We start from the raw sequence: 235,589 nt of genomic DNA, 5'->3' as shown, positions 1-235,589 counted from the left end.
CCTTTCATCTCTTTATCCTCAGGAATCCCTGTGCTGTCACCCCAACACAGGAGGGAGCCAGGAAGATCCTGCCTGGGTCAGGCGTCCACGGGGCATCCTTATCCCAGCATGGCCTGTGAAGAGCATTTCTGCACATCTGGCCCAGCTTATTTCAGTGCTCACTTACCATAAGGATCATTATAAAGAGCTGCAGAAATACAGTTGACTGTCTCTGCTGTGTTGGTGGTTCGCACAACCCAGAGCCTTCGTGGTGACGCCGCGTCCCGGTGGCAGCAGGGGTGGGAACCCCTGGGGCTGAATTCCCGCCTTCTGGAAATCGCCACCGACCCCCCAGGCTGTGAGTCCCCGCAGCGAGGGCTGGGCGAAGGCTGTGAAAAACGCTGGGAAAAGGCTGTAGAAGATGCTGGGCGATGGGGATGGAGGATCCCGGCGGCTGTCCCAGGCCCTGTACAGGGATAGCTTCAGCAGGACTCACCGCTCCCCCTGTTGATGTCAAATATAGTTGCAAGAGCTCCACACCCCTGAACACCAGACCCAAACCATCCCCGGTAGGACCCCGAAAAACAAGTGCCCGAAAAGCCACTGGCCGCGTTCGAGGGCGTTCAGCCGGGATGCGAAGGGCACAGGGCAGACCTGCGCGGGCGCCGCGCCTCCGAAATGTTCACCCTTGCTTTCTTTTTATGTTTTCCGTTTGCAGTGAGAAGGTGAGAACTGCACGTTGGAGCAGGATGGATCCTCGGGGAACAAGGAGGGCTGACACAGAGCCCAGGTTGCGAGCAGGCAGCCTAGCAGCCTTCATGCCTGCTTTTTTCATAAGTTTTTAACGGTATCAACATCCTCCCCGGAATTGTTCCTATTCCATCAAATCAGCAAGATTTTCTTCCCCAGTGGAAAGTTTCCATCAGATATTTAGCAACCAGCTCTTTCTCTGACCTATTTGCAAGCCCCAAGCCACTCTCTCCACCACCCACTGCTTGAAAGCTTTGATAATTCAATGAGATGTTAATTCTGACACCCAGCATAACTCATGATACAGAAACTTCTTTTTTTTTTAATTACCATTAATTGCAATGCAGGAGTAATGAATCCCCTCCGCAGACTTAGCTTTCAAAGCACCCAGCAGCATTTTGCTGCACAACTCCAATTAAGTCAACACTTATTAGGTGGTTTTTGACGATCCTGAGCGCTCTGGGGTAGGCAGAGCCCAGAAACGACGAGGCTGCACAAATCTGCCGCAGGGACCAGGGAGCAAAGCTAAACTGCAGCCTGGCCAGCACGTGTAGGTGTTAGCATGCGGCTGCTTAAAAAGCACGCTGCAAAAGGGCACTGTCAGTTTTAAGCACGTCATGATCATCTTTTAGGGTGAAATTATACTCTAAATGCAAAGGATTATTAGTGAGACCCCACATGCTGTATCAGGGCACACAGCCTGAGCTGTACCCAGTGCTGGATGCTTTTCCACCTGCACTTAAGAGCTCAAACAGTGGGTCTTTGCAGGACTCGCCCCTGAGGAGGCTGCCCTCCCCTGCCTTTGCAGAGCCCTGTCAAGCATTGCCCTAATTTAATGGAGATCAATATATTCTTTAGGCTGCACTTCTTCAGTGAGTATTTTCATTATTCCACATGCACATTTATCATTTGTTTAAATCATCAGATAAAGAGTGGCTGAGAGTCAAAATCCCCAGGAGCATCTCTGCGAACCCGTGCATGAAATGCAGGAGCTGACTTAAAACACAAGCAGAAGTCATGGCTTTATTTTCACTGCTGGAGCCAAGTAAATAACACGTGTGGTGGGAAGCAAATAATTTTTAAAAATCTTTCTGTTTTCATGACCAGGCCAACATTAGCAACAAGAAGGCAACAGTTAGAGTGCAGAGCTCTGAGTCTTCATCTCTTTCTCCATGTATTTTAAAAATAAAACACCTTCCATGCATTTGTTCTGAAATGGCAGCCTTGCCTTAGCTGAAGTACATGCGTTGCCTACATTTATCCTCTGATTTGAATATAAATGAAAGCGAGTGAATTAAAAACGGAGCCTGGAGAGCCGTCTCTGCAGGTGCATGGCTGCTGGTGGCGGAGCTTGATGGGCAGAGGCCAGGAGCCCCACCTTGGTACACAGAAAGAGCATCCTCAGCATCACCAAGCCTCCATGAGCTGACAAATTCCTCATCCTTTGGGGTCCAGCTGCTGTCCCCAGTGTGCTCAGGGGGAATTTACCCATGTATGTGACTCCGAAATAATAATGCTCTTTTACAAGTGCCTTTGGCTGGCTGCTCTCGGCACGAGCCCCATCGCTGCAGAGCAGTGCTCGGTGTCCCTCCCCCCCTCCGACTCTGTGCAAAACCCCCCAGGCGGAGCCTCATCCCAGCTCCCGGCTGCAGCGGGGAAGGGGCATCCCTTTGCCCTGGCCACGAGCCACCCCGCAGCCTCCGCAGGCCTCACGCACCTTTTCTTTTTCTTTTTTTTTTAATGAAAAAAACGCAGTGATGAAATAGCAAATGTCTGGCCTTTTTCTTCAACTTCCCAGACAGCAGCAAAAGTCACGTCCCAGGCCAATGGGGCTGCAAAATGCCACGCGCCGCAGCAGCCGCCGCTCCTACCGTGAGCATAAACAAACCCAGCGATAGCACAGGTCTGTCGTCATTTCAAATAAATGCCATTAGCAGCCAGACCTCCCGCTCTTGCAGGGGGTGAATGTCGGCAGCAGGGAGCGGGATGCAGTGGTGGTATGTGCACTGCTAATAGGTCCCAATTCTGCACACACTTAAAAAATAGCTTAACTTTAAGCACTTCGAGGTCATACAAATGTAAGGCTAAGCTCCTTTTCATGACAAAACGTCCTACAAATGCAAAAGACCAAATAAACTGGCTACTGCATATGTTTATCGCTGCCTTCCAAGAGGTCGGATCAAATGGGTTGAGCAGGGAACGACAGGCTCTGTGCTGCAGACTCTGATCACTCAGAAACCACAATTTCTCTTCCGCGGGCAATTGTGGCACTTTAAAATCTGGTTTTATCTCCATTTGTCCTATTTGTCCTATTGCCCATCCCAGATTTCCCAGAGAAAGTTTTCAGAGGTGTTGATGGAGAGCGATTGCATTTGCCATGTTAACTGAAGCACGGCAGCAGAGGAGGGTGCCTCGGGCGCAGCCGGAGCGCAGGGTTGCGTGCAGCCCGCCAGGGTGCAACCCGGCAGCCAGCAGTTCGCGCACACGGGAGATTGAAATGAAATTAACCTGAGTGGTAACATCAAAACTAAAGCGAGCAATTTGTTGAAATGAAATGCTTTGGAAAAAAAAAAATTACCTTCTGGAGGTCAAAATGAACAGTTCAGATTTTTCTCCCTGCCAATAATTTCCTACGTGTTCCCACAAAATTGTTTGATTTCAGCAAAACCATGCTTTCCAGCAAAAATCACTTCCACTGAAATCCTTTCTAGCCTTCCCACTGCCAAAAGAGCTTTGCCTGCAGCTGAGCTCCCCACAGAGCTGCCAACGGGGGCAAGACCCCCGGGGCTGGTCTGTGCCTGGGGGTGCCGGCCCCCATGCATCTCTTGGAGATGGTGCCTCTCGGCTGACCTGGAGAAGTTGGGTCTGGCTGCAGTCACACCCACGGGCACCCACAGGCAGCTGCTTCTGGCTCCCACCCACAGATTTCCCTTCCTACTCCCCTCTTGCTCACACATGCTCACACATACCTTCCTTGTCGCACACCCCAGCTGATTCTCTCTCCACCACACACACCATGCTTCACACCCAGACGTTTTCTCTTGCCTCTGACACAGCCTGAAGCAAGCATCCATATTTTTCCTCTCCAACACAGCCCCCCCAGACCCCAGCATCACCCTGGGCTCCTCTCCCCAGTCCCTGGCTCCAGGGATGCTGCCCTCCTGACTTGGAGGGTCATCGCTCCATAGCAGCTGCTTTCTGCTCCCCTTTTTATTTCTATTTCTGTGAATGTGGGGCACAAAACAGGGACAACCCTGCCACTCGGTAGGAGCAGAGGAGCATCCCTTCAAATAAGATTTAGAAAAGCAATGTGGGAAGGGTTTCCATACTGCACATCCACAGAAGAGAACAGCAAATCCTCTCGTCGTTTGACAACAGATCGTGGAGGCAAGTGCTTGAGCATGAGACACTGAGCTACCAGGGATTATACAATTCCTTTGAAAAAGGGCTTTTCTTCCAGATCCCTTTAGCAAATCTCCTGTTAGTACCCACCCCAAAGCACTGGTAACGCTTCCAATCTCTCCTGCTTTCTGCCACGGACATACATTCGCTTTTCACTCCAGGGCTCGGGTTTTTTTCATTGAATATTGAAAGCGCGTTATTGCCTGGGACGTGGGGTGGGAGGGGATAAGGGACTGAGGGACCTGTCCAAATTAAACAGCTATTTCCACATTACCTAATGCAGGGGACTGGCCACACTGAGCCATGTGCTGTCCCCAGGGCCCCAGCTCCCTCCCCAAACACTCAAGGCCAATTCTGGTATTTGACTGTTTCCACGCGTTTGTTTTAATGAATCCCCGCGAGGCTCCGGCGAGGCTGGGGCTTGTCCCGGCTGGCGGCAGGGACTGTCGCCGCAGCATCGCACAAGGAGCGGGGCCCGGGGATGCGGCTGGAGTCGGGAGCAGGCTGGACCAAAGCCCAGCTAAGCGCAGCGTTTGCGATGAGACGCTGTCAGCATTTGACCATTTCAGCTGCCAAACCCTGCACCCCCTGCACGATCTAGGAAAGTCTTGGTGTGAATGCAGGACAAAAGGTCCCTTATATTCACCGAGGTGCAGGTGGGATGTTTAGTGGCCGCTTCGGCTCTCCCTGAACAATCCATCAGCTGACAAAGCAAGAGCTCTTATTTCTGCTGCTCCATCAAGGGCTCAGGACTGAGCCTCATCGCCACAAGGAGGCCACAGCCGAGCACCGCCACATTCCAAAATCCAGCCGTGCCTTTGGTGAACCGGCTGCTCTCAGCACATCCCAAAATCCGACCATGCCCAGCTGTTCTCAGCTGCCAGGAGCAGGGGCACGGGGGCTGGGGTGGATGTAAGGAGCCTGGGAGCAGGCGGTGCTGTCGGCTGCGTCGGTGGGAACAGGGCCAGGCACGGCAGCGAGAGCGGGAGCACAGAGGAAGGGGCCTTCCTATTGTCCCGGACAAAAGACCAGATGTGCGCCCAGGGTAGGGGAGATCCCACCCTCCGAAAGCCAGATCTGGCGTTTCCACTCGGAAGGGCCTCAAGGCTGTCATTACGAGTACGTTCTGCACCAGCACAGCTAAACCCCTTCTTAAACTGATTTCATTAATTCGGGACAGCTACTCGTTCACCCACTTACAGTGAGTTATTCTGACCGGCCGTACCCCAGCCAGCTGCTCCACACCTGCAGAGGTTTGTGCAAGGGGGTTGCTTTTGCTTGTCTCTGATTTTTTTTTCTTAAAAGCCAATAAGCAAAATAAAGCCCCATGATGGATTTCTTTCCTTTCCTTTCTTGACTACATCCTTGCTCCCCAGTTAATGTCCTTCATTAGCCCTGCTCAGAAGCCTGGTGGATAAGACCAAACATATGTGCTAATACATCCTTTTGGATGCCACACAATGCTGAGTGTACCCATACAATCATTTTAACCCAAGAATCTCCACATTAGGCCCTAGCCATTAAGCACTAGCTTGTGCCTTAGCTAACACGACTTCAGAAAAGACCCCAGTTTTCATTTCAAGACACTGAGAATGAAAAAATGATTTTCCTTTGGATTTGGTCCAAAATATTGGAATTGTTGGTTTTGTTTTTAACAATGAAGGTGATTAATTTCCAGTTTGACTTCATCTGGCTCTTGCTTCCAGCCATCCCTTCGCGTTTTTCCCCCCTGCTAGATTACAGGACCTGCAATGCCCACTTTTTTCTCCCTATGAAGGTATTTATACACTGTCATCAAGTCACCTCTCAACCGCTTTTTTTAATAATGCAAACAGATGGAGGTCTTTAAGTTCTCCCCCCTTTAAGGCCATTTCTCCAGTCCTTCAATCATTTTTGTAGCTCTTTTCAGCACTCTCCAACACCCTCTCTTAAATGCAGACACCTGAACTGGATGTAAAATTCCCAAATCACTCTCCCCAGGCCCATAAAAACATAAAATCCTCTCCCAGCTCCTACTCACCATTTCCTTCCTCATGTATCCAAGAACCTCATTCAGTCTTTTGACTGAAACATCACACATTGCCAGGAAGCTCCCACAGAGCTGGTGCCCCACTACAACCCTGCCTCGAGTCCTCATACAGAACCAAACCAGCCCAAAGTATCCCTTTTGCTAAGGCTGGAGCTCCTTCTTCCTTTCTAGGTGTTCCTCACTGAACTGCTCCAATTTCACATGTATTCAGGCCATAATAGTGTCTTTTGGTCTCTTGCTGTCAGCGCATGGTTTGCTAAATGCTGGATACTGACCTATAACCTAGGAAAAGGGAGATTTTTTTTTGCATCAGATGTTACAATTTCCCTGTTGTCCCTTTTCTCCTGTTCCCTGTCATGAGCACTCCTGAGCTGTGGTGCTCAAGGGTGGCAGACATCCATCCACGGCTGGGCTCAAGTCTGAAGACCCTTGCAGAGCGGAGGATTGAGCCAGCTGGCCACAGCTGGGTCATATCCAGGAACTATATGAGCTGCCATTACCTTGAACGTGTGCTGGGCAACATGGTGACAGCGCTGGGGGGCACGGCTGGCATCCAGGGTAGCCCCGAGCTCATGCCATCTCCCCGGCCGCGTTGCAGAGCAGATTAGCGCTGATAAAAAGGAGAGATTTTCAGTGTGGGCACCCGGTGTGGGCAAGCTCTTCTGAGCAATGCAGCTCCCAGCCCAGCTTCTGGGAGCTGAAATATCTGAAACTCTTCTCCCTTTCTTTTCCTTTCCCAGTTCAGCATTGCAGCTATAGTGTATACACACACTTGCCCACCTGGGAACAACTGTTCATCAGCATCCTCTAGGCTGCAAGCAGCACAGTCACTTATAGGCAGTATCATGGGACAGTTTTAAAGAAATCTAAATAACATGCTGATAAAAAATGCTTCTTGCTGGAGAGCTGCTAACAATTCCCTCCTCTTTAACCAGCAGGTGATTTCTCTGTGGCAAACACCGCTTTTGTGGGAGGAAGATGTTGTTTCCACTGGGAAATAGCTAAATTCTCAGGAAGCGATGCGAGGCTTGGCCTGCATCCATCCCCCGATGTGGATGGGCCGCGGGGTGGGCAGGGGGAGGCAGGCGGAGATGGCAGCAGCCGACCGCTGCATGTCAGTGTTGCTCCACGCAGCGCGCACAGCTGTGCAACATCTGCCTCCTGCCCTGGAGCGAATCTGATATCACCTAAAGCACTGCATTACTGGGGGGATTGAGGCTCTGAGGACGATGTGACAGCACCTCCCGGACACGGGGACAGTCCTGTGTGTGTGGCACAACTGGCCAATGGTGCCCAGCTCCTACTGAGGGCTCAAGGGGAGGGAATTACATCCCCAGTCCAGGAGAGTGTGTCTGGCCAGCAAGCAGGTACCCAGGGGAGGGTGGCCCTGGGCTGCAGGGACACATCTCACCCCGCTCCTGAGCCCCATGCAAAGCACAGAATCCCCCGAAATCCCACCATGGGATCTAGTTCAGCATAGTTGCATGGATAAAGGATGACATAACATTCCCACTCCTGGTTTCTCCTGGTTCAGAAGTCAAAGGCAGCCTAGCCCTGGGCAGGCGTGCTCCAGACATCACCCTTGTTCCCAGTGCTGTGCTGGTGTAACCCCACCAAACAGCAGTGCCAGGACCTGTGGGTCTGCTGCTGGGCTCCCCAGTGTGGCAGCCTCCCCACACGGCTCAGCCGATGCCCGGGGCAGAAGGGCAGAGCATCCCACTGGGACGGCGCATGGCTCCCCACGAGAACCCTCCCATAATGCAGAAGAGAGACAAAATCTCTATGTGATTAAGATCTCGCTGTGTGAATCTCTGTGTGTGTGCCGGAGTTAGTGGTGAGGGGTGCTCAAACCTCCACACCAGCCTCATGCAGCTCTTGCTGAATTCAGTAGTAAGCCCTGCTTTTGACACCCCCCCCCATCCCCTCCAGGTCCTGCTGGAGAAGAAATCTGTAATTTGGGGCCTGCATTTTCCTTCCATTGCCTTGGTAACTTATTTCCTTGTTGTGTCCATTACCTCAAAGAAATATATGTTAAAGGTGTGAGGAGAAAGGTGAAAAGTGGCGTGGCCACCGGAGGAAATGCGTTGTCCTGGGAACGCAACATTCTTCCCACCCACGGGCTCATGTCTGTGATTAACCATGCAGGCAGCCAGGGCAGACCCATGGTGTCATGAAAAGGGAAACCAAAGACAACCATTTTGCTCTGATTTAGTGGAATAACAGTACTGATGGTGCCTCACACAAAGGTAGAAGGGGAGCTGGATTTATGTGGTGGAAACTCAGCTGTCCGGGAGCGAACAAAGCTCTTGTTGACTTTGGGGGCAGAAGGGGCTGTTGAACTCAAAGGCTGCAGATTTTTTGGCTGCATGCCCAAGCCCTACAAACAGCCAGGAGGGCCTGTCCAGGTGTTTCACAAGGCTTGAAGTGAGTCAGTTCAGCTCAGGAGATGTCCTCCTGCTCCGTTCAGAAAATCCAGCATTGGGCTCTGAAGGAGAAGCCATCCTCTAGATCAGCAACACTTCTTCATGCTTCGTTTCCTCATCTCCAATAAAGGAGGGGGTGGGAGACTTTCCAGCCTTAGGGGGAGGTCCTGAAGATTGATCTGCCAAATCTCTCAGTGGCAGCACTTCCCTAACATCTGCCCCAATCAGATCCCCGGTGCCTGCAGACCCGGCAGGTGAGATCAGCCCCGCAGCATCCCCAGGGTGAGCTCCTGGGAGCAGCTGGACAGTGCGAGACAGCAGCCGCCACAGCAGGGCAAAGGGACAAGGGCATGGATTCAGGGGAATGACCAGGAACTTCCAGCTAAATAGCTTTGGGCTTTTTCATGGGTAAATTTACGTTTAGCGTTAGAGCTTGTTATATGGCATCATTTGTTGCAGAGGAAGTACAGCAGCCGGGAGAGACATTGCCCTAGAGAGAAAGTGTCATGATGCCCCATCACACTCAGCCACGCAGGCTGTGCTAGAAGAGGGTTAATCAGCTTTTTTTTTCTTTCCAACTCATTTGCTAGTACAGTATCCACAAAACGTTGCTGTGCTCCAAGGAGATGACAGGACAAATCCTGGCTCACTTCGGGCCTGAACCCAACAGGGAGCAATCAAGCTGGAGCGGTGAAGGCAGCAGTGATTCGTGACCCTGTTCTGGTCAGCCCAAGAGGCTCCGTGACCCGCTAGGGAGGCACCGGGGCAGATTACTCACACCACAAGTATGAGCAAGCAGGGAAGGATGGCCGTGTAAGGCTGCACGGTGGAGCTAGAGGCTGAAGGCAGAGACATGGAGAGCCCCTCAGCGTGTGCAGTGCCCCGTACACTGCCCAGCGCCGGCAGCACCCAGCACCCCAAAGCCTCGTCGGCAAATGCGTGATGGGCAAGACTGCAGAAAATTAAGCCCTGGGTGTGTTATCCTGCAAGCCTTCCTCACTCGGACCCTTGATGAGCTTGACCTGCATGAATCCTGCAAATATCAGCTTTGCAGCTAGGAATTAACTTGCAGACTGCCTTACAGGTGCTAGGGAGCTAACAGGAGGCCCCAGTCTCACAGCTACTGGAGTACTGGTGTGGTTTTGAGGATCAGGCCCATATTTTGGCTGCAGCTTGGCTCACGGCACTCTCTAAGCTGGACCTGAGCTTCCCCTCCCTTACTTTGTACTACATGGATGTTTCTGTGCAGCAGAGATTTGCTGAGTGACTCTGACATAAACTTGGGAAATATTCCCTCAGCCAGGACGTTATATAAAGTACATTCTCTAAGATGCATGATTTCTCTGTTGGCACCGTCGTGCCTATGCAAGGAATATCCATGGTGATGGTGCCCACGGCATCTTGCCTGTATGACCTGCAAACAGCAGAAATGCAGCTCTGGTTTAAATAGGTGCAGGTTCTTGGAAAAACCACTTAAACAGAGTCATTATTCTGTTAGACAATGCAAGTGTGTCAAAACGAAAACATCAAAAGATCACAGCTATTTGACAGAAATATAATCTTAGGGATAGAAAGAGAAACACATTGCTCCTACTGAGTCAGAACATCCTCTCCCCAAACTTTTGGAATAAGTTATCTTGAGTTTTTCCACTTTGAAACGATTTTTAATATCTAATTTTAGAACATAAAATAAATCATGATACCAAAACTGTTTTCAATTATTAAAATCTGTTTGACCTGCACAAAATACTTTTTCCAGCATAACTCTCACAGAGAATTTTGAACCTTTCCAATGTCTCTTCCGTCTGGAAGAAAAGTCCCCACCAGATCTCCGATGCCCAACCAGTCTGTCCACAGCAGACACGGAGAAGGTGTATGAACACAACCAACAGAGCATTGCATTGAAATCCTCTGGCTCAGCTACCAAGACTTAATCCTGAGAAGACTGAGATGTGATGAAATTCACCCTTGTTATGAGAAACAGCACGGGGCACAGGAGTTAATTTATTCTTTAGAGCATACAAGGTACTGAGGTCTTGGATGGGTGGCAGCACAAGGGTCATCGTCAGCTGTTCACCTGGAGGGGAAATCTTGGCTCAGAAGTGGCTTTTATTGCCATAAAATGTCTCCAGTACCTTGTGCTTGAAGCAAAACCTCCTAAAATGTGGATTCTTCGTAACGCTGTCACAAATTTCCTCTGTCACTTCAGAAAGTCATTTAACCTGGCTGCCCAGCCACACGGTGAGATGGGCATGGGAGAGAAGCGGATGCTATTTCCAAAGGTCAAGTGGGTGCTGTGAACCTGCCGGGGGGTAGGCTTAGCCCTCTTCGCCAACTAAAACACTTATCAAAGTCACTAATGTGAAGAGCAGTCCCACAGTGCCAAGAACCTCAGCTTCATGGACAGGTAAAAAAATTGCACACATTTACACAGTAAAAAGTGCATGGCTGGTACTCCCAACATTTTTCCACTGTCATTATTATTTACCTTGTGCATCCACATAATTAGGGCTTGCAAGGAAAAACGTGGAAGAGGATCTCGTGCCAGCACAGGCATAGGAAGTACACCGGGAATATATACAGGCATATGGTTTTAAAGCTGAGCCACCAACAAAGAGGAGCAGGAAGGCAACTCGTGTGTCTGGCGGCCGACTTTGGCCACAAGAGCCAGGAAAACAAGATGGTATCTGATAATTTGGTGCTGCTCTGTTTTTCCACCGTGCCGAGGAGTGCACAGCAACTTCTCCTGCCTTGGCCCTTCCCCACGTCTTTTGGCCATGTCCAAGGCAAGAAGAGCCCTGGTTTCTAGAGGGGACTTGTTATTGAACACCCTGAGTGTAAGACTTGTTACGAGTTATTTGGTTGTTATGCTGAAGTGCTTGAGGGACTCAAGCCATTGAGTTGGGGATGGCTGAGCCATCCCAAAGGGAAGAAGGGAAGTGGGGCTTTCTCTTCTTAAAACCAGGGCTTTGCCTTTCTGCTTAACACGAACGCAGGGCTCTGTGATCCCCCTGGATCTGAGGCTCCCCGGTGGGTCACAAGCTCAGATGTGCACTGCCCAAAGAACAGCAGCATCCTTCTCAAACACACAGAGCCAAAGAGAAATCCCCTCTTTCTGCAACAACAAGCTCCTTCACGCCCCTTGCAGTACATCTATTCATTAATTCACCCAGAGCCACAGTCTAGCCACAGGTTTCCGAGCAAATCCAGTTTCCCCTGTTAGCAGTCAGCATTTGCAACACTCCCTTATATATTTTCCTCTGCTACAGACAGGATTGCATGTCGTTTCCCAGCTTTTTTGGAGCAGTCTCCCCATGGTTACCTTCTCCTCCTCTGCCTTCCTCAGTTGCTCTTGCCCTGCTGCTCCTGTCCCCATCCCCTGCAAAGAGCCCTGCAGGAGACAGGCACCAGCCAAACAGCTCCACAGTTTCTTCCTCAGCCCCAGAAGCAGAAACTTTTGTTGTTAAACCTCTTGAAAAAAATGACTGAATCTTTATAAATGCCATAGGTGGAAAAGCCCCATTTCAAGATCTAAGCAAAGTCAAGACAAATTATACAGACCAGCAGGAGAGGGTTACTGTCCCCAGAGGGCAAGCGAAGGCGGAAAGGCAGGGGAACACAAAGGGAAATGCTTCATTAACTCCTCCTGAGGTTATCTGCTCAGTTTAAAAGCTAATGCCTCCTCCCAAACCGTACAATGCATCAGCCTGCAGCCCAGTTGCTACAGAGCTATTCTGTGCAGCCAGGCACTTCTACTGGGGCCTCTCTTAAGGCTGTCTTTGACCAGAGCCACCTGCCACCACGGAGCCAAGCCAATGGTCTGCCCCTCTGTTACTCTTTCCATGTTTTCTGAAATCACCCAGCTTTATGATCCTGTTCTCCATTGCCTAGGAACAGATCTGAAACTAAGCGGCTGAGGTTTATGGGGGATATTTTTCTCCCTGTGCTTCCCTGAGTCCTTGAGGACTTTCAGCTAGACCGAGCTGTTCAGGTGATCGTGCCAATAAGTCCTGGCGTGGCAGCATTGGAGAGGGGTGGGTTTTATGGGAACTAAGATGCTCCGGGGAATAAAACCCCCTGGACAGAGTCCCCTAGGGCTGCCAGTGGCCGCTCTCTGTGACAGGACATGGCTGCACGTCTCTCCCACCTGGCTGTACCCAGCGGGCACCAAATATCCCAGCACAGGCCTTTTTTTTACAGCTCCAGGCAGCTCATTCCTGCAGGGTCCTGTCTCAGAGCCCATTTCTTCCTTGCCTCTCAGACAGCTGTTTACATTTTTGTTTGTGTGAATAATCTCAAATATGAAGGCTTTGCTTTGCTTTTCACCCCATTAGATAATACTAATTACTGCAGGGAGCCAAGTAGCTTGAAAAAAGCAGGGAAAAAAACCCCTCTGGAAAAGTTGCAGGCCTTGCAACTATTTAAAAGGCCATCTGCATCTTCTCCAAAACTGTAAAGACAAAGCAGCAGTAGCACATATTTATTCAGCAGACATCATGGCAACATTTCTGCTCCTGTCCCAGCCAAGAACTAGCACCAAAAATGTAAGACTTGCACTTCTTCAATCCTTCCTCTCCATCGGGATTGCACCAGAGAGGTTGTCTGGATGCATGGCAGGACCCAGCCTCTGGAAGGAGTCACCTGGATTTAGGGTCAAATGGCATCTCTGCCTCCTCCCTCCACATCCATCTCACCTGTGGCTGCCCCTTTATAGCTGCTGCACGTCTTCTCCTAGAAGGTTTTTGGAAAACCTTCCAGCAACGTTATGGGCTGGCTGGCCATCAGAAAGATGCTCGACTCAAGCGAACGAGCAGTATCCTTTGGTGGGTAGGGATGCAAACAGAAATGCAGATTTCTGATCCTTCCCTACTGCCCCAGACGCACAGATTCCCCTCTCGTCTCTCTCACTGGGGATTTAGGTACCGTCCCCGAGAGAGACGTCTCCTCACTTCACACCTGAACACAAATATTTGTTAGGCATAATAAGGAAAGACTGAAATATATTTTAACATGTGCAGTGAGACAGGCTGTTTAAGAACAATAATAAATAACAATAAGTTTATTAATAATTCATCTGTTTCAAGCAAACATGTTCTCCAGGCAGCCATTCCTGCCTACTGCCTCTCTTTGATATTAAGCAGGGCCACTTAGGCCTGTCCCTGATTTTTCATTTGGATACCAGCCAGCAAAGCTTCCAGGTGGATGATGCTGATTTACAGCCCATCTACGTTTGCTACTAGATTTACACTGGGATGGGCTGTTGGGGGTTTTTTTGTTTTGGGTGGTTTTTTTTTTTTTGTGAATTACCTTTCAGGGCAGTCACCAGTTTTGAAATATAGGAAGGAAACAGCAGCAATTGGAGGAAACCTAAAGTGAAATTCAGTCACAAATCTTCTATATTAATTCCTGTTCCATCCCCCTACTTCCCCAGCACTTGCCTTGGGAAGTCGCGCCTATTACTGGCATGCTTTTTGCCAGAGGTATTATATTGCTATAAATGTCAGACATTTGAAGAACAATACTATCTATTAGCATGTAAAAGAGTATTATTGTCTGCAAGTTACTAGGTTCAAAGGCAGCATTGTGCTTGGCAAATTGCTGTCTGCAGCTCCCAGCAAGCTCATCTCCCACTACCCCGCTCCGGGAGCTGACGGCACAGAGTATGTGGAGACAGAGGTTCTCATCCAGCCAAAAGCGCAGTGCTCAACAGAAGGAGTAAATTAGGTAAGAAAACTGTACAAATGTCTCCAATACCTTTTTGTTATCCCTTTAAGTTACTACTAACTTTTCCTCTGAAAGTAACATCAGCTTCTAGATCTTTCCTTCTACCCCTACACTAAAGTGATATGAAAATGAGAGAGACCTTCAAAACATAACCTAAATCATCTGCTGCAAAGAGAGAGCTCTGCTCGGTGCCCCGGGAGGAGCCAGTCTGAACCACCCAAGCCTGTGGCTGTCGACTTAAGGGGAAGGGTGATCTCACACCCCAGAGGTGCTCCTTTGGACAGGTGGTAGATCGTTTCCAGCTGCTTCTCCAGCAGCGACTTGTAGCTGCTTTCCATTCCCAGCCCCTCGCAGGACGTCGCGGTGGGGTAGGGCAGAGCTTGGGGTGCTGCTGTTATACTGCAGACTGCGTGCAATGTGGCAGAGCCTTTGAACTTGGGTTGAAATGGCATCCTGGCATGCTCTGGAGTGCCATGTATGAACAGTGCTCAGCTCCTACGGCCTTGCTGTCACCCATTAAGCTCAAAGCATTTATTAAAGAAGTGTGCGTCACACTTTGTCTTGCTGAGAGGAGAATCCATTTTCCTGGTCCAGTAACTCCACAAGATCTCAGCTCCACAGGCACCTCTACTCTTGGGCCACCCACCTCTCCCTGTCCCTTCCCGCAGTCCCACGCCTCCTCAGCTCCCATCTGCTTCTTCCCACTCAACTCATTTGACAGAGGGAGTTGTACTTGTGGGTGTTGTGCCTACACTTTAGATTTGAAAACTGACTGTAAGCTGTATGAATTGAAGTTAAAATCCTTGCTGTGCAAAGCGTGACAGTAAGGACCCAGCACGGTGGCTGGATGTCTCGAGTGGGAGCGGATGGGCCAGGAGAAATCACAGGGTTTGCTGCCAACTCTGGCCACACTCCTGTTGGAAACAAATAACTGTGGAGAACCGTGTATGGATGGGTACAAAACTATATGCAGTGCCTACACTCAGTGATTTACCCCAAACCAGAGACACACCACGGAGCTGCGCTGGCCCCTCTCTGCACCTCGCAGCAAAGCATGTGAATTTGGGCAGGTTTCAACAAGGGCAGCGAAGCTTGTGCCCGTGAGCATCCGGATTGGAGAGGAGCAATAACCCCAGCACCTTTGCAGCAATAGGCTCTGATGCAGAGGAACTGAACCGGCTTTGAGGCAGGGACTTGGGGGAAGCCAACACAGAGCAGGTGGTTAGAAACTACGTTAAACCACCCTGTTAACAAGCGCTGCAGATTAGACCAAACAACGGCTCATCAGCATTCAGTTCAAAGGCCACGGGCTGCAAAGGGAAGAAAATAGAGGAACAAGGAGGAGATGAGATGAAAAGAAAGTAGAGATGGGAATTGGTTTTAATAATATTGTTTCCTAATTACAGCATGGCGCAGAGAGCAGATGCAGTCTGCTTGGACGTTTACAACTCAACAAAGGACATGCCAAAAACACGGCAAGCAAACTGCCAACAGGAGGGAGATGGCAGCGGCACCTGCGGCGGTGCAGCGAGGGGGAGTGGGCGTCCGAGCGTCCAGCTCACGTCACCCCCTACTGCTGCTGCCCAGCACCCTACTGGTGTTTCTTTCAAGGCCTCAGAAAGCAATTTAAGGGCTTCTGAGTGAGGTCAGGAGGTGTGCTGGTGAGGTTTGCAGGGAAGGGGTAACACCTTCCTTGGAGCAGCTCATATACAGAGTGAGGGATGGCACACGCAGCACCTGGTGCGGAGGGACACACTTCTCCAGCAACTCCATGCATTGGGAATGGGAGCACCTCTTCAACCATGGCAGACCCATCCTCCCAGCGCAGCCGGAACCTATTGCTTTCCTCGTTACGTCCTGAAACACTTACGACAGGAATTCAGTATCATTACCCCAACATGAGAAACCAAAGTTACTTATGGGACAACCCAGCAGCGCAGCTGGGACTGTGGGGCAGAGCCCTGAGCCTGTCCCTTGCACTAACCACTGCCCCACAGCAAACCGGGCAAGGGTGGGCATGTATGGGGCCAGTCTGCACCTTCCCTGGTACGCAGGGAAGCCCAGGGCCCATTTCCCTGAGCAGTGTGTGTATAGGAAGAAAGCTTCAAACTCCTGAGAAACTTTCCTCCAGCTTGGCATGGCGTCTGTAAGCCCCCTACGCTCATTCATGCTGTGCGCAGAAATCCACAGGATGAGGAACACTAATGCATGTGTTGGTCCCAGTCCAAAACAAACGTCGGCTATAATAACCCTCATGGGAAAGCCAAACAGAGGACCCCTTTGTTAGGGACAACTCGGCACATTACGCTTCATTTGGACCAACAGCACTTCCAGCACGAGGCTCAGAGCACCATCTGCTTGATGTGGGCAAGGTGGGCTGAGGCCAGAAACCAGAGAAAAAGGGGAATCTCGGGACAAGGAGCTTCGGATGATGCCTCTTGCATCAGCGTGGCCCGTAAAGACTCAAAAAAGCTTGGAAGAAGAGGAACTGGAAGGTATGTTGGGCCCACTAGGGTCTCTGCTGGAGGTGATGGTTTTTAAGGGGAGAGGGAGCAGTAGAGGTGTCTCCTGTCCCACTTTCCTTTTCTGCACGTGTATGAAGAGGTTCTGCTTCAGGATCCTCTATTTCTGTTCCTGTTTGGTTCTCTTCAAGAACAGCAATAGAGGAACAACAGCATTGGATGAAACCCTGTGGCTTTCTGTGAAGGGCAGCACAAGCTCTGGTCATTTGTGGAAACTTCTTTGCCGGTGTAAACATAATGAAATGACTATGGGGAAGGTCTGCCCTGACCTGAAGGGGACAGGAGGGAGGCATGGCCTGCAAGCTCCTGCATCAGCTCCAGCACGAGCCAGTGGATGCAAGATGGTAAGAGGGACCCGTGCCCCATGTCCCCACCTGGCAGAGGTGCTGATGAGTGGGGCTGGCCCAGCTGGGATGTCTCTGTGTGATGGAAAGGGGCTCTGCTGGCTGGGGTGGGAGGGGCAGCAGGAGCAGGGATGCATCTCGGCCACAAGCACAGGTTGCTCTCCCCTTTGAGGTGTGTGCTAGGGAAAGGGTGTCGTTGCTGGCCTAGAGTGCCCTATGGAGCTGGGGTGAAACACGCTCTGTGTGTTGTGGGAGATGGTTGTGCTCGGGGCAGCACGATGCAGGGGCTGGTGGCGTGAGGAAGGGCTGCCGTCCCTGCCCTGGGGGATGTGGTAACACATTTCCTTCGGTGGCATCACTGAGCATAGGCTGCTTAGGGGGTAACCACCAACGTAAAACAACAGGCTGGTCCTGAGTGTTTCATCCCAGTGCCTGGTGGGCCGAGGCAGAGATAACCCTGGATGCTTCAGGTACCTGCCTGGGTTAGCTGTGTTTTGCTGCCTGAAACTTAATCTCTGTGTAAAGTCAGAATCAGCCTTTCTGGAGTGGGTTCCCAACAGTGGCAGCTTATGGACTTCTGGGGAGTGGTCCCAAGCTTCTGCCCGCCCTAAGTGCCCACAAGAAGGTGGTGGGGGTTCCTGGGGCCGGCTGACCCAGGAGCAAATATCCACGCTGGGGACCTCGTGTAGTATCACGGGACTGTCTGCTGCGAATGGGACTCAGATTTGCTGGGAAAAGCCTTGTTGACTTAAAAAGAGATAAAAGGAGGGGGCAAGAAACAGAGAGAGTGACGGCGATGGGCCTGCGGCTCAAGCTCCTGCAAAGTTAACATTGCTCCTCTGCTCATGGGTGAGGTTCCTGGTGTTAAAGTGGAAACCCAGATACGTTTCAATCCCACAGGGGGAAAGCAGTGAGAAGTTTATTTTTCTGACAGCTCGCTTATGATGTACAGTCATCTGGCAAAGCAATTTTTTTTTTTTTTCCCCTTATTTATGAGGGCCGAGGGAGTGCAGTGCTGCAGAGGAACAGTTATTTGCAGCTAGGATGCCAGTGTTGTTGCTGGCAATTGCTGCTGGTGGCGGGGGGGTCCTGCTTCTCCCCTCTGCAGCAGCGGTAGCTGGGAGAGGAGAGAGGCTTCTGCAGCAGGCGGGGAGTTCAGCCTCGCGACATGCTGCTGTCTTCATTGGCATATGTGAAAATTGTATTGGCTTCTCAATGGTTTTTGGACTGCTAAATCGTGTTCAATGCTGAAGTTGTGGCACAGAAAGGATGCAATGCTTACTTCAGTTCAGAAAAAGTGGAGGGGAAAGAAGAACTACTGCTGTTTTCTAGTAGATATGGCCGCACATGGCTTTTTAGTGGATGGAGGTGGCACATAACAGGCCAGCTGCGAGGAGCTGTAGGAAATTTGCCTGTAGCTCCTGGGATGTGAATGGTGCACGTGAGGGTTGGGGCTCAGGCCGTGAAACTGCAGCTTCCCAGCAGCTGATCTGAGCAGCAAAAGCAGCGGGTGGCATCCGTGGGTGTGTTGTACTTCTCGGCGGCCCTTGAGGAGTTTTGGTTCCTTTACGCTTGTAAAATGCTCTGCCAGCCTGGAAAGGAAGCGTTAGAGATGTGCAAATAATTACTAATTATTTGGTAGGTTATTCACAGGATACGGCCAGAGGCTAAGCAGTTCCTGCAGAGACTGTTGGGGAGCGGTGTCCCGCGTGCGGGGTCTGCCTGGTGGGCGCTGCAGAGTCCCTGTGCCTGCAGCAATGGGAAATACCTGAGAGAAGAAAGAGCTCTGGGAGGCCGAAGGGAGAACAGATGGTGCTGGGAGCGAGGGGGTGACACGGTGCCCTTCGGGTGGATGAGAGCAGTCAGGAAGGGGATCAAAGCCTCTGTCATTGGCATCCTGAATCCTCCGGTGAGGATCAAATTTCCCAAGGGGACATTAAGCAGAGCCCCCATGGCTGCTGCAGCAGAGGGTGGGGTGGGGGCTCTTCAGGGGAGAGCCGTAGCTGTGTGTGATAGTTAGAGGTGAATTGCCACCAGCTGAGCTGAGCTGGAGGCGGGTTTTAACACCTGTTTTGGAGCAGTCAGAGTGAGATGTGACTTGGGGAGGTTGGCTCCTCTGGCAGCTCTGCTCCAGTCATCGCCTCCCTGCAGTGGGGCTGTCTGTGGAACTGCTGGGGGTAAGCGTGGGGGTGTTTTTTTGCTGTGTAAACTGGTATGGGGGTGCCCTGACTGGGGAGACATGCACTGATGCCAGTATAGGCACTCCCCCAAAGCAGGGGGCTAGCGAGGGGTTCAGGCTATTGGGCCCTGGGTGGGGAAGGGGGCAGAGGTGCAGCCGGGTGGTTAGAGCACCCTCCGGCCCTGGCTGAGGGGTTTGCTACAGCGCTGTGGGGAGTTTGCTTCCCCTGTGGGGATGCCTATCCCTGCCTTACATCTCTGAGACTGGGTCAGTGGCTGCTGCCGCTAAGGGTAGCGTTGGCTTCTCTATCACCTTCACCAGTCTGTTACCTGTATGTCTGAACTTACTAACATGTAGAATTTCCCTAGTTTGCTTTATTTATAAAAATCCATGCTGTTGAATGAGCTGTTGGACATTAAGTTAAATTGACAGCAAATTGGTGGTGAAGAAGCAAACCTGAAGCGTTCCAGTGATGGGGGCTGAGCAATGCTTTTCCACCAGTTATTTCAAACCCCTATGGCTCCTGACCTGGTTGTTGATGGAGGAGGAGGATGGAGGGGATGGCCAGGGTCCCGGGCAGCACCTGACATGGCTCCTGTTTAACAGAAATTACCTTCCAGATGAGTTTTTGGTTCTGGTTTAACTACGTCAGTGCTGAAAACATATAGCAGTGCAAGATGCCCAGCTCGTGCCTTTTCGAGTTGTTTGGTTGCCCTCTGAAGACAGCAGTTGGCTGGGTCTTGAGGGATATCCTCAGTGTATGAAACAGCAATAAAAGGTATTGCATGAATGCAGAAAGGGTTAATGCTTTGGGGCTGAGATTGAGTTGAGGCTGCTCACCTCAATCCAAACCAGGAGATCTTCCTGCTGGGAGCAGAGTGATGCAGATTCTTCAGTGTCAACGTGGGAAAGTGATAAGGGGAGGCCCTCTTCCCGTCCTGCTAATGATCTGCAGTAATGAGAACTTGGCCTCAATCTGCTCTCAGGGCTGAGAGCAAAGGCAGGAATTAAAGCATCCAGGCCCTGGGCAGCTCTTGCGGCTGGGTGGTCCCGCCCCAGGGGGGAGTGCGTGCTGGCAGTGCCGAGCCTCCTCCCCACTCCAGTGTGAACGTGGGTGAGGAGCGAGTGGGGATTTTGGAGTGCAATAAGGGGTGCTGATGGGTGGGCTGAGCCAGTCGGGACCCAGCCTGCCTGTTGGAGGGTGGCATGTGGGGAGAGCCAGGAGCAGTGCCACGGGCAGCTGGTGAGTAGCTCGTGCCACTGCTCCCTGGGGCTGGCTGGTCCCCAGCAGGCATACCTGCTTCGTGGGCTTGGTCTGTTTTGCTTTGCAGAATTTCAGTTTGCTGTTTTTCTAGCGAGGCCTTTTAGCTGCAGTGAGTGTAAATCTCAGGAAGGTCTCTGCAGACCCAGGAGAAATGTGTCCCTACAGGAACTGCATCAGCTCAGCCTGCGGGTGACGGTGGCTCCTGAAAGCTGCCACGTCCCTGGCAGGGGATGCAAGGAGCCAATTAATGTTGGTCTGGTTTTGTTATCCAGAGCTGGGAACAAATAAACATCTCGGTGGATGGTAACTAAGGGCGTAAAGAGGTTCTGCCCGCTGCTTCCTGCCTGTGCAGGTAAAGAGAGCGCTGAGCCTGGGTGATGCCTGGGGCACATTGAAGCCCCATTAATGTACTCGGTGAGGTTTAGAGAATGAAGGTCCAGTCTAAATATGTGCATGATTTATCATGGTGCCTTGTTTGGCTGATCCATGGGTGAAGCTCAGAAGAGAGCCACCTGTGTCCTCCTCAGTGCTGTGTATGCAAGAGAGGAGCTGCTGGGTGGATCTGTCTCCCTCCATCAGTAGCTGCCTGTTGCCGTTTAGTTTGTTAGGGCACATCACATTTATCTCTTCAGACCTGTTACCTCAGCTTCTGCATGATCAGAGGAGACGATGCCCAAATCTTGGAGCAAGAAATTCCCCGAGGGGGTTGGACCAGAATCCTCAGCAGTAACAGCAGGAGATGCTGTTTAGGGAGATCATTTTAAGGAAATCACATGTGACTGGATCTTCTCCCTTAGCAAACTGCTGGTGCGTATCTCTAACTTGCAAAATGCACGTGGCATCCGCCAGTAGATGAGGCGCACACAGGTTTTCTCTGTGTGTTTTTACCCTGTGCACTGGAGATGGCAGCAGAGCACTCCTGGCTCCCATTCATCTCAGGTGTTTAAATGCGCTTTTTCTCTCTTTGTGTCTGAGGCCACTAGAAAGTTGGAGTGTTGATGGTTTTTTTTTAAAGTGCTTGGTGCGCTTGTGATGTACTGGTCAAAATACAGATTGGCTGTTATGTCTTAACCATTAATCAAATTGCATTTCCGTCGATTTTCCTGGGATTGTTGCTTTTCTGAAATTCTAAGTCTAATAGAAGATCTCAAAGCCAGAGGCAGCTATTAAATCATCTGGTCTGACCTACCATGCAATGTGTGCCATGCAGCTCCATCCTTTGGGCTCTGTACCAAGGGGCATTTGATTAAAGCAGATTTCTCTTAGTTTGCCTAGAGGCTGTGTTATTTTGGGGATGGAAAGCTACCTGGTGACTTCCTCATAGGGTTTGTGTGTTTGTGTCTCACACTAAATTGTGACTGTAACTGGAATGTGCAGCCTTTGCTAGTTTTAATCCTGTGTTTCTTGGTTGGGTTGGTGGGAGCTCACAGCAGATGCTCAGGTTAGGATCTTCTGGCCCTTAACGGTACCAGTGAAGGGCAGGAACGAAGGGGTCAGGTGTGGGATGTCCTCGGGGATGTGCAGGACCTCCCTGAAGGTTGTCCGGCTCGGTGGTGTGACTGCAAGTCCAAACACGTCCTGCTTCATCTGCATGGGTCATTAGGTTCCCAGAGTGGTTATAGGTTTCTAGAGAAAGTTGAAGAGGTTCAGTGAGCTGCAGAGAGATCCACAGACTTGCTTCAAAGCCTTGCAAACAAGAGCATTGCAGGATGTGAAGCTCTAAAGGTGTGGACTCCGTGTGATTTGCCCTACCTCAGCGAGTGTTCTGAGGTACAAATGCATGTATTTGAGTAGCAAAGCATCATGACATCGCGAGGTTGTGTCAGGAGAGGGATGGCTGCAAATGTGCCTGTTCTCACATGGTTTCTCTAAATGTCTGCTTTGGCCGCTGCTGGAGATAGGACGCTGAATCAGAGACCTCTTCGGTCCACGCGTTAGCTTTTGAGACTGTGCGCAGTGAACGATCGCAGCTGCAAGCTGGCAGCCTGTCCGGCCCAACGCTGGGGAAAACATCCCCTGGAAGCACCTGTACATTTGAGATGACATTCAATACCATGCCCTGATCGCAGTGGTGTATCACCTGGGAGGTGAGGAGCTTAGCTCAGGAGGCCCAAGCCTCAGTGGACCCAGCGTCTACCATCTCCTGTAGAGAAGTATTTAACTCACTTCTAGGTAGTGCTGCGAATTAAACTACCTTCTTAAATAACAGATCTGGGGGAATCTGACAGCCGCAGACGTTATTGATCTCCCACCCTAGTACACTTACGCTGCCGAGAGAAGTGAACGATATTTCTATTTAAAAAATAAATTTTAATTTAAACCAAGATCCAGTTTAATAAAAGATGAAGTGTTTTTTGTAACTTGAAATTATAAAGTGAAAACAGGTAATCTTTCTTTGTGGTACAGCTTTTGGTTTTGGTTTCAAAGGATCTACTGTTTTGTAGGACTTATTTGTGGAAGGACAAGAATAACTTTTTGGTTCAGGTCTTGGCTAAAGCAGAGTTTGTTTTGATTTGGTTGGTTTTTTTTTTTTTACACAAACTTTTAAATAGTTTTTGGCTTGAGTTTTTATTGGAAATCCAATCCCCTTACACATTTTTAATTGTTTCTATGAAAAACAGTATTGAGCGGGAGAATGTTGTTCTCAGCTGCAGAACGTGTGCAGCTCAGCACAGCCGACTTCAGCCATCGGTCCGTGCACCGCTTCGAAGGGGTGCGAGAAGGTAGCTAAGGAAATGAATTGATGTCAGTAGGTCTGAATGCATGATGTGGAGATCCGCACTGCCAGCCTGCGGGGGGGACGACCCTGAAATCTGCTGCAAGGTCTCACTCGAGCTGCACCACGAGAGGGCAACCCCAGGCCACAAATCCTCCGCTCACGCCTGGGAGAAGCTGGTGGGAGCACTGAGAAAGGGTGACACGCGGGGAAACGTAGCCACCACCTCCCTGGTGCAGAGCAGGACCTGCCGGAGGGGGGGCAGCGTGTTTTGCGGGGGTCCACACGACTGCATGCGGCAGCGCTAGTTGCGGGTGGTTTTCTCAGTGGGGAGCAATTTGTTGGCATTGGCTATATTTGTGCCAGATGCTTCTCCGTCTTGTGGATCAAGGCAGAGGTTGCTGCTATCGGTCTGGGTTAGTGCTCTGGGACTCTGCCCTGTTCGTTAATGCCTGCCAACATACGCAGCAGCGAAGTGGCTGAAATTAAGGCGTGACGGGCATTTCCTAGGAGAATTTACCCAGGTGCTGTTGTTGCAAGTCTTAAAGGAGGTTTGGGGTTTCTGCACGGCTGAGCCGTCTTACCCCATCCCCCGTAGAGTAACCACGCGGGCTCCAGTCCATAAGCAGCGAAACGGGCCCCCCGGCCAGCCTACAGCCCACCTTGCCCAAATCACGGAGCAACGGAAAATGCAATTAGGTGTTTGGTAAAAGCCCTCTCTGCGAAGGGTGGCCAAACACCAGAGCAAGGCCTGGGGACACGGTGGAGCATCCCAGGCTGTTTGATGCTGTGCAGGGCCAGATGCCGTACTCTGCTGTTCAGGTGGCATCTGCTGCTTCATGGTACCCTCCTCGTCCTGCAGTTGGAGAGCAGGTGATGTGGTTTGAACACAGCAGAATATTGAGCTGAAATTGAGAGTAAAGAAAGAATTCCCAGCTCACCACTGGCAATGTGAGTGGAAATGACCCTGTGGAACCAGACAATGGTTTTAAACTCTGACATTGGAAACATCACTCTGGAAATGGGTGGAGTAGGCTGAAAATGCCTTAAAACTAGTTTTAAATGCTTGGATTTTCAGAGTGGGGTTTGGGGAAAAAAAGTGTGTCCGCTTGCAGAGGGATGAGTGATCCCTGCCCAGCAGCCCCGCTCCTGCTGGGAAGCGGATTCCCTACCAGGAGGCGATTGCTGCCCGGCAGCCCGGGTCATGCCGGCCTGAGCTGCTCCAGGGGGCCACGCCAGGGCTGCTGCGTTCACAACCTGACTCAGAACAAGGGCTTGTCTAAACAGTAGCAGAGGCTCAATTAAAACAGAGACGATCTCAATTTAAAAGTACGTAACAGCAGGGAAAACAACCCACGATGAGTTAAAGAACTGACTCAGGCCAGCGAGGGCCAGTCCTGAAATAGACCTCGAATGGGGCTTGTTGAAAATGCTTCCATCAGAACAGTTTCCTGATGGAGAATTTGGCATTTCTACTCAAAGAAATCTTTCAAGAAAAGCATCTGCTTCTGTGGAAAATTTCATCTTTTTGGGTTGGAAAAACGGAGCATGTGAAAACTGAAATCTTTCAGCCCAGCGATGCGTCGTGCCAGTTTTCAGGCAGACTCCACCTCTGTGTTGAGCTTCACTTCTCATTCCTGTGCCCCCCCCTTCTCTTTGCAGGAGGGAAGCCCCCTCTAATTATTAAATCTACCCCTCCCCATCTCCCTGCTTTTCTTAGCAACTGTCATGCGCGGTGTTAAAGCCTCCCCGTTGGCGGGGAGGACCGTAAGGTCAGCTTTTGGAGCAGTATTTGTGACAGCTCCCCCGGGACACCAAATGCTCTCCGCTGCCTCCACGCCCTGTCCCTTTTGACATGGGCTTCTGGGAAACCCATCTCCATCCCATGCTGATGTTTTGTGCATCCTGGGACGTGGCTGTGACCAGACAGCCAGGAAAGACAACTCATTCTACTGGGCTTATTTGTAACTTTGCTGAATTATTTTGCAGCAAATAGTTTGTTCTCCAGGTGTTTCTGTATTTCCTTGCTGCCTCCTTCCTCATTTCTGTCACATCCCTGAGCACCCAGCTCCTGATGGAAACCTAACATATCAGATGGAGAAGTTGCCCACACAGGTCCACGCAACAGGGTCAGAGTTAGCCCTACGACCTGTTTGTTGACCCAGGATGTGTTGCCCTGTAAAGCGAGCGTTGTTGGACTTTACTGTGCTCTCCTTCAGCAGCAGTGAGAGCTTAACTCTTCAAAAAATACTCAAGAAAATAGGAAGCTGTGGGAGGGAGCAGCATTACTGGGTAGGACACCAGGGTGAGACCCGAGTTTGGGTGTTGAGGAGGGTTCAGAAGAGGTCTCTGCCTTATGAGTAAAACCTTCCAGGTATAGCGCCTAGGATCAGCATGATGAAAGGGAAGAAGATCAGCATGCATGTGTCAGATATGGAAATGAACAGTTTAAAGCACATAAACAGTCTGAAAACTGTTAACTGTGCAACCATGTTCCATAGCAGGCCTTGTCGCCCCACTACTGAAAGCTGAGGCTGCTTCTGGAGGCAGGGTGTTGAGCTCCAGCATGCACCAGTGTTTGGCAGTTCCTGTGTTTCCCAAGCTCTCTTCTACTGGTATGTTGAGCTGGAAAAAGCCATGGGGCACAGGGTGCTTTGTTTTTAATGTCAGTCTGCTGCTGTATTCAGCTGGGCCCAAGAAGATGAAGCAGTCTTAAAGTGTTAGATGCCCAGAAGACAATCTGGATGTCGGAGAAGTGTTGATGTAAGGTTTGGGCAGGGGAGGATTGGTTGGGTTTTCTGCCAAGGTTCTCCCCATCTGTACAAAAGACCAAACTCTGTAAAAAAAGATGATGTACCTAGCCCTGGAGGAGACCTGCAGCGGAGGTGCTGGCAGGTTTGAGTTCTCATTCCAGTTATCCATGTCCCTTCTACCTGTTTTTCCCCTACCAGTCATCGACGCGGGTGGGTGATGCTCACCTGATGGCGCTTGGATGCGCCACGTGCGGATGACTACGCAATGCTTTGAGGTCCTTGGGCAGAAGGACTTGCAGGGATGTTGAAAAGGAATAATCATATGGCAGGATATTCATTATAATGTGGAATAACCCAGGTCTGAAACATAATCTGATACAGGAGTGCTTTTATCCATATTTTAAACATTGCCTTTAACACTTCTCCAAGGCTGGAAAAACGACAGGGCGTTTGCAAAAACAGATACTTGCATTCACACTTAAGTGCCTGGACTTGAAGATAGTGGGGGAGAGCATCTTAAATACAGTGTTTTCCTAAGACCGCATCAGCAGTGGGCTGGCAGAGGCTCTCGGCAGTCAGCAGAGGGAGTGCCTCACGTTTGCGTCCTGTCACCTGGAGAGCTGTGGTCAGAGAATTGCTTTAATTCCTAGCAGCCCTATGCATTCAAAAAAGCTTCACAGAAAGGGGGGTTTGTGCTTGTAGGTGGTTCTTCGAGGCCTGGGCATTGTCACGAGGTGGGCCTGCCGCTGATGTGAGCGAGGGGCTGAGCTGAAAACCTGCTTGGACCCTGGAACGAATGTGTTTTCCCCACATGAACTTTATGAAAGGACTTCTCAGTCCATTTAAGAAAACAAAAAAGTGTTAGGAGCAGAGGCTTGGCCAAAGCTTGGGGTCCCGGTGTGGAGACTGGAGGGAACAGAAAAGCCTCAGTGGAGAGCATTTTCTGAAAAAACAACCCAGGTACAGGCCAGGCTTGTGTTTCTGTACTAGCGCAGGGTTTATTTCCCAACCTTCCTCTGCCTGTAGGGAAGCAGAGAGGTGTTTCAAAGAGAAAATAGGAGAGAGGCCTCTGTCCCAAGAGCTGGTGTGTCCTGTTTTCTGGTGTCTTGGGTTATAAAGGCCTGTTAAAGCACAGGCACAACACTGCAGACTGACAGATATATTATTTAACGTCAAGGCTCCTGTGTCAGCTGCTATTGGAGCCAGCGGTGGCCCCAGGACAGGAGCAGCAGTGATGGAGCCCTTTGTGCAAGTCCCCTCTATCCCCAAGGGATGCTCCATGCCCCTTTGCAGGAGACAGATCTCGTGCAGGCCCCAGAGGGCTTCCCGCTCTTCCCCTCAGCATGGGCCTGGGTCTATATTGTGACAAAGCCGTCCAGTCAATTGTATTTATGTGCCAAATTTCCCCACAGCTCTTGGGAATAGGTGTGCTACTGTCAAAAGCAGCCTGTCTCTTCTGAGTGGCCGAAGCATCTTCTATCACTGGGGAACTTGATTGCCTTCCGCTGCCAGGATTTTTGAGAAATAAACCGAGACAGAAGGTACCAGCTTAACAAACTGGTAACGTCCCAGTGGACTATATTTGCATCTGCTTCTTGCAGCCTCAGAGCACCAATTCCCCCACCCTGAGCAAGGCAGTCCTGAGGTCACGCTCTGTGGTGCTGGGGGCCATGCTCCCCTTGACAGTCTGCAGCATACAAAGGGTTGATGAGAAAGGGATTCAATCCAGCGTATTGGCATTTGTGTGTGGTTGTTGTATTAAGTACTTGCTGTCAGCCTAGCCATCACTTATAATTGGCTTTTATTTTTCCGTGTGCCTCCTGGCAACAGCAGCTCTTCCCAGGCTGCGAGCAGGGCGGTGGGTCTGGGAAGGCTGCTCTGTGCATGAGAGGTATGTGGAAATGGTCAGAACTGGCTCAGAAAGGGTAACGTGGCCCCTTCCTTCCTGTCTCTAGGATTGCCTGAGCATCCCACCAGAAGCATTTCCCTCCGCGGACTCGCTGTCAAGCACCGGCAAAGGCCAGCTACGTTATGGCTGGGTGACTTTTGATTTACCGGGGAAAGGGCATCAAGTTTGGGGTGGGCAAGTGTGCAATCATTTGGTTATGGTGCAATAACAAAGTTATTGTGCAAACGCTTGGTTATTTTGGGGAAGGTGGAGGGAGGCTGGGTTTCCTGGCGGTGCTGCATGCCCATGCTCGCCGGAGGAGCACCAAAGAAGAGCGTTCAACATAATGCATTTAGGCCTGGAATTAGATTTTTTGATTAGTGTGTTCTTATGCCTCACAGCTATATAAAAAGCAGCAAAATGTGTGGAAAATAGGTGAGTTCAGAGCATATTTATAGTAATGATACCATACAGTGCAGACGGGGGTTGGAAGAACCTCCTGGAGTTACAATCTCAAATGCTGAACGTATAGATCCCTTTGGCTCGGGCCAGTGAGCGGTGCATGGGGATAGATTTGCCCCCCAGAGGTGGCTTGGCTGGGTGGGTGCCACTGGTTTGCGGGGAGTTCAGTCACCTGGGCCAGCCACATGTTTTCTGTTTTGAGGAGATAAATTCAGTTTTGGGATATCCTAAGATACAAGTCTTCTGCAAGTTCTAAGTTGCTGTAAAGAATCTTTTTATATATATTTTTTTTTTTTAAATCTTACCCCTGATACTGGAGCACCTAAAACTCCAAACACTTGAAAGTCAGACCAAGATTTCACTGAAATAATCCCCATAAGCGTTTGAGATGCCACTGTTGTCTCGTCTATGTGTCCTAGACATTACTGGTTCCATCTGATTGCATTTTTGTGTTTGCAAATAGAATAATCTAATGACCTAATTTCTGAAGGAGGCCTGTTATTTATTAACCGTGATGTAAATTCTACCAGCATCAGAATAAAGAACATCAGGGTTTTGAATTTCTGCTATTTTTAAGGGTCCAAATCTTTAGGGCAATTAATCATTTTTCTGACATATTTAATTCAGTCATGTGTTATAGCAACTAAACCTCATACGGGCAGTTTATGATGCAACATTAACTTGTCAGCAAGAAGGACAATTCATGACTGTCTACGAGTAGCAAGTGGCAGGCATTTGGACAACTGTCCCATGGTTTTGCAAGCATCTGCAAATTTTGTTGGCAAAGCCTATGTAGGCAGAGCATAATATACGCTTTTGCTCATATATATTAAAAAGAAAAAAAAAAAAAAACAACAAAAAATATAATCCCCTGCCAGGAGTTTCCACTTATTTTCCATAACGAGAGCTGGAGGGTCTGTAAAAGCTGGCCTCATAAAAAGAAATTGCAGCAGATGAATTTTTCCTTTACAAGGAAGATGGAAGAAATTTGAGTTTGTTTGGATGCACAAGTCTTCCTAAGCCATAGTTTATCATCAGCTACGTTAGTGCCATAAGGAGGGCCCTCACTTACAGACAGGGGTTGTGTGAACAAAGCAACGGTGCCTGCCGTCGAAGCGTACGATGGTAAGGGCATGGGCAAACTGAGCGTGGGAGCACCGAGAACAACAGAGCAAACTGCATTTTTCAGAAGTAGTAATGGCCTTAGCACACCAGAAGCCTGGCTGTTTTGGAGGTGAGGAGTGGGGAGTTGAGGTATCAGAGGAAAGAGCTGCAAAATCTTTGAGGGAGGAGAGGGGTACATTTTGCTCTTGTTTATGGTGGAGCTCTGAAGGGTCCCTGAGAGAGCAGGGAAGTGACTCTGCTTTGGTAGAGTAGAGAAAATCAAAAGATAAATGCAAAAGGAGAAATTACACAGGGTAAAGGCAAACCGGTTAAGAAAAATCTTTACAGGACTGTTCCAGGCAGATACGCGCTGAGGCGAGACTGTCTGCCAAGGCCAGAGGAAAGGCAGTTGCAGTAATCCGACTGTGAGCTAACGGGTGGACCTGAATGGGGATTTCGGCAGGGTGGGGACGGGGATTTTGGCAGGGTGGGGGAGGCCGTGTTCTTGGAGTGGTAAACCCCGCACAGTAATTGTGCTTGGGTCTGGTCTGGGAGCAGGGAGCAAGCTGAGCGAGTCGAAGCAATGGCTGGGTTATTGGCAGGAGGGCTGGGAAGGTGGTGGTTCACAGCAAAGACATGTTGGGGAAGCTTTCTGGGGCTGGTGGGGAGAGAGATGAAGAACCTTAACTGGAATAAGCCTGGATTTAAGACTAAGTATATACCAGAGGACATAGGTGGGAAGTCAGTGGCAGGCAAAGTAGCCTAAAATTGATGTGCTCCACAGGGCAAGAAGATACTAAGGATTAAATGTTGGTGTAGGTGATTATGAACTGCTCTTCCGCTCCTAGTGGTTTTGCACTGAGTGAGAAGATGAACTAGGGAAACTGTGGGGGTAGTGCTGGCCTTCACCCAGGCACGCATAGACCAGGCTGATACTGCAGCCTCCCCGTCCATCAACGGGGGATTTGGTGCACAGTGTTAAAAGCAGTGCTCCAGAAGCCCACTGTCAGTGGGTAGCAGAGTTTTGAAAACACAGCTGGAAAAGAAAGCATAAATGCAGGTATGGGAGGCCATATAATGCAGATGCACGGAGAGCGTCATGTGCACAGTGTGGCTTCATGGCGTTTCTCCAGGGCTCCAAAGTACCTTTGTGGCCCAGGAGGAGGCTGTACTCTGCAAGGCTGCTTCTGCATGAATGGTTGTGGTTTGAACGGGATATGTGGGCCGTATGTATGGCATGTCCTGCTGCTCCTCCCTGACCGCAGACCACACCCTTTTTCCTGCTAAGGGATGCTGGCCTCATTCTTCTAGTTGGGAGCAGAGACGCTTAAACTACTTGCGTTTAAGCTGGATAAAAGAGGCTTCTATAGCAGCAACTTAAGATGGAAAGCATAAGTTACATACCATTTGGGGATGGGAACATATGGCCTCCAGTATCTTCACATACCTCCCAGAACACAGTAATTTTTGTCTTGTTTGTCTCAGATCAGTTGATTGCTGTAATGTGTTGAAGACTGGCTTACGGAGGACACAAACACAAACTATCCTGATCAAAGGAAACAGAGGGAGTATAATAAGAGATCAGCTCAGCTGAGCTGGGAGCTGCTCAGTGCCCTGAGACTCAAAAAGGAAAGGAGGGAAAAAAAAGTAGAAACTAGATCAAATGAATAGACATGCCTCCAGAAAATAGTAGAAGGAAAAATCATTGTGAATGAGACCAACCAGGCAGCTGTCCCCTGCCTACTGCAGGGGGAAGCTAGTGTTAAAAGATGCCAGAACATTTCATGACTTCAGCATGTCCATCCAAACCTGCACAATTGCAGTTTGCTAACTCAGTCAATGCTCTAAAGGCATTGGTGATGGTATGGGCTCACACTAGAGGTACTTAAATAATTGGCTGGAATAAAAGTCACCCTGAAGTACCCAGAATAGTGCCAAAGAGGTTTCTGAGCACCAGTTTGTTCTTGGCTCCCTTCAAGGACTCCTGGGGATGAGTGAGGTTACACAGAACTGAAAGGGCAAACCTAGTACTTGGCTTTAAAAAGTGGCGGGGGGATGGGAAGAAACCCAGCACTACAGAGCAGAGTAGCTTACCGCTGACTTCTGGAATAAGGCAGTGGCTCGTGACTGCCTAGGGGATAACAAGGCCTTAACAAATATACAACCCATTAAATTAAGCAAGTTTCCTTCAGTGATACAGCAAGAGGGCTTGTAGATGGGGAGGAACAGTAGGTGACGATTATGATGTAGATAAGGATTTTGATGTTTTAGCTCTTGATGTTCTTGTATACAAGCTAGAAAAGACATGGTGTAGATTGTAATGAGGTAAGGTGTATATCAGTACTTTGTTTTTCCAAGTTATTAATTACTCTCAGGGACTATCGCCAGGCTGGAAGTGTGAAGAACCTCCCAGGTTCCAGAGAGGTCAAGAACAGTGCAGTGGTGTTTTGTCCTGCATTAATAAACTGCGTGATAGAATAGGACATGGTCCTATTAAAGTTGCAGGTAACAGCGAAGTGTAGAAAGGCTTCAAGTATGCTGGAAGATGGGATTCAGCTTGATCTTGAGAGAATCTCCTAGAGGAGAAAGAAACCCTATGTGTTTCTCTAAAACGAGTGAATATATGGGAGAACAGTCCACTGCATGACTTCAGGGTGGAAGAACCTGCCACTGCAATCCTGCAGAGAATAATCCAACACTTCTGTGAATCACAAGCTGAGCACAAGTCAAAAAATATTGTACTATCGTAAAAAAAAGGGGAGGGGGTAGATTAAGCGCCGTAATGGGATGCATACACCAGAGCGCTGTTTCTGTGAAGCACCCTTCCGCTCTACATGCTTGGGCAAGGCTTCCATAGAAGACCAACCCAACTTTGAACTTGTGCTGAAGGAAAATGGGGCAAGCTAAGTCAGTTCTGGGGCAAACAGAATGACCAGGAGTGTTGGCTTTGCCAGAAGGTCCCAGGAACTGCCAAGAGATGGGAGGGGAGGTGAAGGGGAGGTACCACATTCAATATTGGGAAGAGTTTATGGGAGATCTCTAGACAAGCAGGCTTTTTCAGATCTCGTGCCATTGCTTAGTGGGAGTGTTAGGACAGGAGGAAGCCATAATCTGGCAGCCAGGGCTTGCTCTGCTTCTGCTCACCATGGTGCTTGGCCAGGGGAGGTGACAGTGGGTGTCTTCACCTGCTTTTCCTCCAGTGGATGGCTGGCAATGCCTAGGATGTAATTCCCTGCACCTGTTGCTTGGGAATGTCTCCAGACCCTTCCAGGTTGTGATGAAGTGGCTCTGTCCTGCTCTTTTCCAAGAGACAGGGTAATTTGAAATAGATATACATCCACCGAGAGACAAGTTAGTCTGTGTAACGTCAGTGGTTGTCATGCAGCGTTAACAGTACAAGAACGGATTCCAAGGCAAATGCAATTCAGGGAAGCAAACCAGCTCATCCCATAGCATTAGCTTCTTTCCAATGTAAATCTAGATAGCACTTTGATTTTTTGCGAAGCTGAATTCCATTGCAAAACTTATCCCTTTCAGCTCAAATCCAATAAACAGCTATGGGTTAAAATATTTGTTCTGAGTTGCGAAAGACATGATATTGTTTTCAGGTAAGCATCACAAGTAAAAATCCCTGTTTCAGTTGCACATGTGAGGCTTCTCAAATGTACCCTTCTAGGCAGAGATAAGCAGGGGTAAATGTTTAAGTGATGGATTTTCAGAACAATAATAATTCTTTCCTTCGATGAGTGTTTTCTTTGTGTGCTAGCAGTTTTTATTGTCTTGTGAAACCTGAAATGGATTAGGTTACATTTCTTCTTTCTTTGGGGTTGGTTTTTAATTTTTTTTTTTTGAGGACTTACATAAACAAAGCCTGGTTCAAAGCAGCCCATGCTGTATTAAGTATAATAAGAGTTGGATAACACCACTTCCCTCACCCACAGGTTAGCATGGTGTGTCTGCGCTTCTCAGCTAGTGAGATCTGTTCTGAGCATTTTGGGGGGCAGAGGGAGATTAAAGTCTGATCTTGGAAAGCTCTGCTTCTGAGACAGCTCCATGGGTTTTCCAGGGAAACGCTCCTTTTCAATTCCGTCAGGGAGAAAAAACAGTTCTCCATTAAAAGGAAAACCAAATCATGTCTCCTCTAGAAACTGATTGTTCTGGTAGAGCCCAGGCTAGGGGCACACTGGTGCTGTGCATATCTTTGCACAGGAGAAGATAGTACTCTTTATTTTCATGTCTGTTAACAACGTGAGCAGAGATGCCATCCTGGCACTGCAGAGCATCATCAAAGGTCTGCTTGCAGCCAGCTTTGCAGTGATGTAGGTTCTTGTGATGTTCCTGCAAGTCTTTAGTGATGCTGGAGCACCTGGAGTCTTGTACCTTTACCTGAGGCTGCAGCGTTAACTCACCTGGGCCGCAGGCTGGCTGCAAAACACACATGCTGCGCCTTACGTAGTAAAATATTATGTACAAAAGCTAGTGCCACATGTATCTGCTGAAATGTTTTTTGCACGTTGTCAAACACTAAGCAAACCTCTCGAAGCCCCCATGAAGCCTTGCTTTACAGAGCCAGGGCAAACCAAGCAAGCGTAGGGAGCATATATTTTAACATAGATGAACTATTTCAGCCTTTGGTAGCTCTCCAAGCAGATGCCAGCTACTTGGAAACAGAGAGGCTTGCTTCTTCCTGCATTCCTGCCTTGTCCTGTGCCTCAAGTTCCAGTGCACTCATGGCACAGCCAGAGGTGCCCTGGCTGGTTTCTAGCAAAGATAGCAATATATCTTCTTGTCTATATACGTAACGTTACCTGCACATCTTCCTCCAGCTCCTCCACTGCCCATCCCAAAGTGCACAAACATAGACCCTGTCACCTCTGAAGCCTGGAGCCTTATTTTTCACCATCAGATTCATACTGAGGGGAGGGAGTTTGCACCAAAACACATGACCTCCTTGTTGCTCCTGGTTTGTAGCCAGAAGGCCTCAAAAAGCCATCTTGCTGCATGCCAGGCAGCTGACAGAAAACCTCCTGTCAGCCCACTTGTCTCCACAGGGAGGGTTTATCCAGCAAATTCCATAAAGTTGCCTGTAAAAAGCGGTTAAACAAGGTGCCCAGAAATGTAATGATTTCTAACGCTTTGCACTTTACCGTGCACCAGTCGATATCGGCTGCACGGCAGACCTCGTCGGTTTTGCCTGAAAGCATCTCCCCATCTCCTGCCTCTGCCGTAGCAGATGACTGCTCCCTGCGAGAGTCCAGCTGGCTGTCTTAGGTGGGATCACAGGGGCTCTGGTTCGTTCTGATTCTTTCCCTGCTTGCCAGTCTTTTGACAGGAACCTTCTAGGCTTGAGTAGGAGCATCTCTGTCTCAGGGAGCTGGCCTTTGCTTGTTGGAGCCCAGTTCTTTCCATGGCTGGCTAAGGGTGAGCAGAAGTGCCTAATCCATGTCAGAAGAAGATAATGTGGTTTTAAAATGACAGTTGCCTCAAGTTCAAACCACTCCTTTCCATGAGTGCTTTCCTGGTGGATGTCTTTTCTTGAACCTGCCTTTTATAATTTTTTGTCTCTGGTGGATGGTGTTGGAGCATTCCTTGGCTGTAGCATGAGAATCCCTCAAAATCCCTTGATCCCCCCTGTCTAGTTTCAGACTTGTTTATGGAACAGAGTCTGTGTAGATATTACTGGCTGAATTAGCAATGGAGGAGCAGAAATGTATCACAGTGTCAGACTGGATTTTCAGCAGTACTTGGCATAGATCAAAAAAATCACGTCCTCATGATTGCCTCCAGAGTGATTCAGGCTGGAACATCCTCAGCAGAGCGGGGCTGAGCTGGGTAGCCTTAAATATGAAAAGTAAAATTTTAGCTATGGTATCGTGGCCAGTTTATCCATGTTGACTTGGCTGTGGGACCTGATGGCACAGCTGTTCAGTAAGTTGGCTTCTGCCATCTGATAAAATAATGCTGGAAGTTTCCTCTAGTCTTTCCCCTCTGTGTATGTGAAGCCAGTGGGGAAATGCAGTGTTAACTGATGTGTTGATGGTTATCAGAGATGTTTTCCTTTTATTTAATCCAGACCTTTCAGCCTCCCTCTGTCTAATGGAACAGCATGTCACCACGCATAGCTTGTGCCTTGCAAGAGAGATGACATGCTTGGGAACAAGTGAGTTTATGCATCATCTGCCATGGGCTGTTGACACAGTATTGCTGATGTATCTTGCTGATGGATGCCATGATTTTCTATCCAGACTGTGGTTCAGCTCCACATTATGTCCAGATCTGTCAATAAAATAACTGGGAGGCAGGCTAATGCGGGAGGAGGGGAAACCTCTTCTCGTCTGGTGACAACACAGCCAAAGTTGTGCTGCTTCTTGGGTGTGCGATGAAATGGTGGTGGTCTCTGGAATGTCAGAGAGTCTATGGCCTGCTGCAGGTGTTGTGATCACTTGGGAGAGCTGTTTAGTTAGGCTGAACCCCCTGATGGAGCAGGGAGATCTGAAATGCTCTCCTGTGAGCAGAGATGGTGAGTCTATTCATGGTCTGATTTGATTTAGCTAGAACTCCCTGCCATTGTGGTTCTGCTTTAATTATCCTGAATCTTAATGCCATGTGTTAATTTCTGAGTTTGCACTGCTCAGGAGAAGAGCCCAGTGCTCCCCTATAGGTTCTCACTTCATTAATGTTTCATCAGCCTATAACAGAGCATCCTCTGGTATTAAAGCAGCACCAAGACAAAACTCCTTGCAGATGCCAGTGGGCCTCAGTCAAGACCCAGAAGAGTCCATAACTGCCTTCTGGTTGAGCAAGTCTCAGATCTGAGGTGGCCACCTCTCTGCAAACCCTTTCCCACCCCTCTTTCTCCCTGTTTAAAGGAATATCGTGAGTGCTTTGGATAGAGAAAAGTTCCTGCACAGCTCACTTCTCCTGTGTGTGTGTGGTGCTTTCGTGCAGTTCATTTCAGCCTGGCCTGTTTCGGGTTTCCAGGTCAAAAGCAGAAGGGCATCACCACCAAAGACCCCTGTTAGTGGGGGCTTTGTCAGCTATAATAGAAGGATGCCTTAGATGTCCTCTACCCCTCCCGCCGCGCCCTTCTTCTGCACAAATCCTCTTTTCTTCCCAAATTGAAAGAGCTGCCTGATGAGGGCTGTGGGGATTACCTGGTTGTGGGCATGAGCTCGGTGATATTTTGAGCAGGGGCATGTGAGGGCTGGATGCTGGGGTGCAGGCTGTTTGCCTGGGAGATGTATCGGGCCTGTGTAACTTTGCAAGGACCTTGCCGCGTTACACAGCAGCTTTGTGGCTGAGCAAAAATAAATGAGCGACTTATCCCACTGCCAAGGACTGTCAGTGGGAGGTCAGTGTTTGATATTTCCACACCCAAAAAAGCAGTCCCAAGCTAGAATTACGGTACAAAATACCCATTCAGACCTCTCCAGCCTTCTGTTTTCATTGACTTCCATTCCCTGCTTGTACACACAGAGTCCCTTCCTTTCCAAAAGAAAACAGTATTGCTGATAAGGGACACTTATCTCGGCAAGTCATTACAGAACAAGTGAGCTTTTGTGTTTGCATCTGATTCCTGTCACGATGTTAACAAACTCCTAGTGTGGAAGCTTTATTTCCACTCTAAAGACGGCCCTTAGGGTACTATGTGAGGTGCATTATATGCCTCATAAATACTTCCCACAGATGTTTCTTCCTTCCTTAAAAAGGAAAAAAAACAAAAAAAACAAAAAACCCCACCACCCTTAACATTTCAGCCTTCTATTTGTTCTGTAAAGGATTTTTAAACAATGATCCCTGGCTATGCTGCACATGGATATTTACCCTTCCCATACTCTCTGCTGAGATATTACTGGCCTTTGTTCCTTTCAAAGAATTAGCCAGTGCTAGAGTTTTCTGTCCCATCACAGTGGGTTCCCATTAAACACTGAACACTTTTCCACAGTTGCAGTAGTTCAAATTTAGAGTGTTATTTCCAATTGCAAGTGCTGGGGCACAGCACGTGCTGCAGGTTGGTGTTGTGGTACAGGGGTTCCCCGTGATGGAACCGCTGCCCCCAGAAAGGCTTTCTGATACAAGTGGAGTGCTCAGCACCTTCCAAGGGAGTCCCTAATACAGGGGACTTCATGGAAGAAAGAGGATTTTCAGGGCAATTTCCAAACTCTGTCAGCTGTCTGTAATTCTGCGGGGCTTGCTATCGAAGCAGGTTGGACTGCTTCCCAGGCACCAAGGACAAAACTTTTGTGCCCACCTGGGGAAGCGGGTCATAGAAAAGTGCCACTAAGAACCGGGAAGTCTCAGGGATGGATGTGGCTTTCCTATGGACTTGTGGTGAAATGACAACCATGCTCGGGGGGTGCAGCGTCTGCACCGCAACCTGAGGCCGAGCAGAGCTGTCCTGCAGCTCTCCCCAGTAACCCTTCTGCAGCCGCACGGTGCAAAAGCGAAATCTGTTCAAGCTGAATGGCAAGTTGGTTGAAGCACTGGAATAAGAGGGTGGGAGACGGCTTTCCCAGCACAGTGTTGAAAAAGCTACTCCGTATCTCCTTCCTGCAGCCAAAAGCTGATGCAATTTTAACTTTGATTATTTACACCAAACAAACTGGAATGGCCTGTAGCTATCCTTGACAAATAAACTAAAAATGAGCTGGCTGGAAAATATTCTTCTGATAGGAATTTTTTTGTAAGGTAAAACTCAAATCCAGAATATTCCAGTTCTTCTGTTTTACTTTGTCTTGTGCTCTTGCTGTTCTTCAGCAGACCTCCTCGCTTGCACTGGGTGTTCCCGAATGCGCTCCTACCTCGGCTCGTGTGCCGTGGGAGCCCTGAGCAGTAGTGTTGTGAGGGATGCTTTGAGCCTGGGAATGCTGCCTGTTGAGGAGCAGAGGGATTTCGAATAACTGATTACGGCTTCCCATGAGATATGTTATGTTTTGGGTTTTGTTGAGACATTTTTGATGTTCCTTTGGAAGGAAAGGTCACACAACTCTTAAGCAGAAATCTAATCTTCCACTGAAGAAGTTAGAATGGATTTTCTTTTCTACTTTTTTTCTTTTGCTTGCCACCTTTTAATTAAAATAGCTCAGTTTAACTACTCTTCAAAGAATTCTTTTTGACATACCCAAAAATCCACCATCTTTAACTTTCTTTAAATAAAGATTAAGTCTTGTGGTCCTTTCCAAGCACCTCCCCAAATATACGAGCCTTGCAGTATACCCAAGGGTTCAATCGTTGGGACAGTTTTGGTCAAACGAGAATGTCTGAAGCCATCAGCAAAGTGTCCCTGGTCAAAGGAAATGAGAACACCGAGTCATTTAGAGGTGTAGGAGGCTTGGTGCCTGCTCAGGGTTGTCCTCCTTGAATTGTGCTGGTTCTAGCAATATTCAAAAGGAAATCTTAAACTGCTGTATCTCCTACAAGCGTGCACACCTGGCTGCTTAGCCCTATGGACCACTTTATAGTGAGTGTGTGTGTGAAGGTCCAAAAGATTTAACGAGCTGCTTCTTGTACTGATCACTTTCCCTGAGATACATTTAAAAGCATGAACAATTTTAAACATTTAAGTAGTCTTCAGAGGGATTACTTGCATGTCATGGCATGTAGGCTGTAGCTTGCTGAGCTCTTCATGAAGACTTATGTATCTTTTGGCCTTGCATTGGAAAAGGCAAATTGAAAGTATAGTAAATGACAGAGCTGGGACTATGTCCCAGATGACTCTGTTTCACTTGCTGTCTGTCTGTCTGCCTCCTGTCCAGCCTGGTGCCTGCATGTTGCCCTTTTCTGTCTGTAGCTAATTGTAGTTGCTACTCAAACTTTGAGAGAGTAGTGAATTTGGAAGAAGCTGACTTTTAAAAACAGAAGTATTATGAGATGTTGTCCTCTGGTAGCCTGTTTTAGTCCTACTTCTGCACCCTAGTTGTGTTCTACCCCTTTTCTCAGGAAGGGGAGCTCACCCTCTGACTGCAGTGGGAGCAGGGCTTGGTTTGTGGGCATAGTTTTTTGAGGTACTGGTTGGATCTCAGTGGATGACTTGTGCTGAAATCCAGGGGTACACATTTGCAGCCTGCAGAATTCAGCAGAACAGTTTTGTTTATTTAAAAAAAAAAAAGTCTATGATGATATTTTTGAAACTACTCCTTTACTAATTTTGACTATTCTGGCAGAAACAGCTTTAACACCCTTGTACACACTGTACTGTGTTAGCTGTAATGACACTTTACTGTTGTATAATCTAATTGCAAAAATGGACCAAATTCTGCCAAGGGCATGAAGCCAGAGCACAGAACTCCAGAGCCCTAATCTCCCCAGCTTTATATCCTCCCCTCTTGCGTCTACTTTTTTCATCTCCAATGAATAGAAGGCTTCATCTTTTTAAACTCCAGCAGGACAACACACATGTGGACTGACTCTACCACAAACTCCTCAGTAACACTCTCACTGTTTGGGGGAAGTAAATATGCGAATTTCAAAAGTCTTTCTGTGTGGAGAATCTGTTTGGATTTGCACAGGAAGTGGGGAGCAGGCATATAGGTAGCAATATTAATGAAGTTTTTTATAAAGACTTCATTCAAGGCTTTCAAAGAAAATATAACTCTTATGGGACCCACAGTTTATCTGCCAAGTCCAAGAATCTGGTTGGAATTTAAAATATATATTTAAAGGTCTCTGAGAAGTAGAAGATTAGAAGACAGGGCAGCCTGGGAAGGGCACATGGGAAATTACTGGTGGAAGAGGAGACTGGTCCTTTGGGGGCTGAGCTCTGCAGTAGGGTGCACGAGCCATCAGAGAATCAATCCTTCTCTTGGCTGGAGAGTAATAGGAATAGGAGGTGACCAGTACAGATCCAATCACCACCTTAAACTCTTGTGCCATGTAAAAGTGGTGAAGTACATACAAAAGTCCTCTTTCAGTTGATGGACACGTGCTTTTGCAAGACCTTTAGCTCAGACCCCTTCCTTCTTTCTCCCTTGTGGGAGATGGCTGTATTGGCTCATTTGCTGCCTTAAAAATGCTGTTAAATAGTTTTGGCTTATTTCTGTGAGGCTCCCAAGGTTGCTTGTTGTGGGGTTGGGAGGAAAGAGGATCCATCAGTCAGGTGAACTAGTTAGAAAGAGTACACTAAGGGAAGATGGGATGTCCAGGCAGGAGGCAGCCAGAGGCAGCGGCTTGGCATTTCTAACAGGCCTTTTCCATCCCTGAAGTCCCTGATGTATGTAAATCCTTACTCTGAAGAGAGGCAAATCAATCTGAGCAGTCTTTTGCTTATTATTTGGGGAAAACTGGTCCCCTGACAGGAGTACAGAGGTGTCCGATCATCCTGCCCAGGATTAAGTGGCATGTTTTAATGGTCTGGGAGGATCACAGCTCAAGAGGGTTTGTTCCCTCCCAGCCCTTTTTTTTATTATTATTTTTTCCTGGGCACAGTAATGTGTTTCCTAATCTGCACTGGATGGTCACCTGAGACCGAGGCCTGCTTGCCTATCCCTTGTGCTCAACAGGAGCTGTGGTTCGCTTTGCTCAGACACCATACGGATGCAATATTCATGCCTCCTTTGCAATGTGTACCTGTGGCTTTCTTGGAGTCTCTCTAGAAGTCCTGGTTTGGGGTCTGTCTGTGTGCGTGTGTGTGTCATATGAAAGGCGATGTGCTTGTTCACTCCTTTGGGACAGATCTTGTTAGCCTGGACAAGAAGCAAACAAGTGCAAGCCTGTGAAAGATCACTTTTAAACTTGGCTGGTTACGATAAAGGGCATACGCATGTATTCCGGACATGCAGGCAATGCACGTGAGATGTCAGATGTGCTTGTGCCAGCAGGATGGTCCCTGCCCAGAAAGCTCTAACAAATAATGTGCAAATGCACTGGTTAGGATGATTCTACTCTTACCTGGTGATGATCCCCTTTCTGTATCGCCCCTGTGCTTTGGACTCCTAGTGCAGGCAAAGTAGCGTAGTTTCAAAGTCAAACGGCAAGAGCACAAAGCTTTGCATTGACCTTAACCTTGTTTAGAAAAATCAGCAATGCTAATTTGGAGTGAAGGAAGCTTCTGTCTCTGGGTCCGAGGCCCTGAGAATGTAGGAGGACTCGTAGTGTCGATCTGTCCAGCCCCACGCTCCTGTCCCTAGCAATAGCAGGAGCAGCTAGGGAAGAGGGTAAAGACCACTTTATAGTAATAATTTTTCCCCATGTATATTTTTCCAGTGACTTCAGTCTAGGGGTTTTCTCAGCTGCTGATATTGCCTTTTGGATTTAACATCCATTGACAGATTTTTCCAATCGCTTTCTGTGATGTCCTGTAACAACAAGTTTCACAGTTCAATTACGCGCTGTGCTTCACTGTGGGGCTGCTGCACGCTCTGTCTGACTGCATTCATTTTGCCAGTGCTATGCCTGATTTGCAGACCAGTATTGATGTCATCAAGCTGGTTAGTCTGTATACTGGATGTGACGCTTTAGGTACATCAACAGCAGTTTAATATGGTGGGAAGGATCCTGTGAATGCTGGCTGCATTGAGCTCCCAGGGTTTCTTTCATGTAGTATCTCTATTCAACTTATTCTGTCACGTTTTTATCTTTGCTGGGTCCTGGCCAGGTATCACTGTTTAATGCAGTGGCTTTGTTGATGTGTTACTGGTAATCCTCTTTTCTTCTACCACAGCCTCACTGTTAGCAGAACAAATCTCTCTTTCCACTGCAGTGGGATTTGCAGGAAAATTCTGGCTCTATTTAAGCTGATGACAAAACTCTTGGGGGTTTCAGAGTGACCTCCGTGCCGTATTTCCATATGATCACAAGACACTCTTTCAGGGGCCGCAGGAATAACTACCTGGAGAACAGGATCAGACTTACTTGGAGAATTTGTAGGCTTTAAACAGTAACAACAAATTGGGGCTCCTGTTCTTCTGATCTGAAGTATATCTTGAGTTCCCATCCTTTCCTGACCTTATTTTCACTGAGGAGCAGTTCCTTACACTTTAGGTCAATGCAAGACCAAATATCAGTGTTTACAGAACAAAAATAACCCAAGGATTTTTGCTTCAGCATCAAATGAACAGAAAGCATTTCCAAAAAAACATAACTTGGAAATAGATAATAAAATTAGTGAGGAGGCTGCTCTCAGGAGCAAGTCTACAGGGAGAAGACAGTATTTTTTTTTTCATAAGGCTAAAGTAAACTTTGAAAATGCCCACTCTGTTGAAGAAAGGTTTTTTTGGTGACTCTAGCGGCTGAGACACCCAAAAGAGGGTGGATATTTTGGCATATGGGACAAACAGAGGCTAACAGGAGCAGCAAACTTGTGACTCCCTCCACGCATAAACTGAAGGTGATTCATCCAGGTTTTTATTTTAATAGCAGGGCCACCAAGCCAGCTGAAATACGTCTGAGGTGAATGCCATGGAATAAAAGGATCAGCTCAGGACAGCGGAGCGGTGACCGGATGCCAACGCCCCGCGGTAGGTACCAAGACTAGAGGCTTGTCCTACCAGTGGTCAGGTTGCCAGGCACAAAGGAAAGAACGGGCAACTGCTGCTGCTTTGGCAGGGAGGGAACAAAAACAAGCACTAAACGCTCCGGCCCTTTGGACTTTCATCGCTTTTGTGTATGTTCTGTTAAGTTTCCATAGGCCTATAAACTGGAAACAACCTGGGGTCCTTTTCTCCCCCGCATCCCCAAACCCAACTACTTTTATTATTTGGCTGGGGAGAAAGGAAGCTATTTCAGTAGGAAACAGTTATTTTAAGACAATCTAGAAAAGGCAATGGCTTTTAGCCAAATTAATAACATAATGCAACTGAAATGTTGCTTTTCATGTAATGCTTCCAGTGCTAACAAAAACAAAGCGCAGTGACTTTCTGGAGCTCCTAGTCGTTAGTCTGAGTGTAACTGTATTCCCTGCTCAGCTGCTTCACCTCTCTCTTCCTCTCGTGGCTCAGGATGTCAGGCTGGAGCAGAGTTATCGTTTCTCCACTGGCTTTAACTCTAGCCAACAGAAGGCAAGTGGATACATATTTGAAGGGGTAACTTGAGGCTTCGGACCTGCTGAAAACCAGCAGCTTTCCTCTGGAAAATTGAGCATAACTGAAAGCCTCATGCACAGAAAATAATTTGATTTCTTAAAAATAATATTTTAAAAATCATATTTACTTCAGTGGACACATCTGTGCTTCTAACTGTCAATAAACAATATCCAGGATGTATGGCATAAGGGAGAAGCAGTTGTATTAAGGGCTGGGTGGCTGGCATACCGACAAGCTCTGACAGCTATGCTAATCCAAACTTCAACTAAATTTTGAGGGATCTCTTTCATACGGTTTTGTGAGACAAAAGCACGCAAGAATTTCAGGTAAAATGGATGTTAAAGACTAGAGATTGAACCCAGGTCTGCCCAACTGTTCTGCCTGGACACGGGCTTATTTTGCATATACCTAAATAAGATTTAAGCTCCAGTTTCCTGGCTTTTTTGTGTGTTTGGTTTTTTCTTATATATATATGTATAAAAATGAAGAAGGTGTTTATTGCTGAAGGAAATGCAGTGGGAAGCGCACAATTTTTTTTGGCTTTCTGTCTGGTCTCCACGACAGTGAGAGACTGTGAAAATACAAACAAATCTTTATTTCTGGACTAATTGCATCAAATTATTCTCAGCTTGTTGTAAGCTCCTGGCTCACTGGAGCAAAATATGGTTCTGTCACCCTGTTTTCACACTCCCCGTTGCTCCATACACCTCTGTTCCCTCTTTCCTGTTAGCTCGTCCCGTAGCCCTGTCCAGGCTATTGAAACCTGTAAGCTCATCCAAAAACTACTGAAAGACACAAAGCTTTCTTTTGACTTAATGAACTTAAGGTACATAAAGCCTAAACTAACACAGTCTTGCTCCCAGCCCATCTGTGGAAACAAAATTCAGACTCAAATTCAAATGCTGGTTTGGAAGCACTTTTGACCATTTATAGAATACTCTGAGACCCTCAGAATTTTGTTTTCGTCCTCACCACTACAGAAGCATCCTCAGTAACAGAGGAAGATGGTGGTTGATTTGATTTGGGAATTCACTTTTTGCCTGGATTTTCACCAGCTGACCTTGCAGATGGTGCAGCCGGTGCCCTGCTCCCTCTGTGCAAGAGGCCTTCGAGTTGGATGCCAACCACCTCCCCAGAACCCCTGCTGTTTCATTTAACTAGTTGCACTGGGGGGAATAAAAAAAAGTGGTTTTCCTCCCTGTCAAGCATTGTCTGATGTATTTGGCCTCTATATTCTGCCTTGTTCCAGCGTATCAAGCCAGTCCTGCTGTGTCTCACCAAATAGGACAGTCACAAATGCAGACTTTCTCCTTCAGCTGAGGACAGCTTTTGCAAACGCTTCCACAGTCTGACCTCTTCCATAAGAGTGACAGTGAATGCCCTCGCTTAACCTAGTGAGAGGAAGTGGTGTAATCTAGTAATCGGGATTTTTTTGCATGTGTTTGTTACACGTAATTTGTGTACATTAAGGATATTATCATCACTTTAACAACAGAGGTGAAGACCCACATACAATTTCAGGTATGGACGAAGGGTGAAGACAGATGAGAATTTTTCAAATAGCCCCTCTAAATCTTCATCTTGGGTTCGTGGCAGAGAAGTGGCTCTGAAGAAGGAGGGCAGTCGTTATACTGGGTGTTATTATGGGACAGATTTTGAGAGTCATTTAGACACTGTATGAGGTAAGGGAAATATCCCCCTGTGACTCTATTCCCTTGCCTCGTCCTCCAGCCTCCTCCCAAGCCATGTACTCAGTCGTCTCCAACAAGAGCGCTGGAAGCACCAAATGGGAGTTTGGGTTTCAAATCTAGATCTATTAGTTCTGCCCCCTCCCAACTTTGATCTTCCACTAAATATTATAGAGGATCTCATTGGCTTCAGAAGTTCAAGGTGGGAATTGCTTTATAGATTAGAATTGCTCTTCTAAATGATGCTTTAAGAGACCTTTTTTGCTTCTGCTCTATTACTTTAATGTATTATTGGCACGGAGGAGGTGGAGCCCATAATATCCTGTTCCTGAGGAAGGAGTGCTGGGTAACACTGTGAGCCACTGTTCCAAGCATGGGCTTATTTACTTTAATTAGAAAGTGCACTTGTTAAGTCCTCAATTAATTAGGTAGAGCAGCATCTATTGAGAGCAGATGAAAGAGCTACTGTGTGAGAGGGAGGAGGGAGGGGGAGATGTGAAGGATGAAAAGAGAAGGATAATACCAGCACTGGGAAGTAAACGGTGTTAGAGAAGCCAGAAAGAGATCACAGGTACAGCTCTGTTGGACCCTAAATTGCAGTCGTTATTTGTAAACTGGCTTCAGGTACGGTTGCTGGTGCAGATTTTGTGGGATTATTTGGAGTCAATCTCCAGTTTTAAAGCAGATCATTGACCAGGACTTCGAGATGGATTTACTCTGAGGTCCTGCTCTATGCCCTGCACGACTTACCAGGTTCTAGAGGCTGTAGGTCAGTCAGGATTATCTTGACTAACCCATAGTGATTTGTGGGGCAAAAACCACAGCAGAATAAGTGCAGTGGTTTGTTTTAGAAAGGAAATAGTTCGTTCTGGTTTAAAAGAGATTTGAATGTTTGCCGCTATTTCATTTCCTTTTCTCTCCTTTTGCGTTTTTCTTTGAATTAATATATCCAAAATTTCAAAGCAAGCAAGTTAAAGTCACAGTTTTGAAAGAAAATTTTCATGTCATGATTCCAGAAATGCACTATTAATACCAGATGTTTAAAAAGTCACAAATACGTTTCCCAAAAATAAGGAGACTGAAATGATACGTCATGTATAGTTCTTTCCTTCTGACTTCTGAAGGTCTGTAGAACTCATGCCTCAGGTTTGCAGAGTGCTTACATGAAACAGAGGTTTTGGGGTTTTTAAGCAGAAGTTGAATTTATTGCACAAGATTCCAAGAGCTGGGGTTTTAAGCAACATGCCAAGCATCATGAGACTTGATAAAATCAGGCAGGGTTGCCAATTTTAAACTTAAACCCATCTCCCCATCTAGAGGTTCACTTGAACTTCAGCCCAGAACCAGTGGAAGAATTTTGTGAAGCTGGACTGAGCCTTGGGACTGACCCTTTGCCTGGCAGCCCGATGTTTGCTAAAAAAGTTTGCGGTCATTTTAAACAGCGTGGCTAATCAAAAATCCATTTAGTGGGTGGCTACAATACTCCCCAAAAAGTTCTGTGTTGCCGGATCGATACTGTGGTGCTGTAGGTCAGTAATACATTTTCTGTAATCCTCTGTGCATATAAGGCTTTTTCAAACTTCTCCTGGAATGTATACGCACGTATGTTTCGGAGGCTTCCGATGACATTTTATGCTCTAATGATGACTACAGAGCAATTTCCAGGGAATTGTAATAACATAATAAGCCAGTCTTTTCAGAGGTTGAAGGAATCTTTCCTCAACATTTCTGAGGTTCGCTGTAATTCCCTGTCTTTTCCATGTAGGAGTGCAAGTGTGGTTCCACGACGGATACAGTGTTCGTGGTGGGCAGCAGGAACACTGGGAGCTCTTGTAAGCCTTTTCCCAAAACCTTGGAATATTCCTAACAAATAAATTTGTGTAATGGTACAGGATTAGGTAATGGCAACCTTTGGAGCCTGACTCTGCTTAATATTTATTTCACTCATATTCCACTCTGCAGCGCCTCTGAAAGCAGAAGCTTGGTGCGAAGCAGAAGCTTCTGGCAACCGAGCCAGTGAAACGATTACTATGAAAATGTGGTCATTTGAGGGAGAGAAATGGGGCTTGTTTGTGTTAAAAAGGTTAATAGAAATCTTTGGAGATGTGCTTTCTGTCCCTGAGTGTAAGAGGGACTTGCTGCACTATTCCTGCTGCTATTCTTTCATTTCTTTCTTGGCTTTGTGAATGGTAAAATCTGAACGCTCGGATCTGAAGAGTCTCTGCTGTCTCTGTCTGCTTCCATGCTCAGTCCAGCTGCTTTCGATCTCTTTGCTTTTTATACCCACATGCTATTGGTGCTTCAGCCCCTAAAATACTGTGCTGCCTTTTATTGGCTCTGTTCCATCAGTCTGTCCCGAAGCCTTTTCTTCCCCTCTTCCCCCACCGCCCCCTGTATGTAATTTAACCTTAAATAATAATTGTGACTTTAAATAGAGTAGCTAGTTCATGTACGACTTTGTAAATCATCTTGGGAGGGTTTGTGTGACAGAGACAACTTCTGAACCATAACGACTGAGGTTTCTGAGGCAGCATAGGCATTCAAATACAAACCTTTCATTAATTTTAATGCAGACCAGAAATCTGCGTGTACATCTCCTAAATTGCTTCAAAATACTTTGTGTGAACAATCCCGTCACCCCTCTGATACCAGAGTCTCCTTGAGCTGGTGCTGCTCTTCTGGAGACTAATGGCAAATGTCAAAGCAAGGTTTGCTTCCTTTGAGGAAGAGGAAGCTGTGATGTGGACTTAGTGGCTTTGATGTCCCCACCAAACAGGAGAGAGATGCAAACATGACTTCTGGGCACTTCAGCCCAACAGCATTTCTTAGGCTTCAGGCACAGCTTTGCCTCAGGAATTGACTCTAAGCTGATGCCAAAGCACCAGAGAAATGACCTTGCTGCTAATGCAGGTCTAGAGTTTTGTGCATAAGTAGTAAATATCCCCACCGCAGACATTTCTTCCTAGCTGCAGGTCCACCTGCACTGTGAAAAATAACTCCGAAGATGTGTAACTTCAGAACTGGGCAAATAGTTCTAGATGAATCATTTACATGCTAAAAGTTGTTCACTTTAGGTCAACCAAAGGTATTTGTGAATCTTGCCCAACTCTAAGTACTTCTCTGCTGGAGAACGAAAACTTGAAACAAATCCAGACGTTTTCTCCAGCGTTTGCACACTGAAACGTTACCTTCTTTCATTTCAGAACTTTTCTGAAACAAACTTTGAAAAGCGATCAGACAGTTTTGGCTCCTCATGAAATACTTGGGGCTTTATGGTACCTGGAGTATTGTCTGGTCTCAGCACCAGTGTTGGCTACAAGAACAGCCTGACTGAGCTATAGACCTCGAGCAAGCCACTAGAAATCTCTTCCGCTGGCATTTCCACATTTCCAAAGGAGAAGCAGTTTTCCAACTTTGCATTGATTTGATGTGACTAAGGCGGTTTTACTCGTACAAATGCTTATGGAAAGCAGACGTCTTGTAGGATGGCAGTGCTGACTGATATGATCTTGACACTAATTTCCCAAAACTTCTCATTGCACCTTTGGCACCAAAGCAACGAAGCCTGGTGATGTTCTGCCAAGTCCTACAGCACATAAAACCATGCACACATGCAATAACTTTGGTCATGAGAGACTGAGAACTAACTACGTTTTAAACTCAGCATTCAATAGACCTGGTATTTGCAAGTTACTCTTAAAGCAACCCTGATTTTTCTAGCAATGACTTAAAGGAAGACTGTTTGGTTAATACTGAATGAATTGTAAAGGCAGTCTAAAATCCCCTAACACAGTTTCTCTAATTTGTCTGTACTGAGGGATTTAAACAGCAGAGCAATATTTTGGGGTTTTTAAAGTGGTTTTATATTTTTGGTGCCATCCTGAACAGTTGCCTTCATAGAAGTACCAAAGCTAGGCCACTTGACTTGTGTAATTGGTCACAGCTAAATTCAGATTGGACTTCAGATCTCAGATGTTGAACTTGCACACTGTGTGGGGTTTCCAGAGACAAAATATTCATTTATAGTTTCTGAGATGAAGGAGCTGCCATGCCTTCCCGAAATGATAATAAGCAGATTGAGAGGTCGGGTTTACAGTGTTAGGGAGCCGTTTCACATTCAGCTTTGCTCAACTCTCATGCACCAGACTGGGTTAAGGAGATACTAAAATGAGGTTTGTCTATAGATTGTAGGCAGCAGTGTCTCACAAAGGTTATCTTGTTCTTTCTGCTTATTTTCAAAGGCCAGCGGCAATATCTGAAGATGTACTGCTCTAAAGACATTTTGATCAAAAGCTAGAAAATTAGGCCCATTAAAGTATTGACTGAGGCTCAGTACTGAAGTGACTGTTGTTGGATTTAGAGGCACAATGTGACTCTGCCCCTTTCTGCTGTAATATTCAAAGCAGAGCAAATCAGGAGTGCTAGTACTGGCCCTTCTGCAGCAGAAATATCAGAAGAGATACAAATAGCCCCAGGCAATGAGCTGCCAAATAGTGGAAATGGAAAAATCCATCTTTAGTTGTGCCAAAATGCTGGAGACTTTCAATGACGCTGCTGCAAGAAAGGCAGGCGTTCAGCTCATCCTTTGCGTAGTCCCACAACAGGCTGAGGGGGGACACGTCTGGGTGAAGATGAGCCGTGTCGCATCATCGTGTTACAGCTGGACGCTAGACTTTCCCTCTGGAGAGGGGATAATAGGTGAAAACAAAGTAAGCAGATGAGTTTAGGAAAGGGAGTTGAAATTTGGGAAACATACACGCAGAGGGGCATTTGGCAGGCCATCGTCTCGGTCAGAGAGATGCCTCGTGGTGCCAGGTCCCTTCTGCATTACATCAGGAGCAGGGGTTTGTGCGTAGAAGCACGTGGACGTGTGGGTTGCTTCTCGGAGACAGACTTGTCTGTGGGGGAATTAAGTGGGAGGATCAACTAACCAGCTGCTAGCCATGGCCATGGCCTTGGGTAGAGCGAAGGAAGCGAGCGGATGGAAGGGAAATGCTGTGGTGTAGCTGTGGGAGCCGAGGTGCTCTGCGGTGGGAGGCTGCCTGCTGGCACTATTTCCACCAGCTGCCGTCCGCAGCACTCATCCCACAAGGCCAGACCTCAGCCGAATATGTGCTGCTGCTGCTTTGAACGTGACTGATCTTCAGAGGAACAACACCCTGCTCTGGCTCTGAATGTCACCGCGCCTTGTTGAATTCAGGTGGGCGTTGCATTGGGCTGGACATGTGCAACAAAGCCTGGTTTGAAAACCCGTGCCCATGCAGCCACCGGGACCAGCCTGGGGCGCCTGCAGGCTCGCCAGCCCTGTGCCCCTTCTGCTCTGGCTCTCGGGCTGCCTGAGGAGGGGACTCAACCACAGGCTTCTCTGATTCCTCTGCTGGAAGCAAAACCAACATATGACAACGTTCCAATTCTCATTTCACAGAAACTATCTGAAGGGGAAGGCTTTGGTCTGTCTACTGGCAGAGCTCAGCTGAGGTGCTCAGTCAAGGTCTGGTGGATCTCCACTTGCCAGGACCATGGTACCGGGCTGGCGGCCAGCTGAGGTGGACATCTGCTTTTCCAGGTGGGTTTTGTGGCAGCTGGGATGAGCAGCGTTACCCCACAGGGCCGAGGAGCGGGCCATGGACTGCCGCTCTGCTGCCCTTGCTGCAGTCCCCTGCCCAAGGACCGGTGGTGTTGGGGTGGGTGTGGAAAGAAGGGAAGGACAAGGAGGGCACGTCTGCGTATAGAAGTGCATGGAGCTGTGTGAATGAGGCAGGACCGGCACCAGGAGAGCCTGGTGTCCTGTCCCCATCCAGCGGCTGGCAGCTCAGAGACTTCCCCAAGGTCTTTGGCATGAGGTCTTTGGGATGAGGTCCCTGGACGTGCCCACCTCCACCCAAACCCATGGCAACCTGAGCACAAGTGCTTTCCAAAACCTCTTTTGCATCAGCTTGAGAATGAGTGCTATGCTTTGAGGGGGAACACTTCTTAAAAAATACTTAATGCTGTGGGGCAGTGGGATTTGCACCATGCTGTTGTCCCTCAGGCCACCCAGCAGGGTCCTTCTTGCACACAGCAGCCTCCTTTGCTCCCTGGCCCCGCCACGTGCCAAGCAATGTCACAGACAGCTGCTCCTCTAAATCCGGCAGCAAAGCAATGGATACTCAGGTTTTGCTCATCAGAAAGCACACGTGCGTCAGCTGGGGGTCTCGGATAAGCCCCCATTGGTTTGCGATGTGCCATGTCAGACTCCATCGGTTGTGCTTAATTACTCACCAAGTCACAAGGGGGCACCCATGGCTAAAGCTTTAATTATCCATTAAGACCTGAGAGCCTTTATGCCCTGCAGGGTTTCCTCTCGCCCCCCCAGCGGGGCTGTGTCTGCCCTCTTTCAGGGCTGGGGGCTGCAGCTGGGAGGAAAGGCAAGGAATCAGCAATCGGGTCTTGGTGAGAAAGTTTCCACTTCCTTTTCGTAGGGAATAGAGGAGGAATCCTAAGAGACTTCCCTTTGCCTGGAGGGTTAGCTAAAGTCTGCTAAAGTAACGAAATATTAAGGTAGGACCATTAAAACAAACCTTTTGGGCATTTTGCTTTATTTTTTTTTCCAGACAATGTTTGAATCTTTTTTAGTTCATGACAAGTTCAGCACCAGCAGTTACACTAACAAGAGACAGTCCTTTATAATTAAGGACGGGTTTATATTTTTTGCACTTTAGGGATGGAATTAGATTTCTGTGGTAATATTGAAGCTTTCTTGTGATTTTCTTCATGTGTAGCAACCTAGGATTTTAGAGAGCCTTTACAGTCACATAAGGACTTCAGAGTACCCATCAGTAAGCCAGTACTTCCCTGTGGATTGAGTTATCGTCTTAAGTTTTCTGTTTATTTTCAAAATTGCTGATTAACTCTCAAAATTGACGAACAGCTTTATACACCTTTGTCCTTCAATAAGAAATATAGTGTTCTGCATTTCTAAAATGGCTTCTAAAATGGCAAGTTGAATGGAGATCCTGGCTGTCTTTCCCCACCTTCTCCCCTTTCTCTTCTCTGGACTGTGCTGTTTCCACACCTGTATTAGCGTGTCCTTCCAGCGATGTTACACACCCCTGTGTGTCCTTACAACTGCAGCTTTAGAAACTCCATACACAAAAGATGAATTGTATTGGCGAGCAACGCCGACAGCACCGGTAGTTCTTTCCTCCCCTGCACCAAGAATGGAAAGAGCTTTTCCCACTTTGGTCAGGAAAAGCCTGAGCAAACAGATGGGCTCTGCAGCATGCCCCAGGGTCACGGAGCAGGAGGCAGGCACGGGAGCCTTGCACTGGGGGCTTCCATGCAGGGACCCTCCCCGCTCCTCTTTATCCCAGGCTAGAGGCTGCTGCTCTCACACTGCTGCTGGTGGGTGTCTGCATGACGAGGAGCCTGGAGAAAGTATCATGCGGGGAAGAAATCCTGGCACTTGCCAGTGAGAACTTTGCTAGCTGCAGAAGTTGGATGCCTGGAGATTCCTGTAACCCCACAACCCTACCTCTCTGCTTTCTCACTATTGTTCTCACCTGGCACAAAAAAGCCCAGCAAAAGCAGAGGTTCCTAATTGCCCTTTTTTTAAAGCAGACCAGTCTAATTTCTGCTGAGTTGAGCAGAAACTCTCATTAATTTGGAACAGGGAGGGAGGAATGCGTAATGGGCAAGGAAGCATGGATGAACTCCATGTTTGTCTCCACAGTAAATGAACCTACGGTGAAGCCAAAAGCCCCATCACAAGCTCTGGAGGAAGGTGCAGTTAATATCTGCAGCTTTATGGCATGCTTGCTGTCCACAGCACCAGAGCTTCTCCCTCTCACATCCACAGCAGCTTTGACTTTCGTGGTGGTGGAATTAATTCTGGGTTTATATTTTAGTGCCTCTTTTTTCTTTTTTTTTGGGTGGTATTCTTTAAATATTCTGGCTACTGTGAATAAGGTTTTCCCCGGGACAGTAGGTCAAAGCTAGAACTATCAGCTTCTATCAGACACTTTCCAAAAATAAATTGGCAAATTCGTGGTAACTCATTATCTTCAGCACATGGCTGATGTGTGTAAAGCCCGCCAGACTTGCATGCATGCAGCCTAATGATGTTAAAACAGGGAATAGACACTGTGATATGATACTCCTGAGTGGCCTGAGAAAGTTATAATGTGTGTTTCTTTCAGCTCAGTGCACTGAAGAGAAAATGTGCTGGGCAGGACTTGCTCAGCTTGTCCAAGTCATAGGTTGTTTTGAAGCTTGCTTTGCCCATAAGCAAGGCAAGTGAGGTAGGACGTGAAACGTGTGGCTTCTGTGATTTGGGGTTAGTGTCCCCTTGGGGCTCTTTTTTCCCCCTTTTTTCTTGAAAATTTTGACTGTGGCGTCTTCAGTGCTGCGAACGTTTTCTTTGCACTTGTCCAGCCTGAGCACGAGGGCCCTGTTGGGTGCCTGGAGTTTCTGTAACATGTTGAATAATAGAAGGAGGTTGGACATGACCAGGCTTCTTCTGGTATGATGTAGAGGGGATATACTTTGCTCTATGCACACACACCTCCTAAGGAAACTGATAGCTTCTGTTGACGTGTATGGTATAAGAGGATGTTAAAAAAAAAAAAAAATCTATTGCCATTCAAAGGATGTGGGGAGAAGATGTATGTAGTAGAAAAAGAGTTAACACAAGGATGCAGAAGTGAGGAAGAGGCACGTGTTAAAGCAACCATAGTTATTGCAAGTCCAGGAAGAAGGTGTAAGTTCTATTTTGAGCCTCCCAAATTGATTGTGAATGTTTCTTTCCATCTGGTATGATCTCTGAACTCCAGTAAATCCTTGTCAGTGCTTGTTCCGGGATGCTCTAACCAGGAAGAAACTTGCAGATCCTGCAACTGCCAAGCCTTGTACTGAGGAAACATCTGGGTTGCGTCAGGCTGAAATGCAGAAAGTGAGACCAGCTGATACTCTTAGGTGGTTTGATGTCCCAGGACAGTCCCAGAACTGAACAGTGTGTAATGTTGTTAGTTTTACCTTCACGCTGTGTTTGGTGAGAGGGAAGATCAGACAGCCCGGGGAAGAAGAGCGCATCCAGCATGTGAGGTCCTGTGGTAGCACCACGGGCTGGCAGCCCAAGGCACAGAATGCGGAAAATTGAGCTGGATTTGCTGCTTTGTGTGAAAGTCTCTTTCATTCCAGAGCCTGTGTTTGTCTGATGGCTAAAGGAAGGGCAGAAAGCCAGGAGGGAGCAGGGATCTTCTGAGCGCAGCCAAGGCATTTATCGGGGCAGTTGTCTTCAGTCAAACCAGGGGGAGCATCCAGTTGTTTGGGCCGCAATTTGTAAGGAGTGGGGAGAGCAGCACCTTGGCAACAACCTTGGAAAAGACAGTCATCTTAGCTTGTGCCTGATCACTAAGCTTTTGTGCCTATTGCATGTAGGAGAAAAATGAGGAATCTCGAATCATAAGAGTGTTAAAATAATGCTGAGTTGTTGTCAATCAGTGCGTTACAATCAGAAGAAGAAATTGGTGATTAATAGAAAAGATGGGGAAAGTGTTAAGATATCAAATGAATATTTTGGGGTGTACGAAACCCTTTCCTATATGTATAGGAGAATTTCTGGGTGGTTCTGGGTGCGGATGTTGAAACAACGGGTTTTGTTCTGGGATCACAAGTAGGGTTAGAAAAGTTGGAAGAACCTTGAACCAGTAACTTTCAAAATCTTTGGCGTTAGCGTGTTAGCCTCCATCTGTGTTTACAAACTGAGATTAAGAGTTTTATTTCCATTATGTTAATGAAAGCTGGTTTTTAATAGCCTTACAAATAACAAAAGACCCAAAAGCCCTTTGTTAAATGCAGGTCTGCATCCAATATGACTTTAGAGTAGGTTGTTGCTCTCCTTTCCCCTCCTGGTTTCATCCCAATGTAAAATGGCGGTTTAGTCCTCCAATGCCTTGCACCACCCAATTTTTCTTTCTCATTTTCCTTAATATTTAAAAGCAAATTGGGCAGGACATTACTGTCTTCCACCCCCTTAGTTTATTTAAAGCCCATCTTGCTCACATTTCAGCCAAGCTCAGAAGAAACTCTCCCCTTTGGAGCAGGATCATGACGTACTAACCTCAGGGGCTTCAGCTGAGATTTGCTTGTTTGACTTTTCCCCATGTTCAGTGACCTAGTTCCTGCTCCCCTGATGTGAGCAGAGTGAAGGACACTTGAAAACAAAATCTTTGAAACTTGCCTGATTTTCAAAGGGTCCCTCCCAAACTGTTTGCTTTGGCTTCCTCTTGTTTCTTACCTTCCCTTGCTCCTTGTGGGTCTACTCTGAAAAAGGACTGTGTAAATAGAAAATAATAATATAAATAAAGAGAAAGAGTCTTTTTATTGTAGTTGAACTGGAAGGATTAATGGCAAATGCTTGTAGAGTAGGCACTGTGACAGCTATGGTTACTGAGCAACAAGCCCTGAGCTGGTAGGCACCCTTTTGCTTGTCTGCCCTGGACACTGGAAAAGACTCATCCAAATCCATCCTCCAGTTAGTGCCACAGGGCAGCCTATTGTACTCTAGAAACACAAAAGCATCCAGGAACCTAACTTTAAGAATTATTCCCAAACTCCCAAGCTTTCTAACTTGAAACATTAAACCATTATTGTAAAATCTTATTTGAGAAAGCTGCTCACGCCAGTGGGCGCGGCAAGGGGTGGGGGAGTGTGCTAAAACCCCAGCCCAGTCCCTGAATCAAAGACCGGTTTTCAGGGTTGGCTTTATGTCCCAGAACGGGAGCAGGTGGTGTCGGGACACGAGCCACTGACTGAGCAGCGGCTCGGTGAGCTGCTGCCCGCAGCAAGGCGTGGGTGAGGTAGGGCAGGACACGCTCCACCAGGCCGTCCTGGCTGCTCCGTGCAGGTACAGGGGAGGCTTCCCCGAGCCTCCCAGCTGCTCTCTGCGCAGTGGGGAGATACTTGGCAATGCCAGTTTCCAGATGGCCTAAGGTCATGCTCACAATGTCATAATAAAGGTAATAGATTTGAGGATGCTTTTCTTTGCCTTCTGGCTTGCAACTTCTTTAATAGTTGTCTTTTCAAACCTGACTTTTTCATTTTTTCTTCTAGAAATACAAATTACTACCAACACATTTTGTTGTTTTCTTTGAGAAAAGGATACTCTCAGTCCCAGGGCCTTAGGAAACCTCTACTGTTTCACACCTCTAAGAGGTAGTAGCAGAGCACTTTTGATCCTTAACACCTGCCCTGCAACCACTGCTCCCTGTTTGAGAAGATACAAGGGCTAAACCAAAGCGTTGATGCTTTGCGTCAGCGTCACCCGTAGGCTGCCTCCCACAGCACTGCAGCAGCTGCTCTGCTGCCTTTTGCACTTTAGGACAGGTAACACTGTTAAGATTCATCTTTCTCTTTCGGGTGGCTTCTTGAAGTCTGTCCAATCCCACCTTGCAGCGCTGAGGCAGACTTGGGGTCTTCTCACAGACATGTGGAGACAGCCATGCCTGTTTCTCACCAGATTATTCAACATGTGTTGATCTTGTTTTGCTAGAGACTGTCTTAGGGACTTACAGGTATAGGTGACCTCAGTTCTTGGCACCTTGGCACATGTGTGTTCAACCAGGTGTTTTGCTCCAGACTAGAAATCACAGCAGGTTGGATTTGCCCTGCCAGACTCCCTCTTCCTTGCTTTGCTCCTCTGTTTGATGCCTAGAAATCCTGCTGCCTCACTCAGACTGTGCTGGGGAGTCTTAGATGCTGGCTGATGTGGGGAAGGCAACCAAAGCTGGCAGAACTGGTTGGTTGTGGTTTGTGTAGTCCATATTCTGCTTATTGCCAGCAGCATGATCTCCCTGTGTAGCATGCCATGTTATTTACATTTCTGCTCAGTGTGTTCTCTGGCACAAAGAACAAAAGCATGTTGGTATGGATGGGTAAGAACGCATAGCTCTGTTATTAAAATTGGAACTTTTCCTGCTTGGACTTTTGCATTGGAAATAGCATCCAGTGATTAATCTCCTCCTGGCTTTGTTCTATTTATGACCAAGGGATTGGCTCTTGGAGGTCTTCCTGCTTTTTTGGAGGGGCTTTGCAAGGTTGATTAATCTGTAGTAATAGTGGCTGAAGTCACCAGAGTTTCTGTAGTCACCAGATGGAGATAAGAAAATACTTGCTAGAGGTAGATGCTGAAGATGCTGGATGCCAAAACTGCAAACTGTTTTCAAACAGACCAGCCGAGCAAAAGAGTTCTGTGGCTCCACAGTCAGCTTGGACCTGAAGGTCCTCTTTGTTTGGCTGAACAAAAACCAGATAAACAAAACTCTGAAGGCAATTAGCTTTGTTTGCTTGCCTTTGTCCCCTCTTCTCCCAAATCATTGTAAAATTAGGAATAACGCCAGTGAATTCTGTAGCTATTCAGTGGACCAAAGCAGGAGATGAGAAACAAATAAGTATAATATTGCTGTTTTCAATAATCAGCCCATTCAGTTATAGCTTTTATTCCATTTATTTTCTCTGTTCCAGATTTAAGGAGACTTCTTTAATCACTCTTGTAAATGAGAGTACCAAGTATTGCTGTAACCTCATATCTAGGTGTTGGTACCACACTTCCAAGAAGGTCTCTGCTTTGCCTGATGCTGGCAGTCGCCTTTCTTCAGAAGTTTTACTGCAGCCTCTTGGTCGTGTCTGGGGTTACAGATATCCCCTGTGAATCAAATAGCGTGTCAGCGAGGGGGTATGCTGGGCACCGGGCCATGCTGTTCGGTGGCAAATTTCCTGGAGGTACATGCCATGAATTTCACTACAGAAAAGGGTTAATTCTGACCTCCCCCTTCTTACAAAAATGCTTTGTCTACCGTGTGCATTGGCTGGGCAATAACTTGTCGTGTGAACACTGCATAAAACAGATACGGTGTGGAAACCCGCAGGCGGCCGGGAGGGCACCGGTGCCGAAGCGGCGTAGGTAGCATCTGTGCTGTACAGTGCACAAGGCAAAGGCGATGTCTTTTGATGGAAAAAATGCAAGTGTGGGCACTTTCTGGGGGCTGGGAGCCCCCAAGTTGATGTTAAAGCCTACCTGAACGTGGTTTCATTATAGCCACATTGCTCGAGGACCACAGAGCCCAGGCCTGCAGTGGAGTGCAACCACCTGCCGTCTGTCTGTACACGGGCTTTACCAGCCCCACGGGAGAGGTGCAAGGTGCTGGGTCTGAGTGTGAAACATGTTCCCGCAGCCAGCTGTTTACTCCTACAGGTCCTAAAAACTTCGTTGTGGGTTTTTGCATGAATACGCTTGTTCCAGCCTAAAAGAGGGCTTTGTGGTCCAGCCTGTTGTTATTTGCAGAGAGCGCTGGGAACCGCTGCACAAACACGGCTACACGGCTGCGGTGGAAGGTGACAGGCGTGCACGGCCTTGGGGCACACGCAGCCCAGGCTGGAACAGCCCTTCCCACCCCTCAGAAAGACGTCTTGTGATTTGTGGGGGCAAAGATGGGGACTTCCCATGGTGATGAAATGAAAGAGACTGCTTGGCTGGGTTGTTTCTGGTAGACTCTGTGCTTTCTCTCCCCAGCTCTGTATCAGTCTTTGCTTGTGACAACGACCAAAGTCCTTGCTGTTGCCTCCAGCCCATCTCCCGGGTTAATCAGGCTCCTCCCTGCCTTTCCAAGGCTGTCACAACACTGCTCACAGTCTGAGGGGCTCTGCGTGAGCAGTGCAGCAGGACAGGCCGTGGGGCTGCTGGGCCCCGTGACCAGCGTGCTCAGCCACGTGGCAGTGCTCTCAGTCCGGGATCCCTCCAGAGGGACTGGTGCTCAGGAGCCTCCTTGGGCTCCCTGGGAACACCCCAGCTGATGCTTCACCTTCTCTAACCCTTTTAGCATCGCGTTAGACATACGGCCTTTGATGCGAGTGCAGCTGTTGGCAGCGCGGAGTCTGCCTGGAGGGCAGCGAGCTGCCCACAAGCACCATTCCTTCAGGATCTGCCAGCACAGCCTGAGAGCAAACAGGGTTGGGCTGGGGCAGACCAGTCCAGACATTTGCTAATTCCCAGGAGCGTCGCACCTCTATCTGCAAAGCTTTCCCGCAGCTGCAGGCTGCTCCCCTCCAACGCCGCTGGCACCGGTACCCAGGGAGGATGCAGCGCGCGCCCAGGCTGGGAGCAGCACAGAGGCACCGCGCGTTGATGGTGCAGAACGCGTGCGATCCCGCAGCAGAGGCAGAAGCGCGCTCAGGCCTGTTCTGGGAGAAAGGCAGCTGGAAGGGGTACCTGGTGCAACCCTGCTCTACGGGGATAAAACCCACCCCAAACACACCGGGTCGCCACTGCTGGTGGGATGAGAGCAGCAACCGCGCCCGCCTGTGTCTCCTTCAGGTTGTGGCAGGAGGCGAGCAAGGCACGCCTTCGTGCCCCGGTGCGTTAACAAGCTGTTCCTAGCTGAGGCTGGCTGACGTCAGTTTGCTACCTTCGCTTTGTGTGGTTATTTCTGGCCAAGGGAAGATTAAGCCTTCGGTGGGTTTTTGGTATGTCAATAACTATAATTAAGCTTTTGTGGTTCCCCTGCAAACTCTGGAATCTATAATTTTCAGTATAGTCCCCTCCTAGTATTGCTAGGGGGAGAGGGTGGTCTTTGTTGGACTAAAATAAATAAATTTAAAATCAAAGCTATAAAATAAAATGCTGATCAGTGCTGTTTACAAATATTTTACTTCAATGTTATTTCCCCTTTAAAGGAGGGGGAAAGTAGAAAGCTTGGCATTTTTTGCTCTCCTCCAACTACTTTGGGAAAAGTTTTACCCAGAATCTAGTTTGTTCCCGTTGTTTAGTAACGGCATGTCAAAAAAAAAAAACAAAACCCAGCTCAGGATGAAGGGGTGAAGAGTACAGAGAAACTTCATTTTCTCCACAAGGCCCCTTTGCTGGCCCTGTCCGTAGGACTGGCGGGTTTTGCAGTGCTTACCAAGTGCGGGGGTGCTGAGGGGAGGCTCTGGGGACTCGCGGCACGGTGCGCTCAGATTCCTGGGTTCTCCTCCTTGCCTTGCTACGCTCTGTAACCAGGATGGACAAGTTACCAATGGTCTGATTTTCTGAGGTTGGGGTGATAAGCACAGCTCCCAGAGACGGCTGGGGAATGTGCGAGTGCTCAGACATCTCTTACATAAAGGTGTAATTCTGAATCTGGGGCTTTCTGTATATCCAGCTGGTGAATCAGGGAAAATTTGCCTGGGTGGGTGATGAACTGGGGATCACATTAATAACTGCGAAGTGCTTTTAGGATGCTATGATGAAAGGCACGTTAGGGGCATCAAAGCGGGTTTTGTACCAACAACCCGTTCATCATGTGTTTGATGGGAGGGCTGGCTTGGGTGTTGTGTGTGTGTTATTTTGAGGAACGCAAAGGTGAGAGCCACGTTACCCGCCTCAGTTAATGACTGGGGTGGCGTTAGCCATGCGACAGCGGCTGTCAGGCGCGCCACATCTGCATTACAGAGAAAACACTCTACCTGCTCCCTGCCTCCGGCGTATCCGCTGACTAGAATATTAACAAAGTATTGTTGCTTATTCCAGACTTTGAAGGTGTAAAATATTAAATAGCCTCATTTATTCCATTCTGCTGCTTAACGCGAGTCACGCAGTGAGTTTTGGTCTGGCTTGTGCACTAAATGTGGGATTTGGTGGGAGAAGAGCCACAGTCGGAGCCGTTTGGAGAAGAACACCTCAAGATACACTGACCAATGGAATGAGATTAGAAGCTGCCCTTTTAATCTAAAAAAGAAACAGTTTAATGTCAGCTTGTAATAAAGAAATGCCAGAGAAAATATGAGAGAAGGGAGGCAGGTGTTCAGGCTGGCTGTGAGGCGAGATGGTACTGATAAAGCATGAGTTTCGTTTACATCTGAAGCAAATGTCGAAGTATGGCGAGTTTGCCAGTGGAAAAGTTTGCTGATGACACACAAATGAGATGTTCCATATGAAGAGGTATTTGAATGTTTTCTGAGAAACTGGAGAGTAAACAGTGTTTCTTCCTTGGTTTTTGGAGTGTAAAACCTGACCCTGAACTAACCCTCATCAGTGACAAGGCTCTTCTTCACTCCCACAGACTTTGGGGGAATGGGAAATGGGAAGCAGGCTTAAAAATATCTTGATCTGGTCTGTACAATGGCTCCTCTATAGTGATGCCACTGGCTGCTGCAAATGAGGACTTACCTCCTTGGCTACATTTCTGAAATGCATAAGGGCCAAACTCTCCGTGCTGTTCCACATATAAAAATTTCAGCTGACAGCACAGAAATTAATTGCAATTCTATTGCTGTAACTGTGAGCAGTGGAATTGCAGGATGCTAGCTTTCCTAACATTTACTCCCTGCTGGTTTTTTTTGAAGGTGTGGAGAGGTTGCTATTGGGTGTTGGCAGTATTTATGTATTTATTTCTGTTTGCAAGTATATACAAATCTGTTCCCAGATCTCTATGTGGTGAATTGGGGATGCCCAGCTGCAGTCAGTCTGTCAGTTTATATCAAGAACAAGTTTGGCAGCTTAAATCATCCTAAACCGTGTTAGGAAGGCTGATACGCTGCCTGCTATAGAGTAGCTAGTCCAGGCAACAGTTTTCTGACAGTTTAGTGTAATACATCCCAGTGACTCTCTCTTCTCTAAAAAATTCAGGTATCTTGTGCAAAAGGATTTGGAATTCCTTTTTCAAAACAATACCAATAAGAATAGTGACTTCATTATGTAGGATTGAACAATAGATACTTTTGACAGGAAAACCCAAACTAAAATGAAGGCTTCTTGTTCCACCCTGATTAACGGTGCCCAGATGCCAGTCATGCTGCGCACATAACGCTCTCGTTGGTTGCCATGGGGTAGCTCACACTGGAAATTCATGCGTTGCAGAGCTGTGTGGGATTTGGTCCCGGTGCATAGTTCAGGGGGGTTTGCCTTTGGCGAGAGAAACTACCTTCAACAGACACTCTGATGGGATCAGAGTCCCTAATGCTCTGATTATTGCTTTAATAAAGGGATTTATGAATCACTTGGAACAAACAAGCCCAAGAGCCTTAACGTGGGTGGAGGGAGAAGACCAGAAAGCATTTTGTCACAGAGGCAAAGAGCAAATCTGTTACTGGTAGATCTTTCATTGCCAAAGGAACTGTGTGCCAGAAAGGCTGGAGTTAGCTGTGGGTCTATACAAGCAGAAAGTTCTGGTGAAACCAGAGCGTGTTCTGGAGGCCTGAGACGTCAACATGAGTCTTTCGGTTGGCCCTGACAGGCTTTGGACGGGATCTCTGTGCTGGGAGAGCTAGAACAATGCTGATTAAGTTGTTTATACTGTATCTAACTTGCTGGAACATTAACTGCTTCTTGCTTGGCAAGTTCGGCCCCATCAGGCCTGAGCTGAGTGAACCCCAAGAGGCCGGTCAGTGGGAATGGAGATGGTCCAGCCCTTGACATACCTGAGCCTTGTGTCCACCCGATCCAGTGGTGAGTCTAGCAGCATGCAAGGGCTCCTGAGCTTTTGGTCCTTAATGGAAGGTCCCACTGTGAAGCTGCTTTGATGCACTCTGTACAGTACGGTTGCATTTAAACTACAACAAAATGTAAAAAAACCCCACCTCCCAAGCTCTGAAAGCAAGCAAGCAAACAAACACAGTCCCCTTCCACGAAACCCATTTCAATCACTTCATTTTATTTCCCTCTTCTTCAGGGAGGAGGGGAGTTATTTCACCAGTGGGTGTATAAATATTGACTTGAATTTTTTTTTTTTTTACCTCGGAGGAACAGAGACACAACCAGGTCTCTTATTAGTTCTTACCCAAACATCAGTAAATACAGCCTTTCTGCAGTGGCTCCAGCTTGGAGAGCTTTACCAAATACTATTGCTATTGAAGTGGAGAAAGAGCGAGAGCGTGCAGATGTGAAGAAGTGTGTTTGCTGGAAGAAAAGAGCCTATTAGCTTTGAAGCAGATTTGTATACTCTTGGTTAACATACTGAGTGTGTCAGAAGAGAACTTCTCTGTGGAAATGGGCTCTGTGTCATCCTTATGTGTTAACAATTCAAGAGAAGTATGAAGAAATCGAGCATTGTTCTGCTCTAAGTGGCACAGATTGCATTTCAGTCAGTGCAGATAAAGTGCTAGGAATTGTCTACTGTACTCCAGAAGATGTATTTGAATTGCATGTTTAATCAGCAGGGTTTTTTTTTTTACACGGAACTTTACAGCCAGATAAAACTGAACGATCTGTAATGAACTGTGCATCTGGCTGATGGCAGGTTATGGGGAATATAAAAGCTGGTTGGGAAATAGATTTACACTTTCTCCTGCAGGAGAGGCTGCTGCCAACCGCATAGTAAAGTAATAACAGTTCACTGGCAGCGCTTTATGTCTGAAGGTCTTAAACCTCTTTACACATAAGATGATCTATATCACAAGCTTCACTCTAGAGAAAAGAAAATAATGGCACGAAAGCAATGGTTTAAGTTGCTTCAGGTCACCCTGCAGGTCACTGGAATAGTGAAAACCAGAACCAAACTCTGCTGAGATCTACGTTAGCCTGTGATGCTTTGGACACTACTGACTCCAAGCAAAGAGCTGACTGGTTCAGTCTGAGACATCCAGGACCAAGCAGCTGTTAAGAAATGAGGTGACAGCCCTTTCTCACTAACCAGCCACATCACTTTTCATCAGAACAGGGATGAGCAACTGCTTGCAGAAATAGCTGAATACAACTACTAAAGGAAACTATGTTATAGCATATTGAAGTTTAAGTTAAGCAATTGTCTGTTATGTTTGGTTACTCTCAGACTACACAAATCAAATTGCAGTTGTTTTGGTGTTGATACTGTTACCGAAGGAGGAGCGATCCCCCGTGCATCCGGCGCCGTGAATAAAGAATGCCTGCTCTTTAATACTAAATTGGTGTTAAAGAGTTGTTTCCAATTTTACCGCGTTTTTCGGTAACAGTTTTGGCAGCCCAGATGGGAACATGCTTTTGAATCTCGACGGATCCGCGGGATCGTGGGACCTGCAGCCGGCCCCGAGGAATTCTTGGGGAGAGCTTCCGATCCCCGGGCCGGACAATTCTGAGCAAGATCCCCTGGATTGAGGTAAACAAGGCATTCTTTTAAGAAGAAACTTAGGAAGAATAACACGTGGGGTTAGCTTCCCACATAGGATAGGATAGTGGGTTTGAGTCCCACAGGCCTGCCCATAAGGCGCGGCGAAAGCCACGCAGGGTTGGGGCCAAGAGGTACCTTGGTTGGTAAGTCTCTGCTAGGCGAAAGCCTGTGGAGCGGGACCCGAGGGTAGGGGAGTCTTCAACAGGGGGTTGAAGTCTCCAGGGAGATCTAGCAGGGGGCTACCCGGAGGGAGCTCTAACGAGAACTGGAGTCCCTCTGACTAGAACTTGTGATAGTGCACAATCACAACTACTAGTCGATTGAGAAATGGGAGCATTTTCCAGCAAGAAACCTGTCCTACAACAAAACCACCTTTGGGATGTATTTTAGAACATTAGAAAGATATTGGGGGTGGTGATCCGTTGACTCAGAAAAAATTAATAGAATATTGCAATCATTGGTGGCCAACGTATCAATTGGAAGGTGGGCGCAAATGGCCAGAAAATGAGACATTGCAATATCATACCATCTTGCAATTAATGTTGTTTTGTAAAAAGGGAAGGCAAATGGGAAGAAGTGGCATATGTTGATTTATTCTTTACACTGTGGAATCATCCAGAGCGGCAGAAACAGTGTGAGATATGTCCACAGGATTCTATGGCAATGTTTTTAAAAAGAGGAAAATGTGGTGAGAACTTGAAAAAGTGTTGCTCTACTTGTGATACTGGATACTTCGCTTGATGGAACTGACAAGAAAATAGTATTGAATCCAGCCAGAAGGCAGGTGCAGGGAGCACACGCTAATGGGAATTTACAGAGGACAGTAGATAAGAATTTTCCATCTACAAACCCCGAGTGGGACCCTAATCAGCCAGGACCCAGGGGAATGTTGACTAGGTATCAGAGATAGATTTTATTTGGAGTAAGTCATGCAATGCCAAAAGCAATAAATTGGTCAAAATTTATGAAGCACGATAAGAATTAAATGAGTCCCCTTCAGCCTCTATAGAAAGACTGAAGGTGACTGCCAGAAAATACACTAATTTGGACCCAGAAAAACCAGAAAAAGCAATTAGTGGAGTACAAGCTTTTGCTTAATGTGTGTGTGCATGCAAGGGGCCTCTCATCCTTGTCTCTGCTAAAGAAGCCTTTTTTGGTGTCATTAGTAAGCCCGGTGCAGGGTGGAGCCCAGGAGATGCTCACCTCAACTCTGTCTAGTCTTACCCTTCCTTCATTTTTGCCCTGGACTTACCACTTCCACTTCAGTTTCTTCCTGACACAAGGCAGGTATGATTTCCCTTTTACCAGCGAACTGCTCCCCCAGGCCTGCCCAGCACCAGTACACAGGCGTTATCTTTCCTACAGCAGCTGGAACTGACAACTTTCCACTTTCAAAATCAGAAACAACAAATACATTTTGTTTTCCTTGTAAAAATATATATTTTTTTGTTTTAAATAGTATTATCTTAAACATTGGTCGTAACAAAGTTGTTTTGATGATTTGTAAGCTGCTCTTCCTTTCCCCTCCCCACTGAAACTACCCAGGCTTAGTTTCTGTCTTGCGCAAAATCTTTGTGCCAGGCATTTGCATTGTAACAGACCGTCTCCTGAAGGCCAAGATCTTGCACTGACTCCTGTCTCCCTTTTGAACTCGCCCTTGGGGCTTGCTGGGCATGCAGATGGGCTCCAGCTGCCATAAGCACCATGTTCTCACGCTGAGGCACGTGCATCCACACAACAAACGGCATTTCTTCTCTGAAAGGACGTAGTGCGACTCGGTAGTCGGTACCTTCCGATGTTTGCTGCCTGCAGCTACCTAGCGGTGTCCGATGTGTTCAGAACAGGTCAGGCTCGCTGCTCCTGCCTACATCAGTCTGCGTTGCCTGTGCAAGGACTCTGGCACAAGCACTGATCCACACCTGCGTCAGTGCTGCCAGGATACCCAGAAAGCTGACAGACCACGCTAACGCGGGCAGCGCTGCCTGAAATTCATAAGTGTTGTGCATGTGTGACTTGCAGAATTGAGATTTAAATTTTACACACTGGTTTATGATTCCTGCTGTCATTATGTGCTGCTGTTGTAGCAAGCACAGTGGCAGTTGTCCTTAATATGCAGGAAAATATTTAGATCACCAGGCGCTTTTACGTACTGGTGTAATGTCCATCTTTGCCTTGGGAGAAGGCGCTCTCAGGGTGGTTCTGTTTCATGAAGAAAAGATGTGCTGTTTCTTTAGAGAAAGATCACGTTACCTGCACTCACCTGGGGGAGCACATCTCCATCTCCGCCAAACAAACAGGGTCCTTTGGCACGCCAGTGGGAAAAGCACTTGTGCTTGCTGATGCATCGCTGCACTTAACTAGCAAACCTCCAGACTGGAAGCATTACTGCTCCATGTGCAGCAGCCCAGTGTGAATTTTGATGGCCAATTATTTTTTCTCCATGGTAAAGGTGGGAAACTGGCCTCAGTTATCCACTGTGCAGTTCAAAATGTAGCACAGAATCGCCACGCTATGCCAAAGACAGCAGAACAGCCTGGTCTGGTGTTTAGATTTGAGGATACTGCTCAAAGCTGCCAAATATTGCTGACTCTTGTATTTTCTGGTAGTACCAGTGACTGAATCCAGCTTAGGAACAGATAGACAAAAAAGGAAAATAATGGGATGTTACCAAAACCAGGCAGCCTTTGCCTGATATCTTGAAGATGATCAGGTTCTTTGAGCTATAACATCTTCCTGTCGAAGCACGCCAATGCTTTACTCCATCCATTGTGGCCTACCTGTCAGTTCAGCACTGCTTCTTGCACATCAGTTGAGCAATTTGCTTTGCAGCCATCCTGTAAAACTCTAGTTCTCTAAATATCTAAATAGAAGCGTACGACAGAGTTGTAACCAGCAGGCAGCATCTCCTTGGGAAGGGTGGGGTTGGACTTGTGTCACTGCATTGTGTTTCCTTTCATTCCGACGGAAAAAGGCTCCGCTTAATAATTAACAGCCATTCCTACCTCTCGGCCAGCTGGGCAGCCCGATGTGATATGGTATAGCCGGAAAGCACAGAAAGATCAGTCTTTGCCAGACGTGGCATCCCCACGGCACCAGTCGAGAGACAAAAGACTTCAGTGTTCCTGAAAAGAATTTAAAACATTTTTCATCAAACGGCTGCAGAAGTTCAAACGTGTCACCGCTAGCCTGTGGCACAGGATGGGATGGGTTTGTCAGAAAGGCTGTGGGCAGGGAAATAGCACTTGACAGTAACTTGGTTATGTACATGATTTTTGAGCCTTCTGTACATCTCTTCCTGTATAATTAATACTCTCCGTAGTGCACTGGGAACAAGAAACGTAACCCACAACAGCTTTTGCATCGTAAAATAGCTGTCAAACAGCAGTGCCTAAAATCAGAAGTGCTTCTTGTTCTGCTCCTCAGCTGTAACCTCGTATTCTTGCAGTCATGGCTGAAGCCAGAAAGAGAAAACGAACTGGAGCATCAGCTCACTGGATCCCAGCTGGGCCAGCTTCTACCTTCATGGAGATCTTGACTCTGCCATGGGTGGAGAGACTTCTCAGCAGCCAAATGAAGTTCAGCAGCAGGTTTCTGCTCATGGCCAGGTCCCTGTAGGGTATCCCTAGTTTAGTCCAGGGCTTGACCTAGTGCCAGTCATTCAAATAGCATTCATGAGCGTGAGAGGTGCCTGTATGGTCACGTTAAATACAGAATTGGAACAGAAAAAGTCATGGAGGGATTAGTCACGCAGAGAATTGCATATCTGGGAGGCCATTGCAGCAAAGCGTTGGGGCACATAAGGGCAGATGGTCTGGGCTGCTCTCAAAGGGAGCGAGAAGGGATAGCAATGGTTTCGGTGCCACCCTAACAGCCAGGGTCGGTACCAGACCCCTGCCTACAGCTCTCCAGGGCCTTCTTGCTGCCAAGGCTGCCGCTGCTTGCCGTGTAGGTGCTAGGTCAGCCCTCAACAAGACGTCCCCAGGAGCTGGGGACTGGCACAGCCGGTCCCTCCTCTGTCGCTAGCTGGATTGTCATGACGGTGCATGGGCTGGGGGATGAGTCCCATTTCTGTGGATGGCTAATCTGCTGCTTCTGCTGGGTTTGCAGGCGTGGATTCAGCCCTCCCCAGCAGCCCTGCTCCACGGGCTACGTGTTCCTGGGCCATACCACACAGCCACGCAGCTGTGTCCCTCCGTGAAGGCAGGGACTGTCACCCCTCCATGGCAGTGGCACTTCCCACAGGGTGGCTTCCCTTGTCACTGCGGCTCCAGCAGCTCTTAACCAGGTACCGAGGTTAGGTACCTCCTGTGATCCGGGCAGGGTGCTGATCCTCGGCCCAGAGGGGAGTGAAAGGCTCTTTTATCCCACCTCTCCTTCACATGTTTGTTTGATCCCTCCCACAAGTTTTTCTGGTGCCTTGGGTTTCACACTGCCTGTGCCTTCTGCCTGGTCATGCCACAGTTTTAAATCTGAATAGGGTATTTATCTAAATATAGCCAAATGTATCCCTATAATTCCTGGTGAGTTCTGGGGGCGGCGAGTGATTCAGGATACTTTTCTGACTTGTGCAAAGGTAAAAATGATTGAACTGTAATTCAGTGTTGTCCTTCAGGCCGAGCCAAACTGGGAGGGCAAGCCCAGGTTAGTGTCTGGGATTCCTCTGGACCTTGAAGCTGGACACTGTGAGTCACGTAGCGCAGCTGTAACGCGTGCCCGCCATGGCTCCTAGATGCCTTCACGCTTGGTTTTCCGAGAGGAGCAAAGGTACAAAATTACATTAATAAGAGCCTTGATGCTTAACCAAGCTACGGATCCTGAGGAGAGGTGGGTACTGATTCTTCTGGAAACTGGCTAAATACAGATGAATATTTTTACATGCTGTATTTATTCAGGCAGTAATGACATGCTGCTTTTTTTGAGAGGTGCATTTTGTCAAAAGCAAGTGTTCTGTTCCCCGTTCCCATGTTGTGTGGTGTGTGGTGGCATTTCCTCCTCCCCTGTACTTTTCTTATTTTGGCTAATTAAACCAGAACGGTCAATTCCAATTCCTTCCTTCTTTCTTTTTCTTTTTTTTTTTTTTTCACTTCACTGCTGTGCTGGTTTACTTCAGTTTGTTTAGTCTTTTTAAAATGGCTTCTATTTAAATTTGGAAGGGAAGAAAAATAAATCTGCTAAATATATTTCTATTCAGATCATATGTTGTGGCTTTTCTCTTTTTGAAGAAAGAGGTCTAATTTTTGAACCTGAATTCACTTGGCACTAGCCTTGGCTTCAGCAATGTTGGGTTTCCTTTTGTTTTAAACTAATACCCTTTTTCCTACTGCTGAGCTACATTTATGTCTCCATGCTGGTAAAGCTTTTATGCATGTGTTTGGTTTGAAAGTCTTCATCTGAGCCAAGTAAAGTATGTGCAGAATGTTTGAGGATGGGGCTTTAAGTGTGTTTTATGGTGGTCCTTGGTGCAGTGCTGTGGACCAGAAGCATTGCCTGTCCTTAGCAACTACCCGTATCACCCTATTTGCATACGTCTTTGCAAAAAGATGCTGCACGTCTTTTTGCTTTCTTCTCTGTCCCTTGCTCTGCGAAGCCAGGGCCTTGTCCTTTCCTGGGTAGCATGGGGGGTTTCTTGAGGGGAAACAAGGTTACTAGATACTTGCTGGTTTTGGAAGAGAGAAAAGGTAGAAAAGAGCAGGAGGATACAAGGTGCATTCAAGAGCGTAGGAATTTTCACACGCTTCTTTGGCAAGTATTTTTTTAATAGATTAAAGCTTTATCTTAAACACTTAGGCTTGGCCTGAATATGTTTCTCAGTGAGGAATGCGTGACTGAGAAACATGGAAAAAACAGCTGGGGGAAAAAATAGCTAAGGAAAATAAAGATTTCATGTGATTTCTGACAAGCTATGTGGCTGTTTTCTGTCCCTAAAGTCCTAATCCTCAAAGCTGGTCTGGGTGGGTTGTCTGAGCTCCTGGGCCTTTAGAGGGTTTTGAGACAGGTTCGTATGTGTATAGGAGTTTCTTACAAGTATCTTGATGTATTACTTAGCTGCACTTTTCTGAAAAGGTTTTCTTGAGGACAGTGGACTGTGAAGGTGTCAGTTCCCGACCCCAGTCATAACACGGCTTGTTTCAAATTTTTTGTTATTGTTACTTAAAGCTTTGTCTGCTATAGCAAGCAAGGAAGAAAAACGCAGATGCTTCAGAGCAAAGGTATGAATAAAATCTTATGCCTATAGAAATTGGGAGGTACAAACCCACAGTCCTGGCAAGCAACCACAACTAAGTCAAAAATATATATTAAAGAAAAGTCCTCGGTACGCATGGTAACAGAAGACGTCATACATATAGGAGATCTGATTTATGGTGGAAACCTGAATTTTTGGCCACATTCTGAGGTCAGTTTTTTACATAAAACCTCCATTGCTGAGTCAGGCCAGTGGGTCCCTGAATTTTCTCCTCTGAGCATAACACCATTCCCCTCTAGCTTCAAGTTCAAGTACTCAGTGGGCCGATGTCGATCCTGTTTGTGGCTGTATATGTTTCATGGGGAGTGTCTAGTGCCTGTATCCAGGTTTGAGGTGCTTTAGTTCTGCCTGGTCCTTCCCCCTGTCTCGGGGGACGATGCAGCCCCCCTTTGTGGAGCGAGACCCTGGGGTGGCTCAGCTTTGATGCCCAGACCCGTGCTGGATGCTCGGCACCTCTCAGGACTTGTCCCTTGCCCTGTACACCTTGCAGCCCAAGGAGCCCTGCAGCCTGCCCTCCATCCTGGAGCAGCAGTGGCCATGTAGCTCTTCACCCACCGCCCTCCTGTCCCTCCTCCAGCCCCATCCCTCGCTGGTGGGGTGCCCGGGGTGCCCCCCTGCCTGCCCAAGGCTGCAGAGCAGCGCTGAACCTGCCCCTCGGAGGCTGGATCTCTGCTCATTAGCTGATGTTTGCTGAAACCGGATACCTGGGGCACCCCAGCCAGCAGCGGAGTCCCCTGGCTGCAGCTATTTAAAAGGACAAGGGCAGCCTTATAATTTCCACCTCTTTCACATCCATGTCCCTCCCAGCGCCTGGTCCCAACCTCTCTTCTCTCCTGGATCCCTGCAGCATCCATGACCCACCAGTGGAGCGACGGCCCGAGGGGGACCTGCCCGCGCCAGTCCTGGGGAAGGATTATCTGTTGAACTTGGGGGAACCTCAGGCTTGCCAGAAAGCCTTGGCTCGCTCGGGCCCGTGAGCCTGGCAGGCACTTGCTGGCTCCCAGCGCAGGAGACACCTTGAGACTGAAGGGGAAGGAGGGAGGAAGGACCTCGGGGTTGTTTCGTGGTTTGTTTTGGGTTTTTTTCCCCCCCTTCTTTTGCTTTTTTAAAAATTATTATTTTATAAGAAGTAGAAATTGCTGTAAGCTGCTGGGACAAATGAATGCCAATGAACGGGGGGCTGTGAGGAGACGGTGCATGGCCTCTTGCCTCGCTGCAAAGTAAGTGCCCAAGGCAGAGATGCTGTGCAAGGGGGAAGGGGAGCGGGGCCAAGGGGGCACCCAGGGGTGCAGGTGGGGGGGCTCGGTGCAGCCGGCTGCCCTCACCCGCCTGAGGGAATCCCACAGAGCTGAGGGGTGCTGTGTCCTGGCGTGGACAAGAGGGTGCACGCCCTGGGCTGCGCGCAGCGGCTGGGTGCCAGCCCGGTGGCACTTCGCAAGAGCTGGAAGAGGAGGGGACGCAGGGACGCAGGCTTTACCCATGCTGGCAGAGCTGGCTGAGGGGCCTTGGGGTCTGATTTACTCTGATGGACCGTGCATAAATTCATTCCCCTCTCCCTGCCCTCCGGGCTGCAGCTTCCATCACTTGGTGCTGGCAGGAGAGGGGGGTCTGGGGATGCCCCCCACCCAGTCCCCTGTCCCCACTCCTCGCAGAAGCAGGGCAGGGCGAGGAGGGGAGCGGGGGTGGGGGGGTGTGCTTTTCTCCTGCGAGCCTGAGCCCCCTCCACAGGCTCCCAGCCACCTCCACCAAGCACCGAGCCCAAGAGAAAAGCCGTGTCAGGTACCTTACAAGGCGGGTCCCCTGCCAGCCCGCGGGGAGGTGGGTGGCAGCCCCTTTGGGCAGAGGGCTAGCGGGCATCTCCGTTAGCGGCCTCCCCCCGACCAGGGGCCTGTGCGATGCCTCCGCGGAGCCTGGAAGGGGGCTTCGATTGCTTCTCGGCAGCTCCTCTGGACGAAAGCGTTTCTTTCTTTTATTATTTATTTACTTTGTATTCTTTTTTTGCAAGTGCTTCGGTATTACAGAGGAGGGCAGCAGAGAGAGGCGGCAGGGACATCCTTAAATCATTTTCATTTCTCAAAATCTGCCTTTTCCTCTTCTCTCTAAGTCCAGAGGAGAGATCCTTGGGGGGGTAGGGAGGCACATCTGCACTGCAAATAAAAATAATAATTACAACCACCAACCAACCAAAAAAAAAGTAACAGCTAAGAAAAAACACTTTCAATCAAGGACTTTGGAAATCAGAGATCACAGAAATTGTACTATTAATAAGGAGGGGAAAAAAAAAAAAGAGAGGCAAGAAATCCAGCGACCATGGGCCAGCCTGGCTTCCTAGCGTGTACTTTCTGTTCTCTCTCCTTTTTCCCAAGGTAATTGCAGTCTGCCGAGAGGGAGTTAAATGGGATTAAAAGATCTGTGTAAGCAAAAGGACCCAGAAGAGAAGGAGGAAGGAGTGAGCCGTCCGGGCCAGGGGGTGTCTTTGACACAGCCGAGCCCCTTAGAGAGGCAGAGAGCTGAGCTCCTGGGAAGGATGTACCCACAAACCGGCCTGTCCCCCTTTTTCTGATGGATTGCCGCAAAAATTGCCCGAAAGAGACAATGCACTAAACGTGATGGAGCCGGAATCAGAGCCGGTCTCCAGACTCAGAGCTACAGCAGCAGGCAGGGGGTGAGTACAAAGTCCGACTTGTCCCGGCGCTGGGGAAGGGCATCCCGGGCGGGGATGGGGTGCCCGGGGAGCCGGGGGATCCCGGGAGGGGAGCGCCGGCCGGGAGGGGAGCTCCGCTCCCGGGCGGCCGGGGATGGGGTGGGGGAAGACATTCCTTCTGCTAGGGGATGATGTGAAAACTCCCGGGCTGGAGAAGGAGAATGGGCTGGGAGAAGGGAGGCCACGCTGGAGCGGGAGGGTGGGAATGGGGCTGGGGTGTGCGGAAAGGGGGTGAGAGCGGGGGGCTCGGGGCCGGGACGGGCAGGAGGAGCCCCCCCCACACACACCCCCCATTCCCACGTACCCAGGAAAAGGAGCTCCCAGCCCGGGAACTGCTCCGGGGGGTGGGCGCCGATGGTGCACCCACGCGAGATGCAGCAACGGGCAATTCCACCTCCCGGCTCCCCGTGGCACAGCTACCCCCTCCGCGGGCGGGGGGCAGGTCCCCCAGCCCCTCCTGGGAGCGGGGAGCGGGGGGAGCGCTGCTCCCTGACCCTGTCCCGCGGGGCCGTGGGGGCAGGAGCACCTGGAGGCGGCCGCCGCAGTCCCGCGGGGAGTGGGAGAGCCACGGGCAGGGCTGAGGCACGGCCGAGGGGCAGGCGGGTGCGTGGTGGCATGTTCTTCACGCGCTCAAGATAACACACGCGAGCACAAATACTTCTTTCCAGCTATCTATAGATGTATCTATACAAAATTGCAGCGCACACCCTGCCCGCCGTCTTCCTTACACAGCTGGGGCCAGCTTTTACTATTTTCATTGTTAAATTTGTTGTTGTTGTTGATGTTATTATTTTCCTGGGGACTAGCAAAGGGTTAATCCCGCTGGTTGCGTTGTCGGATGTAATGATGATTTACCGACACTCCCTTGGAAAGACTGGGATTCTTCTGCCTGGCAGTTTGAAAAAGTTGTGTACAGGATCCCTCTGCTTCAGCCAGGCTCGGCTGGGCTGTGAGATGGGGTGAAAGGGTGGAACCGGGGCAAGGGGATTTGGGGGCACCCCCCTCCTTCTCCCCGAGGGTCACCCCGCTCCTGGCAGCAGCCCCATTAGCGCGGCGCAGAGCCTGGACGTGGATGAATGTGCAGTTTCCTTTGTAGGCTCAGCGCACGCTCTCCCTGCGTGTGTCTGTGCGTAAAGTTATGTGGAGAGATCAGAACCGCTCCCAAGGGCTGCCGCCAGCTCTCCTTGAGAAGTTTTGCTCTCCTTGAGAAGATTTGCCTCTGTTTATATACTCACAAGGACCGAATTTCAGTGCTTTAGGGTTGTTTTGGTTTTTTTTCTGCCCAGACGTGGCTGTGGCATGCCTGGAGATGCTGCTGACCGTAGCATCTCCCAGTTGCATCTCTTTGATGTTGGATATGGTCCGGAGCAAAATGCCTGCTTGGGACCCTGTGAGGGTGGCTGTGTGTCAAAAATGGAGGAGCTGAAAGGGGAACAGGCAAATAAAGATTCCTTTGAAAGACCGAGAGCAGCGCGGCGTCACAGCGAGGGGACGGGCCCCGATGCTGGGGGGATACTTGGCACGAGGCGCGGTCATTTCGCAGAGCACCAGCTTCTGAGCAGGATGGAGAAGGTGACCACAGTTGTGCTGCAGATGAGGATAGGGAGATCCTGCTTGAGTCCCAGGGCAAGTCGCACCCTGCTGAGGCCAGGGTTAGGAAACAGGGACCCAGGAGAAGGCAGTGTGGCTGCCTGCTTGCCGGCGGTCTGTGTTCTTGCATCTCTGTGTCCCAAGCTAGCGCTGTGCATGGGTGCAAGGGGTTTGAGTGTTGAAGTGCCATGGGAAATCTGTGCTTTGCTCTTTCCTGGTGACTCTGAATGTGTGTGCCTTTTGTTCCCAGGTTTTCCTCTGGGTTAAGTACCTCACCAGCGTGCTGCTGATCCGTTCCCTCCTCAGCAGAGGTCGCTTGCTACCCTTCGCATTATCTCTCGATGGGCTTTTTGGTGCTGGGTTTTGATTTGCTTGGCAGAGTTGAGTGCTGTGCATCCTACCAACCCCACAGCTGGATGTTCCTGTTGAGGCTGTTAGTCTTGGAGAGGGTCCTCTGAGCCCAGAGCTGGCTTGTGCCTGGGCTTGCCAGGCCACCCTTGTGCTGCCAAGTCTTCCTCGGGGTGAGTGCTGCCTGAAGGCTGCTCATAATGGGAACCTTCTGGTTGTTCCCATGCGGCACTGGGGGTTCCGCTTGTCCCAGCACTGCTGCAGCATCCTCCGGAGCGGGACTAGTGGCTGGGGAGCTGCCGGAGGTGCAGGAGACCCAAGGGTGGAAAAGTGGGAGGGCTGGCTCACCAGGGAAGGAGAAGCAGTTGCAGAGCGTGCTGAAGCCCTGTCCTGGCTCGAGCAGCCAAAGCTTGTAAAACCAGAAGAACACAAAGTTTGACAGGCTCCTCAAGCTTAAAATGCCTCTCTTGATCATTTCTATTGGTGCATTTTCAGTGAGCACCCGCTCACTAAACCACAGAAGAAGGTTTTGCATTCAGCTGTGCACTGAGTGCACATCCAGACCGTAGCACTTGTGCTGCTCAGCTGTGGTTGTGCCACCTTGGCCCCTTCCAGCCCCAGTGCTGTGTGCTGGCCATGGAGGAGGCTTGCCGTGATGCTCCTGGAGGCCTCTGGTGGGTGCTTGCTTGTTGTCACAGCCCTGCCTTGTTGGCGTAATGCTGCTCTGGGGCCTGCCTGGCCCACGTGCTGGATGAGAAAGCTGCATACATGGAGGTGCTGCACCCACCTGGCACCACCAAGACGGGCCAGCCTCTAGGAAGGCCTGGAAGGGCTGCAGGAAGGCACAGGTCCTGTTTTAAGAGGAAAAGGTCATTGTATGCAAGGCAGGCAGGTGATCTGGGGACAAATTGTGGCACTGCCAGGCAAATTCAGCAAAGGGAACAAGCAGGTGAATGATGTGTGTGTGCTGGGTGCCTTGGGGTAGAGAGGAGACAGTTACACACACAGCCTCCTGCAGCTGTGTCCCAGGAGGGAAGGGCAGTGTCACAACCAGGGTTACAAGCTGAAGTCCAGTGTCCGGGTCCCCCCTCTCCTGCTGCCTCGACATGCCACTCTGAGCAGGTCCTTTTGAGAAAGCTCGAGCTTCATCCCCTTTCTGCAGTGGGTTGAGGGAACAAAATCTGCCCTGCTTGAAAACAGTGTTTGTGGAGGTTACGTTATTGACCAAGGGTTGCCCAGGTCTTGTGGTGAGGGGGTGGTAGGAAATCTCTGACCAGAGACAGACACAGAGCATGTGGGGTGTTTTCCCCTCTCTCTTTCTTTGCCAATTTGTCGGGGGCATAAGTAGAAATGACGGACACTTACTGAAGTGCACATGGAAACAATGGGGAATTCTACACGGCTCTGCCAAACCCCATTCACAAAATGAAGGAATGCAAAGGCGTTTGTTGGAAGGACAAAAAAGGAGTTAGATGACAGATCATGCTTAGCACTTCTGTTTGTCGAGGGCTCCAGTTACTAACTGAGAACACAAAGGCAAGGGCCAGTAGTGAGTGTTGTCGCTTCACACAGCAGCAAAGTCAATAACCCAGACAGACGGGGGCGGTGAGCAAAGAGGAGAGCAAGCAACGGGTTGTCAGGAAAGATCCCCCATTGTAGGAAGTTGCTGGGAGGTATCTGGGGGGGTGTCTGAGCCGCCACAGCCTCGTCAGTCAGCATTGCATCTGGCAGGTGAGGAAGCAGGTTGTCACTGGCAGGAGCTCAGAGCTGGTTAGCTCTGGGCCAGCTTTGTGCAGTGAATGCACAAGCTCTAGTTCCCAATTAGGAGGACAAGGACCAGTGGTTTGAAACCCATCAGCCCTCCATCTGCAGATATCAGCAACCCTTGAAAGGATGAGGTGTGAGGTGTCTGCAGGAAGGAGAATTGGCTACACCGATGCTTCATTTCCACATTCTGTGTACTGCAGGTCTGCATTTTCCTCCCGGAGAAAACCTAAAAGGAGCTATAGGTGCTGGGGGAGCAAACACCAGGCCCTTTATATGTCATTGTGCCTGGCTGATAGGCAGGCTTTTAGGAAAGCAAAGCTCCTTTGCAACACTTGAGACCTCCTGCTGTACCATTGCCAGGAGCTGAGGTCCCTTCCCTTTGTAAATACGAGTCCCCCCTTTCATCAGGCCCCAGTGGGTCGCTCTGAGGGTACCAGGGGCCTCCTCCAAAGGGAGCAGCAGCTTTTTCTGGGCCACAGTTGCCAAAACCCTTAGATAAACCTCTACAGGCACAGCACTAAGGGCATTTTCATACTGAACGAAGATTAGACTTGGCAGAAATGGTGCCAGAATTCCCTGGGAATTTCTGGGTTTGCACACGCGTTCCAAACTCTGGGGCAGGGCGGAGCAACTGAGATATTCCTGTTCAGGATCACCCCAAGGATGGAGTGGAGCCTGGCCTAAAGAGTTTCCCAGCCGTTTGGGCTACTGGAGTCTCCAGTAATAATGGTGGGACAACCTTTGAAGCCCTCTACTTTGTGCAGAGAGTTCTCTTAAAGCTCAGGCAGCCACACCGACATCCCATTTCTTCATCCTTTCCCCTTACGGCTGCATGTGCAATGAATTTTTAGTTGTCATCTGAAAATCTGTTTTGATAAATGTGTGCCTAGAAGCAGCAGGTTGGATTCTGGATGTTTTGTGTACTTGGATGATATTTTGGGGAGATTTTTGAACATTAAAATCTTAGAGGGGTGCTGAATATCATTCTTCCCCAATTAATACTGATGGTTTCTAGGTCACTTTTAGATTTCTAGGTATTTTTAAATGACCATGGAAAGGTACCTATCTGGGCCATACCTGCTTGTCTGCTTTCTCCTTTTTCATAAAGATGTAGATGCTGAATGGGGCTTAAAAATAAATACCATTTCAGTCATCTCAGAAACTCTCCCCTTATCATGCAACAGTGCAAAATCTTTGGCTGGAGGTGTAAATCAGTAGCTGGTTTATGCTGCAGAAAAGGTCCAGCGAAGTACTATGCAGAGTCGACATAGGGGCATCTACATAATGATATGTTCCCATTGATCTCTCCAGAAACTGAGGGTGAGAGGAGAAATACCATAGTTTCGAGAAGCCCCAGAAAGAGAACAGAAATCTGCTGTGCAAAGGATGATGCTAGTACAAAATAAGATTTATACCCCAAAAAGCTGGGAGTGGAATCGATGCCATGGTGCAATTTAAAGCCTCAGTACATAGACTGTGATTTTTCTTCCCTGTTGACTGTCAAAACTGCTTGAGAGCCTTATAAAATATCACCTCGAGTCATGTGCAAAGGATCTTAAGCAATACAGACGTTTTCTTCTTTTAAGATACATTGTCTGATTGACAGCTAGAAATGTAGATTTGCCTTTCCTGCAAAGCAATTTTCAGCACCCAGCTGGATTTCTGGTCTTTTGGACAGAAAAAAATGCACCTGAATGGAGGAGAGTGGGGGGAAATAATTTTTCCACCCTGCAAGAATGTTTGCAACTTCAAAGACATTTCCCACTGTAAATGAGGGAGAAAAAATAAAATAAATGTCTCTTTGAGCCCTTGTAACATTTTCTTCAGCTTTGACCCATCGTCTAAGCAAACAGGATGTCAAAACCATTTGGACCTTTTTTCTAAGGCAGGGGCAAAACTTTTAATTCAGAAATGCTGAAATTGTTCCAACCAATTCCAGAAATTGTGAAGTGAGGAATTAGCTGATCACAACTATTTTACAGAATGCTTCAGCTTTGTCAAACTTTGTTTTATCAATAATTCCTACCCAAGCCTGCCCTGGGGGCTGTTGTCTTAGTCTTGTCTTTTGTTCAGGGTAGCGCTTTATTCCTCTGTTACAGAAGCCGGTGGGAGTCAGGCAAGAACTAGCACATTCAACAGGATTTTTCCTTTACTTTTGCTCTTGAGGTTGCCACCCTGAACATGACCTTACTGGGGCTATGGCAGCAAGACACACTGCACAAGCCACGGGAAGAGGTGATAACTCTTCTTTAGCCCCCAAGCAACAACTTGCTGATCTCAGAAGTCTGATTTCTTAATGCCCAGTAAAAAGATGGCAAATGAGTCTGGAGGATGAAAATTACAGGATTGTGATTGTATGCCAGTTAGCAGTCGTGATTTCATCAGGACTCCGGATTGGTGCGTACCGCCACGCGCAGGGACCTCCTGCCTCTCCCCGAGCCTCAGCAGAAGCAGTGCCCTCGACCTTCTGGTTGCTTTTTGTAGGAGCTCCTCAGGTTGTTCATTCCTGGCTGCTACCTGCATGCGCATGGTCCTCAGCGGGAAGTTATTAAAATCACCACCGAGGCTGAGAAGTGTTATTGCTGGTCTTTGTACTGCTCTGTCCCTCTCTGTGTTTCCTTCCCTGCTCTTTCGGCGCTGGTTAGTTCCCGTGGACTGATCGCAGGAATTCACAAAAAGTAGCGAAGCAAAATTAAGCTGTAGTCAGTCGCTTTGGTTTGCTATAAAGGGAGTTTGTCTGCACTGGAAACTTGCAGGGTTCACATGAGTTTACATCATAGGTATTTGGGGACACTTCACCTAGCGACTACAGCAGCGGGACCCTCATTCTGGTATTCAAGGGCCCTATGCAATAAAAGAAATAAATGCTTTTAGCGGGTAGCTCTTGATAGAGTCTCTGTGGAAATCGCTGGTTGTGGGAAGAAGCTGAGATAAAGGCAAGGTGGGGTTGATAGCTCTATATAAGGAGAAAAATCTTCCTTTACCATTGCTGCTCAAGCTGCTTATGCAATCCTGTCGCTCGCTGCGGAGTTGTAACGGAGAAAGAGCCTGCATTATAAAATCCTACAATAATTAACAGCCCCATCAGTCACAGGTCTGCCATTTGGAAGCTACTTTTGCTTTTTCCATTAAGTTGGTAAATTTTGCCAAAGTGTTTTTCTTCAGTGTTTTGGCATTCAGCCCTGCTCTCAACTCTTATGGTATTGGCTGTGCAAGGGGTCCAGGAGCGGGGCTGAGGCCAGCTGGATCCCGTGCTGTGCATTCGTCTCCTTTATAGCCCCGTCAGTGTCACTGGAATGAAATTACGTGCTGGATTTTCCCCTAAGGCTTGTTCCCCTCACTGTGTTGGTCAAGGGGGATTTTAGAAGCAAATTCGGGTTCTGAATGTACCCCTCAAAAAAAGACCTGGGCTTCACTTAGGTGTATTGCGTGCACCGGTGCTTGTACATAGCTGTAGAAATCTGATCCTCACCAGAGAAAAGGTGTTCTTAATGCTTGAGACTCCTGCTGCCCTTGGAGTTCACGTCATGTTGGTCCCCTCCTTCCCCTTCTCTTCCCGTGCTCTCCTCAGGCAGTCAAAGCCAACTGTTGGTACCTGGCGAGGTCTTTGCTCCAGGCACATGTGCAATTGTGCCCGTGTCTTAAAACTTCATTGCTCCTTTGGAGGTGAGCACAGAAATGCAGGTCTTTCCATGAAGTGGACTTTAGCCTCTTTTAAGCCATAAAAAGACTTCTGCTAGAGGTAGCCATGAGGAATCATCCCATCCTGCTTCCTTTCCTACCTTCCCTGAATGAACTGGGAGAGCAGCTCTCCTTGTACTCAGCCGTGTCTTCAGCCCGAGCCGCGTCCCGTGGGATGAAGTGGGCAGAAAACAACCAAGCCTGCCCAGCTGGAGATGTCTAGAGCATAGTGAGGGTTTCCGGGTTAGCGTACGGCTGGCTGTAGGACATGGCGAAAGGATATTGTGATTTGGCTATTCCAAGCTGTTGTTCCTTCATGCATAAACTAAAGCAGCCCCAGGGCTCCTGATCTGTGCAGCCCAGTGTCATGGTAATGGAAACAGCACAGAATGATGTGGTTCATCTCATTTGTATCCCAGCCGATGCGGGGCCGCTCCAGCATTTTGTCCCTTCAAGCCTTAAAATATTAGGTAGTGGCTGGATTCCTGCATGGATTTTTACATTCAAGGCCAGGTTTCCCCACTGATGTGTAAATCACTGTGGCTTCGTTTTAGCTGTGGGAAAGAGTCTTCTGCCCTGGGTGAGGATCTGGCCCAGGGTAATACATTGCCTCAGACGATGCTTTCGTGTGCTAAAGCTGAGGCTTGATGGCAGAAGAGTGGTCTCTAATCCCATATGACAAATTATTTGTCTTTGCCAGATCTGAAGAGAGGAGCGAGCTCCGCTTTGGCTTTGCTTTGCATATCCCAGTGTTCTCACTGGCTTGGCTGAAATGAAGAACAACCTGTGGATGTCCCACGCTGCATTTTTGTCTCTGTTCCTCTAGCAGCCCTTGCTGATCAAGCTGTTAAATATCATTTCTAGAAGATGAGGGAATTCAATCTTCAAACTTTCCACTGACAGTTTTAAGCGAGCTTAACCAAGGAGTTTCTTATGTTCATTATTTGGCTACAAACCAAAGAAGTTGGTGGGGGAAGTGGGGGCTTCAGCTACCTTTCTAGGAAAAGTTCTCCTCTCTGCTGGCACTTCAAGGCTTAGTTTAACTAAGTGAAAGTTTTGTCCAATTCCCTCTCAGGCGTGAAAGGGTCTACGAGTGCACTGTGCTTGGGAGTGTGCAGCGCTCACACTTTCTAGAATTTCCTGCCATACCAAGCTAGCAGCGGCAGCACAGGGTGCTGAGTGGCTGGAAGCTGCCCCCTGTCTTTGCGTCTGGGTGTAAAAAGAGGAACAGATTCACGCAGGACTCTGTATGTTTAGAATATGTTTAAGCATGTAGTAAAGCAATAGGACTCGGAATTTGTTTGCTGAGATGCGGGTGACATGTCACTGCATGTCATCCCGTTTTCTACCTGTGTCCTCACAGACATGCCCGTGTGCTCCTGGCATGTCTTTTGGCCTCCCAATTTTTAATTATTTCTTCATCCTCTTGCATTTCTGGTGTCCTAGGTGGGATGAGTGCAAAATAGTAGCAGTAGCAAAGGGACTGCTGACCTGGCACGGATGACACGTGTGCACCTTGAAACACTGGTCCGGTCCCCTCTAGTACCAGTGGGAAAACCTTCGACTGAATTCAGTGGGCTTTCGATGATTTTAGTAGTAAAATGAAATCTCAGTCGGAAGCAAGTGCTGTTCTGCTGAGCACCCGTTCTCCATTTCCCCGAGACATGTGGACACTGCCACTGACTTCCTAGACTTGTGATCAAGGAGAAGACCCTTAACAGAGGGGCTAGTTTTTATTAATGTTGTAGAAACTCATTATTTTTTCTTCTTTTCCAATTTTAGGGGATTCTGCTTTCTCTGGACTGTATTATGTTTTACCTGGTTCCTGGGATTCACACAGGGAAATTCTGAAGGTAACTTACACTTTTTTCCCCTCTTTTTTTTCCCCTCCTCTCCTCTTTCAACCAAAGTAAAAGCCAAAGGCTTTGGTCTCAGTGTAGAACCATCACTTAATAATGTCTGAGCCTAGTGCACAGGATTAAATGCATTTCTTGCTGATCATTGCAGTGCTGGTTATGTATATGACACAGTTAACAGCTGGCAAAAGAACCCGTTTTTTGCAGGTGATTATGTGCCCCACAGGATTTCAGAAGTGCCTGTCTGTCTGCTGGGAATGAAGCACTTTGGTGTGTCTAAAATGTCACCGGCATCTACCTGCACTTGCTAGGAGTTAACTGCTTTTTTAGAAAGTGCCCCTTGAGGCTGGGGCATTAAGGAATTAAGCATCTCTGGCAGATGGGTTTTTCCTTGACTTGAACAGAACCCAGCCGTGCCTCTGCAAGCACATAGGATGCTGTGCATGTAGAAATTACACGAGTTCTAAAAGTAACAGCAAATTTAAGGGAGAAAAATCGCACAGTGGTGTTTGAGAGTAGAAAGACTCTGGCTCAGTCCCTGTGCTGTAGGGGAAGTGTTCTTTAGCGGAGTGATTATACAGCTTCACCCTATCTTTCCTTCTCCAGGCATCCCCTCCCCAGTACTGCTGGGGACAGGGCAAAAGGCTGGGGTACAATAATCACAAGACCCCACAGGAGGAGATAGAATGCTTGAGAGTGAACAAAAATAAAAATAAGTCAGTCTTTTATGGTTGATGGTGTGTGCTGGCATCTCTGCAACATCTGTTTGTAAAGGAGCCATCTCCTCTTAAAATAGCGACACCTCTTCCACATGGATGCTTTACACGGGTATATGCTGGAACTAAACAGCTTCCTCCGCGGTCGGTAGACAACAATAAGTGGACTAGCAGGCTCCAGGGCTCTCCTCTGAGTCTCCAAAACATGAAGGAAAAATAGAAAGTTGGTCAATGCTCAGCTGTAAGCCAGCCCATGGAGCACTTTTTACTGGGGGCGGGGGGAGCAGGGAATACATCCCTGCCATCAGCAATTTTGAAATATGTAATATTTTCCAAATTGTCCTTCAACGCAAAAGAGGTGAACATCTGGCTGAATTACTTAGTCAAGCAGTTTTCAGAGCAAGTTTTATGTCAGCTCATAAAAAGGCAGCACAAATACTGTGTCTTGGCGTGTCTTTTGTCAAGTAGATTTTAATATGCTGTTTAGATTCATCTCTTTCCATCCTTTTACACCCATGATAATTAAGGGATGGTGCCATGTCTTTCACTTCACTCTTACTGTATTACCTTAGTGTGGTAGATAACTCCTCTATGAGATACTTTCTCTGTGAAAAAGGAATTTTTAAAATCTTGCTTGGCTTCCCCACGGTCAGACAGAGGCTGCTCTTCTCGGGTACCAGAATGCAAAAACTTCTGGGGAAGCAAAGCCTGTAAGAAAACATTGGTGGCCTGAGACTGTTTTCTCGCTCAGGATTTTCAAACATGAGATTTATAAAAAGCAAATAAGAGCTTGTTCATAGATCTGTGTGAGGATGAAATTAAAGCGATGCTGTGGGCTTTCGAAAACACTGCAGTTACTATTGTAAGGCTTCGGGGTCTTCCTGCACACTGGAAAATCAGGGAACGCAGAGAATGATTTTTCCGTAAGTGTTACAAATCCAACAAATCATGAGGTTAGTGAGTTCATCTGATGTGCACTGACTAAGGGTCTGGGCAGTAACTTTTGGAAACGTAACGTTTATTCAACCCAGTTTTGGCTGTGGGCATCGCATCTCGGCTGCTGGAATCTAGGGAGCTGCAAGTTATTTCTCTCCTGCATTTTGGCTTCTTTCTCTTACAAAGCTTTTTGTGTGGGGAAAGCGGGAGGGAAAGAAAGAGTTGGGAAGGAGAGCAATAAAGCAATTTAACCCTCTTTCGAAGATGATCATGTTCAGGAGTCTCTGTGCATCTCACTTCATGCAGAGTCTGCTAGAGGTTTTTCCCCGTTGCTCAAATATTGCTACAGGAATGTTGCAACTTGCTTCAAGGCACCTGGGTCCAGGCAGCTCTAAGTGAATGGTTTTTTAAATAATGTGTTTTGGTGGAAAAATCTACAGAGGAAAAGATTTCAAGGGGAAAAACGCTTTGCTAAACTTGGAGCTACTTAAGGAAGCCAAAATTACCTTGCATTTTATGTTAGTTGATGACATCCCGTCATCCCAGGGGATGCGCCCCACCAGCCCAGGGCAGTCGGCATGGGATGGAGAAGCAGACAGGCTGGGTGCACAGGAGTCCTGAGCTGTGTGCCTGGACCTCATGCTGGAAAATCCACATACATGTCCTGCACGAGGTCTGTTTTAATCAGGTTTTGCGTAGGCATCTAGAATTTGGCTCTACCTTAGCGGGTTTTGAGGGAAAGGAGTGGTTGTGTTGTGCTTTTTTTTCCTTTTTCTTAAGCACTCTTGGGTGCAGTTGCTAATGAGGCAGTTGGATTGGTATTGCAAGCAGCAGCAGCAGCATCTGAGCAGCGAAACAACCTTACGTCTTTGCAGAGAGCTACCAAAAGAGTAACTTCTGGAGTGTGAAGCATCTCTGCCTAGTAGATACACACCGCTGTCTGTCTCTGGGAGAGAACCTAAAAATGCATTTAGAAATTGGAACCTGGAGTCTAGCTCCTAGTTTAAGTGGTATAGTTATTTCCTTAGGGCTAAATCCTGATGCCTTTAAAGTCTGTGGCAAGGGTCCCGCTTGACATTGCTAGAGCCAGGCTTTGGCCTTTACTGTTCCGTGGGCTCTGGAGGTTATCCAGTATGAAGATACTGCTGTAACTCCTCCATTCAGCGCAGAGAGGGGAAGACTATGCTTTGGGGACATACGCTGTGTCCCTTTGCTATGCTGAGGGACAGCCCCATTGGGCAATATGGCAGAAAAACAGTGGGGTCCAATGATTTCTTAGTACGGGAGAAGTGCCATTATTAACACTTGCACATGCTGTGCAGTAAACTATCCCCTCTGTAGAGCGAGGGAAATCTTCCATCCCCTGTCACATCTGATGCATGTTCTCCAGGGTAGTCTCTGCTAGAAAATGAGTTAAGCTGCCTTTAAAAAGGGAGGTGGGTATAAAGCTGAGCTCAGACAAGGTAAATATTCATTGACTTGCTCTTACATACAAAAATGGCCCAGGTTTTTGCCAAAGTCAAGTAACAGAGGTTTTCTCATTATCCTCCTCCCTTCCTGGCCAGCAACATTACAGGCCTCAGACTGGCTTGAGTCTACAACCCTTCTGGCCAACTCTGAGGATCTCTTTCAAGTGCCAGTTCTCCAAATATTGGGTATTGTGCTGAATATTTAAGAGCTAAGGGTGAAAAAGGCCAAATGCCAAGGCCCTGTTAGAAAAGGAGCTTGTTTTTCCTTTGGACAACCTTTGCTTTACTTTCCCTTTTCATCTAGGAAAGCTACAATCCCATGATGTTAGCTGACATGCAGCCACGATCGGCACTGCCGCACTTCTGATTGTTAAATTCTTACCTTGCGAGATCAGCGTTTGGATTGTACAGCCCAGGCTAGATTCCCCAAAGAGCACTTAAATACATGAGAGTTAGCTGGTCATTGAGTAACAGGGATTGCGTTTGGGCAGGGAAGAGAGAAGGAAATACAGTTATCCTCGCTCATTTTCAACAGTGGTAGTGTCATGGTAATCATTCTAGCCTTACCTTTATCTGTCTATACCATGCAGGTAACATCTTTTATTAGACCAAATGTTAGAGCTGAAGTAAGAGAACAAGCTTTTGGGCACATGAGCACCTCTTTCAGGTCTGGGCACATTTACCTTTGCAGCTTTTCTCACGTAGACCTCAGCATCTTCCCCAGTTAAGTAGTTCAGCTGAGACTGCTGCCAGCTGGCTCCAGTTTGTGTTGCTGTTGCCTGCTAATCTGCCTTGGACTCTGAGCTGTGTATGACTCCTGTTAGACCTTGGGGCCAGAAACCAGAGGACTCTGCTTGTCTGTCCATTGCAGACTTCCCCCAGAGCCAGTGGAGAAAGATAGGTGCCTCTGGACAGCAATCCCTCTCATCCTCTGTTGAACAAGGCACCCAGCTCCTGGGTGACAAATCCTGGAGGCGAGTCGTGCCTCTGCTGCTCAGTAGCAGCCGTAACTCATTTCTCAGCCCTTCACAAACCAGGTCTGGTTCCTCCAACTTATTAAAATAATCTGAGGCTGCAAGATCATCTTCTGGGAAAAAAAAATACCACCGTTGAGAATCTTAAGTGGTTCGGTGAAACCTAGGTGCAATTTTTTTTTATGCTGGGAGGTGCCTTTGCTTCCCTAAACTCTCCAGAGTCTCAAAGATCAAAAGCTGCTTCTTACTAATTTGGAGAGAGACAGATACAAGGCTTTTGCTCCCTTTGAAAGTTCTGTTCCTTGCCTTCAGGGGATATAAAATTTTGCAATTCCATCTGTCTGTTGTTCAAATTCCTCTCCCGCTGTGTGGTCAGTACTCAGAATTAAATCCCAGAGAAGTGGACTATTGGTGCTCAGTGGGAAATTTCCTTGTAGTGCGGTCAGCTCCCTCCAGAACATCTGGAGCTGGTCCCTGGTGGGACAGGACAGCTAGCCAGATGCACTAGGGAGCTGATGCATTGAGGCACTCCGCTCACACTATGTGCAGAAGAGCTATGTGCTCTCCACTCTGATTATTTGAATGTGTATGTGTGAGAGGATGGTGGGGGTTTCCTGTCTCCTGTTACCCTTTTGCATGGACTGGCCCCATACCCGTCCAGTCCTTGGGTTGCCCAACACCTCACATTTTCTTTGTTTCCCCTTCAGATGTGGATGTCCTTCAAAGACTGGGCCTGTCAGGGAAAAGGCCATCAAGCGGATGGTCCTCATCACGTGCAGTTCCTCAAGGGGTCATTCCTTTCAAATCAGGGGTCATCTTCACTCAGCGAGCACGTGTTGAAGCACCGGTCAGCACCATCCTCCCCGCAGGCTCCAGCACTGACCTGCTTCTAGTGCTGAGCCTCTGCTCCCACCGCATCAACAATGCTTTTCTCTTTGCTGTCAAGAGCAAAAAGAAAAAACTGCAGCTGGGGGTCCAGTTTGTGCCTGGGAAGATCATAGTGTATGTGGGCCACAAGCGCTCTGTATATTTTGATTACAATGTCCATGATGGCCAGTGGCACAATATGGCCATCAATATCCGTGGCCAGACAGTCACTTTATTTACTTCTTGTGGGAAGCGCAGAGTACATGCGGATTTGCATTTTAAAAAGGACGAGGCATTGGATCCACATGGATCTTTCCTCTTTGGGAAGATGAACCAGCACTCCGTGCAGTTTGAAGGAGCTATCTGCCAGTTTGATATTTATCCTTCAGCCAAGGCAGCTCATCATTACTGTAAATACCTAAAAAAACAGTGCAGGCAAGCAGATACCTACCGGCCGAACCTGCCTCCTCTCATCCCGCTCCTGCCCAGGGACCCCAGCGCCTCCCCAAGTACCCCCCAGCATATGGCACCCTCACTGCAGGGTCTGAGAAACCTGACCACTGCTGCCCCATCCTTGGAGTTTGGCAAGGTCACTGCACCCCTTAAGACTCGGGGTTCAGGTGCAACAACCGTCGCATTGGTATCATCCCCACCATCACTGCCAAGACTGACTACCAAAGCCACAAAAGTCACAGTGGCTCCATCTCCTGTTCCATCGAGTACTGAAACACGGCCAGCCACCCATTTGGTCCCTCGGGGGACGGTGACGACCCTCAGGGTGTCTCGGCCCACTCCCAGCATGGGGAAAAATCCCCCTCCCACTGCCAAAAAGGCCCCGCCAACAAGCCAGAGCCCTGCCGCAGCCAGCAGGAAGGAGTCCAAGCAAGAGACCAAAAAGAAGATCAACCAAAAACCCACCATTGAGCCCTCTGAAGCATCCACTACTGTAAAGGCAATGAGGAGGATGACTGATAACACAACCAGCAATGTCCACTTTGTCACCCTAAAGCAAACCCCACAGAATCCAAGCAATGGGCCCTTTCTAAAGAAGCATGCGCCGTTCCCCACCAGGAAAGTGCATCCTAGTAACATCCCTCTGGTGTACACCAAACCGCCCCTGGGGTCTGCCCGTCCCGCCTCCAGAGCCAGGGCACCGGCCTTCAACCTCACAACCCCAACTACAACTGATGGCTATCAAATCTTTGACCCCCTCGGACCCACACCGTTTCCGTTTTTACTGGGATATCCGGGAATGAAAGGGGAGAAGGGACCGCAGGTAAGTTCAAGCTCTTAATGCTGGCTGTTCCCAGTCACAGCTAAATGGTTGGCAGGCCATAGTCGACAAGGGTTTCTATGAAGCTCAGTGGAGCGTGACAACTCGAAATAGTAGCCAAGCACTCTTACATTTCTGATGATCACAGTCTTAGCATATATCTCACTATAAACTTGAGTGCTCTGTGATGGTGGATGCCCCTTGAAAGTTTGTGATTAAAGTTGCTCCTTAATGGTAGATTTAAGAAAAGAAAAAAAAAAAAAGAATCCCACCCTCCTTCCTACATGTTGCTGGTTAAATTTTCGATGGCCAGGTTGGGGCTCTGTTCCACACCCCTGGTTTTACTCCGGGCCAAGAGAAAAGTGCCCTGTTTCAGCAAACACAAGGACAGAGATTGCTTCAGGATTTATTTTTTTAAACAAACTCTCCTCTGTTTTTCAGGTGTAAGTTATTTCTATTTATTTATTTCTCATAGCCCACACTTAAAACGTGCAAAGAGTTTCCTTTATAAATTTAAACTAGTTCATTCCACATACAATAACCACTCTTAGGGTGTATATCTTGGCTATCATAGAAGTATACACACATTTTATAATGTTAAAAGCAGTCAGGCCACACTAATTATCTGCTGGGTTTTTTTTTTCTTCTTTTTCAAATGCAAGAATGCAAACAGGATCTTTAAACTGGCCAACTTTTAGGAGGATTTGGTGTTCCAACCCAAGTCTTTTCCTATGTTGTGTATATGAGAGAGGGGTTGTACATGTAAAATAAGTCTCTCCCAGACAGATACTTTAGTTGCCAAGTTCCAGCCTAGAGCAAATTTTTATAGCTGACTTCTTAAAATAGTGAAAGAAGGGTTTATAATGGAAATATTGAGACTAGCTTAAGGAACACAATAAATAGCACTTGTGCCTGCAGATGTGCTGCTCATTGTTTCACCTGAAGTGAAATGGCTGTGTTTTGCTAAGCCCTCCGTGGGCGCTTGCCTTTCCTGCCTGTCCCGTTTCAAAGCAGGGTGGTGGTTTCTCTCCGTGTCACTTGGGTGGGGAGTCATGGAGGGGCGTGTTTTGTTCAAAGGTTCCCATCTCTGGGAGAGGTGAAGGTGCTGCCCGGGGCAGGGGGATGCAGCGCAGGCTGCCCTGCGCTCCTGTCTGACTTTACCGGCACGCATCCCTGCTGTAGCCTTTGTACTTGGAGAAGTTTTGCTAAATCCCTGAGTAGACAGAATGAGCTTCACCGATTTTATCTCTGGACAGTCTTCTGTGTTTCATGGGGAGTCATTTCAGGCATATTTCCGAGAGGAGAAATTCAAAAATTGTGAGCTTCTCTTAACACACTCCTTACCTGTAAGGGGTAAATCAGGGCGGCCGGCTCTGAGCCAGTGAAATCCTGGCCCTCTCCACCTTCTTGCCCTGCAAGTGCCACAAGGGTGACCGAGCTGCAAGCCCCCGCTTCCCCCTGCAATGTAAAGAGGTTATTATTGAACTGGAGTGGAAAATCCCTCTCAGCTTGTGAATCATAGCAAAGAAACAGATTCAGGCTGTGGAGGACTGAGGGAAGAGATGGCAGGATTTTTCCATCCTGTCTGTGAACAACTGGAGTCCTGAATTGAGGGAAAGGAGAACATTTTGAGGCTCTGTCTGGCTTTATCCTCTTTGACTGCTGGAAACAAAGTCGGCACTTTGGGAGGGAAAGGTTATGGCTCGGCTGGAGCTGGCTGCCGTGCGGTGCTTGATAGCTCCTGTGACTCACTCGGAGATCTCTGTACCATACTTTGTTGGATGTCTCTGACGTGGGAAGAGAAAGAGGAGAAAAGACCAGAATGGGAATGACATGTTGAGAAATTAATGTAGCACTTCCATGGCCAGACGAGCATGTTTCAGAACAAGTGCTGATAAATGCTCTATGCTTGAGTAATTACCTGGCGCTGGCCTCGTGCTGTTGGGCAGACGTTTCTGATGAGGTCAGTACAGCCCTTCCTGCTCTGCTGCGTGATATCGCAGCCCGGCGCTTTCCCTGGACGGGGCAGGTTATGGGCTGGGAACGTCATACATGGAGTCTGGCACGAGGGTGGGAAGGATAAGATGATTAATTAGTTTTTCCCAGTTGTGTTGCCTCATACAAGGTCTCTTCGAGAAAACTCATGCTGGGCAGAGATGTGTGAATGGGAAACCGCCTCCTACTTTTCCAGCAAGGACTGAGACCACCTTGGCAATGATTTACGGGCAGAGGCAGGCTGGCAGCCAGCAGCACCCTGCCTGTCTAGGTTTCTACTGAGAGAAAGGACCATCTCTCATCCTCATCATCCCAAAATCAGGATGCGATTGACAGCTGCGGTGCATGGCAGTGGTGACTCAGGCACTGTGGTCTCTGCAATTCTGGGTCTGTGAATGCCACCAAAATAACTGTTGGTATAATCTTAGCCGTTCAAAAGGCCCCTTCCCAGCAACTGAGGGAGGTGTCCACATGGTCAGAGGAGTGCAAGCATGAGCCTAAAAGGATCTGTTCTCCTAGCAGTAAACAGCAGCACCCTCCATGGATTGATCTGTCCTGGAAGACCACCGCGGTGCTGTGCAACAGGAAATGGAGATGCTGCGTCCCACATGCAACTAATGGCAGAGCATTAATTCTTCAGGAATGTTGGGTTTTTCTGGGCGGCTAGAGGAGGGAGGATAACATGCTCTTAAGAAAGAAGAATTTCTTGGGAACCATTAATAACCACAAGCATTTGGGATCTCAGCTCTACATTTCTTCTGGAGGGGGGAAATAGCAAAAAGAACACCCAAACATCATGCTAAGTCAGTAACTCAGGACTGACTCAGCAGCTGGCAGATGTCCCTCTGAATCATCCCCATGGCTGCCTGCAGCACCTCTGCCGAGCCTTGCTCCAGATCTCGCGTCCCTGCGCGGGGCCAAGCGGGCCGTTGCTCAGCTTGCAGAGCAGCATGACCCCAGCACATGGCTGCAAGTAGCTTGGACACCCACAAAAGAAAAATAGCATATGAAAAATAGTATTTTGTGTGCCAGCATGTGAAGCCTTGAAGCCCTTGCAAGGCTGTGATGTGACAGGCGTTTTGAATCCTTTGGTGGATAGAGTATCATTGGCTTGTCCATATCAGCAGCAGGTTTGATGGGGAGATTTGGGGGGCTGTAGCCCTCTCCCCTGCCCATCAGCACTGCCTGCTGGGATGTGCATGCTCTGTGTTACGTGGTAAAGCTGCAGCAAACCCTCTGCCCTGGTGCAGCTGGGTTGTATGCAGTGTACCCTAAGTTGGACCTTTCTCCTCCTACATAATAAGGCTGTAATTCCGTAGCTTTTTTGCCCCTGCAAGCAAAGCACCCCATACTGACTCTTTTGACTAGTGTCTGCGGGTTATTTTTTGAGCAAGAAAAAACATACCTGATGCTGAATGTGCAGAGGAGCAGGCTGAGTTTACTAAGAGGCTGTGGAGTAACGCAGGGGGAGTGGGGAGGGAGGGAAGGAGCGTGTTTGAAATGACTCCCCGAGTACCCGAGTCGGAAGAGTCCCCGGGCGGGCGCGCCAGCAGCCTCCCGTTTCCGTCCGCACGGCACGGTGCGCGGCCAGGAGCCCCAGGTTCGAACCCTGGTGGCAGCAGCCCGGCCAGAAGCGTGGCGTTACTTTGGCAGGCAACCTTCTTTCAAAGGCAGATGTGTTTCGGGGCGCGTCCCCAGTCTAGACTGCTCCAGCTGCCATCTTCTGCACGAGCAGTTTGTCTTGGAGCCCAGCTCCTTTCATAAAGAAGCAGTCCTTGCCAATTCAATCAGTGGGTAGGGGAGAGAGAGGTGATTGGGAATGCTGATAAAATATGAAGTGCCTATTTCCAGTCCTCCTTGTACCAGAAGAGGCTACTCAAGCTGACAGTCTATGATAAATTAAGGAGCACACAATGTGTTTGAATGCCTCTTAATGAATGAGTCATATTAATAAAAAAAAAAAAGAGACTACATGCTTTGTGTAATACATGGGAAAAGCTTTAGCCATACTCACACAGTTGGATCATAATTTTTTGCGAATTTAACCAGAGCTATCCCCAAAGGGAAATCTTGCAGGCAAATGACTAAGCATCAGAGCGCTCTATTTGTGTAAGACAAAGTTCATTTTGAAGAGCAGTAGTTGAAAGTGTGACTGAGATAAATGTGCTGCAAAGGATGTTAGGGATGTATTGAATAAATATATACAGGTATTTTTGTAAATCTTTAAAGATAGAAAGCGAGTGATAGAGTATGGGATCCCTCTATGTCTTCACACCCTTTCAGACTTCCATCCAAGCTCTGAGATCAGTCAAGAGTCTGAAGTGCCTCATGCAGAGGCTGTTCCTGAAGTGTCTCAATAGAAAAGCTGCTTTCATGAAGGTGGAATACTAATATTTTGCTATGTATTGTGCTGCCACTCTATTAGGAATTCAATTGTGGACAAGGACTTTTCTGTGATAGGTGTTGTACAGACCCAGAATAAACATCTGTGTCTGTTGCGGAAATCATATTACAAGACTGGCTTTCCACCAACATCTTGGTTCCTGCCAGAATTATGAGGGCTTTTTCTTTTTAGACTGGTTGAAACCCAGATGTGTCCAAATTTAATAAGACAAGCCTGCCTTGGAGAAGAAAACAACCAAAGTGCTGGATTTCTTTTTCCCCTAAACTGCAGATTTATTTTAGGCAGTACTTCAAGCTGGGTTTTAGCGTAGGTCCTGTCTCCCTCCCTGCACAGTGCCTGGCAAGGACAGTGAGATGAAGCGGGGTTGGCATGTCTTTTGAAGATGAGGTCTTCTCCTCCTCTTCTGTTCTCCTGAGGGGGGATTTTTAATTCTAGTGCTTCCCCTGTAGCTGCTCAGTCCCTCCGTGCTTGTGGCAGTGGCCTTGCGTATGAAACACGCCTCGTCCTGCTCCAGGAAGAAAGCAAGACAGGTTCTCTATCTGCAGGGGTAATGCCACTGCTCAGAGCTTGATGCCAATGTGAGGAGAAGCTTTTGATGCATTTTCTGAACTGTCTTTTAAGTTGGGTTTTACCCCATGCGATTAGCATCTGAGAAAAATGAATATTCTCCCTCCCCTCTTTAGTCCTTGCAGTGTTTTGCTCAGTGCAGGATGCCCGCCTCTGAAACATCACTACTTCTGGGATAAAGGAGAACTGTGCCACTAACGCTGCGCGGGGGCACAGAGCAGGGGAGGCAGCAGTACGTTGGAGAGACCCTACAGTACAGATGTGTCAGTCTATCAGTGTGCACTGGAACATGAGCTGAATTGTGTCCTGGGTAGTTGTCAGCTGTTTGCTACTAGGCTGAGTACTTGCCCCCGGGGAAAGGATTACAGGAATACTTTGCTATCTGAGCAAGTTGGTTCAGTAGTCATTCAAAAGGAAGAGAGTCATTTCCCAAATCTCCAGCACCAATTCTTGTACCAGCTGTGCTTTCCTTGAAGTCCTCTCCGAACAGGTTCAGCCTTGCTCATGTTTTGAGATCTGAAGACACCTAGCTCCCAGTGGCATCGCTGCCGGCAGAGGAAGCAGTCTGAGGAGGGTCACGATGTGGGAGAGGCGGAGGTTTGAACTGGCTGATCTTAGCAGCAAGAGGAAATGGTGAGATTTCTCTTGTCCTCAGGGTCCGATGTATTTCCCTTTCAGACAACTTAGCTTAATTTTCCATTTGCAATTTGAAGCTCAAAAAGCTAAGAGAAAAGTCCCCTTTGCGCCAGAAAGCTTCCCAGCAGAAGCTTAGAATAAATCCTATAATCATTTGGTGGGATCACTCATCATTGCTAATGCTACCGTGGGAAACTGAGAAGGGTTAAACTTTTATGTGGCTGCCACTAGCTGCTTCACAGACTGTTCAGGCTGGTTAACAATTCAGCTGTTTGGCTTGAGAAGAGAGTATCTGCGTCTGCCATGTTTCTCCTTGATCTCTGATTTGGCTTTGTGCGATAACAGGGTGTGTGTTCTCTGCCATCAGTTTGCAGAAAGGAGTAGGCAAAAAGCCAGAGAGACAAGAAGTGAAGTGCTAGGAGCGGTAGCTCACTGCAGGAGGCTGTCAGCATGGCCGATCTCATGGGGCGCCCCTGCAGTGGGAGGGCAGGAGCAGAGAAGTTGTATCTTCCTCCAGCTGCCGGGAAAAGGAAACCTTCCTGCCCCTCCGAGCACTTCCCACTGCTCCTTATGGAATTCCCCAGGGATGCTCTAAGGGCTATAATGGAAAGGTCGACACAGGCTCTGTGAGATCAATTTAACTCTTCCCTGCATCCAGGGTAAGGGTGGAGATGTCTCTGGTGGGTGTAGGGACTGCACGGGCATCACCTCCAGGCAGGCTCTTAGCACCTTGCTGCGTGGCAGCTCATTGATAGATGCCTTTTACCCTTCATGTCTCGGAGCCTTGCGTTTTAATTGGGATTGCATCCATCATGTGTAAGTAGCTGGGCCCCGATCCAGTCTTACCCTTCTCTGGCTGCCTCTGTGCATGTGCATTTTTCTTCGTGTGTATTTCAGTATTGCGCTCCCCAGGCAAAGCCAGTTGTCTGACGTGGGCCTCTTGTTCGAGAACTTGAGCTGGATGATACAGAGGCATACGTATAGGGCGCAGGACGGAGGAGAAATGAGTCACGAGGAAGGCACGGTATGTGTCCCATCCAACGCAACTACCAAGGAACCACGTGAAAAGCTGCAAGGTGGTCTTGCAGCATGTCGTGTTTCACAACTACCCGTGTTCATCCAGCTACCCCAGTCCTCTTCCACCTTGGCTTGCTTCTAGTTTGTATGTGGTCACACTCTCGCCTTACGCAGTTACATAGCGGCTGGCAACTTTTAACCACTCATCCTACAATCACCTTATTGCTCTTGTCCTTTGGGAGATGAAAAAAATAAGGCTGAAGGAAAGGAAAATTAAACCAAAGCAGAGCGATAGGGATTCCTGAATGATGTACTGCTTTTTCTGTGCTGTTCCAGCTAAATGCCTTTCCCTTAACTCTGTATTCTCACTCCAGTGCAGGTATTAACTCTCTTCTTATTTTTATGTTAGCTTCAGTTTATTCTGAACAGCCCACATTTTTGGAGGACATTTGTACTCAAGTGGCCCAGTACAACTGCACCTGCTCTTAGCAGGAAGATGGAAACGGTCACCTCAATTCTGATACGCATGGAACGCAGTTCTCAGGCAGTTGCAGCTTCTCCTTTGCTTCTCCTTCTAGGGGTAAATGGAGATGGGTTTTGATGGAGAAGAGGTTAAGGACTTGAATTAATCTTTAGTAAATTCTATTAACTGTTGCTGGATCAGTTGCATTGGATTCATGTTTTGATAGTTACCTTCCCAAGTAAAAGGTCAAGGGGATTTTTTTAATAAAAGCTTGGATGCTGGAGCACAATTATACATGAGGCTTAAAAAACCATACAATCATGTGTCTATTTGCACAGCTGTATAATTGCATTACACACGGGGCCCTGAGCTGGCACAATGGCAGGTTAAAATGTAGTGTGTATTGCTAAAATGAGGGTCAGCTGTACCAATGAGGGTTGTTAATACAAGGACCAATAATACTGTGTTAGCAACAAGCAACTTGCAAAGAGGCCAGATGAAGCATCCCAGGCTACAGAGACTGGAAATCTCCAGGACAGGCAGCAGTGTTGGGTAGTAGAAGTCCACCCCTGTGTGCTTAAGTGTGGGGCATTTGCTATTCTATGCCATGTAGGCTCTTACACTTTTAAAACAATCCTTTTCTTGTCCTCTTTACTACAGATAAAAATAACTACAGATAAAAATAACCACATTATGATTCATTTGATGTCCTGACAAATTAGTAGCACACAGAGACCTACCCTGGCCTTGCTTACTCCTCCGCCTGACTTTTTTCTACGGTACCAAGTTTGGCTGGATGTCTTTTTTAAAAAGATCTCTCTTATACTAATGAATTTGCTGCTTATGTACGGGAGGGTTGGTAGTACTAGGGGAATGTTTATTCATCAGTCACCTGTATGGTTCAGGCAGGTTTTGTCGGTTCAAAATCTTATCCTGGGAATGAGATTTCGGGCAGGGATCTCCAGGGCTTATTTTTGTTACTAAATCATGCACTTGATGACTCCTGCATTAGGGATCATGAATTTTTCACTCTCCTCAGGGCCAGTAACACGCTGCGGAGCCTGAGCAGTCCTGCCTGGCAATCCTTCAGCAGCAACAGGGTCAGCCTTGCAGCAGGCTCCCCTCGGGGCGATCCTGCACGTGAGGTCCGACAGAGATGACCCAGTGGGGAGGGAGCGAGGCTGTGCTGGTGCCAGAGTGTGGCCGTGGGCTTGCGCTGCACCTGCTCCATGCGATGCACCCATCTTCCCTGCGGCGCAGCGCCCCTGGGACCTGCCCTCCTGACTGCCATGCGGTTGGAGAGCTCAGGCTGCCTTCCAAACATCCCTCGGTCTGCTGTTCTGGATCACTCTCTCCCCTGGATGCAATGAAAACTGGTCTTTTGTAACAAGCTACTAGAATATAAATCCTCTGGGAGATGCTTTAATTAACAGTTATTCTTGTTAGACATGTTTGGCTTGGGGAAAAAGAAGTTTTGAGGAGTTATTAAGAGTTGCAAATGGCTCTCCAGAAATGTGAATTCTCCAGTCCATTGAAAAAGTTGAACAAATAAATGAATAAATTCAAAGGAGTTCAAACCTCATTGGTTAAGTATTTTTTTCCTAACCTGTTTCAGATCAGTGCACAGCTGGCCGCCGGCTATCTCCACTTTGTTCTCACCCTCTTCCAAGAACCCCTACTACTCTGACATGTATGAGTTGACCTCTGCTATATTCCAAAGCTGTATTTAAGAATTTCCAATATTGACACCAATTTTATTACATCTTATAACATGCTGCTTTAAAATATGAAGTGCTGGGATGTGATTGTGTTGCAACTCATGTAGAAACCTACAATACCAAGAACTACACATCCTCAGCTGGTATATATTAGAACACACAATGCCCCTCCCTCGCCGAGGTGCTAACACATTACTTCTGTTGTGTGCTAGCACGTAGGAGGAAACTCCAAAGCTGAGAGACAGTTGTGTTACCCCTGTGTTACAGGACAGGTCCAGGAAACTGGAAGCATGAAACACAGCTGTGATCACGGGAATGCGGTCCACAGCAGAGAGATGTGAATGGTCTGTCTCTGCTCTATGGAAATACATGCTTCTGCAGATGTTACTGTGCATGGCTTTTATCCCTTTATGGTAGTAGCATAAGCTGAAGGGAAACTGTGGCCATGGTGTCATAACTGGCCCTCATCCCCAGGTCTTCTCCAAACGGTTGTATTACGGGTCTCCCTGAAATACTGTCAGGAGCACCATCCTGTTATAGAACCATCATTAATACTTATTTTTATTTTTCTAGGGTCCACCAGGTCTGCCGGGCTTACCAGGACCACCTGGCAAGAGGGGTTCTCGAGTAAGTGATTAAAAAACTTCTTTCCATTTGTACTCGCTTCTGCCTGTCCTACTGTTCCAAGGGCTGTTATATGTTCCTATGGCTGAGTAATGGATCCTTCAAGCCCCTCTGTTGAGGTCTGGTCTTTCTCCTTTCTCTCATTCCCAGTGAAAGGTTTTCAGGAGGCCACACTGGTGATTTGCAGCCTCCCAGAGCTAAGGTTTGGCACCAGCAAAGGCTGGGGATGGATGTTTCTAAATGGCTGTCAGAAGAATGAGCTCTGTCTGTCCCATTTTGTTTCCAGTATCCATTCCTTCTTGCAAACCCAGTGCTGAATATTAGCTATGGCTGCTTTTTGTTCTTTCCTTCACTCTCCCCCGCTTCCCAAATTTCTTCCTGTGATGTCCTTCACTGCCACTGTGCCTTCACTAGTGGGACCATGGTCTAGGACCAAGGACTCAACGCACAAGGATGGGCTTTTGTGTTCCCCAGACTGAGACCTGCTTTCTGGCTCCTTTTCAGGATCTAGAGCAAAATGTCTGAGGTATTCTACAAGATCCATTGCAAATTCCTGAATTTCTTCTTTCCAACATTAAAATTTGATGCAGATCTTTGAACATTGAGTGCTGTGCTGAGGAAACATCTGGTGCTGAGTGCTGCAGCTAGATGTGAGAAAAGCTTTCTGCATTGGCCTAGCTGCAGAAGTAGTCTCCCAAAGCTGGGCAACATGCCTGACCTGGATACAGTTAACTGTTGGCACCCTTTCCATGGTAGCAAGGTGCTGTCCCGCAAGGTACGGTCATGGAGCCCATTTCCTGAGCACTGAACTGATGTGGGTTGGGAATCAAAAGATGCAAGTGTCTGAGGCTGGAAGGAGGGAATATTTGGATCCGTGATCCAGACAGCATCCTGGCCTGGCAGCTGAGGGAGATTTCCTCACACATACTTGGCTAAAACTCAACCCCATGTAATGTCTTTAAAGAACAACCAAGAGGCTAAGAGCTAGGAGGCTGTGCAGTCCCTGAGGACACTTGTTATAGTCCTGTGAGATCTTGCAGTAACCAGTAAAGATAAACACAGCTCCTTTCTGCAACAGTAAAATCCAAAGGGTCTGCAGGACCCCCTGCAGCCTGGGCATGGATAATTAACAGACCTGAATACTGACTTGGGCCCTAAGTGTAAGGCTAGATAGCGTCAAGCTCAAGTGTTTTATGGAGAAGACAATCTCTTCCACATTAGATATGTTTAGTGATACATCAGCATGACTGGTTGGTCAGCCCGGATGTCTTCTGTTTACAAACACCTGAGCAGCAACCACATCCACAAATCGCCCAGAGTTTGCAGTTCTTAGCAAGTCCCCAGTAAGGCTGAACGTTTGTTCTCAGCTCATTACTCAGGAGAGGTGTTTGGTGTTAACTCTTGCAGTCCGGTGGTGTGCAAACTAGACTCTGTGTCTGGGGACCCCAGCTGCATCCCCTGCCTGCTGTGTGAATGACCAAATTTCAGCTTACATCCTAATTCCACTAACTCCCAAAGCTGAGTTTTTCTGAAGAAAATAGCGTTGTGGAAGCTGTGTCATAACTTTCTGTGTTATTCCCCGGCTGTGGCATGCTCCATCCTATATTTAAGATGTTCCTCTGAAAGACAATAAGCAACAGAGGATTTCTGAGTTCAGTCTCTGCCAGAGGTGCTGAGAATCAGCCCAGGAAAGAGTTCCCAGTTAGGAAGTGCTCAGCACAGCTGAGCCTGGCTTGGCTCAGACCTCTGCAGAGAGGCTGTGCTAATTTTGGGAGGGGGCAAAAGGGTCACTCTGTAAATGTCTGGCCTGGAGCACTGGAGACAGAACTGCTCTGTGCACAAGTTGTTTTGACTTTGCAACATGTTTCTAGTACTTTTTTTTTCTTGTGGGTCTTTGGGGTTTAAGGATTTCATTGCAAAGAAGAGCTGCCAGAAACTAAGACAGGTTTTGGGGAATTCTTGTGTCTTTTGCTTTTGTTGTGCATGAGACACTTAAAAATAAATGTGCAATACTGCAGGGGTTGCGTTCTCCCTCTGCCTAACCAGATCCTCAAACCAAGCAGCCTCATGTTTCTTACGCCAGCCCAGCCCATGGGTAACCCATGAGGTGTCCCCTGAGGCTCCAGCCCAAGATTGGAGCTCCGGAGGCGAGGTGACTACTGCATGCAACTTTGCAGTGCTCAGTGCCAGGGGGAAGGAAGGATTTTTTTCTTGTCACCAATGCAGTTTATGGCCTGCAGCATGAGCCATAATTGCCCTTGTTGTAGCTTGCATAATTTCTACATTATTAATGCTTATACAATTACTTGGCTCATTTGAAAATCTAGTCACAGCATTTGACTCATGACCTTCTGTAGCTGTGAAGTCCATTAAGTGGCTTTCTTGCTGATGTAGCGCAGTATTTCCACTCTTTTGAATTCTGTGTCGTCTCTGTTTTATTTCCCTTTCTCTCACTCAGGGTAAAACGAAAGCTCTGATTAGCTTTTGCTGTGAGGTGAGATTGTGGTCAGTGACAGTCTGTAAGAAAAGCTGGCTGATCCCTTGATTCTGTCTCCTTGTTTCCAGCAGATAAGTATCACTAGACTTGCTTCTGCAGTCTGAGCGTTGCTCTTCCGTGTAAGCAATGCCACCTGGTTTGCAATAATAAATGCTGGTCTTTGTTAAAGCTTAAAAGGTTGTGTTCAGGACACATCTCAGCATTCAAGTGCAACCCAAGGTAGGGTAGCTATGTGGATAGTGGCAGTCGTCTTGAAACGACAATTTCTTGACTTTTTAAAAGCCAATCCCCGTTTTAGGAGCATGGAGTTAATTTTACACCCTATCGCTCGGCATCAGGGACACATTGAGAGATACAGACTGTATCTGTGCTCTACTCTCTGAGATATGTAAGAAATGAAACCTGCGTGTCTCTTCTTCTCGTTATTGCCTAAGGGACTCCAAGGGAAAGCAGTAAAAATGTTGCAGTTCTGATGTCTGGAAATGAGGGTAATAACACGTTCTCAGGAGCTCAGCAAACCTGTACAGATGTTGCCGTATTGGTCACATGCACTCAATAGGAAGGTTTTCTCTCTCTCTGTATCCATCTAGGATTGTTTTCAGCTTTTGTGTCTGCGTTAAAGAATTTGGGGCGTAGGCAAGAGATCTGTCCATGCTGCTTTTCCTCAGATGAATGTGCCATGTGCCTTGGCAAGTGTCTGTGTAAGATCTGAGGTGCCTCTTTGCGGTTTTAGCAATTCAGGGTTTCCCCGGGTTCCTGCGACGGGAAAGCGCTTTGCCGGGCACGTAGCGGGACACGTGTCGCGCAGCCGCGTGCGTGCGGCGGCGGCCGGGGGCACGGCAGGGCCCCGCACAGAGCGGTTCCGTGCAAACGGGCTGTGCCGCGCTTCGCTTCCGCGGATGACCTTTGCATTTCTTCAAACATCAGGGTTTAGTTGGGGAGGCAGTGACCGAGGCTGGGTTTTGCTAGCAGAGCTGCGCTAACAAGCTCCGCGAGTAACTGTCGTCAAAGGGCTCCTGGTGGAGCAATAACTTCTGCACCACTGCAGCTTATTCCTGCCTCGCCCAGGACTCGGTTAGCTTCGCTCCCAGGCTGTCGGCGTGGGCGCTTTCGCCAGCGCATCTACCCTGATCGCAAACAGTGACTTGTTGCAGTCCTCACTGGTAGGGTTAGACCAGCAAACTACCCGGGGTTTAATCAGGCCTGCAGAAAAGTACTGTGGACCACGATACTTGGTCTTAAATGCCGCCTCCCAGGTAAGCGCTATGTAAACCCTAGTTATCTGTCCCCCTCCTACGTGAAGGAGACAGCAAGGCGACACAGGACAGACAGGAGTCCGCTTGTTGGCTTCACTCCCGGGACAGCAAGGAAAGAGCTGTGGTCAGACTTTGCAAAACACTTGAATAATTTAGGAAGCCAGCTCCTACTGGAAGTCGATCTCCCTCTCTAACAGGTGAGCAAACTCAGGTGCAAGGGGAGTGTTTTACCCATGTCAGTGCAACAGGTCAGAGGCAGAACGAGTTGGTCTTGTTTTATTTAACCTCTTCGATACAATACAGGAGAAATCCAAATGGATGGGTGAAGAGAACATGCATGCGCTTCCTGATGCCTTGGGATGCTCTTGCCATCCTCTTGTGAACCTCAGCAGCTCGAAGGACTGCAAGGTCCCGGTGTAACATGTCCCTGTTGCATTTGGTCTGTGGTTGCAAAAAATCTCTCTTTCCTTCAAAATGCAGGGCTTCCCTCCTAAAACAAGCAAGAACTTAGTCAGCTGTAGAGGTTCCCCAGTATCCTCATTCTATTTGGAAGATTTTTCAATTTCTGAAAAGAAGTGTTTAAAGAAACAGTTTGTTTGGCTTCACTTCAAATATTTATCTCATTTTTCAGCAAGCCAGAGGTCAGAGCAGGATCGGTAGGTCAGGAGCAGAAAAAGTTGCTTTACACAGTGAAACCCCAAGACCTATAATGAGTTTTGAACGAGTGGTCATTCCCCTGACTAAAGCTTTCTAGCATTTAGCAGGAGTTTGGAGGACTTTTTCCCCCTCCTTGTGAATGCTGGAGGGATGGGGGGAGCTGTGCACAGTTACACTTTTGTTAGTTTTTGTGGGCTGTGAACCAGTACATATAAAAGCGCTTCTGTGAGCAGAGTCCCATCTCCAGGCACGTCACCGGGATGAACTGGATGGCGCAGTGTAGTTCTCAAGAAGCATCGTTCACGTAAAAGGCATTCCAGGGAGATCACAAACCCGTCACCTTTGGGGAACCCCCCCTCAGTTGGAGAACACACTCAGGGATTGTTCTGGTCTCTGTGCCACTGAGCCTGGGGTTACTCCTGTCCCATGGTAAAATTTTCCATGGAATTTCTAGGGCAAGGCTTGGAAGATTTCAGACGCAAGTTTGCTTGCTGCTGGATTGGATTGTTTCAGCAGTTATACGGGAGCCAAAGCGGGTGGGTAAACAGGCATACGTGCACACAGTGATATGTGCTGTGGGATTTTTTTATTCAGTGGTCTCAGCATTGTCCCATCCTGTGTGTAGAAAAGAGGAGCAAAACTAAGGTATTGGTGATAAATATTTTTAGGAGAATCCAAATTTCTAGATATGAGTGGAAAATTGAATAAAATCCAGGATAGCATGAGTAAAATACAAAAATTTACTGTAGAACAACGAAGCAATTAACGCTTGAATTGCTTCTCCATGAAAAGAGGGCTATATCTGGGAGCACTGGTCGGAGATGGGTAATTCTGCTGGGCACAGTAGAAGAAGAGTGAACATTGGACTGGGTTTAATAAAACGAGGGTGAGTAGCTTGGGAGCATGATGACTGTTACTGGGGCTTGCAGACTGGTGTGTGGATTAATTTGTAAGGCCTGCCTGTTCAGATTTTGTATTGCTAACCGCTCCCGAGACAGATGCTGTCCTGTACCTTTTGTTACTCAGCCCATCTAACTGTACCACACCGCATCCTCCTCCTCTGCCAAGAATGTGGGTGGAATCACAGATTCAGGACTAACCATGTTGGAACACATCGAGATCAGTTATTTTTTACCATTTTTAGGACTAATGCCAGACTACGCCCTTTTCTCTCCACAGTTATACGAGAGCAGTTTAAAATGTCTAGCACGAGCCCCAGACGTGGTCACAGCAGTTGCTTGTGTGCCAGACTGGACTTCCCAGTGTCACTTCATCAGCAGGATGTGGCCACTTCTTACTAGGATAAGACCACATTGGTCTTTGGGAACAGGATGGGTTTCTGATCTTCCTTTGCCTGGATTACATACCGTGAATCTCATTGAATTCAGTGGTAAAGGCTCCGTCTCAGGGCATGAGTCTGTTTTTCATAATCACATGTTTTGTCACTGGATACTGGGACTAGATTCTTTCTCCCTTCTTTCCTCCTTTTGGTTAAGGCTTTTTATGATTATGTTGCTATGCTTTGGTTTAGCTCTGGAAGAGCCTGCACCAAATTTCACTGGGTGTGTGATTAGGCCAGGAGCTCTTGATCGGCAACTGAGCTTCCTATGTTCCAGGCTTCCCCCTGCAAATTATGGTTTTCAGCTAGGAGTCACACCAAACCATGCTGTTCTCTCCAGTCTGACACTGTTTTAAGCCTGCCCCAGGCTATGGTGGAGCACAGATTTCAACTAACTGCACTGAAATAGGGTTTGAGCCAAGATGCCTGACTCCAAAGTTGAGTAACAGCTGAACTCCCTCTTCAAATCTAGCAGCAGTCTGGATTTATGAACCCTGTTCAGAGCTACCTAGACTACTGCTTACGTGTAAGAGCTTTTTAAGAACTTGTCCTTTACAGGCACTTTATTTTTATGATTTCTGTTACTTAATATTAATTTTCATACATATTTGACACTTGGAAGATTTGGGTTGAAGCTCTTTTGCTACTACAGACTTGTTGAATTACCTTAAGCAGCACAGTAAGTCTCTGTTTCAGTGTCCCACCCAATGAGGTGAACAGATGATGCCATAGTTTGATGGGAAGATTAATTTATTTAGACTACTATATTTAATTTATTAAGACTACTCAGTGCTCAGTTATTCTGGTTAGAGCATCTATATGGGTTTTCAAATGGCAAGCTAATACTCAGACACCTTAATTAAACTTGTTTCAGTTTCATTGGAAATTCACAGCCAGGCAAAACTGTTGGAGAATTTCAGGCTGAAAATTTGGAAGGAAATTAAGAATGGGACAATAAATGTATTTGGTTTCAGGCTGAAAATTTGGAAGGGGTTTAAGAATGGGACACTAAATTTATTTGGGTAAAAAATGCCGTTTGAAAAGTCCAGCCTCAGCCTTTTAATTGAACAGCCTCTTTCAGCAGAGTAGCATGTGTTGTGAAATAGCACTGAGCGCTCAGCAACTGTCTGTACCACAGGATACAATAGCTAAATAAAAAAAGCCATTATTGTCTATTACAGTGTAGTAAAAATAAAACTGAATAGACATCAATGCACTGATGTTCCCTCAAAAGAGAGCAAGGGCACTGAACTTGGATGGCAGTCGCATGTTTAACTGCCATGATTTTCCTTGGAAATCAGACCCTGAAGATTTGGGCCCCACCTATGCTGAAGTGCTCATTAGAAATACTACAGCTTACTGCGGAAGTGTCTGAGTGGCTTTTTATCCTCTAGTCTGTACTCCTTCTAACTAGAGGGTACATTAAAGTGCTCCTCATGGTGGTGTGAAGCTCACACATGGTCTTGGCAGAATGGGAGCTCTTGGAATTGAATCTTCAGGTTGTTTCATCTCCCAGGAACGTGTTCAAGAGGACGTAGAATTGTTATTACTTCTGCCTGAAAGGTTAACAGATCTTCTGTGCTGTATACAATCGCGGGATAAACTATTCTTAGCTGCTTATTCCAGATAACTCCTTAAATAGTCTTCGGAAAATATGCAGGGTGGTTTAAAATACGGTGCAAAAGGATGTACTGATGTACGTGATCTGAGGTGGATACTCTGACAGGGTCATTGGCTTGTGAGACCTATGCAAAAATAGAGACCTAAATGGTTTAAACAGGGACTTACTTCTGCTCGTCTCATTTTACTGTCCAGCCATCCATTCCCTTTCTAACCTCTAAAGGCAAATATCTGGCTTCTGAGGAAATTAGTTCATCTCAGATAGCTGCACAATTTAAAACTTCTCTTTAGTAATCAGTTGCGTTCTCTTCCATTTTGGCCAAAAGAGTTGTTAACGCCCTGCCACGCTTCTCTCTGCCTACCTCCATGTCGTTTTGCTGGGGCTCCTTGCAGAGCTTTGACTCCCCTGACCCCACGGTAGTTTTTGTTCCTGGTTGTGCAGTATGCAGTGTACCCAAATCATCTTGTTGACATGACATGTCGTGTGGTGACAGACACAACGTCAGCTTCTGCAAAGCTGGGTGGGAGCTGGCAGCCGACGAGGGTGCTGCCGAAGCCGCTCCCTGCCCGGGCGCAGGCTGGGTACTGCGCTCTTAGGTCTGGCCACAGCGCGGCCCGAGACGTTCTGCTGCTCCCAGGGCTAACGCGGGTGCCTACCGACTCCTTCTGACTCTGTTTTGTGTTCGTTGTGTTTTTTAGGGTCCCCCAGGTCCCCACGGAAACCCTGGCTCACCTGGCCCCCCAGGCCTGAAAGTAAGTATCAACTGGCGTGAGGAGCTTTTGCCTTCCTGTTTCAGAGGATGTTCCGGTGGGGGGAGTACAGGCTTTTTCATCCTGCTCCGTATAAAATGACAAGTAGCTGAAGCCATTTCTCCCCTCCCCTCTGCTCGCACACAGGCCCTGCAGCAGCACAGCCAAAGCCTTTTCCTGTGCTTGTGAGCGACCCTGCTGTGTGCCTTGGTTCTTGGTTCTCCCTAATTTCAAAGGCTGCCTAATTAGGTTCCTGCTTAAGCTATGCTTGTGCCAAGGAGCAAACTGCTATGTTGAGAAGAGGGCAGTGGAATCCTCCCACTCCAAAGCCTCACCAGCTCTGAATTTCTTTCCTTTCTCATTTCTCTTGTCTTAATTTTGCAGCCTACTCATCCACCTTTGGGTCCGGACAGTGGGGAGGGGACTGGCAGCACCCAGATTCCTCCTCTGCCTTCCTCCTCCTGAAACACCCTCATCTCTCCTTCCCTCTCCAGAGTTTCTGGGAACCCTGACCCCCCCCCAGCCCTCCCAAACTGATCCTGTTGCTTCCTTCTAGACGTCCTCATCTCTCCCATGAGGTCGCACAGACCTCCTCCTGCAGTGCCAGGAGCCCTGTGTTTTGTCCTTTTCTCCACACACGTTCCCCCCAGGGTGCAGCAGCCGGTGGGAGCTGGAGCGCTGCAAGGTGGGAGTCACCCCCCGGCAGCCTGACCTCCTTCCTTTGCACGAGACTTCAGCAGAGATGCAGCTCCAGGGGGGAGCTCATCCAGTGGGCTGCAGGACCCTTCAGAAAAATGCTTTGATTCCCAGCTTGTTTCTGTGCGTAAGGCTTTGAGTTACCTGAAGACTGTGAAGTTCCTGGGAAATTGGTTTGGATTGTTTTGGTGTCATTGTTTACACAGAAATAGATTTATGACACCTATCTGGGACTAAAGAATAGGTGAGTTTTGAAAGGCAATGCTTAATAGAGGTTTTCACTACCAAGGAAGCTGTAGGATGTCTCAGCCAAACAGAGAAAGGTACAAGCGAGAGTCCTTTCTTTGCATGATCTCATCAGGAGGCAGAGATATTATGAACACTATTGATGCTCTGGGAAAAAGATTCTGGAAACTTGGCACGCTGCCTCTATGTGATTAAAAATTAGGCACTGGAGACATGCTGGTGAACAGCAGCTGTTTTAAATTCTAAAGTGTAGTTATATGGCCTGAAAAGTGAGGCTGTAAAAGTTCTACAGCGTAGTGTTCTGCATTTATTCTCCATCAATGACTTCCAGATCACACTTGTTGAGTTTTATAAGTCAAATCAAAGTTATTTTATCTAACTTCCAGTCCTAAAATTTCAGCCTGGTCCAGTCTGTAGAGTCAAACTCTGTTTCTATGCTATAGGATTTTTTTCAGAGAACACTGTTAGCCTAATGCTTTGTCAGAAATCATCATTTGGCTGTAAAGCTGTATTCAGTTGGTCTCCTACTAGAAATAAAGACTTCCTGTAAGCATTTTTCCTCCATCTTGATGCACAGTCTGGCAGCAGGAAGCCCTCAGTGGATGGATAGCTGTAATAGTCTGCAGCAGAGATATGGTGTCATCAGTCTGTGCGGTACATTTTAATTTTGTCCAGCTACTATTTGCAGGATTAGGCTGTTCTGCATGACGCTTTGTCAAAATAAGTATTAAGTTTGCAATGGGATGTGAGAGCTGTAGCTCAGCCAGGCCTGGGCATAATTTCACCTCTAGCAGGGAGATCTTTGCATATGAAGCACTTTCTGGAAGGTATGTATCCGATCCCAGAGTTTTGACTTCCATCCCTCCCTTCATTTCCCTGGTGTTTCACCAGTCCCAGAAGGTGGACTTTGCACAAAAATTTGATATTTCACCCCCTTGCATTTTAAATGCCTCTACCCTTCACCAGGCTTGACAAGCCTGCACCTGGGACCTGATATCTTCTTAGTAGACCCAGCCCATGGCTGAAATTATAGACTTGTGAAAGCTCAGCCTGGGCAACAAAGCAGAAGAGCCCCAACTACTCTTGCCGAGCGCCTTCAAGTGGCTGCTGGGCTAGGTCTTCCCTAGATAGAGTTAATACCATGGAAAAAAAAAAGCAATCCAAGAAAGGAAACTGAAGTTTCCCAGATAGAAACAGCTTGGAAACAATGAGTAACACCAAGTCCTTGTCACTTAGGAAGTAACCCAGGAGCATAATTTTTATCAGCTGACCCAACAGAGCACTCACGAGGTCGGGCAGTCTGCTGCGTGCGAGGGATGTGCTGTGGCGTTGCAGGTGGCAGAGATGTGTGTGTCTGTGCACGTCTCTTGCCCAGCTGTATTGCGTTGGTGAGCACCAGCGCTGTGCTGTCAGATTGCTGCGTTTCTGAATCTATCCTGTGCAGGGTCCACCTTATTCTCATCACTGGAGCTGAGCGCTTGTAGGCCCTTGTACGTAGGAAGCTGATCTTTTGCACAGAGCTGTATGTAGCTGTTGAGCCGTATTCCTGCTGATCTGCGTGGGCACAGTTCCACTGACTTCAGTGGCGTTACACCCACCTGAGAATTTCACCTGTCGTGCTTTCTCAGCGGTTTATAAAGTGCAACCTCTTAACGAGGGCCTCTTGCCACTTTTTGCATTCTGTTTGTTGTCCTTGGCAGTTGCAAAATTGCTCTCGCATCTAGTTAGCAACGACTGATTATAGCAGATAACCTCTTAAATGGCTGTAGATGCAAGCTGGGCTAGGGCTGTGGCTGGCTGTGTGACCTGTAAGCTGCCAGCAGGGGCAGGAGGGGCATTGTTGCTAATGACTAGGTGCAGCTCCGAGGATGCCTTAATAGAGTTTGGGATTGGGAGGAGGGTTAGCTATCGGACAGGGTGTGTTTTCAAAAGCCACTACAGGAGTTGGGTTTGCATCTCTCATCTGGAGGCTTTAGGCATCAGGCGTTACTGTGGTTTGCTTAGTCAGCTGCTCTAGATAAATCTCTCTCGTTATCGTGCTAGGAAAATATGGATTTTCCTTTTAGGGGATGGTTTGGCTCCAAGGTAGCTCATCAGTTTGGCTCACTGATGTTGAAAATGCTGTTAGTGGGATTGCAAAGCTGATGTGTTTAAATTGCACGCCTCTAGACTTCTCCCAGGTAGGAAAAAAACAGAAGAAAGCAATTTCTTCCTTTACAAGAGGAAGTAGCGTGCTCAGTCAGTTGGGGTGGGAGAGAGAGAAGCTTGAGGGCATGGTGCCGTGGCCTAGTGATGCACAAAGCTGAGGCTAATTCCCATGTTGTGGCTGCTGTGTGAGAAGAGTTGGGCAATTAATCCACAATTTCAGCCCTCAGCATCAAGGCATCTGTTTTCTCTGGCCCTGGTGCCATCTTGCTGATTAATCTTAGGGAAGTATCATCCTACTTGTGGCTGAGTTCTCCACCTGTATGGTGGTCTCAGCAGTGTTGAACACAGAATCCTGATGCAAAACACAGTCTTTGCTAATGTGATCTGGAGCTTCCCAGGGGAAAATGCAAGAGGCTTGTATTCCTTTACATGGCTCTAAGTCGTTGCATTGAGCACATGGCAAGATTTAGGGAGAGAGGTGGGTGTCTACCTGCTGCAGTAAATGAATTTTGCAGAGTCAAAATTGATACCCTGCGATCCTGAGGCCTCCTCTAATCTGTTCCAAGCAGTCGTAGCACCCACTGACTGCTCTGAAGCTCAGAGAGTGGGAGAATTGCCCTGATAACAGCTGCATGCAAAGCAAGATTATCTGCATGACTTCATTTACTGTTTGGAAACCAGGCAGCCTTCATTCAGAATTTGTACAGATGCATCTGCCTTGAATCAGCAGTGCTCCCTACAGTCCGTAGCCAAGTAGTCTCACTCCCTGAGCCTTGCAGCTTGTGGTGGATGCTGCAGGAGGAGAAGGGAGATTTATGCACTGTGCAAGGTGGGAAGTACACGTCAAACGTAGTCTTGATGAGGCTGCTTGGAAGAGCTGCTCAGCTAGCTATAACTAGACCTTTGTGCTGCTAATGAGAAATGCCAGTTAATAAATACTATTACGCCTTTGTAGGCCCTCACGTTCCCTCCGAGCACTTCACTTGACAAGCATTAATTAACCCTCACAACTGTCTTGTGCTTCGTGGTTCGTTTTGAATCCCGTGCTGCTGATGTGGCACACGGAGGTTACAACTTGTTTATGATCCCAGGGGTGTTAAATGGCCAGTGCCTGATATTGGGATACCTGTGTCCTACCTGTACCAGAAGAGGCATTACACAGACCTAAGCTTCTTTGTATGCTAAGCCTTATCTCTTCCCTACCAAAAGAATCTGGCACGCTTCAAATCTCTTCTAGTTTTTCCTACTTCTGTCTCTCACCTTGTTAGGTGCACATACCACCTTTCTACCTTTTAAGAATTTGAACTGGGATTTTCAAAGGAATCTACTGGAATTAGATGTTCAAATGCTGCTGAAATTCCAGCCTGTGTTTGTCAGAAGATCACAGTCTTAAACTGTAATTTCTCTCATTGTGGTTGTTAAAAAGGAAAATAAAGAATACTGCCACTTAAGATAAAGTGTGCCCCTCTCTTCTGCCAGCCTGAAAACCACACAATTGCTCTGGCTGTTGGTAGCGTCTAATTAGTGTAACCTTCTCTGCAGTTCCATCTCTTCCCCACAGTTAAAAAAAGCAACATCAACTAGCAAGTTGTTAAGAGGATGGTTTAGCTTCAGTAATAAGCTTGGTAATTATTTTTGTGATGATAGTTGTAGGCAAGGAAGAAATCACAGCTGTGTAGTCTAATAAGTATCAAAAGTCCTGATATTGCCTTATCCTTTCTTTAGTCACTTTAATACTGTCAAATACTATTTAAAACTCAACATTTCAGCAGCAGCAATCAGCTCCAGAAAAACAGCTATACTTTAATACATTTGGGATTTCGGGGCAAGACAGAAATAAAACAAAATACTTTTCTAATTTGGAGGGCTGATAGAAGCAGAACCCCATCCATAGCCTGGGTCCTTGGGTTATGTCATTAATTAAAGTTTTTCATTTCAGGGTCAGAAAGGTGATCCTGGGCTGTCACCTGGAAAAGCTCGCAATGGACAGAAGGTAAGATGTCCCCCAGAGTGCACAGGTATCGAGACCACGGTGTGCTTTAAGACCTGTGCATACACATGGAGGGAATCCATACTGCAGCCACAAGCATCACAGCTACTCAAATAGACTAAGGACTGAAAATTAAGACTTAAACCCCAGATTCAGGACTAAAGAGAGTTAGCTAAGCTATTGACCGCAGTGCACTGAAGTGCCTGCTGCCACAGCTTTTTGTTTTCCAAGTGTTTATCCATTTTATGCACAATCTGCGGCCCAAACTGAAGTCCCTGCTGCTGCAAGCGTGTGGCTACGTAAGGTAGGTATTTAAACCAGCACATACGAGATACAGCCACACCTTGCCAGCTCTGGGCACGCAGCTGTAGAAAGAGGCAATCCCAGTGTAAGGAACAAAAACCTTGAAGGCAAAGGACAGGATGTTCTTGCCGAGGAGCTGAGAAGCAGTGCCCCGCCACACGTCACGTATGCAGCCTCAGCCGGCCGGTACTCTGAGAGCGGCCTTGCTGTCCCACTGGTGGGGAAAGGGAGGCTTCTCAGACCACTGCACTGCCAGTGCATGGACTCTGCTGTGTGACAAGCAGAGGTCTTTCCAGCGAGGTCTGCTCAAATCAAAACAAAGAACGCAACTGGGAAATGTAGCTGGTTTCTGGATTTAGCAATTGTTAAGGGTCAGAGTGCTGCTAAATCTTTTCAAGTTACAATTCCCATTTTTGCTGTTTCACAGCTGAGCAATTTTTACTGAGGCAAGAGGGCCTCACAGAAGTCTAGAGATGAATAGAAGAGCAACCAGGGCTCCACAGCATCTACCTCAGTCAGGTCTTTCAGTGCTGCCTGCACAATACTTCATAACTCATGTCCCGGGCAAGAAGCCTGGTTGCCTTCCTTTCACCATAAGCTTTGCTATAAATGCACAGCTAACAGAAAGCATCAGGCATGAAGAACCTCGTCCCTTCATTTGAGACCAGATGCCTTGATGAAGCACAGCAAGTCCCACAAATGCAAGATGGAGGGTGACACTAGAAAGCATTGAGATGGCTAAGTCTGAAATGATGCTTTTAAGTTAACAGCATGAGCTACCTTTTGAAATGCCTAGTACGCTACATGGGAATGGCATCACATGGAAATCATCCACCCGCAGAGTCTGGAACCGTTTTCCTGCAAGCATGCTCAGTGCAAGAGAGAGAGAGACGTAGATCGCTTTTAGCTCATGTTAACAAGGCTTTATTCCTGTTAGCAGTAACAGAAACAAGGAGTTTCCAGCAGGAGTTTGGAGTGATGCCTAATTTTCAAGCTAGATAGTCCAAATGCATTTTCAGTAAGCAGGCACAGCACAGTGGTAGAGACCCTAAAGGGGGTTTTGATCCTAATCAGAGGAGGCCAAAATGGCCTCGTACGAATGGAGTGGATGTTAGATCTCACGGCAAAGCACTTCTCCATTCCTCTGATGATTTGGGTACGCCAGCTGGGATGTGATGCAATCCCTTTTCAGAAGTACAGGCCGCTGAAAAAACCCTCCCACCAGCAGCCTGCAAAGGTTCAAGCCATGTCATATAGGCAGGTTAAATAATTATACCATCAGCACCATCTGAACCGGAGCCGTGGGCTGAGCCAGCGCAGTAGCATAGTATGAGCACAGTCACAGGATTTGGCAGGAGGTACCTGTTGTTCTTGTTGCATTTAAAAGCTAAAATTTTCTTGCCTCGGCAATTTAGATGCCTATCAAAAGGCAGATGAAGCATGTGACTGAGTGAGATCACTGAAGAAAAAAAAAAAATTCATTCTGCTGGCAAAAAGCTGGACTCTAGCTGCAGCTGCCATTAATTAACAGGGTTTATTATTTATATGAGCCAGTTAATAGAGATGATGTTTAAATCTACACTTCTTATCCTGTCAGTTTTTGAAGAGTTGCAATTAGAATCAGAAATATCAATAGTTGGGTGCTACTGTCGGCAAAATAATTTCAGTAACAGTACACTAGACATAGGGAAAACGTTGCTGAAAACTAATTCAACTTGCTCGCTTCCTACAGGGAGATGTGGGCTTACCTGGTTTGACTGGGTTCCCTGGACCACCTGGTAGAAAGGTAAGAATATCTTCTTTTTGAGTGAATTAGATGACTATTTTTATTTTAAAATGTGCTGCTCTAACTCTGCCTAAAAGATTTAATTAAGTACTTTTCATGGTACTAATACCAGCAAAAAAGTCCGATGTCTGCTTTGCAAGTGTGTAAGCTGGGACATAGGCTGAAGCAACTGCCTAAAGGTTGTACCAGCAAGATTATGTACGAGCATGAAATGAAATTCTGGATCCAGATTTCTGTTCCTTCTTTGTATTCCATGTCCCATTGCACTGCGTCATCCCTCTGCGCCTTGACATTGGGTCTTCATCAGCAAGCTGAATTTAGGTCTGGTTCAGCCATGTGTTAACTAAATGGATCTACAATGGGTGTCAATACTCAGAGATTGGATTCAGAACAGATTTAGACATTCCGAGGAAACCTTGACTGTCTCTCCTGGTAAAGCACCTTTCAAGTGAAATATCTGTGGGCCTTCCCTCTCTTTTGCTTGGAGGCTGACAGCACTAGTCAGGTTTCACTTTATCTGCTTCCATATTGACGTTTCAACGTCACTAACGCCACCACCAACGTACCCGTGCCTAGAAAAAGATACGGGGGGATAGAGCACAAGATCTATCCCTGCCTTCTTGCTGCAGCAGCGCGCATGCTTGTATTCATGTGTGCAAGCCTGCACAGCAGTTCCTTACCAATCCATACCCTGAGCTCAGGTCTTTTATCTATTAATGACACTTCAGTTGACCTTCCAGTTCCAGGCTGTGTTGGTAGGCGAGTCTGGTGTTTTGGAAGCTGGTCCTGTTGCAGAGAGCTGTTTGGTAGTTGGGCTCAGCAGACATGACTGCCTTTCCCAGCAAGCCAATATTGACATAGCTAAGCAGAACAGTTAAAATTAGCATCTTGTTTCAATCACTTCATCAGTCAATGGGCCGTTGAAGATATACTGTTCTTCAGGCCAATTAGCTGCACACAAACACCTACTCAGGTATGCTTTAAGACTCTGGGGAGAGAAAGAAGGTGTGGAGGCTGAAAGAAACCCTCCCTCTCTCTGATTGTTTCTTGTATGCCTTATAGTGGAATCAAATTGCCAAGAGTAGGGACTGGGTTTGTTTCTGCTCCGGAGGCTGGTCATGCTCAGGGTACTGTGTGGAGCTAGGAGCAATAGAGCGATTAATTACCCATCTTTGGCTGTCACAAACAAGTTCTAACAAATAGGGTGCAAAGAATACCATTTTCCTGGTATAACAGCTCATAAAACAAAACCTTCTGGTTACAATCAGCAAAATGCAATGTCAGGAGTACAAGGACTCATAGTGGAAAAAGTGGAGAAGGAATAGGAGATTGAACAAACATTCCTGAGTCCAGCACATGGCCTTCACATCTGATTTCGGCTCCCCCAGGACAGGATGAAGGCAGGAGTATGCTTCTGTTTCTTCAAGTAATGAGCAAGTTGGATGCTGAAATTTTTCCTTTGGTGCAGCTTAAAAAAACCACCTCCCAGTAGCACTAGTCTGGCAGTGTTTTTGGTGTAACCTGGCTTTTATTAGCATCCTGCATTAAGAAAAAATTTACAGCTGTTGGAAGAATGTTCGGAAAAAAAATCTTTTTTTATCTGGATTCCCTGCTGGCATTCTCCCAGTGAAAATATGCTGGTGTTTGGCTGAAGGTGGGCAACACATCTTGGCTACCAGAAAACAGCAACGCCTTGGAAATGGACATCCCTCCTGCTCACTCCATGGAGGAACTGTGAAAAGAGCTCTAAGGGCTTTGATCTAGAAACACCATGTAGAAACTTTCAAATAGGCAAAATATTTCAGCAGGGGAAACAAAATACTTTTCCCACTAAATGAAACAACTGGCTCGGCAGCCTGAGCTGGAGCCACAACCAAGCAGCATATGGTTTTGGCTATGTGGCTCACACCACAGTGCTTGCCTTGGGAGCACAGACCTGTGCTCTTTGTAGGGTTGGAGGGTCTGATCTCAGAGCACCCCTGAAGTCATTTTGCCTGCACCCACCTACGAGTATACGAAACCGCCTTTCAAGCAGCAGGTGTAATTCTCACCCTCTCCACTCAGAGCTAGTGTTGGTTTTGCTGACCAGCAGTTCTCGGGAATAGCGGCAGGACTTGGCTGTCCGCTCCGCCCTTCCCTCTGGTGCCTGCAAGGTGCCTGTGGGCTTCGGCTCTTGGCTGCGGGCTGCAGATAGACCTCAGCAGAGCAACTGCATCATTGCTCCCAGCCTCCCAGCTGTGGAGGAGAAAATGGTTGTAGTGAAGTGCGAGACTGTAGAAGTCAGCAGCGGTGAGAGAGAAGCAGCTTCATTAAAGTCACTCAGAGAGTAAAGACAGAGTTGGGAATTGGTCAGTGCTTCAGAACACATCCTGTCATGCAGATCTCATTTGCTGCTCTCTTTACTCTTCGCGTTTCCTATCAAAATGCAGGATGATCCTTTTTAGCTAGGAGAGCGTGAATTATAAATATCACCACAGATGAGTAAATCCTTCACTGGAGTGCAATTTCCTTTCTAAATCACAGCCCTTTGTGTTGAGCACCCTGTAATCATCAGGAAGTGTTTGGATAAAAGAGCAAATGCAGTTGTTTTCATGCTCTCTGCCCTGTCATTTTAGTGCTATTTGAAGAGGATTTTAGCAGGTAAATACTTTCACGTTCCAGCCAACTTTAGCATACACAAGCTTTTCTGGTTTTGCCTCACTATAATTAACCTGAGACAGAAATAACTGCAGAATACTATAAAGAAACACACATTCAAAGCTTCCCAGAGCTCATTATATATAATGAGGAGGATATTTAATAGGATGCAACAGTAGTAGAGTGTCTACATATTTAACTGAAGTGCCATTCACTTACCATTACAGAGATAGCAATGCAATGCTTGGTGCAGACGTTGGCTCAGGACAAGTATGAGCACTTCAAGGGGCTGTCATCTAACCACCTGCTCTGGGTGGACATTGCAGGCTTGACGTGCCTGTCCTGCAGGAACCCAACCAGAGCAGAATGACTCTGAGCAGCCAAGCGAGGCGCCTCTTTCTTATCAGTGGAGGGAGTGAGACATCTCCAAGTGTTTGTATCCATGGCAGTAGGTGCTCCAGCTGTCTGGAGACAAAGGTAGTTCCTGCCCCAGGTTGTGGCTGGAGGAGCTGGGCAGAGGCCCGGGAAGGAAACCCCACGGTAAATCCCAGGGCACCTCTGGAGATGCTGAACCCGGGGCTGTTTCTGTTGGCAGCTCTCTCTGGATGAGGTGAGAGGGGGGCCAGAACAGATGCTCTCTGTCTGCACAACGCCCTGTGGTCCACGCTCCAGGGACGGGTGATACCAATACTGGGCCTTCCATACCCGGGTGGGTCTGGACCTTCACAATGTGCCTTCTCCTTCAGGTCAGACACCCAGCCAGCTCTCTGCTGATGCTGAGCCTCTGTCGAGGAGGCAAGGTGAAGATAAGCAAGAGGGGATCTCATCGTCATATTCCTGGAGAGGGGCAAGGAGTCCCGTCTGCTGGTCCTGCTCCAAGAGCTGCTGAGGCACTTCCAATTAGGAGCCACTGGCTGAAATGCACTAACAGCTCTAGGACCTTCCAGGTGGTTCAAATAAGGGCCAGCCAGTAGCCAAATGGTCTTTTAGGTCAGCCACCGCCTTCTCAGGAGGTGCAGCTCAGTCAAAAGACCAGGTTATGATACATTAGCAAGGTCAAGCAGGAGAGAATCAGTGAAAAGAGAATCAACAATTTTCCAGGCCAAAATGTCTGAAATAATGAGCAAGGAGGAATGCAAAGGGGAGTGGGCAGTAGCCAGGATGGCTGAGAGCATTGCATACCTCCGCCAGCGAAGGCTTAGGCTGCAGGTCTACCATTGCCCATGGGAAGGATAAAAAAGCCGTTAAGCAGAGGTGTGGACCTGGGAGCAGAAACAGGCCTGGGTTCATCTGGTGAGTGAAGCAAAAGGCCAAGTCCTCGGCCAAACCAGGGTTTGGTTATGGCTTCCAGAGCAGGGGATGCTCCCCTGTGGGTTTCGCAGACAGGCGAAGCGTGCCAGGAGCCCTGACGGGGGACAGGGTGAGTAGCAGAGACTGAGTTACAATTAGCAATTGTAACCCACCCTGAAAGCATTTTGTTATTTCTGTAGTATTTGTGCGAGGACTGTTTCTTGTTTATTTTCTTTCTCCAGTCGTTTCAGGTTAAATTTTTTGCCCCCCTTTTTTTTTTTAAATCTTCCTAGTAGCCCAGCTAAACAGTCATCTCTGTAACTAGATTTAATCTTCTGATCGGCTCTGACTCCACTCAATGGAAATGAGTTTGTTTTAAACAGCTGAAGCAAGATAATAAAGGAGAGGGGAAAAAAATCTGAAGTGCCTGTCACTTGCAGAATTTACTCAGTGTTTGAAGAGAGCTTTAGGTAAATCCTGGAGAAAGCAAACTCTCTTAAAATACAAACTGATTAGTCTGCAGTTGAACAGGCTACCTTTGTCCCGCTCCAGTGTCTGCATCTCAAAAAAAAAACCGTACTGAAAAACTGAAGCAAGTATATGAAAGACCTGCGAGAATGATTTGAAGCCTGCAACGCTTGCCAGCTAGCAGGCTGGATTAAGAAACTCATTCTAATTAATTCAGCAGAGAGCAGGTTAAGAGACAACTTGCTTCCCGTTTTAGGTAGCTTCCTAATGAAGGACTCTGGATCTTGTCATACCTTGTAATAATTAGATTAGGAAAGCTGGAAGCTGGGCAAATTCAAGCTAGAAACAACATTGAAGTTTCCCATGACAGTAAATGGTTATTTTGGTGTTTCCTATGGCATTTTAAGTTCTAAAGCGTAAGTGAGCACTCTGAAACGCGAGTCGCTCATGTTGTGTAGTCCCTCAACTTGCCCAAAGCCAACATTTTACCCTACAAGCCTGTGGTTTCCTAAGGATTAAAGATGGTTTTGCTAAAGGTATAGATTACAAATAGATCTGAGTGTAGGTACAACCCCAAGTCTGTTCATGGAGCAAATCCTCCTTGAGTAACCACCGGGCCAGACCCCAGCGGGCGGGCGCGGGCTGCTGCTGCCACACCGCATTGCTGCAGAGTCTGGGAACACCGGCAGGGTTTGGGTGACCCAAGCACAAAGCAACATGTTAAAGGGTCGCATGATTGTGTAGTGCTATTCCATATCTTCTCCTCAGAAATTTACTCCCATCTGCAAAGACAAATTCAAACCGAAACCAGGTTATTTTATGACTCTCTGTTTTTCTTCTTATTCATCTCTTCCATCCTATTTCAACAGGGATATAAAGGCTACCCTGGACCACCAGGTCACCCTGGAGACCAGGTGAGTCTTCCCAGTTTCCAACACTGAACCTTTAAAGAGGGATGGATTTGCTGACTCTGATGCTAGTTTGGATCCTGTACAGCCTGCTCAGTGTGGACAGCCAGCTCCTTCCAGGGGCAGCTTGGTACACACAGGGGATGCGCAGTGAGCTCCCGTACTGCCGGCAGCTGTGCACATACACTGACCGAGCGTCAGCAGGTTGGTGGGCGGAGACTGCCTTGGAGTTTCTAAATTTAATTTCTAATTTTTATTGCTCAACCATGTTAAGTTTATGTGGTGGAAGAAATACCAGCTTACCCTACTCCCCTTTTATTTTTTCCTTTTACATTAATTTCACCTGGAGTTTACTAACCACATCACATTAAGTACTAACATATAATTCCCCTCCCATTCCCCCTCTCCCCTTTTCTTCCCCCTCTTTATTTGGTTAAGTCTGATGTTTGCAGTTCAGGAAAAAAAAGGGCAATGAATAGCAGGCCCTGTTAGCAATGATGTTAAAGGATATTATACATGAATCCATTTAGTTTTGAAGAATTTTGGCAGTGCTTCCCTGCCAGTAAAACGGTTCCATATGCCAGATATAGATGCAGCCTTACACCTTCTCTTAGCCTCCTTGTTTCGAACTATCTGCTGCTTTCACTGCAAACGGAGGAAGAAGGAGAAATAGCAACACTTGCTTAATGCGTGGAGCCTATTGACTTGGCTTCTGTGTGTTTTCCCCGCTCATTAATTTATTCCACTGTCTACCCTTAATATTTTCTTCCTCTCTATAAACTTGCATCAGGTTAATCCATTCCACCCTCCTTTCCCCCCAGCTCAAAGAGTGAAGCAGCGAAAAAGGCTTCCCAAATGTGACATTCACCTTACCTTCTGTGCCTTTTCTTCTTTTCTTTCCAAAGGGCGAACGAGGACCAGATGGAAGTCCAGGTGCCAAAGGTTATCCTGGCAGGCAGGTGCAGTAAATCTCATCGTGCTGTGCACAGACTAGGGATTTGGGTGTGCAGGTAGCTAAATATATGCCCTGCTAAATACGTGCCCCACTAAAGACAGTGCAGACCTCTAGAATATGTCTGAGTATTTTCCTTCTTCCCTCCCCAAGATGCTGTATTGATGACACAGCCTTTCAACTCTGGAGGACACTTCAGTTGTTAGAAAGTAGTTTATGCCTATGATGGATAAAAGCAGAATTTCTATAGCAAAATCTTGACAAATTTTTGCTTCAGTATAACAATAAGGGAAAAAAAAAACAAAACAGCAGAACAGAAAAACCTACCTGCAAGCTGCTGACCCTTCACTTCTCAGCACATTTTATATCTAATGTTGAACATGTTAGAAATGTGGGACAGAAGAAGGCATATTGCCAAAAGAAAAGATTTAGGTGAACTCTCATTAGCAAAATTCACTAGCATAATCATATACATACATATTAAATTATACATGGACCATAAATATATATAAAAGTCATATTTGGAGCTGCAAAAAGATGATGAAAGAAAACCAAGTCTTTGTTTTCATTCTTAAAAAAATGCACAAAGGCAACTTTAGGAACGGAGGAGTGCGCAAAGGAAAACGGATCAAGATTGGACACTTTATTGTCTTACTGATGTGAGATGCTGAAGTAGGAAGAAAATTAAGAGCAGTAATTTGTAAGACCCTAAATGGAATCTGTTGGAGGGCAGAAGACCTGGCCCTGTAACATTTCATAGTGAAATGAGTTTGTCGTGGTTTTCTAAAATGGACACGATGATGTTGGGTTCCGCCACGTTTATATTTAAGTACATAGCTAAGAGGCTGCACAGATGTCAAAGACCCCAACCAGTCTGTCATGAGTCTTTCAGACTTGTCAAGAGTTCGTATGTGAGTTATTACCCAGGTGTGCAGGTTATTGGACTAAATGTGAGCTAGGTTTGCAGACCAAGTCTGCATCCCCCTGCCTCAGACTATTTTAAATTTGAAATTAAATTCATACCTCGCTTAGTGAATTTTAGGTGGACTAGACAGATGCACGCTGGAGGGCGCAGGTGGTAGAACTGGATGAGAGTTTTATGCACCTGACTAAATGCTCCATTCATACTCTGAAAGGCTCTTAGAGATTTTCATGCCAAAGAATCTCCTAGGTGTGAACGTCTGTTAGATGACTACTGTGAAGCGGTCCGAGCTATATTGGTCATACAAGGTTAACGAAAGCTGTTTAGCAATTCACAGCAGAGTTCCACCCATCAGATAAGCAGGGTGAAATCTTTGCACTTGACATACGAAGAACAAAAGTGCTTTCTTAAAATGTGGTTTGGGTCATGAAAGTGACTTCTTTTTCCTTTTAATGTGGCTTTTTTTCAGCATATCTGAGTGCTGTGTGTACCCAGCATCAGAGCTGTTTACTGAGATTTTACTACTTGCTGCTCCTGTCAGCTGTGCTGGCTCTGCAATGCTATGGGAGAGAGAGCTTGGCTCTGGTTTGATTTGCTCATCATAGGCAGAATTGTTAACTGCACCCCTATGGCTGAAATTTTTGGCAACGATGCATGAGCCAGGAAAGAGCACAACCTGACTTTCAGATCCCAGGCTGAGCGTGCAGTGCTGCCAGCTAAAAAAATTATGGACTTAGCCATTTTTTTTCCCCCGTCCAAAAAGGCCCAACATTTGGAACTAGGAAAAAAAAAACAACATTGACCTGGAAACTTGCTAGAAGACAATAAACACGAAAATTTATTATGCATTTTTATAGGGTTGCTTTCGCAGTACTTTAGGTGAGCAGGAATAGGCATAGAATTAGAATGGGGAATGTATTTTCAGTTCTTTCCATAGATGTTGATGCTGCAGAGGGTTAGAGACATGCAGTACCTGCACTGCTAAGTGACTGTAGGCTGTAAAAATTGAAGGGGCTTTCTCACTGCATCAGGGCCAGCCTGTGTTTCCTAAACAGGTATTGAAATACATTTGTCATTTGCTATGCATGTGTTCAGTTAGGCAGGAAAATGGATCGAGAGCTGTTGGGTACAGAGCGTCACTGTATGTTGCATCTGAAGTGTAACACAACCTCTGTGCACCCTGCTGCATTAACCTTTTTGGTCTTCATGATCAGAAATCTCTACTTCAGCCCCGGGGAAGGCTCACTATGCGTAGCAGTCTCAGGTTCTACAGAGTCCCAGCTCCCCAACAATGGGAGATTTGTTATTTGTATCATTTTGTCCTTTTTTCTCCTTTGTTGATATGCCTTGGACTCGGCACTGAAAGCAGAACCACGCAGGGACAGTGCTGGGGATTTGGCACTGCTCATTCGGTGAAGTTAAAGCCTGTCCACATTTGCCTTTGTTTTCTCCCTTCTCTTCTAGGGTTTACCTGGCCCCATAGGGGAAGCTGGTCCAAAAGGCAGTCGGGTAAGCAGCCTTTCATTTGCTTTTTTTTTTCTACTTGTTTTTACCAAAGGCTCCTCAAGAAACTTTACGCTTAATTTTGCGATCCTGAGACTAGTTCCTTTAATTTGTTGGATTCAGGAGATTTGAACTGTGCATTGCTTGTTTACTGAAGCACTGCTAAATTTTAAAAATTAAACACTGGATGTACCAGGATCAAAGTTCACCAATAGTGCTGATGATAGAAAGTCACCCCTTCAGAGCTCACATTGCAGGGGAGGAAAGAATGGCATACAAATTCCTACCAAAGACCAAAGTCTGAACTTTCTGCAAGCCCCGTCTCCCAAAGGCCTCTTTAGTTTCAGTAAGTGTGGTTCAGCAGTCCTTGACCATCTGAATATGGGCTCTTTTGGGTATAGTCCTGAGCTTGGGAGTGATTTATATCATTATGCAGAACAGCAAGCCAACATCCTGAAGCCGTGTGCAAATACAAACATTAATATCTCTGTTCTGCCCGGTTTTGCTCACCAAATTGAATTGCTGGGGGTTCATCCTCTCTGCAAAGGACTATTTTTATTTTTTTACCAATTAAGACTTTCATTAATCACATTTTGTTCTTTTCCTGCAATTATAAATTCACTATGAGATTCTGAGCCAGTAAAATCCCCCCTTTCTCTGACATGTGATACTTTCTCTATATGCAGTAAATTCAACCAGCTGGCTTTCATCACTAGGAAAACTTCAAGGAATAAACAAATGCTGACCCTGTAGCTAGCTGTGTTCCTGAGCTGGGAAGGGAGACCGCATGTTCAGTGTCTTGCAGGAGAGAGGAAGATCTGAGACAGCACAGCTTGCTCACCTTACTTCTGCAAGTGATAAAGTTTTCCCTGGTGCATCTGTTTCACGGGCCTAACAAGGACCTTGTGTAATTATCATGTGATAGATGTGCAGAACGTAAGACTTGAAAATTATTTCCCACCTTTGCACCCCTGAAATATTTATAGCTACCCAAGTAAGCCATTTCTCAGTCCAACTGCAGTCAATCGAATTGGGTACTAAGGTGAGATATCTGCATTTTGTGCATTGAGGGAGCCAGCTGTGGACTCTTCTCCATCCCCCACCTCTATTTTCTTCTGTAGGAAGTAGTTCAGGAGTTACATGGTTTGACTTGGGGTTTGGGCGGCAAACGCAGACAGCGTCATTTCAGTGTGGCTGTGTTTCCCGGCTAGGTGTCACACCTAAAGGAAGCACAACCTAAGGGGAGCGACAGACTGGTGAAAAAGTTTGGTGGGGTTGACAGTAAGACGTTTAGCGATGATGGAGAGAGAAAGACGAGAGAAAATCAGTGTTAACACTTGGCTCTTGTAACAGTGAGGTGCCACTGAGGGGGCTCCCTGCTGAAATTCACTTCCTCTTTATTCTGCATGTTTGGCACAAATTAGTCCTTTGCAAAGGACCAGCACACAAGGTAACTTTGTACTAACTGCTGAGCAAAGAGGATTAAACACAAGGCTTCAATTGTTGTAGAGGAAGGGAAATGTAGCATTTGTGTCCTGTCTGAGCAGGATCCCAAGGCTTTAGAGAAACATCACGTACTTGAAAATGCAACGCCTGCCGATGAGCATGAGAGTGGATTTTATGTGAAACACGTTGGTGCAAAAGAGGCTTATTTACGGTTGGGTGTCAGAGGATCTGTGCCTTGTACAAATTGAGCCTCGTTACGCCAATCCAAAGAGCCTGAAATGGCACGCTCAGCCTCTCCCCGCCCAGGCAGGGCCCTTGGGGCTTGGGTTGACAAAGTGTTTGCAAAAGGTCTTGGTGGTGCAACAGAGTTTGCAGAGAAAGGCTTCAGGGAGAACCATTACCGATTTGCTGCTCTCTCAGCAACAGGGTGGTTGGCAGCCTTGTGCGCCAGCAAAAGACGTTGTTTGCATGAGGAGGGGCTGCAGTGTGCAACCACCATGTGACATAGGACAAGCAGAAAGGGCTTGGTACAACAGTGCATTTTCACAGCACAGTTGGGAATGAGTGCCAAAGACAGGGAAAGAGCCCTTGGAGTGATGAAAGGAGGTGTAGGCATGTGGATTACTTTTGCTGTCACCCTTGCTAACCTTAAACCAAGCTCCATTTCCCTTAGGTACACTCAGAGCCAGTCCAGGTAAGGTTTCTTCTTGCTGGCCTCTTCCTGCCTGGAGTCCTCATGATCCCTGGTGTGAGGGTATGTGCCCTTGGACTACATCGTGGAAGCCAGCACCATGCAGTCCATGGGCATATACACTTGCCTCAAGGTTTATTTCATCACGGCTGCCATTGACCAACGCTGGAGGATGCTCTGCTATTCAGGAAAGACAGACTGACTGGTTGCTAATGGAGAAATGTATTTGACTACTTGTTTCCTCTTTTCTTTAGGGATATATTGGTCTCCCAGGATTATTTGGGCTACCAGGGGCTGATGGAGAACGAGTGAGTATTTTGTGAAGAAAACCTTGGTGTGTTGCTTGAATACAGTTCTTCAGAGCCTGTTGTAACCTCCTCTAGCCCTTGTTCCTGAGGAAAGAAGCGAGCATGCCTAACGTTTAACTATGCCTTCTTTATCCTGTTTCTACCCTTGCATGAAGACCTATGTCCATGTATGAAGTTGACACTCAGCTCAAGAAAACCCAGGCTTCAGAGAGGGTCATCAGACCTCGCTGTTGAGTAGAGTGGAGTTGTTCTATATTTTCCTTCACTTGAAAACCTGCCTTCCTTCTCCCCCCTAGTAGTTCAACTTAGTGGGATGGGGTGGGGGGGAGAATGTACGTGGAAATTCCCCGCTCCCACAGGAGCGACATCCCAGCCACAGTGTCCCGGTGTTTTGGGTGTCAAACTGGAGGTGTCTGGAAAGAGCCTGGCTTTTGGAAGGGACAGTGCCTGGGCTTTCTGACAATGGCTTTCCTTCCAGTTGCATCAAGTTGGGCAGTCAAGGCTGAGGCCTGCAGATGGGCAGCTGTGGCTGCTGTTCCCAAGTGACCTCCCTTCCCCCCATCCTTTTCATCACGCCTTCTCCAAACCCATGTGTTCAGAGCTTTGCAGGACCTCCCTTGCTTTTTTCCTTTTCTCCCCCATGTGCCCCACCTGCCTGATCGCTGCCCCTCCAAGGACCCCCTCTTCCCACTGCAAAAGCTCCCAAGGAAGGTCACTGTAAGACTGTTTTATTCCAGCTTTTTCTCCCTCAAATGCAAGCTCCAGAAACAAGAGCGGCCCCAGGAGCATGTGGGAGTGTGTGTGTGTGTTGCTGCCTGGGAGGGGAGTACCCTGCGCTCTAGAGTCACTGATTTAATGCTTGTATAACTAAATAAGAAACATAAACAGAAGTTCTCCAGCGAGTGCCTTGGCAGTGGCCTTCGTTGAGTTCCAGACCAGTAGCTTAATGACTGCCCCTGCTAAGCACAGCTTCAGCCTGTTGCCCTGGGTGTGGATGCTGCCTCTCTGGGTCCTCAGGGAGGGCCGTAGTTAGTGGGTGAAGGTTAATTGTCTTCTGCTCTCGCAGCTGACTACAAGTAGCTGACATTTTGATTCCTGAACAATGCTGCAGTCATTAGCCTGCTTTGCATTCCCCTTTCTCTTCTAGTTTTGTTTTGTATTGTTGGTTGGCTGTTTGCTTTCTCAACCAGACCTATTATTTTTTCTTCTCTGTGTGTTTTCCTTGCAGGGGATCCCTGGAGTTCCTGGGAAGAGGGGCAAGATGGGTAGGCCGGTAAAGTTTTTCCTCGTCTATTATGCAGACCTTGTTGAATGAAACTAGGAAAAAAAACAACTGGCTTTTGGCTGGGTCCCTTCATATCTTCTGATGGGAACTAAATGGGGAGATCAAACAAACCTTTCCATGTCTCCTTTCTCAAGCAGGAAGAAAACTGAAGATGCAAATATTGTTCTCTTCCTTTCTTCCGTGCTCTGCCCACTTCACAGGCATTTTTGTTCTTTTTCGCACGGTCTCCATGCTCCATTGGGTCTTAAACTTCTCAGATTGCCTTCTGCAACATCTTCCCCTCTGGCCAGCCGCTTCCTTGAATGCACTTTTTAGTTCCCCACCACGATTGCAGCCTCCCAGGTGCCGTTGCTCACTCTGTTACATCTACCGCTCTGTGCTCCCACCAGCCCCATCACGTTTGCCTCTTTTTGCTGTGATTCTCTCCAACCCTTTTACCATCCTGATTTGTGTAATGCAAGTGCACTTTTGTATAGAAACCTTTTTGTCCTTGGTGGTGGTACAGTTTAAGGAGTAATAGATTAGATGAAGACATGTTTGAGGAGCAAGGAGACCGCTAATTTTGAGAGCTTGGCCAGGAGGAAGAGTTGTTTGCAGGTAGGGCTGAATGCAAGGTGGAAGAAGGGGGTGTGTGCTTACTGCAGCAAAAAGCAAAATAAAAGCAGGTGGGAAAAGTACTGAAATAGGTAGAGGAAACAGGGGAAGGACGGAAAGGAAAGCCTTTCCCACATCAGCCTTCTTGTAAGCAATTCTGTGTGTTTTCTTTAGCAAAACTTATAGAACTTTTTGCTCCAGGAGTCAGAGGAGAGATCAGGCACATTCACGCTCTGCTGTGTCTCACTGCCTTTGCACCTTGTCCTTCATGTTAGCCTGAGTTTCTCTCGATCTCCTGACATCATTGCACTCGCAGGCTCCTTGTAAAATGTCCACTCACCCACACACGGAAAAATCCAGTGCTTTCCCCTTGTCACCCTTGCATGCGAATGCGTGCGTTCCAGGAGTCCCACGCCTACAGCTTGCTGGTGTTCTCACAGTAAAAGCCATGCAAACATCCCGACAGTGCCACATTCAGCCCGGCAGGCTGTTCTGCTCTTCCTAGGACGGGGGGGGAGGTCGAGCAGATTTTTGGGGGGTGGGGGTAGTGGAAATCTGTACCAGATCTGATGGTTTTGTAAGACGCTGGTTGCACCAGAAACCTCTGCAATGAATAATTGGAGAGAGCCTGTCGATGAAACGATGACTCATTGACCAGAGTAAAACAAACAAAGCAACTGTCGTTAGGTACAGGGTTTCTGCTCTCTGCCTTGTTCCTGCACAGAGCATGCTGGAGGCTCAAAGCGTTCCAGCTGTTGTTTGGCTAGCATTTGTAATCCTCCGGGCAAGAGTTTTTGTCTGGCAGTCACTGTTACAAACAAGGGGCTCCCCTGAGATCAGCGGGGAATCTCTCAACGATGGAGGCATTTAGGCTGGGATCAAGAGAAGGGATTAAACGGCTGCGCGTGAGCACCTTTGTTCTACTCGGCTCTTTCAGGGAGTTTTGGCTCCGTCCCCATTTCATGATATCAAGTTTAATAAGAAATCTTGAATGGACCGATGCTGATGATTTGTACTTCCGAGCATGAACAAAAAGACTTGGTGACATCCAGAGTTATTCAGGAAGTCACTGGGAGAAAGGAAAGAGGAACCAGCTGACCTGGTTCCCTTCCCAACACTTATCTCCTAGCCTGTGCTGTCTCCCAGCTGGTTTGCAGGGTTAGTGAGCCTGCTGAGATTTTTCTGGTCTCTCACATCCCCACACCGCTAGGTTTGCTGGCACAGCCACTGCTCCTGTTCTATTTCAGTGTTGTCACTGCGACAGAGAGCTCTTGGAAGCCCTTATTAGCTACCATCCAAAGCTAGTAAATGCTCTGGGGAGCAGGGAAGGAGTTGGTATCAAATTATTTCTCTACCTGGTTTTGTTTGGGATGAGAGACAGCAACAGATTAAGTGCTCGGCAGCGGAACGGGGGGCTGGGGGAGTTTGCATGTGACACCGTGGGCCTCCGAGAATGATGTAAGAGGGAATGATTAAAATAGAAGAGCTGGACATGAGTCAGAACTTGAAACCCTTCCAGGGAAGTTAGGTTTTGCAAAGCTGTGAGGGACATGGTGAATCTGTCGTGGAAAGAGCTGACTCCACCTCCCGCTCTGCTCTCCCTGCAGTGCATCAGCGACGTAGGAGGCGAGTGCATTTCTGACGTATGGGCCCTGGTGAACTCTTGAGCAAGGAGAGGGTTGGGGGTGGGCTAGGGGGAGAGTTGTGATTAAAGTACCATGCACTGGGGAGACTGAAATAACATCAGTCTGTATGTCTCCGGATCTGCTGCCTGTTTTAGAAGTAGGCTGGAGCTGAAGCAACTGGTTGCTTAAACCTTCAGTCTTGCCAGTGCAGTGGCTGAAAATAATGGCTTTTTATGGTGGTTTTGTGGATTTTTATGGCGTTCAGTTGAGCAGCTGGCAAAAAAAAAAAAAAAAGAGGAATAAGAAGGCCCCCTTGCTGTGAGGGCAGCAGGGCTGTGGTCCACACCATGCTGGGGGGAAGGAATGAGAGAAGCTGTTGTTACCTTCTATCTTGGTGTGCATAGGCGATATATCTGTCCTAATCTTTAGAAAGGACTGAAGGAGGTAACCCGCAGGAAGAGGAGATACAGCTAGCCGTCAGCCAAGGAGTGCAAAGCTGAAAGTGATATGCGTTCTTATGCTGTGGGAGATGGGTAGCTGCGATCAGAAATGTCTGCACTGCAGCTTATATTAAACCTCAAATAGAGTGTAATATTTTCAGAAGTTCTCAAGCCCTGTTAGAGAAAGAGACTTAAAGGGGAACTTTCAGGAAATGTGTCCAAAGGGCTTTGAGCTTTTTTTTTTGGTTCATCTTCATTATTGATGGGTGCTTGTATCTCTTTTTTCACGCAGGGTATCAATACTGCACCAGCTGTGCTATCCTATGCCTGATTTTTCCTTACAATGTGTTTTATTAGTAATACTGTTTTAAAAGGGATGGAAAGGAAGGAGCAAAGTTTAGTTCCAAGATATACTTAGCAATTCTTGGGTTCGTCTGAGATCTATACACAGTTTAGCCAAACACAGCTGAGATTTCCTTATATTTTTCTGAGAACCTGCTGGTGCTGCTGGTCCCACGCCTGGGGCTCAGCTGAACACTCGGAACCTCACCATGTCAGGTACCGTGTGAACCCTTCATGAAAGAAAAACCCCGGCCCAAAGGGTCCATCAGTTTGGCATACAAAACACCCCAGGATCAGTTGCGTGAGCCAGCCATCAATACCTCAAGCAGGCATTTTGGCCTCCCTGCCTGTTTAGCTGTGCTCATTGTTACCGTTCTTTCTTTTGTCCTCCGGTAGCTCCTGTTTGTGAGTGATACGCAGCTGCGATCCGCCAGCTGTTGGGTGGCATGGTGGGGGCTCCTGCCGCCTGCTGGCCTCAGGCACCCCTGCCACCAGGCTCTGCGCAGCCTTTGGCAAGGGCCAACACGTTGCCGAAGTGCTGCTCCGAGGAGACAGCCTGGCAGGTGGAGCAGGCACGGAGGGAGGGTTTGCGCTCAGCATGCGTGGCCAGATAGGCTGACACCTCTGCCTGTGAGCACTGCTGGAGTCTGCCGGGGCAAGGTGGGGAGGTGCTGCATTGCTTGGTGACTGCACGGGAGGAGGAGGAGGAGAGGGGACCTGGTTTCTCCCCGTGGTATGCAACTTCAGACAAGCTGTTTGGCTGTTCTTGGCTGTGTGCAAAACAGGGATCTCCTCTGAGCACAGTCGTCTCTCCTTTGAGCTCTGTAGCTGAAACTTAACATGTAAATGCCAAGGATTACTGCTCAGGTGTCAAGGAAGAGTTGATATAAAGTGGCATGTGGATTTTACGTATTAGGGATCGGTGCATAGGTGAGTCCAGACATCTCCCTTTCCTCTGCCTGTCACCCACAGTGTGGAGGTTGTGAGAGCCAGCAGTGATCTGGCAGCCTCTCTAACGTAGCCTCAGTATTTGTTGCGAGCATCAACGCAGTGGCAAGCTGCCGAATCTGGCATCCGTTCTCCATGAGCTGACCACAGCTGGGGTCCCCCTTGCCAGCTCTCAGCTTGTAGTGCAGCACTGCCTTCTTGCCAGGCTATTTTTCATGTATACTGTCTTCTTCCGTGTTGACTTAAAAAGTTAATGTCTTAACTCCTGCCTCCAGTGAGCACCAAGTATCAATATATTCTTTTTTTTTCATCCGGTAAGTTGTTAGAAGTGCATGCGATACCCCTGCACTCCCCACCACTGTGGGTAGGCTGTTGCATCATATGAAAAGATATTGCCTTGTGGGAGACATTAGATAGCAAAAAGCAGGGCTGCCTTTGGGTTAGGAATGTTTCATTTTACAGCTTGCCCGAACCTTTAGACATATGGCTAAGATAACTTCGTGGTGAACGTAAGTGCATGGGGCTTTGCCAAGCTACACAGTCTCAGCTGTTGTCCATGCAAACAATGTGGGGACATGTTTTGCCGTGTGTCTGGAAAGGCTGGCATAACCATAAATTACTGAGAAAATAAATTTTGCTCCTCTCTGTAGGGACTAAGATGATAAACAACTTCTCTTGCTCCAACCTTTTCTCTGCTTTGGATGCAGCTGGGGTCCGTACTTGCATGTGGAGTGAACCAAGCCAGAGTCTTCTGCACCACACACGTTATGATTTGGGAAACTGGTAACACCATTTTGAAGTACCTCTTCTTTAATGAATAATTGCCAAACTCCTGTTGACTTCAGTGGGCTCCCTCGGGGTGTGAAGAGGCAGCCCATATGACTTTGCTCATAAGAAACATGGCATAGGCACACACCAAGAGCTCTCACTTGCAGCACTGAGCATCGTGGCTCACATGGGCTGCTAAGGGTCCAGCCACGTCTTTTTTGCCACTGAGACATTGTTAGCTACCAAAAAAAGGAGGAAGAATGGAGCTGTACTCCTCTTTAAACACTGAGAAACATTTTAAAGGAATATTGTAATTAAAATTGAAAAATTTCTAGAGAAGTAAGGGTAAACTGTGGTTTCCCACTTAGCTAGGTGGTGGTTCAGTGTTGTGGTCCACAAGCCATTCCCTAAGATTTGAAAAAAATGGGAATGATTTCTTTAACTGATCCTAAATGATGCTGTCCATATATATCCTCAGAAAATAAATATTTAGTCTTCCACATAGCTTCATTGCTCAGGCCTGATTCACCTGAGCACTTGGCGAACTCACTCTCCAACCCATAAAGCGTTCCTTCCCAGCTGGGGTTGCAGTTCAGGTCCAGCTGTAGCCCCTGCGCATACAGAGGTGTACTTTCAGCTGTGGCCAGCTAAAGTTAGTGGAAAAACGTGCAGGCTGAGGACCTATTTGTACAGGTAAATTGACAAGATGAGCTGCAGGAAGGAGCACAAATGGGCTGTAGGAGTTGAAGGACAGGAGGTAGATAGCTCGCTCGGTCTTGTGCCAATACCCCAGCATAGCAACAAAAAGTTTGGTGCCTTCTTCAGGAACTGATTGATTTAAAAAAAAAAAAAAATGCTTTTAATCATTCTGTTTGCACGGAAAGTCAAGTGGAGGTCCTGAAAATTAGTAATCAAAAAACCTCCTTTGTTGTTGAAAGAGTTTTAGCCCATGAATTGGATTTTTCCTGTTAGCCATCCAAGTAAATTCTTTGCTATAATTTTTCTTTATTAACCTAAATTTTTAAAATAGGTTTGGTTTGAGCAATAAGTGACTTTTTTAATGCTTAAGTTGGACACTGAAACTGGGCAGCTGGTCTCTCCTCCCCTCTCGGCCTGGTTCACCTCTCTGAAATGCAGGCATGAGCCCAGAGCAAATGTTACCACCTCTTTTTCGCCTGAGGTGTGTTCCACATGTCTAGAGTTTCCAAAATCTCTGCGGTGAGGTTCTTGCATGGTTACCTGTCACTCTGATATCAGCACATGTTCGTACGTTCATTATTACGTCATCCAAAAAGCCTGGCAAGCTGGACAGTATTAACATCTATTTAATTTTTTAAAGAATGGGCAAAACAAAGTACTGAAAACACAGGGGAAAGGGTTTGAAAGGTGCCAAGGCCCATAACTTCTACTGAAAGAAAAGAAACAAACCTAAAGATGGTTTGTTTCTAAGAATGTCCCTAAGTGACTTGTCCATCATCATTCAAAAAGCTTGTCAAGAATTGAACCAAGGTCTCCTAAGCACAAGAGTGTCTTTCTTCCTTCGGGGAAATGTTCATTCATAAATCATATCAAAGCCCAAACCTTATTTTCATTAGAAATTATAAGGAAAAAATAATGCAACTATTGCTTTTGAGTCTGAAAACATTGTGATCGCCAAAGCTGCTTGACTTTCTTAAATAGGAGGTGCCTTGATTTGGAAATCTTGGCCACAGATAATTAGAGGCAGTGGTAGATTTCATGCTCTTTGGCATTAGGCAGTTGGGTCTGTGTAGTCTGCACTCTGCCAGAGCCCCACGGGCAGGGGAAGAGATCATATACCAATGTAAAAGGAACAAAGCAGATGGTCAAGAGGGTGGAGGGGCTGTTGGTTAACTTCAGTGATGTTTGGCTGAAGGGGCTTCAGGGGCCTTTTGCTCGTGTTCGGGTGGAACAGGCTGCCCTGGAGCGCTGTGCTCCCACAGCTGGAGGGATAGTTATATCTAAAAATGCCATCAAATCTTTATCCGAAGAGGATGTGACACAGAGCTGTGAAGTCTCCCAGGGAGAGAGAGCAAACCTCCCTTTTGGGTGACAAAGGAGCAGAACTACAGCAGGTCCGTCAGTCCCGTACCCGGCTGAGGATGGCATCACCCTTCTTTGCAGGGATGGAAGCTGTCACAGTCCCAGGCCTAGACTGAGCAGAAGGCAAGGGCTCCTCCGTAGCTGAGTGCATTAAAGCTAGTGAGCAGGCATGCCGGGAGCTCAGGGTTTGCCAGGCTCCCTTTAGGGTGACTCCCGCCGCTCTAGGAACCAGCGCTGGGGCTGAGCCAGCCTGCTTGCCTTCACGCCCACCTGTGGAGGGGCTCACGTCTGCTCTCTCCACCAAGAATGCTCTCAGAGGCAGAAGCTGCCAACATAAGCTACACTTGTTTATTTTATTCTCCTTCTTTTTTTCCAGTGAATGCCTTCTCTCACCCTCAGCCCTACTTCACCACCACCACCTTTTTTTGTTGTTGTTTAAATTGTTTGACTTGCAAGCTCCATCCCCGGGGAGACTCCTGGGCAGAGATTCACCTGGCCGGAGCCAACTGGCAAATAGAGTCTTTCGCAGACAAGACAGGAGGGCTGGTTGGTTTGAGCAGCTTCACCTTCAGCCAACAGGAAAATAAAATCCTATTTTTGGAGAAGGATTCTGTTGGCGTGATGACCTGCCAGGATTCCTCAGAGCAGCAGCTGCCAGACTGCCTCCCTTACTCCATCAGGGAAAGTGTTTTAAACTGAATCAGATGTTGTATACATACAACACACCCACCCACATGTGCACACCTGAAAAGGCCTTGGGGAAGCAAAGGACACGGTGCGTCTCACCGGTCTCTGCTTCCCTGAGGACAGCTGCTTCCAGGGACAAGAGACAAGAATAGGTGGCGTCTGCGCAGACCAGCAGCAGCCCTTTGGCTGGCAACAGCAAGAAAGGGCAGGCAGCTCTGTTTGTTTTAAGCAGAGGAAGAAAGGAAGGGGAGGTGGAGGGGGACGTAATCTCCTGAGGCAGGAGGAGTTGGTTCCAGTGTCCTGTCTAGGTCTGGTTGTTCTCAGCAGGAGTCTCCTGGCGTATGAAAGGATGCCCTTTGCAGGGAGCGTGGATGAAAAGGAATTAAGGCACCATTGTATGATATCAAAGATAGAGATTTAGTTACGGGTTCAGCTTTGGACTTCTCAGTGTTACCGGGGAGAACTTAGTTTGCATCTCTCTGTCTCAGTTCCCTCTTTAATAGTGGTTCCTCACCTTCACCAAGTGCAGTGAGGACAAACTGTGCAACCACTGTAAAGCTCTGCTTGGGGTGGGGACAGGAGAGCACAGAAGCACCTGGATCTTGCTTAGTGCAAAGCATCTGCTTGTATGCTTTTTCTCTAACTCCTCTTCAAGCTTCATCTTGCTTCTTTCATTGAACTTCTCCTTCGGACAATGTGAAATCCATTCAGCTGGACTTTTTTTCCCCCACGTCCTTTCTATATTTCCCAGCTAAGACGTAGAGCCAAAAGTTTTGTCATACCTGACTTCAGCCACCGTGGAGGAGCACCCCGCTGGCTCTTGGCCAACAGAAGTTGTTAGCTGAGCATTTTCCTCCTAACTCTGCTGTTGTTTGCCATACCTTCCTGGTCCTGGTCCTTCTCTGCATGTCCATTCCCTCCCACAGAGCGGGCAGGATGCATGGCTTGATATTTTTCACTAGGGTGTTTTGCTTTGTGATCCCAATTCTTGAACATAATTTTCAGGGACCAGTCTTCCTGGAAAAACAGCTGTACCCTGAAAAACAGTGGGGTTTCTGTACCAAAAAACCTCTGCACTCCCTTTGGGAAGGTCAGGGGACTCTGAATGTGCTGGTCTTTTTAATCTCTTTCACAAGCCTTCTGTAATGGGCTGCCAGTTGCGACCTGCCTGTCTGCCAGCACCATAAAATGAGCTTCCTGCCCCATGTGTCCTCCCTCGGTTTGGGCTCCTCAGGCTGCTGAAGCCGTGCACGGGAGAGGAGAGGTAGTGCTGCTTACAGCAATGAAACAAATGGGATAACAAAGCCTGCTTGTAATTCCTAGGCTGCTTGTTTCAGTTGAATGGTGCTCGTTTTTTTTCCTGGGGAACATCTCTCTCCTTTAAGCTCAGGCAGGAGGGGAGAGGCACTGAAAAAATAGCTTTTACAGACATGTGAGCTCTAGTAAATTAGGACGCTGTGGTCACTGGAACTGTTATTGTGGTCTAAACTGCTACTGCATACCCCATGGAAAGAAAGTGCTTTCTTTTTCATTAGGGGCTTAGAAGATTGGTTGTTTCCTGCTGTGCACAGGACTGTGTTGGGACAGCTCTCACAACCTGGTCTGGGTCTTCGGAGACCGTATGGGTGCTGAAATACCCTCCTCCACGCCACAGCCACCAGCCTTTGTTTCATTTAACGTGCAAAAGACTACTAATACTTGTGTTGCTAAGCTCAAATATTGGGCTAGGATGCCTGGGGTTAGTTGAATTGAAGCTGTTCTTTCCATTTGTCTTCTCCTCTGGGTTTGTTTTACAGCTCGTGCCAAAAAGTACCAGAGGATCACCTGTCACCCCAGAGATCTGTGAGCCTAGGCTGGGAGGGGTGCTCATGCCAGCAGAGCAGATGGCGTGTTAAGGACGATCAGGTGTTGGCAAGGACGGGGCTTCTCTGCTGAGTGTGTCTTGGGCCTGGCTGTTGTAGCAGTGATGCCAGTCCACACTGTTCTGGGCTTTCTTTGTTTCCTGCCACTTTGACTTTTTTCCATCCGCTCTCGAGGATGGGCAGAAACCCTAGCTCTGTGGGGCTGAGACACACTGTGCTGTGAAGAGGTTTTATTGTCAAATCTCTTACCGGATAGCTTGGCCAAGTGACCTCAGGTACTCAGCGCTCTGCCTTCAAAACCGGAATACTCTGCTTTTTTAAATACTTGGAGATCTACTGTTGGAAAGCCTGTGTAAAAGTTAGATCATTATTAACTCTATTACCAAATGCCTCAGATCTCCTATGACTTTATGATTAAGCAGCGAGGTTAGTATGGGAAACTGAGGCATAAAAAGAGATTAGTGGGAAACACATGAATTTAAGTAGTTCCTTATCTGGGCACTTCTATTCTGGCAGAGGAGTGCATTGTTTATATCACATCGAAAGAGATTTAAACCGAATTTAGGAAGTGCTCTCAGTCTGGAGCAATCATTCTTCTAGATGATACTGTGCTGCTGTAGTTATATTGATCTAATTGTACTATTCAAAGTAGTAAAACCTTCCCACACTGGCAAGGCCTTAGGAGCCCCAGGGCCAGGCTGCTCAGTGGCATCCACGGGTCACCCTGTGCCCAGCTCTGCCCTCTGAGAAAGGAAGGATCCATCTGGGGGACTGCTGAAGGTTGTGACTGAAGTCTGCAGCAGTGTAAGTACAGCGTCAGCCTATGCACACTCACATTTCCCTTGGCAAGTTGTACGACTGTAAACAGCAAAATATTCCAAGGCAGTCTTTTTTTTTTTTTTTTTTTGCCTGAGCAATGAGTTTTCCCTACACATCTCTGTTGTGATCTTATTGATTCAGCATGTAGCAGAGTTATTTTGCCCCTTTTTTTCATTAAAGAAAATTGTAGCCTCCCCGCCTTCTTGTTATATTTGACGTCTTTGTCTCTAGATGGCAGAAGGCTGTTTCCAGCAGTGGCTTACCACAGCTTCTTGGCATGTGCACAGGATTGAGGGATGTAGTGCCCAGCTGGAAAAAGTCAGACAACTTTCCCATTCACAGTGATGCCCATAAAACAGAAGTATTGAATCCACGCAAGCAAGCGATAGCTTGTGTCCGGTCAGGAGTGCATACTAAATACTGTAGGGAATTGGTACAGAAGAGCTGAAATGCTGGCTCTGAAGCCAGGGGCAAAATTTTGGTTGTCTTGAACAGGTCTCCCATCTCTCACCTTAGGTTTGACCAAATATCTTTTTACCTGGTTGTGTTGACCAGGAGTTGTAAACCCTCAAAGGTGAAGGGCGGACTTGGATCCCATCTTTGACTGCAGACCTTCCCAGTATATTTTTCCTGTTCTGTCTGCTGTGATAATTTCAATTTTCAGTGTTGCTGATGGGTTTCCAGATAGCATGTTGCTGTTGGCTGTCACATTTCGCTTCCCTCAGGTTAGCTTTTCCAAGGTAACCAGTGTTTGTAGTATACAGAGGAGCAGGCAGGAAGAGGGAGCATCCTTCTGGCTCACCAAAGACCATCCCCTCCCTGTCTGCTCCATCTGTGTCATTTAAGGTCTTAGCTAGCCCAGAACATGGTTAGGTTGTCCTTTGTATCTCACAGTCTGGTGGAGCCAGAGAAGGGTGTAAGGCAGTTTTACTGTGACTTCTAGTCTGAGTCAAAAGTAACGCACCCACTAGCAGTCGCAGCTTGTTGATGTGTCTCTGGAGCACATCTGGTGTAGCATCATCTCAGCAATACTGCTTAGTCTCCAAGATTGCTCCATCATAAACAGAAGAGGGAGCAGGGGTGATTGGAGCTTTGCTTTGCAAGTTCCCACTCTGAACTGAAGCACAAAGGTAGATATCTGCTCTGCCTAGGAAGCCTTTTATATGCAAATATATTCCTTAGTTTTCCATCCTGATGCCCGCAGTCAGAATGGTGTGGAGAATAAAGCAGAGTTTTAGCCCTGTCTGAACTAACCAAGTCTAGGAGTCAGAGCCTAGGTTTAGGCTCTGCATATGTTCTGTCTGTGGGGAGCTCTTCTAGCAGATGACTATTGCCCTTTCAGCTCAGAGTCAAAGGAGGTGGATGCTGTGTCATATTCTATCTCACTCCATCTTAAGGGGCATGCAAGAAAAAGAAGTGGAGAGTCGCAGCGCTCTTACCTCAGTGTCACAGTCTCCCAAAGCTCCTTCCACTGCAGCTGAAGTTTGGAGTAGCCCTGAAGCTGCTGCTGTTTGAGCTGGTCCCTGATAACTCTTGGCAGCCTGCTCCCTGCCAGTCCTTTGCTGAATGAAGCTCAAGCTCAGGTGAAAATTGAGTCCAGTCCATCTTAAACTCAACTGCTTCCTCCTTGAAAATGTCAGTGTAGTAATTGAGAGGGTTTATGAACCACAGAGGTTGTGGCACCCCTCTGCTGAGCTCTTTCTGAGGGAGACAGAGCACGCCAGGACAGGGAAGAGCAAGCTGCTGTATGATTTGTTTGTTATAGGGAACTGGGGGGGCTTAGGGGAGCACAGAGTCTGCCTAAGAGTGCGAGAGAGAACGTGTCACGCCACCATGTCCTGGCTATGGCTCAGTACCTCCACTCCCTTTTCTATAATTGTTTGAAGTCTTCCAAATTTGTATCAGATATAATGAGATGATGAAGTCGTCTTTTGTGGTGACTTTTTCATGTAGTAAACATGGTCTTTCACAGCTCTGGGGTGTGGACCGTAATGAGCTTGGAACCATTTGTTCCTCTGGCAAGCTGAAAGGTCGTGAATGCATTGGAGTGAATTCACTAGGCATCTTTTGATCAGCTCCATTAAGCATCTGCATGGGTTCCAACAGGCATTACGCTATTCAGCTGTCCTGTGAGAAGGGGGTACTGTCAAAATGACTGTGGTAGTAGGCAGGATGAAATAATTCAGATTGACGATCCATTTTTGAGGATAGTCGTTGCAGTGAAGTTTATGAATTCTTCTAGAACGTAAGGAATTTGGGATTGACTTTTAAGGAGGTATTGGCTTTTAAGGAAGTATCCTATCAGTAGGAGATTTCTTCCTGAAAGAGGATGGAAAGCACTGTATCTTTAAATACAGAGTCTGATCTTTAAATACAGAGTCTGATCTTCCAAATGTGGGATTATCATTTCACGTGTAAACTACACAACATAATCTTCAGGACTGCATATTCCTTGTTGGACATCCTGGAGTACTTGGGTAAACCAAAAGAAGGACAGGAGCACTGATTTCTGCCCCTTCTCTCTGCTATGCACGCTCACGTTGTCTTTCTACATGGTGCTGCAAAAGCCTTGCCTGCCGTATGAAGCGTGCCCAGGGCTGATGACTGGTGCTAAGAAAAGGCTCAGCTGATTGAGGGCTGGACATAGCCTGTAAGACAAGTTGTGGACACATTACGTCCAAAAGCCTCAGCAATGGGTGCTTTTCACAGCATGGCCAAGGAAAAAGCCTTTCTGTCTCCTCACTGATTCTTCCTCTCAAGGCTCCCATTAGTTAATGGACAGCTTGTGGCTGAGCCTTGTAAACGGTACTTCTGGTTACCCTTCATTGGCCCCAGGAGAGAGCAGTGAATCAGAGCTCTTGGCCTCGCAGAGCTTCTCAATGAGCGGATGTGCTGGTGGAGCCGGAATGGTTTGGATGAGGAGAAGCAGGCTGGTTGGCCCACACTATTTGTGACCTGCCGTCTACCAAAGTGCTGCACTGAGAGCGGGGGGAGCAGTTTTCAAGCTGACTGCCTTTACACAAGGGTATGTCAATAACTAATATTCATGTTTGTCTCCTCTCCTCAGGGTTTTCCTGGTGATTTTGGGGAACGAGGACCACCAGGCATCGATGGGAACCCAGTAAGTTGATAGCTTTTTCCCTTCTTTCTTTCTGTTGCAGTAGACACACACTGTACAGCATCATGCTAGTTAGAGCTGAAAGAAGCTTTTCAGTTTTGTGGCAGCTGCTGGCATTTTGTTGCTGTCCCTTCTGAAAAACAAATGTACGCCCCTGTGCTGCTCAAGCATGCTGCAAATTCCTGTGCCGGAATCAACACCCTGTAACTGCCAGGTCATCTTGTTGCCATTTGCTTTCTGTTTCCATCTATTGCTTCTCTTGCACCTTGGTCTTGATAGATGCTTTCTCATCCTGAGAATATGGCTGGAAGAAAAATCAGGAGAGAAAAAGTAGGGATGTTGCTTCTGATGAGCAGGCAGCAGCTGGAGCGTGTTGTCCTCACCACAGGGCCTGACGCAAAGCCTGTGACAGCCACAGGAGTCACCTTGTTAACTAGCGTGCTCTGGATGAAGCTTTGTATGAACACAGCAGGGAGACATGGGCCCACGGGCAGAGGGACATATCATCGTAAGGCACTGCAGATGGCTACCCGCGTGCAGTGAATCCTCAGAGGAGTAGGCCATGTACTCAGTTGTGTAGGGGTCTAAGGTACATAAAGAGGCATGTTCCTCTCCTTTTCACCCCATTTCATTTTCTGATGCAGGTTAGCAAGCTGGTACCACTTGGTTTGCATCTCACTAGCCTGTAGACGTAGGCTTCTCAAGTACTCCAAGCTCAGAACCTTTCCTCATCTGAAATGAATGTTAATACAGGTGCAGGAAGTGCCAGATTCCCCGCTCTGGTGTCTGGGAGCACCGAGGGATGGACGCCATAGCCCAGGCTTCTGCTGCCCTGCCCTATGCCTCAGCCGGCCCCGGCACTGCAGTGTGAGAAGTCTCCAGGCTCCTGAATTCTTGGCCTCTCCCGGTCTTCATCTGACCCCTGCTGGCTTTCTAAGAATGGGATGTGTCTCCTGGGAATAGGGTCAGGATGGTCCCAGAGACCATTTAAGCAGCTGGGTGCTGATAAGGTTTATTTTGCTCTGCTCTTATAGCACTTAATACCAAACAGTTCGGTATGTGCTGTGTTTTCCACTCCTCACAAAACATACCCTTGTGGATTATAGAAGTTCTCAGATGTATTAATTCTAAATTATTTTCTGAATTACTTTGTCAGTTCTCCCTCAATCAGCGTGTGAGCAGTACTGATTCATCTTTGAAATTCCTGCTGTCTTGGTTATTCACACATAATCACAGTGCTGCTCTTGGTGTTTGATGGAGTGATTTGTGTGAAATAACGCTTTCCACATGTGTCTTCAAGTTCCCATTCATGATATATGCAGCATAAAAGTTATCATCACAAGCAACTCTAACCAGTAAGCCAAGCTCAGCTACACTCCAGCCTTTGTGGGAATTCAGCAGAAGAGTCACAAATGCAGTGAACTGAGAGAGTTAGATTCCCAAGGAATACTTCTGCAGGACTTTTCCCATCCTTCAGTCAACCTAATCTGTGGGTCAGAGTGGAATCAGTAGCCCCAAAGTAGAAGACTTTCTAGAATGTGTTTCCAGCCAGCCCACCAGGAAAAGCAGGAAACCTGGAGGTCAGAAAGACTCTTTTTTCCCAACTAAATTGTTTTGTTTTCTTTTAAATTTGCAAGTTGTCTAAGACCCATTCAGAAGATATGCTCGGTGTTAGCTGAATGCCAGTTCCCAGATCATCGGAGAGAAGCAAATGTCCCTTCCGTTAATTCATCCAGAAGGATTGCTCTTCTTTCATCTTATCAACGGCTTTTAAATATTAATGTGCCTTGGAGATTGTAGAATGAAAACAGACTCTGTCGGCTGAATTAAAGGGAGGTTGAGAGGGTCACAAGTGGAGTCACAGATCCAGAAAAGTGCCAGAAAGTCTGTTTGTGGAACACACAAATATGCCGAGTTTGCTAGGTGGACTATGAAGCTAGACTGTAGGCAGGCGGGCAGGCTGCCGTGGGTCCTGAACTGCCCACCCTCTGTTTGATGCACTGAGCACTTACGCTGCGGCCGCCTCTGCCATTGCATGGGGAAGGCTGAAGCCGACAGTCTCTGATCTTCTTTCCATCCCCTCCAGACAGAGCAAAGACTTTTCTAACCGCAGGGGCATTTTTCCCTCCTACCAACTTGCTGAGAACTGTTGAGCCATCACATTCCAGATCCCCCTTCCCGGAGCACTTTAGCCACTCCAATTAGTCTCTCAATCACAGGAATTAGATATGGGAAAGGACTTTTGATTCATCTCCTTCTCTCTTGTCCCAGTGCCCAGTTCATGCACTGAAAAAAAGATAAAGCCCTATTTCCCTCACAGGTGAGGGACCATCCTGTCATTGCTGATAGCCAGAAAAAGCACCTGTAAATCCCTCATTTCCCAGTCCAGGGAATGGCTCAAATTAGCAACTAGTCCTGTCCACCTCTCCCAGGAGAATCCACCCCCTCCTCTTCCAAGAGGAAATCCTCTTGTGTTAGATGTGAGGTCATGCGTTTCGACATTTACTTTTTGTCTCGTGAATACCAGCGTGACATAATTCAGAAATCTAGGCAGTCCCTCCTACAACTGGTGGGACCAAGAGCCAACCGCCCACCCACTCGTCATCGCAGCCACCCCCAGAGCCTGCAGAGCTTATTGGGAAACGCAGGCCACCGTGCGGCTCCTGTGCTAAGCATTCCTGGAGATACTCCTTCTTCTTGCTGAGCCTAGTAATGCCAAGCCTCAACTAAAAGCTTGAAGCTGACCTTATTACAGTAGCTCTGAGGACGCAGAAATCCCACCTGTGAGGAACAGTCACTCCACAGATGTCCCAATTATGCCGGAAAGGAACCGGCCATAAAAAAGCAATTTTAGGCTGGTTGAGATTATGAAATGCATTTTGTCTGTGCTTGGCCAATAGTCCTTTACTCCAATTCCCATAAAATAAACACACGTAACCCTTTACCCAAGGAGGCTGAGCGTGTTTAGTCACGTTGCGTCCCCTTCTCTTTCATTCTTTCACTAGGCAAATCTTTCCATAAAAAGGGGAGCTTTATTGCACTGAAGGGGACCCCACCAGATGTGCACCATAAACTGAGCTGGTCTGTCAAAGAAAGTAGCCAGCATGATCCAGGGCAGGGATAGGGTTGTCTGAGCCAACGGGAAGTTTAGTATTTCCAATACACTTGTTTTGAGAGGCCCTGTTGGAGGCAGAGGTGTGTAAAAGCAGGTCCTTGCCCTGGCAAGCAACCCACTATCAATGCAGCAAGGGAGTGGGTGATCCACCGAGGGCGACACGGGGACAAGCTGAGCATCACACAGGGGTTGCTAAAGTACTTAGGTGCCTAGATAGGTGATTTGGGTGGGTCTGGCACAGCTTCATTGCTGCACTTCGCCTGCAAATGCCATCAGACACCTGCTGGCACTCCTGGCACCTGCGTGTTTTTGGAAAGCTGGCACGGAGGGAGTTTGTGATGAAGGTGAGAATTCAAACCAGCCCCACAAACCCAGACAGCAGACTGTCCCTTAAAATGGCATGCTCTGAGGTGCTCTTGAAAAGCCTAAGAGGAGCTGGCACTTTCCAAAATTCCCTGCCTGGGAGCAGTAAGAGATGGCAAATGGGCACAGACTGAAATCTCTGCAGTCCAACTCCTGCTCTCTGTGGCGTGATTAAAAGTGACTCATCCTCCAAGCAAGTGCTGGGTTCCCTGCAGAGAGCCCCAGGGACAGAGGTGCTGAGCCACCTCCCTGCAGATAAGCTGCAGCCCCAAGGTTAGGGGCTTTTTCTGAAAATGAAGGAAATGGCTAGTTGATGGTCTGGGAAGGAGCCCAGATGGATGAGGCAGAGTGCAGAGGATGCTTCTGGTTCCCCACCTTAAACCAGCCCTCAGACACAGGAGGAGCAGCCTTGGAGCACCCCGTGTGCCAAACACGCTCACAGGGTCCATCAGCACCAGAAGCTAGCATACCCTCTCCACAAATTATCCAGTTTCATTTCCATCCAAGTCCTTCTTTTCTTATGAGTTTTATTGTTCCTTAACCACTCCCAGAAAACCCACCTTTCCCAATACAGGGCAGCGGCTTTCTTCTCCTTCCACCTTAGCTTTGCTGCCCCACGCCCTTCTCCCTGCCCTGGTCCCTCTCCCTGCCCTGGTCCCTCTCCCCGCCCATGCCTTTATCTCACCTGGAGCAGGCTCCCACCCGCTCCCCTGCCCGCACAGTGAAATGCTTCTTTTATCCAGCCTGCTCCTGGGAGGGCAAGCCAGCCCTGCAAATAACTGCCGAACAACAAGCAGCCCTGTGTCTGGAGAGGCTGTGCTCACAAGTACGCTCGCTAAGATGGAAGCTCTCGATCAGTTTGGCTGGGGAAGGGGCTGTGGTGGGGAAGGAAGGGGGGAGGAACAGTCTTTTCCCTTCCCTCAAGTTTCTGAAACACTGAGCTGCCTTTCAGACTCTGTTTGTCTACAAAGTGTCCGTAACCATGTCGGTTTGTCTTTCCTTTTAGGGAGAATTGGGAGCCCCGGGTCCTCCTGGAGTCCTTGGACTCATTGTAAGTACAAAAACAAATGGAGATCTGGCTTCTCGGGGCTTTAACCCTTTCAGCTGCGTAACTACGCACAGATTTTCTTCTTCCTGTGGCAGGGCAGCGAACAGGACGGCTGTTTGTATGGAGGAGGCGTGACGTCTGGGAGTGGGGAGGTTGCCTGGTAGACTGCGAGGTGGAGGAGGGCAAACCCTTTCTAAGCAAAAAGGAACAGATTAAAGGTCTGCTGTTAGTGCCCTTATTCCTAGATAACTCACCCTTTTGGTAACATTTACCTGGGTATTTCTTCAAAGATGCAATATCCATTCCACACCAGGATCTGTCACCTTTTTAAAAGCAAGCCCCTGTAAGCAGTAACCTAAGGACAAATAGTTCTTGCTCACTTGAGAGGATGTGGGCAGGAACCATCTGTCCTCTGGGTATACAGGAATTTTACGTGCACTCTCACCATCCCATCACTAATCCAGGTAATTATGTACACAGCCAAATTCCACCCGTCATTACACTCTTCCCCAGCAGGATAAAAATGGCTGTAAGGCTGGGTGGCAACTCATCCTCTGGCAGCTGTGCTGGGGCTTAGTGAATGCCCAGCTGAACATATTATGGTTTATTTTTAGGTCTCAGTACCTGTTTTAAGTTATTTTCTTCCATGCACAAAAAGTGGTAGGGTCTGTTAATACTACAGCATTCTTTCAAATTATTGCTCCCTTGGCTATGATAATCCATGAAAACTTGGTTAAAAACCTTCCCCTTTTGCCTTTTCATAGCTTAAATTATAGAAGTGTGTGTGTCAGCTGAGATCAAGGCCTCAATTAACCCAGACATTGCACCAAACCCAGGAATCTTAGACTCCACGGGGGAAAAGCAGAGAATATGGTGGAACAAGCGTACCCGACTCACAGATGGGGGATGGGGGCAAAAGTGGATCAAGGCTTTGGAGAGTTTTTCATGGAGCCAGGAATTAGGTCTGTGTTTCCCCTTATTAGTGGAGATGAAAGTATCTACTTTAGCCGTAGCAGCAGAAAGGATGTGCTCCTGGCAAAGAGCTATTTAAAAGAATACGATTGAAGGTATTGTCCAAATCGGATCATATTTCTCCTAGCTTTTGGAAAGAATTATCTTAACCTGGTTGCTGTTATCTCACAGATACTTGTTTGTTGGAGGGTGAAAGGTCAGGCACTGTAAATGTGGCTAAGATCCTTCCAGAGACGATGGAGTCAGGAGGCTGTCTGTCCTCGCCTCCCAGCTGGCCCTGCCAGTGCCATGCTGTTAGGTGCTTGGGATAGATCGCAGGGGCCGGGAAGGACGGGTTTTGCCTGGAGGTGATCTGCAATGAGGACAGGCAGTGTGTGCTTTCTAATTTGCCTTTGTGATCATGATGGTTTTGTGCCGTGTTGGTGGCAGCAACCCAAATGGCACCAAATTCTATGTGAGGTATAACTAAATCGGTTTTTCCCTGACTGGCCCCAAGATCTGGCATTGCATGTCCTAGACGAGGTTTTAGCTCCATCACCAGGTATCCAGAATCTGTCGCCTTCTCTGTCTTGATCCATTGTTATGTTGGTTTCTAGTGACACACTAAGTTCTGGTGGTTTTGCTGGAAAAGGGCAAAACCAGCAGTTGTCCTTTTGCTGCTAAGCCTGGTCTGTCCTAAATTTTAAATTTCTTCTCCCTTCCCATCCAGATGAAGAAATTGTCATTCCTGTTGTGAGCTTCCTCCTAGCTTTACTTTTAAGGCAGAAAATTGGTCCTTTGCAATGCTTTTTTTTCAGGAGTCATTTGGTCTTTCCCAGGTGGTCTGCTGGTACCACTCTGAGCAGATAAAAATTTCAAACTGAGATTCAGGCCAAACTGAGTCAGGTCTTGTGTCCTGGGGGCAACCCCTATATCATGCAACTCCCGAATTCAGGATGCTGAAGCGGCTCTAGTGGGACTGATCTAAGAGTGGCCCCCTCTGTCCTCCCGGGGAGAAGGGGACACATCCATCCTGCCTTCTCCTCTCTGCAGGACAGCACCAGCCTCATTCCCTGGGGTCTGCAGCACGGGGCTCACGCTGCAGGGCACGGGGGCGGTGGCTGGGTGTTTGCTCCGGGCTGGCCCCCGTTCAGTCGCTTCCTTCCTTCCCAGCTACAGCCACCCCCGGGGGAGCAGCCACGCTCCCGGCTGCCTCCATGCACCCTGCAGGTGTTTGGGTTTGCTGTTTAAGAGAGGCTGAAGAGCAGAATTAGACGTAACTAAAGTCTCTTGCTCTCCTAATTAACTGTGTGGGCAAAGCTTTAAGTAAACGCGTTTCTACAAGAAGCCTTTATGCTGGGAGGTATGAAAAGGGCATCTGTTCAGGCGGCTGCAGCCCAGCGCTCCCAGTGTGGCTGCGGGCCCATCACTGCCGACCAGAGAACACTCCTTCAGCAGAGCCTTCCCTGTTTATTTACACACTGCAGGCAAGGCTGGTGCACCGTATCACTGACTCCCTTCATGGGCTGAAAGCAGTCAAAGACTTTTTAAATGCCGGCCACTGAAGGCTTTCTTTTATACATGCACACGCAGATGCACGCGCAGGTACACACAGCAGCCGTGAACTCCAGTGTCCTCCTGTGCTGCAGTTTCTCACACAACTCCCAGTACATGATGCCGTGCTGACCTGTCGCTGCAGCAGAATGGCCATGCTGATGAAACACCTCTGTCCTTACCTCCTCTTTCTCCTCTTTCCTCCCCGTATCACTTTTAGATATCAGAGCTCAGTAGCAGTTCAAATTTCTTGGCATTTGCATTTTTTTGCTGTTCGGGTCTGTGTCCTTTTTAACACACCCTCGGACTCCCTCCAGAGAACTCAGGAATACTGTGGTAGATTCTTTCTGAGAAAATGAGTAACTTCACCAAGAATGCCAGGATTGCCTTAAACCAGCTCAATATTTTAATCTTTCAAATACTGGAGGGTGGAAATTAATGGATTCAAAAGTTAGGAAGGACATACAAAAAACCTTCTTAGATCCTCCACAGTTGCAGACTTCAAGGTGGCTTCGTAGTTAGTTTTCCATTATTTTGCTATTAATTTACTAGCCTATTTTTAAGTGGACCCAGGAACCTGGCTCCTGTTTTCAGACTCTGAGCGCTCTCCCTGACACCCATAGCTCCTGTGGCGCAGGAGCAAGGAGCAGGATGCTCACGCACCCTCCTGGCATCCAGCACGCTCTGCCCAATTGCCATGGCCATGTACAGGGGCAGCAGCACGGTGGGGGCGGCTGAGCCAGTCATGGGGGGCAGCTCACATCTCCAGTGGTTAGTGCCAAGCTGCTTCGGTGTCTCTTCTTTGTGGTGAGGGTGCAAATAGGAGCTGCTCTTCTTCCCTCATGTGCCTGCGAGGCAAACACCCTGTGCTGCTTTTACTCAGAGGCTCTCTACACATTAAAAGTCTCTCGACTTGTGCCAGGATGCTGCTTCTGCTGAAGTCAGTGGTGCGATTCCTATAAATTAAATGATATTGAGGGACCAGATAGGAGAGGAATTTCACACCACATACAGCTCTCTGTTGGTTTTGCACCTCATGACTTTGGTAATTTTTTTCTTTTACTAGGGTGACATGGGCCCTGTTGGACCGATAGGCTATCCAGGACCAAAAGGCTTAAAGGTGAGAGAATAACTGAGCTGTGTGAGCTCTTGTTCTTCCATGGCAGGGCTGAAGATTATTCTATTCCTCCCTTGGGTGGTGGTGATTGTCCTGAGAGAAGGGGTGGGTGGTCCTAATGCTTGCCCATTGACCCAGGCACAGGACTGTCGACCACAACATCCCACTGGCAGTCTGCAGCGGGTGTAAGTCACTGGAGAATCCCTGGGGCATTTCCCCTGTGCACCTCCAGTCCACGAAGGGTGTTTAAAGAATGTGTGATGGAGCACGCTTCGGGAGCAGCCTGGCATTTGAACTTGGGGCTGCGCCAGGCCAGTGCTGTGGGTCTGAGCCACCAGCCTCATCAGGGACATCAACATCATAGACCTGAGCAAGTCTTCACAGTGGCTCGGTCTCACTGTGGACTTTCTTCTGTTTCAGGGGCTGATGGGCAACCCTGGAGAACATGGACTGAAAGGTGATAAGGTGATCTGAATACTCCCTTATTGCACTGTGTTTTAATTTTGCATGTGAAAACCCCTTTCTAGCTTCTCTTTCTTATTTGGCACCGTGGTACTGGTTCCACTCTGGCTGTCTCTTTGCTCCCATCCTCCCTCTTTTCTTCACACTCCAGTTTTGATTTTTCTTTCTTTTATGATATCTGTCCTATCCCCTTTTCCATAAAGCTCTAGTGGAGATCAGTTATGCTCAGATCCTCTTTGGAGCTTCTGTTTCCCACTGATGATGATGGTAACTGTAAGATTATCTGGTGTTTCACTGGGCTTTTATGTCTTTATATTGGTTACATGATGGGGTAGGGAGGAGGATGAAGACCTAACAACACCAAGAGTGGGTTTGCATTTAATGCATTTGGGGGAGACACGTGGTGTGACAAAGCATCACAGCTCACCGGGTCAGGCAAACCAGCTGGATCCCCAGGAAAAACTGTTCTGTGTTAGTACCTCTGCTGCTGCTCAGAGAGGCTCACCTCGGTTCAGCTTCCTGCCGAGAGGAAATTGCCTTACGCCAAACTGATATAAATCACTTTAGAAAAAGAAAAAAGGAGAGGGGCATTGATTGCAATGATTTGGTGCTGCTGGCACAGAAACACACAGCTTGAGCTAAATCAGCATGAAGCTCTGTTTAAATATCTCACTGTCACAAGAACCATTCTCCCACAGATATTCAACTGTAGGATTTATTTAGTCTGAAAGAGTGGGAGGTGCAGTCATTTATTGTTGGCTCTGATTGCTCAGGAGGGCAATGGGAAATGACCATTTGGTGTTTTCTCCTCCTCCTGTCTAATGTTTTATTCTCCTGTTAGATGCCTGCTTTTAGAGAATGATTTACCAGCCCAGAACTGCACATGGGGGAAGAAGCATCAAGCCAGTTGATTCCACTCTCTTTATATTATAGCAGCTCTTTGCCAGGGCTCCTGTGTCTGCAGTTCCCATTTCTCTCCTGTACTTCCTGATCATCACTTTTGTAGAGAGGAAGGACAGGGCAAGAGAAGGACCTTTTCTTTAGGACAGGCTGGTTTCTTGACTCAACACCCATTCCCAGAGCCCATAGACTCTTCTGTCTGTTTCTTGGAAGAAATGGTTGGATATCTTAAAAATCACCAACATTTAAATCATTGTTTAGCAAAATTAACCTTCCTGGATATTAGAGTGTCCATCACTTCACACAGACTGCTCCGTTCATCCCCAGTATTTCTCCAGCTGCTGCTATCACTGCAACCAAATGGTTTGCATCTCTCCCTAGAGTTATGCTTACAATACTTCCAAGTGTAGAATTATCCATCCTCCCGCAATAATCCCATGCTCAGTCTTGCAGCCTCTCTCCTGTGGTGCAAGAAACCTTTTCACTCCCTCCCTAGATACCTCTCCCACTGCATTTTCCTTGGACAGGACAGACTTCTTTCCCGGCTCTCATTACAACCCTTTCCTAATCCAAGATTGACAAAGCATCCCCCCTGCTCAAGCCTCCTCTGTCCCTAATGAGTTGACTTTAGTGTGAATATCCTGGGTGCTATCAAACACTCAGGTCAGACCAACAATGATTTCAGAGTCAGAGCTTCCAAACAGCTTGTGTGTATCCTTTCTAGTAGTTCAACAGCCAAAAGGTTGGGAAATACAAGGTAAAGGGAAATCAGACCTACTTAGGCATTGATGGCCACGATTCTCACCTGCTCAGGTGAAGGCACGCAGCTCTGGCATTGTGGATTTTAGTCGAAGCGTCCAAGTGTGCTGCACCTGTTTGAGTATAGATGAAGTTCATCAGCTCTCCTTACATTTGGGGGAGGATTTGGCCTGAAATAGCTTTGTGGTTTTTTCAGTTATTTGATTTTCTCATTTGTTGGTCTTGCTGTTCAGCTAGTTGGCCCAGTTTATAATCCATCCCTTCTCCAATCGATCAAAAGTCTGTTCCATTCATTTACTCACTCCCATGTTTCTTTAGTGAACGGCACCTTTAAGCCTTTTTATTTACTCTCATTTGGGCATCATGAGCAAAACCACCCCTCCCTTCTTTCAGCTTGTTTACATTTGTGTTTTAATTGTTTATACTCTGGTACCACTAAGAAATCTAAATGATATCTGGTCGTGCTGCTTTTGCTCAGCTTGTAGCAATGGAAAAATTCTGCCTTCAAAGAGTTTGTGGTCTAAATGCACATGTGGTAGGAGGAAGGGATATTTATGCCCTTCACGTTGTGTGAGGGCTCCTGAGTCACAGAAGTGACCGAGGTGGAGGTTGCTAGAGGTGGGAACTACACCCTGGCCTCTTGGACCTTACCCTTGCTGGGATCATCTTTCCTCTTGCCGGCTGCTTCATTTCAATAAAAATGTTTTTCATCTCAACCTTTATTAAGAAGCTGCATCATAAATCTTTCTTTGCGCCCCTTGTTTTTACAAAAAGCTTTTAATCGAAGCTGATCTTAGAAATATCTGACTTAAGGAAATCCCACATATAGGAAAGTAGAGGCAGGATCTCTGTGTTCGCTTAGTGCCCGGCTGGGCTTGGGTCACAGGACGGATCCTGCCTAGAACAGAGAGATTGACTTGTGTTGGAGGCTGCCTTGTGTAATCTCTCACCAGTTGTGTCACACTTAGTTTCTGCTTCTATTGCTGTTTCAAGGCTGAGACATCTTATTTAAAGGCTTTCTTCGGTTGCCTACTGCTCTTTTTCTGTCCATTAGATTTTGACTTCATTATAACCCTCTATCATCTTCTTCAGACAAAACTGTCTTGCTGCTGTGACCAGACACATAAGCAACCTCTCTGAATCTTGTATTTATTCTCTATGTCTGTCAGTCTGAAAGTTTGCCTTTTGCCATTCTTGAAACATTTCCAGACCACAGTTGTATGCAAACTGCCTCTGCAGAGATCCTTACTCATAGCTTGGTCACCTCCCAAGAGTTCCCCTCTCTGCTAGATGTTGAAGATGCAATTACAAGGGTGAATGTAGCTAACTTGTTGCGGAAGATGGCCCAGCCACCATGCAGCAACCTTTTACCTGCACATCGGTGTGGCTCAAGCGCACCCATCCCCCTGTACCGCTATATGGGTGAATGAGGTCCCCAAGTTCCCTCTGAAGAGCAAATTATTTCAGACTTCCAAGCTGGTGCTGCTTTCCTGCAGTGCGTTCACCAGGAATGCTGCAGGTGAAGGAAGGGCTGGCACCACACTGTACAGAGCCGATGCACAGCCCATGCAGCAGAAAGCTGTGCTAGTGTCCAGGAGTCCTGTTTACACCTCTGTTTGTGAACAGCGTTCAGAAATCAGTTAAAGACACATGATTATCCATAGGGGTTGAACTGCCATCTGCCAACTGTCCAAGCATCTTTCCTGAGACTGTAAATGGGCTCCTCAATGGCTAGTCCATCTCTGAAAGGCCTGAGCTATATGCTAAGTGTGTTGAATGTGCAAGATGAATGAATCCAGGTACTAGCAAGCACAGATGATGCTCAGGTTTAGCCAACAGTAGCTGTCAGCCTTACTAAATATGCCCATACCAGCAGCAAATCTACACTTTACACCAGAGTCCCAGCCTACCGAAGGCTGATTCTTGTATGAAGATATTAAGTGGATTCTCTGGAGAGTAGTTTTTAATAAACTCATTTAGAAAAGGAGGTTTTTCTCAAAGGGATGTGAGGGATTATAGCAGAATTGCAGCCATCTCCCATCACATGGCCAGGGCTTTCCCCTCTTCTCCTCCACCGTGATTTTCAGAAAGCTGGTAAACATAGAGTTAAATTTACTATTAAAAAAAAAAAAAGAAAGAAAAGAAAGAAAAGAGAGAGAGAAAAGCCCCAGACATTTGGCAGCATCTGAAATGCTGGGTCAGCAGGGGCAGGGAGCAGCAAACCTCACTGCTCCATGCTGACAGTAATCAGTAACCTTTCGTAATTAGTAATTCACGGCAGATGAGAGCAGCCTTGGGGCCTCGTACCTTCCATCTGCTGCCACTTACGGACTAACTGACGTTAGAGGGAGAATAGGGATTTCAGGAGTGTCCCATGTCCTCCCTGGCAAGGGACGGTCTTTTTCCTCCCATCACAGTTCTACAGAACTTGGCCTCTTCTGCATGTCCTCATGGAGCTGCCTGCGCCGGGCCCTGCATTGCTGCCCTGGGACCCCGCGGGGCTGGGGGGGCAGCCATAGGCACCGGTGCCAGGGGGTGCCTGGAGCACAGCCCGTGCCGCTCATGCCTGGCCTGCCCCATCAGCTCCAGGCTGCAGCTCATAGGGCCTTTCTGAGGAGGCGCTGATGAAGATTTAATTAGATGTCTGCAATCTCCTGTCAAACCTGTCTGTCTTGGTCACATCCAAGCATGTGCCTTGTACAGGTTTGTCTTTTTGTAGCCGAGGAGAACTCTTTTCACTCAACAGCAGTCAGATCAGATGCCGGTAAAACCCAAGCATGGGGACAGGGTGGCTGGATGGTGCGTGTGGGCAGCAGGCATGTAGCCGAGGCTGCCGCCTCAGTCCACCTGGGAGAAGGTCCTTACTGCAATGCTGCATCCTTCAGAAATGCTGCTACCATTCCCCTTCGCCATGACAGGAGGAGGAGCCTGCCTCAGCACGAGAGGGCTCTCCCCTTCCATGAGAGGGTGTTTTGCACTGCTTTTTGGACTTTGTTTCCTATGTTGCCTTGTTCAGTGTTCTACAAGGTACAGCTCGTTAATCCCAAATGTATGCATCGCATGGTGGAGGCCAGGCATGAACTGGAACAAGGGGCTTCTCCTGCAGAAATCACATCTTTGTATCTAGCAGCTAGACAGGCAAGCACAGAGCACACCAATGCTAGCCAACCCCTTCTGCATCCCCCATAAAAGCTTGGTACCACAGAATTTAATGATGTTTTTTACAGCTTCCGTTTTCCTGCAAAATGGGTCATCCTTCTGCTTCCATTTATATGTTTTTGTGGAAGCAAGGAGAGAGGGCAGAGAGGATTGCATCTGCTCTTACAGGGAGAAGAGGAATAACTGTATAACCCTAAAATAAAGAGTGGCCTTGAGAAGATCAAGTGATGTGATGAGTACGGAGGAAAGCTGGAGGAAGTAGAGGAAATCTTAGCTACTTTTTCAGATAAAGGAGTTTTATGAATCAGGCCATCTGTAACTTGTGAAGGACACAGCTCAGTAAAATACTTCTAGTAGTTTTGCAGAGTTAGCTCCCCTTGCGCTGCTAAGCAGAAAGTCTTGGGAAAAAAGATGTCAAATTGAGAGCAAAATGAGTTGTTTGCACAGCGCCTCTGCATCCTACAGACAGCAAACGCGCCTCGCGCTTGCAAACGTGTCGCTTGCCTCGTAGCCCCCTTTCTGTGCAGCGTGGCATTAAGAAGGGCCTCAGCATCTCTGCAGCTGCATTTCTCTTCATAGGTGAAACATGAAACAGGCAATATCCCATGGGCAGAGCCTGTTTGTAATTTCAGATTGCGCCGTCCTCCTCCTCCCCATGAGCAAAGTCCTTGCAGCCCCTTTTCATCATCTCGGCATCACTTTTTTTAACAATAAACATGCCTGACCTCTATCCTCCTCATTTCTTCCCTCACATTAAGGACACTCACCCTGAGCCACAGTTTCAGATTTACTGTGCGCAAGGCAGGTGAAAGGGGGTGCCCTGGTCCTCAGTTTTGGTTTAAGATATTCATGGCCGTTGCAGACGGATCGTTCGTGCAGTGACAATTTGCTGTGCTATTGCAATAGCATGTGAACACCTTGCATGGGTCCCAGCTAAAGAGATGCGTTCTGTCTTTCCTGCTTCCTTCTTACCCTCTCTAATGACCTTTCTTCAGAGTAGTTTGAAAACAGTTTCCTCTGTCATGCAGACAAGTCACTGTCCCACTTTGCTTAAAGGTCACGGATAAAGGTTTGTTCCTGCCTTTTGCTATGCTCAGGAAACCCTCTTCTTAAGTAGTCATTGCTTAATGTCCAAGTATTTTTTCCAAAACAGTATTTCAATGGCCAGTTATGCTGTCCGGGTAGAAAACTGCTTAATAAAAACAAAAAACAATCTTATTTTTGACCCTCAGCATAGGAGATAAAGACAAGGAGTTTTCAGAGCAAACGTCTCACTTTCAAGAAAAACTCTTTTCCTTCTGTCTTCTGGCAGGAGCCAGAATTAGAGTAGATTTCAGTGTTTTAAGCCTTGGATTAGATAAAATAAGAAGAAAACCCAGAGAATATGAGAGAAATCTGGCAATGGCTGGAAATGAGCTGGGTCATACAGTACTTTTTTTTGCCATCTCTATTGTGTCTAATACTTGGGGTTCATCTGGACCAAAACTGTATAAATAGCTGATTGCTTCCATTTGCTTGCATTGGCAAAAAAAAAAAAAAAAAAAAAAAGAGGAGATATATATATGGAAAATAATTTAGATTAAGCAAAATGTTGGTTATTTGACTGAAATTAAAATATTTTAGGTTAAAAACCAAATAAGTAAAATTAATTGAACTTTTTTTAAGAGCAACATTTCAGTTTTGCTATATAAATAATTTGTTTTGAAGACAGCTCAGTAAAATGTTCTGGGAACACTTAGTAAAATATTTAAGCAAATTTAGCATGAATCCATGAAATGTTTTCATCACTGAATCTGCATAGTTCTTAATTACTTTTCTTCTGAAAAAGTTGTTTTCAAAAAGTCTTTCCCAACTCAAGCCTTAACCGTTCACAATTTCATTATCCCCTGCATGTTACCAAAGTAGTTAGAATTACTTCAGCTCTCTGATAACAGGTGGGTGGGTCTTGCTTGAGTAGAAGTAGACTTTCTCTGTCATCTCTTTGTAGACTTTGGCTCTGTCACAGGAGTCCATATGTCTTCCATGTGGACTATGTTTAAACATATAGCTCTCTGCTCTTGTGTGGCTTGTTCCCTTACTAGGAAGCCAAGTTTAGAGGCATGTGCTGTACATGGGACAGAGTTCCTCTAACAGTTATTTCTATTGGGTCTTGTCAGTGTACCAAGTTTTTATAATCATTCCTTCTTTGGCTTCCCAAGTAGAATTCTCCTTTCTCTGCCCCATCGTTGACTCATCCTTTGTTTAAGTCAGTCACTAAAATGAGGTTGGAAAGGACATCAAGAGGTCATCTGGTCCAACCACCTGCTTACAGCAGGGCTACGAGGCAGTGCAAGATAGCCCACCGCTCCTACTAAAATCTCACGGACACTTATTTTCTACCCAGGGAGTCAGAATCTGTTAGGATGGTGAAAAATGGGCAAGAAAGCTTGGCTAGGAAACATTGTCAATGATGGTGTGCTCAGAGACGGGATCCCAATCCCAGTGAACACCAGCCTACCCCTCCCAGGGAATTCCAGCCTAGATATTGGCAGTGAGATGGGACTAAAGCATAACTGGAAGTTACTCTTGATTTTTTATGGAACAGGATCGATCTTTGATCCTAGCACTAGGATATGCTCACAGAAACCCCGAGTATTGTGTTCTTTTCTATAGAGCCTTGTGAAAGAAAAGGTCCATTCATCAAAAACTGAACTAGCTCTTCCGTTCACCTGAATTTTAGCACTTCACCACCTTCAAGGTTGCTGTTAGCCAGAGGAATGCAGTCTCTCTTCTTGCAGCTTCTGTAGAAACACGATGCTTGGGAATTCATATTTTTCTCTCTCCTGCAGTTTCATTTCTCAGTTTAGAATCAATGTTGGGAAAGACATGCTTCATTCAGGGTTGTTGTTACAGTTAATATGATCTACAGTTTGCCAGCAGTTTAGTTCTGAATGGAACTAGTGATGGGACTTTTGCTGTACAATGCACCGTCTAGCATCTACCTGGGCGTTTTGGCCATGGCTGTTGCCTATTCTAACTCTCTGGTGATGTGTATCCAGGGTGATCAGGGAGGAGCAGGTGTTCCAGGAGATATCGGCTTCCAAGGAGACAAGGTAATTGTTTTTCTTTTCTCCATCTTTTTTTTTTTTTTCACTTACATAGTAGTATGTGTGTCCACCAGCTTTCTCAGCTCATCTTAAGCCATGGTGAGCTGGAGATACCTGCACCCTGCTGTCAGATTTCCCTGCTCGGATAGTTCTCTTTTGGGGCTGTGCCTTTCTAAAGTTCATGTCAATATATGGATTTTGTTGTTACTCATAATAAAAGCAGTTCTACTAGGGACTTTCTATAAAAGGGGACATATCTTCATGCAGAAATTGGAAGTGATGGATGGGATTGATGGGGATGGGTGTGAATGTGTGTGGTCCAGCAGCTGCAGACATGGAGATCTTGTCTGCTCAGCGCAGTGACTTAAACCCTGACCCAGTGAAGCATTTAACGCCATGCATAACTTCTAAGCAAATGACTTCTCCCTTGTGACTACAATATGATACTGACTCAGCTGACTAATGCTGTACTTAGCACTGCACTGGGGCCTACATGGCTCTGAGCCACAACTAACTGCAACAGCTTATGTGTTCTTCAGGGCTAAATTCAGCCCCAGGTATAGCAGAAACATCTCACTGACATTAGTGCAACTGTCCCAGCTTCTTGCAGGCTGAGTTCAGCCCTTACAAAGTGCTCCTCTCTCTGCTGCAGAGTGGCTGGAGCCTGAGGAATTGATATTTTTTGATGCTTCATTGTGTTTTCTAAAAAAATGTGTGTGTGTCTCTCTCAGGGCAGCCAGGGTGTGCCTGGGGTCCCTGGGGCACGAGGAAAAGCAGGTCCCCTGGTAAGTAACCAAGCATCCTCTGCTTCCTAATCTGTCATTCTAAAGGATCAGTGCCCAGCTGGAAAGACAGCTTGGCAGGGGTGAGCTATTCTAAACAAGAAAGCAAATAGCCAAGAGCCAGCTCAGTTTTCTCCATGTTTTTCTGATTTCTGCAGGGGAAAGTCGGTGACAAAGGTCCAGTTGGGTTTCCAGGACCACCTGGCCCTGAGGTATGTCCCACCACTTCCTTCTCGCATCTTTCTCTTCTTTGGTAACTTCTGCAGCCTCCTTTCTTCAGCGACCCCACACGATAACGCCTCTCCAGTCGCGTTCTGCCTCTGCAGCAGTAGTTATTCGACGTCTGCAGCTTGCTGCCGCACAGAATCAGCTTTCTGATAAACACCCATGCGGCATTTGAGAGACTGTTAGAGATGCCTGTCTCCTTTCCCCATTAGAGGTTTTTAGCTCTCAAGCCATGTACAGACAGGCCCACATAGGGTTTTGATTAGGAGGCATATGCATATAGCTGTTGCTAATTCATATGGAAAGCAAGAGCCAAACGCTGCCTCCCACATGGGCACCCAGCCCCACGGAGGGAGGGGACGGCTGCCACTGCTACCGCTCACCGTGACACCTGAGCTCTGATTTGTTTGCCATCCCAAAACTGGTGTGTTCTGGGGTCAGAGCCTTTGCTAACGGCGGGCGGAGGGGTTGCTTTGGGACAATGGCACACCAGGGCTCCAGAAATGCCGAGGTGTAGGATTTACTGTTATTTAATGAATTGAGGTTCGCTTTTGTTCAAAGTGGGAGATGGGGCAAACTGTCCATCTTGTACCTTCTGACCACTCTGCGCTCAGATTTCCTGATCTCCAGCTACCATTCCAAGCCTTTTTCTTCCCAATTGTCCCACACAAGTCCTATATGTAACAGCTTATTCTGTTCTTGTTCAGAAAAGCCAGTCCCCAAAGATTGTCTCTAGCCTGGCAAGAGCCCCAGACTGTCTCCCAGCCACCAGCCAGGCTCTGTGGACACTGGTCTTTCTACTCACCATGTTGTTCTCTGGCCCTTGAAGTTTTTCTTCAACTGCTTCTGTGGGGCAAAACACTCATTTCTTGAATCTTGCATCTCAGTTTCCACCTACCCTCCTCTTTTCAGTGTAGGGCTTCACCTCTCTGCTAGAGTATGAGGATACATGACTGGTGATGAGTGGTAGGGAAGACCAAGATGGGGTTCGTCACCCATTCTGTGTCTCATGTTTCCTGGTTTTTCCTTCCACTTTTTCTCATAGATATTGGGGGCGGGGGGTGTTCAATTTTTCCCCCACAAAATACCATTTCAAGCAGAAAAAGGCCCTTACTGCCCTTACCAAAAAAATCGTCATGGCTATACCTTAAACACAGGACCAGCTTCCCCTGGCACATTGTCGGTTTTCTCCTTCATTAGCAACCAGACAACCTCTATAAGATGCTAGAGAGCCACTTCCAACACAACTGATGGTCTGTTTTCCCTTCAACAGTGTTCTGGTATTTTGCTGGGTCTGGAAGGGCTCTCAGTCAAGTGCTGCCACTTAGCCATCGTTCCTCTTTGTTGCTATTGGAAATAACCACAGATTCCTTTGTTTCCTCAGCGAAGGGCTGGTGGGTGGAAAGGAGTCGCTGCCTGGCTGAAGGCAGCAGCTAATGAGCATGTCAGCACCTTTCCTAATTCCTCGCCTGCTTCCCTTTGTCGCTGAGGCGTGCAGTTCGTTTCTCGGAGCAGTGAGATTATGCGTTGACTCAGAAAGATTAATTAAAACCCAAATTGCTGTTTTTAGCTGTGTGATGACAGGGAGGCCCTCACAGCCATAAATCTTCTAAGAAGATGGACCTAAAGGGAGCTGCTGGGAAAGGCTGCTCTTGAATCCAACCGATAGCGCTGCTCTCATTGTTTCATTCCCTCTGGAAGCCGGGCAGTGGCCCACACACGGCTACTGCCAGCACGTAACAAATATCCCGGCCCTTAGCCCTTAATTAAAACTCTCACAGAAGCTGTCCTCTGAAGTTGGCTGCAAAAGTCCACCTATGCACCCTGACTATTTCTCATCTTCTTCAGGGCTTCCCAGGTGACATTGGCCCACCAGGAGAAAATGGTCCTGAAGGCCTGAAGGTGAGTGGAACAGAGATTGAAGCTCTGTGTGGGGTGGGAAGCAGGCAGGGAAAACAAAGTAGTGGGAAGGGGGGAGAGAGAAAGCCCTGGAGATTCCTCAAGATTGTTCTGGCCAGCGTTTCAGCTTGGTCTGTTTGGCTTGAGGTCCCTCCAAGTGCAGAGTTTTCTTTATTTCAATTCTTTTTCTGTAACAAAATTGACATTGGATGATGTCCCACGGCTGTGAAAGAGACTTTCTCATTTTAATTGTCCTTCTGAGCTTTTGTTTCTATTTTCTGAGTATCTTTTCCTTTGGCTCTTTCTTAGGGAAAGCCAGGAGCACGAGGTTTACCTGGGCCGAGAGGACTGCCGGGACAGGAGGTGAGTGCCCTCAGACCAAAAGCAGATTGGATTTAAAGAATAACATTGAATTTTGAATATTAATGCATGCTGAAATGGTGCCTGTGACTTGAAATCCTGCAGTCCCTCTGAGTCTGGAAGCAGATGATAATATTCAGTGATCAGAGACCCACAGAAGAGGAGCTTCCACTAAATTGCAGTCCTGTGATCTTTGCTTCCAGTCACTGCTGGCATCTGCTGACCCAAAACTCTGCATTGGCTTTTCTTTTAAAGTCTGTTCCTCCACACCCACACACCCCTGGAACGGGTGTAAATGCCCTTTTCCCTGCACATCCCCTTGCACGGGCATGCCCTGACCTGGCTGTTGCTTTCTGCTCCTTTTAAGTGTGCTTTCTCTCAGCTACGGGACCTGCAGACTCTGCTTTCTCACACAGGGCAATATCCGTATGTAAGGAGAGCCCACAAACTGAAACTGCTGTTCTGCAGAGACTCACTCGCCCCAGCACCTCAGAGCTTGCAGCTTTCACTTATCACTTCATGAGAAAACATGAAGCTTCATTGCACTCAGTCACTAAAAAAGGACAATTGTCATTGATTTAATTGTCCTGCAGCTGCAAACGCTTTATAGCGCCAGCAGAGGCGGCCTGAGGGCCCTCTGTTTATTCTGTTGTAACTCCAGTGACTTCAGTGTAGTGTCTTTTCGTTTAGGCCAGTGTAAGCTGTTTGTCCAGAGTCATGAGATATTGTGCAAATAATACCCAGTGCATGCATGGGCAGCAGCTCGGTCTAATGGCACTAATAATTCTTAACTTTTTCTGGGAACTCTTTTGCTTGCTCTGTAAACAGGATTAATGCAAATTAGCTCATTTATTTGCACTGAAATAGGAAAAAAAAATATTCTAGGCAATTCACAAAGGGAATTGAAGGCCCGCATTCCAGGTTCAGGCAGGCATGACCAAGCTGCCATCAATTTACTCTAGTTAGTGAGTGCGAAAGTAAGACTGAAGACATGGACAGGGAGTTTGACATAAGCTGTGCTGAAGGACTTTGAATGAGTACCAGACCACACCACTGCGCCTCTACTGCTGCTGTTACTCGAAGTGGTAGGTCAAGGCTGCGGATTACATCTTTAGAAATGTGGTGTCTTGAGGGTGGTTTGCCTGAGCCCACTGAGCTGGGTTCCTGACCTCCAGTCCCATCTTCAGCCCTTCAGCTCGTGCCACTTCATTACCGCAGCTGACCACCTAAATGAGAACAGCCAGAACTGTGGCTGCCAAGGGCGCTTTTAATTTCTCTCTTGGCAGTTGGTTTTAGACACTTGAGATCATTTTTGTGAAGCTTAATTGAAGGTCTCCTAGAAACTGTAGGTCTGATCCTATCACATTAGAAATTGGTGTAGAGCCAAGGGAGAGGACCAAGTCCAATTGCTGTGTGAGATTTTGAGATAGCTCCGTCCTGCAGCATGTGTAGTCCCATTTGAAAGCAAAAGGGAAACTCCATACAATTGCCAAATGGTTCTGTGGGAAATTTTGCAACAGCCTTTTTGTGGGATGAAAGAAAGAAAGAAAGAAAAAGAAGGAAAGAAGAGAGAAGAGAAGAGAAGAGAAGAGAAGAGAAGAGAAGAGAAGAGAAGAGAAGAGAAGAGAAGAGAAGAGAAGAGAAGAGAAGAGAAGAGAAGAGAAGAGAAGAGAAGAGAAGAGAAGAGAAGAGAAGAGAAGAGAAGAGAAGAGAAGAGAAGAAGAAAAAAGAAAAGAAAAGAAAAGAAAAGAAAAGAAAAGAAAAGAAAAGAAAAGAAAAGAAAAGAAAAGAAAAGAAAAGAAAAGAAAAGAAAAGAAAAGAAAAGAAAAGAAAAGAAAAGAAAAGAAAAGAAAAGAAGAAAAAAGAAAAGAAAAGAAAAGAAGAAAAAAGAAAAGAAAAGAAAAGAAAAGAAAAGAAAAGAAAAGAAAAGAAAAGAAAAGAAAAGAAAAGAAAAGAAAAGAAAAGAAAAGAAAAGAAAAGAAAAGAAAAGAAAAGAAAAGAAAAGAAAAGAAAAGAAAAGAAAAGAAAAGAAAAGAAAAGCTCCACATCATTCGTATCCCTGCCAAATCAAACGAAGCAGAGTGATGTGAGCATGTCCAGGGTACCCTATGGGCCAAATCCAGCCCATGATAGGCCCAATCAACTGGTGTTGACTTTTGTCAAATTTTGGGTGGCCTTTACTGGCAGGGCTTGACTTCAGATTTTTTTCCTGAGATGGGGGAAGGGAGATGAGAAACCTTGGAGATGCTGAGCTGCTCTAAGATTCAGAAGGACTTGGTTGTTAAAATGTGACAGCTGAGCACGCAGCCTGTGCTTATTGGCTGCTCATACACTTTCATCCTTGCTGCATGGTGAGTCCAAATTTTGTCACTACTTTGCCTTTTATTTTAATTTCTTTTCACCTCAGGGAGATGAAGGACCCTTAGGACCACCAGGAGTCCCTGGTCCAGAGGTAGGTTTCAGTTGTTTACTCAGTTATTGCCAGCTCTATTGACCTTGCAATGGAATTGTAGTTAAATTAATATAAAGCTTCAAACCTCCTGGTTTGGAAAGTGATCTGCCCTTCTAAGAAATATTGTATTGTCCAGGGCTTGGTCCAACTGCTTGATCCAGGATGGCTGAAAGTCAAGGATGTGGCTTGCACAGGGTGTTGAGTGGGACTCTAATTTTATAACTTGCTTAAAGTCTCAGACCTTGAAAAACTCTCTAACATTTAAATAGTTCATCCTCAGGATAAAGCACATTGACTGGATTTATTGTAGTTTTCAGTGAGTAGAGGGAAATGCAAGAAAAAAGACCAGACAGTGAAACAGTCCTTTTTGACCTCTGCGTCACTCTGAACATAGTCATGTATCACAGAAACCCAGAAGAAGCAAAAAGAATATTATCATACCTGTGAGCTGTCAGCTCCGGATTTTTTAACGTTTATGTACATAAGTGTCATTGCCGGATAGTAAAATACCTTGAAAATGGGTAACTGTGCTGGAGCTTCTGGGTGGATCAGAAAATAAATATTTGATCTTGCATTTCCTCCACTATTCTGGTAGACACTTTTATTCCTTTCTGGAGCAACACAATAAATCCAGTTACTCCAGTGCCTGGGACAGCACCATAAGTGTTCTTCTGGCCAAAGGGAAGGCTCAGCATGAACCTTTTGGTCTGCAGGCTCATTTCTGCTTTTCAGAGCTGTGGCTGTGAATGTTAGCCTGGCTTCCCCCACTGTAGGGACAGTCCTACTCCCATATCCTCTCTGGATGCCAGGGACAGAGCCCATAAGAAGCATATGTGGCCGAGGCCCTGGCAACACTAGGAAAGTACCATCTTTGAATGCTCAGGCTGCCGGTGTCCTTGCTGGTATTGCTACAACAAAACTGATGGAAGTAGAAAAAATCCAGCTGAATGTGGCACATAATAAACTAAAGGGCAGCCACAAAGCCTTTGGCTTGGTTGATTACAGCCCATGCATAATGTTTCTGATGTGATGTTTAAGTAATGGAATCGAGCTGGAGGATCAGAAATGGGCTGAGTAGCTGTCTAGGCATGTTCCCCACAGACCAAACCTGCTCGAGACACAGAGCTTTCCTCTTGTGTTGCCTTGGCCTCCGTACGGACTGTTACGTCTCTAGCACCTTCAGTTCACTGGGAGCGTTGCTTGTAAGCTGCGCTGCGTAGGTTCACAGGCACACTGCTGTGACCAAGGGCATCTGCAACCTTTTTATGTTTATTCTTCCGTGTATTTCAGGGTCGATCTGGCCGGAAGGGGTTTCCAGGAAGACCCGGTCCCGATGGTCCAAAGGTGAGGGAAGAGTTTGTTCATGATCAGAGAAGTAGTGGGTGGAAGGGAGGAAAGGGAGAAGGAAGTATCTTTTCTCAACTTTATCATGCTGTAAGCATAAGGTATTCATTCCAGAGAGGACAAGGGGAACTGAGGATTTCTCTTTTTCTCTGAATTTTGGGGTCTCTGCTTCTGCTTGGTTTCTTCAGCAAAAAGATCGATGGTGCCTTTTTTTAAGCCATGTGCTTTATTATAAACAAGTGTGTTCCTCCTTTGATATTAACCAACCCCCCTCCCTCCATCATCTCATCTTATTTTCCATTGCTTCTCCACGTTCTTGTTCTGAAACAATACACATCATTCCTATCTTTGCTGCCTAATTAGCAGCAGGAGCCATCCCAGGGCAGCCCGCTCCACAAACCCACACTCAAAAGGAAAGAGAAAACCCAACAAAAACAACCTCTTCAAACAGTAAATAGCAAAAATGTGGTCTGGCAGCACATCTGGAGTATCTGCCTACTGAGAAAATACAGCTGCCATCACCCAGAGACAATACTGCTTAGCGGTGAGTCTGGCCCCTGGATGGCCTGTCCAGGGGCACTCCGCCGGCCTTCGACTGCTGCCACGGCTGCCCTTATCCCTGGTGGGTTTGAAATGCTTCTCCTCCTCCTGCTTTTCTCTTCACCCCTCATTTTTCTCCTCTGAATTTCTCTCATCCTGCAACGTGATTTAGCTCATGTGGGTTCTTTCTGTGGTTTTCATGTGGATGCTCCATGTGACAGTAACATGCCTATGCTTGAGATTTTACAACAGCATCATCAGGGTGCAGCATTGCCTGGAAATGTCTGGGTTGTCTTTTATTCTTGTGACACTTCTACCAGCAGGTGAATTTTCTGGATCCCTTCTCCTCTGTCATTCAGGAACACCACCTTCCCAGTGTGGCAGTCTGCACTCTTGTTTTCCCTAGATGCTCCTCAAATCCTTCCATTAATCGCAGTCCTTTCCTACTCTCTTCCTGCTGATGACGTGTTTCTGTCTTTGTCTATGTTTTACTTGGGTCAGAAAGACCCCAACTTCAGGAACATCCCTGATGACAAACATCCCTGATGAGAACTCATGCCTTATTAAATATGGGGATAAAGCAACCAGGACTAGGTTGTGCCACAGGAAGGCAGGCAGCTTATGTTTCAGTGTCTGAGTTTGGTCTTGTGAAGGTTATTTTCACAAAAGCAGGACCAGCATTTGGGGAATTTCTCTCCAGAACAATGAGCCTTTGCTCCGTGTTTGTTCCAGCTCTGTTTCTTGCTTTGGATTATCTTTCAAGTCACAGGGAGTTTTGTAAGATGTTGTTTCTTGCAGTTTTTTCCACGATTCACACAGAACAGCCCAAATCATGGGTGTACAAAGAATCATGTTGTACTGAGGGTCTGACTGGGAGCACCAAGTAACCGGTGTGCCTTGTCTCTCCTTGTCCTGCAGGGTGAGCCAGGAAACTGTGGCCGACCAGGGAAAGTTGGTGAGCAGGTAAATTCTTTGTTTTCCTTGTCTGTTTGATGATCTTCTGTGTATAATGTCTCCTGCCTGAGCAGGGTGCAGGCAGAGGGCAGTGGCCAGGGGCTTCTGGCCACCTCAAATGTGTCCATAGTGCTGGTGCTCCAGCTGGGGTGCTCTTAGCCTGGCTGAAGCTCTTGATGAGCAGCGCTGACAGGGAACATGGTGTCTATTTTAATCTGGAGGTTTCCCCATAAGTAGAGTGCTCTGATAAAGTCACCGTTCAGGTGGATGTGCTCTCAGTACTGGCAGCAGTGCAGCACTTATGACTGCTCTGCTTCTCAAGGAGACAAAGCCATAGTCAGGAAAAAGATTATGAATTTCTGTGTGTTTCTCTAATCCCGAAAAGAGCAAATTCCAGGCTTTGCCTATGTAGATTTTAAGGGTAGGATCCTCTGCTTTGGGTGCTGTGCTGCTGTGACTCCCACTGGATTTTTCTGGGAGCAGAGGAGACTGCAGCTGAAGAAACCAGGCCCTGGGGGAGAGAGGCACTGAGCTGCGTGTCTCAGTACTGCCAGAGAGAACACTGTGCTAGGGTAGCAGGGGACATGCATCATCCCCGTAGGCTTCAGGGGAACCACAGTCATCAAGGAAAAAGAAACAGTTGTTCCCCTGTCTCTGTGATTGAAACCAACCAACTTGTCCACCACCAACCCTGAACTTTCAGCCACGGAGCCTCCAACATGTTCTATGTGTTCGTACATGACCACACCAAGCTGGCTGCAGCAGCTGGCCCTGGCAAAGAGGGTGTTGCTTCTGAGCACAGCTGTCCTTCCCAGCACTTTCCCTGCCGAATGGTCAGCAAGTTTGGTTTGGTTTAGCTGGTCAGCCTCTCTGGCTCTTCTTTCCCCTGTATGCAACGGCTGGGGGTTGCTTCTTCCATGGGTTTCTGCCCAAGCAAGTCCAAAAACCCAAGGTGGATCCTTTTCAGTACCAGCACACTGATGAGTGTCAGTATATATCAAGGATAGTTATTTCTGGTTTGGATTTAGAGCTGTTTCTATACTGCGGTTACTAATTTACTCCATGAAGAGCAACAGCTGAAGAAGCAAAGTTGTTCCATTCATCTGAGATCTAGTTGCAGCTTTATCAGATTCTGCACAATCTCAGGCAACAACTTCCAGTGCTCTGTGCCCCAGTTCCCCTTCTGTGGAAGGCATGAGACAGGTCTGAACAGTACTTAGCACGGTGCCTCCCGTTCTTAGGTGGCACCTACGGATACTGTTCTGTTACATTTAAAAATTAATTTTTAGAAGTGTTTTGAGATCCTTAACAAGATGTTGCCCTTGAGGGACAAAGCATCATTAGGATTATTATTCTTTAACATCCCTCAGGACTGACCCTAGATGAAAACTGTAGGCACTGTTCACCAAAAAGAAAACACAGCTGGCCTCTGCTGACACTGAAACCAGCACAGTGGTGTGAAAGCTGCCTGTATTATTCTTAGTCAATTAGTCTCTGCCTAGAAATATCACCCAGAAAGAATTTCCATTTCCGTACCAGTCAAGTCATTAGAACAAAAATGTCACACCAGATTAGTGAGAAATAACCTCCTTTCCCATCACACCTTTGCTGAACAATGCTGGGGTGTTGGGTTTTCATTCCTCCCTCCAGCTAAGCTTCAGCATTTGGTGTTGGGGCTGGGTTGGTTTTCCACAGACCTCTGAGAGGTCTGGCTGCCAAGGTCACTTGGCACATAAAGACACCTTCATTTCACCCGTTTTTTGTTCTGGAGGCCTTGATGTTTTCTGTTCCATGGGCACAATAGGAGCGGTCAAACTTTTCAACCTTGCTGCGCTGGCCTCCGTACAGGTTCCCTCTGAATGGAAACTTCAGGATAACAGCATGAGAAAAGATCAGCCATCCATCTCATTGGAGCTCTCTTCCCTTTCTTAGGGACATCCGTTTAGGCAAACATGGGAGATTCTGTAAGGTTTCCAGTGACACTTGATCTCTCATTGGAAAAATGAGGTTTTAAGCCACAGTGTAATCCCTGAAGTGTTGTTTTCCCATTGCAAGGACAGTAACTGGGGAAGTTCATTCATAAGATGCTTGTTGTCTTCATATGCTGGAAGAACTCCAGCTGCTGGGCTCCTCCGTACCCTGGAAATGTGTGATTTAACCCTTCCTTGCCAGTAGATGGAGGCAGAAGAATATGAAGAAGAATATGGGGCCTCTGGCCCAGGCCACCAGCCTTCCTGTCCAGAGCTGGGAGTGCAGAGTAGGAGGATGTCACCAAAATGTCCATGCTGAAGGCCAGACAGCCCTGTGGGAGAAGCAACACCCTGCAGCAGACAGGATAGCAAACTGGGGAGGGTGCTGCTAGCCCATGGGCCCCCCTGCGCTGCACTAGAGACTGAAAACATCAATGAAGGGTTGTGCCAGCTGAAAGAGGCTAAGGCTGGCCTACATGCTCAATGGGAATGAGGAGGTCCTGTCATGGCAGGAACAGCTTTCTGAATCCCTCCTCCGGCACAAGAAGTGACAGCCCTGCTCACTCACATGGCGACGTCAGGGTCAGCCACGCACCCATCACACCGGCTGGGAAGGGCAGTCACTCTGCGACCTCTTGGGGGTGTCTCTTCCCTCAGGGGGAAAGCATGTTGACCAAATACCAGATATTAATCTAAAATAATTTGTCCGAGGAAACCAGTGCCACCAGCTATCTCCTTTTTGTATTTTCCTTGCAGTGCTCTTACAAAGGAGGGATGTGCTATAATGTAAGTTTTGCAAGTGGGGTCTGACCTGCGGTGATATGGATTGGCTTGACCAAGGTCAGATGGGTCGCTGAGAACCGAGCAGGGAATTGCACCTGCGTTTCCCACCTTTCCCAATGCATTTGCCTTCCCCGCCAAGTGTGCCTCTGAGCTGCAGGCCTCTCGTTCAGGGATTTACGGGCACTGTAGTGATTGCAGCCTCTTTCATCTGACGAGGTGTTTTGTCAGCGTGTCTCCACCTTTCCTCCCCTCGCTCCCCAGAGGGCAGTGGGAACCCAACGCAGCCCCAGGATACAGCTGAGCCCTGGTGCACAGGGGGTTAAACCGCATGGCTTTTCTTTGCGGGTCAGAGCGTCCTCCCTTAAACTGTGATATTTACTGTTTTACTTTCCCTTTCTTTCATCTGAATGGGAGGATTGTACATTTACTCCCTCCCGTCCTTTGTCCCTGGTTTGTTTTGTTTTGAGTTCTAGCGAACCAGTAAAACAGAAAGGCCATGATCGGTTCCTGCTGGGAGCGACTGGCGGTCCCGTCCCTGGGAGACCCTGCTCACGCTGGGCTCGCCTTTCGGTTGTTTCTTTCAAATGGGCTATGATTTATGCAAGGCTTCATTGCTGACTTGCTCTCTGTTGATGCAGCCAAGAGGGGGGGCTTAATTATGACAGGGCTGGACAATAAATGGGGAAAGCCAGACAGGAGTTAGGAATTACAACCAGCCAGTCCACCCCCCCTTTCCTTCCCTCCAAGCCCCCAGCAACTTTTTAACAATCTCCATCCCTTTTCCGCCATGCCCTTGGCTGGGGAATACAGCAGACTGAATCATGAGCGACACGCTGAACTCCCCGTCTAATATAAATGTTTTACATTCTTTCCTGTATACTGTGGGCCTTTATCCGGGCAGCCACCGCTGCTGGGACTTCACGTGCATCATTACACACACTGCCTGGAGTCGTGTTCGATGCAAGGCTTCTTTTCAACCCTGGGAACCTGGGAAAAATATGTTATGCTGCAGCCATTTTAGTGTAATGGCCACAATTCATGTCTGCTTTGATTTAATATTTGCCACCAGTGGCTATTCTGGTTCTTAAAACCTAAATCTTTTGCTTCTTAATGTTCTTTTTAGTGTCTATCCCATTTTGGCTGGTGAAGAATATCATTACCCAATCTCCCTCAGTTGTTTCATATACTCCCAATAATTTACCGAGATTTATTTTGCCTAGACATATCTATCTTGTTTTGTGTCTGCTTGCAGACACAGCAACGTTAGTTAATTTAGCCCAGAGCAGACAGTATTGGCTGCAGACACTGCAGAGCTACTGTGCTGGAAGCCTGGTCACGTCACAGGGTCCCTGCTCTGCCATCGCACGTCGGGCCCTACTCCAGCACAGTCACACCATGGGATGCTCCTCTTGCTGGGTACACAGGGAGCGGTGACATCTTCCCTTGAGAAGAAACTTGATGTACCAGTGCAGACAGAATTTTCCCCAGTTTTGGAGTGAAAACTCCAAAATTTTGGCCAGAATTTTTGGCTGTGCTCCCCCTCCATCCTGACGTTTACCCATGCTGCAGGTGCAGTGTTTGCCTTTACCCCGCTTTGCGTTGGCAATGCTGGCAAGTCTCTGCACAAGCTGTGATAACAAATGGCACATCTGTGACAGCGAGAGGGGTCTCAGGAGGGTGTTGGGATTGTGGGCTGCTTGGCATGCTGCAATCAGTGCTCTGCAAACCATCTGTAGAGCACCACCAAGTTGGCTGGGAAACACAGCTAGTGTATCCCGCTTTATGACCCAGATTCCTTAGAGACTTTTTAGGGTGGGAGCTGATGCTGCTGTGGACAGTGTATCAGAAGTATTAGCTTCCAAGCCTGAGTCTGGATATACAACGCCACACCCCAAGCCCCTCAGAAGTGTTTTTGAAACAGTCTTGTTCTGAATGTTAACAACATTTGCTGCAAAAGCAGGGATCTCTCTTCTTCTGCAGGGACTGGCTTAGTAACCCAGACACATCTTACAGAGAGCATCTTCCCAGGGGGAGAAAGAGTTCTGTAGTTTTTCTGATAAATTGGAAATGAAGGAACAGATTTATTCTTGCTTGTTTTATCATCTTATTTTTGCCTAGCAACGCATTTCCTTGTTACATCTCATTGCTTTGCCATTCTCTCCTCTGCCTCAACACTTGCCTTCTTCGTGGCCTTGGGCTACTGGAAAACTTCAGTAACTGGATACAGTTATCAGCTAGGTATCTTGCACTTGTGTCTAATTGAAAGGCTAATTGATTCAGCAGCCTTCAGCAATGCCACCCAGTGGCAACCTTGCATATGCAGCTATTGCAAATTTGCCTGCTCGCCATTTGGCTCCTGTGTCGGGCGATCTGCCGCCGAGTCCGGCGCTGCTTTGCCCCCACGTGTGCCTTGGCTGTGCAGCCTGGCCGCAACCGCACGCTTGTGCACGGCAGATGCGTCAGCTTCAGACACAGCAAAGGCCATTTCAGTGCTGGTGTCAGGAGGGTGGGTGATGTCCACCCCCTGACGGGATAGTAGAGCTTTCCTGGTAGTAGCTGTCTTCCCATGGTTGATCGATATTTCCATCACGGCACAGTGGCATGCCGGTTTCCTGGGACACTGTCTCTGGATAAACTTCTAATGCAAGCATCTAACTCCAGGCTCCGACATACCCCCAGAGCTCTTCGCCTGCTCTCATGAGTTTTTTCCAAACACTTTTTCACCTGGATGTTGCCCCCACGCCAGTGTGACAAGGGCTGCTCAGAGCTGCGAGTGTGTGGCTGCTCCCTGCAAGAGGCAAAGCCAGCTGAGCGTCCGAGTGAGAGATGCTTTTGTTGAGCCCATCAGCATGCCTCACTGAGGAGCTCCTGTCTCCAGTGATGTTCAAAGGATGGCATTTAATTGCGCCATGTGAGGAATGTTAATGCATGAAGTCTCTCAGTGTTTAGAGTCATCGTCAGAAGCTGTTCCTCCTAAAAGTCATTGGAGAGTGACCCACATTGAGTTTTATGTCTCTGAATGGGTCTGCTGAGCCCCGCACATGTGAGAATAGCAACGAGGCTGGTTATTTTGTGCTACAGATTTACTTTGGGAGCATAACTTCATGGAGAGAGAGAGGCTTCTGGTGGCAGGAGGAATCGCACGACCTATGAGAGTAAGCTGCTCTGAGAGTGCTGGATGCTCCTCCATAGCTGTGGGGTATCGCTTTACACTGTCAATGCACAGTTGTAAACAGAACCACAGCGATGCACAGACTGGAGAGAGCTCCTCTACAAACTACACACGTCGGGCAAGCTGGGAATGAAGAAGGCAATGAAGAGAGGAAATTTTGGCTTCTTTTCTTGCTGTTCCCCCAGAAAGGAGACAGCAGGGTGAAAAGCTCTCCCTTTCCTGAGACCACACTCCAGAAGTTGCCTTGCTAGTGTAGCTTTTTTCCCCTTGTGTTTGTTTATGGTGAATGTTTTTTTGAGTGGGTCATTTGAAAATCTCCTTGATGTTGAAGTGAGAAGGTGAGATGCATTTGCATAGAGGAACTTTACAATTTATTATGAAGATTTCAAATTATTTTTAAAAAGAGGAAGAGTAGGATGCACTGGATCCTGGAGAATCTCTCTGACTTGCTCAGCAGCCACCGCCCAGTACCAATGAGACTGTTGCCTAAAATCAAACAAGCTGGGGCATGGCTTAATTTCACATCATCCATGCCAACTGTGGGCAGGATATAAAGTTTCAACAGGAGATTAATCCCTTTAAATATAGACTTATTGGAGGAACTAAATATAGATATTCATCTCCCAGTGACCCTTGCATGAAAATCATGCAGAGACGACAGTCTCTGGCATCTCTAGGGCCAGAAGCCCACTGAAGCTGGTAGGGAGGCTGCTGTATTTTAATTCTCAGGAATCTTATCTTGAGATTGCAGCTGTTTACATCTTCCTAGTTAAAAGCAGTTCTGTTTGTTTCTTTGTTATCCCAAACATTGTTAAATCCTGAAAAATCCTGAGCTTAAACTGGGGTTTTTTTCCAAGATAGTTTCTGAGTAGTGTGATAGATCTGCTGCCCTGCTCGCCCCTCTGGCTGCGTCCTCAGACCTTTAATTCCTACTAACATCCCAACAGCAGCAATACCCAGGGCAAAATTAGTTTGCACAAGGATTTGAGGCAGCTCAGATTAACCCAGAAGCAGCCTACCCAGTACAGGAGCTCAAATGATGGTAACTCTCAGAGTCTGTGCAACCCGGGAGCTCCCGCTGTCGATGCTCTTGGGGAAACAGCGCTGAGGTTTTGGGAAATGCTTGCAAAAGAAAGCCACGCTATGGACTCAGCCTTTCTACAAAACATGCTTAACTCATCCCCTATACCGTGTGTTGTGGCTCTTGCAGATCCTAGTGCTGCCGTTCCAGCTGGCGCCTAAAGCAGAACCAGCTGTGGAGTTAGACATTCCCATGGCCAGGAGCGGCTCTGTCCGCTCCGGTAGCCAGTAGGAATTACTGAGCAGTGTACAAGGGATGCTGTGCTATTTCAACCAGCAAGGTGGACCAAAGAAAGTGTTCACTTTCTCAGCAAATAAAACTGATAATTAATTGTGCTCTTCTCTTTCCTCAGGGTCTAATGGGTTTCATTGGTCCGGTCGGGGAGCCTGGAATAGTGGGAGAAAAGGTAGGATTGCTTGCAATGAATTGGTTGTTGTAACTTTTGCAGGATGAGGGAGACTGGGGCGGGAGGAATATTGTGGAGATTTAAGTTGTCGTGTCAGTGCAACACCCAGCTGGGAATGCAGCACATCCAGGGTGCCTGAGCTAGTCTTGGGCCAGGCAAAAATAATCCACTTTGCATTTAGGAATTAACACGCACTTGCCTTCCAAGGAGATGCTGTCAAATATTCTCTGAAAATTTAATCTTTATTCATTCATAATCTGCCAGAAAGCTTGTATTTAACAGCCAGTTCTGTTTTTTCTGGGAATGAGGGACCCATCAGCCCTGTGTTCCTGGTTGAGGGAGGAGTCCAAGGAGCTTAGGTTACAGATTTGTGCAGAGATGTGCTCACAAGCCCATGATGAGTTGTCAATGGGGTCGCGGAGGAGTGAGCCTGCACTGAATGGGAGGTCTCAGCAATTTCTCAGGTGCAGAGAAGGTACAAGAGTGCAGCCACCTAGGCGAGCAAAGGCTGGTCCAAATATTTCCCTTTTTATTTGATGACTATCCCGTATGGCTGCCCCTGTGGATGCATTGGGCACGCTACTAAGGGCTGGTGCCCTCTTGTGTACAGTACAGATACATGCTTCTTTCAGGAAGAAAAATGGGTTTATTTTCCATAAAAATGTAAATGGACATTAATTTGTTTTCTGTTAGAGTGTAAAATTTTATTCAGGGGTAGCTTCCAAAGACAAATCATCTATGTCATTCATTGTATCACAGTTGCAGACTGCTGGTTTTCATTGATGGTTTAATTATTCACAGTCCAGCCATAAAGATAGTAAAGAATGTAAAATTATGCATTCTACACATCAGTCCTCTCTCACTCGCTTTTATTACTTCAAGGCCTGTCCTCTGGGTAATGATGTCAAGACTCTGTGACAGTTACACTGTGTTTGCTGCAAACGCATTTTATTGCTTGTCTGCAGCAGCCTTTGGAAAGCCTGTTGCACTGATGGTCTCTGGTGGGGCAGCAGCAGAAGCAGGCTCAGTCCAAACTGTCACGGCACACAAGAAGTAAAAGGAACGATGTGATGTGGGCTGCGTTTTACAGAAGGAAAACAAAGGAATAAAAAGTCTGAGATGTGCCCAAGGCAGTTACACAGTAAATTGGTGCCTGAGTGAGCGGTCTCAGTGGCAGCTGCAGCCCCGAATTGAATGGGGAGTAAGGGGTCTGCCATGCAGGAGACATGGGAAGATCTTTTTTCCCACTCCAGTAAATTCACATCTGGCCCTACAACTTCTGTGCCAATGCCTTGACCACATGAGCTGTCCTCACCTTGCAGATCAACTCTGTAACACAATGATATTATGATGGTGTCCAGGCAAACCCGGGCTGCCCTTTGAAAATCTGCCCTAGGAGATCCTCAGCACAGCTGTGATTTCTATCAGACTTCTTCTCTACCAGGACAAACTTGCCGATGACAGAAATAACTATCATGAAATCAAAACCTCAACCAGGCCTCCAGTTGGCATAGCATCCTACAGCTTACTATGCTGTTGTGAGCTAAATGAAGTGGGAAATATGCTTTCATTAGCCATAGCTGAGTCAGCAATCTCCATCCTGAGAGCTGCAAAACTTGAGACTGAAGCCAGTAGAATCCAAAGATTATCAAAGAGAACAATGCAGTTAATACATACTTAATAAAATCCATGCATTCAGGGGGAAAAAAATCCTTACATTGGTTTACAAGGGCCAACTGGTGACAACACAAATTCTGTGGTTTGTTTTTAATAAGCTGCTTAGAGCCCAGAAAATATTTCCCCTTACGCTTTAGCTGTTGGAAGGTAGGTCAGATTTTGGGCGTAAACTACTTGGCAGCATTTGCTAACCCCTCCTTCCTCATCCCCCCAAGCATACAAACGTAACACACCTAATTCCCGGTGCATTGCCGGGGCTGCCAGGGAGAATTGCCACCATCTCCAACAAGGAGCAGTGGATGTCCCGTCACTGGAGCCATGCCTTCAACTTGCCCTTGCGTCGGTGGGTCCCGGTGGTGCTCACAGAGGCTTACACCTCGTCTCCCCTTCTTGGCTGAGTGTAGGGCCAAGGATGCACTCGGGGGATGTGAGATGTTCTGCATGTAGGGATAAGTAAGACTTTGGTAATTAATAAGTAATTTTTTGGTATGTTAGTTTTTTTAATACCAAATGGGGCTTCTTTCAGAAGGGGTAATATCTTTAGGGTGCGCCGTGGAGTTAGTCAGCTCTGAACCCCTTGTAAATGCAGGCCTCCAGATCGTTGTTGTTTGCACTGTGGTCTCAGCATAAGCCACAGGATAGGGAGTCCCCCCAAAACACCTACGGTCTCCTGAAAGCACCAGCCGTGCATTCCAGGCAGTGTCTCTGGGTTTTTCCAGCTTGATTCCCTGCTCTCAGCAGGACCTCATGACCATGGCTTTCAAATCCGTGCCTCTAAAAATGCCAGAACATATAGGGATTATACTGCAGAACGGGGAGGGATGTCATGCCTTGGGTGGGAAGGGCTGAAGATCTGGGATCCAGTCCTAGCACTGTCCAGAGTTGAAGGTGGTCTTGAGTGCGTTGCTTGTTTCATGTTTGTCGGTGGTTTGCTGGCAATAGTAAAGTGCCCTTTCCTGGGATACAGAGGATTAGCTAATTCTTGCTGTAGTCCTTTAACTACTCTGATGAGATAGATACTTGAAATAAGGTGATGATTATTCTGTACTGGAAGCCTTTCTAGTAGAAATCTGATGGCATAGACTGCAATTTGTGGATCTTTTAGTTGTTTCATTGCTCTAGATCCCCATTGCTGCCAGCTTAGAGTGCTTGTTAGCAAAAGTCCTCACTCTTCCCCATGCACCTGTGTCTCTCCTAGGGCGACCGTGGCTCAGTGGGACCCCCAGGCCCTCCAGGAGTCAAGGGGTCGATGGTAAGGAGTAAGTCTGCATTCTCTCGCTCTTGCTGCTGCCTCTCTCTCTGTGTCCTAGCGAAGGGTGTAGCTGCTTCTTCAAGACCTTCTCCTGGTCTTTTATGTACAAGACAACAGCTGCAAATTATTCCTGTGGGGATGGGAATGGCCATTTGGCTGACTGGATATTGAGGTATAACCTCTTCCCAGCAGATACGTTCAGCACTCTCCCCTTCAGAGAAACACTGGGTTTTGACACATATTCTGTAGCTCCATCAGCTGAGGACCTGTTGTATCAAGTAGAGATAACTGGGAACTGCAAGGGTTGCCTGTTTCCAAGCATCCTGGCTACTGAACAGGCGGGGTCCGGGCACAGGGATCTGTTGTTCGCATCCCACCACGTTGCCGGGGCAGCTGGAGATGCGGGGCTGCTTGGGCAGCACACTCATGGTGTTTTGCTGTGCTGTGTGCACTGCCGTTTGAGGCGCCTCGTCCAGGAGTGTAACAGAGGGGACCTCAGCAAGATCTTGTCTTGCCTTGACACTTACCTCCTGTTTTCTATAGTGCAACACCCAAAGACAGATTTTCATATTAATTCAGCCCATTCTCTTCTCGGCTGTTCAGAAAATCTAGCTCCTTGTACTGCCAGCAAGGCTGGACCTGGGCTTTTGATAGTCTGACCTTCTCCCTCTGTTTGTGAGCAATTTTACCCTGACAAATAACAGACCTGCCTGACCTTGCAAGCAGCAAACAATGCCTTTTTTCCTGTCCTCCCGCTTGGAGGAAGAAGGTCTGAGCAGATCCTGGGAATACACACCAGGCATGTTCTTTTTCCTTCCCATTTAGGGGCACCCTGGGACACCAGGAGGAGTGGGTTTTCCTGGGATTCCTGGACCAACAGTAAGTAACGGCTATCATCAGCCTGTAATGCCATAAACCAAAACTCAGCATCCCATATCCTGGACATTTACGGGCTGAGTCAAGCAACTGTGCCCCAGTCGATTTGAGTTTGGTATGGGGAAGGGGATGGGGCATGGGTGGGAGCAACACGGAAAGAGATGCTAAAGAAATAGTGGTGCTTAATTCAAACTTTCGTAGCATGTTTCCCTGATGGGGGATCCAAAACTCACAATCCAGCCTCAGCCTTTTAGCAGGACACAAGCTCACTAGCTGAAGGTGTTATTGCAAGGCCCTCTATTTCTTCTGGGAATTGTTGGCAGTACGGTGATCACATCATGCAATTCAGCAGCTGTATCCTGTGGTGGCTACATCCTACAGTGGCTGCATCGTGCATTTTCAGAGACCCTCACTGGAGTGCGAGGAGCAGCAGAGCAGCTGCCCCGAGATGCACCCTCCGTCTGGATGGGCTCATCTGGCACATGTGCAGCTGTGGCTGGAGTGTGCAATTGGCGTGGAGGTAGATTTTAGTGTGGCTCCAGTTTCCCACAGCGTTATTTAGATGGAGCTCCGGCTCTCCCAGCAGCGCAAATGCCTCTGTGTGTCGTTTGCTGGAACCAAGAGAAAGGCAGCTCTGGGTGGGTACAGAGAATGGATTTTGCTCAGTGTGTGAATTCCCACAGTGTTGTTAATTGGAAGATCACAGTAGTGAAATGCCCGGGCAGTGCCAAAGGTTTGGCCTCCAGATCAGCGGCAGCTCTGCCCACTGTGGGGAGCTCAGGGATGCTCTGGGCCCACCAGCTGCAGCCAGCTGCTGGCTGGGGAGAGATTTCACAGTTGCAAGTAAATGAAGATGGGGGAAAGGAAAGGTGACCCTTTCCTACTGAAGAGCAGCAACGTGGCACCAGCAAGGCCCTCACAATAAAAATAGCATGATGCTGCCTGCAGCCCCCAGCAGTGAGCTGCTCTGTGGCCCCTCATGGCAGCACTTGCTGTTGAGAGAAGTTTAGGAGGCAGCTGGATATCTCTAGATGTCCCTTTTTAAGCAACTTTCCCAGCACGTTAGCTGCTGCAGGACTTGGGGACAGCTGGAGCATTAGGCAGGCCCCCCGCTTACTCCATGCCTGCGAGCACGCGGCAGGACAGGAGCGCGCCCTTGGCGGAGGTGGGTTCTGCACTGGCCCTGTGGCAAAGAGCTCCCAGTCCCGAAGCACTATCTAGTGTACCACTAACGAGTACCTTCAGCTGAGCCTGAGTTTTGTCTTACTTCACTGGGGCATGACGATGACAGTATGAGTTGAGGCATCAGCTCTGACTGGAGATGCTGAAACCTCTCTGCAGAGCTGTGGGAGCCGAGACCGTTTCCAGGTCCTTCCGCTTCCTTCAGTTCCCTGTTCTCCTGCAGGCAAATAACTAACAAATTTATCCAAGAAAAATGTTTCCTCCAAGACTGCATTTTAAAAAGTCATAATTCAATAAATCAAACTTCCCCACAAAGCCAGTAAATTAAATAATCCCCTAATATCAAATCCCCTCTCATTAACTCCAGCTGTTTCTGCCTGTTTCTCCACCAAACATTCATTGTTTGCTTTTCAAGCCAGACCTGAGGCATGCTGTTGTCCTAAACTGTTAAAATCTCTGAGATTAAGCTATCCAGTGAGCCTCAGCAGCTCTTGCTGGCTGATAAATCCAATCGAGGGTGGTTGAGAATGGGAAGCAAAGGTATAGTCAGTGGTAGGAAACTCTGCAATTAATTTCAGCTCACTGAGGCTTGTGAACTCCTTTTCCTTCTTCTTGCTCACCATCATGGTATGTGTTTTGTGTTAATACATAGTTTTGAAAATAATGTGTACCTATAGGTATATTAAAGGTCGCTTATCTTCTCCTAAACAGTTCACTGAAATTCCCAGCATGGTACCTAGTTGTTCCCTCCACATTTTGCCATCACAACTAATGTTTCTGTGCTTGTATTTTCATAAGCTATTTGGGATAAGCTGAGACTTCCAAGTGGATATTCCAAATACCAACAAAGAATTTCATTTCAGGATGTGTTTATCATAAAAATCTCTATAAAACAGGCATCTGACACATCTACTGCTTGTCTGTGCCAGTCGCTACTGACCTCACTAGCAAAACCAAGATTTACTGTGGTTACAAATATAGTTACAGTCAACTAACTTTTCCATCTTGAGTGAGAACAGCTAAGCATTTGTATTCTGAACTTAGATGCCATGCAGAAAGATACCTCCATTCCAAAAGCAAAATCTTTATTAGTGGCAGTGGTACAAGCAGTAGGAAGATCACAGTCCAGTTTTGTTCTGATCCTTGGTGGAGTTTGCAGGGTTGACACTTGGTAAAAGCTATTAATATATAAATAGCAAAACTTGACGTGGAATGTTTGAAAGAGTAAGAATGGAATGTGTAATTTTGAGGTTTTCCTTTCTGACAGCAAAAAGGCACTAACTTTAAATATGGGTTTTTAAAGTTATAATACAGAAAGACGTCCTGTTAATGGAACATACCCATTGATTTTTCAAACTGATAAATATTCTAACAGAAAAAAAAAAAAAAACGTTTCATTTTCTTCTGCATTTTCTGTATGCACAGTGATGAATCAAGGGTGTACAAATCCAAATCAAAACCCAAAGCTTTTCTGTAAGTGAAAGAACAACAGGATCATCTACAACACCAACAGTCTAAATGAAATTAGCATCTATCTGCCAGTACGAATATTTATGCAGCACTAACGGGGCAACCGTTACTTGAAGATAAAAATCAGTATTTGGCTGAAAAGGTCGAGCTTGGATACCTAAGAAGAGGTGTCTGATTTTGTATTTGGACAATGGGAAAACAGATCCTGGTTATTATTATTTTTGTATAGATACTGAGCAACAGCTGCTTTTAATAGCTTCGGAGGGAATTCTGGATGTTCGACTTCTCTTCAAATCACACCACTTAGACAACAGGCTGCAGATACTTAAGCGTACAAACGTCAGCCAGGATACTTGGCCTAAACGTTCATAATCCAAAGACAATCAGTGAGTTAAGAAAAAAAAAAAAAGAAAAGACCATTTGTAGACAAGGAAATACGGTAATGTCTTTGGCAAGAGTTTAATGAACCAACCTGCTGGTCAGGGGTCTGCACCTGAGGCCCCTGCAGATCATGTAGGGATGTGGGGTGTTGCCAACAGCTGCTGCCTTCCTCCCCCTCCATCTTCATTTTGTTTCCCTTTTCCCCTTTCAGGGTCCAGCAGGAGTCTGTGGTGCGCCAGGGATACGAGGGATGAAAGGCCGCAGGGTAAGCACTTTCCACGAGCTTTTATCCCTCTCTGCTTTCAGCCATTGGAAAAGTAATCTGGTGGATTAGTTTGGGGGTGTAAAGATGAGCAGCATTTGGGGCAGCACCTCCACAGCCATTTTTCTACTGTGCATAAAGACTGTGGTCATTGAAGCAAGTCTTATCAGGGATGTGAATGCAAGTGATGTGTATGGGCAGAGGGGCGTCCCAGTGTAGAGTTTACTGTGGAATTGCTTGTCTTTTCCAGCCACCTGCAGTTTCAAAAGAGGGTTTATGGGCACTTCTGGTGAGGGTGGTGAAGATTTAGTCATCTGAAGATGTATCTTGGCTGGGAAAAAGGGTGCAGGTAGAAGACCAGAAAAGGTACCTTTGCTGCCAAGGGAGAGAGAGAAGCTGAGATGTGAAGTGTCGTGATTTAACCAGAGGCAGATAAAGCAGGAAATGTTATGCCATGACATAGAATTAAGAAACGAGGCAGGCAGAAATGGAGCTGACAAGGAGCCCAACAGCCTACTCTTCCCATGTCTCCCCTTTTGTTCTCGCAGGAGTAGTATCTTCTGGCACCGTTCGGCAGGGTTGTGAGAAAGGTGTGTTTTGCATTGCCAGTAGATCAGATTATAAGCATGTCCTGTTTCTATGTAAGCTATGGGTTTTTCCAGCCCATAACACAAGGCCCTGATTTTATCTGTACATATCTAAACAGTACCACGCTGTAAGCACGTGTGAATCCTCTCTCTGCCTGGAAAGAGCAGACCCCAGCTTTGTACTGGGTGATGCTAACATCACCGACAGTGCTGCAAGTACATGTTACACTGGATAAATATTTCACAAGCACTCTGTGTCAGTTCATGTGTGGTTCTTCCTGCTCTGTTTGGGTGACAGCCGACAGCAGAATGACCTCTAGACCTGCCAAAGCTGCTTGTTTTCCTGCCTGTGACATCCAATCCATGTCCCACTGAGCTGTTCAATCTTTCTTCTTCAGTGGGACATTTATTGCAGGAGCATCCCTGCTTTGGGTTGTTTTTCCTTGTCCAGCTGCTTTACAAAGTATTAATGGTGAGTGCACATGGGTTCTGCTGAAGGCCCCAACAACAACATATTTTGCATTTCTCCCTCCAAGGATCTTATGATATCTGTTTCCATGTTTCATTTTCAAAGACGTAGGCTGGAGTAAACTGTACATTTTACCCACCCCCAGTCTCTGCTTCTACTACAACTCCTGCTTGGGGAATTCGGGACAGCCAAGGATTGCATATGTTTCCATATACCAGAGCTAATACTCTCTTCGAATAGCTGGGACCAGCAAAAGGAAATGGAATAACCAACTAGAAAGATTTATAACCACAGAGTTATGTACCCTGGAACTGCTTTAAGCTTTAAAAGCACAGCTAGAAGGACACCAGTAACATCTAAGCCTGGCAGATGCGTATCAGGGTTCAGCTTTTAACTTGTGGCTGGGAAAAACAACTTCTTGCCTCTGTTCTCCTTGGTGGGAAGGTCCATGGATCTCTCTCCCCAGCTCTGCTTTTGGAGGGTCCCCTGGGGAGCGAGGTTTCTCCGTGCTCCATAGCAGCAATTAACCAAGCTGTCCGGGACATCTGTGATCATGACAGATGAGAAACTGGAGGAACTTTCACAGGAGAGCTTTGAACGGACAGTGGAAAATATCTCAAGGTAAAACTATAGCACAGAGCTGAACGGGAAGCGCCTTCTGAATGAATCTAGGCTGCTGACTGTGCGGACTCTTGGAGAGGTGGGTCCTCCGAGGAGATCAGACATTTCTGCCAGTGCCTTTAATGTATGCAGTGACAAAGAAGGAGTCCCAGCGCTGCCCTCTCCCAGCTGCCAGCCGGGGACGCCAGCCGCATCCCCTGGCACTGAGCCTTTCCTTACGGCAGGCAGCCGCGTGCAACTGTGGTGTTTGGCTCTTGCGTTCTGAGAGATTCACTTGCATCCATCTTCTTCGGCTTCTTACATCTGTGTTGGCCTGAAGTCCTTAACCCACAAGGAGACTACAGCTGACCAGGCCATTTTCAGCTCCACTGGTACTGTCAGGAATGACGAAGGGGATATTTATTATCACATGAGGTAAAACCAAGTCAAAAGCTGGATTCAGCTCCGAAGAAAGTCGGTTGGCTGGCACAGCAGGGACCTGCCTTTGGGCGTAGCTAGATCCAGAGAGAGGGTGCCAAACCCTCAGGAGAAATCCTGCAGGACACCAACTGCCGCCAGCACTGTCCATTCTCAAAATGATGTACCACATGGTAGAGACGTTCAGCTTCAGGGCCCTGCATTGAGTTTCCTCTCCAGATGTTGAGTCCAGCAGACCCTCTGACAGTCATTCCCCCTGGACAATTCTCCACTGAGGAAGCCCAGACTTCAAAGTGCATCCCAGCCCGGAAAACCAGGAATGCAGCAGCAGCTCTGGCCCAGCTGGCTGCAGAGCCCTGCGAAAAGCCACCCCAGGAAGCGCAGAATGTGGGGGAAGGACAGGAGGCAGTGCCCAGGGAAGAGGGTGCGTTACGGTCTTCATCTTGCCCTAAGGGCACCAGTAGCAGAGAAGGCTAAGCCTCTGCCAGCGGGTGCCAAACTGGTGCCCTGCGCTGATCCTGCCCTCAACACCCGCTGCTGGACTGTGGCGTGGCGGAGATTTGGTGGATTTGAGCACCACAGTGATATAATCAGTACAGAATTTGCGAGACAGACAGACATCCTTTCTAAGAGGAGGAACTTGGGCTCTACTCTGAACTCCTACAGATTGCAGCGAATATGATGTGGGAAAGTCAGTATTGTAAGGACCAGCAGATCTCCTGCCTGGAGGATTTCTGGTTTGTATCTCTCTCTCACACATTTTCCTTCTCTTTATACTCTCAGAAGATATTCCAAGCACATAGTATTCTTTGTTTGCTCAGTTTGTCCTGCTATTCCAGCTCTTGGTTTTCTCAGGATGGGGAAATGATCCCCCAATTGTAATTTCAGACATTACCCTCTGTCTATCCTAGTTTACAAAAGGGACGTAATTCAATTCAGAGTGGAAACATGAATGCAGCTTCTGCCAGATGTTTGTGGATTCCATGAGCTCTGTTTGTGGATACTTCATTAAAGTAATTTTGCTTTTGAAGGAAACGTAAATAGCAAATATGGTTTCAATTGTAAAGAACAATGGAGACTTTTGGGGGTCTGTATTTATGTTGTGATAGCTTTTGTATTGTCAAGATATAAGTACAAATTTTAAGTAGAAAATTCTTCAAAAATTGTAACCTTCTTTTTAGTCACGACAGGGCTATTGTTCCTTCCCAAGTCTTTGTTTAGCCCATTAAACTGATACTGAAACTGAACAACCTTCCATAAATGTGATTTCCCCTCTCCTCTTCCCTAAGGACAAGAAACTTGGACCTGTGAGCCCAGGGTTATTTCCCTTCATCCGTACTCAATGTAGCACTTAGACATGTGCTTAACGTTCAGCTAGTGACACCTATGCACATGTTTGACCCTAATTTTTTAACCAAATCAAGGTTTAAATTTGGAGGCGGCTGATTCAGCAAGTCCCTCACCCTCTCTCACTTAAATTCAAAAGCACATTTCTGTTAATCAACCCCTCACAGCAGGAAAACGTGTGGTCTCCAGCACCCTCTCTTGAGGATAGTGTTATCAAAAAGCCCAGGTTTTGACTGAGAACCTCTAAAAGGCTAAATATCAACTGGAGCCATGACTTTGCAACTCGGATCATAAAGCTGCGCCTGAAATCCTGCTGTAAAGCAACCTACCTTGCCCCGTTCTTCTGGCCAAGGTGTCCGTCACTGTTTCTGGCATTTTATCCTCTCACTGAAGAGGGTGCTGGGTGCTGGCTCAGGCGACTCAGAGGAGCTTTTCAAATCCCAAAGCACATTTCTCTTTTCCACCGTTCCATTCATTCATCAAGGTCCTGCTTTAACTGTTGCCCAGGTGAAGGCTGCAAAGACAAGATAAGACGTGCGCACCGGCACTCCCAGCACTCCGCGCGTCTGAGCGGGAAAGGACCGCTATCTCTCTGCCACATGGACCCGATGCATCGCAGCATCGCTGGCTGCAGGAATTTGTAAATGCTAGGGATGTGTGAAGTGGTGTTATCTAAGCAAACCTGAAAATAGTTGCTTTTTCCAAGCCTAGAGGAGATGATGTTCATGGGGAAAAAAAGCTGAGGTATATCATTTTGCTCCCAGGGATCCTTCTAGTTGGCTGAAAAAAGCATTAGAAGTGTTTGAGGAAAAGTTAGCTACAGATCTATGGCCAGCAATGTCTCCCTTCAGCTTCAGTCAAGGCATCTGCTTGCTTTTCATTTGGCCAGACTGTGACAGTGAAATATCAATATTTGGATAACGTGGTAAAGAAGAAGCTTTGGATTTCTGGAAAGGAGCTACTGACTGCTTATTTGTGCTGCTGCTTCTGCTAATCGGAGGCTGGTTACTGGCTCTCTTTGAGCTCTGAGTATCTGTTTAAACCTGGGGAAATGCAGCACTGCTTTGCAGGAGCACCTTGTTGAGTATTTAGCTCTGTTCTGCAGGAATGTTGTCTACTCTAGCAGCAGGGTAGCCCTCTATTGCCTGCCATGGACTAGCAATAAACCTGAGATGCAAAGCCTGGAGCTGAATTCCCCTGCATTTGTGAGCTGATGCTGTTCATATCTAGCCAACATCGTAACACTTTGTTTAGTCTGGGGTTGCTGATAGTGCTGCTCTGTATTGCATGTTTCTGAGGGAAATACTGCCTTGGCCTGTGTACCCACTGATCATGTGGCACTGTGACCTTTAGCTACTATTGATGGAGCCTACATTAAAAATAACTCATGATTAAAGGGGGTAGAATGTGATTGCAGGTGAGATTTGCAAGAACTTAATACTAGCTTTCTACTACATAGCTCCGTGGGGACCTACACAGGGATTACAGTGAGAAATGTGCCCACATAAGACATTGAAACCAGAATTTTAAAAATGCTGGGCTCTGCCCATCCCTGAGCGTCTTGCTGCCTGCTGAGATTCAGGACCTCAGCACAAGTGTGACTTATTGCAACTGAAGCATCAGCATTCAGACACAGGGTCACAGCGGTGATTTTCTGCGTGATACCAGTTCGGCTGCTCTTGCCTGGTAACAACAGAAAGGGGGAAGTAGGTAGCAATGAGCAATGACACTTGGTCTCACGGCTCATGTGCTGAAGTGCATGCACTGCCCTGTGCATGCGTGACCTTGGGTGAGCTGCTCTGAGGTGGACATGGCAATGCCTTCGGGCTGCATATTCATGTCCAACTAGCTTTGGTGAAACAGTTGAGCAGGTTCCTAAATGCTCCATCAGTCATGAACCTGTATCTCTCTGTGCCTTGGCTGCACATGTGCGGAGGAACAGACAGATCTCGATTTAACTCTCTTTTTTTTCCTGTTTACATTGTAAAGCTACTTGGAGCTTGCACTGTTTGTACAGCCCTGGCCCAACGGGACCTCTCCAGAGCTGTGTACTGCCATATAAATACTGACATAGACTAAAGAAAAGCTGCCTTCTCTGTTTCATGGGCTGCTAGAGATGCTGACACCGCTAATAAAGCCATGCCTTTCACTGCATGCTCCTTACCCCATTCTTAGGATGGGTCCATGCTGCATATGCCCTTAGAGCTTGTTCCCCGAGGTGCCTCTCTGCATGCTCACCCGGGTCCCTCTGCCCTGTCATGCTCAGGGTAGGCATGCCTGGCTGTTCAGTTAATTTTGAAGCACTGAGGGTCCAAGGGGAGCCCGGGAACTGCGTACAGCCCCGCCTGCAAGGCCAAGCCGCAGGTCTGCAGGAGGAAGGCACCGTGCTGTGCCTTGCAGCATTTGGCATGGGATGCTCCCCAGAGAGCTGCCAGCACCTAACTCATTCATCTCTAACTGGTGTTGTCAGTAAGAGTTTTTAAGATTTAACTAATTGACTAAATGTAGCTTTTCCTGTCAGGGCAAATTAGGGGAACCCTTTATGCTGGGTTTCAGCCCAGGAGGCTGGAGAAGATGAAGCTTTCCACATGCATTTGCGAATACAAGGTCACTTTCTCATTCTTTAGGTCAGGTGCCAATGAGGTGTGTTGTGATGGGATTAGGCAGGTGACTGCTGTGAAGTGAGATTGCCCTGGCAGATCCTGCCATGCTGGTGATAGGGCTCAGCTGGAAGAAACAAGGATACCATAAACACTTCTCCAGCCAGCCAGCTAGCCCTGCCAGGTTGAACTGCTGAGAACTACAGCCATCACTGCCTTTGCTGCAGTGCTGAGTGAGAGCTGAAGGCACCCAACAGCTTCCACCCAGCTCAGAGCAGCCCAGCACTGGCAAAGGTACTGGACAGGGCAAGACAGGCTGCAGAAGATGGGTTGGAGGGGCCAGATGCATCCCACTTTCCTTTCCTTGTCCTGGAAAGGAAACCTGTAACCTGGGTCATCACTGTTGTTTCCATGTCTCGCTTGCCCCTGATCCCTGCTCCCTCGTTCTGTAATACCAGGGCTGAGGATAATCCTTCTCTTCTGCACATCTTTCCTCTTCTTCACAAGCAGGTCACCCCATCATCTTGGATGGTAAAGATGTAGTTGCACAAAATACCTGAATGGCCGCTCAAAGAGGAGCGGAGCAGTTTGTTTTCCAGGGAAGATGAGAGATTGGGTGGCAGTGCTTTTGCTGGGTTTCCGGGTGTCCCAGTCGCCCCAGGCAGCTCCCCAGATGCCTCCAAGCATCTGACTTGAGCTGTCAGTAGCCCTGCATTTAAATGACCTTCTGGTTTATGTCATTGTGCTTTGAGGTCTATGGGGACATGGTTTAATAAAACCTTCAGTCTTTGCTGCTCTCTGATCTAGTGGCCAGCATGAGCCAGGGCACTTGGTGTCTAGGGCTGGAGAGAGCTGCCATTGCATTAGTGTAGCAAGGCCCGACCTATGAAACGCCCCGTTTGGTTGTGGTGTTCCCATCTGGTGCACAGCCCTTTTCTGTCTGTCCTGGAGACCAGGCTGAGCATTCTTTAGAGCTGTGTCTTACTGGCATGCAATACAGGCTTTTGGTTATTTAATCGCTGGTACACAAAGCGGCACGAGGTTTTGCCAAGCGCAGAAGTTTTTGCATTATTTTATATTGACAATGTTTTTCTGCTGTAATAATTTGGCTGTGTTTCCTATACATCTTCTGCTGCTACACTGCCTTTCTTTGTGAGTCTCTCTCTCTTCGCCTGTCATACTGGAGTTGCTTTTCTAACGCATTGGCTCCCTAGCCCTGTTATTGCTTTTGGCACTCGTTTTGCATCCCGATTAAGCACATTGGCTCCTGTTTTCTCTATTTCCACATTGGCCTGCTCTCAGGATTCCTCTTAGCACTATATTCTAGCACCGCTCTGTGTTTTTATTTATTATTTATATTGCAGTAGCGCCTAAGAGTCCCAACTGAGCTCGTGGCCTGATTATGAACATGACGTGCATTAATAGAGTCTCTTGATATGCCCTTTTTTTAGTGTATTATTTTCCCTGACCATGGCTCTGTTTATTCTCTGTCAGCGTGACACACTGGTTTCTGGGGTTCAAATGGTGCAGAGAGCTGTGTGTTCAGCTCTTCTGAAATTAGCTTGAAACCTAGACCACAGTTATCCCCTCTTTGAGGCCAGTGTTCTCCTTGCCTGGCACCCTCTGGAAGAACAAGGACACCTCTTCCTCAAGGATGCCCGAGCCGCACCGTGAGCTGATCAATTTTAGCTAATGACATCCAGGATCTGTCTGGACTCTCGTACGTGCCCCGAGCGTTTGCAGCAGTGTGTGTGTGTCCCGTACACCTCCGAGGCCCTCGTGCCTGCTGCACGCACGCGGGAGCAGACGCCGGGCACAGGACCAGGCGTGCCAAAGCAGGCACAGCCAGCTCCGCTCCTCCCAGCATGCATATGCATGAGCACCTGCCTGAGCCTTAACAGCAGCCGGTTCTTTAAATAGCAGGTAACTGTAGCTGAAGGCCTGGAGTTCAGCTGCCAGCAAATATACCCTGCTCTTTGGGAGCAGTTTGGGGCCCAGGACAGCTGTGAGGCACTGGGTGGTGGGTGCTTGTGTGCCTCTCTATTTTGTAGCTTTATTGCCCTGACTGTGACCATGAGGCAGTGTCGTACGCCAAGGGTTAAGGGCAGGGGCAGTTGGAAAAGTGGAGGTTTCTGGGAAGGAAGAGGTTTGCTGTCAGTAAGGCTAGAAGTGCAAGTCTGTGCCTTGCAAAACCCTTGTCATGTAACTATTTCCTGAAAATAAGGCTGTTACTGGCCAGCGTTTCTCCTCGGCCTTTGGGTTGTGGCTGGTAGTTGGTTTAACAGGAATAAAAAGTATTTTGGTGCTGTGTGCTGGTAAGTGGTGAGAAATGAAGCACTGAAGCACAGAAGCGATCTTTTGAGTCCTGGGCTCTCTGCTGCTGTGCTCAACCCAAAGAGGCATAGGTTGGCTTAGCCAGGACTGATCTCATGGACTTTCCTGGTGGCCAAGGCTAGGGTGACTGCTGTATTTTCCAGAGAGACATATACTCTGTGTTCTTATTTTTGCCTCTCTTCTGCTTTTTTTCAGGGTGCCAGAGGGCCTGATGGACCAGTAGGCGAGCCAGGGTCTCGAGGTGTCAAGGTGAATGCCAATGGGTGGCCAGGTTGGCCAAGGCTGTTTTAGCTTAGTTGTGAGATGCCATGGACAGGATCAAGGTCACATCCTCCTCCACAAACAGGGGATGGTCAATCACTCCATGAGGATCAACCAGCAGGGATGAGTCTTTTGTGAAGCCAGAGTAAAATCTGTCCGAAGTTGGCATCAGGGCCCTTGCTGCCAGGGTCTGAGACCACGAATACAGAAGCACTCCATAAATCTAAAAGGGCCTCTGCTAAAATAATGGGGTCTGTCAGAGAACTGGGAATAGCTTTTACTGGCAGTGAGCACGCTTTACTGTTGTATCTAAATGTAGCACAAAAATCAGAGCAATTTAACATAACTGGTAAAATATGACCTAAGGGAATATGTATCTGTTCTAATGTACTTCATGTTAATTAGATCAGAACAGTTAAAAAACACAGGGCAGGAGGCGCCTGGTACAAAGAGAACCTGGCAGATACCCTGCGTGAGCAGACCCTCATCCAAGGTGAGCCTGCTCCAGGACAGGCTTTGAGAGGGGTGCATGGGAGAGTTTCTCCCATTGGCAGCAGTCTGATGTGAGAGTAGTGCAGCAGAGCCGGACCCTTGTCCTACCATTGAATGTCACAGACCCCATGCCCTGCATGGCCCACGTGGCCCTGTGAACGCAATTGGGATGGGGAATCTCCCTTATTTCATGCCCTGCCAGACAGGGCTGTGCCGAGTCTCCTGAGAATCCCAGCCTCCTCCAGAGCAGTGTTTGCTCAAAAATCCTTAGGTCATGCAGCCCATTGCCCACATTCCCTGCTGGGAGGGGTGTTCCTCAGGGCAGGATGCTGGGCATTTGGCCTCTCAAATGCTGCAGGGAACTGGAGGGAACATTTGACACCCAAAAACACAAGAGCAGATGGGCTGGGGCAGAAAAGCATCGCCAATAGAGTTTGCGCTCTTGCCAACATGCATTTGTCTTTTTGCTCTGCAGGGCCGACCAGGGGAGCCAGGCAAGCTGGGGCCAGATGGGCTGCAGGTATGTCCTCTGTGAGAGCCAGTGCCTGCCAAACCTGGCGTGGGGTCAAACCCCCATGGGGGTACCCACACATATGCCGTGCCCAGGGAACTGCAGCCTCTCCTGGCCAGAGCTCCGCAGGTGGCCCAGCACATTCCCGGCTGCTAATTGCTGTAACTGTGTGTTCACAGGGGAAGATGGGTGAGACCGGGGAGACAGGAGCACGTGGCTTCCCAGTAAGTGTCTATCCCTTGTGCTTCCTTTCATAACCTCAGTTTCACGCGAGTCCATACACTTTGGGTCCTGGTCCAGGAGGAGGAACTTGGACAGTGTGTCACTCTTACAGGGCCACCTCTCCGCTCCTTTTACTGGAGTGTTTGAGGTGCACATCACTGCCTAGAGACATGAAAGATTGCTGCGGGGCTGGAGCTGACCTTGGTGGTTTTAATTTTTCTAGGGTATCCAAGGACCTTCTGGACCTCCAGGAGCAAAAGGGGCTCCAGGCGACCCGGCAAGTGTCTTATCACTCACTCTCTCTTCATCTGTCTTTCCTTGCACATACACAGACACTTCATTTCTTTCTCTGTTTATCTCTTCCCCACCACTCATTCCCATTCCCAGCTTCTCTGTCCTTGCCAACTCCATCATGGTCAGAGATGTGAAAGACTTGGCTAGAGTCCTTGGAGGCATGAGGAAAGAGAAAGTCAGACCCCTGGAAAGCAAAAGGGAGCCATGGATCAACCAGGGAGAGTGTAGGATACAGCCTGCAATGGATTTCAGAAAGGAAGGGAGAGAAGAAGGGCAAGGCTGGGTCTGGGACAGGGTCAGATGTAATGGGAGGAGTTGGGCTGGGCTGGAAGGTAGAGCAGAAGTGGGACCAGGAGGGAGGCTGATAGTGTCAGAACTGAGCCCACAGCTTTGAGGGATGCACTGGGAGATGACAGGTGAAGACACAGACTTCAAGGAGGCTTCAGGACCACCGAATCAGGAAGAGGGGTCGTCTCCTGCTCTCTGTGTCAATGGGGACTGACCTGGACTATGAAGGGAAAGGGTAAATCAGGCATTTTCAGGTTGCCAGCTGCAGTTGCTTTAGGCAGGAGCCAGAAAGACGAAGGGCCTTCTGCACTGTTTCTCTGTTAAGGTGCCTCAGCACACTCATTGCTGGCTTCCTGGCCACCTCGTATGTGCTGCATAGCTCCGCTGTGATGCGGGAGGGAACTGGTGTTTTATCTTACAGGCCGTGAAAGTGATGGCCCTTCAGAAATGAAAACAGTTGTATGAAAAGAGCCTTGTGTCTCTGTTTTTCAGGGGCCACAAGGACCACAGGGGCCACCTGGGCCTTTGGGAGAAATTGGGCATAAGGTAGGTCTGATCTTTGCTCCTAATTATTTTCCCCTTGTATCAAAGAGTGGCAGGACTGAGAGGAGTAAATGCACAAAGGTGCATCCCGCCGCACCTGGGGACATGACCAGGAAGGATTCCCCTCAAGTCTGAAAGTCAATTTCCAAAGCAAACAGTGAAAATCAGAAATTCAGGATCATCATTATCATCACAGCCTATAGACACCCAGTTGATAGATGTGCAGACCCATCTTCACAAGAGAAATATTTCAAAGCTGACCACACCGACAAGCATGTCCCAGGCATGGGTCTACAACCACATGAGAGACCACCTTTCTGCACCAGGGTGCAGAGTCAGGGACCAAATACAGTAACAATTCAAACTGAAAACTGGTCTTTTCTTCCGCCCTCACTGGTGCCATTGCTGACAAGACACAGTGGAAGAAGCTCAGAGAAATGCCTTTGCTGCTGACTGTGCTTTTGGGTTGCTGTTGTCATGAGGCAATGGCAAAACACACGATAACCAAAGCAGTAGCAGCTGCCAAACAGTGCCCTAATGGAGCACAGGACATGCCTCCATGGTTTCCCCCTAACTCGTCTGCAGTCTTGGCTTGATTTCACTCCCCTTGAACTATTATAGTCTTGGCTGTTTATACCTGATGTGCCAGTTCACTGTGGGTAGCTCCTTTCCACAGGTCCCAAGCTGTAATATAGATATGATGTTTCACTTGGTTGTGAAAACAGCAGCAAAGGTGCCTTTTAATGCAGTCTACTGCGAAGTGTATGAGTCATGAAAGTTTCCATTCTCATGGCTGCTAGACTGGATGGAGTGAGCTCTCAGTGTGGTAAACCACACTGGGGAGCTGGAAAGCTGCTACCGAGCCACTCTGGATGTTGCCAACCAAGAAAGTACAGAGCTTTAGTCAAATCTGTGACTCTTCCAGGAGCCTTTCTCTGCACTGGCACCTCTGGTGAAACCAAAGCAGGACTTTTGCTTTCATTGGAGCTTGAATTTTCTCATTGTGTGACTTGACCATTTGTTCATATACCTAACATCCACCCTTTGCCCACCTCTGCTTAAATCCTTTTCAGCAAGCTAGGAACTGGCTTTACTCCCTGGGCAGCTGAGTCCTCCCTTGATTATGTGCTTTTTTCTTTTATTTTTAACTGCAAAGAGAAGGAAGATTGTTGTCCGGAAAGCAAATATGATAAGTAAATAAACCACTCAATTCCTTTAAAGTCAAGCTTTGCTGTCCCATCTTTGGACTTGTTTCACATATTCTCATTTCCCATGCTTCCCAGGGGTAGTAGAAAATGTACAAAGATTAAAGCTCCCGACTGATCTCTGTACCAAAGGTATCTAATGAACAAGGCTGCATCTCAGGCTACCCTCTATCACAAGGCTGCACGTGGCAGCTGGGCGCCAAGTAACAGTTTGCAAGGTCATTGTCTCATCTTCGCTCTATCTTTCCATAGATTTCCAGGTCAGCTGCTCATTTTTGGTTCTCTGAGGGATGCCAAGCCCCTCTGCCAGGGTCTATGCTCAGATAGATAAGGCCATGTTATCTCATCTGCCAGCCACTTTCTTTCAGCTCGTACAGCCTGGCAGCAGCCCTGGGCTGTGGGTCTCTGGTCCAAGCCCAGTTGCTGGCATTAGGATGTTTTTTGGCCCATTACAGCCAGAGAAAGTGGGTGACAGATGTCGAGGCTAATCTGGCCAAAGTTTGCACTGGAGGGTTTGGTGTAACCTTGCTGTTCTTGGCTCCCTTTAGCTGTCCTGGAGCTGGTAGCACTGTCAGGCCCTTGCCTCTCCGGGACTGCGGGCCAGTGGCTCAGATCAAGGCTGTGTCGTCTGGGGCAGCTGCTCCTGCAAAGGCAGGGCAATTCACTGGGTGTGCAAACCCTGAGACTGCCTTAACGCTTAGCCCTGGCCAAAACAAGACTGGTGGCACGGAGAATGTGCTCACGCCAGTGGTAATGGAGAAGTGGGGTTGCAGGGAGCATTTTTGTTATCCGCTGTATCAGCCACCTGCCGAACCCTTGTGAAGGGCTTTCAAGTCTAATTCTTGACCTTTTCCCTTCTTTCCCAACTAGTCCCAGTGCTGCTCCCCAGTGTGGTTACTAACCTTAGAAAGCAGAGGGGCTGGAAGGAGTTAGAGAGAGGTGCTTGCCAGAGTTGGCTGGGGAGAGGGGAGGTGTGAGAGACGAGCAGAGCCCTCCCAGGAGCCAGGCACGAAGGGGTACTGGGCCTCTTTGATGCTGCATACCCTGAGCCAGCTCCAGGGAGGTAATTACATTGCAACCAGGGCTCCGCTGTCCCAGGAGGGCTCTGCTAAAGGAATTATATCTTTGATCTTGCTTTCTACTTGGTCATAATGGGTTTTTTCATTATCTTTTTTTTTTTTCCAGGGACCGCCTGGCTCAGTGGGACAACCAGGCCTTGCAGGTGAACCTGGCATGAAGGTAAGAAAAACTCTTAGTGCAATTTCTCTGTCAGACCAGGGAGATAATGGCAACTTTTGTTCCTGCAGGACTGGTAACATTGCAGGTTAACCCTCCAGGAGCCAAAGCAGACAGCATAGTCAAAAAAAGATAAAGCGTATAAAATAAAATCAGGTTAACTTTAAGCCCTTGGTTACAAATTCTGAGCCCCATCCCAAGGGGGAGGCTGTTGGCGCTGAGGAGAAGCACCGTCCCAGGGGTATTCTGCCCCAAGAGATGTGAAGGGCCTTGGAAATAAAGCTTAACTCTTTTGCCTATCCAAAATCTGAGTGGAGAAGGGAGTCCTTGAGACCAAGAGATCCAGGCAGCTTCTAATATAAAACAAGAAGAGTCTAAGACGTCCCAACCTTAAAAATACTCTCAGACATGGTTCTACCACAGTTTCCAAGCCCTGTGGGGACTGAACTCCTGTGATGGTTATGGGGGAAGGGTGCTGTGCGCCAGAGCCATGAATGCACCTTCTTGTCCACATGGAAAGGCCTATAAAAACCATCTCTTTGTTTGAATAAGATCCCTGTGCTGTGCAGCTCAGAGGGGTTTTTATTTTATCCTAACCCCCTTTCCGCTTGGTTTGAAGGTTTGCTCCTGTGTGGAGAGCTTTTGAACAGACTCTATGTGGGGATTAAATGCAATTTCCTCTTTACTGTTCTTCACTCCCCACCCCCAGCCCCATCCTTTGCCATGTTTTCCTTGGCAAATCTTCTGACACTTCACTGGAGCTACTGTGTCTTTGGCGTCCTGATACTGCACGAGTGTTTCAGCTCCCGTGCTCCTGGCTGCCCTCCTCGGGAGCAGCACACGGTGATTTGCACAAACACGCCCTTACCCGCTGTCGGTGCAACACATCCTTGCTGGGGCATCAGAGAGCAAGAGTCCCGTGCTGTTCCTTCTCCACAGCTGGGACATGCTGGGACAGGCTGGAGTTGCTCTGGGCAGACATTGTTTGCAGACCAGTTTGCTTCAGGACAAGGTGTATGGATAGGTCAAACGTTTTTCCCTTTCTGCCTCTGCATTTCCTGAGCTCTCTGCCTTGCAGAGCAGTTAGCTTGGATGGGCGCATGTGAGAGGTAGCTGCTCTACGGCCAGTGTAACCCCAGTACTAAACGGCAGCCTCACAGTCTGTCTCCAAGATCCATTTGTTTGCCAGCTCCAACACCTTCTGTTCGCTCATTTTGGTGCCATCAAAGATTCAAGTTCTTCTCCACCCTCTTCAGTCATGCTGGGCCTCAAAGAGCTGTTGGCTTTCTTCTCCTTCGCTCCAGCTGTGTGTCTGCTGCAGTGCTTTACTGCACCCAGCATGGATGCTTTTCCTGCTAAAGGCCCATGCCAAGGGAATATCTTCTGGCTCTGCAGCTGCAGGCAGCACAAACCACTCCTGGACCCCTGTCCTGTTGGGTGTCATTGCAACAAAACCTGCGAGGCATGCGCTGGGCCTCTGTGAGCAGAGGCGCTGGGGATGCCAAGCCACCCTTTGGACCCCCCAGCAAACTGAAGGGAAGGTGTTCGTGTGTGAGAAGGAAACCAAAAGTCAAAATGAGGGGTGCAATGGGAAGTGCTTCATGCTTGCTGTCGGTAAATGGCTTGTCTCCGTGTCTCTGGTTCCTTCTTCGTAGGGTGATCCTGGCCAGCTGGGAGTCCCTGGAGAGCATGGCCTCGTTGGCCAAAGAGTAAGTACAATCACCTTCTGGTAGGACTCTTCTACTGTACGAGTTCCCCAGAGGCTCCGTTCCCTGTTCAACCACAGCCTGGGCAGACAGACCCTGCTCTGGACATCCCATAACCCTTATGGCCCTTGTTTCTTCTGCGGGTGGTAGAAACACCTTCCTCACAGAGCATGTCAGCTTGAGCTCACCAGCTTACGGGAGCCTGCGTGATGCTACAGTGCTGCTTTGCCAAGTGCTGTGACAACCTTGCGTATGAAAGGGGCAGTGTGGGAACAGACCCATCCTGTTCCCTGGCCGAGCGCCGCCGGGAGGGTGCCGTCCACACCGGGCAGGGAGATGCTGGAGCAGAAGGCAGGCATTAAGCAGGGAAACACTGGCTACACTGTGCACATGTGGGAGGGAGCCAGGGACGGGATGAATGCGTGGATTGAAGCCGGCAGTGGCTCTTGCCCCTTCTCAGGACTAAGGTCAGTTGTTGGAGCAGGATGGGGAAGCCCCAGGTTAAACGAATACAGACTGAGCCCCTTTTCAACACAGGGAAAGAGGTCTTCCCACAGGCCAGCAGCAGGGTCCGTGGTGGAGAAACTATGGCTCAGAATAAAGCAGGAGGCTCAACTGCTTCTCTAACTCCTGGAAGAGCTTGTTCAGTGTTAGGGTATGAGACAGGACATGTGTCAAAGTGCGGGCTGGGCTCCTGTCGCCGCAGCCTGACTCACTGACACGAGTCAGCTGCTGAAAGCATGGGGAAAAAAGCATATTTGGGCACAGACTGAGGTTGCTTGCTTCTGTCTTACAGGGAGAATCAGGGCTGGAAGGGGACAGTGGGCCACCCGGGCCGGACGGTGTCAAGGTAAACTTCACTCTCATGGCATGTTTCAGCTCTTGCACACATCTCCATGCACTTAGGCCCCCATAGTTCCTGAGGCAGGTTGAAGCCAAGGGGATTGTTGGGTATTCTGGGCAATAAGCCTCTGCCAAGCTCCCTCCAAGGACTTTTTTTTTTTTTCCTGCAAGCATACATAATGGACTCCTCCTGTTTCACTCCTCTACCCACATTTTTGGCATCTGATCAGATCTCCAAAAAGGTCAACTTCTTCAAAATCTAGTTTCCGACAATTTGTCTGTTTTATTTGAGTCTTTACAGATTAATTTTCCAACTAATCAGGAACTCCTGGGAAATCAAGAATTGTCCATCACTCTTCCCTGCACCAATGACCAGAACATAGTTAGCAAGTAAAGAAACCAGATCCCCTTCCTCTTGGCAAAGCCCCAGGTGCTCACTCAGGGCTTGCACTGCACTCTTTATCTATCTGCTGTGAATTTGCTACCTTGCCTTTGGAACAGGACTCTGATTTCTGTCCTTGCACAGCCAGCCTTTCCAAACAGGCCAACAATTTTGTTCCATGGAAAGAAAAAGCAGCTGGTCCCACAACAATGCAGTTTATTGCTTCATTCTAGTTAAACTATTTGCCATGTGTGTCTACTTCTGCTTATCTCTGAATGTTGGACCAAAAGACTCTCCTTAAAGATAGTCAAGACTTCTACATTCTCTTGCCACCACTAGCTCTTCCCAAGAGTTCTTGAACCAAACCAGGTGTTTTCAACCTGAATGTGTCTCAGGACAGCAGAAGAACCATTGCTTACTGCAGGAGCATTTGTTTAACCAGAAGAGATGTTGCTGTGCTCTCACTAATGCAGGTGCAAGTGGAGACGACTCTGTAAAGGCTGGTTGGTTGCACAAGTGTGGGTGCTGCTGTCAGTACAGAATGGGCCTTTTGATAATCTCCATAAAATCTTGTGCCATCAAATGTAGGAATGGTGATCTGACATGGTACCTACTGCTCCGTCCACAAACGCTTCACAGGGGCAAGATGACACTTGAGATTGATTGACCAATGTTTTGCAGTGTTTGATCGAGCCCTGGGCTAATTCCTATTTGGCAGCAAGACCCCAGCAGCCACTCCAGACAAAGCCATCCTATTAAAAATCTTTCGGCATCCTGAGCTCAGGGCTTCTGGGTGACACAAGGGAAACTTGAAGGTTCAGGCCTTATTGCAGGAAAAGCAAAGGGGTTCAAATTACCCTGTGTAATGGGGGAGTTCCTTCTCCTCCAGCCAAGAGACTTCATAAAAAAAGAAACCTGGTTTTGCTCATTTTTTAAATGTCAAGTGTATTATGACTCATCCTCATTCATCCTTTTGCTTGCAGGCTCTCTTCCTCTTAGACTCCTGAAATATTAATTATGTGGTGGGTTTTTTCCTTGCAAGAGCCATGTACAGTGACCCATGTGTTGTGTGGGTATGAAAAACTCCCCCCCTCCTCTCTTCCACAGGGAGACAAAGGAGAGCAAGGCCTGGAAGGAGAGAAAGGAGAAAAAGGCAACGAAGGGCTGAAGGGAAAAGAAGGGCCTCCTGGATATCCCGGCATCACAGGTGTCCGAGTGAGTCTGCAAAACCAGCCCACTTGCCCCCGTAGCTGGTCCGTGGGTTTCCTGTAGGAACTATACTCCCCTCCCCGAGCTCACAGGCGGCCGTGTGTGTATCTCAGATCACCAGGGTACAGGTATTGGACCAACACACCTCCTGCACTCCCCATAGGGCCATCTGCACTCTGGTTTCCAAACTAGTAGTTGCATCTAACCCCAAGAGGATCAGCAGAGTGGTGCATGCTCTTGTGTAAATCCCTGCATGCAAGATGGCTTTAACCTTCCCGATGGCTGCAGAGTGAGCCCGGAGGTGCAGTGTGTGCTCCCCAGCTCAGGCATCGGGCACAGCTGGCATGCGCTGGGCTCTGGGGCACACAAGGCAAGCCAGCTCATCTGAAGAGATGAGATCCTTTTGCAACAAGAGGACAAAAGAAAGTTTGCAGTCTTGTGTCTGGGAGGCTGGATTGCATTTAAACCATAATAAGAAAGGCTTTTCCTTTTTCCTTTTTTTTTTTTTTGTTTTCTGGACAAGGTGGTAATTAGCGTAGCCATTAATACCACTGTAACAGGGCATGCCATGTTGCAGCAAAACACCCGTGGGCAGACTGAAAGGGAGATGCAGGCAATGAAGCAGGACACTCTGCTTAGGGCAGGAGGTTATCCAAGATGTGACTTGTTGCAAGTGTTGTTATAAAGTGTGTTATTTTTTGTGAAAAAACTATATCCAGCGGAAGGTTCGGTCTTTTAATTGGGATGCATACTTGAGATGTGGATCTCTTCTCTGGTCTGCCACAGGCTTTGCAGAGGCTTTGGGACAGGTTGTGTAGCATTGCTGTGCCTCTCTACCGCATCTGTAAAATGGACCACCTCTCATGGTATTACAGAGGGCTGCGGGGAGCTGAGTTTCCCCTGTCTGTCACAGCTGGTCTTGGCCTGGAGTTTGGAAATGGCCAGCTTTTGCCCTCTCTTGTTTGTTTGATGATTATTTGCTTACTTCTGGTTTTCCCTTCTAAGGTTTCCTCCCTAAATATAGAAAATACATAGAAGAAATTAACAGGGAATTATTCCTGAATCCTCAATGAATATCCTAGGCATGTCTGGTTCACTTGGAGGTCTGATCTCAGTGCCGTGGAGAGTGTGATTCTGGCTCTGAGGTGAGAGCTGCAGGGCCAGAGGAGTCAGGCAGGATTTGGCCTGAGGCTCATTCAGTGGTGCTCTGCAAGCCAAGTCAGGCCCTTCTGCTTGAAACGTGGAGTTTATCAACTTGACAACATGATTTATTCATTGTAATTATTGCGGGAAGCACGGACTCTCAAGGCTCACCCGTAGCACAAGCCTCTGGAAGGCACGCGAGCCGCCCCGGCATGTCAGAAGGAATGAGTAGACCAAGAGTGATGGAAGCTCTGAAGTCCCTGCCCGGGACGGGTGGGAGGCAGCAGGGCAGGCAGGTACCCCTGAGCACTGGGTGGATGCTCGATGTTGAAGCGTGTTGTTTTTCCCTTTGGTGACATTGTAGCTGGCTAAAAGGAGGGCAGGGAGAAGGGTGTGAGGGGATGGAAGCAGTAAAGGGGCTGGATTTGTGTTAGTTTTGGGCCGAGGTTGGGTTTTGAGCACTGACTTGACTAGAAAGTGGAAACATTGGCTTAATACTGCAGTGCAGCACCATAAATGTGCAGAATAAGTCTGCAGTCCTGCCCCAAATAAGGCCATCCTTGGCCACAGCCCCCTGTACCCACAGGGAGCTCTTTGCAGGCTCAGGACCGTACCACGGGCGAGGGGTGGTCCCCAATATCCCAGCTCCCTCCCAGCTGCAAGCTGGCATGGCTGGACAGCCGCCCTCAGCGCCCAGCCCTCCATGTGCTGTACTTCTGGCTGGTTCACATGTTTATACTGTGCATGTTTTAAGAACCAATAAAAATACTAAAAACATGCAAAAGCCATATTAAGTTATAAAGTATAAAATATAGATTCCCTCAGACTCCATCCCTGCTGTTTGCCAGCATGTCCCTGGGAACATGATGCCGTTTTCTGTTTTATTTTAAAAAAAAGAGTCAATAGAGCCAAGATTCCTGCTCATAATCACTCCCTTTTGTGTTTTGTTTTGTTTTTTTTTTTTTTACTGCAGAGGGCTATATTTCCATCTACTATTTTAATACGCTTCTTTGCATATCCTTATGTCTAAATTCAAGCAGGCTTTCAGAGACCTGCACAGGCTCCAGATAGCACTGCCTTCTCTGCCAAATGCCTGGCCATTACCTAATATGTAGGCTGGTGTTCCTGTACTCACTGAGGTAATTTAAAGATGGAAGTCCTCTAATACAAGTACAAATAGTTTTTCTCTTCTCATTTTCCCTTTGAGACTTTTATCCTACCTTCCCGTGGAGAAAATGTACAGATATTAGTGGGATGTCCCTTAGACTTCTGCCAAGATAAAGTTTACAGCTCAGAGACGCAAACCGCTAGAGATAACTGCAACCCCCCCCCCCTTTTCAGCTGAGGACTGGAAGCTGGAATATAAAGTCAACCCACCCTCTGCAAGACATGCCACAAAAGTCACCGCAGGCACAGCCCACCACAAACGTGTACAATTGACAGGTTTTTAGGGCTGCTGGACAAAGAGTAAAAAAATCTTGCCAGGGAAAAATCCTGCATGTATTCACCCAAGGGCAAATGCCAAAGTTGCATGGTGACAAACTCCTGTCCCAGCATTGTAAGGTGGCATGGAAATTGCCTGGGGAAGGTTGCAGTGCAGGGAGGAGGCACGTTGAGTTTGGGTGTGCTGCAGATGCTGTGTGTTTACACATTACACATGTTGCATATGGTTTTAATACATCTGATGTGATAGTGTTGTGCTGTCCAATACTCAGTTTAGATGGTTTTAAAGAGAACTTCACCTTTAGCTATTGCATTTTCATTTCACCTCTCCTGACATGACACCCAGGAGTCCTTACATCTGTGCTTCACTGCATTCCTGCCTGGATCCAATGACTTTTCCCTGGGCTAGAGATGTTTGCTTCTGCTCCAGTATTGTTGAGATATCCTGCTCATCTGCAGAGGTGACAGGGAAGTTGTTAATGCTTCTGTGCTGTTAGTGGGAGAGACACACACAAGGATCTGTCTAGTTACCCGTGCCAACAAACTGACCTCCGTCTGGGAGTGTGTAGCTCATCTTCTGCTTCTGGAAGAGATTCTTATTAGCTTGAGGAAGCTGATGCCCATCTGCAGACGTGGACATAGAGACAAGCTTCTCCTACACTTTGGCTTGGCCCTGTGTTGCCCTCTGCCTCAGCACTAGAGGGGACCCACAGAGACATGGCCTCCACAAACAGCAACCACCTGTGGAAAAACCCTTTTCGCCACAAGTCCCTGCAGCTACACCACTTCTTGGAGATCCTTCCTTAAGACTAAGGACGTATTTAGTCTTAATCTCTGTTTTGCTTATGTCTAAAGGAATGTGACAGTTCACTATCAAGTGTCCTCTTGACAGATGTAGGAAATTAGGTGCCTGATTGCTCTGAAATGATCTGCCTTTATTGCTAGTACATTTACGGCCCAGTTTGCACATCCTGGCCTGGGGCAAAGGCCTGGTGCTGACAGCACCCCGTGTAGCTGCAGAGCAGGTAGAAGCTGGGGAACTTGGCAGGGCACGTACAAGCTTGCACGCCACATGGCGATGGGCCAGCACAAGAGATGGAAAGAGGTTAGCAGTTCTTCGCTCCACCCAGTCGTAGAGCTCCCTGGGAGGTGGCAGATGAAGGGATGTACCAGAGCACCTTCACAGGTGCTAAAGCTCGAGGAAGCATAAAGAGTCTGTGCTGTCCTTCTGGGTCATGCAGAAGAGAGACGTTCATGCAGCGATCCATCCCTACAGGTGCCCTTCTGGTCATACAGAAGAGACATTCATCTGGCAATCGATCCTTACAGCAAGGACAAGTCTGGCTTTACTGAGCAAGGTTCTTGTTCCCAGAAAGCCATCCCAATGTTGGTACAACATTACCAATTGAGCATAAGCAAACTTCCCTTGGTGCTTAAGAAATATTTTTCAAACTTCATTAGCTTTAACTTGGCTCAGCCATTTTCAGTATTAACATATCTAAAAACCGGTTCCCACTGTAGTTTTAAATCTCAAACAAAAGCAGCAGGGAGGCCCCAGCTGAGTCTCCAGGGCTAGTTTGTACAAGTTTCAAAGCCAGTGGATTTCAGCAAACAAACCTGGCAACTGAGATGGTCCATGAGTCTCACAGCTGTGGCTGGCAGGACTCGAGGCAGCTGGAGCTGAGATACGCAAGTATCCTCTATCTTTTGGTCACTTTGTCCAAGTTCACACTGTTCCGTCCAATTCCAGTTCCTGCTCAGCAGATGGATGGGCCAGTTGTCCCCCTGGCCATAAGAGAGAAAACAGAGCACCTAAAACACACACAGCAGAGTGCAAGATCCACTTGAGATTGCAAAAACCACAGCAGAGATGTGCACCTTTCCTGAGCTGCTCTCTCTCATATTGTCTCCTCCCAGCTGTTTCCATCATTTCCCAATACAAACTTGTTGCCTTCACTTGATCTTGACTCTCTTCTGGACTTGGCCATTTGACCCCTTGTTGGCTCGTTTGAGCAGCAAAGAGTTGAAAATCTCTTCCCCTTGCAGAGCACCAGGGACAGTTTGGGGATCTCCATTCAGAGAGTCTGGCTGAAGATGCAGATCCTGGGGTCAACAGTGCAGGGAGCAGTTGTTGTCCACTGGAGATCCAGACTTTCTGTACAGGCAAGGAAAGACAAGGATATGTCTCTGCAGTTTGTGGGGAGACTGGAAGATACAATGGCCTGTCAAACCCTGGCAAGGCATCCATCAGCAACGCAAGTGTCACAGTGCAGTTTGCTAAAGTAAAACACTAATTTATTTCCCAACCTGTCACTGTATGAGGGGATATTGCCACGGGGCCTCAAATATCTGAACAGCATTGTTGGAGAGTAATGTACATTTACAAAGGATCCAGCTGCCAGTCCATCCCGCTGTTCGCAACAGGGTATGATAAGAGCCAAAGGTTGAAGTTACTGGTATGCAACCACCAACCTGGACGCAGGCAAGTGATCCCTGAGAGTAAAATCCCCAAAAGTGCTCCTCTCTGCTGCTTCTCCTCTCCACCTACAGAAAATACCTCATTTCAGCCCTTCCGTCAGAGAACAACTGATCCACCAGTGGCTGCGCAAAAAGCCCAAGCCAGTTGGCAGGAGGGAGGTGGTGGGTTTCCAGCTGCTCTCCGTAGCCGTGCACTGTGGTTTTCATAATGTGCTGGTTGTCATACAAGGCAGACATCTGATAGCAAGGTTTTTACAGTTCCAGGAAAGCAATTGGAGAGCCTGTAGGTAATGAAATACAACAAGCTCTGAAACAAGAAAATCCCTCATTGTTCAGCAAAACTGGGAGCCGAGTTCTTTTCTTTTTCCACTTCCTTTTTAACCTGAAATCCTATCTGCAATGTCATTAAAGCCACGTCAGGACTCAGAAAGCTTTGAGCCAGACACTTCAATGGTATAAATCACCATAGACAATTACATCAGAGAAGATCTGGCCGCATGTGCCAGCCCTGCTGCATGGTGCAGATGTGCACCAGCAGACCAAGAGCTCTAAGGGCTAGTAAATCCTTTTGCTCTGATACGACAAGGTCCAAAGTCCTTTTGTTTGGTCTCCAAGAAGGCAGAGTGACAGAGCTGGGCTGGGGTAGAGAGCTGAGAAGGTTTTCTTGAGGGAACTCACAGTGATTTGAAAAAGGCTAAAGCCACTGTCCAGCCCAGTACAGAGTGCTGGGTGAACTCGTGGATCTTGGCTCCAGCGCTGTGGTCTCAGCCATGTCGCCTCCCAGAGCAGCAGCAACTCTGCACGTAATGTTGGATGGTGTCCTCCTCAGCATCCTTCCCACTGTGTTCTTTTTTCTCCATCATCTACAGGCTACAATCCTGAAGTAGAAGGAGGACTTGCTGGTCAGGATGGACCTTCTGCTCTGAGCTAGCAGACTCACTCCAGAAACGGCACACTATGGTCACATCTGAGATGGGGCTGGTTTCTGGGTTCTGTAATGCCAGGGTAGAGCAGGAGCTTATTGTCATCCGACATACTGCTCTATAATAGGGTGGTCCAAACATCGCTTATAGCAGCATTTGTCCCAGAGTGGTTTTTTTCTCTTTGTTCTTTTCTCTTTCCTGCCACAGAAAACATGATTCAAAGCGCATCGCTCTGCTGCCGCTGAATCCAGACATTCACTCCGAACACATGAGCTCAGCGACAGCTGGCAGCGCCACATGACTTACATGGCATTCGGCTCCCTGAAATCACTCAGGCTGCTGAAGGACAATCCTGGAGTCACTTCTGGTTTTAATCTCTGCTGTCCATGCAGGAATCTCTGCTTTTTTTGATAATGTGCTGAGCTGTTGTTTCCTGGAAAAACTGGGTTTTGTGCCCTGGTCTACAGGCTGTCTGTGGAGCTCTTACTTGAAAGCAGTTTCTTAAAATCCCACAACTGGAGGGCATGGGGTTACCCTCTGACTGAGCAATGGAAGGAATGGAGAATACTGGGCTCAGTGTGCAGGGGAGGGCTGTCACAGCCCTGGCAGTGTGTCAGTGGTAACAGCAAGCTACTCGCACCTAGGAAATTAGTATTGTTACTCCTAATCTTGCCCTTGAATAACACATTAGTAGTAGACGCACAAAGTAATAAAGTGACTTGCCTGGCATCATGCAGGAGGTCGGTCGATGGCAGAGGCAGAGGGGGACCAGGAGCTCCCCAGCCCCACTCCTGTGCAGTGGCTTGGTACGGGCGGTATTGGCCCACGGGCCAGACACATTTCAGTAGATGTTTCCTGAGAGAGCTGTGCTTGTCAAAGGGCATGGGCCCTTTGCTGCAGGGCTGAATATCTCTGGGGCTTGTGCATGATCCACACCCAAGCCACAGCTACCCCTTCCCCAAGGGATGAGGGGACACAACAGGACATACTTTTCCCACCCTACAGCCTGTCCCATCCAATAGCTGCTACATCAGCAGGGCCAGTTCTTACACTGGAGTCCAATTTCTATAGCTGAAGGTGCTTGCACTTGGCCATGGTATGTCATTGTGTAACAGCCCTGGAGTATCATTACTCATGTGGAACAGTATCCAGCAAAGCCATAAGCAAGTATTTGCCTTGCATCAAAAATCAAAGGTGAATAAAGTTGCTCAGGAATGTAGTCAAACGTGCTTAAACTCTTTGCTTTGAATAGCGTGAGAGCAAGGGTCAGGGCGAGTGCCTCTCCACATAGCTGCAGTCCACAGGTCTCTCTCCTGCCCCTTCTAGAAGCAGTGTTGTCACCTCTGGGCGTCTCTGGCCTCAGCTTCAATCAGCTTCTCCTTCTTTTGCTTTAATAATCAGTGCATTGCTGATGGCCCCAGGTTCAGCCTCTTCTGTGGAAGCCTAAATATCCCATTTTATGGAGAGGTGCATGCTGGATTTTGTTGTTTGGGAGATTTTATTGGGGGGGGGTTCTTCCCCCTTGTCTGCTATTCTGGTATCTGTGACCCAGCCCACCAAATCCACTGAAACCTTTCGGAGTGGACCAGGGTTGCCTGTAAGCCCTGGGAATCCTGCAGGGAATCACAGAGCTCTGCCAATCCCTGGGGAACCGCTGCTTGCAGCGACCGAGGTTGCTCTCCTGCAGCCAAGGGGCCAGTTCGCCCTTGCAGTGAGTCGGCCAGCTCTGCCTGGTCTCTCTGCTGCTCGGGAAGGCAGGCTGATCCCAGCTGGTCTTCGTTTGGAGTTAATAGGAGTCAAAATGAGCCAGAATTTGAAATAAATCCCATTGACTTGGCACAGTTTCTTTCCTGACTCAGACGAAGGAGATGCACTTTTTGTGCAGTTACTCCAAGATTCCCCTCCTTATTGCAAGAAAGGATTTCATTCCCCTCCTCTTCCACAACCCCAGGGCATCTGTGTCCTTCAAAAGGAAGATATTAACCCTCAGTGTTTGGGGGAGGGAAAAAAGAGCACAAGTAGTGCTCATTAGTGTAAATCAGAGTTACACTGCCCAAGTGCTCTCTTCTCAGTTGTCAGCTTCTAACACTGGCTAGTTCTTTGGAGCATTTTGGTGTCATCATGTATGAAAGCTTCACAGCTCAGTGGAGATGAGGGCTTGCCCTTTTTCTGCACTTCCCACCCACCCATCAAGCCTTTTGGTGGCACTTTTGTCTCCTGTGCTTCCTTAGAGATGAGGAAATAGGGGCAAAGAGGGGAAAAAGCAGGATTTTCCCAGAAGCAACAAATTAGATGCAGTTCAGGGCTATCAGACCAAACTGGACCAGCTCAGAGCACACAGCAGTGCTCTGTACATGATTCTCTTTGCTGCCTTACACTGTGGCTGCTTAGAAAAAACAAGTTAAATAGACCTCCTCGTCCACAAAACCAAAAGTGGCATATTTCAGAGCAACTTCCGCGTGCAGGTAAGAATTTGCACTAAAGCAGTGAGTTTGGGATACAAGATTTTGGTTTGGTTTCCACGTTTTAATCTGAGGAACTCAGCTGAAAGGGAAGTCATAGTGATGCTAGCTGTAGTCTTTCCAGCCGACATCTTTTAATAGGATTTCCCCATCTCACGTTTTCTTCGAATTCAGCCATCCAGCTCTACCTGCACTCACCATTTGGGTTTCCACAAGCAGACCAAGACCTCATTACTTCATAGTGATCCCAGTGAAGCCCTCTGAACCTCACAGTACAATCAGGTCTTTCTTCTTGAGAACAGTTGAGTCTTTCTTCTTTCCCTATACTCGTTCAGGAGCTGCTGCCCTGTTCCCTCCCCTTCCAAACGACTGCTAGGCAGAGTGATTATAAAATGTGTTTCTTATAAATCCAAAACATTTATGTCTTCAAATGCCTGGCCCCAATAATCCCACTAATTTCCTGAGTGCTTGTGAACTGTCCTCCATGGGGGGAGGCTTCTCTCGATCAAAGTTTATTAAGTAGAGGTTCTCGTATGGAGACATTGCTGAGCGGTAGGAAATGATATGGGGCTTTTTCATTTCCCTTTAAATGACCTCACTGGCTGGGCCCTGAACAATATGGGCATGGTCATCCTATGTTTCATGCTTCCTACCTTTATTGCTGCTTTAGCTTTTCTGCCCTTTCTATGTCCAGTGCCTTGAACTAGCACCATTTTTTTTCTTCTGGTCACCATTGGCACTTTCTTTTCTTTACTCAGTAGCTGCATTCTGGTTCTTCTAATTCTTCCTGCCTCATTTTTGGTAGGGAGGAGTGACCTCAGAGCTTCACTCAATGGCACCCAAAGAATTTGAAAGTAAGCTCCTGCTCCACAACAGTCCTGAGTAATCCTGAACCTGCCTGAGATAGACTTTGGGAAGCTTTCTTGTCAGTACTGTGCCTTCATAGAGCTTCCCTCCTGTGCAGTGCTGTAAGTCTGCAAGCAAAGCAGAAACATATCTATCCTCTGAAGTGCCAAGAGCCACAGTTCCCCTTGAGTCAAACCAGGATGGTGAATCATGCCTCAGTAACCACTTCCCTGGATCTAGTGCATGTAGCAGAGCATCTCTGAATGTGGGGGGAGTTTGGGACTGGATTTTAACACTGTTGTTTGGCTCCATTTGAGATATATCTCTCTGCAGTTCATTCAACTTCCTTATTCTGTTTTCCTAGATGTTGTAGTAACATATATTTCAACTGTTGATGTCTTGAGAATTTAAAGCTGGGCCGCTCATCTGTTTGCTCCCACAAATGTTACTGCTGTGTCATGCAAGAGACCAAGGCCATTAGCAGCTGAAAGTCTCTTTTTTCCTTAAAAATTCATCAATTTGCATTGGAAAATAAACCATCCAGCTTTTCCCTTAGGAGAATATCTAAGGCCATTCTAAAATAAACTTATAAAATTGGGTCCTTACTAAATCTGGCAATTAAATTCTAAACATACTAGACCTAAGATGCTAATTGGGTTTTGCTCTCCTTGGATATTTTGGCATACCTGAAGGCATGTGGCTTTGTAAAACCACTTTCCACTGTCCCTGGTCAGAAATACCATCATCATCAGGAGGTACTGATATGCTTCTCTAGTGAAGAGTGCAGTATATAAAGAGAAATCACCATTTAAAAATAGTCCCACTCACAGAAGAAGCTTGGAAAGAAGATTTGTTTTCTCAGCAAACCAGTAACGCAAAGCATACAGCAAAATGTGTACAAACCCTGAGAATAACAGTGTCAAGTGTTTAGTGCCTTGGCACACTAACCCAACTGATTTGAATCCAGCAAAAAGAACTTGGAATTAATTATTCTTATGTATAGGCTTTTGTACATTTTTCTGCCCCTTATTGCTGTTTCTGCTGAAGAGAGTAGGAACCCTAGTAACTTCACATTGCAGTGAAAGAGGTACCAAAAGACGCTAGATTCCTGATGTACTCTGGATACCCGGGATGAAGTTACGATCTCACTGAATTTCAGTTTTATCCTTCCCCTCCCCCCGTTCTGGCCCTGATTTTTCCATCCCTGGACATATGAGTCAAAAGAATGGAGAATGAAAGGACCTTTTCTGAAGGCTTCCAAAGTTGTTGCTGGGCTTGTTTTTGCCTGCGTAAGGTGTGGCACGTGACAGTACGGTGATTCCTGGGAACTGTGCAAACCACTGCATGTGTGCCCTGTGAATGTCTGTGGTTGCAACAAACAGCAACCACATCTGGAACATCACAAGTAGAGATACCGTGTATCTGGGAACCCCAGACAAGTGTTGAACTGCCTCTACATTCATCTGGGCAAAATTCCTGCGCAGTTGGAGAAAGCACATCCAGGAAAATCAGGCATATAGTAGGCTTCTCGCTCACCAGCAGAGCTCTGCTGGCCAAAGTCCTAGAAAGCATGCTGGTAGAGCACAGAAATATCCTTTGCTGATAGAGCTTACTCCATTTGAGGAGGTGACTCAGGCTGCAAGATCCAAGCCACGTCTCTGCTGATGGTGTCGCCAGCACAGTTTGACCCATTTATTTATACCAGCAAAGCTTTTAACCAGCAGATGAGAGCTAACAACAGTGAGGGAGGCTCAAAGGAAGATCTCCGTGGTTTACTGCGAGTGACAGCTGGTCTCACTATCACTGACAAGAGTTGGAGATGCTGCCAGTTTTTTTCACTCCGGCAATCAAGAAGGAGCCGCACCCCAGCTGGAGGACCCAGGAGAGCCTTCTGGAGTAGACGAGCATCCCTGCTCAATGAGGCCAATGTGTCATAAGGGGAAAATCGGTACAGGGAGTTTATTTGAGCCCATATCTGTATTTGGACTCCACCAACAGGGAAAGACAAGCTGAAGGAACCCAGAGAAAGCTGAGACCCTGTTTGAACATGGCACAGTCTTCTGTGGATCACGTTTATTTTTGTGAGCAGGGCTTGGACTGTCAAAGTTGGGTTTCTGTGTTGCTTTTTTCCCTCTCCCAGATGACTCTAACCCTATACCTGTACTTCATGATTGCGGGTACAAGCATGAACTTGAATGATGGCAGATTTTAGGAGCAGTGTGGAAATTTTGTTTCTTAGATGGGAAGATTTAAGGCCTGAACGTGTCTTCTCAAAAAGCAAAGACATTTCCCAGTGCAGGATAGAAGTAAGTTTCGGTCATTGCATCAATGGGAGATGGAATCAGGTGGGGGGAACCAGGTTGCACTTCAAACTCTTCTGAAGTAGCTGTGAGATCCTTGCGACCTCCTCTGTGAACGGGGTCCATCTGCCCTGCACAGTGATAAAAGGGTACATCTCATCAATGCACTGGTGTCTGCATTTTTTACAGACAGCGTAATGCATCCTCATCCTGGGGATGGAACTCAAACATGGAAGTATTTTTTCAAGAGCTGTTACAGCACAGCAATTCAGGAGCACATCTGAGTGTGCAAAATGACTCTGCTGGAGAAGATCAAGGGCTTGGCCATCACTGGGGCCAGAAACAGATTTAGCTTAAAACAGGCTTTCTCCCATTTACAAGAAACTTCTATTGCCCATGCTTCCAAAAGATCTTAGTGCACAGTCCAGGGATACTGATGGAAAAATACTATGCAACTAATTAGAAATCCCAGTTGTGTCTTTATTCATTTACGTCTTGTTTTGACAGTAAACTTTTGTGAGTGATTACACTATTCACTCTCCAAATTTTCAAGCCGCTTAAGCATCACTGTATTGCTGCAGAACAGGGTCTGTGAGCGTTCTTGCTGCTTTGCTACACATATCACAACCGATACGTGGGGAAGTGGAGGGACCTGGTATCAGGTCTAGAGGTGAGCTAGCTGCAGAGCTGGATGGGGATGGCCAGTTCCCAGGCTGATGCTTTCATTGGTGAGGATTTCTTTGTACTCCTGTCAAAAGTGTAAATCATGTGGGTGACGCTGAAGGCTTGGCACCCACAGTTCATCGTGTAGTGCGGCTGCTCAGCGTGTGTGGGAAAATAACTCCAAAAGTGATCTCTTGGAAAGTGGCAGCAAAAAATAGCAAACAAAAACCCCAAGCAGTATGGAAGAGGCAACAAAACAGGACTTGTGTACTCCTCAGCAAGGACCTATCCTTTGTGAAGCTCTAATAGTGTTGGCAGGGTGGGCTCTTGAAATGTTTGACTTAGGTAAAATGGAGCTGTTCCCTTTGGGGAAATGAAGAACTGGCACAATTCTTTAGGGATAAAATAAGTCTGAATTGCTCCTTTGTGTTAAGAGCAGGCACTTATGAGGCCCGTGTTTAAGATCAGAGTGAAAACCCTCCAGCACAGCTAGCTTTGTAAGTTCCTTTTGTTTGGCTGAAACAGCAACATCAACGGTGGTGAAAATTATACCTTCTTAACCGGGAGGCAGGAGAGCAGAGGGAGAGATGCTGTGCTGGTGTGCAGATGCTGTTGAAAAGTTTTTCACGATTGCCAAAAAGCATGAGTTATTTTCTTCAGAGATACTTTTCCTTCTTTCTGTCAAATCCAAAATATGTTGTCTGCCTTGCAGCCAACGGGGTCAAACACTGAAAAAATGAACTCCCTGGGCTCCCTAAGGAGAGTGTGCTATACTTAGTTGCTTATCACAGTTAGTTTCTGCTCTGTGTGTGCAAGGAGGGGCGGCAGGTTCTGCTGCCTGTGAGGCACCCATGCTAGGTGCACAAAGCAGGCCAGAGTTTCTGTCTCTTATTCCTGTGGCTCTCACCTGAAGTTTTGCATCCCACACCATTTCTAATGCCTGATCAGTATATCGTGATTTCTGTGTGCTGCATGTTGCAGTAATAATAATACAAATAGAGGGAAGGTTTTGCACTGTAAGCAGAAAGCCGTGCATGGCGTGTAGGTAGAAAATGAAACCACTGCCTCTTTTTACAAGGTAAAAATAAGGAGAATTGCTGTTGAGGCAATGGTTCCACTGCCAGTTTACTAAAACCATATAAAAAGTATTGATATCCAATTCAGTGCCATAGCTGACGGTGAAAGATACAACTCTGTAAGGCAGCGGGGCACAGATGGCAGCTCTGCCTGCAGACCAGAGGAAACATTTTGTGGGGGCCAGGGTAAATGTGTTTTCCACATTTCAACCCTTTCTGCAGCAGTGGCTGGGTAGGTTCCATTTTGCAGTTCAGTAGGTGCTGTCTTCAGGGAGCACTTCTGAGATCCCTCTTTCGCATTCTTGAGGACAGATAGACACATCAGATGGTGGTTTTCCATCACCTGCCTGTCTTTGACATGGGATCTGAAGATGAAAAATATCACCTTTCAGCCGTATTGCCCTGTAGTCACCTGGGCACAGAGATCTTTTCACCTTTAAGCAACAGGGTTTCCTTCTCCACTACGTGTTGTAGCAGCTCAAGAACAAGCTGAGCCATGCTCCAGCTGTAGTACCTGTGAATTGTGGCCTTACCTGCATGACTTCCTAGCCTCCTTGTTGGCTGCCGTGAGGATAGAATAGGGTGGATGAAGATGCTTTCAGGGTTGAGTGTACCAGGGAGGTGGCTTGGGAGTGGCTGGTTGGGATTTGCTTTCCCATTCCAACAGCTTTTTTTGCTCTCCTAGGGACCAGAAGGGAAACCAGGGAAACAGGGAGAAAAGGGCAAGCCTGGCCAGAAGGTAGGAACATCTCCCATTGATAATGTCTTCTCTGGATCTCCTTTTCTTTGCTCATCTTTGATACTTATCTGTAAAAGCAGTTTTGTCCTACATTAATGTCAGTGCTTTTGTTCTGCAGGGCAGCAAGGGCTACCAGGGGCAGCTCGGCGAGACAGGATCTCCAGGGAAGGAGGGGCCGAAGGGGAACCAAGGCCCTAAAGGATCCCGAGGTACCCTGGGACCTATGGTGAGAAGAGCTCTGCAAATGGTTGAACACAACACACAGAAACATGACTAGCAGTGGTGGGCACAGGCCTGAATGAAGCAGAGAGCCCAACAGAGGCTTCAGAGCACAGAAACTGAAATTGTGTTAGATGGGTTTAATTGACCAAAACAGCTTAACACTTGCTCTGATCAGCACAGGAGAGACTCCATAGTGGTGGCTGTGTTGGTGTCCCATGAACCCAGCTCACGTTGCATCGTGGCGGTTCTTCACAGCTCCCCAGATGGGCTGAAATATTGGGGATTTTTCTTGAGAAGGGAGTGAGATGATCAGCTATTTTTTGCTAAGATCTTTCCCTTTGAGACTGCACACTCATGGCAAGAGCTGCTTCCAAGTCAAACTATGTTGTTATAAGGAACTCTGCCTTGGACTTCTGCCCTGTTTCTACACCCACTCTTGATCTACTTATCTAAAACACTTACAGCAAGAAGAAATATAGCATAGGAAAGGATTTGAGTTGGGGACTGAAGGTGAGGCTTTCAGAGAGAACAGCAATAGCATGGTGTAGAGGGAAGAAAGTTAATTTGCTTTAGGCACGAGACAAATGCAGCAGTAAGTAATAAGCACCTCCTCATGCATTGCAGGCTGGTAAGCAAACTTCTTGCACTGTATTTGGTAGAACTTAGTGAAAAAGCAGGAGTTATTTATGAACCAGGAATTGCAGTAATGTTTCAGAACAGTAGCAAATGAGTGGTGGAGTAACGGTTCCGCTGATAGTGTTTTCCTGCACCAAAAATTATGGCCTCCCCATATACCCTCCCTTCATATTCTTTGGCAAATCCTCCACGGATTGTTTCACACAAAGCAAAGCAATATCTAAGCAGCAGTCTGTTGGACTGAATGCATCTCTGTCTTGTGGAAAGGGCTTTCTTCCACACTAAATGGGATTATATGGAAAGTTTGCAATTCACTTTAATGAGATGATCTGATTTAAACCCTTTTGTTTAGTCTGCTAAAGATGCAATAAACAGCCCTTGCGGTGCCCTCAATCACAACCCAGAAAACTCCTTTCTTGGCCTCAGAACCCAGACCGAAAGATTTCCTCCCAACAGTTTAAGATTAGGTCATACATGAGAATGGTCTCGCTGGTGGACCTCTTAGTGCAAAGCTAATTTATAAATAAAGACATAGAGAAGGACAGACGAAGAGCATACACTATGCAGCCATTTCTGGTAGCAAATCTGAATGAGGTGGGAAACCTATTGCTACAGGCGGGCAAAGACATAGAACGGACTCCTACTATCTCTCTCCATGAGTAAGAGGTTAAAGCGAAGCAAGCGCATTTCAGATGCTGCAGCAAAGCTCACCAGTGTCCACGGGCATAGGTGGCCACACTCCCATGTAGTGCTGTGCTTTGCTTTGCATAGCCCTGTGCATCCTCTTCTTTTGGGGTAATACCCACAGGCTACTCTCATGGTGCTTTCTGTGCTTGCCCCTCCAGGGTGCTCCAGGAAGGATGGGTGCTCAAGGGGAACCTGGCTTAAAGGGTTACCAGGTAAGGACTTTATTTGCATCCTCCAGCTTCTATCTGTTCTCAAATGCAATAAAACTGCCACTACAGGATGCAAAATGGTTCTTAAACTATGATCTATTTCTGATCTTGAGTTAAGTTTAGTTATTTCTCTAGTATCTGTTTACACCATCACAACTTCTCCAGAAGCATTTAGTTCATCTCTGCCATGACCCTTGCATCCCTCCAAAGCTGGGATGCACAACACAGGGCTTGCGAGATCTGGCAGGAAACCAGGGAGGACCTTCAGTCAAACAGCTCTTTCCTGCCTCCTCACATGCTGTCTGCTCTCCGCAGGGACATGCAGGACCGCCAGGGCCAATTGGACCACCAGGGCCAAAGGGGGAGAAGGTAAGTTCGCAGAGTTTATCCATCTCGTCTTCCATTGGCATGGAAGCTGAGCTGACGTAGAGGCGATTGCCCTGCTGCCATAACACCATGCATCTGCGCTCTCCTCATCTACCTGCCGCAGAGGCGGAGGTGCCTTCTCTACAGCACGGCAACCTACGTAACTCCTGCCACAGCTTTACTTCTGCAAATCAGTGCCAGGACACGCATGCCACTAGCGCATGCTTTCCAGGTACCGTGTGCCCTTGTGCTGGTGGCTGAGCCAGCCGGCATGTGTTCTGGGGACATGTTTTTCCTGCATCTGCAGAAGTTTTGCTCAATCCTGAAGCCAAAAGAAATCAGACTAGTAGCTTTCTGTGATCAAGTCAGAATAGCACCCTGCACAAACTAGCTGTTCTTCATCAAGCTGCCCATCTGTGCTTAAATCAGCCTATAATATGTTGTAAGCAAGGCAGAACTGGTCTCTTCTCTAATGCCCTTGCTCCATTTTCCTCATTGCCTGCCACCCCCTTACCTTGCTCGTCTTCCCCACCCCTCAACGAGCCCCCTTGCTGCAGCCAGCCCGGGTCAAAGCCCTCTTTCCACAGCGTCTTTCCCTTTGTGTTTTTCCCCTTTTGCTGAGTCAGTGTGGCCGTAACCAGTTCAAGCTGGCGAAGTGACTCACGCTTTAATGGTTTCCTGTCGGCGGAGCTGGCTGCTCCACGCGCCGAGGCCAGCCCAGCTGGCGTTGGCTGTACTTGCAGTGCCGCTGCAGCCCCTCACGTGCCTTCAGTAGCAGCAGCAACGCTCCCTCCCTCAGGAACGGAAGGGAAGTGATGGTATTTGGGACTGATCCGTCATGGGGGTCCCCACGAAGAGGAAAGATGCATAAGCTCTTTTTGCTCATTTTCCACTCCCCATCGCCAAGACAGCTTTCAGCTTTCCCTCTGCACACAGGTGTGATTGCAGCTGTACGTGTGCAAGGAAGAGCTTCATTGCTTATGAAAGGAGTTTGTGGGACAGATCCCAGAGCTTGTCTTTGCTGGGGCTTCAAATGCATCCTTTCAGCCCACACTCCTGGGTGTCAGGACAACCTGTTTCATGCTGCTCTCTGCGCTCTGCCTGGAGACTTCTTGTGCAGGAGTGAATCTCTGTGCTGGCGGTCAGGAGTCAGTGGGGCAGGGCAAACTGTTGTGTTCCACTGAGATATTCACGTACCTCTGAAATTTTGCTTTGGGGATGAACAACGGTCATGCTGCTTTTTCTCCCACTTCCTGCTGCTGAAACACATATGTGGAGGAACAGCTGATGATGTTCCTGCTGCTCCGTATCTCCGTCACTGCCTTGCTGAATTTCCTCTCCACTCCCAACCTTTCTTCCACTTCCCAAGCTGCACCCCTTGCTCTTCCAGACTTCAGCACCATTCCTCCTCAGGTGTATTCTGCTGAGTGGCTGTGCAGGAAGTGGCAAGTGTTAACCAAGCACAACCAGCCCAGGGTAATAATGAAAGAGCTCACGACCAAGCACATTGTCATTTGAGAGCCTGGCCAGAGGTTTCTCACAGTCCCACTGTTGAAACGAGCATCTTGCCAAAAAGTTGTGAGTCGTGGCTACCAAAAGCACGTTCAGCCATTGGCCTTACAGCAGAAGGATTAAGAGATGGGCAGGTGTATCTCTGTTGTTTAAATTGTGGCTGTTGTTTTCTTTTAAAACATTGAAAGTTGCCATTTTCTTGAAAGCTCACATCATTTCAGTGGTAAATGGTCCCCAAGTTATTGATCTAAAGCACTCAGTGAAGCACGCTCCCCTTCACCAATAAAATGTTCTTCTGCAAATGGACACTAGGAGAGCACTCCCTCAGAGATAACGTGGATCTTGTGTCATCAGAGCACATTAACGCTGACGATAAAATGAATCCTACATGCAAGAATCCAAGCTGAAGCCTGACAAAGACACCAAAGCATCTAATGCATCCTGCTGAGAACAGTCAGATCTGTTAATGACCATTGTCAGCTGGATCTCACTCACGTCTTCCTGGAAGGTCAGCGGGTCTGCTGGCACCTTGCTGGGGAGCAGCTCCAGCTGATCGAGGAGAGCACAGCATCATGTGCTGAGCCTCCAGCACCATTTCCTGCAGCATCCAGGTGCTCCACAGAAGTCTTGCATCTAAGTTTTCTTAGCCATCCTTCCTTCTTATCTCCTGAGAGTTGCCTGGATCCCAGCCTAAGGCTAGACAGATTCCTTCCCTCAGGACATCTGTAACCTTGCATACACGTGCAAACATGAAAATGGAAGCCTGAATCTGAGAAATGAAGAGGAAATGCAAATGGGACCGTGATTGCTCTGTGAGCTTTAAACAACATGGTAAACTTAGGTGTGCTGAATGAGGAGGATATGTAATGGTGGGGAAGGTCTTCCCTTTTCCCTTTTCCAGAGAAGAAAGTGGCTTGGTGAGAGGCATTATTGGGAATCCAGCTCCCTTGTGCCGTACCAGCCAGCTACTCCGCTGCATTTAATACATTTACAGCTCCTCAAAGAGGCCTTGCTCGGAGCAGACGCCTGCACTTGGCAGCTGCTTAAAGCAGTCCAGATGGGATCCTTTTAAAAATTACAAACTGGTGTATCTCACTTTGGGACAGGAGCCAACAACAACAATCCTTCCCTTCTTCTCCATGCATTTTCCATTTGTATCCCAACATGTTTACTTTGCTGCCCTTTACTCTAACTTTTTTCCCTGCAACTTTCCGAAGAATTAGCGCAGACCTTTCATCTCCCTCCTGAGCAGCTCCAGGAAGCCCTGGAGGAGCTCAGTCTCGCAGTCCTAGAGCTGATCAGGCTGCAGAATTTTCTCAGTCAGAAGACAAAGGGCAAGGTGGGAATTAGACTCAAGGGGAGACAAAGCCACAACTCAGCTTTGGGGAGAAAGTCTGTGAGTCTTCATGCTCTTCAAGGGTTCCTAGAATTATGAGCTTTCTTTTTGTTCATCACGGTCATCTCAGCTCCCATATGGCAAGGTGTTCACATCCTGTTTGGGAAGAAGCAATTGGTGCCAAGACTTCAATAACACATATACTTGATTTTTTTTTTCTGAGACTTGAGAAATGGTGGCTCTGTTTCCCTTCTAGCCTGCATTCCTTTGAGAGTGGCTAGAAAGCAAACCAGTTGCTAGGTATTTGGCTGCTGACTTCAACCAGCAAGTTCAGTAGTGCTGGAAAGCGTTGGCAGACCCTATTAGGCATTACTTTCCTTTTTCTTTACTCTGCCACCCAAATTTCTCCATCCATATTGCTCAGTACTATAGTCTCAAGCCATCCTGGCAGTTTCTCCATATATATTTCTTCTACCATGACATCTCCCCAAAACTCCAGACACATATGCTGGAGCTCCCCACCCAGCACACGATCTCCTAAGGACAGTATAACCATAACGTGTGAGTATATGTGAAATTCTGGCAACATTCATCCAACACATCGCAGCAGCAGAGAAAGAAATGCCACTGTCATCAAGCATGTAATGGAGAGAGATGCACTGAGCTCTTTGCTACATGTTGAGCTTAGCTGCAAGAGATTTTGCCAAATCTTGAGCCAGATTCTACCAAGCTGTAAATGTCAATACTGGTGCTCAGCCTGTGAGAAGTCAGTGTGGGTCAGCGTGTCTCTCTCGGCAGTGGCACAGCCCTGATTCCAAGCTGTGACCCAATTCCTACAGAAAAGAAGCTGTTGGCTCCACTGTCTGAGTTTTTTCACTGAGCGTTATTCACTGCTCCAAGGGTGTCATTACTAAATGTCACATACAAGCAAAGCATCCCAAAAGCCTTCTCCCAGAGGCAGGGTCACAGAGAAATCGCCCAAGCACCCTTACTATCAGCAGCTGCAACTCAAACAGAAGATGAAAGTAGCCCAGAGAGAAAGTCAAAGACAGTCATAAATACACCAGAAAGGGCTGATGCAACCACTGAGAATTACAGAAGTCTGTGGAAAACTTGGAGCTGCACTGCTACGGAGATTCGGATGTTCAAGGCTCTAGGAGCATCCCAAGCACTCCAAACAGAGCAGCTTCACTGTGCCAGAACCCCCCAGACCTCTCCAGTAGCTGCAACATCAAAGGAGCTCTGAGACATTCATCCTAAGGATCCAGAATCCCAGAGACTCAGTGATATGAAGTAGCCAAAAACTGGAGGAGCTGGGAAGCAGCTATCTTCTACGGGGAGCAAAGACACAGCCCTCTCTGAGCTAGACTCCAGAGAAAATAGGACACCATAAACCTGAGTAACTTATACAACAGAATTAAAAAAGATAGTGTCTGTATTGTCTTGAGGGATCCTCCTGTAGATGTTTTAGAGAGACCTCAGTTAAAAATAATCCAGGCGATGTTATCTACCAGCCAAACCACAAGCTCTGAGCTCTAGCTGTGGAGCATCCCATCAACAAGCGGAGCTGCTCACGCAGAGAGTGTGTAAGGGGTGACACACGACCAAGGAGCCCATCAGAGCACACTTACTCCTGTGACAACCCAGGCAGCACTCAATGAGGGTGAGGAAATGCTTGATTAGAGTTTGTTTGGACTGTTGGCAATAAAATCCAGAGGCAGAGGACTAGGTCCCCTATTATCATAATTACATGCTTCTTGCTTAGTTTTAGGAATTGGTGAAAATAACCCTTTGCTCCTGGTTCCTTAGACCAAGCAGAAACAACCACGAAAGCAATGTGAAGGGTCAGTGTACTCCAGGTTATGAAACAGCAACAACAACAAAAGACGTTTAGACTTTCTTTGGGTGAAAACTTAGTAGATTCAACAGAGGCTTTGGCTTAGGAGCCCATGATATGGGAGGACTGGATTGGGTCTGTACAGAAGCATCTGCCATAAAATCTGCTGCCTATATTAATACTGGCATTTTTATTCACAGGGAGAACAAGGTGATGATGGGAAGGTAGAAGGCCCACAGGGACCACCTGGAGACAGAGTAAGATGTTAAATCCCTTCTCTAATCAAACCTGCCCTGATTTTTGCCGGTGGATTAGTTGCGTTGCTTCCTTACTTGTAGAGCATGCACAAGCCATTGAGATACTTCGGATGACAGGTTGTTTACATCCATGTTAAGTCTTTGTTCTGTTGTTATAGGGCCCCGTTGGTGACAGAGGTGATCGAGGGGAGCCTGGAGACCCTGGTTATCCTGTGAGTCTTATTCCAAATACACGATTCAGAAATGTTTGTCTTGGGAAATGTTTCCAGTCTGCATCAGCCCACAGAAGGTCTACCCTTTGCCCAGTAGTCCCAATTCATAACCCACCGTTGTCCCTTGTCAACTGCTGCAGGGGGCTGCATTTCAAACAAGGAGTTTGAATTCAGGTATCTTCAACTAAAGCAGTAAAAATTTTGCTGAAGGCAAATGTAGGCCTGCAGGTCAGCATCTCACTGTGCCATGCGCCTGCCTGAGTGCACTAGACTGACAGAATGAGCAGGACCAGCTCATCAGAGGTATTTGTGATTATCAAGGAAATACCCTGGGGAAGATGTGTACAAGAGAGGTCATGTCAGTGCTGGACAAAATTGAAGACTGATGTGCCCATGACTGTAGACACTTTCATGGGAAGATCTCTGTTAACTTGGAGGTTTGGAAACTTCCAAAATCTTATCGGGATGTCTCTCAAAAGCGAGACCAGGGTTATGAATTATTCCCCTGTGCTCCTGATGCCCACTTTGCAGGACATCTCCAGCTGTCTGGTGTTGATCAGCAAAGGTTCTGTGTTCTACATCTTACCTCCATCCAAAAGCAGCTGGTCAGAGCAACCTATTACAGTAATGTACAGAAGAGTTTAAATTCACCAGGGTAACAGTGCTGCTGCCTTATTTTGTAGGACAGCAGTTTGTGACTGTTCTCTTACATTAGTGCTGTGTGTATTTAGGAACACATCTGAAAGCTTTCTTTACTGCTGAGATGGTGATTAGCAGTTCCTCTTAGCTATTTCTTTCCAATGCATATCCATGTACACTACCCACAAGCTTCAACATTCCTGTATTAGCAGAATGCAAATATATATATCTTCTTCTGCCCCATACAGCATGTTGCACCCATTTTTGTTTCCCATTGCCAAAAAAGTACCCAAGAACAAACACATGTTCCCTTTCTGTTTTTCATTTAAGGGTCAAGAAGGGCTTGATGGAGAAAGAGGAAAACCTGGACAGCAAGGCTTACCTGTAAGAGATGCTGCTTTATTGTAAGCTACCCAATGTCACATGCGTGTGAAAAACAGATACAAAAAGGAAGGAGGGTAGGAAGGGCTGCAGTGGGGAGCTGTGAAATGCAATGTGTGCATCTCCATAAGCAAGGGTAATTCCCAAAAGCATGGGCATTTTAAGTCACCTGTTGAGCCTAATAAATGGGTGACAGAACCGGGGGCACTCCCAGAAGCCTGTCTCCAAAACTGGCTTTTCTGAACGATCCAAGAGGCACTAGAAACTGTAGAAGAAGAGCAGTGGGAGACGACAATGACAGTGGAAGGGTCCACTTGGAAATTATATGCTTGGATGCTGCTGGTGGGAGCTGGTCCAATGTGAGGCGAGACCATATTATTCAGCCTGCATGGTGTTTCCTCTCAAAACTGTGCATTTATGAACGACTAAATTAAATCAAAATTTAAGGGAAGGACTTTTTATTCCCTTGCTATATACAGCAGCATCTAATTTGTATATGTGACTATCGCAGCTATGAGTGCAGCAGCACATTAAATTTAGTGTGTATTAGGAAATAAAGTTAAATCAATTCCCATTCTTTGTAGGGCTCCTGGAAAGAACAACAGGTTCCTTTCTGGGGTAAAATCTTAGTGCTTTGTAATATGGCCTAGAAATGGTTACAGCTGCTGCACAACAGTGGTTGTAGTTTATTCTGAGGGGTGATAGCCCCTCAGATCTCAGTGGAAGCAGGAGCTTTGGACTGTGTTTAGTAAAGAGCCAGTAGAAACACGTGGCTCAGAAACAAGCTGAAGGAGAGCTCTGCAGGTGTGTCCTTACTTACCATTTCTTTGCTATTAGTCCAGAAACTGGACTATGCTTCTATGATTCTAAGTTGCCCCTGACACAAATACACGCAAAAAATACCTGGATGACCAGAAGAAAAGATGGAGACGTGTGTGATGGTGATGAGACCAGTAAAAGACTAGTGAAATATCCCCTCTGCTTTACTCCTCCATAGGCAGCTCTCTAATATCTGACATCCAGATGAATCCAAGGGCAGGGCTGCAGCATGCAAAAGGGAGGTGGTACCAACGCTAAAGATGTATCACTGTGTAAACTACTCATTCTGCACGTAGTTTCTGCAGTACCTTTCTCAAAACAGGCTCCTTCCTCCCCACTTCTCAGCACTGTTCTCCAGGCGCCATCTGGAATTTAGTGAATTACATCCACGAATACAAACACCACCCAAGTGAGGGGGTTGCATTGCTTCTTCTCCAATTGACACCCTGTTAAATGTTCTCTGGAGACAGTTCCTTGCTCCTTTTTCCCCAGGAGGCCTGTCTGAGCACAGGCTGTTCCCCTGAATTGTTTCCATACGGTCAGCGTTGTTAGGGCACAAAAAATGCCGTTCTTTGTACTTCATGCAAGATACTGCCAGAAGAGGATTTCAAGCAGATTTTTCTTGCTTATGTTTTGTAGGGGGATCCTGGACCACCAGGCCAGCCAGGAGCAAAGGGATCCAAAGGTGATGTGGTAGGTTTCAGCAGGGTGGATTTATAGTGTCCCAAGTTTAAAGAAAATGTCTAATTAAGAGGACTCTCAAGTTTTTCCCCAGCATGTGTGATTTGGCATATGGTCTACGCCTTGAAAGACTGTGGAGAACCTAGTGGGAGGGCTGTAAACATGTATTTGAGTGTCCAAGCCCAATAGTTTGTTGGCTTTGTGGAGCTGGAGAAGATCAAGACAATTACAGCTCCAGCATGATGGGTGACTCTTGGGCAGGTCTTTAATCACTGCCATGGGTTGTCTCTTTCCCATATCCCTGATTGTGGTGTCTCCAGCCACAGCTGGCTTGTCTGTCCCTAAGGAGGTCTGAGCCAGGCAAGTGTCTCTCTCTTTCACTTGAACCATAAACTTTCCTGGGTTAAAACCTTCCAGATTTGGAGTCCATTTATCCATGCAGTTATGTTTCTTGGAAGAGTCCCTCTAACTTCTTGCCCTTATTGAGCAAGAAAACACAGCACACATGGGTCCTTCAAGGTTCATTGTGGTACCTCATACCTACTCCTACCTCCACATCTGGCTGTAATGACAGCTTGCTAATTATTCTCACAGATCAGGGACCTTATTTGCTAAAACATAAGTATGTGACCTCAATACTCAGCAAATTCCTGCTCCATTTTGGCAGATGTCAGGATTTTTAATATCACCCTGCTGGGATAATGCTAGAAGTTGGTTTAACCTACAGTAAGTGTTCTTGGCAAAAAGCATACCAGGTGATGAGATAAATAAACTCTACCCATCGATGGACAATCTGGAACTGCCTTTGGGTCTAATAAATAGCAGAGAAAGCACCCCCAGGAGTATTTCTTTCATGTAGCTGGCCTGCCTTGTCCTCTGCAGATGGAGAAACAATGCACAGAAAATGCAGTGCTTCCATTTAAAAGTGCTTTAGTACATGACCTCACTAAGAGAGCTCTAGTGAAGGTGATGAGGCTGAGTTTTCCATTCATTCTGCAGAAATTAATCCTTTTTACAGCTAATAAACCTCAGGAGTATTTCTTTTATATCTTTATTCACAAAGCAGCATTGCAAATTTTAGACACAAGATACCCTTTTCGTTTCCCTTAACTTCCAAAAATGGAGGGAGCTATCTCACAGAGAAAAGCTCTTACTGAATGCCCTGCAGAAGGCTTGCTGGGTCCTTGGTTCGGCACTGTGCTGTCAATGAACTGACAGAGGACACAGGTTTTAAGCATCTTGTTCTAATGTTTGCCAGTGCACTGAGTCCTCCCTCGAGTTCATCCTGCTTTATTTGTCCTCATCTGCTCTGTATTAGGAAAAATGTAGGTCCTTGCCTTCTAGCTATTCATTCCTGCCCTAGAACTCTCAAGACATACGAAGAATCACTTGTAATAAAACCAAATAACAGTCCATTCTCCAGTGTTGGAGCAAATGACTTTATAAATCTCCCTTTTATAAAACTCTTTCCAACCATTATCCAAAAGCACACCCTGAAGTCAGGCTCCCAAGTGGAGTTGTGCTAGAACTGCTGCAATTTTAGATGTCTTTCTTTTTTAACTTGCAGGGTCAAAAAGGAAAGCAAGGAGCACGGGGCAATGCAGGGAGCAGAGGCTCACCAGTAGGTATAAATTCAATTTTCTGCCCCAGCAAATGCTGCCCGGGATCTCCATCACTAACACCTTTGTGATTTTAGGGCATCCTTGGGCTACCAGGTCCTCGAGGAGTGGTGGGAAGGCAGGGTCAAGAGGGTGCCCCTGGCGTGGACGGAGTGCCTGGGAAGGATGGCATGCCTGGGATGGTGGTGAGTTTGCCATTTTAACCTTATAGCATCAATAGCAAAGGCGACTTAGGAGCTGGCAAACTACAAGGTAGCACAGGAGAAATGGATGTAGTCCAGCTATAGATATTCCGGTTTACATGTACCCAGAGTGGATCATATGCTCCTGATCGTATCTCACATGCGCATAAAGGCAGCGGCTGCCTTTTCACAGCCAAGTCTGTAAATAAACTGCTATTACCAGCCTGATAGATGCTTGCATGCACAGACCTCTATACACATCTCTGCAAATCCACCCATGCCCAGATGCATGGTGCTTGCTGAGGGCAGAATCACACTACCCCCCAGTCTCCCCAGAAGCTGTGCAGAGGTGGAAAAAAGCACCTTGTTTCATAACCTCCTCTGGGTTTCTTTTCTAGGGAGAACAGGGTGATGATGGGGAAGAAGGTGTGACAGGGATGTCAGGCAAAAGAGGGAACCCTGGCATACCAGGACTCCCCGGGGCACAGGGACCACCAGGATTCAAGGTGAGTTTCTGACTCCTTAAGATACTGCTAGAAGCAATCTAGTCTGTGAGCCTGTTGTCTCTAGAGCTTGGATTCTCCAGGGTCTAATGAAGTCTCAACTCCTGCTGCCATCTTTCACTTAGCTAGAGGCTGAGTAGATCTTCCTCCTCAAACACTCATCCATCCATCCATCCATCCATCCATCCATCCATCCATCCATCCATCCATTTTCATGAGATTTACAGCAGCTGAATGTCCCAGAGATCTTTCCTCATTTGTCAAAGTTCACTGAGCTCAGGAGCCTACAGATACACATACCCACAATACAAACACTTTAGCCTTCTTTCATTAGAAACCTAGCTAAAATAACATGGCCTTGAGAAGTTGCAAAGGAACTGCTACAGCCTGCCTGTAGGATGTCCAGGATAGATGACTGCATGGAAAATACAGGTGTCCTCTAGCTGCTGCCCTGTGAGGCCTGAACTGCTGAGAGGAAATTTGTGCCGATTGTCTTTTTAGCATATATTTAGTGGATTGGAATGCCTGGGACCAGTATGGGCTTGGTCATTTCTCTGGGTGGAAGCAGGGACAAGCTGCTTTAGTGACCTTGGGGATTCTTCCTGGTCCTTGCTCTGGTCCAGGCTGGCCACAAGATCTAAACTGCATCAACATCAATTCAGCCGTTTGTAGGAAGACTCTGTAATAGGAAGACTCCAGCTGCGTTTGGAGAGGCTATCAGGTCTGATTTAAATTATGCCTCCCATAACACATCACTCTTAAACTGTCACTTGCTGCCCTCCAGCTGTCTTGGGTAGAATAACAGGCTGTTACCAGGAACGACTGAAAGATCCTTGTGGTGTTATGAGACTCATACCCTGGCTCCAGGGAAATTTCTTGCCCCTTTTCGGGCTGCTCAACCATCTTAGGCTCTCACCACCTTTGCTCCTCTCTCCCAGTCTGCCCCAGATTGAGTCGCTCGGGCTTGTGCGGCTGCTGGTGCTTGGCGAGGGGAAGAGGTGTGGAGCAAAGCGTGGTGCTGGGTCTCAGAAGCCCCTCTCTTATCCTTAAGTTGCAGAGTTGGTGCTGGGGAAATGTTGGTTTTGCAGTCTCTGGCTGAAATCTTGGCATGTCTTCAACATTTTACATGGATTAATCATCAATTGCTAGCCTGCTGGGGGGAAGAGATTATGAGAAACTGCGGGGCAGGACAGACAGCATAGGGAAGTGCAAACAAGGCGTTTCACCCCCTTGCTGTCCTTAGCTCCGATGCAGGCAGTACAGCTCTGCTGAAGCTCCTGCTCTGCATGAAGCTCCAGAGGGAACGCAGCCATGCCCATCTCACGCTGTGCATCCTGCAACAATCCGCCTTAGCAGACCTGAGGCATCTCCTGATGAAACCACATTCCTTATCCTGATGAGCCACTCTTTTCCAGTTTTCCATCTATGGCTATTTCAGCTGAGTGTTGTTATATTTAGCTCCTGTCCTTTGGAATTACTTGAATTCTGTTATTTTTAGGGTGAAAGAGGATTGCCTGGACAGACTGGCCAAACAGGGAAGCGAGGATCATCAGGAGGAACGGGCCTTCCAGGGAGCCCTGGCGATCTGGGACCCAAAGGACAGCCGGTTAGTGATGAACGAAGCTGATCAGACCTGACTCCAAGCTGTCTTCTGCAGAAGAGGGTGCAGATCCGCAGGCTGGGATAGCAGGGTGAACCCTGGGAGGGTCTTTCATAGGGGAACCCATCACCAACTTGTGCATGAGTGCAGAGCAGCGGCACAGCTCTCTCCAGAGCACACACTTTTTGCTCTTCAATGCTCACTTGTGCGCAGAGGTGTGTAATCCACGCCTGCGTTCCCCAACACAGCATGACTCTTCGCGTCATCCTCGTGCCTGTGCTTACAAGGCTGTGGTGTGTGCTGGCAGCCAGGCTGTAGAGCCATCGCAAACACCCCTCCGCAGTGGCTTCGGCAAGAGCTGTTACAAGAGCAGTATATGGAGCCCGTGGGAGGTGTTGAGTGTAGGAGGTGAACTATGCACTCCAACCCACCCAAAAGGTGCAAAGGAGGGACTGTAGCTCCGCTGGGACACGCAGGAGGTGCAGGAACAGGCGTCATCAGTGCAGTACTGAGGGTGGTGGGCCTGTGAGTTCAGAGCACACTGTAGGAGAAACAGCAAAAGCACTCGGTCAGAGCAGAAGTTAAATTCCCACACCTGCCTCCAAGGCAGGCTCTTAATCCTCACTGCTTTTATTTACTGTGCTGGTGGGATTGCCCATCTTAGCACTGACGTGTCATGTTTTACCAGCCTGAAGCTATACTGAGAATACTTCAGCTATTTAGATTGGAACCATGATCAGAGGGTCTAGTTAGGCCACAGATGTAAAACTAACATGAAGAAAAGAGAGATTAGGCCTTATGCCGAACAAGGGATGAGGTGAATCCCAATTACCTCAATTAAGATATATTTGTTTGTGTATCTTATATAAAACCCTGTGATGGGAGTATTCAAGCTGAAAGTTAGTAGCCAACACCATAATAACAATATCATTTTGCCTCTTGTGTCCATAAGTGGCAGGTTCCTTTGCCCAGTATTGCCATTGCCTACTTTGCTGCATAACTAGAGATCAGGTCCCCTTAGCTGAGATGACTCCACAGCATTTAAGCCCGTCTGACTTCCCATTTACTTTTGCGTGAAATTCCCTTAAAAAGGTGGCTTGGTTGGTTCTCCTAATGCAGGAAAGACCTTAGTCCTCTGTTAGTAGCAGTTTTCCTTTCCAGGATCCATTAATGGGCAGTTAAATCAGTTTGTATCCTTGGAAAGTTTCTTAAGCTCCACCGAGTCCAACCAAGCCCTTTCTTGCCAAGCAGTTTCTCACTGTTGTGGCAGGGAAAACTTCCTGACAGTGAGGTCTCTAGGCTGACTCTGGAATAGCCTTGTAATAGAGGTGGTGGAAACCCCATCGCTTGAGTCATTTACAACTGGGCTGAACAAGACATTGTAAAACATCCCGTAAAGTACAATCCAGCATGGGTCGCATAGTCCTGCCGAGTCCAAACAAGCCTTTTCCATCTCTGATGTTCCTGACACCGCAGATGAATCATCTGGTGTGTGTTTCTGACCCTTTTTTTAAACATTGAATCATTTCACATTTTGACATCTGAGAAGCCCAGAAATATCAAAGGACGTACATCTCAAACGTGGTGAAATGAGGCTGTTTATATAAGGACATGCTACCCAGTGTGGGTTTTTTTATTCTCAGGGTGCATGCTATGTGCTAATCCAAGCTTGATGACCTTCCAAATATTTTATTATTATTTTTCTTAAGAAATTGAACAAAAAACTCTGCAGGGTTGAATAGGAAAAGAATTATGGGTTACACACAGTTTTCCTGGGTTTGAGTGGGAGGTTATGTTGTAGGACCATGCACTTTTTTGACAGCTTGAATGAGCATAGTTTGAAATTATCCTTTAGTAGATCAGTCCAGTGGGTATTAGAAATTTTAAAAAGAACTCGTTTTAAAGGGCTTTGAGGCTGCTTTTTTGCAGCATGAACTTCCAAGATCAATCTCAGTGTAGATGCTCTCCATCCTGCTTCTGCTGACTGTGGTCCAAGCTAGACAAGCATCTGCTAAAAATAGTGTAGGTATGCCTCCCATAGGCTTCGTGTATGAGATCTAAGTAATTTACAAGTCTATGAGGTCTTCTGGAGTTGCTTCTAGCCTGATGTTTGTGTAATTCCTCCTTCAGATTTCTTTCATACTTCTTTCTCATCAGAAGAATACTAATGGATTTCTCTTTGAAGCTGCTGGACTCTTGGCACGTCTTCGAGTGACCAGCAGTTCAGTGTGAACTTACTGTTGTTCTTTGTTCTTGTATTTGCCTTGGCTGCTTTTTGCAGGGAGACTTTGGTGAGGCAGGATTTCCAGGGATTGCGGGCATGTTTGGGCCAAAGGTAAGAGGCTGTCCTGTGACCAGCTGACTTTTTCATCTCTCCTTACTGGGGACAGACAATGCAATACTTGTTGCAAAGACCTTGTTAGCAGCTCTGCAGAAACTACTGAAATTGAATTGCGATTCCAACTTTTGGTAGTTTATGCATCTTCATTTGTTAAATGAGTGTGTGTTTACATATGCTTTTTTTGGAACTTATTCCTGTTAAAGTGGGTAGATGGTAAAGGGAAAAGGGCTGTCCTGTAGACCCTGGAGCTGTTCTCTCCACATGAACGTCTTTCAGATACTTGTATTTCCAGCATCAGTCTGTACCTGAGACACCAACATGCATTCCCAACGTCGAGAGCCTTGATTTGGAATTCAGACTCATTTTGCCAGCATGTAATTTTCCTGGTGAAGGGGGACCAGTTTGTTTTCTGTAGAAAGTAAAGGGCTTGCAAAACAGGAGTGGGAAAAGAATTTTTAAAAAATTGGACCTTCCCATTCCCAGATACAAGAGGCAGCACCTCTGTCCTTCCAGCAGAGCTGCAAGCAAGGGCATAAACATGGAGTATGTCTATTAAGGGGAGCTGGCATCTCATTTTTACTTGCAGGGCCCCCCAGGAGACCTTGGTTTCAAAGGCATTCAGGGACCACGTGGGCCGCCTGGTCTCATGGTGAGTGGTTTTTCAGTTTGTTTGGTTTGGGAGGATTTTCTTCCTTCCTCCATCCTCTATGTCTGTGAGGCTACAGGGTGCTATAAGGAGCACAGTGCACTCTTCACTGCATGCCTGGCGGACAAGCCATGTCCGTGGTACCACCTCTGAGCCACCCAAGCACATCTGTAGGTGCAGGCGTCTCGTCTGCCTTAGAGACAGTCATGCTGCTATGACCGCTGCACAGAGCACCCCAGCTACACTGAACTCTTTCTATTTCTGGAATTTCTGAGGTTTTGCATGGGTCGTGACAACCATACTGTGGGGGCTTGTGTCTTTGGGCTTGCATTTTGAAACAGTTTTTATTTCAGCTACAGCAAACACCATGATCGTGTTGCTGAGAAGTGGCAAAGAGAGTCAGTGCTGTTACTGAGTCTGCTGTGGTAAAAGTGACCGTCAGTTCCGATGTGATGGTTCACGCATATCACTTCTTTTCTAGGGAAAAGAAGGAATTATTGGTCCACTTGGCATTCAGGGTCCCACAGGAAGCCCAGTAAGTATCTGCTTTACTTCTGCCTGTATTTTTTAGAGGCGCATATTGTTTGAGATCCAAGATGCTTGAGGCCAGCATAAGTACATCCCAAGTCCTGCTGGAAACAAAATGGTCTTTAAGATGAGCAGCTTGAGAGAAGTGCAGGTTTAGTCTCTGGCTGCATATATAGTTGCAGGGAGATTATTAGCTTAAAAGTGAGGAGCAACACTACCTAAGTGCAAGTTTTTCAATAGATTGGCTCAGACTAGAAGACAAGAATGTTATTGCGGTTTTTTTTCAAAAGCAAGCTGCCAGAATTTCCAAAGAACTTGGCCTGGGGGTGAGCAAAAAAACAGAGGGGGGGGGGGGGAAATGATGAATGATAACTGGGAACAGCTTGATTCTGGGAAGTATTGAAAAATCCCTGCCTGCCCCAAAACACCAAAGGTGCTGAACACAGACTAAAGTTCAGGTCAGTTCTTCATAAAAACATGAGCATGAAGTTACTCAGAGTTTGGTACAGAGGCTGCTACTGGCAGAGATGAAAACCAATAAGATGAACTCAGACATTGCCAAACCATCCAGTAATGGGGTTTTTTTTTTTGCCTCAGGATGGGTGGGCCAGTAAGACAACCTGGGCTGATTTATTTAGAGATGCACTTGGGTCCTTGCAAGGAGCTTTTGGGTGGCAACACACCCAGGCAGTGCAGCTTGCTGACAGTCACTGACCACCACCTCGTGTGCTTTAACAGGGGCCCAAGGGAGACAAAGGCAGCCGCGGCGAAATGGTAAGTGCTGTTCTGCACCCCTGGGTGTGTCCTGCCCTCCCTTTGAGCCACCAAGAATCACACTGGCCTCTGCTGCACCTGCCTGGGCTCTGGCTCAGTGCGGTGGCATCAGGTTCCCATGAAGGCAAGACATGCACACACACACACACACACGTGCACACGCATCCATGTGTGCACATATACACCCACTCTGCTGTTAAAATTCGCATTTACTTAACCCAATTACACAGCAAAAGCCTACATTTACAGATGACCGTGGTGTCTTCAGGAACAAACCGCAGTGAATGACAAATCAAAAACCCACAGGCTGTCCCTGCCAGGGGCACAGGAACAGTCTAAGTAGGAGGGTTGCCCAGGTACAGCCCCCAGAGCTGGGGGAGCAGCGCCAGGGCTCCTTCTGACCTTCTGCTCTTCCTCTGGGCCCTTTCTTGTGGGGGCTCTGATGGACTTTTACAGCTTCTCATAGCTCCTTGGTGGTCTCACCGTACAGGGGATGTGTGGGGAACATTGGATACATGTTGTTCATCCTTGTTACCCATAACACAGGACACCCCCCCACCCCCTTCCCACTCTCCAGGTGGCTTCCTTTAGCGACCAGTGGTTGTTGCTGCATGCGGGATCTTGGGCCAGGCATCAGAGCCCAGCACACACCGCTGCGTGGCTAGTGCAGAGGGCTGTTTCATGCCTTCTTCAGATGAGTCCTCCTATAAGCAAATGCCCCACAGATCTCCAAAAATCCCAGTGCACATTTCTAACAAGCCAGGGGCTGCCTCTGTTTCTTCTTGTTCACCATTTTCTAGCTCCATGGGCACAGCGTGCTGGTGGGGACCTGAGCCCCAGCGTGAGCAGTTGCTGGTGTCAGGGACGTCAGCATCCTTTGCTGCAGTAACCTCTCTGCCATTGCCAGACACCATCAGGTCCCTGGTTTCACTGTCCTTCCAGGGCAGCACTCAGTCCCTGTCCAAGCACCTTGGGACCAGCACATGGCTGTACAGGGAAATTTTTTGTTTATTAATGAGCATCTTTTTGTTTGTTAATGAGCATCTTTTTTTTTTTTCCTGCAGGGTCTGCAAGGTCCAAGGGTAAGTATTTGAAATCACTTTGTTCTTACCAATATCTTGTATTTAAATAAAACAGTTGCTTTTAGCAAATGTAAAGCTGCAGGGTGGGTAACTGCACACAAGGAATGTGACAGGTACCTGGGGATTAATGGCATTAATGAGAGTTAAGGAGCTAAGGGCTGGGAGCAAGGGATGCAGTAGGAATGGACCAGGTGCAGACAGATCCACCCAGAGTTGGGAGATGGAGAAAATGGGGCCACCTCCTGCCTCCTGATGGGTTTGAGGGAGAAGATGCTGTAAAATGTCAAAAATCTGGAGGATTTCAGAAGGGAACAGAGTCATGCTGGTGACAACCATGAGAAATGGAAATACAAACTGGAGACATTTCACTAACTGATACCATTCTGTCTTTAGGGTCCTCCAGGCCCACGAGGACACCCTGGCCCTCCGGTACGTATATGTGGAAAGAGTTCAAAGACATTATTGAAACAAGCTAAAATTCTTGCCATGATATTCTCCAGAGGGACTGTTCACTCACTGGAAATTATAGCTTAGCCCCATGCCTCGTATGCAAAAATGTGTGTGTGAATGGACTAGTGTTTCTTATGCTTTAATCCAAACCATCTCCAAGTATTTTATAGACACAGCATTGTTGCCTCTCTCACTCATCTGCACTGAGGGACTCCAGGGGAATGAGGATTTCAAAAGGACATGAATGAATATCTTTGCAATAGGCCCTGCCCATCTTTCTGGCTGATGCCCCTTTTTTCCTTTGATTTCTAGGGACCACCAGGAATTCCACCCTTATTTGTAAGTTGCTGTTTTCTGTACGTTTGTTAATGATGATAATAAGTCATGCAGAGCCAAGGTGCTGATGGGACATCCAGAAAGAGCTGCTGGGACCCTGGAGACACACACTCAGGTCCAGCAAGAGATGCTGTGTTAGCCAAGCAAGGCTTGAACCGCAGCCCTAGACTGAGAAGCATTTGCTTGCATCAGGGCATGTTCACCTTCTAACAAGCTCAGTTACCATCTTTTTCACCCCACGCTAGCAACAAGATGGCCTTGGGGCACCTTTCCGGACACTGATCGACTCGAACACCGCGCTCAAGACAGAGGTATGAGGGTACTTCTGAACTCACTGGTCTTTGCTGGAACAGTCACAGCATTGCTTGTTCTTTCTGTGTGCCTGAAGTTTATATACACAGAGCTCTGGTTTGTCTGCTGTTCTCATGGACTAGCTGGGGTTTATGCATACAAAGATCCAGCTAAAGGATGTGGTTCTGTTGTGTTACTTGTTTTTGAAGCTTCAGACCTCATGACTTTGCCACTATGGCTTTGCCAGCACTTGAGACGTCCCTTTCAGGACAGTGCAAGGCCTGTAGCTCACTGGATCCCAGCCAGCACAGCCTGGCTTTCCCACAGATAAAGCAGAAACTCTTGTGGTTCCAGCACCTGGTGCCCCACAAAGCACACCTGACTTTGCCTCCTTTTCTCTCCAGGGTTACCAATATCCGGACCTTCCCATGCTGGACCACGGAGGGGAGATCTTTAAGACTCTACACTACCTCAGCAACCTCATTCAGAGCATCAAAAGACCCCTGGGAACGAAGGAAAACCCTGCACGCATCTGTCGAGACCTCATGAACTGTGAACAGAAGATGAATGATGGTAGGAAGCCGTGCGTGTGCAAAGGCTGCATCATCCCATAAGGCCATTTCACATGGCCTGAACAGGTCTCCTTCCTTGGCACCAGTAATGCAGAAATCAAAACTTTCCTTTTCTCATTCACAGAAAAGTTTAAGTGTCCTTGTTAATCCTCGAATCCTCCATTTCTTCAGGTACCTACTGGATTGACCCAAATCTTGGCTGCTCCTCAGACACCATACAGGTCATCTGTAACTTCACCAATGGTGGGCAGACGTGTCTCAGCCCCATCACCGTCTCCAAGGTACACACAGCTCGACCCCAGCACAGCATTTCCCATACTGCTGTTACGAAATAGTTACCCAGAGGTGTGGTGTCGCGGGACACTGGACGGTGACCACTGACACAGCACGCTGGTCTCTCCTCAAGGCACTTAGTGTAGCTGTAACATTCAGAACTGCTCTCATGCAGTTAAAAAAACATACCTAAGACTGTTGTTGCCTCTTGTCAAGACAAAGCAGTACATTTCCAGCAATGTTTAATTAACCTGTAACCTTAAAAGAGGCCAGTAATTTTGCAAACACGCTGCTCCCAAATGCTTTGTTGAATGAACTTACGTTCAGGTCACCCTTGCATTTTGTTTTATGCCACCTGAAAAAGTGAGGTCGGCTTAAATACACAAGTTTCCAGTGAAGTTAATGCTACAGAAATTTTCTTGAGGAATCACCTGTACCAAAACATACCAACAACAATATGTGGGTTCATCCGCAGATGAACTAGAACCTGCTGGTTCTGCTTCTTTGCAGAAGCATGTATTAAATTCAAAGTTTACATTATTTTCCTCCTACTTAAGGACCTTCCAGTTTGTTCTGAAAAATAAAGGACCTGCTGTGTCCCCATGAAAACTTTCCAGTTGACTTGGCATCTGGCCCTTACACCCACGCTCATGCCAGATCCAGTTCTGGACATCCATGCACGGCCACCTCCAGACTCAGGCAGAGTACAGAGACCATCTCTGCTGTCACATCTTGCACTAGCCCTGCCGCTAGCTCCCGCCAGCCCCGCGGCACGGGGTTCGCCCTAACGCCTCTGTCCCCTTCACAGCTGCATTTTGACATCGGTAGAGTCCAGATGAACTTCCTCCGCCTCCTGAGCTCAGAGGTGGTGCAGCACATCACCATCCACTGCCTGAATACCTCCGTCTGGCGGGAAGGCTCGTCTGAGAAACCTTCGGAAAAAGCCGTGCGCTTCAGGGCCTGGAACGGACAGATGTTTGAGGCAGACGGGCAGCTCAGGCCAGAAGTGACAGCTGATGATTGCAAGGTGCATGGCTGCGAAAGAGGGGAGCGGTGGAGAGAAATGCCAGGCTGAACCCACTTAGGGCACCGACAAGGCTCGCGTTATACCCACCCTTCTTATCCTCCCCCAAAAAAGGGGAAGAAGAGTCTAGAGTACCTGTTCACCACTTCAATTTTCCAGCCCAGGGTGCTCTAGCAGCTCCTGATAAGTAGATCGCCTTCAAAAAAAAAAAGGCAAAACAATAAATTCCAAAGTTACATGTCATATGTAACAGCAGCTAAGAGGCAGAAGGGGGAATTGCCACCCGAAGGCAGCAGTCTTGGCTCTTGCCCGACACCACGCTGAGTCATTAGCCGTGTGGCTGCCTGTCAGGTTCACTGCATTATGAGTCTGTGTTTGCTGATGCCATTCCAGGCTCAGTTTCCATCACCTCAGCCTGGATAAAGGGTTCCCCAAAATGCTTTCTAAGCCTCAGCCCAACGGTCTCACATAGGGCTTTTCAAGCTTATGCCTTAGTGAAGCCCATTCCTTTGCAGCAGGATTTGCCCCCAGGTTTAACAGCTTTTTTTTCTGTCCCTCCTCCCCGCACAGATCAAGGATGGACGCTGGCATCGGACTCTCTTTTCATTTCGGACACAGGATCCTCAGCAGCTGCCAATCGTCAACATCTACAACCTTCCCCCATCCGAGCCAGGAAAGCAATACCACCTCGAGGTCGGCCCCGTGTGCTTCCTTTGAACAAAGCCATCAAAACCAGGCTCCAAGGCTTTGACCCCATGTTTGGCCTATGTCTTTACACAGGCTCTCCCACCTCTCTGCAGCAAGGACAGCTGGGCTGTATCTTTTGGGTCAACTCTTGCTCTAGCCTTTGGCTCAACGCCTCAAAGAACCCGTGATCTACTGAACTCAGCAGATCGTTGAAAGGAGGAATAACAAGGCCGTAGGGGAAGCGGGTATCAGTCGGGACGTGAACAGTGAAAAGGGATCAGGGGACTAGATGTTGCAAGCGGTTCCACACACAAAGCTTTTTCCATGACCAAAGAAAATATTGAGAGAAACCTCAACCAACTTGCAGCATGTGGGTTTCCTCCCCCTCCCCATTTTGTTCTACCTGGTTCCTGAGTTACCAAATGTTCTTTCCATTGAAAAGTAATTAAAAGATAGAGCTTCCCTCTCAGAGCTTGTCGCCTTCTGGATGGCCACATGCTGCATCAGGTCTCCCAGGCGGAGCTGCAAGTTGAGTCTGGCTGCTCTGTGTACCGGAAGCATTTTGATGTGCAATATTAGAAGAAACAAAATATATATATTATATTATTTAAAGCAAAAAGAAAAAGAAAAAAATGAGAAAAAAAAAATCTAAGTTCCTCCTTCCATGGGTGAGTTTAATCAACATCCCTTCTCATGCGTGGTGTTGGGGAAGCAAGAGTCCCAAAGCCGAGAGGGGGGAATGGAAGGAGGAGGGGGAAGAGATTGGTGCTAAAATAGAGAGAGAGGATGGGCTCGTCTGATTTGTTTCTACCTCTCACTGTGAAATCTCTGGTGCTCTTAAAAAAGTGTGTTGTTTTATATATATGACTTTAAACTATTTAAGGTTGTGAAGGTGCTACAGTGTCTTGCCACAAACCCAAAAAAAGCCCACAGGACCCTCTCTCTAGGAAGAGAGGCGGTTACAATCTACAGCTAAATCGGAGAAACAGTCACCTTTAAAGGGATCCTTTAATCGCCGAGGATGTCAAGCGGGCGCAACAACTCAAAGCGTGTCCAAAATAACTTACAGGCTATTTTAAAAGCAAATTTGCCTTTTTATTACTCAGCACTTCACTGCTTTGAGAGGGGAGTGAGGGATACAGCTCATCTGGAAGCATTGAGCCTCAGAGAGCGCTATTTTTGTCGGTTGTCATGTAACTAGTTTTGCTGTAGTCGTGTTGGCCACGTGTCCGTGCCAGCTCACGTGTGCAGTAATTCCCTGGTCTAAGCTTGTATTTAAACCCCAGCTCTGCAAACCTTCTGTCTGGCCCCTCTGTCAAGACTGACATGATGGTACCTTGTTTCAGAACCTGGCCGGGCATGGAGGGGTTGTTTTGTTAAGTTTTGTAGAAATTTAGTCTCTATATGTAAATTTGGAGGAATTTTTTTTTAAAGAGGATAATTATGATAATCTTTAATTCTATATAAGGAATAATATTGATGTAATCAGAGCTGTACTGTATCAGAAACGCTTCAGTGCCTCTTTGGAGTTTTCATGTCTCATATGGACTATGGATTTTATTTTTTTGAGGAAAAAAAAATTATATGTGAGTCTCTCTTTGTGTACTCTTTTTTTTTTTTTTAACTACTGCCTGCTGGTTGGTTTCCAACAACCATCAGAAAAGGTTAACAAGATCTGTCCCAAATACCTCACCCTCCACGCAGCCCCACCTCTGCTCAGAAATACCTCACCCTCACAGGGGCCGGCTCGCCCCAGCACCCCCAGGCCAAAAGCACCATCGCTCATCACCCACTTGCTGCCTTCCCATGCACACACACTCCCACGCTCCTGGGTTTCTCCCTCTCTCGTCCTCTCGCCATCAGTTTTGTGTGTTTTCTCGAGGCTGGAGTTACCATTTGTTCTCATTAAAGCTTTTTTCTTTTTTTCTTTTTTTTTTTTTTTTTACTTTAAATAAATATTTAAAACTGAGGCAATGAAATGGGACTGGTATTATTTTTTTCACTTCTTCACGGGAAACTAAGTGGGTGAGAGGTTCAGAACTAGCCCATGGGTGCCAGCGTTGGTGCAAGAGCCCAGAGACCCCCCAGGGGAACCCAAGCCAGGCCCTGAAAGCCTTCCTCTGGTGCCAGTCACAGCATGACCTGCCCAACCCTCACCATCATGCTAAACACACGACAAGCCTGGGATCCCAGTGACTCCCCACTGTCCCACCAGCCCATTCCTCATCCATGCCCCCACACTGAGACAGTGCTGGGGAGCAAGAAGAAAGAAAACAATTTAAAATAATAATAAATAAAAAGAGCTGAGCTGATTTTTTTTCATTGCTGAAGCCCAAATCCCATCTCAATTGCTCCAAGCTGACTTTGAAACCTGCCTCCTCCTTGTTTAGGCAGTCCCCTGGCCCCAGACCAGCTGATGGACTAAAACCTCGTGGCTGTCTCTGCTGGCTCAGGCAGCGCTCGTGCTGGAGAGAGCAGCAAAGCCCCTGTGGTCTTGAGCCAGGCGAGGGGG

The 235,589-nt window shown here is 47.5% G+C and overlaps 1 protein-coding gene across 5 annotated transcripts; it reads left to right on the top strand.

The window, feature by feature from the left end:
- Positions 1–20,486: 20,486 nt before the first annotated feature.
- COL27A1 (collagen type XXVII alpha 1 chain) lies at positions 20,487–235,046 on the top strand. Of its 5 annotated transcripts, none has more exons than XM_064468777.1 (63): positions 20,533–20,595; positions 42,893–42,993; positions 72,953–73,251; positions 82,459–82,529; positions 87,335–88,770; positions 98,141–98,194; positions 106,260–106,313; positions 111,340–111,393; positions 113,426–113,479; positions 118,744–118,788; positions 119,688–119,741; positions 122,121–122,165; positions 124,551–124,604; positions 125,833–125,877; positions 139,103–139,156; positions 143,638–143,682; positions 147,251–147,304; positions 147,722–147,766; positions 155,620–155,673; positions 156,399–156,452; positions 156,608–156,661; positions 158,523–158,576; positions 158,883–158,936; positions 161,341–161,385; positions 162,676–162,729; positions 164,188–164,232; positions 171,582–171,635; positions 174,511–174,564; positions 175,390–175,443; positions 178,685–178,738; positions 187,306–187,359; positions 188,339–188,383; positions 188,554–188,598; positions 188,820–188,873; positions 189,671–189,724; positions 192,112–192,165; positions 193,818–193,871; positions 194,665–194,718; positions 196,201–196,308; positions 210,322–210,375; positions 210,494–210,601; positions 212,079–212,132; positions 212,445–212,498; positions 217,381–217,437; positions 217,596–217,649; positions 218,619–218,672; positions 220,128–220,181; positions 221,737–221,790; positions 221,866–221,973; positions 222,369–222,476; positions 223,972–224,079; positions 226,355–226,408; positions 227,001–227,063; positions 227,542–227,595; positions 228,327–228,362; positions 229,427–229,444; positions 229,838–229,873; positions 230,207–230,233; positions 230,476–230,541; positions 230,926–231,094; positions 231,265–231,374; positions 232,175–232,393; positions 232,961–235,046. In XM_064468777.1, the coding sequence occupies exons 3-63, from the start codon at positions 73,196–73,198 to the stop codon at positions 233,105–233,107; spliced, it is 5,238 nt and encodes a 1,745-aa protein (XP_064324847.1). In that variant the 5' UTR covers positions 20,533–20,595; positions 42,893–42,993; positions 72,953–73,195; the 3' UTR covers positions 233,108–235,046. The 5 variants fall into 5 exon arrangements, with proteins under 5 accessions (XP_064324846.1, XP_064324848.1, XP_064324847.1 ...); XM_064468781.1 differs by having other exon boundaries at positions 20,575–20,595; positions 42,896–42,993; XM_064468778.1 differs by lacking the exon at positions 42,893–42,993 and having other exon boundaries at positions 20,525–20,595.
- The last annotated feature ends 543 nt before the right edge of the window (positions 235,047–235,589 follow it).

This window comes from Phalacrocorax carbo, chromosome 18, assembly GCF_963921805.1.
Source record: "Phalacrocorax carbo chromosome 18, bPhaCar2.1, whole genome shotgun sequence".
NCBI lineage: Eukaryota > Metazoa > Chordata > Aves > Suliformes > Phalacrocoracidae > Phalacrocorax > Phalacrocorax carbo.
The sequence above is the reverse complement of the archived record's forward strand: the minus strand, read 5'-3'. Positions and strand labels throughout refer to the sequence as shown.

Excerpts from the sequence above, each read along its gene's own strand:
- COL27A1 (XM_064468776.1), top strand. The coding sequence starts at position 20,510 with ATGGGTGGGCTGAGCCAGTCGGGACCCAGCCTGCCTGTTGGAGGGTGG. Across the intron at positions 155,674-156,398 it reads TCGGCTTCCAAGGAGACAAG|GGCAGCCAGGGTGTGCCTGG; the intron begins GTAATTGTTTTT and ends TGTCTCTCTCAG. Across the intron at positions 193,872-194,664 it reads ATGGCCTCGTTGGCCAAAGA|GGAGAATCAGGGCTGGAAGG; the intron begins GTAAGTACAATC and ends TCTGTCTTACAG.